We start from the raw sequence: 237,628 nt of genomic DNA on the forward strand, positions 1-237,628 counted from the left end.
AAGGGCTCTTGGGGTCCCCCAAAGCACTTCCATTCCTTCTCTCCTTCACTGCTCCTCACACGCCACGGGTTTATGTGCCTGTGGAGTTCTCGGGTTAAGTAGCACTGTTCTTGTTTCACAATGAAAAAGTAAGGCTCGAGACGTAAGCCCAAGCTGCACAGCAGGCAAACAGAAAAAAGACTAGAATCGAGTCTCAGATTTTTCCAACTATGCCACAGTATTTTGTGGTCCAGGACTTAAAAAAAATTATATGAGAGAGTAAATAAAAAACAACAACATGTAGCTGATCGCTGCAAAAGCTATGTCTGTGACTAGGTGGTGTCTGGCATTCGTCATCTCCTGCCTGGATTACTACCACCCTACAATTCTAACAATCTCTTCTATTTCAACTGATCCTCCATATGGAAGATGTTCTCTCTCTAAAATATAAACTTGGCTGGATTGCTCTGTTGCTGAAAAATCTGTTGTAGCAATGCAACTTCCCTAACACGAAGCGTCTGCAACTTCTCCAGAGTCCCTGCTCCTGCCGTCAGTTCGGCATCGGCTACCGGTACCTCTTTCCAGACACTCATGGGTAGTGCCTACCTTTACCAACATTCTAGCACGACTATGTTACCTGGAGTTACTGACCACAGCCAGATCTCCACTTCAGCTCCTTCCTATCTAGCTGTTCTTGAGTGGGACATCACAGGAAGCACTGAAAAGAATTCCTCTTCACTCGGAGACTTTACTCTGGCACTCACTGACCGGCACCCAGCTGCTTCCTCCATGTTTATGGCAGCCCAGTATGATAAAACTTCAGACGCCAATAACATGGTCCCTCTATATCCATCACTTTCTGCCAGGCTTGCTCAGGGAGCACCATCTCAGATTCCAAATCAGGGGCATAGCCGCCTGTCACTTCCCTACCAGGAAGGAAGCCAGGTATATTACTATAACCAAGGCACACTGGGGTCTTCACTGTATGGAGAACTTGGCTCCTGCCCGCAATCCTATGGCTCCGCGTCATACACAGGAAGTAGGGCCTCTGCGCAACCAGAAATGGGAATGGGACTGAAGGAGATTCAGCCCGCAAATATCCGACCACCAGCTTCCACCTCTGCAATCTGCCACCCTGTGTCTGCTCAACGCATCACAGAAACAAGTTTTCAAGGTGAGTATACAAACGGCAGAGCAAGTTGAAGAATGAGGTCGGCATTCACAAACGGGGTCAAATCGACAGCTGGGAAGGGGTGTAGAGACAGGTAGAATTTAGATCCTGAGCCTTTAATAACCACTACCTTCTCTCAGTGCTCTCTGTTTTTAGACTCTATGTAAGAACAGCTAGGGCTTCCCTGGTGGCGCCTGCCAATGCAGGGGACACGGCTTCGAGCCCCGGTCTGCGAAGATCCCACATGCCGTGCAGCAACTAAGCGCATGTGCCACAACGACTGAGCCTGCATTCCAGAGCCCGTGAGCCGCAACTACCGAAGCCCACGCGCCTACAGCCCATGCTCCGCAACAAGAGAGGCCACCGCGATGAGAAGCCCGCACACCGCAACCAAGAGTAGACCCCGCTAGCCGCAACTAGAGAAAGCCCGTGCACAGCAATGAGGACCCAGTGCAGCCAAAAAAATAAATACGTAGAATAAATAAGTTCAATCAATCAATCAATCAATAAACGTAAATTAAAAACAAACAAACAAACAAAAAAACAGAACACCTAATGCAGGTGGGAAGGTGGGAGGGACACTGTAAAGGTCATCTATGCTACATGTACAAGAACCCCGAGAGCACACCAATAGGTACCACATTTTTCACTGCTGTAGCCGAGCATTCCCCCTGTACTACCACACTGTAGCACTCCCTTCCCTCGTCTACTGCTACAGTCTCTTTGGAAGGTGTTTCAGAACTCTTGTTATGAGAGTGCCAGTTGAACTGTCCTCACTTCCGTCATTTATACCAGGATTTAAGACCTTGTGGTCCGAGATCCTGTCCAGAGAGCAAGCAGGCTAAGACTCTGTCTTTGTTTCTATATTTCATCAGAAAGGGCTCTACCCCCTCTCCTAGTTCATGGTGTGAAGTGTTCTTAGCCTCTCGGGAAAGTGGGGAGAATTCAAAGGACTCTCTATGAGAATGCTAGGCTTTGTAAAACATTTCAGTTTTTTAAAAAGAAGACTCATTTTGTATTGGACTTAACAACAGTCCTATGAGATACAAAGAGAGCCAAGGATCAGTGACATGAAATGATCACCAGTAAGAATTACAACAGTCACCGCTTACCTCGTAGCATAGGGCACACTGTCCATGATCCTTAAGAAGAGTTAGTAGAAATGCCTTGCCCATCTTGCCCCTGAACCCCTTGAAAGGTACACGACTGCTGTGTTGGTGTTTAGGGGGAGCATCTCACTTACCCGGGACTGACTTCAACCTTGATTCCTCTGTAGTGATGGAGACTTCCCCGCTGATGAAAAATTCCCTGGGATTGCAACCTCCAAGCCAGACCGCTTTCCTATGGAATGACAGAGAACTTCAGAGAACTTGTCAAGATGAAACACCAGTCAGTCTGCGGGAGAAAGGGAAGAAGAGAACGATGGAAATCGTTTCTGGGAAACTATTTTTACATTATGTTTTGTTTGTTCCTGGTAAATAAACTGAAATCTTCTTAACATTCAAACAAAATCTAAACCACTAAATTCAACAACACAGGAGTATAACTTTTGAAAAAAATTTCTTTGGCTGCGCAGCATGTGGGATCTTAGCTCCCCAACCAGGGATTGAACCCACGCCTGCTGCATTGGAAGCGCAGAGTCTTCACCACTGGACCACCAGGGAAGTCCCAGGAATAGAACTTTTAAAGGAGAAGGTATAAACCCCTGGGTTATATGAACTGGAGATTTTTAGTAAGAAGTCAATAGATCTTTTGTTAGGCACATTTTATGTTAGGCTGTCTCCCTGCACAGGACGCAGGCGCCTTGAAAATGGAAATCACATCCCTCTATAGTACGTCCCTCTTCTTTCTGCTTTGCAGTTTGCTGCTCCACTTGTTCAACCCCACCTAGTAATAACCTATACTTCCCTTGTTCCTGTTTTCCCATCTGGAAAACAGACAAAAGGCAACCAAACAACGCAAAGGTCTCAACAAATAAGGGATACCCAAAACCAGAGATGGCCAGAACTTCTGTATCCCTCATGAAACCTAGCCCGGTGTTCAATACTTAGGTATCATTAATACATGCGTGTTGACTGAAACAGTTGAAACGCAATTCTTCCACTTCCCAGTTTAGTTTTAGTCCTCATACAAAACCTGATCATCAAATTCCTTAATGCTAGGAATCACAGTGAAAAATAATTTCTCAACTGACTTCTGTCAGATGAGTGAGAACTAAGGTTAATTCAGTGTATCTGAAGCATAGAAAGTGAGGGCAAACGTGGCACAAGATGGGGCTAGAGAAGCAGAGAGGATTCTAGAGCACGCAGAGTCTTAAAGGCCACCAGTGTGTTTTCTATTCTCAAAACAATGTTTGTGAGCGATGTTTATGAGCAATGTTCCAACTTGCTTTGAAGCTTTCTTGTGTGAAGAATGGATTGGAGGGAAACAAGATATATGGACACTAGTTAGGACCTAATCGCAACAGACAGGCAAGTTCAGTATTAGGATGTTGAGGGAGAGCTGACAGATTCCAAAGAAATTCAGGAGATAAACTGAAGCGGGCTTCATGGGGTATGAGATGGAGGAAAGGAAGGTCTTAGGGAATTAAAGGGTTTACTGCACACATGAGCAGAGTCTCAAAATTAATCATTTGAACGTACAGAGGGGGATCGATCTCCCAAATGACACCGGTTAGGAAGCAACGGTACGCCCTGTAGAATTCCTAGAGACAGCACAAATCAACTGTTTCGATGGAAAATTCGGCGGGACCCTTGATTTCCATGGGAATATAGAGAAAAGAGACACTGATCTGGCTTGCAGGTATTTAGGAAGTTGTTAGCCTGACATCACATACTAGTCTCATGTAAGTAGGCCGTCTGAAGTATGAAGCTTAGGGGAAAAACCTTGAAGAAAACTTAAAAGCTTAAGCCACACCTCTATACTACACCACCTTTCACAGTTTCTTCTCAGATAAGCAGCATCCCCATCAGTGAAGAAACTCACATCCCATAATAGGAACAACAGGCCTAAAAATTAAATGTGTGTCTTTGGAGGTCCCATCTATGCGATATCTTCCTGGTACCAGAAAAGTCCCCAGGAAGATCGATCTTTGCACCCCTGAAAGCTTACCACCAAGGAAAATGACTAGGTCCATAGATTTCCTCCCTCAAACCAGCCTACCTCACACATAAATCACTAGCAACTCAGCCCTTAACTCACATTATCACAGTCACAAGAGTGGTTAGGGAGAAAAGCACTAACCAGGGGAACTAACACAGAGGCAATCCAGGCCAAGCTGGGCTGGTGGCAGATATCTGCTCCTTACGCTCGGGTGCATAATGCGACTCACCACAATGCCTTTTTCACAGACCCTTTTTAAAGTTTCTCCACAAAATCCAACAGCTCAAGTTAGTTCATGACGCTTCAAGGTAAACAATCGTCAAGAGAAAAACATGCAATATGTCTTACAATGTTGGATTCCTTACAAATAGGACAAGGAAATAACCATGTAGACAAAACCAGAGCATTTGAAAACATCTGCGTTCTACAAACATACCAGTGAATGCTATAAATAAGGTAATATGACATAAAACAAAATGAAAACTAGATGTGAGACTGTTCTCTTCAGTGTACAGACTTCATGGCAGTTGCTGCACGATCTAGCTACTTATATCTACAACTCTCTGTTCTGTTAATACAAAATGAGGCCCAAGTGTGTCAACTTGTTTCCCACAGAAACCAAAAAACCTACATGCATCTCTTTTCTCCGGTGCCCTTTCACCTTACCTGCTCCCAGTTCTCCACCAATGTCCTCCTCTTTCTCTAATTATTCTCCTCTTCATTGTGCTTGGCCTTGCACCCAAGCATGCAAGACAGAGAGTCCTAGAGGTCCGAGATTCTAGAGGGGCTGTTTGCAAGGGGGAGGAGATTACGGTAACTGCCACACTGTATATACTTCTGTGCAAAGAAAGAGGGACAGTGTTCAGAATGTCTCTCACATATAAAAAGAGCTGGATGGCAGGATACCTGTGTGGCCCAAGGAACTAGAGCTAGCAAATCATGGGCAAAACAATTGCAACCAAAGGCTGGAAGAGGAAAGGTCTGCAACCAGCTCTGTCTCCTAGCTCTCTGGTATTTGCTGCCAATGGGCAGAGTCTATTTCGTGAAGCATCAAGCACTGAAAAGAAGACTCCTGCTGCTGGAAGTTGACAGGAAGGAACATCCAATGCAAGATCAAGGCTTGTCCTAGAAGCAATGCCCATAATGGAAGAAAAAAAAAAAAAAAAAAGAAAGCGGAAGAGAAATGTTAAGTCGCAAGTCCAACCTGGCCCCCAGCCTAGCCCAGCCCAAGGAAGGTAGGAGTCAAGGAGAAGAAACTAAAAGAGCCTTGGACCACAACATTCTCCACAGGGTACACTCAACAAACTTCACCCTGCTCTTTAACCAAGTTACAACTGTAATAGTTCAAACTACATGGCTCTTTCCTTCCTAAGGATACTAGTTAAATAAGATCTATATAGCTCTAAGTATATGATACATAAAATAGAATACTCTGTAGAATATAAGTAACTGTTAGTTAATTATATTAATGAACGTCTGTAAGAAATGTTGCAATGATTTCCCTAATGGAAGAGCCTGGGGGAGGTAAATCTGTCTTCTAGGATTTCCTCCCCAGAGCTCAGAAATTGAGGGGTTGTTTTAGCTCTCCTACGCTCTCTTCACCCAAGCCCGCCCTCCTGTTGGGGATCGGACCTCCCTATTGGCTAGCTCATACCTTTCAACTGCCTGCTTTGTGACATCACTCTCCTACCAAACCTACTACCACTTGGTAGAGGTCTTGGGGTTTCCGTGGAGCCGTTTGGACCAGTAACCAGTGACCTTTGTACTGGACACGTGCGCCGTTCAGCTGCAGCCACTCAGACATCCTCTAGTGTTGTCTCCTCATCCCTTGTACCTGCAGTTGATGTCTCCTCTTCTCTGACCATGTCAGGTAAGAAAAGAAACTTTGGAAAGTTTTGCGTTCGATTTCTTGTGCCCCTAAATTGAGGAGGAGATTCAAAATAGCGTGGAATAATGAGGGAAAGTATTGAACTACAAGTCTGGAGACCTAATTTCAGTTTTGACTTTGACGTTTACTGTCTGTGTGACTTTGGACAAATCACTGACTGCCTCACAAAGCCTGCTGCTTTCCTTATCTGTCACGTTAGGATACCACATTGGGTTGATCACTCTGATCCCCTTCTTTTCCAATATTGAGCCTTAAAGGGTACCCATGTAGAAAATGAAATCAGAGACTTCTCAAAAGAGTGTTTCAACAGAAACATAGAAAAGCCAGGTGACACAGAAAACTAGCGATATATACCAAGATGTTTCATCTCCAATGGTCTCCCTCCACTAGTATTTCGACTAGTTGAAAAGAGAGAATAGGGAGAGAGGATGGAGAGTACTGGGCTATATAGGGAGGCACAGAGTCAAACGTAAGCAAGTTTAGGATTGTTTTCATTAGCACAGGCCAACAGGAACCAAGAGATGGGAAAAAAATATAAGAATGAAGAGGGAAAGCATAGAGGAGCTCTCAAGAAAGAGGCAGTTTGCCATGGAATGTTGATGGGAGCCAAAGATTTTAAATTAAAGCAGAAACAGCACAGAGGGAAATCTGCTCAGAGCAGGGCAAAACAAAGCTGATGGTAGCAAATCCTTACATTAACAGACTAAGAAGGAAAGTAAGGCCAGAACAGGGGATCACCAGGAAAGGCAGCCTATCAGAAAAGTCATACTCCGTTTTCTTTCTTTTATTGCCTCTCTGAATACAGCTGGCACTTGACAGTTTGGAATAGAAACACTTTAGAAGTATGTTTTAGAAATGATGCTTCCTAGAAACCAGAAACCAAAGTGGTTATCTAGGGGGCTGCTTTTCAGTGTTCTATTCTTTCTAATTTTTAAACTAGGTAGACATTTGACCAATTAAACATTTTAAATGATATCTTCTACATTGAATCAGAAGGACTATTTCCTTTGTGTGATATGTAGCTTCTAAGGCAAGGTTGCTTTTCATTTTTACAGTTATTTCCTTCCTAACACAGAGAGCACATTGATCAACAGCCATCGTTCGCTTGTAGATCTTAGCTACCGGAGAAGAAAAAGAAAAAGTCAAGCCCCACATCTCTAATTCCCCATTTAGGGAATTCCCTGGCGGTCCAGCGCTTTAGGACTCGGTGCTTTCACGGCCAGGGCCACGCGGCGCGGCAAAAGAAAAAAAGAAAACACAAACATCCACATTTATCTAAAACAATATTGTGGAGTCCTTTGGATTTTCTTACATTTGAAAATCTTTTTTAATTGGATTCTAGGGATGATGGTTTTTTGAGGTCTTGGGATGTCATCTTCTTGGATGTGGAAGATGATTCTAAGTTCTAGGATAAATACAAAAACCTTCTTGATACTTTTTAAGCTTCCTTTCTGCTTATTATATGAGTTATATTCATGGAAAGATATATTTCTCCTAGGCTTAATACCTGTTACTTGCTGGGTAAAAATATGAATGAGCACAATAATGAAACTCTTTTACACTTACTATTTTGCTGTCTGCTTTGTACCGGTTTTCATTGAAATACTTGTCTATATATGTTGTGGCTACCTATACATTCACATTTGTTGCATTCTGTTGCTTGTTATGCATTTTTTACTGATTTATCGTCTCTGTCTGTATGCATTGGCTAGGAATTCATTCACCTCTATCACCTCCATCGTGTTTTTTGGTTAATAGTATTCACTAAAATAGAGTGGGCAAAATTCACTTTCATAATATTGCATGTATGGTACAGAATGTCATTTGTTAGTAAATTCATTAGGCTTTGATACTTGCCCACATACCCCAGTTTTCATTAATATCTATGGATTTCTTTTTCGTTACGTAACATGTTTTTCATGATTTTTCTTTGTCTTTCTAGAACTTATTGTATCTTCCTCCATATAAATCATACGCAATAGATCAGCTTATTCATCTATTAATTATTACTGCTATTATTATTGGTGGTGGTGTTATAACCACTTTATAGATGAGTAGTCTGAAGTAATCAGATAACTTTTCTCTTTCCAAAAGCACTTAAGAAATCCACTTTCGGGTAATCATTTTGAGGTAGGATGAGAAACCAGGCTTGAAGAGGGCAAAAATGACTCTTTCAGTTCACCAGTTGGACTGAGCTATACGTCAACTCTAGGTAATAGCGTGGGAACTGCACAAGCAAAGGGAGACACTGAAGATGACAATGGTAATGGCCGTACTGTTTTCTAATGGACAAAAAAAATGCTTATATTATAAGTTCTATTTCTCCTGCTTTCTGGCACTATCATGCTCAGAGTGGAGTCCTGGCAAGGAAGTCAGGATACTTAGGTTCTGAAACCTGGTAATGACACTAACATAATGAGAGAACCTGAACAAGTCAACCCGACCTCTCTGAGCCTCAGTTTCCTTACTCGTGAAATGAGACTGAAAAAAGAGAAAGTTCTCTAAGGGCCTCCTAGTTCTAAAATGCTTCCAGTCTAGGAAATAGCATAGAAGTCAATACGAGTGCAGGCTGAAGGGAAAGACAGGGCAGGGAGAAGGTTGCTTCCAGCCTAGAGAACAATGTCTGAACCATACCACTTGGCTCTTCTGCCCATCTGTGCCCAAGATGGGAGCACAGGCAGTTAATACAGAAGAGTGGAAAACTGCTCAGTCCTTACAGCCATCATTAACTGTCTGATTTTGGGTTTCTCAGGAAGGGTCGATAGTAGAGGTGTCCTGAGAGCAAGAACCTTAAGATAATGCTGTTCCTCAAACGTAGTGAGAATTTCTCAACCTCCCTGAGTTTTTCATGACCCTCTTGTTCTTACAGAAAATTTCCAAAATCCATCTCTACTTGGAACTCTAAATTCTCTGCAGCATTGTCTTCCTGTGGTGAGCAATGCAACTTCCCTAACACGAAGTGTCTGCAACTTCTCCAGAGTCTCTGCCCCTGCCGTCAGTTCGGCATCGGCTACCGGTACCTCTTTCCAGACACTCATGGGTAGTGCCTACCTTTACCAACATTCCAGCACGACTATGTTATCTGGAGTTACTGACCACAGCCAGATCTCCACTTCAGCTCCTTCCTATCCAGGTGTTCTTGAGTGGGACATCACAGGAAGCACTGAAAAGAATTCCTCTTCACTCGGAGACTTTACTCTGGCACTCACTGACCGGCACCCAGCTGCTTCCTCCATGTTTATGGCAGCCCAGTATGATAAAACTTCAGACGCCAATAACATGGTCCCTCTATATCCATCACTTTCTGCCAGGCTTGCTCAGGGAGCACCATCTCAGATTCCAAATCAGGGGCATAGCCGCCTGTCACTTCCCTACCAGGAAGGAAGCCAGGTATATTACTATAACCAAGGCACACTGGGGTCTTCACTGTATGGAGAACTTGGCTCCTGCCTGCAATCCTATGGCTCCGCGTCATACACAGGAAGTAGGGCCTCTGCGCAACCAGAAATGGGAATGGGACTGAAGGAGATTCAGCCCACAAATATCCGACCACCAGCTTCCACCTCTGCAATCTGCCACCCTGTGTCTGCTCAACGCATCACAGAAACAAGTTTTCAAGGTGAGTATACAAACGGCAGAGAAAGTTGAAGAATGAGGTCGGCATTCACAAATGGGGTCAAATCGACAGCTGGGAAGGGGTGTAGAGACAGGTAGAATTTAGATCCTGAGCCTTTAGTAACCACTACCTTCGCTCAGTGCCCTCTGTTTTTAGACTCTATATAAGAACACCTAGGGCTTCCCTGGTGGCGCCGTGGTTAAGAATCCGCCTGCCAATGCAATGCGGGGGACACGGGTTCGAGCCCTGGTCTGGGAAGATCCCACATGCCGTGGAGCAACTAAGCCCATGTGCCACAACGACTGAGCCTGCATTCTAGAGCCCGTGAGCCGCAACTACCGAAGCCCACGCGCCTAGAGCGCATGCTCCGCAACAAGAGAAGCCCGCACACCGCAACCAAGAGTAGACCCCGCTAGCCGCAACTAGAGAAAGCCCGTGCACAGCAATGAAGACCCTGTGCAGCCAAAAAAATAAATACGTAGAATAAATAAGTTCAAACAATCAATCAATAAATAAACGTAAATTAAAAAAACAAAAAAACAAAAAGAACACCTAATGCAGGTGGGAAGGTGGCAGGGACACTGTAAAGGTCATCTATGCTACATGTACAAGAACCCCGAGAGCACACCAATAGGTACCACATTTTTCACTGCTGTAGCCGAGCATTCCCCCTGTACTACCACACTGTAGCACTCCCTTCCCTCGTCTACTGCTACAGTCTCTTTGGAAGGTGTCTCAGAACTCTTGTTATGAGAGTGCCAGTTGAAGTGTCCTCACTTCCGTCATTTATACCAGGATTTAAGACCTTGTGGTCCGAGATCCTGTCCAGAGAGCAAGCAGGCTAAGACTCTGTCTTTGTTTCTGTATTTCATCAGAAAGGGCTCTACCCCCTCTCCTAGTTCATGGTGTGAAGTGTTCTTAGCCTCTCGGGAAAGTGGGGAGAATTGAAAGGACTCTATATGAGAATGCTAGGCTTTGTAAAACATTTCAGTTTTTTAAAAAGAAGACTCATTTTGTATTGGACTTACAACAGTCCTATGAGATACAAAGAGAGCCAAGGATCAGTGACATGAAATGATCACCAGTTAAGCATTACAACAGTCACCGCTTACCTCGTAGCATAGGGCACTGTCCATGATCCTTAAGAAGAGTTAGTAGAAATGCCTTGCCCATCTTGCCCCTGAACCCCTTGAAAGGTACACGACTGCTGTGTTGGTGTTTAGGGGGAGCATCTCATTTACCAGGGACTGACTTCTCCCTTGATCCCTTTGTAGTGATGGAGACTTCCCTGGTGATGAAAAATTCCCTGGGATTGCAACCTCCAAGCCAGATGTTTTGTGTGACACAAACTCAAGAACTCCCCAAGTCCTGCAGTAGCAGAAACAGTCACATACTTGAGAGTAACCCACCATCTGAACTTGGGGACATTTCAGTGACAGCTCCAGTCCAGAGTGCCAGGCGTCTCCTGGCCCTGCCTCCAGCTCCAAGCCAGGGACAAACAGAGAGTAAGAACGTGGAGGATATCAAAACCAAGCTGTCAAAGCCTCTGGAGGCCTACCAGATCCCAATAGAAAACCAAGATCCTCCACTACTCCCTTTGGGAATCCCTGATATTCCCCAGCCGCTGGCCTGCACCGATCCCCTCAGCCAAGAGGAGCAGCCTGGTTCTGAAAATGCTGATCTGGGAGAGAACAGCCTGAGTCGTCAGGACCTAGGGACACTTGAAAATGGGACTGAACCTAGCAGTGGTCTTGCAGACATTACTACACTGGCGGAGGATATTCACCTTCCCCAGCTCTTTAATTCTTGGAAAGATCTTGATCGATCCCAAGGTCCCAACGTGATCAAAGCTGAAGACACCAGAGCCATTAAGGTGAATCAGGTGCAGGAAAAGCCAAGTGTCGTAAAGGTTCCCTCTGATCAACCCAGGAAGAACAAACAGAAAGCCTCTGAGCCTATCGGTGGTGCTCCCAAGGCCAAAATCCAGCCAAAGGATCCAGAGTGCCTGTTAGGGGGAGAAGCGGTTATATGCACTGCTGCAGTCAGTGACAGGGCTCCTGCGAACACGGCCAAGCACTCTCAAGGCAAACCTCAGAAAGCTGCATCCGGAAAGATCAGCAAAACTGAGAGCCATGGGCAGGAAAAGACCAAAAGGACCAGAGGAAGAAACAAGGCTGAAGAGAACAAGCAGTCAGGGAACAAAGTCAAGGCAGAAGACAAGCCAGCAATCCCCAACACGAAGCGAAAGGAACACCAAACTGAGCTTCGCCAAGAGAGCTTTCAAAAGCCTCGAACCTCCCTTGGCGTGCGCATGCTGGAGTCTGTGAAGGTTCTTCATGCGCTGGGGAAGAAGAATGAGACGAAAACTGGGCTCTCTTCCTGTCGGCTCTTGGGAAATTCAAGCAACCCCAAAGACCCCCAGCCACCCCCAGCGATCCAGCCACGGCGGCATACCCCACGTGAGGGTAAGAGGCCTGAGAAAACGCAAGTCCAAGCCCAGAAACCAGACAGCAGTGCTGAAACAGAGTGTCCATCTCCATCCCAGTGTGAGCGGCCTCCTCCTGGGAAGGTCAAGTTGATACCTCTGCCTTTTTCTGCCTGGGACAAGCCTCAAGCTCGACCCGCTCCTCGGAGGCCACAGTCTCTGGCCTCACATCGGCCTGCTGTGGCTTACCGTGCCCAGCCTGGTTCTACTGACTCAGCTCAACCTGCTGCAGTCAATTCATCCCAGCCAGCTCCTGCCTCTTTGCCAGGTCCCGCCAAACCAGCTCAGCCAACTGTGGCCAACCCAACCCAACCGGCTTGGACCAACCATACCCAGCCTCGTGTCCCTCAGCCTGCTGCTCCTAGGCCTGCACCCTACAAAACTTCATCTGGCGCTTCTCTCCAGCGCGAGCCTGTTCCCCCTGCTGTGACTAAGCGCCAGTCCCCACCCAAGCTCCAAACCCAACTTCTACTCCAAGACTTCAGCAAGCAACGAGTTCCATGGAGGGAACCCAACGTGCCTGAGCCAGTCATGTCAAAGCCCATCGAACAAGAGCAGAGGCCAGAGCGAGAGGCCATGAAGAGGCGGGCTCAACAACAACGGGAGAATGCTGCCAGATACACCTCTTCGGGGAAGCTGCAATTTTTCACCCAGAGGGACAAAGAAATGGAAATTGCTGACTACTACGGATACGTCAGGTGACAGCTGCTAGGATTCTTGCTGCCACCTTGGCTACCAGCGGTTCTTCCATACATAGGTAAGATAGGTATAGAACCGAGTAAGTAAATGGAATAGAATTAATAGATGAGTAATAAACCTTTCGAATTTTGAGATGCTGCTAACTGGGGCGTGAGAAAGGAAGGCCTGAAAGTTGGATGGGAGAATGAAGGAAAGGGGTAAAAACTGAGGAAAGAGGAAGGAACTTGGCCCAGGGCTAGGAAGGCCAAAAGAGACGTATGGATTTAGGAAAGGAAGCAGGAGTGAGGATGAAATGGCAGAAGTAAAAAGCAGGGTCAGGGGTCTGGGTTGAAAGAACACAATTGGAGTAGAGTTGAAGGTGACAGGAGATGAGTCTAGGTTTACTAGGAGAAATAGAAACAAAGTCTCTCGGGGAGGTTGGCCTTAAGTCTCACAACCACCAGATAGGTATTTCAGAAAACAAGAGGTTCACGACACATCTCTGAAAGGTTTGAGTTGCCTTATTCAGGTGTGATTATAGTGGGGGAATAGGCAAATCTACCAGAGAAGTGGCTAGGGCTCAGAGACCTCCTAGGGGCAGCTGACGACAGGGCCAGAGCCAAGGGAACTGCTGCATCAGGAGGCCCACGAACAAATCAGGGGCATAGCCGCCTGTCACTTCCCTACCAGGAAGGAAGCCAGGTATATTACTATAACCAAGGCACACTGGGGTCTTCACTGTATGGAGAACTTGGCTCCTGCCCGCAATCCTATGGCTCCGCGTCATACACAGGAAGTAGGGCCTCTGCGCAACCAGAAATGGGAATGGGACTGAAGGAGATTCAGCCCACAAATATCCGACCACCAGCTTCCACCTCTGCAATCTGCCACCCTGTGTCTGCTCAACGCATCACAGAAACAAGTTTTCAAGGTGAGTATACAAACGGCAGAGAAAGTTGAAGAATGAGGTCGGCATTCACAAATGGGGTCAAATCGACAGCTGGGAAGGGGTGTAGAGACAGGTAGAATTTAGATCCTGAGCCTTTAGTAACCACTACCTTCGCTCAGTGCCCTCTGTTTTTAGACTCTATATAAGAACACCTAGGGCTTCCCTGGTGGCGCCGTGGTTAAGAATCCGCCTGCCAATGCAATGCGGGGGACACGGGTTCGAGCCCCGGTCTGCGAAGATCCCACATGCCGTGCAGCAACTAAGCGCATGTGCCACAACGACTGAGCCTGCATTCCAGAGCCCGTGAGCCGCAACTACCGAAGCCCACGCGCCTACAGCCCATGCTCCGCAACAAGAGAGGCCACCGCGATGAGAAGCCCGCACACCGCAACCAAGAGTAGACCCCGCTAGCCGCAACTAGAGAAAGCCCGTGCACACCAATGAGGACCCAGTGCAGCCAAAAAAATAAATACGTAGAATAAATAAGTTCAATCAATCAATCAATCAATAAACGTAAATTAAAAAAAAAAAAACAAACAAAAAAACAGAACACCTAATGCAGGTGGGAAGGTGGGAGGGACACTGTAAAGGTCATCTATGCTACATGTACAAGAACCCCGAGAGCACACCAATAGGTACCACATTTTTCACTGCTGTAGCCGAGCATTCCCCCTGTACTACCACACTGTAGCACTCCCTTCCCTCGTCTACTGCTACAGTCTCTTTGGAAGGTGTTTCAGAACTCTTGTTATGAGAGTGCCAGTTGAACTGTCCTCACTTCCGTCATTTATACCAGGATTTAAGACCTTGTGGTCCGAGATCCTGTCCAGAGAGCAAGCAGGCTAAGACTCTGTCTTTGTTTCTATATTTCATCAGAAAGGGCTCTACCCCCTCTCCTAGTTCATGGTGTGAAGTGTTCTTAGCCTCTCGGGAAAGTGGGGAGAATTCAAAGGACTCTCTATGAGAATGCTAGGCTTTGTAAAACATTTCAGTTTTTTAAAAAGAAGACTCATTTTGTATTGGACTTACAACAGTCCTATGAGATACAAAGAGAGCCAAGGATCAGTGACATGAAATGATCACCAGTAAGAATTACAACAGTCACCGCTTACCTCGTAGCATAGGGCACACTGTCCATGATCCTTAAGAAGAGTTAGTAGAAATGCCTTGCCCATCTTGCCCCTGAACCCCTTGAAAGGTACACGACTGCTGTGTTGGTGTTTAGGGGGAGCATCTCACTTACCCGGGACTGACTTCAACCTTGATTCCTCTGTAGTGATGGAGACTTCCCCGCTGATGAAAAATTCCCTGGGATTGCAACCTCCAAGCCAGACCGCTTTCCTATGGAATGACAGAGAACTTCAGAGAACTTGTCAAGATGAAACACCAGTCAGTCTGCGGGAGAAAGGGAAGAAGAGAACGATGGAAATCGTTTCTGGGAAACTATTTTTACATTATGTTTTGTTTGTTCCTGGTAAATAAACTGAAATCTTCTTAACATTCAAACAAAATCTAAACCACTAAATTCAACAACACAGGAGTATAACTTTTGAAAAAAATTTCTTTGGCTGCGCAGCATGTGGGATCTTAGCTCCCCAACCAGGGATTGAACCCACGCCTGCTGCATTGGAAGCGCAGAGTCTTCACCACTGGACCACCAGGGAAGTCCCAGGAATAGAACTTTTAAAGGAGAAGGTATAAACCCCTGGGTTATATGAACTGGAGATTTTTAGTAAGAAGTCAATAGATCTTTTGTTAGGCACATTTTATGTTAGGCTGTCTCCCTGCACAGGACGCAGGCGCCTTGAAAATGGAAATCACATCCCTCTATAGTACGTCCCTCTTCTTTCTGCTTTGCAGTTTGCTGCTCCACTTGTTCAACCCCACCTAGTAATAACCTATACTTCCCTTGTTCCTGTTTTCCCATCTGGAAAACAGACAAAAGGCAACCAAACAACGCAAAGGTCTCAACAAATAAGGGATACCCAAAACCAGAGATGGCCAGAACTTCTGTATCCCTCATGAAACCTAGCCCGGTGTTCAATACTTAGGTATCATTAATACATGCGTGTTGACTGAAACAGTTGAAACGCAATTCTTCCACTTCCCAGTTTAGTTTTAGTCCTCATACAAAACCTGATCATCAAATTCCTTAATGCTAGGAATCACAGTGAAAAATAATTTCTCAACTGACTTCTGTCAGATGAGTGAGAACTAAGGTTAATTCAGTGTATCTGAAGCATAGAAAGTGAGGGCAAACGTGGCACAAGATGGGGCTAGAGAAGCAGAGAGGATTCTAGAGCACGCAGAGTCTTAAAGGCCACCAGTGTGTTTTCTATTCTCAAAACAATGTTTGTGAGCGATGTTTATGAGCAATGTTCCAACTTGCTTTGAAGCTTTCTTGTGTGAAGAATGGATTGGAGGGAAACAAGATATATGGACACTAGTTAGGACCTAATCGCAACAGACAGGCAAGTTCAGTATTAGGATGTTGAGGGAGAGCTGACAGATTCCAAAGAAATTCAGGAGATAAACTGAAGCGGGCTTCATGGGGTATGAGATGGAGGAAAGGAAGGTCTTAGGGAATTAAAGGGTTTACTGCACACATGAGCAGAGTCTCAAAATTAATCATTTGAACGTACAGAGGGGGATCGATCTCCCAAATGACACCGGTTAGGAAGCAACGGTACGCCCTGTAGAATTCCTAGAGACAGCACAAATCAACTGTTTCGATGGAAAATTCGGCGGGACCCTTGATTTCCATGGGAATATAGAGAAAAGAGACACTGATCTGGCTTGCAGGTATTTAGGAAGTTGTTAGCCTGACATCACATACTAGTCTCATGTAAGTAGGCCGTCTGAAGTATGAAGCTTAGGGGAAAAACCTTGAAGAAAACTTAAAAGCTTAAGCCACACCTCTATACTACACCACCTTTCACAGTTTCTTCTCAGATAAGCAGCATCCCCATCAGTGAAGAAACTCACATCCCATAATAGGAACAACAGGCCTAAAAATTAAATGTGTGTCTTTGGAGGTCCCATCTATGCGATATCTTCCTGGTACCAGAAAAGTCCCCAGGAAGATCGATCTTTGCACCCCTGAAAGCTTACCACCAAGGAAAATGACTAGGTCCATAGATTTCCTCCCTCAAACCAGCCTACCTCACACATAAATCACTAGCAACTCAGCCCTTAACTCACATTATCACAGTCACAAGAGTGGTTAGGGAGAAAAGCACTAACCAGGGGAACTAACACAGAGGCAATCCAGGCCAAGCTGGGCTGGTGGCAGATATCTGCTCCTTACGCTCGGGTGCATAATGCGACTCACCACAATGCCTTTTTCACAGACCCTTTTTAAAGTTTCTCCACAAAATCCAACAGCTCAAGTTAGTTCATGACGCTTCAAGGTAAACAATCGTCAAGAGAAAAACATGCAATATGTCTTACAATGTTGGATTCCTTACAAATAGGACAAGGAAATAACCATGTAGACAAAACCAGAGCATTTGAAAACATCTGCGTTCTACAAACATACCAGTGAATGCTATAAATAAGGTAATATGACATAAAACAAAATGAAAACTAGATGTGAGACTGTTCTCTTCAGTGTACAGACTTCATGGCAGTTGCTGCACGATCTAGCTACTTATATCTACAACTCTCTGTTCTGTTAATACAAAATGAGGCCCAAGTGTGTCAACTTGTTTCCCACAGAAACCAAAAAACCTACATGCATCTCTTTTCTCCGGTGCCCTTTCACCTTACCTGCTCCCAGTTCTCCACCAATGTCCTCCTCTTTCTCTAATTATTCTCCTCTTCATTGTGCTTGGCCTTGCACCCAAGCATGCAAGACAGAGAGTCCTAGAGGTCCGAGATTCTAGAGGGGCTGTTTGCAAGGGGGAGGAGATTACGGTAACTGCCACACTGTATATACTTCTGTGCAAAGAAAGAGGGACAGTGTTCAGAATGTCTCTCACATATAAAAAGAGCTGGATGGCAGGATACCTGTGTGGCCCAAGGAACTAGAGCTAGCAAATCATGGGCAAAACAATTGCAACCAAAGGCTGGAAGAGGAAAGGTCTGCAACCAGCTCTGTCTCCTAGCTCTCTGGTATTTGCTGCCAATGGGCAGAGTCTATTTCGTGAAGCATCAAGCACTGAAAAGAAGACTCCTGCTGCTGGAAGTTGACAGGAAGGAACATCCAATGCAAGATCAAGGCTTGTCCTAGAAGCAATGCCCATAATGGAAGAAAAAAAAAAAAAAAAAAGAAAGCGGAAGAGAAATGTTAAGTCGCAAGTCCAACCTGGCCCCCAGCCTAGCCCAGCCCAAGGAAGGTAGGAGTCAAGGAGAAGAAACTAAAAGAGAAGAGCCTTGGACCACAACATTCTCCACAGGGTACACTCAACAAACTTCACCCTGCTCTTTAACCAAGTTACAACTGTAATAGTTCAAACTACATGGCTCTTTCCTTCCTAAGGATACTAGTTAAACAAGATCTATATAGCTCTAAGTATATGATACATAAAATAGAATACTCTGTAGAATATAAGTAACTGTTAGTTAATTATATTAATGAACGTCTGTAAGAAATGTTGCAATGATTTCCCTAATGGAAGAGCCTGGGGGAGGTAAATCTGTCTTCTAGGATTTCCTCCCCAGAGCTCAGAAATTGAGGGGTTGTTTTAGCTCTCCTACGCTCTCTTCACCCAAGCCCGCCCTCCTGTTGGGGATCGGACCTCCCTATTGGCTAGCTCATACCTTTCAACTGCCTGCTTTGTGACATCACTCTCCTACCAAACCTACTACCACTTGGTAGAGGTCTTGGGGTTTCCGTGGAGCCGTTTGGACCAGTAACCAGTGACCTTTGTACTGGACACGTGCGCCGTTCAGCTGCAGCCACTCAGACATCCTCTAGTGTTGTCTCCTCATCCCTTGTACCTGCAGTTGATGTCTCCTCTTCTCTGACCATGTCAGGTAAGAAAAGAAACTTTGGAAAGTTTTGCGTTCGATTTCTTGTGCCCCTAAATTGAGGAGGAGATTCAAAATAGCGTGGAATAATGAGGGAAAGTATTGAACTACAAGTCTGGAGACCTAATTTCAGTTTTGACTTTGACGTTTACTGTCTGTGTGACTTTGGACAAATCACTGACTGCCTCACAAAGCCTGCTGCTTTCCTTATCTGTTACGTTAGGATACCACATTGGGTTGATCACTCTGATCCCCTTCTTTTCCAATATTGAGCCTTAAAGGGTACCCATGTAGAAAATGAAATCAGAGACTTCTCAAAAGAGTGTTTCAACAGAAACATAGAAAAGCCAGGTGACACAGAAAACTAGCGATATATACCAAGATGTTTCATCTCCAATGGTCTCCCTCCACTAGTATTTCGACTAGTTGAAAAGAGAGAATAGGGAGAGAGGATGGAGAGTACTGGGCTATATAGGGAGGCACAGAGTCAAACGTAAGCAAGTTTAGGATTGTTTTCATTAGCACAGGCCAACAGGAACCAAGAGATGGGAAAAAAATATAAGAATGAAGAGGGAAAGCATAGAGGAGCTCTCAAGAAAGAGGCAGTTTGCCATGGAATGTTGATGGGAGCCAAAGATTTTAAATTAAAGCAGAAACAGCACAGAGGGAAATCTGCTCAGAGCAGGGCAAAACAAAGCTGATGGTAGCAAATCCTTACATTAACAGACTAAGAAGGAAAGTAAGGCCAGAACAGGGGATCACCAGGAAAGGCAGCCTATCAGAAAAGTCATACTCCGTTTTCTTTCTTTTATTGCCTCTCTGAATACAGCTGGCACTTGACAGTTTGGAATAGAAACATTTTAGAAGTATGTTTTAGAAATGATGCTTCCTAGAAACCAGAAACCAAAGTGGTTATCTAGGGGGCTGCTTTTCAGTGTTCTATTCTTTCTAATTTTTAAACTAGGTAGACATTTGACCAATTAAACATTTTAAATGATATCTTCTACATTGAATCAGAAGGACTATTTCCTTTGTGTGATATGTAGCTTCTAAGGCAAGGTTGCTTTTCATTTTTACAGTTATTTCCTTCCTAACACAGAGAGCACATTGATCAACAGCCATCGTTCGTTTGTAGATCTTAGCTACCGGAGAAGAAAAAGAAAAAGTCAAGCCCCACATCTCTAATTCCCCATTTAGGGAATTCCCTGGCGGTCCAGCGCTTTAGGACTCGGTGCTTTGACGGCCAGGGCCACGCGGCGCGGCAAAAGAAAAAAAGAAAACACAAACATCCACATTTATCTAAAACAATATTGTGGAGTCCTTTGGATTTTCTTACATTTGAAAATCTTTTTTAATTGGATTCTAGGGATGATGGTTTTTTGAGGTCTTGGGATGTCATCTTCTTGGATGTGGAAGATGATTCTAAGTTCTAGGATAAATACAAAAACCTTCTTGATACTTTTTAAGCTTCCTTTCTGCTTATTATATGAGTTATATTCATGGACAGATATATTTCTCCTAGGCTTAATACCTGTTACTTGCTGGGTAAAAATATGAATGAGCACAATAATGAAACTCTTTTACACTTACTATTTTGCTGTCTGCTTTGTACCGGTTTTCATTGAAATACTTGTCTATATATGTTGTGGCTACCTATACATTCACATTTGTTGCATTCTGTTGCTTGTTGTGCATTTTTTACTGATTTATCGTCTCTGTCTGTATGCATTGGCTAGGAATTCATTCACCTCTATCACCTCCATCGTGTTTTTTGGTTAATAGTATTCACTAAAATAGAGTGGGCAAAATTCACTTTCATAATATTGCATGTATGGTACAGAATGTCATTTGTTAGTAAATTCATTAGGCTTTGATACTTGCCCACATACCCCAGTTTTCATTAATATCTATGGATTTCTTTTTCGTTACGTAACATGTTTTTCATGATTTTTCTTTGTCTTTCTAGAACTTATTGTATCTTCCTCCATATAAATCATACGCAATAGATCAGCTTATTCATCTATTAATTATTACTGCTATTATTATTGGTGGTGGTGTTATAACCACTTTATAGATGAGTAATCTGAAGTAATCAGATAACTTTTCTCTTTCCAAAAGCACTTAAGAAATCCACTTTCGGGTAATCATTTTGAGGTAGGATGAGAAACCAGGCTTGAAGAGGGCAAAAATGACTCTTTCAGTTCACCAGTTGGACTGAGCTATACGTCAACTCTAGGTAATAGCGTGGGAACTGCACAAGCAAAGGGAGACACTGAAGATGACAATGGTAATGGCCGTACTGTTTTCTAATGGACAAAAAAAATGCTTATATTATAAGTTCTATTTCTCCTGCTTTCTGGCACTATCATGCTCAGAGTGGAGTCCTGGCAAGGAAGTCAGGATACTTAGGTTCTGAAACCTGGTAATGACACTAACATAATGAGAGAACCTGAACAAGTCAACCCGACCTCTCTGAGCCTCAGTTTCCTTACTCGTGAAATGAGACTGAAAAAAGAGAAAGTTCTCTAAGGGCCTCCTAGTTCTAAAATGCTTCCAGTCTAGGAAATAGCATAGAAGTCAATACGAGTGCAGGCTGAAGGGAAAGACAGGGCAGGGAGAAGGTTGCTTCCAGCCTAGAGAACAATGTCTGAACCATACCACTTGGCTCTTCTGCCCATCTGTGCCCAAGATGGGAGCACAGGCAGTTAATACAGAAGAGTGGAAAACTGCTCAGTCCTTACAGCCATCATTAACTGTCTGATTTTGGGTTTCTCAGGAAGGGTCGATAGTAGAGGTGTCCTGAGAGCAAGAACCTTAAGATAATGCTGTTCCTCAAACGTAGTGAGAATTTCTCAACCTCCCTGAGTTTTTCATGACCCTCTTGTTCTTACAGAAAATTTCCAAAATCCATCTCTACTTGGAACTCTAAATTCTCTGCAGCATTGTCTTCCTGTGGTGAGCAATGCAACTTCCCTAACACGAAGTGTCTGCAACTTCTCCAGAGTCTCTGCCCCTGCCGTCAGTTCGGCATCGGCTACCGGTACCTCTTTCCAGACACTCATGGGTAGTGCCTACCTTTACCAACATTCCAGCACGACTATGTTATCTGGAGTTACTGACCACAGCCAGATCTCCACTTCAGCTCCTTCCTATCCAGGTGTTCTTGAGTGGGACATCACAGGAAGCACTGAAAAGAATTCCTCTTCACTCGGAGACTTTACTCTGGCACTCACTGACCGGCACCCAGCTGCTTCCTCCATGTTTATGGCAGCCCAGTATGATAAAACTTCAGACGCCAATAACATGGTCCCTCTATATCCATCACTTTCTGCCAGGCTTGCTCAGGGAGCACCATCTCAGATTCCAAATCAGGGGCATAGCCGCCTGTCACTTCCCTACCAGGAAGGAAGCCAGGTATATTACTATAACCAAGGCACACTGGGGTCTTCACTGTATGGAGAACTTGGCTCCTGCCCGCAATCCTATGGCTCCGCGTCATACACAGGAAGTAGGGCCTCTGCGCAACCAGAAATGGGAATGGGACTGAAGGAGATTCAGCCCGCAAATATCCGACCACCAGCTTCCACCTCTGCAATCTGCCACCCTGTGTCTGCTCAACGCATCACAGAAACAAGTTTTCAAGGTGAGTATACAAACGGCAGAGAAAGTTGAAGAATGAGGTCGGCATTCACAAATGGGGTCAAATCGACAGCTGGGAAGGGGTGTAGAGACAGGTAGAATTTAGATCCTGAGCCTTTAGTAACCACTACCTTCGCTCAGTGCCCTCTGTTTTTAGACTCTATGTAAGAACACCTAGGGCTTCCCTGGTGGCGCCGTGGTTAAGAATCCGCCTGCCAATGCAATGCGGGGGACACGGGTTCGAGCCCTGGTCTGGGAAGATCCCACATGCCGTGGAGCAACTAAGCCCATGTGCCACAACGACTGAGCCTGCATTCTAGAGCCCGTGAGCCGCAACTACCGAAGCCCACGCGCCTAGAGCGCATGCTCCGCAACAAGAGAAGCCCGCACACCGCAACCAAGAGTAGACCCCGCTAGCCGCAACTAGAGAAAGCCCGTGCACAGCAATGAAGACCCTGTGCAGCCAAAAAAATAAATACGTAGAATAAATAAGTTCAAACAATCAATCAATAAATAAACGTAAATTAAAAAAAACAAAAAAACAAAAAGAACACCTAATGCAGGTGGGAAGGTGGCAGGGACACTGTAAAGGTCATCTATGCTACATGTACAAGAACCCCGAGAGCACACCAATAGGTACCACATTTTTCACTGCTGTAGCCGAGCATTCCCCCTGTACTACCACACTGTAGCACTCCCTTCCCTCGTCTACTGCTACAGTCTCTTTGGAAGGTGTCTCAGAACTCTTGTTATGAGAGTGCCAGTTGAAGTGTCCTCACTTCCGTCATTTATACCAGGATTTAAGACCTTGTGGTCCGAGATCCTGTCCAGAGAGCAAGCAGGCTAAGACTCTGTCTTTGTTTCTGTATTTCATCAGAAAGGGCTCTACCCCCTCTCCTAGTTCATGGTGTGAAGTGTTCTTAGCCTCTCGGGAAAGTGGGGAGAATTGAAAGGACTCTATATGAGAATGCTAGGCTTTGTAAAACATTTCAGTTGTTTAAAAAGAAGACTCATTTTGTATTGGACTTACAACAGTCCTATGAGATACAAAGAGAGCCAAGGATCAGTGACATGAAATGATCACCAGTTAAGCATTACAACAGTCACCGCTTACCTCGTAGCATAGGGCACTGTCCATGATCCTTAAGAAGAGTTAGTAGAAATGCCTTGCCCATCTTGCCCCTGAACCCCTTGAAAGGTACATGACTGCTGTGTTGGTGTTTAGGGGGAGCATCTCATTTACCAGGGACTGACTTCTCCCTTGATCCCTTTGTAGTGATGGAGACTTCCCTGGTGATGAAAAATTCCCTGGGATTGCAACCTCCAAGCCAGACGTTTTGTGTGACACAAACTCAAGAACTCCCCAAGTCCTGCAGTAGCAGAAACAGTCACATACTTGAGAGTAACCCACCATCTGAACTTGGGGACATTTCAGTGACAGCTCCAGTCCAGAGTGCCAGGCGTCTCCTGGCCCTGCCTCCAGCTCCAAGCCAGGGACAAACAGAGAGTAAGAACGTGGAGGATATCAAAACCAAGCTGTCAAAGCCTCTGGAGGCCTACCAGATCCCAATAGAAAACCAAGATCCTCCACTACTCCCTTCAGGAATCCCTGATATTCCCCAGCCGCTGGCCTGCACCGATCCCCTCAGCCAAGAGGAGCAGCCTGGTTCTGAAAATGCTGATCTGGGAGAGAACAGCCTGAGTCGTCAGGACCTAGGGACACTTGAAAATGGGACTGAACCTAGCAGTGGTCTTGCAGACATTACTACACTGGCGGAGGATATTCACCTTCCCCAGCTCTTTAATTCTTGGAAAGATCTTGATCGATCCCAAGGTCCCAACGTGATCAAAGCTGAAGACACCAGAGCCATTAAGGTGAATCAGGTGCAGGAAAAGCCAAGTGTCGTAAAGGTTCCCTCTGATCAACCCAGGAAGAACAAACAGAAAGCCTCTGAGCCTATCGGTGGTGCTCCCAAGGCCAAAATCCAGCCAAAGGATCCAGAGTGCCTGTTAGGGGGAGAAGCGGTTATATGCACTGCTGCAGTCAGTGACAGGGCTCCTGCGAACACGGCCAAGCACTCTCAAGGCAAACCTCAGAAAGCTGCATCCGGAAAGATCAGCAAAACTGAGAGCCATGGGCAGGAAAAGACCAAAAGGACCAGAGGAAGAAACAAGGCTGAAGAGAACAAGCAGTCAGGGAACAAAGTCAAGGCAGAAGACAAGCCAGCAATCCCCAACACGAAGCGAAAGGAACACCAAACTGAGCTTCGCCAAGAGAGCTTTCAAAAGCCTCGAACCTCCCTTGGCGTGCGCATGCTGGAGTCTGTGAAGGTTCTTCATGCGCTGGGGAAGAAGAATGAGACGAAAACTGGGCTCTCTTCCTGTCGGCTCTTGGGAAATTCAAGCAACCCCAAAGACCCCCAGCCACCCCCAGCGATCCAGCCACGGCGGCATACCCCACGTGAGGGTAAGAGGCCTGAGAAAACGCAAGTCCAAGCCCAGAAACCAGACAGCAGTGCTGAAACAGAGTGTCCATCTCCATCCCAGTGTGAGCGGCCTCCTCCTGGGAAGGTCAAGTTGATACCTCTGCCTTTTTCTGCCTGGGACAAGCCTCAAGCTCGACCCGCTCCTCGGAGGCCACAGTCTCTGGCCTCACATCGGCCTGCTGTGGCTTACCGTGCCCAGCCTGGTTCTACTGACTCAGCTCAACCTGCTGCAGTCAATTCATCCCAGCCAGCTCCTGCCTCTTTGCCAGGTCCCGCCAAACCAGCTCAGCCAACTGTGGCCAACCCAACCCAACCGGCTTGGACCAACCATACCCAGCCTCGTGTCCCTCAGCCTGCTGCTCCTAGGCCTGCACCCTACAAAACTTCATCTGGCGCTTCTCTCCAGCGCGAGCCTGTTCCCCCTGCTGTGACTAAGCGCCAGTCCCCACCCAAGCTCCAAACCCAACTTCTACTCCAAGACTTCAGCAAGCAACGAGTTCCATGGAGGGAACCCAACGTGCCTGAGCCAGTCATGTCAAAGCCCATCAAACAAGAGCAGAGGCCAGAGCGAGAGGCCATGAAGAGGCGGGCTCAACAACAACGGGAGAATGCTGCCAGATACACCTCTTCGGGGAAGCTGCAATTTTTCACCGAGAGGGACAAAGAAATGGAAATTGCTGACTACTACGGATACGTCAGGTGACAGCTGCTAGGATTCTTGCTGCCACCTTGGCTACCAGCGGTTCTTCCATACATAGGTAAGATAGGTATAGAACCGAATAAGTAAATGGAATAGAATTAATAGATGAGTAATAAACCTTTCGAATTTTGAGATGCTGCTAACTGGGGCGTGAGAAAGGAAGGCCTGAAAGTTGGATGGGAGAATGAAGGAAAGGGGTAAAAACTGAGGAAAGAGGAAGGAACTTGGCCCAGGGCTAGGAAGGCCAAAAGAGACGTATGGATTTAGGAAAGGAAGCAGGAGTGAGGATGAAATGGCAGAAGTAAAAAGCAGGGTCAGGGGTCTGGGTTGAAAGAACACAATTGGAGTAGAGTTGAAGGTGACAGGAGATGAGTCTAGGTTTACTAGGAGAAATAGAAACAAAGTCTCTCGGGGAGGTTGGCCTTAAGTCTCACAACCACCAGATAGGTATTTCAGAAAACAAGAGGTTCACGACACATCTCTGAAAGGTTTGAGTTGCCTTATTCAGGTGTGATTATAGTGGGGGAATAGGCAAATCTACCAGAGAAGTAGCTAGGGCTCAGAGTCCTCCTAGGGGCAGCTGACGACAGGGCCAGAGCCAAGGGAACTGCTGCATCAGGAGGCCCACGAACAAATCAGGGGCATAGCCGCCTGTCACTTCCCTACCAGGAAGGAAGCCAGGTATATTACTATAACCAAGGCACACTGGGGTCTTCACTGTATGGAGAACTTGGCTCCTGCCCGCAATCCTATGGCTCCGCGTCATACACAGGAAGTAGGGCCTCTGCGCAACCAGAAATGGGAATGGGACTGAAGGAGATTCAGCCCGCAAATATCCGACCACCAGCTTCCACCTCTGCAATCTGCCACCCTGTGTCTGCTCAACGCATCACAGAAACAAGTTTTCAAGGTGAGTATACAAACGGCAGAGCAAGTTGAAGAATGAGGTCGGCATTCACAAACGGGGTCAAATCGACAGCTGGGAAGGGGTGTAGAGACAGGTAGAATTTAGATCCTGAGCCTTTAATAACCACTACCTTCTCTCAGTGCTCTCTGTTTTTAGACTCTATGTAAGAACAGCTAGGGCTTCCCTGGTGGCGCCTGCCAATGCAGGGGACACGGCTTCGAGCCCCGGTCTGCGAAGATCCCACATGCCGTGCTGCAACTAAGCGCATGTGCCACAACGACTGAGCCTGCATTCCAGAGCCCGTGAGCCGCAACTACCGAAGCCCACGCGCCTACAGCCCATGCTCCGCAACAAGAGAGGCCACCGCGATGAGAAGCCCGCACACCGCAACCAAGAGTAGACCCCGCTAGCCGCAACTAGAGAAAGCCCGTGCACACCAATGAGGACCCAGTGCAGCCAAAAAAATAAATACGTAGAATAAATAAGTTCAATCAATCAATCAATCAATAAACGTAAATTAAAAACAAACAAACAAACAAAAAAACAGAACACCTAATGCAGGTGGGAAGGTGGGAGGGACACTGTAAAGGTCATCTATGCTACATGTACAAGAACCCCGAGAGCACACCAATAGGTACCACATTTTTCACTGCTGTAGCCGAGCATTCCCCCTGTACTACCACACTGTAGCACTCCCTTCCCTCGTCTACTGCTACAGTCTCTTTGGAAGGTGTTTCAGAACTCTTGTTATGAGAGTGCCAGTTGAACTGTCCTCACTTCCGTCATTTATACCAGGATTTAAGACCTTGTGGTCCGAGATCCTGTCCAGAGAGCAAGCAGGCTAAGACTCTGTCTTTGTTTCTATATTTCATCAGAAAGGGCTCTACCCCCTCTCCTAGTTCATGGTGTGAAGTGTTCTTAGCCTCTCGGGAAAGTGGGGAGAATTCAAAGGACTCTATATGAGAATGCTAGGCTTTGTAAAACATTTCAGTTGTTTAAAAAGAAGACTCATTTTGTATTGGACTTACAACAGTCCTATGAGATACAAAGAGAGCCAAGGATCAGTGACATGAAATGATCACCAGTTAAGCATTACAACAGTCACCGCTTACCTCGTAGCATAGGGCACTGTCCATGATCCTTAAGAAGAGTTAGTAGAAATGCCTTGCCCATCTTGCCCCTGAACCCCTTGAAAGGTACATGACTGCTGTGTTGGTGTTTAGGGGGAGCATCTCATTTACCAGGGACTGACTTCTCCCTTGATCCCTTTGTAGTGATGGAGACTTCCCTGGTGATGAAAAATTCCCTGGGATTGCAACCTCCAAGCCAGACGTTTTGTGTGACACAAACTCAAGAACTCCCCAAGTCCTGCAGTAGCAGAAACAGTCACATACTTGAGAGTAACCCACCATCTGAACTTGGGGACATTTCAGTGACAGCTCCAGTCCAGAGTGCCAGGCGTCTCCTGGCCCTGCCTCCAGCTCCAAGCCAGGGACAAACAGAGAGTAAGAACGTGGAGGATATCAAAACCAAGCTGTCAAAGCCTCTGGAGGCCTACCAGATCCCAATAGAAAACCAAGATCCTCCACTACTCCCTTCAGGAATCCCTGATATTCCCCAGCCGCTGGCCTGCACCGATCCCCTCAGCCAAGAGGAGCAGCCTGGTTCTGAAAATGCTGATCTGGGAGAGAACAGCCTGAGTCGTCAGGACCTAGGGACACTTGAAAATGGGACTGAACCTAGCAGTGGTCTTGCAGACATTACTACACTGGCGGAGGATATTCACCTTCCCCAGCTCTTTAATTCTTGGAAAGATCTTGATCGATCCCAAGGTCCCAACGTGATCAAAGCTGAAGACACCAGAGCCATTAAGGTGAATCAGGTGCAGGAAAAGCCAAGTGTCGTAAAGGTTCCCTCTGATCAACCCAGGAAGAACAAACAGAAAGCCTCTGAGCCTATCGGTGGTGCTCCCAAGGCCAAAATCCAGCCAAAGGATCCAGAGTGCCTGTTAGGGGGAGAAGCGGTTATATGCACTGCTGCAGTCAGTGACAGGGCTCCTGCGAACACGGCCAAGCACTCTCAAGGCAAACCTCAGAAAGCTGCATCCGGAAAGATCAGCAAAACTGAGAGCCATGGGCAGGAAAAGACCAAAAGGACCAGAGGAAGAAACAAGGCTGAAGAGAACAAGCAGTCAGGGAACAAAGTCAAGGCAGAAGACAAGCCAGCAATCCCCAACACGAAGCGAAAGGAACACCAAACTGAGCTTCGCCAAGAGAGCTTTCAAAAGCCTCGAACCTCCCTTGGCGTGCGCATGCTGGAGTCTGTGAAGGTTCTTCATGCGCTGGGGAAGAAGAATGAGACGAAAACTGGGCTCTCTTCCTGTCGGCTCTTGGGAAATTCAAGCAACCCCAAAGACCCCCAGCCACCCCCAGCGATCCAGCCACGGCGGCATACCCCACGTGAGGGTAAGAGGCCTGAGAAAACGCAAGTCCAAGCCCAGAAACCAGACAGCAGTGCTGAAACAGAGTGTCCATCTCCATCCCAGTGTGAGCGGCCTCCTCCTGGGAAGGTCAAGTTGATACCTCTGCCTTTTTCTGCCTGGGACAAGCCTCAAGCTCGACCCGCTCCTCGGAGGCCACAGTCTCTGGCCTCACATCGGCCTGCTGTGGCTTACCGTGCCCAGCCTGGTTCTACTGACTCAGCTCAACCTGCTGCAGTCAATTCATCCCAGCCAGCTCCTGCCTCTTTGCCAGGTCCCGCCAAACCAGCTCAGCCAACTGTGGCCAACCCAACCCAACCGGCTTGGACCAACCATACCCAGCCTCGTGTCCCTCAGCCTGCTGCTCCTAGGCCTGCACCCTACAAAACTTCATCTGGCGCTTCTCTCCAGCGCGAGCCTGTTCCCCCTGCTGTGACTAAGCGCCAGTCCCCACCCAAGCTCCAAACCCAACTTCTACTCCAAGACTTCAGCAAGCAACGAGTTCCATGGAGGGAACCCAACGTGCCTGAGCCAGTCATGTCAAAGCCCATCAAACAAGAGCAGAGGCCAGAGCGAGAGGCCATGAAGAGGCGGGCTCAACAACAACGGGAGAATGCTGCCAGATACACCTCTTCGGGGAAGCTGCAATTTTTCACCGAGAGGGACAAAGAAATGGAAATTGCTGACTACTACGGATACGTCAGGTGACAGCTGCTAGGATTCTTGCTGCCACCTTGGCTACCAGCGGTTCTTCCATACATAGGTAAGATAGGTATAGAACCGAATAAGTAAATGGAATAGAATTAATAGATGAGTAATAAACCTTTCGAATTTTGAGATGCTGCTAACTGGGGCGTGAGAAAGGAAGGCCTGAAAGTTGGATGGGAGAATGAAGGAAAGGGGTAAAAACTGAGGAAAGAGGAAGGAACTTGGCCCAGGGCTAGGAAGGCCAAAAGAGACGTATGGATTTAGGAAAGGAAGCAGGAGTGAGGATGAAATGGCAGAAGTAAAAAGCAGGGTCAGGGGTCTGGGTTGAAAGAACACAATTGGAGTAGAGTTGAAGGTGACAGGAGATGAGTCTAGGTTTACTAGGAGAAATAGAAACAAAGTCTCTCGGGGAGGTTGGCCTTAAGTCTCACAACCACCAGATAGGTATTTCAGAAAACAAGAGGTTCACGACACATCTCTGAAAGGTTTGAGTTGCCTTATTCAGGTGTGATTATAGTGGGGGAATAGGCAAATCTACCAGAGAAGTAGCTAGGGCTCAGAGTCCTCCTAGGGGCAGCTGACGACAGGGCCAGAGCCAAGGGAACTGCTGCATCAGGAGGCCCACGAACAAATCAGGGGCATAGCCGCCTGTCACTTCCCTACCAGGAAGGAAGCCAGGTATATTACTATAACCAAGGCACACTGGGGTCTTCACTGTATGGAGAACTTGGCTCCTGCCCGCAATCCTATGGCTCCGCGTCATACACAGGAAGTAGGGCCTCTGCGCAACCAGAAATGGGAATGGGACTGAAGGAGATTCAGCCCGCAAATATCCGACCACCAGCTTCCACCTCTGCAATCTGCCACCCTGTGTCTGCTCAACGCATCACAGAAACAAGTTTTCAAGGTGAGTATACAAACGGCAGAGCAAGTTGAAGAATGAGGTCGGCATTCACAAACGGGGTCAAATCGACAGCTGGGAAGGGGTGTAGAGACAGGTAGAATTTAGATCCTGAGCCTTTAATAACCACTACCTTCTCTCAGTGCTCTCTGTTTTTAGACTCTATGTAAGAACAGCTAGGGCTTCCCTGGTGGCGCCTGCCAATGCAGGGGACACGGCTTCGAGCCCCGGTCTGCGAAGATCCCACATGCCGTGCTGCAACTAAGCGCATGTGCCACAACGACTGAGCCTGCATTCCAGAGCCCGTGAGCCGCAACTACCGAAGCCCACGCGCCTACAGCCCATGCTCCGCAACAAGAGAGGCCACCGCGATGAGAAGCCCGCACACCGCAACCAAGAGTAGACCCCGCTAGCCGCAACTAGAGAAAGCCCGTGCACACCAATGAGGACCCAGTGCAGCCAAAAAAATAAATACGTAGAATAAATAAGTTCAATCAATCAATCAATCAATAAACGTAAATTAAAAACAAACAAACAAACAAAAAAACAGAACACCTAATGCAGGTGGGAAGGTGGGAGGGACACTGTAAAGGTCATCTATGCTACATGTACAAGAACCCCGAGAGCACACCAATAGGTACCACATTTTTCACTGCTGTAGCCGAGCATTCCCCCTGTACTACCACACTGTAGCACTCCCTTCCCTCGTCTACTGCTACAGTCTCTTTGGAAGGTGTTTCAGAACTCTTGTTATGAGAGTGCCAGTTGAACTGTCCTCACTTCCGTCATTTATACCAGGATTTAAGACCTTGTGGTCCGAGATCCTGTCCAGAGAGCAAGCAGGCTAAGACTCTGTCTTTGTTTCTATATTTCATCAGAAAGGGCTCTACCCCCTCTCCTAGTTCATGGTGTGAAGTGTTCTTAGCCTCTCGGGAAAGTGGGGAGAATTCAAAGGACTCTCTATGAGAATGCTAGGCTTTGTAAAACATTTCAGTTTTTTAAAAAGAAGACTCATTTTGTATTGGACTTAACAACAGTCCTATGAGATACAAAGAGAGCCAAGGATCAGTGACATGAAATGATCACCAGTAAGAATTACAACAGTCACCGCTTACCTCGTAGCATAGGGCACACTGTCCATGATCCTTAAGAAGAGTTAGTAGAAATGCCTTGCCCATCTTGCCCCTGAACCCCTTGAAAGGTACACGACTGCTGTGTTGGTGTTTAGGGGGAGCATCTCACTTTCCCGGGACTGACTTCAACCTTGATTCCTCTGTAGTGATGGAGACTTCCCCGCTGATGAAAAATTCCCTGGGATTGCAACCTCCAAGCCAGACCGCTTTCCTATGGAATGACAGAGAACTTCAGAGAACTTGTCAAGATGAAACACCAGTCAGTCTGCGGGAGAAAGGGAAGAAGAGAACGATGGAAATCGTTTCTGGGAAACTATTTTTACATTATGTTTTGTTTGTTCCTGGTAAATAAACTGAAATCTTCTTAACATTCAAACAAAATCTAAACCACTAAATTCAACAACACAGGAGTATAACTTTTGAAAAAAATTTCTTTGGCTGCGCAGCATGTGGGATCTTAGCTCCCCAACCAGGGATTGAACCCACGCCTGCTGCATTGGAAGCGCAGAGTCTTCACCACTGGACCACCAGGGAAGTCCCAGGAATAGAACTTTTAAAGGAGAAGGTATAAACCCCTGGGTTATATGAACTGGAGATTTTTAGTAAGAAGTCAATAGATCTTTTGTTAGGCACATTTTATGTTAGGCTGTCTCCCTGCACAGGACGCAGGCGCCTTGAAAATGGAAATCACATCCCTCTATAGTACGTCCCTCTTCTTTCTGCTTTGCAGTTTGCTGCTCCACTTGTTCAACCCCACCTAGTAATAACCTATACTTCCCTTGTTCCTGTTTTCCCATCTGGAAAACAGACAAAAGGCAACCAAACAACGCAAAGGTCTCAACAAATAAGGGATACCCAAAACCAGAGATGGCCAGAACTTCTGTATCCCTCATGAAACCTAGCCCGGTGTTCAATACTTAGGTATCATTAATACATGCGTGTTGACTGAAACAGTTGAAACGCAATTCTTCCACTTCCCAGTTTAGTTTTAGTCCTCATACAAAACCTGATCATCAAATTCCTTAATGCTAGGAATCACAGTGAAAAATAATTTCTCAACTGACTTCTGTCAGATGAGTGAGAACTAAGGTTAATTCAGTGTATCTGAAGCATAGAAAGTGAGGGCAAACGTGGCACAAGATGGGGCTAGAGAAGCAGAGAGGATTCTAGAGCACGCAGAGTCTTAAAGGCCACCAGTGTGTTTTCTATTCTCAAAACAATGTTTGTGAGCGATGTTTATGAGCAATGTTCCAACTTGCTTTGAAGCTTTCTTGTGTGAAGAATGGATTGGAGGGAAACAAGATATATGGACACTAGTTAGGACCTAATCGCAACAGACAGGCAAGTTCAGTATTAGGATGTTGAGGGAGAGCTGACAGATTCCAAAGAAATTCAGGAGATAAACTGAAGCGGGCTTCATGGGGTATGAGATGGAGGAAAGGAAGGTCTTAGGGAATTAAAGGGTTTACTGCACACATGAGCAGAGTCTCAAAATTAATCATTTGAACGTACAGAGGGGGATCGATCTCCCAAATGACACCGGTTAGGAAGCAACGGTACGCCCTGTAGAATTCCTAGAGACAGCACAAATCAACTGTTTCGATGGAAAATTCGGCGGGACCCTTGATTTCCATGGGAATATAGAGAAAAGAGACACTGATCTGGCTTGCAGGTATTTAGGAAGTTGTTAGCCTGACATCACATACTAGTCTCATGTAAGTAGGCCGTCTGAAGTATGAAGCTTAGGGGAAAAACCTTGAAGAAAACTTAAAAGCTTAAGCCACACCTCTATACTACACCACCTTTCACAGTTTCTTCTCAGATAAGCAGCATCCCCATCAGTGAAGAAACTCACATCCCATAATAGGAACAACAGGCCTAAAAATTAAATGTGTGTCTTTGGAGGTCCCATCTATGCGATATCTTCCTGGTACCAGAAAAGTCCCCAGGAAGATCGATCTTTGCACCCCTGAAAGCTTACCACCAAGGAAAATGACTAGGTCCATAGATTTCCTCCCTCAAACCAGCCTACCTCACACATAAATCACTAGCAACTCAGCCCTTAACTCACATTATCACAGTCACAAGAGTGGTTAGGGAGAAAAGCACTAACCAGGGGAACTAACACAGAGGCAATCCAGGCCAAGCTGGGCTGGTGGCAGATATCTGCTCCTTACGCTCGGGTGCATAATGCGACTCACCACAATGCCTTTTTCACAGACCCTTTTTAAAGTTTCTCCACAAAATCCAACAGCTCAAGTTAGCTCATGACGCTTCAAGGTAAACAATCGTCAAGAGAAAAACATGCAATATGTCTTACAATGTTGGATTCCTTACAAATAGGACAAGGAAATAACCATGTAGACAAAACCAGAGCATTTGAAAACATCTGCGTTCTACAAACATACCAGTGAATGCTATAAATAAGGTAATATGACATAAAACAAAATGAAAACTAGATGTGAGACTGTTCTCTTCAGTGTACAGACTTCATGGCAGTTGCTGCACGATCTAGCTACTTATATCTACAACTCTCTGTTCTGTTAATACAAAATGAGGCCCAAGTGTGTCAACTTGTTTCCCACAGAAACCAAAAAACCTACATGCATCTCTTTTCTCCGGTGCCCTTTCACCTTACCTGCTCCCAGTTCTCCACCAATGTCCTCCTCTTTCTCTAATTATTCTCCTCTTCATTGTGCTTGGCCTTGCACCCAAGCATGCAAGACAGAGAGTCCTAGAGGTCCGAGATTCTAGAGGGGCTGTTTGCAAGGGGGAGGAGATTACGGTAACTGCCACACTGTATATACTTCTGTGCAAAGAAAGAGGGACAGTGTTCAGAATGTCTCTCACATATAAAAAGAGCTGGATGGCAGGATACCTGTGTGGCCCAAGGAACTAGAGCTAGCAAATCATGGGCAAAACAATTGCAACCAAAGGCTGGAAGAGGAAAGGTCTGCAACCAGCTCTGTCTCCTGGCTCTCTGGTATTTGCTGCCAATGGGCAGAGTCTATTTCGTGAAGCATCAAGCACTGAAAAGAAGACTCCTGCTGCTGGAAGTTGACAGGAAGGAACATCCAATGCAAGATCAAGGCTTGTCCTAGAAGCAATGCCCATAATGGAAGAAAAAAAAAAAAAAAAAAAGAAAGCGGAAGAGAAATGTTAAGTCGCAAGTCCAACCTGGCCCCCAGCCTAGCCCAGCCCAAGGAAGGTAGGAGTCAAGGAGAAGAAACTAAAAGAGAAGAGCCTTGGACCACAACATTCTCCACAGGGTACACTCAACAAACTTCACCCTGCTCTTTAACCAAGTTACAACTGTAATAGTTCAAACTACATGGCTCTTTCCTTCCTAAGGATACTAGTTAAATAAGATCTATATAGCTCTAAGTATATGATACATAAAATAGAATACTCTGTAGAATATAAGTAACTGTTAGTTAATTATATTAATGAACGTCTGTAAGAAATGTTGCAATGATTTCCCTAATGGAAGAGCCTGGGGGAGGTAAATCTGTCTTCTAGGATTTCCTCCCCAGAGCTCAGAAATTGAGGGGTTGTTTTAGCTCTCCTACGCTCTCTTCACCCAAGCCCGCCCTCCTGTTGGGGATCGGACCTCCCTATTGGCTAGCTCATACCTTTCAACTGCCTGCTTTGTGACATCACTCTCCTACCAAACCTACTACCACTTGGTAGAGGTCTTGGGGTTTCCGTGGAGCCGTTTGGACCAGTAACCAGTGACCTTTGTACTGGACACGTGCGCCGTTCAGCTGCAGCCACTCAGACATCCTCTAGTGTTGTCTCCTCATCCCTTGTACCTGCAGTTGATGTCTCCTCTTCTCTGACCATGTCAGGTAAGAAAAGAAACTTTGGAAAGTTTTGCGTTCGATTTCTTGTGCCCCTAAATTGAGGAGGAGATTCAAAATAGCGTGGAATAATGAGGGAAAGTATTGAACTACAAGTCTGGAGACCTAATTTCAGTTTTGACTTTGACGTTTACTGTCTGTGTGACTTTGGACAAATCACTGACTGCCTCACAAAGCCTGCTGCTTTCCTTATCTGTTACGTTAGGATACCACATTGGGTTGATCACTCTGATCCCCTTCTTTTCCAATATTGAGCCTTAAAGGGTACCCATGTAGAAAATGAAATCAGAGACTTCTCAAAAGAGTGTTTCAACAGAAACATAGAAAAGCCAGGTGACACAGAAAACTAGCGATATATACCAAGATGTTTCATCTCCAATGGTCTCCCTCCACTAGTATTTCGACTAGTTGAAAAGAGAGAATAGGGAGAGAGGATGGAGAGTACTGGGCTATATAGGGAGGCACAGAGTCAAACGTAAGCAAGTTTAGGATTGTTTTCATTAGCACAGGCCAACAGGAACCAAGAGATGGGAAAAAAATATAAGAATGAAGAGGGAAAGCATAGAGGAGCTCTCAAGAAAGAGGCAGTTTGCCATGGAATGTTGATGGGAGCCAAAGATTTTAAATTAAAGCAGAAACAGCACAGAGGGAAATCTGCTCAGAGCAGGGCAAAACAAAGCTGATGGTAGCAAATCCTTACATTAACAGACTAAGAAGGAAAGTAAGGCCAGAACAGGGGATCACCAGGAAAGGCAGCCTATCAGAAAAGTCATACTCCGTTTTCTTTCTTTTATTGCCTCTCTGAATACAGCTGGCACTTGACAGTTTGGAATAGAAACACTTTAGAAGTATGTTTTAGAAATGATGCTTCCTAGAAACCAGAAACCAAAGTGGTTATCTAGGGGGCTGCTTTTCAGTGTTCTATTCTTTCTAATTTTTAAACTAGGTAGACATTTGACCAATTAAACATTTTAAATGATATCTTCTACATTGAATCAGAAGGACTATTTCCTTTGTGTGATATGTAGCTTCTAAGGCAAGGTTGCTTTTCATTTTTACAGTTATTTCCTTCCTAACACAGAGAGCACATTGATCAACAGCCATCGTTCGCTTGTAGATCTTAGCTACCGGAGAAGAAAAAGAAAAAGTCAAGCCCCACATCTCTAATTCCCCATTTAGGGAATTCCCTGGCGGTCCAGCGCTTTAGGACTCGGTGCTTTCACGGCCAGGGCAACGCGGCGCGGCAAAAGAAAAAAAGAAAACACAAACATCCACGTTTATCTAAAACAATGTTGTGGAGTCCTTTGGATTTTCTTACATTTGAAAATCTTTTTTAATTGGATTCTAGGGATGATGGTTTTTTGAGGTCTTGGGATGTCATCTTCTTGGATGTGGAAGATGATTCTAAGTTCTAGGATAAATACAAAAACCTTCTTGATACTTTTTAAGCTTCCTTTCTGCTTATTATATGAGTTATATTCATGGAAAGATATATTTCTCCTAGGCTTAATACCTGTTACTTGCTGGGTAAAAATATGAATGAGCACAATAATGAAACTCTTTTACACTTACTATTTTGCTGTCTGCTTTGTACCGGTTTTCATTGAAATACTTGTCTATATATGTTGTGGCTACCTATACATTCACATTTGTTGCATTCTGTTGCTTGTTATGCATTTTTTACTGATTTATCGTCTCTGTCTGTATGCATTGGCTAGGAATTCATTCACCTCTATCACCTCCATCGTGTTTTTTGGTTAATAGTATTCACTAAAATAGAGTGGGCAAAATTCACTTTCATAATATTGCATGTATGGTACAGAATGTCATTTGTTAGTAAATTCATTAGGCTTTGATACTTGCCCACATACCCCAGTTTTCATTAATATCTATGGATTTCTTTTTCGTTACGTAACATGTTTTTCATGATTTTTCTTTGTCTTTCTAGAACTTATTGTATCTTCCTCCATATAAATCATACGCAATAGATCAGCTTATTCATCTATTAATTATTACTGCTATTATTATTGGTGGTGGTGTTATAACCACTTTATAGATGAGTAATCTGAAGTAATCAGATAACTTTTCTCTTTCCAAAAGCACTTAAGAAATCCACTTTCGGGTAATCATTTTGAGGTAGGATGAGAAACCAGGCTTGAAGAGGGCAAAAATGACTCTTTCAGTTCACCAGTTGGACTGAGCTATACGTCAACTCTAGGTAATAGCGTGGGAACTGCACAAGCAAAGGGAGACACTGAAGATGACAATGGTAATGGCCGTACTGTTTTCTAATGGACAAAAAAAATGCTTATATTATAAGTTCTATTTCTCCTGCTTTCTGGCACTATCATGCTCAGAGTGGAGTCCTGGCAAGGAAGTCAGGATACTTAGGTTCTGAAACCTGGTAATGACACTAACATAATGAGAGAACCTGAACAAGTCAACCCGACCTCTCTGAGCCTCAGTTTCCTTACTCGTGAAATGAGACTGAAAAAAGAGAAAGTTCTCTAAGGGCCTCCTAGTTCTAAAATGCTTCCAGTCTAGGAAATAGCATAGAAGTCAATACGAGTGCAGGCTGAAGGGAAAGACAGGGCAGGGAGAAGGTTGCTTCCAGCCTAGAGAACAATGTCTGAACCATACCACTTGGCTCTTCTGCCCATCTGTGCCCAAGATGGGAGCACAGGCAGTTAATACAGAAGAGTGGAAAACTGCTCAGTCCTTACAGCCATCATTAACTGTCTGATTTTGGGTTTCTCAGGAAGGGTCGATAGTAGAGGTGTCCTGAGAGCAAGAACCTTAAGATAATGCTGTTCCTCAAACGTAGTGAGAATTTCTCAACCTCCCTGAGTTTTTCATGACCCTCTTGTTCTTACAGAAAATTTCCAAAATCCATCTCTACTTGGAACTCTAAATTCTCTGCAGCATTGTCTTCCTGTGGTGAGCAATGCAACTTCCCTAACACGAAGTGTCTGCAACTTCTCCAGAGTCTCTGCCCCTGCCGTCAGTTCGGCATCGGCTACCGGTACCTCTTTCCAGACACTCATGGGTAGTGCCTACCTTTACCAACATTCCAGCACGACTATGTTATCTGGAGTTACTGACCACAGCCAGATCTCCACTTCAGCTCCTTCCTATCCAGGTGTTCTTGAGTGGGACATCACAGGAAGCACTGAAAAGAATTCCTCTTCACTCGGAGACTTTACTCTGGCACTCACTGACCGGCACCCAGCTGCTTCCTCCATGTTTATGGCAGCCCAGTATGATAAAACTTCAGACGCCAATAACATGGTCCCTCTATATCCATCACTTTCTGCCAGGCTTGCTCAGGGAGCACCATCTCAGATTCCAAATCAGGGGCATAGCCGCCTGTCACTTCCCTACCAGGAAGGAAGCCAGGTATATTACTATAACCAAGGCACACTGGGGTCTTCACTGTATGGAGAACTTGGCTCCTGCCCGCAATCCTATGGCTCCGCGTCATACACAGGAAGTAGGGCCTCTGCGCAACCAGAAATGGGAATGGGACTGAAGGAGATTCAGCCCACAAATATCCGACCACCAGCTTCCACCTCTGCAATCTGCCACCCTGTGTCTGCTCAACGCATCACAGAAACAAGTTTTCAAGGTGAGTATACAAACGGCAGAGAAAGTTGAAGAATGAGGTCGGCATTCACAAATGGGGTCAAATCGACAGCTGGGAAGGGGTGTAGAGACAGGTAGAATTTAGATCCTGAGCCTTTAGTAACCACTACCTTCGCTCAGTGCCCTCTGTTTTTAGACTCTATATAAGAACACCTAGGGCTTCCCTGGTGGCGCCGTGGTTAAGAATCCGCCTGCCAATGCAATGCGGCGGACACTGGTTCGAGCCCTGGTCTGGGAAGATCCCACATGCCGTGGAGCAACTAAGCCCATGTGCCACAACGACTGAGCCTGCATTCTAGAGCCCGTGAGCCGCAACTACCGAAGCCCACGCGCCTAGAGCGCATGCTCCGCAACAAGAGAAGCCCGCACACCGCAACCAAGAGTAGACCCCGCTAGCCGCAACTAGAGAAAGCCCGTGCACAGCAATGAAGACCCTGTGCAGCCAAAAAAATAAATACGTAGAATAAATAAGTTCAAACAATCAATCAATAAATAAACGTAAATTAAAAAAAACAAAAAAACAAAAAGAACACCTAATGCAGGTGGGAAGGTGGCAGGGACACTGTAAAGGTCATCTATGCTACATGTACAAGAACCCCGAGAGCACACCAATAGGTACCACATTTTTCACTGCTGTAGCCGAGCATTCCCCCTGTACTACCACACTGTAGCACTCCCTTCCCTCGTCTACTGCTACAGTCTCTTTGGAAGGTGTCTCAGAACTCTTGTTATGAGAGTGCCAGTTGAAGTGTCCTCACTTCCGTCATTTATACCAGGAGTTAAGACCTTGTGGTCCGAGATCCTGTCCAGAGAGCAAGCAGGCTAAGACTCTGTCTTTGTTTCTGTATTTCATCAGAAAGGGCTCTACCCCCTCTCCTACTTCATGGTGTGAAGTGTTCTTAGCCTCTCGGGAAAGTGGGGAGAATTGAAAGGACTCTATATGAGAATGCTAGGCTTTGTAAAACATTTCAGTTGTTTAAAAAGAAGACTCATTTTGTATTGGACTTACAACAGTCCTATGAGATACAAAGAGAGCCAAGGATCAGTGACATGAAATGATCACCAGTTAAGCATTACAACAGTCACCGCTTACCTCGTAGCATAGGGCACTGTCCATGATCCTTAAGAAGAGTTAGTAGAAATGCCTTGCCCATCTTGCCCCTGAACCCCTTGAAAGGTACACGACTGCTGTGTTGGTGTTTAGGGGGAGCATCTCATTTACCAGGGACTGACTTCTCCCTTGATCCCTTTGTAGTGATGGAGACTTCCCTGGTGATGAAAAATTCCCTGGGATTGCAACCTCCAAGCCAGACGTTTTGTGTGACACAAACTCAAGAACTCCCCAAGTCCTGCAGTAGCAGAAACAGTCACATACTTGAGAGTAACCCACCATCTGAACTTGGGGACATTTCAGTGACAGCTCCAGTCCAGAGTGCCAGGCGTCTCCTGGCCCTGCCTCCAGCTCCAAGCCAGGGACAAACAGAGAGTAAGAACGTGGAGGATATCAAAACCAAGCTGTCAAAGCCTCTGGAGGCCTACCAGATCCCAATAGAAAACCAAGATCCTCCACTACTCCCTTTAGGAATCCCTGATATTCCCCAGCCGCTGGCCTGCACCGATCCCCTCAGCCAAGAGGAGCAGCCTGGTTCTGAAAATGCTGATCTGGGAGAGAACAGCCTGAGTCGTCAGGACCTAGGGACACTTGAAAATGGGACTGAACCTAGCAGTGGTCTTGCAGACATTACTACACTGGCGGAGGATATTCACCTTCCCCAGCTCTTTAATTCTTGGAAAGATCTTGATCGATCCCAAGGTCCCAACGTGATCAAAGCTGAAGACACCAGAGCCATTAAGGTGAATCAGGTGCAGGAAAAGCCAAGTGTCGTAAAGGTTCCCTCTGATCAACCCAGGAAGAACAAACAGAAAGCCTCTGAGCCTATCGGTGGTGCTCCCAAGGCCAAAATCCAGCCAAAGGATCCAGAGTGCCTGTTAGGGGGAGAAGCGGTTATATGCACTGCTGCAGTCAGTGACAGGGCTCCTGCGAACACGGCCAAGCACTCTCAAGGCAAACCTCAGAAAGCTGCATCCGGAAAGATCAGCAAAACTGAGAGCCATGGGCAGGAAAAGACCAAAAGGACCAGAGGAAGAAACAAGGCTGAAGAGAACAAGCAGTCAGGGAACAAAGTCAAGGCAGAAGACAAGCCAGCAATCCCCAACACGAAGCGAAAGGAACACCAAACTGAGCTTCGCCAAGAGAGCTTTCAAAAGCCTCGAACCTCCCTTGGCGTGCGCATGCTGGAGTCTGTGAAGGTTCTTCATGCGCTGGGGAAGAAGAATGAGACGAAAACTGGGCTCTCTTCCTGTCGGCTCTTGGGAAATTCAAGCAACCCCAAAGACCCCCAGCCACCCCCAGCGATCCAGCCACGGCGGCATACCCCACGTGAGGGTAAGAGGCCTGAGAAAACGCAAGTCCAAGCCCAGAAACCAGACAGCAGTGCTGAAACAGAGTGTCCATCTCCATCCCAGTGTGAGCGGCCTCCTCCTGGGAAGGTCAAGTTGATACCTCTGCCTTTTTCTGCCTGGGACAAGCCTCAAGCTCGACCCGCTCCTCGGAGGCCACAGTCTCTGGCCTCACATCGGCCTGCTGTGGCTTACCGTGCCCAGCCTGGTTCTACTGACTCAGCTCAACCTGCTGCAGTCAATTCATCCCAGCCAGCTCCTGCCTCTTTGCCAGGTCCCGCCAAACCAGCTCAGCCAACTGTGGCCAACCCAACCCAACCGGCTTGGACCAACCATACCCAGCCTCGTGTCCCTCAGCCTGCTGCTCCTAGGCCTGCACCCTACAAAACTTCATCTGGCGCTTCTCTCCAGCGCGAGCCTGTTCCCCCTGCTGTGACTAAGCGCCAGTCCCCACCCAAGCTCCAAACCCAACTTCTACTCCAAGACTTCAGCAAGCAACGAGTTCCATGGAGGGAACCCAACGTGCCTGAGCCAGTCATGTCAAAGCCCATCAAACAAGAGCAGAGGCCAGAGCGAGAGGCCATGAAGAGGCGGGCTCAACAACAACGGGAGAATGCTGCCAGATACACCTCTTCGGGGAAGCTGCAATTTTTCACCGAGAGGGACAAAGAAATGGAAATTGCTGACTACTACGGATACGTCAGGTGACAGCTGCTAGGATTCTTGCTGCCACCTTGGCTACCAGCGGTTCTTCCATACATAGGTAAGATAGGTATAGAACCGAATAAGTAAATGGAATAGAATTAATAGATGAGTAATAAACCTTTCGAATTTTGAGATGCTGCTAACTGGGGCGTGAGAAAGGAAGGCCTGAAAGTTGGATGGGAGAATGAAGGAAAGGGGTAAAAACTGAGGAAAGAGGAAGGAACTTGGCCCAGGGCTAGGAAGGCCAAAAGAGACGTATGGATTTAGGAAAGGAAGCAGGAGTGAGGATGAAATGGCAGAAGTAAAAAGCAGGGTCAGGGGTCTGGGTTGAAAGAACACAATTGGAGTAGAGTTGAAGGTGACAGGAGATGAGTCTAGGTTTACTAGGAGAAATAGAAACAAAGTCTCTCGGGGAGGTTGGCCTTAAGTCTCACAACCACCAGATAGGTATTTCAGAAAACAAGAGGTTCACGACACATCTCTGAAAGGTTTGAGTTGCCTTATTCAGGTGTGATTATAGTGGGGGAATAGGCAAATCTACCAGAGAAGTAGCTAGGGCTCAGAGTCCTCCTAGGGGCAGCTGACGACAGGGCCAGAGCCAAGGGAACTGCTGCATCAGGAGGCCCACGAACAAATCAGGGGCATAGCCGCCTGTCACTTCCCTACCAGGAAGGAAGCCAGGTATATTACTATAACCAAGGCACACTGGGGTCTTCACTGTATGGAGAACTTGGCTCCTGCCCGCAATCCTATGGCTCCGCGTCATACACAGGAAGTAGGGCCTCTGCGCAACCAGAAATGGGAATGGGACTGAAGGAGATTCAGCCCGCAAATATCCGACCACCAGCTTCCACCTCTGCAATCTGCCACCCTGTGTCTGCTCAACGCATCACAGAAACAAGTTTTCAAGGTGAGTATACAAACGGCAGAGCAAGTTGAAGAATGAGGTCGGCATTCACAAACGGGGTCAAATCGACAGCTGGGAAGGGGTGTAGAGACAGGTAGAATTTAGATCCTGAGCCTTTAATAATCACTACCTTCTCTCAGTGCTCTCTGTTTTTAGACTCTATGTAAGAACAGCTAGGGCTTCCCTGGTGGCGCCTGCCAATGCAGGGGACACGGCTTCGAGCCCCGGTCTGCGAAGATCCCACATGCCGTGCTGCAACTAAGCGCATGTGCCACAACGACTGAGCCTGCATTCCAGAGCCCGTGAGCCGCAACTACCGAAGCCCACGCGCCTACAGCCCATGCTCCGCAACAAGAGAGGCCACCGCGATGAGAAGCCCGCACACCGCAACCAAGAGTAGACCCCGCTAGCCGCAACTAGAGAAAGCCCGTGCACACCAATGAGGACCCAGTGCAGCCAAAAAAATAAATACGTAGAATAAATAAGTTCAATCAATCAATCAATCAATAAACGTAAATTAAAAACAAACAAACAAACAAAAAAACAGAACACCTAATGCAGGTGGGAAGGTGGGAGGGACACTGTAAAGGTCATCTATGCTACATGTACAAGAACCCCGAGAGCACACCAATAGGTACCACATTTTTCACTGCTGTAGCCGAGCATTCCCCCTGTACTACCACACTGTAGCACTCCCTTCCCTCGTCTACCGCTACAGTCTCTTTGGAAGGTGTTTCAGAACTCTTGTTATGAGAGTGCCAGTTGAACTGTCCTCACTTCCGTCATTTATACCAGGATTTAAGACCTTGTGGTCCGAGATCCTGTCCAGAGAGCAAGCAGGCTAAGACTCTGTCTTTGTTTCTATATTTCATCAGAAAGGGCTCTACCCCCTCTCCTAGTTCATGGTGTGAAGTGTTCTTAGCCTCTCGGGAAAGTGGGGAGAATTCAAAGGACTCTCTATGAGAATGCTAGGCTTTGTAAAACATTTCAGTTTTTTAAAAAGAAGACTCATTTTGTATTGGACTTACAACAGTCCTATGAGATACAAAGAGAGCCAAGGATCAGTGACATGAAATGATCACCAGTAAGAATTACAACAGTCACCGCTTACCTCGTAGCATAGGGCACACTGTCCATGATCCTTAAGAAGAGTTAGTAGAAATGCCTTGCCCATCTTGCCCCTGAACCCCTTGAAAGGTACACGACTGCTGTGTTGGTGTTTAGGGGGAGCATCTCACTTACCCGGGACTGACTTCAACCTTGATTCCTCTGTAGTGATGGAGACTTCCCCGCTGATGAAAAATTCCCTGGGATTGCAACCTCCAAGCCAGACCGCTTTCCTATGGAATGACAGAGAACTTCAGAGAACTTGTCAAGATGAAACACCAGTCAGTCTGCGGGAGAAAGGGAAGAAGAGAACGATGGAAATCGTTTCTGGGAAACTATTTTTACATTATGTTTTGTTTGTTCCTGGTAAATAAACTGAAATCTTCTTAACATTCAAACAAAATCTAAACCACTAAATTCAACAACACAGGAGTATAACTTTTGAAAAAAATTTCTTTGGCTGCGCAGCATGTGGGATCTTAGCTCCCCAACCAGGGATTGAACCCACGCCTGCTGCATTGGAAGCGCAGAGTCTTCACCACTGGACCACCAGGGAAGTCCCAGGAATAGAACTTTTAAAGGAGAAGGTATAAACCCCTGGGTTATATGAACTGGAGATTTTTAGTAAGAAGTCAATAGATCTTTTGTTAGGCACATTTTATGTTAGGCTGTCTCCCTGCACAGGACGCAGGCGCCTTGAAAATGGAAATCACATCCCTCTATAGTACGTCCCTCTTCTTTCTGCTTTGCAGTTTGCTGCTCCACTTGTTCAACCCCACCTAGTAATAACCTATACTTCCCTTGTTCCTGTTTTCCCATCTGGAAAACAGACAAAAGGCAACCAAACAACGCAAAGGTCTCAACAAATAAGGGATACCCAAAACCAGAGATGGCCAGAACTTCTGTATCCCTCATGAAACCTAGCCCGGTGTTCAATACTTAGGTATCATTAATACATGCGTGTTGACTGAAACAGTTGAAACGCAATTCTTCCACTTCCCAGTTTAGTTTTAGTCCTCATACAAAACCTGATCATCAAATTCCTTAATGCTAGGAATCACAGTGAAAAATAATTTCTCAACTGACTTCTGTCAGATGAGTGAGAACTAAGGTTAATTCAGTGTATCTGAAGCATAGAAAGTGAGGGCAAACGTGGCACAAGATGGGGCTAGAGAAGCAGAGAGGATTCTAGAGCACGCAGAGTCTTAAAGGCCACCAGTGTGTTTTCTATTCTCAAAACAATGTTTGTGAGCGATGTTTATGAGCAATGTTCCAACTTGCTTTGAAGCTTTCTTGTGTGAAGAATGGATTGGAGGGAAACAAGATATATGGACACTAGTTAGGACCTAATCGCAACAGACAGGCAAGTTCAGTATTAGGATGTTGAGGGAGAGCTGACAGATTCCAAAGAAATTCAGGAGATAAACTGAAGCGGGCTTCATGGGGTATGAGATGGAGGAAAGGAAGGTCTTAGGGAATTAAAGGGTTTACTGCACACATGAGCAGAGTCTCAAAATTAATCATTTGAACGTACAGAGGGGGATCGATCTCCCAAATGACACCGGTTAGGAAGCAACGGTACGCCCTGTAGAATTCCTAGAGACAGCACAAATCAACTGTTTCGATGGAAAATTCGGCGGGACCCTTGATTTCCATGGGAATATAGAGAAAAGAGACACTGATCTGGCTTGCAGGTATTTAGGAAGTTGTTAGCCTGACATCACATACTAGTCTCATGTAAGTAGGCCGTCTGAAGTATGAAGCTTAGGGGAAAAACCTTGAAGAAAACTTAAAAGCTTAAGCCACACCTCTATACTACACCACCTTTCACAGTTTCTTCTCAGATAAGCAGCATCCCCATCAGTGAAGAAACTCACATCCCATAATAGGAACAACAGGCCTAAAAATTAAATGTGTGTCTTTGGAGGTCCCATCTATGCGATATCTTCCTGGTACCAGAAAAGTCCCCAGGAAGATCGATCTTTGCACCCCTGAAAGCTTACCACCAAGGAAAATGACTAGGTCCATAGATTTCCTCCCTCAAACCAGCCTACCTCACACATAAATCACTAGCAACTCAGCCCTTAACTCACATTATCACAGTCACAAGAGTGGTTAGGGAGAAAAGCACTAACCAGGGGAACTAACACAGAGGCAATCCAGGCCAAGCTGGGCTGGTGGCAGATATCTGCTCCTTACGCTCGGGTGCATAATGCGACTCACCACAATGCCTTTTTCACAGACCCTTTTTAAAGTTTCTCCACAAAATCCAACAGCTCAAGTTAGCTCATGACGCTTCAAGGTAAACAATCGTCAAGAGAAAAACATGCAATATGTCTTACAATGTTGGATTCCTTACAAATAGGACAAGGAAATAACCATGTAGACAAAACCAGAGCATTTGAAAACATCTGCGTTCTACAAACATACCAGTGAATGCTATAAATAAGGTAATATGACATAAAACAAAATGAAAACTAGATGTGAGACTGTTCTCTTCAGTGTACAGACTTCATGGCAGTTGCTGCACGATCTAGCTACTTATATCTACAACTCTCTGTTCTGTTAATACAAAATGAGGCCCAAGTGTGTCAACTTGTTTCCCACAGAAACCAAAAAACCTACATGCATCTCTTTTCTCCAGTGCCCTTTCACCTTACCTGCTCCCAGTTCTCCACCAATGTCCTCCTCTTTCTCTAATTATTCTCCTCTTCATTGTGCTTGGCCTTGCACCCAAGCATGCAAGACAGAGAGTCCTAGAGGTCCGAGATTCTAGAGGGGCTGTTTGCAAGGGGGAGGAGATTACGGTAACTGCCACACTGTATATACTTCTGTGCAAAGAAAGAGGGACAGTGTTCAGAATGTCTCTCACATATAAAAAGAGCTGGATGGCAGGATACCTGTGTGGCCCAAGGAACTAGAGCTAGCAAATCATGGGCAAAACAATTGCAACCAAAGGCTGGAAGAGGAAAGGTCTGCAACCAGCTCTGTCTCCTGGCTCTCTGGTATTTGCTGCCAATGGGCAGAGTCTATTTCGTGAAGCATCAAGCACTGAAAAGAAGACTCCTGCTGCTGGAAGTTGACAGGAAGGAACATCCAATGCAAGATCAAGGCTTGTCCTAGAAGCAATGCCCATAATGGAAGAAAAAAAAAAAAAAAAAAGAAAGCGGAAGAGAAATGTTAAGTCGCAAGTCCAACCTGGCCCCCAGCCTAGCCCAGCCCAAGGAAGGTAGGAGTCAAGGAGAAGAAACTAAAAGAGAAGAGCCTTGGACCACAACATTCTCCACAGGGTACACTCAACAAACTTCACCCTGCTCTTTAACCAAGTTACAACTGTAATAGTTCAAACTACATGGCTCTTTCCTTCCTAAGGATACTAGTTAAATAAGATCTATATAGCTCTAAGTATATGATACATAAAATAGAATACTCTGTAGAATATAAGTAACTGTTAGTTAATTATATTAATGAACGTCTGTAAGAAATGTTGCAATGATTTCCCTAATGGAAGAGCCTGGGGGAGGTAAATCTGTCTTCTAGGATTTCCTCCCCAGAGCTCAGAAATTGAGGGGTTGTTTTAGCTCTCCTACGCTCTCTTCACCCAAGCCCGCCCTCCTGTTGGGGATCGGACCTCCCTATTGGCTAGCTCATACCTTTCAACTGCCTGCTTTGTGACATCACTCTCCTACCAAACCTACTACCACTTGGTAGAGGTCTTGGGGTTTCCGTGGAGCCGTTTGGACCAGTAACCAGTGACCTTTGTACTGGACACGTGCGCCGTTCAGCTGCAGCCACTCAGACATCCTCTAGTGTTGTCTCCTCATCCCTTGTACCTGCAGTTGATGTCTCCTCTTCTCTGACCATGTCAGGTAAGAAAAGAAACTTTGGAAAGTTTTGCGTTCGATTTCTTTTGCCCCTAAATTGAGGAGGAGATTCAAAATAGCGTGGAATAATGAGGGAAAGTATTGAACTACAAGTCTGGAGACCTAATTTCAGTTTTGACTTTGACGTTTACTGTCTGTGTGACTTTGGACAAATCACTGACTGCCTCACAAAGCCTGCTGCTTTCCTTATCTGTTACGTTAGGATACCACATTGGGTTGATCACTCTGATCCCCTTCTTTTCCAATATTGAGCCTTAAAGGGTACCCATGTAGAAAATGAAATCAGAGACTTCTCAAAAGAGTGTTTCAACAGAAACATAGAAAAGCCAGGTGACACAGAAAACTAGCGATATATACCAAGATGTTTCATCTCCAATGGTCTCCCTCCACTAGTATTTCGACTAGTTGAAAAGAGAGAATAGGGAGAGAGGATGGAGAGTACTGGGCTATATAGGGAGGCACAGAGTCAAACGTAAGCAAGTTTAGGATTGTTTTCATTAGCACAGGCCAACAGGAACCAAGAGATGGGAAAAAAATATAAGAATGAAGAGGGAAAGCATAGAGGAGCTCTCAAGAAAGAGGCAGTTTGCCATGGAATGTTGATGGGAGCCAAAGATTTTAAATTAAAGCAGAAACAGCACAGAGGGAAATCTGCTCAGAGCAGGGCAAAACAAAGCTGATGGTAGCAAATCCTTACATTAACAGACTAAGAAGGAAAGTAAGGCCAGAACAGGGGATCACCAGGAAGGGCAGCCTATCAGAAAAGTCATACTCCGTTTTCTTTCTTTTATTGCCTCTCTGAATACAGCTGGCACTTGACAGTTTGGAATAGAAACATTTTAGAAGTATGTTTTAGAAATGATGCTTCCTAGAAACCAGAAACCAAAGTGGTTATCTAGGGGGCTGCTTTTCAGTGTTCTATTCTTTCTAATTTTTAAACTAGGTAGACATTTGACCAATTAAACATTTTAAATGATATCTTCTACATTGAATCAGAAGGACTATTTCCTTTGTGTGATATGTAGCTTCTAAGGCAAGGTTGCTTTTCATTTTTACAGTTATTTCCTTCCTAACACAGAGAGCACATTGATCAACAGCCATCGTTCGCTTGTAGATCTTAGCTACCGGAGAAGAAAAAGAAAAAGTCAAGCCCCACATCTCTAATTCCCCATTTAGGGAATTCCCTGGCGGTCCAGCGCTTTAGGACTCGGTGCTTTGACGGCCAGGGCCACGCGGCGCGGCAAAAGAAAAAAAGAAAACACAAACATCCACATTTATCTAAAACAATATTGTGGAGTCCTTTGGATTTTCTTACATTTGAAAATCTTTTTTAATTGGATTCTAGGGATGATGGTTTTTTGAGGTCTTGGGATGTCATCTTCTTGGATGTGGAAGATGATTCTAAGTTCTAGGATAAATACAAAAACCTTCTTGATACTTTTTAAGCTTCCTTTCTGCTTATTATATGAGTTATATTCATGGACAGATATATTTCTCCTAGGCTTAATACCTGTTACTTGCTGGGTAAAAATATGAATGAGCACAATAATGAAACTCTTTTACACTTACTATTTTGCTGTCTGCTTTGTACCGGTTTTCATTGAAATACTTGTCTATATATGTTGTGGCTACCTATACATTCACATTTGTTGCATTCTGTTGCTTGTTGTGCATTTTTTACTGATTTATCGTCTCTGTCTGTATGCATTGGCTAGGAATTCATTCACCTCTATCACCTCCATCGTGTTTTTTGGTTAATAGTATTCACTAAAATAGAGTGGGCAAAATTCACTTTCATAATATTGCATGTATGGTACAGAATGTCATTTGTTAGTAAATTCATTAGGCTTTGATACTTGCCCACATACCCCAGTTTTCATTAATATCTATGGATTTCTTTTTCGTTACGTAACATGTTTTTCATGATTTTTCTTTGTCTTTCTAGAACTTATTGTATCTTCCTCCATATAAATCATACGCAATAGATCAGCTTATTCATCTATTAATTATTACTGCTATTATTATTGGTGGTGGTGTTATAACCACTTTATAGATGAGTAATCTGAAGTAATCAGATAACTTTTCTCTTTCCAAAAGCACTTAAGAAATCCACTTTCGGGTAATCATTTTGAGGTAGGATGAGAAACCAGGCTTGAAGAGGGCAAACATGACTGTTTCAGTTCACCAGTTGGACTGAGCTATACGTCAACTCTAGGTAATAGCGTGGGAACTGCACAAGCAAAGGGAGACACTGAAGATGACAATGGTAATGGCCGTACTGTTTTCTAATGGACAAAAAAAATGCTTATATTATAAGTTCTATTTCTCCTGCTTTCTGGCACTATCATGCTCAGAGTGGAGTCCTGGCAAGGAAGTCAGGATACTTAGGTTCTGAAACCTGGTAATGACACTAACATAATGAGAGAACCTGAACAAGTCAACCCGACCTCTCTGAGCCTCAGTTTCCTTACTCGTGAAATGAGACTGAAAAAAGAGAAAGTTCTCTAAGGGCCTCCTAGTTCTAAAATGCTTCCAGTCTAGGAAATAGCATAGAAGTCAATACGAGTGCAGGCTGAAGGGAAAGACAGGGCAGGGAGAAGGTTGCTTCCAGCCTAGAGAACAATGTCTGAACCATACCACTTGGCTCTTCTGCCCATCTGTGCCCAAGATGGGAGCACAGGCAGTTAATACAGAAGAGTGGAAAACTGCTCAGTCCTTACAGCCATCATTAACTGTCTGATTTTGGGTTTCTCAGGAAGGGTCGATAGTAGAGGTGTCCTGAGAGCAAGAACCTTAAGATAATGCTGTTCCTCAAACGTAGTGAGAATTTCTCAACCTCCCTGAGTTTTTCATGACCCTCTTGTTCTTACAGAAAATTTCCAAAATCCATCTCTACTTGGAACTCTAAATTCTCTGCAGCATTGTCTTCCTGTGGTGAGCAATGCAACTTCCCTAACACGAAGTGTCTGCAACTTCTCCAGAGTCTCTGCCCCTGCCGTCAGTTCGGCATCGGCTACCGGTACCTCTTTCCAGACACTCATGGGTAGTGCCTACCTTTACCAACATTCCAGCACGACTATGTTATCTGGAGTTACTGACCACAGCCAGATCTCCACTTCAGCTCCTTCCTATCCAGGTGTTCTTGAGTGGGACATCACAGGAAGCACTGAAAAGAATTCCTCTTCACTCGGAGACTTTACTCTGGCACTCACTGACCGGCACCCAGCTGCTTCCTCCATGTTTATGGCAGCCCAGTATGATAAAACTTCAGACGCCAATAACATGGTCCCTCTATATCCATCACTTTCTGCCAGGCTTGCTCAGGGAGCACCATCTCAGATTCCAAATCAGGGGCATAGCCGCCTGTCACTTCCCTACCAGGAAGGAAGCCAGGTATATTACTATAACCAAGGCACACTGGGGTCTTCACTGTATGGAGAACTTGGCTCCTGCCCGCAATCCTATGGCTCCGCGTCATACACAGGAAGTAGGGCCTCTGCGCAACCAGAAATGGGAATGGGACTGAAGGAGATTCAGCCCACAAATATCCGACCACCAGCTTCCACCTCTGCAATCTGCCACCCTGTGTCTGCTCAACGCATCACAGAAACAAGTTTTCAAGGTGAGTATACAAACGGCAGAGAAAGTTGAAGAATGAGGTCGGCATTCACAAATGGGGTCAAATCGACAGCTGGGAAGGGGTGTAGAGACAGGTAGAATTTAGATCCTGAGCCTTTAGTAACCACTACCTTCGCTCAGTGCCCTCTGTTTTTAGACTCTATATAAGAACACCTAGGGCTTCCCTGGTGGCGCCGTGGTTAAGAATCCGCCTGCCAATGCAATGCGGGGGACACGGGTTCGAGCCCTGGTCTGGGAAGATCCCACATGCCGTGGAGCAACTAAGCCCATGTGCCACAACGACTGAGCCTGCATTCTAGAGCCCGTGAGCCGCAACTACCGAAGCCCACGCGCCTAGAGCGCATGCTCCGCAACAAGAGAAGCCCGCACACCGCAACCAAGAGTAGACCCCGCTAGCCGCAACTAGAGAAAGCCCGTGCACAGCAATGAAGACCCTGTGCAGCCAAAAAAATAAATACGTAGAATAAATAAGTTCAAACAATCAATCAATAAATAAACGTAAATTAAAAAAAACAAAAAAACAAAAAGAACACCTAATGCAGGTGGGAAGGTGGCAGGGACACTGTAAAGGTCATCTATGCTACATGTACAAGAACCCCGAGAGCACACCAATAGGTACCACATTTTTCACTGCTGTAGCCGAGCATTCCCCCTGTACTACCACACTGTAGCACTCCCTTCCCTCGTCTACTGCTACAGTCTCTTTGGAAGGTGTCTCAGAACTCTTGTTATGAGAGTGCCAGTTGAAGTGTCCTCACTTCCGTCATTTATACCAGGATTTAAGACCTTGTGGTCCGAGATCCTGTCCAGAGAGCAAGCAGGCTAAGACTCTGTCTTTGTTTCTGTATTTCATCAGAAAGGGCTCTACCCCCTCTCCTAGTTCATGGTGTGAAGTGTTCTTAGCCTCTCGGGAAAGTGGGGAGAATTGAAAGGACTCTATATGAGAATGCTAGGCTTTGTAAAACATTTCAGTTGTTTAAAAAGAAGACTCATTTTGTATTGGACTTACAACAGTCCTATGAGATACAAAGAGAGCCAAGGATCAGTGACATGAAATGATCACCAGTTAAGCATTACAACAGTCACCGCTTACCTCGTAGCATAGGGCACTGTCCATGATCCTTAAGAAGAGTTAGTAGAAATGCCTTGCCCATCTTGCCCCTGAACCCCTTGAAAGGTACATGACTGCTGTGTTGGTGTTTAGGGGGAGCATCTCATTTACCAGGGACTGACTTCTCCCTTGATCCCTTTGTAGTGATGGAGACTTCCCTGGTGATGAAAAATTCCCTGGGATTGCAACCTCCAAGCCAGACGTTTTGTGTGACACAAACTCAAGAACTCCCCAAGTCCTGCAGTAGCAGAAACAGTCACATACTTGAGAGTAACCCACCATCTGAACTTGGGGACATTTCAGTGACAGCTCCAGTCCAGAGTGCCAGGCGTCTCCTGGCCCTGCCTCCAGCTCCAAGCCAGGGACAAACAGAGAGTAAGAACGTGGAGGATATCAAAACCAAGCTGTCAAAGCCTCTGGAGGCCTACCAGATCCCAATAGAAAACCAAGATCCTCCACTACTCCCTTTGGGAATCCCTGATATTCCCCAGCCGCTGGCCTGCACCGATCCCCTCAGCCAAGAGGAGCAGCCTGGTTCTGAAAATGCTGATCTGGGAGAGAACAGCCTGAGTCGTCAGGACCTAGGGACACTTGAAAATGGGACTGAACCTAGCAGTGGTCTTGCAGACATTACTACACTGGCGGAGGATATTCACCTTCCCCAGCTCTTTAATTCTTGGAAAGATCTTGATCGATCCCAAGGTCCCAACGTGATCAAAGCTGAAGACACCAGAGCCATTAAGGTGAATCAGGTGCAGGAAAAGCCAAGTGTCGTAAAGGTTCCCTCTGATCAACCCAGGAAGAACAAACAGAAAGCCTCTGAGCCTATCGGTGGTGCTCCCAAGGCCAAAATCCAGCCAAAGGATCCAGAGTGCCTGTTAGGGGGAGAAGCGGTTATATGCACTGCTGCAGTCAGTGACAGGGCTCCTGCGAACACGGCCAAGCACTCTCAAGGCAAACCTCAGAAAGCTGCATCCGGAAAGATCAGCAAAACTGAGAGCCATGGGCAGGAAAAGACCAAAAGGACCAGAGGAAGAAACAAGGCTGAAGAGAACAAGCAGTCAGGGAACAAAGTCAAGGCAGAAGACAAGCCAGCAATCCCCAACACGAAGCGAAAGGAACACCAAACTGAGCTTCGCCAAGAGAGCTTTCAAAAGCCTCGAACCTCCCTTGGCGTGCGCATGCTGGAGTCTGTGAAGGTTCTTCATGCGCTGGGGAAGAAGAATGAGACGAAAACTGGGCTCTCTTCCTGTCGGCTCTTGGGAAATTCAAGCAACCCCAAAGACCCCCAGCCACCCCCAGCGATCCAGCCACGGCGGCATACCCCACGTGAGGGTAAGAGGCCTGAGAAAACGCAAGTCCAAGCCCAGAAACCAGACAGCAGTGCTGAAACAGAGTGTCCATCTCCATCCCAGTGTGAGCGGCCTCCTCCTGGGAAGGTCAAGTTGATACCTCTGCCTTTTTCTGCCTGGGACAAGCCTCAAGCTCGACCCGCTCCTCGGAGGCCACAGTCTCTGGCCTCACATCGGCCTGCTGTGGCTTACCGTGCCCAGCCTGGTTCTACTGACTCAGCTCAACCTGCTGCAGTCAATTCATCCCAGCCAGCTCCTGCCTCTTTGCCAGGTCCCGCCAAACCAGCTCAGCCAACTGTGGCCAACCCAACCCAACCGGCTTGGACCAACCATACCCAGCCTCGTGTCCCTCAGCCTGCTGCTCCTAGGCCTGCACCCTACAAAACTTCATCTGGCGCTTCTCTCCAGCGCGAGCCTGTTCCCCCTGCTGTGACTAAGCGCCAGTCCCCACCCAAGCTCCAAACCCAACTTCTACTCCAAGACTTCAGCAAGCAACGAGTTCCATGGAGGGAACCCAACGTGCCTGAGCCAGTCATGTCAAAGCCCATCGAACAAGAGCAGAGGCCAGAGCGAGAGGCCATGAAGAGGCGGGCTCAACAACAACGGGAGAATGCTGCCAGATACACCTCTTCGGGGAAGCTGCAATTTTTCACCCAGAGGGACAAAGAAATGGAAATTGCTGACTACTACGGATACGTCAGGTGACAGCTGCTAGGATTCTTGCTGCCACCTTGGCTACCAGCGGTTCTTCCATACATAGGTAAGATAGGTATAGAACCGAATAAGTAAATGGAATAGAATTAATAGATGAGTAATAAACCTTTCGAATTTTGAGATGCTGCTAACTGGGGCGTGAGAAAGGAAGGCCTGAAAGTTGGATGGGAGAATGAAGGAAAGGGGTAAAAACTGAGGAAAGAGGAAGGAACTTGGCCCAGGGCTAGGAAGGCCAAAAGAGACGTATGGATTTAGGAAAGGAAGCAGGAGTGAGGATGAAATGGCAGAAGTAAAAAGCAGGGTCAGGGGTCTGGGTTGAAAGAACACAATTGGAGTAGAGTTGAAGGTGACAGGAGATGAGTCTAGGTTTACTAGGAGAAATAGAAACAAAGTCTCTCGGGGAGGTTGGCCTTAAGTCTCACAACCACCAGATAGGTATTTCAGAAAACAAGAGGTTCACGACACATCTCTGAAAGGTTTGAGTTGCCTTATTCAGGTGTGATTATAGTGGGGGAATAGGCAAATCTACCAGAGAAGTAGCTAGGGCTCAGAGTCCTCCTAGGGGCAGCTGACGACAGGGCCAGAGCCAAGGGAACTGCTGCATCAGGAGGCCCACGAACAAATCAGGGGCATAGCCGCCTGTCACTTCCCTACCAGGAAGGAAGCCAGGTATATTACTATAACCAAGGCACACTGGGGTCTTCACTGTATGGAGAACTTGGCTCCTGCCCGCAATCCTATGGCTCCGCGTCATACACAGGAAGTAGGGCCTCTGCGCAACCAGAAATGGGAATGGGACTGAAGGAGATTCAGCCCGCAAATATCCGACCACCAGCTTCCACCTCTGCAATCTGCCACCCTGTGTCTGCTCAACGCATCACAGAAACAAGTTTTCAAGGTGAGTATACAAACGGCAGAGCAAGTTGAAGAATGAGGTCGGCATTCACAAACGGGGTCAAATCGACAGCTGGGAAGGGGTGTAGAGACAGGTAGAATTTAGATCCTGAGCCTTTAATAATCACTACCTTCTCTCAGTGCTCTCTGTTTTTAGACTCTATGTAAGAACAGCTAGGGCTTCCCTGGTGGCGCCTGCCAATGCAGGGGACACGGCTTCGAGCCCCGGTCTGCGAAGATCCCACATGCCGTGCTGCAACTAAGCGCATGTGCCACAACGACTGAGCCTGCATTCCAGAGCCCGTGAGCCGCAACTACCGAAGCCCACGCGCCTACAGCCCATGCTCCGCAACAAGAGAGGCCACCGCGATGAGAAGCCCGCACACCGCAACCAAGAGTAGACCCCGCTAGCCGCAACTAGAGAAAGCCCGTGCACAGCAATGAGGACCCAGTGCAGCCAAAAAAATAAATACGTAGAATAAATAAGTTCAATCAATCAATCAATCAATAAACGTAAATTAAAAACAAACAAACAAACAAAAAAACAGAACACCTAATGCAGGTGGGAAGGTGGGAGGGACACTGTAAAGGTCATCTATGCTACATGTACAAGAACCCCGAGAGCACACCAATAGGTACCACATTTTTCACTGCTGTAGCCGAGCATTCCCCCTGTACTACCACACTGTAGCACTCCCTTCCCTCGTCTACTGCTACAGTCTCTTTGGAAGGTGTTTCAGAACTCTTGTTATGAGAGTGCCAGTTGAACTGTCCTCACTTCCGTCATTTATACCAGGATTTAAGACCTTGTGGTCCGAGATCCTGTCCAGAGAGCAAGCAGGCTAAGACTCTGTCTTTGTTTCTATATTTCATCAGAAAGGGCTCTACCCCCTCTCCTAGTTCATGGTGTGAAGTGTTCTTAGCCTCTCGGGAAAGTGGGGAGAATTCAAAGGACTCTCTATGAGAATGCTAGGCTTTGTAAAACATTTCAGTTTTTTAAAAAGAAGACTCATTTTGTATTGGACTTACAACAGTCCTATGAGATACAAAGAGAGCCAAGGATCAGTGACATGAAATGATCACCAGTAAGAATTACAACAGTCACCGCTTACCTCGTAGCATAGGGCACACTGTCCATGATCCTTAAGAAGAGTTAGTAGAAATGCCTTGCCCATCTTGCCCCTGAACCCCTTGAAAGGTACACGACTGCTGTGTTGGTATTTAGGGGGAGCATCTCACTTACCCGGGACTGACTTCAACCTTGATTCCTCTGTAGTGATGGAGACTTCCCCGCTGATGAAAAATTCCCTGGGATTGCAACCTCCAAGCCAGACCGCTTTCCTATGGAATGACAGAGAACTTCAGAGAACTTGTCGAGATGAAACACCAGTCAGTCTGCGGGAGAAAGGGAAGAAGAGAACGATGGAAATCGTTTCTGGGAAACTATTTTTACATTATGTTTTGTTTGTTCCTGGTAAATAAACTGAAATCTTCTTAACATTCAAACAAAATCTAAACCACTAAATTCAACAACACAGGAGTATAACTTTTGAAAAAAATTTCTTTGGCTGCGCAGCATGTGGGATCTTAGCTCCCCAACCAGGGATTGAACCCACGCCTGCTGCATTGGAAGCGCAGAGTCTTCACCACTGGACCACCAGGGAAGTCCCAGGAATAGAACTTTTAAAGGAGAAGGTATAAACCCCTGGGTTATATGAACTGGAGATTTTTAGTAAGAAGTCAATAGATCTTTTGTTAGGCACATTTTATGTTAGGCTGTCTCCCTGCACAGGACGCAGGCGCCTTGAAAATGGAAATCACATCCCTCTATAGTACGTCCCTCTTCTTTCTGCTTTGCAGTTTGCTGCTCCACTTGTTCAACCCCACCTAGTAATAACCTATACTTCCCTTGTTCCTGTTTTCCCATCTGGAAAACAGACAAAAGGCAACCAAACAACGCAAAGGTCTCAACAAATAAGGGATACCCAAAACCAGAGATGGCCAGAACTTCTGTATCCCTCATGAAACCTAGCCCGGTGTTCAATACTTAGGTATCATTAATACATGCGTGTTGACTGAAACAGTTGAAACGCAATTCTTCCACTTCCCAGTTTAGTTTTAGTCCTCATACAAAACCTGATCATCAAATTCCTTAATGCTAGGAATCACAGTGAAAAATAATTTCTCAACTGACTTCTGTCAGATGAGTGAGAACTAAGGTTAATTCAGTGTATCTGAAGCATAGAAAGTGAGGGCAAACGTGGCACAAGATGGGGCTAGAGAAGCAGAGAGGATTCTAGAGCACGCAGAGTCTTAAAGGCCACCAGTGTGTTTTCTATTCTCAAAACAATGTTTGTGAGCGATGTTTATGAGCAATGTTCCAACTTGCTTTGAAGCTTTCTTGTGTGAAGAATGGATTGGAGGGAAACAAGATATATGGACACTAGTTAGGACCTAATCGCAACAGACAGGCAAGTTCAGTATTAGGATGTTGAGGGAGAGCTGACAGATTCCAAAGAAATTCAGGAGATAAACTGAAGCGGGCTTCATGGGGTATGAGATGGAGGAAAGGAAGGTCTTAGGGAATTAAAGGGTTTACTGCACACATGAGCAGAGTCTCAAAATTAATCATTTGAACGTACAGAGGGGGATCGATCTCCCAAATGACACCGGTTAGGAAGCAACGGTACGCCCTGTAGAATTCCTAGAGACAGCACAAATCAACTGTTTCGATGGAAAATTCGGCGGGACCCTTGATTTCCATGGGAATATAGAGAAAAGAGACACTGATCTGGCTTGCAGGTATTTAGGAAGTTGTTAGCCTGACATCACATACTAGTCTCATGTAAGTAGGCCGTCTGAAGTATGAAGCTTAGGGGAAAAACCTTGAAGAAAACTTAAAAGCTTAAGCCACACCTCTATACTACACCACCTTTCACAGTTTCTTCTCAGATAAGCAGCATCCCCATCAGTGAAGAAACTCACATCCCATAATAGGAACAACAGGCCTAAAAATTAAATGTGTGTCTTTGGAGGTCCCATCTATGCGATATCTTCCTGGTACCAGAAAAGTCCCCAGGAAGATCGATCTTTGCACCCCTGAAAGCTTACCACCAAGGAAAATGACTAGGTCCATAGATTTCCTCCCTCAAACCAGCCTACCTCACACATAAATCACTAGCAACTCAGCCCTTAACTCACATTATCACAGTCACAAGAGTGGTTAGGGAGAAAAGCACTAACCAGGGGAACTAACACAGAGGCAATCCAGGCCAAGCTGGGCTGGTGGCAGATATCTGCTCCTTACGCTCGGGTGCATAATGCGACTCACCACAATGCCTTTTTCACAGACCCTTTTTAAAGTTTCTCCACAAAATCCAACAGCTCAAGTTAGCTCATGACGCTTCAAGGTAAACAATCGTCAAGAGAAAAACATGCAATATGTCTTACAATGTTGGATTCCTTACAAATAGGACAAGGAAATAACCATGTAGACAAAACCAGAGCATTTGAAAACATCTGCGTTCTACAAACATACCAGTGAATGCTATAAATAAGGTAATATGACATAAAACAAAATGAAAACTAGATGTGAGACTGTTCTCTTCAGTGTACAGACTTCATGGCAGTTGCTGCACGATCTAGCTACTTATATCTACAACTCTCTGTTCTGTTAATACAAAATGAGGCCCAAGTGTGTCAACTTGTTTCCCACAGAAACCAAAAAACCTACATGCATCTCTTTTCTCCGGTGCCCTTTCACCTTACCTGCTCCCAGTTCTCCACCAATGTCCTCCTCTTTCTCTAATTATTCTCCTCTTCATTGTGCTTGGCCTTGCACCCAAGCATGCAAGACAGAGAGTCCTAGAGGTCCGAGATTCTAGAGGGGCTGTTTGCAAGGGGGAGGAGATTACGGTAACTGCCACACTGTATATACTTCTGTGCAAAGAAAGAGGGACAGTGTTCAGAATGTCTCTCACATATAAAAAGAGCTGGATGGCAGGATACCTGTGTGGCCCAAGGAACTAGAGCTAGCAAATCATGGGCAAAACAATTGCAACCAAAGGCTGGAAGAGGAAAGGTCTGCAACCAGCTCTGTCTCCTGGCTCTCTGGTATTTGCTGCCAATGGGCAGAGTCTATTTCGTGAAGCATCAAGCACTGAAAAGAAGACTCCTGCTGCTGGAAGTTGACAGGAAGGAACATCCAATGCAAGATCAAGGCTTGTCCTAGAAGCAATGCCCATAATGGAAGAAAAAAAAAAAAAAAAAAGAAAGCGGAAGAGAAATGTTAAGTCGCAAGTCCAACCTGGCCCCCAGCCTAGCCCAGCCCAAGGAAGGTAGGAGTCAAGGAGAAGAAACTAAAAGAGAAGAGCCTTGGACCACAACATTCTCCACAGGGTACACTCAACAAACTTCACCCTGCTCTTTAACCAAGTTACAACTGTAATAGTTCAAACTACATGGCTCTTTCCTTCCTAAGGATACTAGTTAAATAAGATCTATATAGCTCTAAGTATATGATACATAAAATAGAATACTCTGTAGAATATAAGTAACTGTTAGTTAATTATATTAATGAACGTCTGTAAGAAATGTTGCAATGATTTCCCTAATGGAAGAGCCTGGGGGAGGTAAATCTGTCTTCTAGGATTTCCTCCCCAGAGCTCAGAAATTGAGGGGTTGTTTTAGCTCTCCTACGCTCTCTTCACCCAAGCCCGCCCTCCTGTTGGGGATCGGACCTCCCTATTGGCTAGCTCATACCTTTCAACTGCCTGCTTTGTGACATCACTCTCCTACCAAACCTACTACCACTTGGTAGAGGTCTTGGGGTTTCCGTGGAGCCGTTTGGACCAGTAACCAGTGACCTTTGTACTGGACACGTGCGCCGTTCAGCTGCAGCCACTCAGACATCCTCTAGTGTTGTCTCCTCATCCCTTGTACCTGCAGTTGATGTCTCCTCTTCTCTGACCATGTCAGGTAAGAAAAGAAACTTTGGAAAGTTTTGCGTTCGATTTCTTGTGCCCCTAAATTGAGGAGGAGATTCAAAATAGCGTGGAGTAATGAGGGAAAGTATTGAACTACAAGTCTGGAGACCTAATTTCAGTTTTGACTTTGACGTTTACTGTCTGTGTGACTTTGGACAAATCACTGACTGCCTCACAAAGCCTGCTGCTTTCCTTATCTGTTACGTTAGGATACCACATTGGGTTGATCACTCTGATCCCCTTCTTTTCCAATATTGAGCCTTAAAGGGTACCCATGTAGAAAATGAAATCAGAGACTTCTCAAAAGAGTGTTTCAACAGAAACATAGAAAAGCCAGGTGACACAGAAAACTAGCGATATATACCAAGATGTTTCATCTCCAATGGTCTCCCTCCACTAGTATTTCGACTAGTTGAAAAGAGAGAATAGGGAGAGAGGATGGAGAGTACTGGGCTATATAGGGAGGCACAGAGTCAAACGTAAGCAAGTTTAGGATTGTTTTCATTAGCACAGGCCAACAGGAACCAAGAGATGGGAAAAAAATATAAGAATGAAGAGGGAAAGCATAGAGGAGCTCTCAAGAAAGAGGCAGTTTGCCATGGAATGTTGATGGGAGCCAAAGATTTTAAATTAAAGCAGAAACAGCACAGAGGGAAATCTGCTCAGAGCAGGGCAAAACAAAGCTGATGGTAGCAAATCCTTACATTAACAGACTAAGAAGGAAAGTAAGGCCAGAACAGGGGATCACCAGGAAAGGCAGCCTATCAGAAAAGTCATACTCCGTTTTCTTTCTTTTATTGCCTCTCTGAATACAGCTGGCACTTGACAGTTTGGAATAGAAACATTTTAGAAGTATGTTTTAGAAATGATGCTTCCTAGAAACCAGAAACCAAAGTGGTTATCTAGGGGGCTGCTTTTCAGTGTTCTATTCTTTCTAATTTTTAAACTAGGTAGACATTTGACCAATTAAACATTTTAAATGATATCTTCTACATTGAATCAGAAGGACTATTTCCTTTGTGTGATATGTAGCTTCTAAGGCAAGGTTGCTTTTCATTTTTACAGTTATTTCCTTCCTAACACAGAGAGCACATTGATCAACAGCCATCGTTCGCTTGTAGATCTTAGCTACCGGAGAAGAAAAAGAAAAAGTCAAGCCCCACATCTCTAATTCCCCATTTAGGGAATTCCCTGGCGGTCCAGCGCTTTAGGACTCGGTGCTTTGACGGCCAGGGCCACGCGGCGCGGCAAAAGAAAAAAAGAAAACACAAACATCCACATTTATCTAAAACAATATTGTGGAGTCCTTTGGATTTTCTTACATTTGAAAATCTTTTTTAATTGGATTCTAGGGATGATGGTTTTTTGAGGTCTTGGGATGTCATCTTCTTGGATGTGGAAGATGATTCTAAGTTCTAGGATAAATACAAAAACCTTCTTGATACTTTTTAAGCTTCCTTTCTGCTTATTATATGAGTTATATTCATGGACAGATATATTTCTCCTAGGCTTAATACCTGTTACTTGCTGGGTAAAAATATGAATGAGCACAATAATGAAACTCTTTTACACTTACTATTTTGCTGTCTGCTTTGTACCGGTTTTCATTGAAATACTTGTCTATATATGTTGTGGCTACCTATACATTCACATTTGTTGCATTCTGTTGCTTGTTGTGCATTTTTTACTGATTTATCGTCTCTGTCTGTATGCATTGGCTAGGAATTCATTCACCTCTATCACCTCCATCGTGTTTTTTGGTTAATAGTATTCACTAAAATAGAGTGGGCAAAATTCACTTTCATAATATTGCATGTATGGTACAGAATGTCATTTGTTAGTAAATTCATTAGGCTTTGATACTTGCCCACATACCCCAGTTTTCATTAATATCTATGGATTTCTTTTTCGTTACGTAACATGTTTTTCATGATTTTTCTTTGTCTTTCTAGAACTTATTGTATCTTCCTCCATATAAATCATACGCAATAGATCAGCTTATTCATCTATTAATTATTACTGCTATTATTATTGGTGGTGGTGTTATAACCACTTTATAGATGAGTAATCTGAAGTAATCAGATAACTTTTCTCTTTCCAAAAGCACTTAAGAAATCCACTTTCGGGTAATCATTTTGAGGTAGGATGAGAAACCAGGCTTGAAGAGGGCAAAAATGACTCTTTCAGTTCACCAGTTGGACTGAGCTATACGTCAACTCTAGGTAATAGCGTGGGAACTGCACAAGCAAAGGGAGACACTGAAGATGACAATGGTAATGGCCGTACTGTTTTCTAATGGACAAAAAAAATGCTTATATTATAAGTTCTATTTCTCCTGCTTTCTGGCACTATCATGCTCAGAGTGGAGTCCTGGCAAGGAAGTCAGGATACTTAGGTTCTGAAACCTGGTAATGACACTAACATAATGAGAGAACCTGAACAAGTCAACCCGACCTCTCTGAGCCTCAGTTTCCTTACTCGTGAAATGAGACTGAAAAAAGAGAAAGTTCTCTAAGGGCCTCCTAGTTCTAAAATGCTTCCAGTCTAGGAAATAGCATAGAAGTCAATACGAGTGCAGGCTGAAGGGAAAGACAGGGCAGGGAGAAGGTTGCTTCCAGCCTAGAGAACAATGTCTGAACCATACCACTTGGCTCTTCTGCCCATCTGTGCCCAAGATGGGAGCACAGGCAGTTAATACAGAAGAGTGGAAAACTGCTCAGTCCTTACAGCCATCATTAACTGTCTGATTTTGGGTTTCTCAGGAAGGGTCGATAGTAGAGGTGTCCTGAGAGCAAGAACCTTAAGATAATGCTGTTCCTCAAACGTAGTGAGAATTTCTCAACCTCCCTGAGTTTTTCATGACCCTCTTGTTCTTACAGAAAATTTCCAAAATCCATCTCTACTTGGAACTCTAAATTCTCTGCAGCATTGTCTTCCTGTGGTGAGCAATGCAACTTCCCTAACACGAAGTGTCTGCAACTTCTCCAGAGTCTCTGCCCCTGCCGTCAGTTCGGCATCGGCTACCGGTACCTCTTTCCAGACACTCATGGGTAGTGCCTACCTTTACCAACATTCCAGCACGACTATGTTATCTGGAGTTACTGACCACAGCCAGATCTCCACTTCAGCTCCTTCCTATCCAGGTGTTCTTGAGTGGGACATCACAGGAAGCACTGAAAAGAATTCCTCTTCACTCGGAGACTTTACTCTGGCACTCACTGACCGGCACCCAGCTGCTTCCTCCATGTTTATGGCAGCCCAGTATGATAAAACTTCAGACGCCAATAACATGGTCCCTCTATATCCATCACTTTCTGCCAGGCTTGCTCAGGGAGCACCATCTCAGATTCCAAATCAGGGGCATAGCCGCCTGTCACTTCCCTACCAGGAAGGAAGCCAGGTATATTACTATAACCAAGGCACACTGGGGTCTTCACTGTATGGAGAACTTGGCTCCTGCCCGCAATCCTATGGCTCCGCGTCATACACAGGAAGTAGGGCCTCTGCGCAACCAGAAATGGGAATGGGACTGAAGGAGATTCAGCCCACAAATATCCGACCACCAGCTTCCACCTCTGCAATCTGCCACCCTGTGTCTGCTCAACGCATCACAGAAACAAGTTTTCAAGGTGAGTATACAAACGGCAGAGAAAGTTGAAGAATGAGGTCGGCATTCACAAATGGGGTCAAATCGACAGCTGGGAAGGGGTGTAGAGACAGGTAGAATTTAGATCCTGAGCCTTTAGTAACCACTACCTTCGCTCAGTGCCCTCTGTTTTTAGACTCTATGTAAGAACACCTAGGGCTTCCCTGGTGGCGCCGTGGTTAAGAATCCGCCTGCCAATGCAATGCGGGGGACACGGGTTCGAGCCCTGGTCTGGGAAGATCCCACATGCCGTGGAGCAACTAAGCCCATGTGCCACAACGACTGAGCCTGCATTCTAGAGCCCGTGAGCCGCAACTACCGAAGCCCACGCGCCTAGAGCGCATGCTCCGCAACAAGAGAAGCCCGCACACCGCAACCAAGAGTAGACCCCGCTAGCCGCAACTAGAGAAAGCCCGTGCACAGCAATGAAGACCCTGTGCAGCCAAAAAAATAAATACGTAGAATAAATAAGTTCAAACAATCAATCAATAAATAAACGTAAATTAAAAAAAACAAAAAAACAAAAAGAACACCTAATGCAGGTGGGAAGGTGGCAGGGACACTGTAAAGGTCATCTATGCTACATGTACAAGAACCCCGAGAGCACACCAATAGGTACCACATTTTTCACTGCTGTAGCCGAGCATTCCCCCTGTACTACCACACTGTAGCACTCCCTTCCCTCGTCTACTGCTACAGTCTCTTTGGAAGGTGTCTCAGAACTCTTGTTATGAGAGTGCCAGTTGAAGTGTCCTCACTTCCGTCATTTATACCAGGATTTAAGACCTTGTGGTCCGAGATCCTGTCCAGAGAGCAAGCAGGCTAAGACTCTGTCTTTGTTTCTGTATTTCATCAGAAAGGGCTCTACCCCCTCTCCTAGTTCATGGTGTGAAGTGTTCTTAGCCTCTCGGGAAAGTGGGGAGAATTGAAAGGACTCTATATGAGAATGCTAGGCTTTGTAAAACATTTCAGTTGTTTAAAAAGAAGACTCATTTTGTATTGGACTTACAACAGTCCTATGAGATACAAAGAGAGCCAAGGATCAGTGACATGAAATGATCACCAGTTAAGCATTACAACAGTCACCGCTTACCTCGTAGCATAGGGCACTGTCCATGATCCTTAAGAAGAGTTAGTAGAAATGCCTTGCCCATCTTGCCCCTGAACCCCTTGAAAGGTACATGACTGCTGTGTTGGTGTTTAGGGGGAGCATCTCATTTACCAGGGACTGACTTCTCCCTTGATCCCTTTGTAGTGATGGAGCCTTCCCTGGTGATGAAAAATTCCCTGGGATTGCAACCTCCAAGCCAGACGTTTTGTGTGACACAAACTCAAGAACTCCCCAAGTCCTGCAGTAGCAGAAACAGTCACATACTTGAGAGTAACCCACCATCTGAACTTGGGGACATTTCAGTGACAGCTCCAGTCCAGAGTGCCAGGCGTCTCCTGGCCCTGCCTCCAGCTCCAAGCCAGGGACAAACAGAGAGTAAGAACGTGGAGGATATCAAAACCAAGCTGTCAAAGCCTCTGGAGGCCTACCAGATCCCAATAGAAAACCAAGATCCTCCACTACTCCCTTTGGGAATCCCTGATATTCCCCAGCCGCTGGCCTGCACCGATCCCCTCAGCCAAGAGGAGCAGCCTGGTTCTGAAAATGCTGATCTGGGAGAGAACAGCCTGAGTCGTCAGGACCTAGGGACACTTGAAAATGGGACTGAACCTAGCAGTGGTCTTGCAGACATTACTACACTGGCGGAGGATATTCACCTTCCCCAGCTCTTTAATTCTTGGAAAGATCTTGATCGATCCCAAGGTCCCAACGTGATCAAAGCTGAAGACACCAGAGCCATTAAGGTGAATCAGGTGCAGGAAAAGCCAAGTGTCGTAAAGGTTCCCTCTGATCAACCCAGGAAGAACAAACAGAAAGCCTCTGAGCCTATCGGTGGTGCTCCCAAGGCCAAAATCCAGCCAAAGGATCCAGAGTGCCTGTTAGGGGGAGAAGCGGTTATATGCACTGCTGCAGTCAGTGACAGGGCTCCTGCGAACACGGCCAAGCACTCTCAAGGCAAACCTCAGAAAGCTGCATCCGGAAAGATCAGCAAAACTGAGAGCCATGGGCAGGAAAAGACCAAAAGGACCAGAGGAAGAAACAAGGCTGAAGAGAACAAGCAGTCAGGGAACAAAGTCAAGGCAGAAGACAAGCCAGCAATCCCCAACACGAAGCGAAAGGAACACCAAACTGAGCTTCGCCAAGAGAGCTTTCAAAAGCCTCGAACCTCCCTTGGCGTGCGCATGCTGGAGTCTGTGAAGGTTCTTCATGCGCTGGGGAAGAAGAATGAGACGAAAACTGGGCTCTCTTCCTGTCGGCTCTTGGGAAATTCAAGCAACCCCAAAGACCCCCAGCCACCCCCAGCGATCCAGCCACGGCGGCATACCCCACGTGAGGGTAAGAGGCCTGAGAAAACGCAAGTCCAAGCCCAGAAACCAGACAGCAGTGCTGAAACAGAGTGTCCATCTCCATCCCAGTGTGAGCGGCCTCCTCCTGGGAAGGTCAAGTTGATACCTCTGCCTTTTTCTGCCTGGGACAAGCCTCAAGCTCGACCCGCTCCTCGGAGGCCACAGTCTCTGGCCTCACATCGGCCTGCTGTGGCTTACCGTGCCCAGCCTGGTTCTACTGACTCAGCTCAACCTGCTGCAGTCAATTCATCCCAGCCAGCTCCTGCCTCTTTGCCAGGTCCCGCCAAACCAGCTCAGCCAACTGTGGCCAACCCAACCCAACCGGCTTGGACCAACCATACCCAGCCTCGTGTCCCTCAGCCTGCTGCTCCTAGGCCTGCACCCTACAAAACTTCATCTGGCGCTTCTCTCCAGCGCGAGCCTGTTCCCCCTGCTGTGACTAAGCGCCAGTCCCCACCCAAGCTCCAAACCCAACTTCTACTCCAAGACTTCAGCAAGCAACGAGTTCCATGGAGGGAACCCAACGTGCCTGAGCCAGTCATGTCAAAGCCCATCGAACAAGAGCAGAGGCCAGAGCGAGAGGCCATGAAGAGGCGGGCTCAACAACAACGGGAGAATGCTGCCAGATACACCTCTTCGGGGAAGCTGCAATTTTTCACCCAGAGGGACAAAGAAATGGAAATTGCTGACTACTACGGATACGTCAGGTGACAGCTGCTAGGATTCTTGCTGCCACCTTGGCTACCAGCGGTTCTTCCATACATAGGTAAGATAGGTATAGAACCGAATAAGTAAATGGAATAGAATTAATAGATGAGTAATAAACCTTTCGAATTTTGAGATGCTGCTAACTGGGGCGTGAGAAAGGAAGGCCTGAAAGTTGGATGGGAGAATGAAGGAAAGGGGTAAAAACTGAGGAAAGAGGAAGGAACTTGGCCCAGGGCTAGGAAGGCCAAAAGAGACGTATGGATTTAGGAAAGGAAGCAGGAGTGAGGATGAAATGGCAGAAGTAAAAAGCAGGGTCAGGGGTCTGGGTTGAAAGAACACAATTGGAGTAGAGTTGAAGGTGACAGGAGATGAGTCTAGGTTTACTAGGAGAAATAGAAACAAAGTCTCTCGGGGAGGTTGGCCTTAAGTCTCACAACCACCAGATAGGTATTTCAGAAAACAAGAGGTTCACGACACATCTCTGAAAGGTTTGAGTTGCCTTATTCAGGTGTGATTATAGTGGGGGAATAGGCAAATCTACCAGAGAAGTAGCTAGGGCTCAGAGTCCTCCTAGGGGCAGCTGACGACAGGGCCAGAGCCAAGGGAACTGCTGCATCAGGAGGCCCACGAACAAATCAGGGGCATAGCCGCCTGTCACTTCCCTACCAGGAAGGAAGCCAGGTATATTACTATAACCAAGGCACACTGGGGTCTTCACTGTATGGAGAACTTGGCTCCTGCCCGCAATCCTATGGCTCCGCGTCATACACAGGAAGTAGGGCCTCTGCGCAACCAGAAATGGGAATGGGACTGAAGGAGATTCAGCCCGCAAATATCCGACCACCAGCTTCCACCTCTGCAATCTGCCACCCTGTGTCTGCTCAACGCATCACAGAAACAAGTTTTCAAGGTGAGTATACAAACGGCAGAGCAAGTTGAAGAATGAGGTCGGCATTCACAAACGGGGTCAAATCGACAGCTGGGAAGGGGTGTAGAGACAGGTAGAATTTAGATCCTGAGCCTTTAATAATCACTACCTTCTCTCAGTGCTCTCTGTTTTTAGACTCTATGTAAGAACAGCTAGGGCTTCCCTGGTGGCGCCTGCCAATGCAGGGGACACGGCTTCGAGCCCCGGTCTGCGAAGATCCCACATGCCGTGCTGCAACTAAGCGCATGTGCCACAACGACTGAGCCTGCATTCCAGAGCCCGTGAGCCGCAACTACCGAAGCCCACGCGCCTACAGCCCATGCTCCGCAACAAGAGAGGCCACCGCGATGAGAAGCCCGCACACCGCAACCAAGAGTAGACCCCGCTAGCCGCAACTAGAGAAAGCCCGTGCACAGCAATGAGGACCCAGTGCAGCCAAAAAAATAAATACGTAGAATAAATAAGTTCAATCAATCAATCAATCAATAAACGTAAATTAAAAACAAACAAACAAACAAAAAAACAGAACACCTAATGCAGGTGGGAAGGTGGGAGGGACACTGTAAAGGTCATCTATGCTACATGTACAAGAACCCCGAGAGCACACCAATAGGTACCACATTTTTCACTGCTGTAGCCGAGCATTCCCCCTGTACTACCACACTGTAGCACTCCCTTCCCTCGTCTACTGCTACAGTCTCTTTGGAAGGTGTTTCAGAACTCTTGTTATGAGAGTGCCAGTTGAACTGTCCTCACTTCCGTCATTTATACCAGGATTTAAGACCTTGTGGTCCGAGATCCTGTCCAGAGAGCAAGCAGGCTAAGACTCTGTCTTTGTTTCTATATTTCATCAGAAAGGGCTCTACCCCCTCTCCTAGTTCATGGTGTGAAGTGTTCTTAGCCTCTCGGGAAAGTGGGGAGAATTCAAAGGACTCTCTATGAGAATGCTAGGCTTTGTAAAACATTTCAGTTTTTTAAAAAGAAGACTCATTTTGTATTGGACTTACAACAGTCCTATGAGATACAAAGAGAGCCAAGGATCAGTGACATGAAATGATCACCAGTAAGAATTACAACAGTCACCGCTTACCTCGTAGCATAGGGCACACTGTCCATGATCCTTAAGAAGAGTTAGTAGAAATGCCTTGCCCATCTTGCCCCTGAACCCCTTGAAAGGTACACGACTGCTGTGTTGGTGTTTAGGGGGAGCATCTCACTTACCCGGGACTGACTTCAACCTTGATTCCTCTGTAGTGATGGAGACTTCCCCGCTGATGAAAAATTCCCTGGGATTGCAACCTCCAAGCCAGACCGCTTTCCTATGGAATGACAGAGAACTTCAGAGAACTTGTCGAGATGAAACACCAGTCAGTCTGCGGGAGAAAGGGAAGAAGAGAACGATGGAAATCGTTTCTGGGAAACTATTTTTACATTATGTTTTGTTTGTTCCTGGTAAATAAACTGAAATCTTCTTAACATTCAAACAAAATCTAAACCACTAAATTCAACAACACAGGAGTATAACTTTTGAAAAAAATTTCTTTGGCTGCGCAGCATGTGGGATCTTAGCTCCCCAACCAGGGATTGAACCCACGCCTGCTGCATTGGAAGCGCAGAGTCTTCACCACTGGACCACCAGGGAAGTCCCAGGAATAGAACTTTTAAAGGAGAAGGTATAAACCCCTGGGTTATATGAACTGGAGATTTTTAGTAAGAAGTCAATAGATCTTTTGTTAGGCACATTTTATGTTAGGCTGTCTCCCTGCACAGGACGCAGGCGCCTTGAAAATGGAAATCACATCCCTCTATAGTACGTCCCTCTTCTTTCTGCTTTGCAGTTTGCTGCTCCACTTGTTCAACCCCACCTAGTAATAACCTATACTTCCCTTGTTCCTGTTTTCCCATCTGGAAAACAGACAAAAGGCAACCAAACAACGCAAAGGTCTCAACAAATAAGGGATACCCAAAACCAGAGATGGCCAGAACTTCTGTATCCCTCATGAAACCTAGCCCGGTGTTCAATACTTAGGTATCATTAATACATGCGTGTTGACTGAAACAGTTGAAACGCAATTCTTCCACTTCCCAGTTTAGTTTTAGTCCTCATACAAAACCTGATCATCAAATTCCTTAATGCTAGGAATCACAGTGAAAAATAATTTCTCAACTGACTTCTGTCAGATGAGTGAGAACTAAGGTTAATTCAGTGTATCTGAAGCATAGAAAGTGAGGGCAAACGTGGCACAAGATGGGGCTAGAGAAGCAGAGAGGATTCTAGAGCACGCAGAGTCTTAAAGGCCACCAGTGTGTTTTCTATTCTCAAAACAATGTTTGTGAGCGATGTTTATGAGCAATGTTCCAACTTGCTTTGAAGCTTTCTTGTGTGAAGAATGGATTGGAGGGAAACAAGATATATGGACACTAGTTAGGACCTAATCGCAACAGACAGGCAAGTTCAGTATTAGGATGTTGAGGGAGAGCTGACAGATTCCAAAGAAATTCAGGAGATAAACTGAAGCGGGCTTCATGGGGTATGAGATGGAGGAAAGGAAGGTCTTAGGGAATTAAAGGGTTTACTGCACACATGAGCAGAGTCTCAAAATTAATCATTTGAACGTACAGAGGGGGATCGATCTCCCAAATGACACCGGTTAGGAAGCAACGGTACGCCCTGTAGAATTCCTAGAGACAGCACAAATCAACTGTTTCGATGGAAAATTCGGCGGGACCCTTGATTTCCATGGGAATATAGAGAAAAGAGACACTGATCTGGCTTGCAGGTATTTAGGAAGTTGTTAGCCTGACATCACATACTAGTCTCATGTAAGTAGGCCGTCTGAAGTATGAAGCTTAGGGGAAAAACCTTGAAGAAAACTTAAAAGCTTAAGCCACACCTCTATACTACACCACCTTTCACAGTTTCTTCTCAGATAAGCAGCATCCCCATCAGTGAAGAAACTCACATCCCATAATAGGAACAACAGGCCTAAAAATTAAATGTGTGTCTTTGGAGGTCCCATCTATGCGATATCTTCCTGGTACCAGAAAAGTCCCCAGGAAGATCGATCTTTGCACCCCTGAAAGCTTACCACCAAGGAAAATGACTAGGTCCATAGATTTCCTCCCTCAAACCAGCCTACCTCACACATAAATCACTAGCAACTCAGCCCTTAACTCACATTATCACAGTCACAAGAGTGGTTAGGGAGAAAAGCACTAACCAGGGGAACTAACACAGAGGCAATCCAGGCCAAGCTGGGCTGGTGGCAGATATCTGCTCCTTACGCTCGGGTGCATAATGCGACTCACCACAATGCCTTTTTCACAGACCCTTTTTAAAGTTTCTCCACAAAATCCAACAGCTCAAGTTAGCTCATGACGCTTCAAGGTAAACAATCGTCAAGAGAAAAACATGCAATATGTCTTACAATGTTGGATTCCTTACAAATAGGACAAGGAAATAACCATGTAGACAAAACCAGAGCATTTGAAAACATCTGCGTTCTACAAACATACCAGTGAATGCTATAAATAAGGTAATATGACATAAAACAAAATGAAAACTAGATGTGAGACTGTTCTCTTCAGTGTACAGACTTCATGGCAGTTGCTGCACGATCTAGCTACTTATATCTACAACTCTCTGTTCTGTTAATACAAAATGAGGCCCAAGTGTGTCAACTTGTTTCCCACAGAAACCAAAAAACCTACATGCATCTCTTTTCTCCGGTGCCCTTTCACCTTACCTGCTCCCAGTTCTCCACCAATGTCCTCCTCTTTCTCTAATTATTCTCCTCTTCATTGTGCTTGGCCTTGCACCCAAGCATGCAAGACAGAGAGTCCTAGAGGTCCGAGATTCTAGAGGGGCTGTTTGCAAGGGGGAGGAGATTACGGTAACTGCCACACTGTATATACTTCTGTGCAAAGAAAGAGGGACAGTGTTCAGAATGTCTCTCACATATAAAAAGAGCTGGATGGCAGGATACCTGTGTGGCCCAAGGAACTAGAGCTAGCAAATCATGGGCAAAACAATTGCAACCAAAGGCTGGAAGAGGAAAGGTCTGCAACCAGCTCTGTCTCCTGGCTCTCTGGTATTTGCTGCCAATGGGCAGAGTCTATTTCGTGAAGCATCAAGCACTGAAAAGAAGACTCCTGCTGCTGGAAGTTGACAGGAAGGAACATCCAATGCAAGATCAAGGCTTGTCCTAGAAGCAATGCCCATAATGGAAGAAAAAAAAAAAAAAAAAAGAAAGCGGAAGAGAAATGTTAAGTCGCAAGTCCAACCTGGCCCCCAGCCTAGCCCAGCCCAAGGAAGGTAGGAGTCAAGGAGAAGAAACTAAAAGAGAAGAGCCTTGGACCACAACATTCTCCACAGGGTACACTCAACAAACTTCACCCTGCTCTTTAACCAAGTTACAACTGTAATAGTTCAAACTACATGGCTCTTTCCTTCCTAAGGATACTAGTTAAATAAGATCTATATAGCTCTAAGTATATGATACATAAAATAGAATACTCTGTAGAATATAAGTAACTGTTAGTTAATTATATTAATGAACGTCTGTAAGAAATGTTGCAATGATTTCCCTAATGGAAGAGCCTGGGGGAGGTAAATCTGTCTTCTAGGATTTCCTCCCCAGAGCTCAGAAATTGAGGGGTTGTTTTAGCTCTCCTACGCTCTCTTCACCCAAGCCCGCCCTCCTGTTGGGGATCGGACCTCCCTATTGGCTAGCTCATACCTTTCAACTGCCTGCTTTGTGACATCACTCTCCTACCAAACCTACTACCACTTGGTAGAGGTCTTGGGGTTTCCGTGGAGCCGTTTGGACCAGTAACCAGTGACCTTTGTACTGGACACGTGCGCCGTTCAGCTGCAGCCACTCAGACATCCTCTAGTGTTGTCTCCTCATCCCTTGTACCTGCAGTTGATGTCTCCTCTTCTCTGACCATGTCAGGTAAGAAAAGAAACTTTGGAAAGTTTTGCGTTCGATTTCTTTTGCCCCTAAATTGAGGAGGAGATTCAAAATAGCGTGGAATAATGAGGGAAAGTATTGAACTACAAGTCTGGAGACCTAATTTCAGTTTTGACTTTGACGTTTACTGTCTGTGTGACTTTGGACAAATCACTGACTGCCTCACAAAGCCTGCTGCTTTCCTTATCTGTTACGTTAGGATACCACATTGGGTTGATCACTCTGATCCCCTTCTTTTCCAATATTGAGCCTTAAAGGGTACCCATGTAGAAAATGAAATCAGAGACTTCTCAAAAGAGTGTTTCAACAGAAACATAGAAAAGCCAGGTGACACAGAAAACTAGCGATATATACCAAGATGTTTCATCTCCAATGGTCTCCCTCCACTAGTATTTCGACTAGTTGAAAAGAGAGAATAGGGAGAGAGGATGGAGAGTACTGGGCTATATAGGGAGGCACAGAGTCAAACGTAAGCAAGTTTAGGATTGTTTTCATTAGCACAGGCCAACAGGAACCAAGAGATGGGAAAAAAATATAAGAATGAAGAGGGAAAGCATAGAGGAGCTCTCAAGAAAGAGGCAGTTTGCCATGGAATGTTGATGGGAGCCAAAGATTTTAAATTAAAGCAGAAACAGCACAGAGGGAAATCTGCTCAGAGCAGGGCAAAACAAAGCTGATGGTAGCAAATCCTTACATTAACAGACTAAGAAGGAAAGTAAGGCCAGAACAGGGGATCACCAGGAAGGGCAGCCTATCAGAAAAGTCATACTCCGTTTTCTTTCTTTTATTGCCTCTCTGAATACAGCTGGCACTTGACAGTTTGGAATAGAAACATTTTAGAAGTATGTTTTAGAAATGATGCTTCCTAGAAACCAGAAACCAAAGTGGTTATCTAGGGGGCTGCTTTTCAGTGTTCTATTCTTTCTAATTTTTAAACTAGGTAGACATTTGACCAATTAAACATTTTAAATGATATCTTCTACATTGAATCAGAAGGACTATTTCCTTTGTGTGATATGTACCTTCTAAGGCAAGGTTGCTTTTCAATTTTTACAGTTATTTCCTTCCTAACACAGAGAGCACATTGATCAACAGCCATCGTTCGCTTGTAGATCTTAGCTACCGGAGAAGAAAAAGAAAAAGTCAAGCCCCACATCTCTAATTCCCCATTTAGGGAATTCCCTGGCGGTCCAGCGCTTAGGACTCGGTGCTTTGACGGCCAGGGCCACGCGGCGCGGCAAAAGAAAAAAAGAAAACACAAACATCCACGTTTATCTAAAACAATGTTGTGGAGTCCTTTGGATTTTCTTACATTTGAAAATCTTTTTTAATTGGATTCTAGGGATGATGGTTTTTTGAGGTCTTGGGATGTCATCTTCTTGGATGTGGAAGATGATTCTAAGTTCTAGGATAAATACAAAAACCTTCTTGATACTTTTTAAGCTTCCTTTCTGCTTATTATATGAGTTATATTCATGGACAGATATATTTCTCCTAGGCTTAATACCTGTTACTTGCTGGGTAAAAATATGAATGAGCACAATAATGAAACTCTTTTACACTTACTATTTTGCTGTCTGCTTTGTACCGGTTTTCATTGAAATACTTGTCTATATATGTTGTGGCTACCTATACATTCACATTTGTTGCATTCTGTTGCTTGTTGTGCATTTTTTACTGATTTATCGTCTCTGTCTGTATGCATTGGCTAGGAATTCATTCACCTCTATCACCTCCATCGTGTTTTTTGGTTAATAGTATTCACTAAAATAGAGTGGGCAAAATTCACTTTCATAATATTGCATGTATGGTACAGAATGTCATTTGTTAGTAAATTCATTAGGCTTTGATACTTGCCCACATACCCCAGTTTTCATTAATATCTATGGATTTCTTTTTCGTTACGTAACATGTTTTTCATGATTTTTCTTTGTCTTTCTAGAACTTATTGTATCTTCCTCCATATAAATCATACGCAATAGATCAGCTTATTCATCTATTAATTATTACTGCTATTATTATTGGTGGTGGTGTTATAACCACTTTATAGATGAGTAATCTGAAGTAATCAGATAACTTTTCTCTTTCCAAAAGCACTTAAGAAATCCACTTTCGGGTAATCATTTTGAGGTAGGATGAGAAACCAGGCTTGAAGAGGGCAAACATGACTCTTTCAGTTCACCAGTTGGACTGAGCTATACGTCAACTCTAGGTAATAGCGTGGGAACTGCACAAGCAAAGGGAGACACTGAAGATGACAATGGTAATGGCCGTACTGTTTTCTAATGGACAAAAAAAATGCTTATATTATAAGTTCTATTTCTCCTGCTTTCTGGCAGTATCATGCTCAGAGTGGAGTCCTGGCAAGGAAGTCAGGATACTTAGGTTCTGAAACCTGGTAATGACACTAACATAATGAGAGAACCTGAACAAGTCAACCCGACCTCTCTGAGCCTCAGTTTCCTTACTCGTGAAATGAGACTGAAAAAAGAGAAAGTTCTCTAAGGGCCTCCTAGTTCTAAAATGCTTCCAGTCTAGGAAATAGCATAGAAGTCAATACGAGTGCAGGCTGAAGGGAAAGACAGGGCAGGGAGAAGGTTGCTTCCAGCCTAGAGAACAATGTCTGAACCATACCACTTGGCTCTTCTGCCCATCTGTGCCCAAGATGGGAGCACAGGCAGTTAATACAGAAGAGTGGAAAACTGCTCAGTCCTTACAGCCATCATTAACTGTCTGATTTTGGGTTTCTCAGGAAGGGTCGATAGTAGAGGTGTCCTGAGAGCAAGAACCTTAAGATAATGCTGTTCCTCAAACGTAGTGAGAATTTCTCAACCTCCCTGAGTTTTTCATGACCCTCTTGTTCTTACAGAAAATTTCCAAAATCCATCTCTACTTGGAACTCTAAATTCTCTGCAGCATTCTCTTCCTGTGGTGAGCAATGCAACTTCCCTAACACGAAGTGTCTGCAACTTCTCCAGAGTCTCTGCCCCTGCCGTCAGTTCGGCATCGGCTACCGGTACCTCTTTCCAGACACTCATGGGTAGTGCCTACCTTTACCAACATTCCAGCACGACTATGTTATCTGGAGTTACTGACCACAGCCAGATCTCCACTTCAGCTCCTTCCTATCCAGGTGTTCTTGAGTGGGACATCACAGGAAGCACTGAAAAGAATTCCTCTTCACTCGGAGACTTTACTCTGGCACTCACTGACCGGCACCCAGCTGCTTCCTCCATGTTTATGGCAGCCCAGTATGATAAAACTTCAGACGCCAATAACATGGTCCCTCTATATCCATCACTTTCTGCCAGGCTTGCTCAGGGAGCACCATCTCAGATTCCAAATCAGGGGCATAGCCGCCTGTCACTTCCCTACCAGGAAGGAAGCCAGGTATATTACTATAACCAAGGCACACTGGGGTCTTCACTGTATGGAGAACTTGGCTCCTGCCCGCAATCCTATGGCTCCGCGTCATACACAGGAAGTAGGGCCTCTGCGCAACCAGAAATGGGAATGGGACTGAAGGAGATTCAGCCCACAAATATCCGACCACCAGCTTCCACCTCTGCAATCTGCCACCCTGTGTCTGCTCAACGCATCACAGAAACAAGTTTTCAAGGTGAGTATACAAACGGCAGAGAAAGTTGAAGAATGAGGTCGGCATTCACAAATGGGGTCAAATCGACAGCTGGGAAGGGGTGTAGAGACAGGTAGAATTTAGATCCTGAGCCTTTAGTAACCACTACCTTCGCTCAGTGCCCTCTGTTTTTAGACTCTATGTAAGAACACCTAGGGCTTCCCTGGTGGCGCCGTGGTTAAGAATCCGCCTGCCAATGCAATGCGGGGGACACGGGTTCGAGCCCTGGTCTGGGAAGATCCCACATGCCGTGGAGCAACTAAGCCCATGTGCCACAACGACTGAGCCTGCATTCTAGAGCCCGTGAGCCGCAACTACCGAAGCCCACGCGCCTAGAGCGCATGCTCCGCAACAAGAGAAGCCCGCACACCGCAACCAAGAGTAGACCCCGCTAGCCGCAACTAGAGAAAGCCCGTGCACAGCAATGAAGACCCTGTGCAGCCAAAAAAATAAATACGTAGAATAAATAAGTTCAAACAATCAATCAATAAATAAACGTAAATTAAAAAAAACAAAAAAACAAAAAGAACACCTAATGCAGGTGGGAAGGTGGCAGGGACACTGTAAAGGTCATCTATGCTACATGTACAAGAACCCCGAGAGCACACCAATAGGTACCACATTTTTCACTGCTGTAGCCGAGCATTCCCCCTGTACTACCACACTGTAGCACTCCCTTCCCTCGTCTACTGCTACAGTCTCTTTGGAAGGTGTCTCAGAACTCTTGTTATGAGAGTGCCAGTTGAAGTGTCCTCACTTCCGTCATTTATACCAGGATTTAAGACCTTGTGGTCCGAGATCCTGTCCAGAGAGCAAGCAGGCTAAGACTCTGTCTTTGTTTCTGTATTTCATCAGAAAGGGCTCTACCCCCTCTCCTAGTTCATGGTGTGAAGTGTTCTTAGCCTCTCGGGAAAGTGGGGAGAATTGAAAGGACTCTATATGAGAATGCTAGGCTTTGTAAAACATTTCAGTTGTTTAAAAAGAAGACTCATTTTGTATTGGACTTACAACAGTCCTATGAGATACAAAGAGAGCCAAGGATCAGTGACATGAAATGATCACCAGTTAAGCATTACAACAGTCACCGCTTACCTCGTAGCATAGGGCACTGTCCATGATCCTTAAGAAGAGTTAGTAGAAATGCCTTGCCCATCTTGCCCCTGAACCCCTTGAAAGGTACATGACTGCTGTGTTGGTGTTTAGGGGGAGCATCTCATTTACCAGGGACTGACTTCTCCCTTGATCCCTTTGTAGTGATGGAGACTTCCCTGGTGATGAAAAATTCCCTGGGATTGCAACCTCCAAGCCAGACGTTTTGTGTGACACAAACTCAAGAACTCCCCAAGTCCTGCAGTAGCAGAAACAGTCACATACTTGAGAGTAACCCACCATCTGAACTTGGGGACATTTCAGTGACAGCTCCAGTCCAGAGTGCCAGGCGTCTCCTGGCCCTGCCTCCAGCTCCAAGCCAGGGACAAACAGAGAGTAAGAACGTGGAGGATATCAAAACCAAGCTGTCAAAGCCTCTGGAGGCCTACCAGATCCCAATAGAAAACCAAGATCCTCCACTACTCCCTTTGGGAATCCCTGATATTCCCCAGCCGCTGGCCTGCACCGATCCCCTCAGCCAAGAGGAGCAGCCTGGTTCTGAAAATGCTGATCTGGGAGAGAACAGCCTGAGTCGTCAGGACCTAGGGACACTTGAAAATGGGACTGAACCTAGCAGTGGTCTTGCAGACATTACTACACTGGCGGAGGATATTCACCTTCCCCAGCTCTTTAATTCTTGGAAAGATCTTGATCGATCCCAAGGTCCCAACGTGATCAAAGCTGAAGACACCAGAGCCATTAAGGTGAATCAGGTGCAGGAAAAGCCAAGTGTCGTAAAGGTTCCCTCTGATCAACCCAGGAAGAACAAACAGAAAGCCTCTGAGCCTATCGGTGGTGCTCCCAAGGCCAAAATCCAGCCAAAGGATCCAGAGTGCCTGTTAGGGGGAGAAGCGGTTATATGCACTGCTGCAGTCAGTGACAGGGCTCCTGCGAACACGGCCAAGCACTCTCAAGGCAAACCTCAGAAAGCTGCATCCGGAAAGATCAGCAAAACTGAGAGCCATGGGCAGGAAAAGACCAAAAGGACCAGAGGAAGAAACAAGGCTGAAGAGAACAAGCAGTCAGGGAACAAAGTCAAGGCAGAAGACAAGCCAGCAATCCCCAACACGAAGCGAAAGGAACACCAAACTGAGCTTCGCCAAGAGAGCTTTCAAAAGCCTCGAACCTCCCTTGGCGTGCGCATGCTGGAGTCTGTGAAGGTTCTTCATGCGCTGGGGAAGAAGAATGAGACGAAAACTGGGCTCTCTTCCTGTCGGCTCTTGGGAAATTCAAGCAACCCCAAAGACCCCCAGCCACCCCCAGCGATCCAGCCACGGCGGCATACCCCACGTGAGGGTAAGAGGCCTGAGAAAACGCAAGTCCAAGCCCAGAAACCAGACAGCAGTGCTGAAACAGAGTGTCCATCTCCATCCCAGTGTGAGCGGCCTCCTCCTGGGAAGGTCAAGTTGATACCTCTGCCTTTTTCTGCCTGGGACAAGCCTCAAGCTCGACCCGCTCCTCGGAGGCCACAGTCTCTGGCCTCACATCGGCCTGCTGTGGCTTACCGTGCCCAGCCTGGTTCTACTGACTCAGCTCAACCTGCTGCAGTCAATTCATCCCAGCCAGCTCCTGCCTCTTTGCCAGGTCCCGCCAAACCAGCTCAGCCAACTGTGGCCAACCCAACCCAACCGGCTTGGACCAACCATACCCAGCCTCGTGTCCCTCAGCCTGCTGCTCCTAGGCCTGCACCCTACAAAACTTCATCTGGCGCTTCTCTCCAGCGCGAGCCTGTTCCCCCTGCTGTGACTAAGCGCCAGTCCCCACCCAAGCTCCAAACCCAACTTCTACTCCAAGACTTCAGCAAGCAACGAGTTCCATGGAGGGAACCCAACGTGCCTGAGCCAGTCATGTCAAAGCCCATCGAACAAGAGCAGAGGCCAGAGCGAGAGGCCATGAAGAGGCGGGCTCAACAACAACGGGAGAATGCTGCCAGATACACCTCTTCGGGGAAGCTGCAATTTTTCACCCAGAGGGACAAAGAAATGGAAATTGCTGACTACTACGGATACGTCAGGTGACAGCTGCTAGGATTCTTGCTGCCACCTTGGCTACCAGCGGTTCTTCCATACATAGGTAAGATAGGTATAGAACCGAATAAGTAAATGGAATAGAATTAATAGATGAGTAATAAACCTTTCGAATTTTGAGATGCTGCTAACTGGGGCGTGAGAAAGGAAGGCCTGAAAGTTGGATGGGAGAATGAAGGAAAGGGGTAAAAACTGAGGAAAGAGGAAGGAACTTGGCCCAGGGCTAGGAAGGCCAAAAGAGACGTATGGATTTAGGAAAGGAAGCAGGAGTGAGGATGAAATGGCAGAAGTAAAAAGCAGGGTCAGGGGTCTGGGTTGAAAGAACACAATTGGAGTAGAGTTGAAGGTGACAGGAGATGAGTCTAGGTTTACTAGGAGAAATAGAAACAAAGTCTCTCGGGGAGGTTGGCCTTAAGTCTCACAACCACCAGATAGGTATTTCAGAAAACAAGAGGTTCACGACACATCTCTGAAAGGTTTGAGTTGCCTTATTCAGGTGTGATTATAGTGGGGGAATAGGCAAATCTACCAGAGAAGTAGCTAGGGCTCAGAGTCCTCCTAGGGGCAGCTGACGACAGGGCCAGAGCCAAGGGAACTGCTGCATCAGGAGGCCCACGAACAAATCAGGGGCATAGCCGCCTGTCACTTCCCTACCAGGAAGGAAGCCAGGTATATTACTATAACCAAGGCACACTGGGGTCTTCACTATATGGAGAACTTGGCTCCTGCTCGCAATCCTATGGCTCCGCGTCATACACAGGAAGTAGGGCCTCTGCGCAACCAGAAATGGGAATGGGACTGAAGGAGATTCAGCCCACAAATATCCGACCACCAGCTTCCACCTCTGCAATCTGCCACCCTGTGTCTGCTCAACGCATCACAGAAACAAGTTTTCAAGGTGAGTATACAAACGGCAGAGAAAGTTGAAGAATGAGGTCGGCATTCACAAATGGGGTCAAATCGACAGCTGGGAAGGGGTGTAGAGACAGGTAGAATTTAGATCCTGAGCCTTTAGTAACCACTACCTTCGCTCAGTGCCCTCTGTTTTTAGACTCTATGTAAGAACACCTAGGGCTTCCCTGGTGGCGCCGTGGTTAAGAATCCGCCTGCCAATGCAATGCGGGGGACACGGGTTCGAGCCCTGGTCTGGGAAGATCCCACATGCCGTGGAGCAACTAAGCCCATGTGCCACAACGACTGAGCCTGCATTCTAGAGCCCGTGAGCCGCAACTACCGAAGCCCACGCGCCTAGAGCGCATGCTCCGCAACAAGAGAAGCCCGCACACCGCAACCAAGAGTAGACCCCGCTAGCCGCAACTAGAGAAAGCCCGTGCACAGCAATGAAGACCCTGTGCAGCCAAAAAAATAAATACGTAGAATAAATAAGTTCAAACAATCAATCAATAAATAAACGTAAATTAAAAAAAACAAAAAAACAAAAAGAACACCTAATGCAGGTGGGAAGGTGGCAGGGACACTGTAAAGGTCATCTATGCTACATGTACAAGAACCCCGAGAGCACACCAATAGGTACCACATTTTTCACTGCTGTAGCCGAGCATTCCCCCTGTACTACCACACTGTAGCACTCCCTTCCCTCGTCTACTGCTACAGTCTCTTTGGAAGGTGTCTCAGAACTCTTGTTATGAGAGTGCCAGTTGAAGTGTCCTCACTTCCGTCATTTACACCAGGATTTAAGACCTTGTGGTCCGAGATCCTGTCCAGAGAGCAAGCAGGCTAAGACTCTGTCTTTGTTTCTGTATTTCATCAGAAAGGGCTCTACCCCCTCTCCTAGTTCATGGTGTGAAGTGTTCTTAGCCTCTCGGGAAAGTGGGGAGAATTGAAAGGACTCTATATGAGAATGCTAGGCTTTGTAAAACATTTCAGTTGTTTAAAAAGAAGACTCATTTTGTATTGGACTTACAACAGTCCTATGAGATACAAAGAGAGCCAAGGATCAGTGACATGAAATGATCACCAGTTAAGCATTACAACAGTCACCGCTTACCTCGTAGCATAGGGCACTGTCCATGATCCTTAAGAAGAGTTAGTAGAAATGCCTTGCCCATCTTGCCCCTGAACCCCTTGAAAGGTACATGACTGCTGTGTTGGTGTTTAGGGGGAGCATCTCATTTACCAGGGACTGACTTCTCCCTTGATCCCTTTGTAGTGATGGAGACTTCCCTGGTGATGAAAAATTCCCTGGGATTGCAACCTCCAAGCCAGACGTTTTGTGTGACACAAACTCAAGAACTCCCCAAGTCCTGCAGTAGCAGAAACAGTCACATACTTGAGAGTAACCCACCATCTGAACTTGGGGACATTTCAGTGACAGCTCCAGTCCAGAGTGCCAGGCGTCTCCTGGCCCTGCCTCCAGCTCCAAGCCAGGGACAAACAGAGAGTAAGAACGTGGAGGATATCAAAACCAAGCTGTCAAAGCCTCTGGAGGCCTACCAGATCCCAATAGAAAACCAAGATCCTCCACTACTCCCTTTGGGAATCCCTGATATTCCCCAGCCGCTGGCCTGCACCGATCCCCTCAGCCAAGAGGAGCAGCCTGGTTCTGAAAATGCTGATCTGGGAGAGAACAGCCTGAGTCGTCAGGACCTAGGGACACTTGAAAATGGGACTGAACCTAGCAGTGGTCTTGCAGACATTACTACACTGGCGGAGGATATTCACCTTCCCCAGCTCTTTAATTCTTGGAAAGATCTTGATCGATCCCAAGGTCCCAACGTGATCAAAGCTGAAGACACCAGAGCCATTAAGGTGAATCAGGTGCAGGAAAAGCCAAGTGTCGTAAAGGTTCCCTCTGATCAACCCAGGAAGAACAAACAGAAAGCCTCTGAGCCTATCGGTGGTGCTCCCAAGGCCAAAATCCAGCCAAAGGATCCAGAGTGCCTGTTAGGGGGAGAAGCGGTTATATGCACTGCTGCAGTCAGTGACAGGGCTCCTGCGAACACGGCCAAGCACTCTCAAGGCAAACCTCAGAAAGCTGCATCCGGAAAGATCAGCAAAACTGAGAGCCATGGGCAGGAAAAGACCAAAAGGACCAGAGGAAGAAACAAGGCTGAAGAGAACAAGCAGTCAGGGAACAAAGTCAAGGCAGAAGACAAGCCAGCAATCCCCAACACGAAGCGAAAGGAACACCAAACTGAGCTTCGCCAAGAGAGCTTTCAAAAGCCTCGAACCTCCCTTGGCGTGCGCATGCTGGAGTCTGTGAAGGTTCTTCATGCGCTGGGGAAGAAGAATGAGACGAAAACTGGGCTCTCTTCCTGTCGGCTCTTGGGAAATTCAAGCAACCCCAAAGACCCCCAGCCACCCCCAGCGATCCAGCCACGGCGGCATACCCCACGTGAGGGTAAGAGGCCTGAGAAAACGCAAGTCCAAGCCCAGAAACCAGACAGCAGTGCTGAAACAGAGTGTCCATCTCCATCCCAGTGTGAGCGGCCTCCTCCTGGGAAGGTCAAGTTGATACCTCTGCCTTTTTCTGCCTGGGACAAGCCTCAAGCTCGACCCGCTCCTCGGAGGCCACAGTCTCTGGCCTCACATCGGCCTGCTGTGGCTTACCGTGCCCAGCCTGGTTCTACTGACTCAGCTCAACCTGCTGCAGTCAATTCATCCCAGCCAGCTCCTGCCTCTTTGCCAGGTCCCGCCAAACCAGCTCAGCCAACTGTGGCCAACCCAACCCAACCGGCTTGGACCAACCATACCCAGCCTCGTGTCCCTCAGCCTGCTGCTCCTAGGCCTGCACCCTACAAAACTTCATCTGGCGCTTCTCTCCAGCGCGAGCCTGTTCCCCCTGCTGTGACTAAGCGCCAGTCCCCACCCAAGCTCCAAACCCAACTTCTACTCCAAGACTTCAGCAAGCAACGAGTTCCATGGAGGGAACCCAACGTGCCTGAGCCAGTCATGTCAAAGCCCATCGAACAAGAGCAGAGGCCAGAGCGAGAGGCCATGAAGAGGCGGGCTCAACAACAACGGGAGAATGCTGCCAGATACACCTCTTCGGGGAAGCTGCAATTTTTCACCCAGAGGGACAAAGAAATGGAAATTGCTGACTACTACGGATACGTCAGGTGACAGCTGCTAGGATTCTTGCTGCCACCTTGGCTACCAGCGGTTCTTCCATACATAGGTAAGATAGGTATAGAACCGAATAAGTAAATGGAATAGAATTAATAGATGAGTAATAAACCTTTCGAATTTTGAGATGCTGCTAACTGGGGCGTGAGAAAGGAAGGCCTGAAAGTTGGATGGGAGAATGAAGGAAAGGGGTAAAAACTGAGGAAAGAGGAAGGAACTTGGCCCAGGGCTAGGAAGGCCAAAAGAGACGTATGGATTTAGGAAAGGAAGCAGGAGTGAGGATGAAATGGCAGAAGTAAAAAGCAGGGTCAGGGGTCTGGGTTGAAAGAACACAATTGGAGTAGAGTTGAAGGTGACAGGAGATGAGTCTAGGTTTACTAGGAGAAATAGAAACAAAGTCTCTCGGGGAGGTTGGCCTTAAGTCTCACAACCACCAGATAGGTATTTCAGAAAACAAGAGGTTCACGACACATCTCTGAAAGGTTTGAGTTGCCTTATTCAGGTGTGATTATAGTGGAGGAATAGGCAAATCTACCAGAGAAGTAGCTAGGGCTCAGAGTCCTCCTAGGGGCAGCTGACGACAGGGCCAGAGCCAAGGGAACTGCTGCATCAGGAGGCCCACGAACAAATCAGGGGCATAGCCGCCTGTCACTTCCCTACCAGGAAGGAAGCCAGGTATATTACTATAACCAAGGCACACTGGGGTCTTCACTGTATGGAGAACTTGGCTCCTGCTCGCAATCCTATGGCTCCGCGTCATACACAGGAAGTAGGGCCTCTGCGCAACCAGAAATGGGAATGGGACTGAAGGAGATTCAGCCCACAAATATCCGACCACCAGCTTCCACCTCTGCAATCTGCCACCCTGTGTCTGCTCAACGCATCACAGAAACAAGTTTTCAAGGTGAGTATACAAACGGCAGAGAAAGTTGAAGAATGAGGTCGGCATTCACAAATGGGGTCAAATCGACAGCTGGGAAGGGGTGTAGAGACAGGTAGAATTTAGATCCTGAGCCTTTAGTAACCACTACCTTCGCTCAGTGCCCTCTGTTTTTAGACTCTATGTAAGAACACCTAGGGCTTCCCTGGTGGCGCCGTGGTTAAGAATCCGCCTGCCAATGCAATGCGGGGGACACGGGTTCGAGCCCTGGTCTGGGAAGATCCCACATGCCGTGGAGCAACTAAGCCCATGTGCCACAACGACTGAGCCTGCATTCTAGAGCCCGTGAGCCGCAACTACCGAAGCCCACGCGCCTAGAGCGCATGCTCCGCAACAAGAGAAGCCCGCACACCGCAACCAAGAGTAGACCCCGCTAGCCGCAACTAGAGAAAGCCCGTGCACAGCAATGAAGACCCTGTGCAGCCAAAAAAATAAATACGTAGAATAAATAAGTTCAAACAATCAATCAATAAATAAACGTAAATTAAAAAAAACAAAAAAACAAAAAGAACACCTAATGCAGGTGGGAAGGTGGCAGGGACACTGTAAAGGTCATCTATGCTACATGTACAAGAACCCCGAGAGCACACCAATAGGTACCACATTTTTCACTGCTGTAGCCGAGCATTCCCCCTGTACTACCACACTGTAGCACTCCCTTCCCTCGTCTACTGCTACAGTCTCTTTGGAAGGTGTCTCAGAACTCTTGTTATGAGAGTGCCAGTTGAAGTGTCCTCACTTCCGTCATTTACACCAGGATTTAAGACCTTGTGGTCCGAGATCCTGTCCAGAGAGCAAGCAGGCTAAGACTCTGTCTTTGTTTCTGTATTTCATCAGAAAGGGCTCTACCCCCTCTCCTAGTTCATGGTGTGAAGTGTTCTTAGCCTCTCGGGAAAGTGGGGAGAATTGAAAGGACTCTATATGAGAATGCTAGGCTTTGTAAAACATTTCAGTTGTTTAAAAAGAAGACTCATTTTGTATTGGACTTACAACAGTCCTATGAGATACAAAGAGAGCCAAGGATCAGTGACATGAAATGATCACCAGTTAAGCATTACAACAGTCACCGCTTACCTCGTAGCATAGGGCACTGTCCATGATCCTTAAGAAGAGTTAGTAGAAATGCCTTGCCCATCTTGCCCCTGAACCCCTTGAAAGGTACATGACTGCTGTGTTGGTGTTTAGGGGGAGCATCTCATTTACCAGGGACTGACTTCTCCCTTGATCCCTTTGTAGTGATGGAGACTTCCCTGGTGATGAAAAATTCCCTGGGATTGCAACCTCCAAGCCAGACGTTTTGTGTGACACAAACTCAAGAACTCCCCAAGTCCTGCAGTAGCAGAAACAGTCACATACTTGAGAGTAACCCACCATCTGAACTTGGGGACATTTCAGTGACAGCTCCAGTCCAGAGTGCCAGGCGTCTCCTGGCCCTGCCTCCAGCTCCAAGCCAGGGACAAACAGAGAGTAAGAACGTGGAGGATATCAAAACCAAGCTGTCAAAGCCTCTGGAGGCCTACCAGATCCCAATAGAAAACCAAGATCCTCCACTACTCCCTTTGGGAATCCCTGATATTCCCCAGCCGCTGGCCTGCACCGATCCCCTCAGCCAAGAGGAGCAGCCTGGTTCTGAAAATGCTGATCTGGGAGAGAACAGCCTGAGTCGTCAGGACCTAGGGACACTTGAAAATGGGACTGAACCTAGCAGTGGTCTTGCAGACATTACTACACTGGCGGAGGATATTCACCTTCCCCAGCTCTTTAATTCTTGGAAAGATCTTGATCGATCCCAAGGTCCCAACGTGATCAAAGCTGAAGACACCAGAGCCATTAAGGTGAATCAGGTGCAGGAAAAGCCAAGTGTCGTAAAGGTTCCCTCTGATCAACCCAGGAAGAACAAACAGAAAGCCTCTGAGCCTATCGGTGGTGCTCCCAAGGCCAAAATCCAGCCAAAGGATCCAGAGTGCCTGTTAGGGGGAGAAGCGGTTATATGCACTGCTGCAGTCAGTGACAGGGCTCCTGCGAACACGGCCAAGCACTCTCAAGGCAAACCTCAGAAAGCTGCATCCGGAAAGATCAGCAAAACTGAGAGCCATGGGCAGGAAAAGACCAAAAGGACCAGAGGAAGAAACAAGGCTGAAGAGAACAAGCAGTCAGGGAACAAAGTCAAGGCAGAAGACAAGCCAGCAATCCCCAACACGAAGCGAAAGGAACACCAAACTGAGCTTCGCCAAGAGAGCTTTCAAAAGCCTCGAACCTCCCTTGGCGTGCGCATGCTGGAGTCTGTGAAGGTTCTTCATGCGCTGGGGAAGAAGAATGAGACGAAAACTGGGCTCTCTTCCTGTCGGCTCTTGGGAAATTCAAGCAACCCCAAAGACCCCCAGCCACCCCCAGCGATCCAGCCACGGCGGCATACCCCACGTGAGGGTAAGAGGCCTGAGAAAACGCAAGTCCAAGCCCAGAAACCAGACAGCAGTGCTGAAACAGAGTGTCCATCTCCATCCCAGTGTGAGCGGCCTCCTCCTGGGAAGGTCAAGTTGATACCTCTGCCTTTTTCTGCCTGGGACAAGCCTCAAGCTCGACCCGCTCCTCGGAGGCCACAGTCTCTGGCCTCACATCGGCCTGCTGTGGCTTACCGTGCCCAGCCTGGTTCTACTGACTCAGCTCAACCTGCTGCAGTCAATTCATCCCAGCCAGCTCCTGCCTCTTTGCCAGGTCCCGCCAAACCAGCTCAGCCAACTGTGGCCAACCCAACCCAACCGGCTTGGACCAACCATACCCAGCCTCGTGTCCCTCAGCCTGCTGCTCCTAGGCCTGCACCCTACAAAACTTCATCTGGCGCTTCTCTCCAGCGCGAGCCTGTTCCCCCTGCTGTGACTAAGCGCCAGTCCCCACCCAAGCTCCAAACCCAACTTCTACTCCAAGACTTCAGCAAGCAACGAGTTCCATGGAGGGAACCCAACGTGCCTGAGCCAGTCATGTCAAAGCCCATCGAACAAGAGCAGAGGCCAGAGCGAGAGGCCATGAAGAGGCGGGCTCAACAACAACGGGAGAATGCTGCCAGATACACCTCTTCGGGGAAGCTGCAATTTTTCACCCAGAGGGACAAAGAAATGGAAATTGCTGACTACTACGGATACGTCAGGTGACAGCTGCTAGGATTCTTGCTGCCACCTTGGCTACCAGCGGTTCTTCCATACATAGGTAAGATAGGTATAGAACCGAATAAGTAAATGGAATAGAATTAATAGATGAGTAATAAACCTTTCGAATTTTGAGATGCTGCTAACTGGGGCGTGAGAAAGGAAGGCCTGAAAGTTGGATGGGAGAATGAAGGAAAGGGGTAAAAACTGAGGAAAGAGGAAGGAACTTGGCCCAGGGCTAGGAAGGCCAAAAGAGACGTATGGATTTAGGAAAGGAAGCAGGAGTGAGGATGAAATGGCAGAAGTAAAAAGCAGGGTCAGGGGTCTGGGTTGAAAGAACACAATTGGAGTAGAGTTGAAGGTGACAGGAGATGAGTCTAGGTTTACTAGGAGAAATAGAAACAAAGTCTCTCGGGGAGGTTGGCCTTAAGTCTCACAACCACCAGATAGGTATTTCAGAAAACAAGAGGTTCACGACACATCTCTGAAAGGTTTGAGTTGCCTTATTCAGGTGTGATTATAGTGGGGGAATAGGCAAATCTACCAGAGAAGTAGCTAGGGCTCAGAGTCCTCCTAGGGGCAGCTGACGACAGGGCCAGAGCCAAGGGAACTGCTGCATCAGGAGGCCCACGAACAAATCAGGGGCATAGCCGCCTGTCACTTCCCTACCAGGAAGGAAGCCAGGTATATTACTATAACCAAGGCACACTGGGGTCTTCACTGTATGGAGAACTTGGCTCCTGCCCGCAATCCTATGGCTCCGCGTCATACACAGGAAGTAGGGCCTCTGCGCAACCAGAAATGGGAATGGGACTGAAGGAGATTCAGCCCGCAAATATCCGACCACCAGCTTCCACCTCTGCAATCTGCCACCCTGTGTCTGCTCAACGCATCACAGAAACAAGTTTTCAAGGTGAGTATACAAACGGCAGAGCAAGTTGAAGAATGAGGTCGGCATTCACAAACGGGGTCAAATCGACAGCTGGGAAGGGGTGTAGAGACAGGTAGAATTTAGATCCTGAGCCTTTAATAATCACTACCTTCTCTCAGTGCTCTCTGTTTTTAGACTCTATGTAAGAACAGCTAGGGCTTCCCTGGTGGCGCCTGCCAATGCAGGGGACACGGCTTCGAGCCCCGGTCTGCGAAGATCCCACATGCCGTGCTGCAACTAAGCGCATGTGCCACAACGACTGAGCCTGCATTCCAGAGCCCGTGAGCCGCAACTACCGAAGCCCACGCGCCTACAGCCCATGCTCCGCAACAAGAGAGGCCACCGCGATGAGAAGCCCGCACACCGCAACCAAGAGTAGACCCCGCTAGCCGCAACTAGAGAAAGCCCGTGCACACCAATGAGGACCCAGTGCAGCCAAAAAAATAAATACGTAGAATAAATAAGTTCAATCAATCAATCAATCAATAAACGTAAATTAAAAACAAACAAACAAACAAAAAAACAGAACACCTAATGCAGGTGGGAAGGTGGGAGGGACACTGTAAAGGTCATCTATGCTACATGTACAAGAACCCCGAGAGCACACCAATAGGTACCACATTTTTCACTGCTGTAGCCGAGCATTCCCCCTGTACTACCACACTGTAGCACTCCCTTCCCTCGTCTACTGCTACAGTCTCTTTGGAAGGTGTTTCAGAACTCTTGTTATGAGAGTGCCAGTTGAACTGTCCTCACTTCCGTCATTTATACCAGGATTTAAGACCTTGTGGTCCGAGATCCTGTCCAGAGAGCAAGCAGGCTAAGACTCTGTCTTTGTTTCTATATTTCATCAGAAAGGGCTCTACCCCCTCTCCTAGTTCATGGTGTGAAGTGTTCTTAGCCTCTCGGGAAAGTGGGGAGAATTCAAAGGACTCTCTATGAGAATGCTAGGCTTTGTAAAACATTTCAGTTTTTTAAAAAGAAGACTCATTTTGTATTGGACTTACAACAGTCCTATGAGATACAAAGAGAGCCAAGGATCAGTGACATGAAATGATCACCAGTAAGAATTACAACAGTCACCGCTTACCTCGTAGCATAGGGCACACTGTCCATGATCCTTAAGAAGAGTTAGTAGAAATGCCTTGCCCATCTTGCCCCTGAACCCCTTGAAAGGTACACGACTGCTGTGTTGGTGTTTAGGGGGAGCATCTCACTTACCCGGGACTGACTTCAACCTTGATTCCTCTGTAGTGATGGAGACTTCCCCGCTGATGAAAAATTCCCTGGGATTGCAACCTCCAAGCCAGACCGCTTTCCTATGGAATGACAGAGAACTTCAGAGAACTTGTCGAGATGAAACACCAGTCAGTCTGCGGGAGAAAGGGAAGAAGAGAACGATGGAAATCGTTTCTGGGAAACTATTTTTACATTATGTTTTGTTTGTTCCTGGTAAATAAACTGAAATCTTCTTAACATTCAAACAAAATCTAAACCACTAAATTCAACAACACAGGAGTATAACTTTTGAAAAAAATTTCTTTGGCTGCGCAGCATGTGGGATCTTAGCTCCCCAACCAGGGATTGAACCCACGCCTGCTGCATTGGAAGCGCAGAGTCTTCACCACTGGACCACCAGGGAAGTCCCAGGAATAGAACTTTTAAAGGAGAAGGTATAAACCCCTGGGTTATATGAACTGGAGATTTTTAGTAAGAAGTCAATAGATCTTTTGTTAGGCACATTTTATGTTAGGCTGTCTCCCTGCACAGGACGCAGGCGCCTTGAAAATGGAAATCACATCCCTCTATAGTACGTCCCTCTTCTTTCTGCTTTGCAGTTTGCTGCTCCACTTGTTCAACCCCACCTAGTAATAACCTATACTTCCCTTGTTCCTGTTTTCCCATCTGGAAAACAGACAAAAGGCAACCAAACAACGCAAAGGTCTCAACAAATAAGGGATACCCAAAACCAGAGATGGCCAGAACTTCTGTATCCCTCATGAAACCTAGCCCGGTGTTCAATACTTAGGTATCATTAATACATGCGTGTTGACTGAAACAGTTGAAACGCAATTCTTCCACTTCCCAGTTTAGTTTTAGTCCTCATACAAAACCTGATCATCAAATTCCTTAATGCTAGGAATCACAGTGAAAAATAATTTCTCAACTGACTTCTGTCAGATGAGTGAGAACTAAGGTTAATTCAGTGTATCTGAAGCATAGAAAGTGAGGGCAAACGTGGCACAAGATGGGGCTAGAGAAGCAGAGAGGATTCTAGAGCACGCAGAGTCTTAAAGGCCACCAGTGTGTTTTCTATTCTCAAAACAATGTTTGTGAGCGATGTTTATGAGCAATGTTCCAACTTGCTTTGAAGCTTTCTTGTGTGAAGAATGGATTGGAGGGAAACAAGATATATGGACACTAGTTAGGACCTAATCGCAACAGACAGGCAAGTTCAGTATTAGGATGTTGAGGGAGAGCTGACAGATTCCAAAGAAATTCAGGAGATAAACTGAAGCGGGCTTCATGGGGTATGAGATGGAGGAAAGGAAGGTCTTAGGGAATTAAAGGGTTTACTGCACACATGAGCAGAGTCTCAAAATTAATCATTTGAACGTACAGAGGGGGATCGATCTCCCAAATGACACCGGTTAGGAAGCAACGGTACGCCCTGTAGAATTCCTAGAGACAGCACAAATCAACTGTTTCGATGGAAAATTCGGCGGGACCCTTGATTTCCATGGGAATATAGAGAAAAGAGACACTGATCTGGCTTGCAGGTATTTAGGAAGTTGTTAGCCTGACATCACATACTAGTCTCATGTAAGTAGGCCGTCTGAAGTATGAAGCTTAGGGGAAAAACCTTGAAGAAAACTTAAAAGCTTAAGCCACACCTCTATACTACACCACCTTTCACAGTTTCTTCTCAGATAAGCAGCATCCCCATCAGTGAAGAAACTCACATCCCATAATAGGAACAACAGGCCTAAAAATTAAATGTGTGTCTTTGGAGGTCCCATCTATGCGATATCTTCCTGGTACCAGAAAAGTCCCCAGGAAGATCGATCTTTGCACCCCTGAAAGCTTACCACCAAGGAAAATGACTAGGTCCATAGATTTCCTCCCTCAAACCAGCCTACCTCACACATAAATCACTAGCAACTCAGCCCTTAACTCACATTATCACAGTCACAAGAGTGGTTAGGGAGAAAAGCACTAACCAGGGGAACTAACACAGAGGCAATCCAGGCCAAGCTGGGCTGGTGGCAGATATCTGCTCCTTACGCTCGGGTGCATAATGCGACTCACCACAATGCCTTTTTCACAGACCCTTTTTAAAGTTTCTCCACAAAATCCAACAGCTCAAGTTAGCTCATGACGCTTCAAGGTAAACAATCGTCAAGAGAAAAACATGCAATATGTCTTACAATGTTGGATTCCTTACAAATAGGACAAGGAAATAACCATGTAGACAAAACCAGAGCATTTGAAAACATCTGCGTTCTACAAACATACCAGTGAATGCTATAAATAAGGTAATATGACATAAAACAAAATGAAAACTAGATGTGAGACTGTTCTCTTCAGTGTACAGACTTCATGGCAGTTGCTGCACGATCTAGCTACTTATATCTACAACTCTCTGTTCTGTTAATACAAAATGAGGCCCAAGTGTGTCAACTTGTTTCCCACAGAAACCAAAAAACCTACATGCATCTCTTTTCTCCGGTGCCCTTTCACCTTACCTGCTCCCAGTTCTCCACCAATGTCCTCCTCTTTCTCTAATTATTCTCCTCTTCATTGTGCTTGGCCTTGCACCCAAGCATGCAAGACAGAGAGTCCTAGAGGTCCGAGATTCTAGAGGGGCTGTTTGCAAGGGGGAGGAGATTACGGTAACTGCCACACTGTATATACTTCTGTGCAAAGAAAGAGGGACAGTGTTCAGAATGTCTCTCACATATAAAAAGAGCTGGATGGCAGGATACCTGTGTGGCCCAAGGAACTAGAGCTAGCAAATCATGGGCAAAACAATTGCAACCAAAGGCTGGAAGAGGAAAGGTCTGCAACCAGCTCTGTCTCCTGGCTCTCTGGTATTTGCTGCCAATGGGCAGAGTCTATTTCGTGAAGCATCAAGCACTGAAAAGAAGACTCCTGCTGCTGGAAGTTGACAGGAAGGAACATCCAATGCAAGATCAAGGCTTGTCCTAGAAGCAATGCCCATAATGGAAGAAAAAAAAAAAAAAAAAAGAAAGCGGAAGAGAAATGTTAAGTCGCAAGTCCAACCTGGCCCCCAGCCTAGCCCAGCCCAAGGAAGGTAGGAGTCAAGGAGAAGAAACTAAAAGAGAAGAGCCTTGGACCACAACATTCTCCACAGGGTACACTCAACAAACTTCACCCTGCTCTTTAACCAAGTTACAACTGTAATAGTTCAAACTACATGGCTCTTTCCTTCCTAAGGATACTAGTTAAATAAGATCTATATAGCTCTAAGTATATGATACATAAAATAGAATACTCTGTAGAATATAAGTAACTGTTAGTTAATTATATTAATGAACGTCTGTAAGAAATGTTGCAATGATTTCCCTAATGGAAGAGCCTGGGGGAGGTAAATCTGTCTTCTAGGATTTCCTCCCCAGAGCTCAGAAATTGAGGGGTTGTTTTAGCTCTCCTACGCTCTCTTCACCCAAGCCCGCCCTCCTGTTGGGGATCGGACCTCCCTATTGGCTAGCTCATACCTTTCAACTGCCTGCTTTGTGACATCACTCTCCTACCAAACCTACTACCACTTGGTAGAGGTCTTGGGGTTTCCGTGGAGCCGTTTGGACCAGTAACCAGTGACCTTTGTACTGGACACGTGCGCCGTTCAGCTGCAGCCACTCAGACATCCTCTAGTGTTGTCTCCTCATCCCTTGTACCTGCAGTTGATGTCTCCTCTTCTCTGACCATGTCAGGTAAGAAAAGAAACTTTGGAAAGTTTTGCGTTCGATTTCTTTTGCCCCTAAATTGAGGAGGAGATTCAAAATAGCGTGGAATAATGAGGGAAAGTATTGAACTACAAGTCTGGAGACCTAATTTCAGTTTTGACTTTGACGTTTACTGTCTGTGTGACTTTGGACAAATCACTGACTGCCTCACAAAGCCTGCTGCTTTCCTTATCTGTTACGTTAGGATACCACATTGGGTTGATCACTCTGATCCCCTTCTTTTCCAATATTGAGCCTTAAAGGGTACCCATGTAGAAAATGAAATCAGAGACTTCTCAAAAGAGTGTTTCAACAGAAACATAGAAAAGCCAGGTGACACAGAAAACTAGCGATATATACCAAGATGTTTCATCTCCAATGGTCTCCCTCCACTAGTATTTCGACTAGTTGAAAAGAGAGAATAGGGAGAGAGGATGGAGAGTACTGGGCTATATAGGGAGGCACAGAGTCAAACGTAAGCAAGTTTAGGATTGTTTTCATTAGCACAGGCCAACAGGAACCAAGAGATGGGAAAAAAATATAAGAATGAAGAGGGAAAGCATAGAGGAGCTCTCAAGAAAGAGGCAGTTTGCCATGGAATGTTGATGGGAGCCAAAGATTTTAAATTAAAGCAGAAACAGCACAGAGGGAAATCTGCTCAGAGCAGGGCAAAACAAAGCTGATGGTAGCAAATCCTTACATTAACAGACTAAGAAGGAAAGTAAGGCCAGAACAGGGGATCACCAGGAAGGGCAGCCTATCAGAAAAGTCATACTCCGTTTTCTTTCTTTTATTGCCTCTCTGAATACAGCTGGCACTTGACAGTTTGGAATAGAAACATTTTAGAAGTATGTTTTAGAAATGATGCTTCCTAGAAACCAGAAACCAAAGTGGTTATCTAGGGGGCTGCTTTTCAGTGTTCTATTCTTTCTAATTTTTAAACTAGGTAGACATTTGACCAATTAAACATTTTAAATGATATCTTCTACATTGAATCAGAAGGACTATTTCCTTTGTGTGATATGTACCTTCTAAGGCAAGGTTGCTTTTCAATTTTTACAGTTATTTCCTTCCTAACACAGAGAGCACATTGATCAACAGCCATCGTTCGCTTGTAGATCTTAGCTACCGGAGAAGAAAAAGAAAAAGTCAAGCCCCACATCTCTAATTCCCCATTTAGGGAATTCCCTGGCGGTCCAGCGCTTAGGACTCGGTGCTTTGACGGCCAGGGCCACGCGGCGCGGCAAAAGAAAAAAAGAAAACACAAACATCCACGTTTATCTAAAACAATGTTGTGGAGTCCTTTGGATTTTCTTACATTTGAAAATCTTTTTTAATTGGATTCTAGGGATGATGGTTTTTTGAGGTCTTGGGATGTCATCTTCTTGGATGTGGAAGATGATTCTAAGTTCTAGGATAAATACAAAAACCTTCTTGATACTTTTTAAGCTTCCTTTCTGCTTATTATATGAGTTATATTCATGGACAGATATATTTCTCCTAGGCTTAATACCTGTTACTTGCTGGGTAAAAATATGAATGAGCACAATAATGAAACTCTTTTACACTTACTATTTTGCTGTCTGCTTTGTACCGGTTTTCATTGAAATACTTGTCTATATATGTTGTGGCTACCTATACATTCACATTTGTTGCATTCTGTTGCTTGTTGTGCATTTTTTACTGATTTATCGTCTCTGTCTGTATGCATTGGCTAGGAATTCATTCACCTCTATCACCTCCATCGTGTTTTTTGGTTAATAGTATTCACTAAAATAGAGTGGGCAAAATTCACTTTCATAATATTGCATGTATGGTACAGAATGTCATTTGTTAGTAAATTCATTAGGCTTTGATACTTGCCCACATACCCCAGTTTTCATTAATATCTATGGATTTCTTTTTCGTTACGTAACATGTTTTTCATGATTTTTCTTTGTCTTTCTAGAACTTATTGTATCTTCCTCCATATAAATCATACGCAATAGATCAGCTTATTCATCTATTAATTATTACTGCTATTATTATTGGTGGTGGTGTTATAACCACTTTATAGATGAGTAATCTGAAGTAATCAGATAACTTTTCTCTTTCCAAAAGCACTTAAGAAATCCACTTTCGGGTAATCATTTTGAGGTAGGATGAGAAACCAGGCTTGAAGAGGGCAAACATGACTCTTTCAGTTCACCAGTTGGACTGAGCTATACGTCAACTCTAGGTAATAGCGTGGGAACTGCACAAGCAAAGGGAGACACTGAAGATGACAATGGTAATGGCCGTACTGTTTTCTAATGGACAAAAAAAATGCTTATATTATAAGTTCTATTTCTCCTGCTTTCTGGCAGTATCATGCTCAGAGTGGAGTCCTGGCAAGGAAGTCAGGATACTTAGGTTCTGAAACCTGGTAATGACACTAACATAATGAGAGAACCTGAACAAGTCAACCCGACCTCTCTGAGCCTCAGTTTCCTTACTCGTGAAATGAGACTGAAAAAAGAGAAAGTTCTCTAAGGGCCTCCTAGTTCTAAAATGCTTCCAGTCTAGGAAATAGCATAGAAGTCAATACGAGTGCAGGCTGAAGGGAAAGACAGGGCAGGGAGAAGGTTGCTTCCAGCCTAGAGAACAATGTCTGAACCATACCACTTGGCTCTTCTGCCCATCTGTGCCCAAGATGGGAGCACAGGCAGTTAATACAGAAGAGTGGAAAACTGCTCAGTCCTTACAGCCATCATTAACTGTCTGATTTTGGGTTTCTCAGGAAGGGTCGATAGTAGAGGTGTCCTGAGAGCAAGAACCTTAAGATAATGCTGTTCCTCAAACGTAGTGAGAATTTCTCAACCTCCCTGAGTTTTTCATGACCCTCTTGTTCTTACAGAAAATTTCCAAAATCCATCTCTACTTGGAACTCTAAATTCTCTGCAGCATTCTCTTCCTGTGGTGAGCAATGCAACTTCCCTAACACGAAGTGTCTGCAACTTCTCCAGAGTCTCTGCCCCTGCCGTCAGTTCGGCATCGGCTACCGGTACCTCTTTCCAGACACTCATGGGTAGTGCCTACCTTTACCAACATTCCAGCACGACTATGTTATCTGGAGTTACTGACCACAGCCAGATCTCCACTTCAGCTCCTTCCTATCCAGGTGTTCTTGAGTGGGACATCACAGGAAGCACTGAAAAGAATTCCTCTTCACTCGGAGACTTTACTCTGGCACTCACTGACCGGCACCCAGCTGCTTCCTCCATGTTTATGGCAGCCCAGTATGATAAAACTTCAGACGCCAATAACATGGTCCCTCTATATCCATCACTTTCTGCCAGGCTTGCTCAGGGAGCACCATCTCAGATTCCAAATCAGGGGCATAGCCGCCTGTCACTTCCCTACCAGGAAGGAAGCCAGGTATATTACTATAACCAAGGCACACTGGGGTCTTCACTGTATGGAGAACTTGGCTCCTGCCCGCAATCCTATGGCTCCGCGTCATACACAGGAAGTAGGGCCTCTGCGCAACCAGAAATGGGAATGGGACTGAAGGAGATTCAGCCCACAAATATCCGACCACCAGCTTCCACCTCTGCAATCTGCCACCCTGTGTCTGCTCAACGCATCACAGAAACAAGTTTTCAAGGTGAGTATACAAACGGCAGAGAAAGTTGAAGAATGAGGTCGGCATTCACAAATGGGGTCAAATCGACAGCTGGGAAGGGGTGTAGAGACAGGTAGAATTTAGATCCTGAGCCTTCAGTAACCACTACCTTCGCTCAGTGCCCTCTGTTTTTAGACTCTATATAAGAACACCTAGGGCTTCCCTGGTGGCGCCGTGGTTAAGAATCCGCCTGCCAATGCAATGCGGGGGACACGGGTTCGAGCCCTGGTCTGGGAAGATCCCACATGCCGTGGAGCAACTAAGCCCATGTGCCACAACGACTGAGCCTGCATTCTAGAGCCCGTGAGCCGCAACTACCGAAGCCCACGCGCCTAGAGCGCATGCTCCGCAACAAGAGAAGCCCGCACACCGCAACCAAGAGTAGACCCCGCTAGCCGCAACTAGAGAAAGCCCGTGCACAGCAATGAAGACCCTGTGCAGCCAAAAAAATAAATACGTAGAATAAATAAGTTCAAACAATCAATCAATAAATAAACGTAAATTAAAAAAAACAAAAAAACAAAAAGAACACCTAATGCAGGTGGGAAGGTGGCAGGGACACTGTAAAGGTCATCTATGCTACATGTACAAGAACCCCGAGAGCACACCAATAGGTACCACATTTTTCACTGCTGTAGCCGAGCATTCCCCCTGTACTACCACACTGTAGCACTCCCTTCCCTCGTCTACTGCTACAGTCTCTTTGGAAGGTGTCTCAGAACTCTTGTTATGAGAGTGCCAGTTGAAGTGTCCTCACTTCCGTCATTTATACCAGGATTTAAGACCTTGTGGTCCGAGATCCTGTCCAGAGAGCAAGCAGGCTAAGACTCTGTCTTTGTTTCTGTATTTCATCAGAAAGGGCTCTACCCCCTCTCCTAGTTCATGGTGTGAAGTGTTCTTAGCCTCTCGGGAAAGTGGGGAGAATTGAAAGGACTCTATATGAGAATGCTAGGCTTTGTAAAACATTTCAGTTGTTTAAAAAGAAGACTCATTTTGTATTGGACTTACAACAGTCCTATGAGATACAAAGAGAGCCAAGGATCAGTGACATGAAATGATCACCAGTTAAGCATTACAACAGTCACCGCTTACCTCGTAGCATAGGGCACTGTCCATGATCCTTAAGAAGAGTTAGTAGAAATGCCTTGCCCATCTTGCCCCTGAACCCCTTGAAAGGTACATGACTGCTGTGTTGGTGTTTAGGGGGAGCATCTCATTTACCAGGGACTGACTTCTCCCTTGATCCCTTTGTAGTGATGGAGACTTCCCTGGTGATGAAAAATTCCCTGGGATTGCAACCTCCAAGCCAGACGTTTTGTGTGACACAAACTCAAGAACTCCCCAAGTCCTGCAGTAGCAGAAACAGTCACATACTTGAGAGTAACCCACCATCTGAACTTGGGGACATTTCAGTGACAGCTCCAGTCCAGAGTGCCAGGCGTCTCCTGGCCCTGCCTCCAGCTCCAAGCCAGGGACAAACAGAGAGTAAGAACGTGGAGGATATCAAAACCAAGCTGTCAAAGCCTCTGGAGGCCTACCAGATCCCAATAGAAAACCAAGATCCTCCACTACTCCCTTTGGGAATCCCTGATATTCCCCAGCCGCTGGCCTGCACCGATCCCCTCAGCCAAGAGGAGCAGCCTGGTTCTGAAAATGCTGATCTGGGAGAGAACAGCCTGAGTCGTCAGGACCTAGGGACACTTGAAAATGGGACTGAACCTAGCAGTGGTCTTGCAGACATTACTACACTGGCGGAGGATATTCACCTTCCCCAGCTCTTTAATTCTTGGAAAGATCTTGATCGATCCCAAGGTCCCAACGTGATCAAAGCTGAAGACACCAGAGCCATTAAGGTGAATCAGGTGCAGGAAAAGCCAAGTGTCGTAAAGGTTCCCTCTGATCAACCCAGGAAGAACAAACAGAAAGCCTCTGAGCCTATCGGTGGTGCTCCCAAGGCCAAAATCCAGCCAAAGGATCCAGAGTGCCTGTTAGGGGGAGAAGCGGTTATATGCACTGCTGCAGTCAGTGACAGGGCTCCTGCGAACACGGCCAAGCACTCTCAAGGCAAACCTCAGAAAGCTGCATCCGGAAAGATCAGCAAAACTGAGAGCCATGGGCAGGAAAAGACCAAAAGGACCAGAGGAAGAAACAAGGCTGAAGAGAACAAGCAGTCAGGGAACAAAGTCAAGGCAGAAGACAAGCCAGCAATCCCCAACACGAAGCGAAAGGAACACCAAACTGAGCTTCGCCAAGAGAGCTTTCAAAAGCCTCGAACCTCCCTTGGCGTGCGCATGCTGGAGTCTGTGAAGGTTCTTCATGCGCTGGGGAAGAAGAATGAGACGAAAACTGGGCTCTCTTCCTGTCGGCTCTTGGGAAATTCAAGCAACCCCAAAGACCCCCAGCCACCCCCAGCGATCCAGCCACGGCGGCATACCCCACGTGAGGGTAAGAGGCCTGAGAAAACGCAAGTCCAAGCCCAGAAACCAGACAGCAGTGCTGAAACAGAGTGTCCATCTCCATCCCAGTGTGAGCGGCCTCCTCCTGGGAAGGTCAAGTTGATACCTCTGCCTTTTTCTGCCTGGGACAAGCCTCAAGCTCGACCCGCTCCTCGGAGGCCACAGTCTCTGGCCTCACATCGGCCTGCTGTGGCTTACCGTGCCCAGCCTGGTTCTACTGACTCAGCTCAACCTGCTGCAGTCAATTCATCCCAGCCAGCTCCTGCCTCTTTGCCAGGTCCCGCCAAACCAGCTCAGCCAACTGTGGCCAACCCAACCCAACCGGCTTGGACCAACCATACCCAGCCTCGTGTCCCTCAGCCTGCTGCTCCTAGGCCTGCACCCTACAAAACTTCATCTGGCGCTTCTCTCCAGCGCGAGCCTGTTCCCCCTGCTGTGACTAAGCGCCAGTCCCCACCCAAGCTCCAAACCCAACTTCTACTCCAAGACTTCAGCAAGCAACGAGTTCCATGGAGGGAACCCAACGTGCCTGAGCCAGTCATGTCAAAGCCCATCGAACAAGAGCAGAGGCCAGAGCGAGAGGCCATGAAGAGGCGGGCTCAACAACAACGGGAGAATGCTGCCAGATACACCTCTTCGGGGAAGCTGCAATTTTTCACCCAGAGGGACAAAGAAATGGAAATTGCTGACTACTACGGATACGTCAGGTGACAGCTGCTAGGATTCTTGCTGCCACCTTGGCTACCAGCGGTTCTTCCATACATAGGTAAGATAGGTATAGAACCGAATAAGTAAATGGAATAGAATTAATAGATGAGTAATAAACCTTTCGAATTTTGAGATGCTGCTAACTGGGGCGTGAGAAAGGAAGGCCTGAAAGTTGGATGGGAGAATGAAGGAAAGGGGTAAAAACTGAGGAAAGAGGAAGGAACTTGGCCCAGGGCTAGGAAGGCCAAAAGAGACGTATGGATTTAGGAAAGGAAGCAGGAGTGAGGATGAAATGGCAGAAGTAAAAAGCAGGGTCAGGGGTCTGGGTTGAAAGAACACAATTGGAGTAGAGTTGAAGGTGACAGGAGATGAGTCTAGGTTTACTAGGAGAAATAGAAACAAAGTCTCTCGGGGAGGTTGGCCTTAAGTCTCACAACCACCAGATAGGTATTTCAGAAAACAAGAGGTTCACGACACATCTCTGAAAGGTTTGAGTTGCCTTATTCAGGTGTGATTATAGTGGGGGAATAGGCAAATCTACCAGAGAAGTAGCTAGGGCTCAGAGTCCTCCTAGGGGCAGCTGACGACAGGGCCAGAGCCAAGGGAACTGCTGCATCAGGAGGCCCACGAACAAATCAGGGGCATAGCCGCCGGTCACTTCCCTACCAGGAAGGAAGCCAGGTATATTACTATAACCAAGGCACACTGGGGTCTTCACTGTATGGAGAACTTGGCTCCTGCCCGCAATCCTATGGCTCCGCGTCATACACAGGAAGTAGGGCCTCTGCGCAACCAGAAATGGGAATGGGACTGAAGGAGATTCAGCCCGCAAATATCCGACCACCAGCTTCCACCTCTGCAATCTGCCACCCTGTGTCTGCTCAACGCATCACAGAAACAAGTTTTCAACGTGAGTATACAAACGGCAGAGCAAGTTGAAGAATGAGGTCGGCATTCACAAACGGGGTCAAATCGACAGCTGGGAAGGGGTGTAGAGACAGGTAGAATTTAGATCCTGAGCCTTTAATAATCACTACCTTCTCTCAGTGCTCTCTGTTTTTAGACTCTATGTAAGAACAGCTAGGGCTTCCCTGGTGGCGCCTGCCAATGCAGGGGACACGGCTTCGAGCCCCGGTCTGCGAAGATCCCACATGCCGTGCTGCAACTAAGCGCATGTGCCACAACGACTGAGCCTGCATTCCAGAGCCCGTGAGCCGCAACTACCGAAGCCCACGCGCCTACAGCCCATGCTCCGCAACAAGAGAGGCCACCGCGATGAGAAGCCCGCACACCGCAACCAAGAGTAGACCCCGCTAGCCGCAACTAGAGAAAGCCCGTGCACAGCAATGAGGACCCAGTGCAGCCAAAAAAATAAATACGTAGAATAAATAAGTTCAATCAATCAATCAATCAATAAACGTAAATTAAAAACAAACAAACAAACAAAAAAACAGAACACCTAATGCAGGTGGGAAGGTGGGAGGGACACTGTAAAGGTCATCTATGCTACATGTACAAGAACCCCGAGAGCACACCAATAGGTACCACATTTTTCACTGCTGTAGCCGAGCATTCCCCCTGTACTACCACACTGTAGCACTCCCTTCCCTCGTCTACTGCTACAGTCTCTTTGGAAGGTGTTTCAGAACTCTTGTTATGAGAGTGCCAGTTGAACTGTCCTCACTTCCGTCATTTATACCAGGATTTAAGACCTTGTGGTCCGAGATCCTGTCCAGAGAGCAAGCAGGCTAAGACTCTGTCTTTGTTTCTATATTTCATCAGAAAGGGCTCTACCCCCTCTCCTAGTTCATGGTGTGAAGTGTTCTTAGCCTCTCGGGAAAGTGGGGAGAATTCAAAGGACTCTCTATGAGAATGCTAGGCTTTGTAAAACATTTCAGTTTTTTAAAAAGAAGACTCATTTTGTATTGGACTTACAACAGTCCTATGAGATACAAAGAGAGCCAAGGATCAGTGACATGAAATGATCACCAGTAAGAATTACAACAGTCACCGCTTACCTCGTAGCATAGGGCACACTGTCCATGATCCTTAAGAAGAGTTAGTAGAAATGCCTTGCCCATCTTGCCCCTGAACCCCTTGAAAGGTACACGACTGCTGTGTTGGTGTTTAGGGGGAGCATCTCACTTACCCGGGACTGACTTCAACCTTGATTCCTCTGTAGTGATGGAGACTTCCCCGCTGATGAAAAATTCCCTGGGATTGCAACCTCCAAGCCAGACCGCTTTCCTATGGAATGACAGAGAACTTCAGAGAACTTGTCGAGATGAAACACCAGTCAGTCTGCGGGAGAAAGGGAAGAAGAGAACGATGGAAATCGTTTCTGGGAAACTATTTTTACATTATGTTTTGTTTGTTCCTGGTAAATAAACTGAAATCTTCTTAACATTCAAACAAAATCTAAACCACTAAATTCAACAACACAGGAGTATAACTTTTGAAAAAAATTTCTTTGGCTGCGCAGCATGTGGGATCTTAGCTCCCCAACCAGGGATTGAACCCACGCCTGCTGCATTGGAAGCGCAGAGTCTTCACCACTGGACCACCAGGGAAGTCCCAGGAATAGAACTTTTAAAGGAGAAGGTATAAACCCCTGGGTTATATGAACTGGAGATTTTTAGTAAGAAGTCAATAGATCTTTTGTTAGGCACATTTTATGTTAGGCTGTCTCCCTGCACAGGACGCAGGCGCCTTGAAAATGGAAATCACATCCCTCTATAGTACGTCCCTCTTCTTTCTGCTTTGCAGTTTGCTGCTCCACTTGTTCAACCCCACCTAGTAATAACCTATACTTCCCTTGTTCCTGTTTTCCCATCTGGAAAACAGACAAAAGGCAACCAAACAACGCAAAGGTCTCAACAAATAAGGGATACCCAAAACCAGAGATGGCCAGAACTTCTGTATCCCTCATGAAACCTAGCCCGGTGTTCAATACTTAGGTATCATTAATACATGCGTGTTGACTGAAACAGTTGAAACGCAATTCTTCCACTTCCCAGTTTAGTTTTAGTCCTCATACAAAACCTGATCATCAAATTCCTTAATGCTAGGAATCACAGTGAAAAATAATTTCTCAACTGACTTCTGTCAGATGAGTGAGAACTAAGGTTAATTCAGTGTATCTGAAGCATAGAAAGTGAGGGCAAACGTGGCACAAGATGGGGCTAGAGAAGCAGAGAGGATTCTAGAGCACGCAGAGTCTTAAAGGCCACCAGTGTGTTTTCTATTCTCAAAACAATGTTTGTGAGCGATGTTTATGAGCAATGTTCCAACTTGCTTTGAAGCTTTCTTGTGTGAAGAATGGATTGGAGGGAAACAAGATATATGGACACTAGTTAGGACCTAATCGCAACAGACAGGCAAGTTCAGTATTAGGATGTTGAGGGAGAGCTGACAGATTCCAAAGAAATTCAGGAGATAAACTGAAGCGGGCTTCATGGGGTATGAGATGGAGGAAAGGAAGGTCTTAGGGAATTAAAGGGTTTACTGCACACATGAGCAGAGTCTCAAAATTAATCATTTGAACGTACAGAGGGGGATCGATCTCCCAAATGACACCGGTTAGGAAGCAACGGTACGCCCTGTAGAATTCCTAGAGACAGCACAAATCAACTGTTTCGATGGAAAATTCGGCGGGACCCTTGATTTCCATGGGAATATAGAGAAAAGAGACACTGATCTGGCTTGCAGGTATTTAGGAAGTTGTTAGCCTGACATCACATACTAGTCTCATGTAAGTAGGCCGTCTGAAGTATGAAGCTTAGGGGAAAAACCTTGAAGAAAACTTAAAAGCTTAAGCCACACCTCTATACTACACCACCTTTCACAGTTTCTTCTCAGATAAGCAGCATCCCCATCAGTGAAGAAACTCACATCCCATAATAGGAACAACAGGCCTAAAAATTAAATGTGTGTCTTTGGAGGTCCCATCTATGCGATATCTTCCTGGTACCAGAAAAGTCCCCAGGAAGATCGATCTTTGCACCCCTGAAAGCTTACCACCAAGGAAAATGACTAGGTCCATAGATTTCCTCCCTCAAACCAGCCTACCTCACACATAAATCACTAGCAACTCAGCCCTTAACTCACATTATCACAGTCACAAGAGTGGTTAGGGAGAAAAGCACTAACCAGGGGAACTAACACAGAGGCAATCCAGGCCAAGCTGGGCTGGTGGCAGATATCTGCTCCTTACGCTCGGGTGCATAATGCGACTCACCACAATGCCTTTTTCACAGACCCTTTTTAAAGTTTCTCCACAAAATCCAACAGCTCAAGTTAGCTCATGACGCTTCAAGGTAAACAATCGTCAAGAGAAAAACATGCAATATGTCTTACAATGTTGGATTCCTTACAAATAGGACAAGGAAATAACCATGTAGACAAAACCAGAGCATTTGAAAACATCTGCGTTCTACAAACATACCAGTGAATGCTATAAATAAGGTAATATGACATAAAACAAAATGAAAACTAGATGTGAGACTGTTCTCTTCAGTGTACAGACTTCATGGCAGTTGCTGCACGATCTAGCTACTTATATCTACAACTCTCTGTTCTGTTAATACAAAATGAGGCCCAAGTGTGTCAACTTGTTTCCCACAGAAACCAAAAAACCTACATGCATCTCTTTTCTCCGGTGCCCTTTCACCTTACCTGCTCCCAGTTCTCCACCAATGTCCTCCTCTTTCTCTAATTATTCTCCTCTTCATTGTGCTTGGCCTTGCACCCAAGCATGCAAGACAGAGAGTCCTAGAGGTCCGAGATTCTAGAGGGGCTGTTTGCAAGGGGGAGGAGATTACGGTAACTGCCACACTGTATATACTTCTGTGCAAAGAAAGAGGGACAGTGTTCAGAATGTCTCTCACATATAAAAAGAGCTGGATGGCAGGATACCTGTGTGGCCCAAGGAACTAGAGCTAGCAAATCATGGGCAAAACAATTGCAACCAAAGGCTGGAAGAGGAAAGGTCTGCAACCAGCTCTGTCTCCTGGCTCTCTGGTATTTGCTGCCAATGGGCAGAGTCTATTTCGTGAAGCATCAAGCACTGAAAAGAAGACTCCTGCTGCTGGAAGTTGACAGGAAGGAACATCCAATGCAAGATCAAGGCTTGTCCTAGAAGCAATGCCCATAATGGAAGAAAAAAAAAAAAAAAAAAGAAAGCGGAAGAGAAATGTTAAGTCGCAAGTCCAACCTGGCCCCCAGCCTAGCCCAGCCCAAGGAAGGTAGGAGTCAAGGAGAAGAAACTAAAAGAGAAGAGCCTTGGACCACAACATTCTCCACAGGGTACACTCAACAAACTTCACCCTGCTCTTTAACCAAGTTACAACTGTAATAGTTCAAACTACATGGCTCTTTCCTTCCTAAGGATACTAGTTAAATAAGATCTATATAGCTCTAAGTATATGATACATAAAATAGAATACTCTGTAGAATATAAGTAACTGTTAGTTAATTATATTAATGAACGTCTGTAAGAAATGTTGCAATGATTTCCCTAATGGAAGAGCCTGGGGGAGGTAAATCTGTCTTCTAGGATTTCCTCCCCAGAGCTCAGAAATTGAGGGGTTGTTTTAGCTCTCCTACGCTCTCTTCACCCAAGCCCGCCCTCCTGTTGGGGATCGGACCTCCCTATTGGCTAGCTCATACCTTTCAACTGCCTGCTTTGTGACATCACTCTCCTACCAAACCTACTACCACTTGGTAGAGGTCTTGGGGTTTCCGTGGAGCCGTTTGGACCAGTAACCAGTGACCTTTGTACTGGACACGTGCGCCGTTCAGCTGCAGCCACTCAGACATCCTCTAGTGTTGTCTCCTCATCCCTTGTACCTGCAGTTGATGTCTCCTCTTCTCTGACCATGTCAGGTAAGAAAAGAAACTTTGGAAAGTTTTGCGTTCGATTTCTTTTGCCCCTAAATTGAGGAGGAGATTCAAAATAGCGTGGAATAATGAGGGAAAGTATTGAACTACAAGTCTGGAGACCTAATTTCAGTTTTGACTTTGACGTTTACTGTCTGTGTGACTTTGGACAAATCACTGACTGCCTCACAAAGCCTGCTGCTTTCCTTATCTGTTACGTTAGGATACCACATTGGGTTGATCACTCTGATCCCCTTCTTTTCCAATATTGAGCCTTAAAGGGTACCCATGTAGAAAATGAAATCAGAGACTTCTCAAAAGAGTGTTTCAACAGAAACATAGAAAAGCCAGGTGACACAGAAAACTAGCGATATATACCAAGATGTTTCATCTCCAATGGTCTCCCTCCACTAGTATTTCGACTAGTTGAAAAGAGAGAATAGGGAGAGAGGATGGAGAGTACTGGGCTATATAGGGAGGCACAGAGTCAAACGTAAGCAAGTTTAGGATTGTTTTCATTAGCACAGGCCAACAGGAACCAAGAGATGGGAAAAAAATATAAGAATGAAGAGGGAAAGCATAGAGGAGCTCTCAAGAAAGAGGCAGTTTGCCATGGAATGTTGATGGGAGCCAAAGATTTTAAATTAAAGCAGAAACAGCACAGAGGGAAATCTGCTCAGAGCAGGGCAAAACAAAGCTGATGGTAGCAAATCCTTACATTAACAGACTAAGAAGGAAAGTAAGGCCAGAACAGGGGATCACCAGGAAGGGCAGCCTATCAGAAAAGTCATACTCCGTTTTCTTTCTTTTATTGCCTCTCTGAATACAGCTGGCACTTGACAGTTTGGAATAGAAACATTTTAGAAGTATGTTTTAGAAATGATGCTTCCTAGAAACCAGAAACCAAAGTGGTTATCTAGGGGGCTGCTTTTCAGTGTTCTATTCTTTCTAATTTTTAAACTAGGTAGACATTTGACCAATTAAACATTTTAAATGATATCTTCTACATTGAATCAGAAGGACTATTTCCTTTGTGTGATATGTACCTTCTAAGGCAAGGTTGCTTTTCAATTTTTACAGTTATTTCCTTCCTAACACAGAGAGCACATTGATCAACAGCCATCGTTCGCTTGTAGATCTTAGCTACCGGAGAAGAAAAAGAAAAAGTCAAGCCCCACATCTCTAATTCCCCATTTAGGGAATTCCCTGGCGGTCCAGCGCTTAGGACTCGGTGCTTTGACGGCCAGGGCCACGCGGCGCGGCAAAAGAAAAAAAGAAAACACAAACATCCACGTTTATCTAAAACAATGTTGTGGAGTCCTTTGGATTTTCTTACATTTGAAAATCTTTTTTAATTGGATTCTAGGGATGATGGTTTTTTGAGGTCTTGGGATGTCATCTTCTTGGATGTGGAAGATGATTCTAAGTTCTAGGATAAATACAAAAACCTTCTTGATACTTTTTAAGCTTCCTTTCTGCTTATTATATGAGTTATATTCATGGACAGATATATTTCTCCTAGGCTTAATACCTGTTACTTGCTGGGTAAAAATATGAATGAGCACAATAATGAAACTCTTTTACACTTACTATTTTGCTGTCTGCTTTGTACCGGTTTTCATTGAAATACTTGTCTATATATGTTGTGGCTACCTATACATTCACATTTGTTGCATTCTGTTGCTTGTTGTGCATTTTTTACTGATTTATCGTCTCTGTCTGTATGCATTGGCTAGGAATTCATTCACCTCTATCACCTCCATCGTGTTTTTTGGTTAATAGTATTCACTAAAATAGAGTGGGCAAAATTCACTTTCATAATATTGCATGTATGGTACAGAATGTCATTTGTTAGTAAATTCATTAGGCTTTGATACTTGCCCACATACCCCAGTTTTCATTAATATCTATGGATTTCTTTTTCGTTACGTAACATGTTTTTCATGATTTTTCTTTGTCTTTCTAGAACTTATTGTATCTTCCTCCATATAAATCATACGCAATAGATCAGCTTATTCATCTATTAATTATTACTGCTATTATTATTGGTGGTGGTGTTATAACCACTTTATAGATGAGTAATCTGAAGTAATCAGATAACTTTTCTCTTTCCAAAAGCACTTAAGAAATCCACTTTCGGGTAATCATTTTGAGGTAGGATGAGAAACCAGGCTTGAAGAGGGCAAACATGACTGTTTCAGTTCACCAGTTGGACTGAGCTATACGTCAACTCTAGGTAATAGCGTGGGAACTGCACAAGCAAAGGGAGACACTGAAGATGACAATGGTAATGGCCGTACTGTTTTCTAATGGACAAAAAAAATGCTTATATTATAAGTTCTATTTCTCCTGCTTTCTGGCAGTATCATGCTCAGAGTGGAGTCCTGGCAAGGAAGTCAGGATACTTAGGTTCTGAAACCTGGTAATGACACTAACATAATGAGAGAACCTGAACAAGTCAACCCGACCTCTCTGAGCCTCAGTTTCCTTACTCGTGAAATGAGACTGAAAAAAGAGAAAGTTCTCTAAGGGCCTCCTAGTTCTAAAATGCTTCCAGTCTAGGAAATAGCATAGAAGTCAATACGAGTGCAGGCTGAAGGGAAAGACAGGGCAGGGAGAAGGTTGCTTCCAGCCTAGAGAACAATGTCTGAACCATACCACTTGGCTCTTCTGCCCATCTGTGCCCAAGATGGGAGCACAGGCAGTTAATACAGAAGAGTGGAAAACTGCTCAGTCCTTACAGCCATCATTAACTGTCTGATTTTGGGTTTCTCAGGAAGGGTCGATAGTAGAGGTGTCCTGAGAGCAAGAACCTTAAGATAATGCTGTTCCTCAAACGTAGTGAGAATTTCTCAACCTCCCTGAGTTTTTCATGACCCTCTTGTTCTTACAGAAAATTTCCAAAATCCATCTCTACTTGGAACTCTAAATTCTCTGCAGCATTCTCTTCCTGTGGTGAGCAATGCAACTTCCCTAACACGAAGTGTCTGCAACTTCTCCAGAGTCTCTGCCCCTGCCGTCAGTTCGGCATCGGCTACCGGTACCTCTTTCCAGACACTCATGGGTAGTGCCTACCTTTACCAACATTCCAGCACGACTATGTTATCTGGAGTTACTGACCACAGCCAGATCTCCACTTCAGCTCCTTCCTATCCAGGTGTTCTTGAGTGGGACATCACAGGAAGCACTGAAAAGAATTCCTCTTCACTCGGAGACTTTACTCTGGCACTCACTGACCGGCACCCAGCTGCTTCCTCCATGTTTATGGCAGCCCAGTATGATAAAACTTCAGACGCCAATAACATGGTCCCTCTATATCCATCACTTTCTGCCAGGCTTGCTCAGGGAGCACCATCTCAGATTCCAAATCAGGGGCATAGCCGCCTGTCACTTCCCTACCAGGAAGGAAGCCAGGTATATTACTATAACCAAGGCACACTGGGGTCTTCACTGTATGGAGAACTTGGCTCCTGCCCGCAATCCTATGGCTCCGCGTCATACACAGGAAGTAGGGCCTCTGCGCAACCAGAAATGGGAATGGGACTGAAGGAGATTCAGCCCACAAATATCCGACCACCAGCTTCCACCTCTGCAATCTGCCACCCTGTGTCTGCTCAACGCATCACAGAAACAAGTTTTCAAGGTGAGTATACAAACGGCAGAGAAAGCTGAAGAATGAGGTCGGCATTCACAAATGGGGTCAAATCGACAGCTGGGAAGGGGTGTAGAGACAGGTAGAATTTAGATCCTGAGCCTTTAGTAACCACTACCTTCGCTCAGTGCCCTCTGTTTTTAGACTCTATGTAAGAACACCTAGGGCTTCCCTGGTGGCGCCGTGGTTAAGAATCCGCCTGCCAATGCAATGCGGGGGACACGGGTTCGAGCCCTGGTCTGGGAAGATCCCACATGCCGTGGAGCAACTAAGCCCATGTGCCACAACGACTGAGCCTGCATTCTAGAGCCCGTGAGCCGCAACTACCGAAGCCCACGCGCCTAGAGCGCATGCTCCGCAACAAGAGAAGCCCGCACAGCGCAACCAAGAGTAGACCCCGCTAGCCGCAACTAGAGAAAGCCCGTGCACAGCAATGAAGACCCTGTGCAGCCAAAAAAATAAATACGTAGAATAAATAAGTTCAAACAATCAATCAATAAATAAACGTAAATTAAAAAAAAACAAAAAAACAAAAAAACAAAAAGAACACCTAATGCAGGTGGGAAGGTGGCAGGGACACTGTAAAGGTCATCTATGCTACATGTACAAGAACCCCGAGAGCACACCAATAGGTACCACATTTTTCACTGCTGTAGCCGAGCATTCCCCCTGTACTACCACACTGTAGCACTCCCTTCCCTCGTCTACTGCTACAGTCTCTTTGGAAGGTGTCTCAGAACTCTTGTTATGAGAGTGCCAGTTGAAGTGTCCTCACTTCCGTCATTTATACCAGGATTTAAGACCTTGTGGTCCGAGATCCTGTCCAGAGAGCAAGCAGGCTAAGACTCTGTCTTTGTTTCTGTATTTCATCAGAAAGGGCTCTACCCCCTCTCCTAGTTCATGGTGTGAAGTGTTCTTAGCCTCTCGGGAAAGTGGGGAGAATTGAAAGGACTCTATATGAGAATGCTAGGCTTTGTAAAACATTTCAGTTGTTTAAAAAGAAGACTCATTTTGTATTGGACTTACAACAGTCCTATGAGATACAAAGAGAGCCAAGGATCAGTGACATGAAATGATCACCAGTTAAGCATTACAACAGTCACCGCTTACCTCGTAGCATAGGGCACTGTCCATGATCCTTAAGAAGAGTTAGTAGAAATGCCTTGCCCATCTTGCCCCTGAACCCCTTGAAAGGTACATGACTGCTGTGTTGGTGTTTAGGGGGAGCATCTCATTTACCAGGGACTGACTTCTCCCTTGATCCCTTTGTAGTGATGGAGCCTTCCCTGGTGATGAAAAATTCCCTGGGATTGCAACCTCCAAGCCAGACGTTTTGTGTGACACAAACTCAAGAACTCCCCAAGTCCTGCAGTAGCAGAAACAGTCACATACTTGAGAGTAACCCACCATCTGAACTTGGGGACATTTCAGTGACAGCTCCAGTCCAGAGTGCCAGGCGTCTCCTGGCCCTGCCTCCAGCTCCAAGCCAGGGACAAACAGAGAGTAAGAACGTGGAGGATATCAAAACCAAGCTGTCAAAGCCTCTGGAGGCCTACCAGATCCCAATAGAAAACCAAGATCCTCCACTACTCCCTTTGGGAATCCCTGATATTCCCCAGCCGCTGGCCTGCACCGATCCCCTCAGCCAAGAGGAGCAGCCTGGTTCTGAAAATGCTGATCTGGGAGAGAACAGCCTGAGTCGTCAGGACCTAGGGACACTTGAAAATGGGACTGAACCTAGCAGTGGTCTTGCAGACATTACTACACTGGCGGAGGATATTCACCTTCCCCAGCTCTTTAATTCTTGGAAAGATCTTGATCGATCCCAAGGTCCCAACGTGATCAAAGCTGAAGACACCAGAGCCATTAAGGTGAATCAGGTGCAGGAAAAGCCAAGTGTCGTAAAGGTTCCCTCTGATCAACCCAGGAAGAACAAACAGAAAGCCTCTGAGCCTATCGGTGGTGCTCCCAAGGCCAAAATCCAGCCAAAGGATCCAGAGTGCCTGTTAGGGGGAGAAGCGGTTATATGCACTGCTGCAGTCAGTGACAGGGCTCCTGCGAACACGGCCAAGCACTCTCAAGGCAAACCTCAGAAAGCTGCATCCGGAAAGATCAGCAAAACTGAGAGCCATGGGCAGGAAAAGACCAAAAGGACCAGAGGAAGAAACAAGGCTGAAGAGAACAAGCAGTCAGGGAACAAAGTCAAGGCAGAAGACAAGCCAGCAATCCCCAACACGAAGCGAAAGGAACACCAAACTGAGCTTCGCCAAGAGAGCTTTCAAAAGCCTCGAACCTCCCTTGGCGTGCGCATGCTGGAGTCTGTGAAGGTTCTTCATGCGCTGGGGAAGAAGAATGAGACGAAAACTGGGCTCTCTTCCTGTCGGCTCTTGGGAAATTCAAGCAACCCCAAAGACCCCCAGCCACCCCCAGCGATCCAGCCACGGCGGCATACCCCACGTGAGGGTAAGAGGCCTGAGAAAACGCAAGTCCAAGCCCAGAAACCAGACAGCAGTGCTGAAACAGAGTGTCCATCTCCATCCCAGTGTGAGCGGCCTCCTCCTGGGAAGGTCAAGTTGATACCTCTGCCTTTTTCTGCCTGGGACAAGCCTCAAGCTCGACCCGCTCCTCGGAGGCCACAGTCTCTGGCCTCACATCGGCCTGCTGTGGCTTACCGTGCCCAGCCTGGTTCTACTGACTCAGCTCAACCTGCTGCAGTCAATTCATCCCAGCCAGCTCCTGCCTCTTTGCCAGGTCCCGCCAAACCAGCTCAGCCAACTGTGGCCAACCCAACCCAACCGGCTTGGACCAACCATACCCAGCCTCGTGTCCCTCAGCCTGCTGCTCCTAGGCCTGCACCCTACAAAACTTCATCTGGCGCTTCTCTCCAGCGCGAGCCTGTTCCCCCTGCTGTGACTAAGCGCCAGTCCCCACCCAAGCTCCAAACCCAACTTCTACTCCAAGACTTCAGCAAGCAACGAGTTCCATGGAGGGAACCCAACGTGCCTGAGCCAGTCATGTCAAAGCCCATCGAACAAGAGCAGAGGCCAGAGCGAGAGGCCATGAAGAGGCGGGCTCAACAACAACGGGAGAATGCTGCCAGATACACCTCTTCGGGGAAGCTGCAATTTTTCACCCAGAGGGACAAAGAAATGGAAATTGCTGACTACTACGGATACGTCAGGTGACAGCTGCTAGGATTCTTGCTGCCACCTTGGCTACCAGCGGTTCTTCCATACATAGGTAAGATAGGTATAGAACCGAATAAGTAAATGGAATAGAATTAATAGATGAGTAATAAACCTTTCGAATTTTGAGATGCTGCTAACTGGGGCGTGAGAAAGGAAGGCCTGAAAGTTGGATGGGAGAATGAAGGAAAGGGGTAAAAACTGAGGAAAGAGGAAGGAACTTGGCCCAGGGCTAGGAAGGCCAAAAGAGACGTATGGATTTAGGAAAGGAAGCAGGAGTGAGGATGAAATGGCAGAAGTAAAAAGCAGGGTCAGGGGTCTGGGTTGAAAGAACACAATTGGAGTAGAGTTGAAGGTGACAGGAGATGAGTCTAGGTTTACTAGGAGAAATAGAAACAAAGTCTCTCGGGGAGGTTGGCCTTAAGTCTCACAACCACCAGATAGGTATTTCAGAAAACAAGAGGTTCACGACACATCTCTGAAAGGTTTGAGTTGCCTTATTCAGGTGTGATTATAGTGGGGGAATAGGCAAATCTACCAGAGAAGTAGCTAGGGCTCAGAGTCCTCCTAGGGGCAGCTGACGACAGGGCCAGAGCCAAGGGAACTGCTGCATCAGGAGGCCCACGAACAAATCAGGGGCATAGCCGCCTGTCACTTCCCTACCAGGAAGGAAGCCAGGTATATTACTATAACCAAGGCACACTGGGGTCTTCACTGTATGGAGAACTTGGCTCCTGCCCGCAATCCTATGGCTCCGCGTCATACACAGGAAGTAGGGCCTCTGCGCAACCAGAAATGGGAATGGGACTGAAGGAGATTCAGCCCGCAAATATCCGACCACCAGCTTCCACCTCTGCAATCTGCCACCCTGTGTCTGCTCAACGCATCACAGAAACAAGTTTTCAAGGTGAGTATACAAACGGCAGAGCAAGTTGAAGAATGAGGTCGGCATTCACAAACGGGGTCAAATCGACAGCTGGGAAGGGGTGTAGAGACAGGTAGAATTTAGATCCTGAGCCTTTAATAATCACTACCTTCTCTCAGTGCTCTCTGTTTTTAGACTCTATGTAAGAACAGCTAGGGCTTCCCTGGTGGCGCCTGCCAATGCAGGGGACACGGCTTCGAGCCCCGGTCTGCGAAGATCCCACATGCCGTGCTGCAACTAAGCGCATGTGCCACAACGACTGAGCCTGCATTCCAGAGCCCGTGAGCCGCAACTACCGAAGCCCACGCGCCTACAGCCCATGCTCCGCAACAAGAGAGGCCACCGCGATGAGAAGCCCGCACACCGCAACCAAGAGTAGACCCCGCTAGCCGCAACTAGAGAAAGCCCGTGCACAGCAATGAGGACCCAGTGCAGCCAAAAAAATAAATACGTAGAATAAATAAGTTCAATCAATCAATCAATCAATAAACGTAAATTAAAAACAAACAAACAAACAAAAAAACAGAACACCTAATGCAGGTGGGAAGGTGGGAGGGACACTGTAAAGGTCATCTATGCTACATGTACAAGAACCCCGAGAGCACACCAATAGGTACCACATTTTTCACTGCTGTAGCCGAGCATTCCCCCTGTACTACCACACTGTAGCACTCCCTTCCCTCGTCTACCGCTACAGTCTCTTTGGAAGGTGTTTCAGAACTCTTGTTATGAGAGTGCCAGTTGAACTGTCCTCACTTCCGTCATTTATACCAGGATTTAAGACCTTGTGGTCCGAGATCCTGTCCAGAGAGCAAGCAGGCTAAGACTCTGTCTTTGTTTCTATATTTCATCAGAAAGGGCTCTACCCCCTCTCCTAGTTCATGGTGTGAAGTGTTCTTAGCCTCTCGGGAAAGTGGGGAGAATTCAAAGGACTCTCTATGAGAATGCTAGGCTTTGTAAAACATTTCAGTTTTTTAAAAAGAAGACTCATTTTGTATTGGACTTACAACAGTCCTATGAGATACAAAGAGAGCCAAGGATCAGTGACATGAAATGATCACCAGTAAGAATTACAACAGTCACCGCTTACCTCGTAGCATAGGGCACACTGTCCATGATCCTTAAGAAGAGTTAGTAGAAATGCCTTGCCCATCTTGCCCCTGAACCCCTTGAAAGGTACACGACTGCTGTGTTGGTGTTTAGGGGGAGCATCTCACTTACCCGGGACTGACTTCAACCTTGATTCCTCTGTAGTGATGGAGACTTCCCCGCTGATGAAAAATTCCCTGGGATTGCAACCTCCAAGCCAGACCGCTTTCCTATGGAATGACAGAGAACTTCAGAGAACTTGTCAAGATGAAACACCAGTCAGTCTGCGGGAGAAAGGGAAGAAGAGAACGATGGAAATCGTTTCTGGGAAACTATTTTTACATTATGTTTTGTTTGTTCCTGGTAAATAAACTGAAATCTTCTTAACATTCAAACAAAATCTAAACCACTAAATTCAACAACACAGGAGTATAACTTTTGAAAAAAATTTCTTTGGCTGCGCAGCATGTGGGATCTTAGCTCCCCAACCAGGGATTGAACCCACGCCTGCTGCATTGGAAGCGCAGAGTCTTCACCACTGGACCACCAGGGAAGTCCCAGGAATAGAACTTTTAAAGGAGAAGGTATAAACCCCTGGGTTATATGAACTGGAGATTTTTAGTAAGAAGTCAATAGATCTTTTGTTAGGCACATTTTATGTTAGGCTGTCTCCCTGCACAGGACGCAGGCGCCTTGAAAATGGAAATCACATCCCTCTATAGTACGTCCCTCTTCTTTCTGCTTTGCAGTTTGCTGCTCCACTTGTTCAACCCCACCTAGTAATAACCTATACTTCCCTTGTTCCTGTTTTCCCATCTGGAAAACAGACAAAAGGCAACCAAACAACGCAAAGGTCTCAACAAATAAGGGATACCCAAAACCAGAGATGGCCAGAACTTCTGTATCCCTCATGAAACCTAGCCCGGTGTTCAATACTTAGGTATCATTAATACATGCGTGTTGACTGAAACAGTTGAAACGCAATTCTTCCACTTCCCAGTTTAGTTTTAGTCCTCATACAAAACCTGATCATCAAATTCCTTAATGCTAGGAATCACAGTGAAAAATAATTTCTCAACTGACTTCTGTCAGATGAGTGAGAACTAAGGTTAATTCAGTGTATCTGAAGCATAGAAAGTGAGGGCAAACGTGGCACAAGATGGGGCTAGAGAAGCAGAGAGGATTCTAGAGCACGCAGAGTCTTAAAGGCCACCAGTGTGTTTTCTATTCTCAAAACAATGTTTGTGAGCGATGTTTATGAGCAATGTTCCAACTTGCTTTGAAGCTTTCTTGTGTGAAGAATGGATTGGAGGGAAACAAGATATATGGACACTAGTTAGGACCTAATCGCAACAGACAGGCAAGTTCAGTATTAGGATGTTGAGGGAGAGCTGACAGATTCCAAAGAAATTCAGGAGATAAACTGAAGCGGGCTTCATGGGGTATGAGATGGAGGAAAGGAAGGTCTTAGGGAATTAAAGGGTTTACTGCACACATGAGCAGAGTCTCAAAATTAATCATTTGAACGTACAGAGGTGGATCTCCCAAATGACACCGGTTAGGAAGCAACGGTACGCCCTGTAGAATTCCTAGAGACAGCACAAATCAACTGTTTCGATGGAAAATTCGGCGGGACCCTTGATTTCCATGGGAATATAGAGAAAAGAGACACTGATCTGGCTTGCAGGTATTTAGGAAGTTGTTAGCCTGACATCACATACTAGTCTCATGTAAGTAGGCCGTCTGAAGTATGAAGCTTAGGGGAAAAACCTTGAAGAAAACTTAAAAGCTTAAGCCACACCTCTATACTACACCACCTTTCACAGTTTCTTCTCAGATAAGCAGCATCCCCATCAGTGAAGAAACTCACATCCCATAATAGGAACAACAGGCCTAAAAATTAAATGTGTGTCTTTGGAGGTCCCATCTATGCGATATCTTCCTGGTACCAGAAAAGTCCCCAGGAAGATCGATCTTTGCACCCCTGAAAGCTTACCACCAAGGAAAATGACTAGGTCCATAGATTTCCTCCCTCAAACCAGCCTACCTCACACATAAATCACTAGCAACTCAGCCCTTAACTCACATTATCACAGTCACAAGAGTGGTTAGGGAGAAAAGCACTAACCAGGGGAACTAACACAGAGGCAATCCAGGCCAAGCTGGGCTGGTGGCAGATATCTGCTCCTTACGCTCGGGTGCATAATGCGACTCACCACAATGCCTTTTTCACAGACCCTTTTTAAAGTTTCTCCACAAAATCCAACAGCTCAAGTTAGCTCATGACGCTTCAAGGTAAACAATCGTCAAGAGAAAAACATGCAATATGTCTTACAATGTTGGATTCCTTACAAATAGGACAAGGAAATAACCATGTAGACAAAACCAGAGCATTTGAAAACATCTGCGTTCTACAAACATACCAGTGAATGCTATAAATAAGGTAATATGACATAAAACAAAATGAAAACTAGATGTGAGACTGTTCTCTTCAGTGTACAGACTTCATGGCAGTTGCTGCACGATCTAGCTACTTATATCTACAACTCTCTGTTCTGTTAATACAAAATGAGGCCCAAGTGTGTCAACTTGTTTCCCACAGAAACCAAAAAACCTACATGCATCTCTTTTCTCCGGTGCCCTTTCACCTTACCTGCTCCCAGTTCTCCACCAATGTCCTCCTCTTTCTCTAATTATTCTCCTCTTCATTGTGCTTGGCCTTGCACCCAAGCATGCAAGACAGAGAGTCCTAGAGGTCCGAGATTCTAGAGGGGCTGTTTGCAAGGGGGAGGAGATTACGGTAACTGCCACACTGTATATACTTCTGTGCAAAGAAAGAGGGACAGTGTTCAGAATGTCTCTCACATATAAAAAGAGCTGGATGGCAGGATACCTGTGTGGCCCAAGGAACTAGAGCTAGCAAATCATGGGCAAAACAATTGCAACCAAAGGCTGGAAGAGGAAAGGTCTGCAACCAGCTCTGTCTCCTGGCTCTCTGGTATTTGCTGCCAATGGGCAGAGTCTATTTCGTGAAGCATCAAGCACTGAAAAGAAGACTCCTGCTGCTGGAAGTTGACAGGAAGGAACATCCAATGCAAGATCAAGGCTTGTCCTAGAAGCAATGCCCATAATGGAAGAAAAAAAAAAAAAAAAAAGAAAGCGGAAGAGAAATGTTAAGTCGCAAGTCCAATCTGGCCCCCAGCCTAGCCCAGCCCAAGGAAGGTAGGAGTCAAGGAGAAGAAACTAAAAGAGAAGAGCCTTGGACCACAACATTCTCCACAGGGTACACTCAACAAACTTCACCCTGCTCTTTAACCAAGTTACAACTGTAATAGTTCAAACTACATGGCTCTTTCCTTCCTAAGGATACTAGTTAAATAAGATCTATATAGCTCTAAGTATATGATACATAAAATAGAATACTCTGTAGAATATAAGTAACTGTTAGTTAATTATATTAATGAACGTCTGTAAGAAATGTTGCAATGATTTCCCTAATGGAAGAGCCTGGGGGAGGTAAATCTGTCTTCTAGGATTTCCTCCCCAGAGCTCAGAAATTGAGGGGTTGTTTTAGCTCTCCTACGCTCTCTTCACCCAAGCCCGCCCTCCTGTTGGGGATCGGACCTCCCTATTGGCTAGCTCATACCTTTCAACTGCCTGCTTTGTGACATCACTCTCCTACCAAACCTACTACCACTTGGTAGAGGTCTTGGGGTTTCCGTGGAGCCGTTTGGACCAGTAACCAGTGACCTTTGTACTGGACACGTGCGCCGTTCAGCTGCAGCCACTCAGACATCCTCTAGTGTTGTCTCCTCATCCCTTGTACCTGCAGTTGATGTCTCCTCTTCTCTGACCATGTCAGGTAAGAAAAGAAACTTTGGAAAGTTTTGCGTTCGATTTCTTGTGCCCCTAAATTGAGGAGGAGATTCAAAATAGCGTGGAGTAATGAGGGAAAGTATTGAACTACAAGTCTGGAGACCTAATTTCAGTTTTGACTTTGACGTTTACTGTCTGTGTGACTTTGGACAAATCACTGACTGCCTCACAAAGCCTGCTGCTTTCCTTATCTGTTACGTTAGGATACCACATTGGGTTGATCACTCTGATCCCCTTCTTTTCCAATATTGAGCCTTAAAGGGTACCCATGTAGAAAATGAAATCAGAGACTTCTCAAAAGAGTGTTTCAACAGAAACATAGAAAAGCCAGGTGACACAGAAAACTAGCGATATATACCAAGATGTTTCATCTCCAATGGTCTCCCTCCACTAGTATTTCGACTAGTTGAAAAGAGAGAATAGGGAGAGAGGATGGAGAGTACTGGGCTATATAGGGAGGCACAGAGTCAAACGTAAGCAAGTTTAGGATTGTTTTCATTAGCACAGGCCAACAGGAACCAAGAGATGGGAAAAAAATATAAGAATGAAGAGGGAAAGCATAGAGGAGCTCTCAAGAAAGAGGCAGTTTGCCATGGAATGTTGATGGGAGCCAAAGATTTTAAATTAAAGCAGAAACAGCACAGAGGGAAATCTGCTCAGAGCAGGGCAAAACAAAGCTGATGGTAGCAAATCCTTACATTAACAGACTAAGAAGGAAAGTAAGGCCAGAACAGGGGATCACCAGGAAAGGCAGCCTATCAGAAAAGTCATACTCCGTTTTCTTTCTTTTATTGCCTCTCTGAATACAGCTGGCACTTGACAGTTTGGAATAGAAACATTTTAGAAGTATGTTTTAGAAATGATGCTTCCTAGAAACCAGAAACCAAAGTGGTTATCTAGGGGGCTGCTTTTCAGTGTTCTATTCTTTCTAATTTTTAAACTAGGTAGACATTTGACCAATTAAACATTTTAAATGATATCTTCTACATTGAATCAGAAGGACTATTTCCTTTGTGTGATATGTACCTTCTAAGGCAAGGTTGCTTTTCAATTTTTACAGTTATTTCCTTCCTAACACAGAGAGCACATTGATCAACAGCCATCGTTCGCTTGTAGATCTTAGCTACCGGAGAAGAAAAAGAAAAAGTCAAGCCCCACATCTCTAATTCCCCATTTAGGGAATTCCCTGGCGGTCCAGCGCTTAGGACTCGGTGCTTTCACGGCCAGGGCCACGCGGCGCGGCAAAAGAAAAAAAGAAAACACAAACATCCACATTTATCTAAAACAATGTTGTGGAGTCCTTTGGATTTTCTTACATTTGAAAATCTTTTTTAATTGGATTCTAGGGATGATGGTTTTTTGAGGTCTTGGGATGTCATCTTCTTGGATGTGGAAGATGATTCTAAGTTCTAGGATAAATACAAAAACCTTCTTGATACTTTTTAAGCTTCCTTTCTGCTTATTATATGAGTTATATTCATGGACAGATATATTTCTCCTAGGCTTAATACCTGTTACTTGCTGGGTAAAAATATGAATGAGCACAATAATGAAACTCTTTTACACTTACTATTTTGCTGTCTGCTTTGTACCGGTTTTCATTGAAATACTTGTCTATATATGTTGTGGCTACCTATACATTCACATTTGTTGCATTCTGTTGCTTGTTGTGCATTTTTTACTGATTTATCGTCTCTGTCTGTATGCATTGGCTAGGAATTCATTCACCTCTATCACCTCCATCGTGTTTTTTGGTTAATAGTATTCACTAAAATAGAGTGGGCAAAATTCACTTTCATAATATTGCATGTATGGTACAGAATGTCATTTGTTAGTAAATTCATTAGGCTTTGATACTTGCCCACATACCCCAGTTTTCATTAATATCTATGGATTTCTTTTTCGTTACATAACATGTTTTTCATGATTTTTCTTTGTCTTTCTAGAACTTATTGTATCTTCCTCCATATAAATCATACGCAATAGATCAGCTTATTCATCTATTAATTATTACTGCTATTATTATTGGTGGTGGTGTTATAACCACTTTATAGATGAGTAATCTGAAGTAATCAGATAACTTTTCTCTTTCCAAAAGCACTTAAGAAATCCACTTTCGGGTAATCATTTTGAGGTAGGATGAGAAACCAGGCTTGAAGAGGGCAAAAATGACTCTTTCAGTTCACCAGTTGGACTGAGCTATACGTCAACTCTAGGTAATAGCGTGGGAACTGCACAAGCAAAGGGAGACACTGAAGATGACAATGGTAATGGCCGTACTGTTTTCTAATGGACAAAAAAAATGCTTATATTATAAGTTCTATTTCTCCTGCTTTCTGGCACTATCATGCTCAGAGTGGAGTCCTGGCAAGGAAGTCAGGATACTTAGGTTCTGAAACCTGGTAATGACACTAACATAATGAGAGAACCTGAACAAGTCAACCCGACCTCTCTGAGCCTCAGTTTCCTTACTCGTGAAATGAGACTGAAAAAAGAGAAAGTTCTCTAAGGGCCTCCTAGTTCTAAAATGCTTCCAGTCTAGGAAATAGCATAGAAGTCAATACGAGTGCAGGCTGAAGGGAAAGACAGGGCAGGGAGAAGGTTGCTTCCAGCCTAGAGAACAATGTCTGAACCATACCACTTGGCTCTTCTGCCCATCTGTGCCCAAGATGGGAGCACAGGCAGTTAATACAGAAGAGTGGAAAACTGCTCAGTCCTTACAGCCATCATTAACTGTCTGATTTTGGGTTTCTCAGGAAGGGTCGATAGTAGAGGTGTCCTGAGAGCAAGAACCTTAAGATAATGCTGTTCCTCAAACGTAGTGAGAATTTCTCAACCTCCCTGAGTTTTTCATGACCCTCTTGTTCTTACAGAAAATTTCCAAAATCCATCTCTACTTGGAACTCTAAATTCTCTGCAGCATTGTCTTCCTGTGGTGAGCAATGCAACTTCCCTAACACGAAGTGTCTGCAACTTCTCCAGAGTCTCTGCCCCTGCCGTCAGTTCGGCATCGGCTACCGGTACCTCTTTCCAGACACTCATGGGTAGTGCCTACCTTTACCAACATTCCAGCACGACTATGTTATCTGGAGTTACTGACCACAGCCAGATCTCCACTTCAGCTCCTTCCTATCCAGGTGTTCTTGAGTGGGACATCACAGGAAGCACTGAAAAGAATTCCTCTTCACTCGGAGACTTTACTCTGGCACTCACTGACCGGCACCCAGCTGCTTCCTCCATGTTTATGGCAGCCCAGTATGATAAAACTTCAGACGCCAATAACATGGTCCCTCTATATCCATCACTTTCTGCCAGGCTTGCTCAGGGAGCACCATCTCAGATTCCAAATCAGGGGCATAGCCGCCTGTCACTTCCCTACCAGGAAGGAAGCCAGGTATATTACTATAACCAAGGCACACTGGGGTCTTCACTGTATGGAGAACTTGGCTCCTGCCCGCAATCCTATGGCTCCGCGTCATACACAGGAAGTAGGGCCTCTGCGCAACCAGAAATGGGAATGGGACTGAAGGAGATTCAGCCCACAAATATCCGACCACCAGCTTCCACCTCTGCAATCTGCCACCCTGTGTCTGCTCAACGCATCACAGAAACAAGTTTTCAAGGTGAGTATACAAACGGCAGAGAAAGTTGAAGAATGAGGTCGGCATTCACAAATGGGGTCAAATCGACAGCTGGGAAGGGGTGTAGAGACAGGTAGAATTTAGATCCTGAGCCTTTAGTAACCACTACCTTCGCTCAGTGCCCTCTGTTTTTAGACTCTATATAAGAACACCTAGGGCTTCCCTGGTGGCGCCGTGGTTAAGAATCCGCCTGCCAATGCAATGCGGGGGACACGGGTTCGAGCCCTGGTCTGGGAAGATCCCACATGCCGTGGAGCAACTAAGCCCATGTGCCACAACGACTGAGCCTGCATTCTAGAGCCCGTGAGCCGCAACTACCGAAGCCCACGCGCCTAGAGCGCATGCTCCGCAACAAGAGAAGCCCGCACACCGCAACCAAGAGTAGACCCCGCTAGCCGCAACTAGAGAAAGCCCGTGCACAGCAATGAAGACCCTGTGCAGCCAAAAAAATAAATACGTAGAATAAATAAGTTCAAACAATCAATCAATAAATAAACGTAAATTAAAAAAAACAAAAAAACAAAAAGAACACCTAATGCAGGTGGGAAGGTGGCAGGGACACTGTAAAGGTCATCTATGCTACATGTACAAGAACCCCGAGAGCACACCAATAGGTACCACATTTTTCACTGCTGTAGCCGAGCATTCCCCCTGTACTACCACACTGTAGCACTCCCTTCCCTCGTCTACTGCTACAGTCTCTTTGGAAGGTGTCTCAGAACTCTTGTTATGAGAGTGCCAGTTGAAGTGTCCTCACTTCCGTCATTTATACCAGGATTTAAGACCTTGTGGTCCGAGATCCTGTCCAGAGAGCAAGCAGGCTAAGACTCTGTCTTTGTTTCTGTATTTCATCAGAAAGGGCTCTACCCCCTCTCCTAGTTCATGGTGTGAAGTGTTCTTAGCCTCTCGGGAAAGTGGGGAGAATTGAAAGGACTCTATATGAGAATGCTAGGCTTTGTAAAACATTTCAGTTGTTTAAAAAGAAGACTCATTTTGTATTGGACTTACAACAGTCCTATGAGATACAAAGAGAGCCAAGGATCAGTGACATGAAATGATCACCAGTTAAGCATTACAACAGTCACCGCTTACCTCGTAGCATAGGGCACTGTCCATGATCCTTAAGAAGAGTTAGTAGAAATGCCTTGCCCATCTTGCCCCTGAACCCCTTGAAAGGTACATGACTGCTGTGTTGGTGTTTAGGGGGAGCATCTCATTTACCAGGGACTGACTTCTCCCTTGATCCCTTTGTAGTGATGGAGACTTCCCTGGTGATGAAAAATTCCCTGGGATTGCAACCTCCAAGCCAGACGTTTTGTGTGACACAAACTCAAGAACTCCCCAAGTCCTGCAGTAGCAGAAACAGTCACATACTTGAGAGTAACCCACCATCTGAACTTGGGGACATTTCAGTGACAGCTCCAGTCCAGAGTGCCAGGCGTCTCCTGGCCCTGCCTCCAGCTCCAAGCCAGGGACAAACAGAGAGTAAGAACGTGGAGGATATCAAAACCAAGCTGTCAAAGCCTCTGGAGGCCTACCAGATCCCAATAGAAAACCAAGATCCTCCACTACTCCCTTTGGGAATCCCTGATATTCCCCAGCCGCTGGCCTGCACCGATCCCCTCAGCCAAGAGGAGCAGCCTGGTTCTGAAAATGCTGATCTGGGAGAGAACAGCCTGAGTCGTCAGGACCTAGGGACACTTGAAAATGGGACTGAACCTAGCAGTGGTCTTGCAGACATTACTACACTGGCGGAGGATATTCACCTTCCCCAGCTCTTTAATTCTTGGAAAGATCTTGATCGATCCCAAGGTCCCAACGTGATCAAAGCTGAAGACACCAGAGCCATTAAGGTGAATCAGGTGCAGGAAAAGCCAAGTGTCGTAAAGGTTCCCTCTGATCAACCCAGGAAGAACAAACAGAAAGCCTCTGAGCCTATCGGTGGTGCTCCCAAGGCCAAAATCCAGCCAAAGGATCCAGAGTGCCTGTTAGGGGGAGAAGCGGTTATATGCACTGCTGCAGTCAGTGACAGGGCTCCTGCGAACACGGCCAAGCACTCTCAAGGCAAACCTCAGAAAGCTGCATCCGGAAAGATCAGCAAAACTGAGAGCCATGGGCAGGAAAAGACCAAAAGGACCAGAGGAAGAAACAAGGCTGAAGAGAACAAGCAGTCAGGGAACAAAGTCAAGGCAGAAGACAAGCCAGCAATCCCCAACACGAAGCGAAAGGAACACCAAACTGAGCTTCGCCAAGAGAGCTTTCAAAAGCCTCGAACCTCCCTTGGCGTGCGCATGCTGGAGTCTGTGAAGGTTCTTCATGCGCTGGGGAAGAAGAATGAGACGAAAACTGGGCTCTCTTCCTGTCGGCTCTTGGGAAATTCAAGCAACCCCAAAGACCCCCAGCCACCCCCAGCGATCCAGCCACGGCGGCATACCCCACGTGAGGGTAAGAGGCCTGAGAAAACGCAAGTCCAAGCCCAGAAACCAGACAGCAGTGCTGAAACAGAGTGTCCATCTCCATCCCAGTGTGAGCGGCCTCCTCCTGGGAAGGTCAAGTTGATACCTCTGCCTTTTTCTGCCTGGGACAAGCCTCAAGCTCGACCCGCTCCTCGGAGGCCACAGTCTCTGGCCTCACATCGGCCTGCTGTGGCTTACCGTGCCCAGCCTGGTTCTACTGACTCAGCTCAACCTGCTGCAGTCAATTCATCCCAGCCAGCTCCTGCCTCTTTGCCAGGTCCCGCCAAACCAGCTCAGCCAACTGTGGCCAACCCAACCCAACCGGCTTGGACCAACCATACCCAGCCTCGTGTCCCTCAGCCTGCTGCTCCTAGGCCTGCACCCTACAAAACTTCATCTGGCGCTTCTCTCCAGCGCGAGCCTGTTCCCCCTGCTGTGACTAAGCGCCAGTCCCCACCCAAGCTCCAAACCCAACTTCTACTCCAAGACTTCAGCAAGCAACGAGTTCCATGGAGGGAACCCAACGTGCCTGAGCCAGTCATGTCAAAGCCCATCGAACAAGAGCAGAGGCCAGAGCGAGAGGCCATGAAGAGGCGGGCTCAACAACAACGGGAGAATGCTGCCAGATACACCTCTTCGGGGAAGCTGCAATTTTTCACCCAGAGGGACAAAGAAATGGAAATTGCTGACTACTACGGATACGTCAGGTGACAGCTGCTAGGATTCTTGCTGCCACCTTGGCTACCAGCGGTTCTTCCATACATAGGTAAGATAGGTATAGAACCGAATAAGTAAATGGAATAGAATTAATAGATGAGTAATAAACCTTTCGAATTTTGAGATGCTGCTAACTGGGGCGTGAGAAAGGAAGGCCTGAAAGTTGGATGGGAGAATGAAGGAAAGGGGTAAAAACTGAGGAAAGAGGAAGGAACTTGGCCCAGGGCTAGGAAGGCCAAAAGAGACGTATGGATTTAGGAAAGGAAGCAGGAGTGAGGATGAAATGGCAGAAGTAAAAAGCAGGGTCAGGGGTCTGGGTTGAAAGAACACAATTGGAGTAGAGTTGAAGGTGACAGGAGATGAGTCTAGGTTTACTAGGAGAAATAGAAACAAAGTCTCTCGGGGAGGTTGGCCTTAAGTCTCACAACCACCAGATAGGTATTTCAGAAAACAAGAGGTTCACGACACATCTCTGAAAGGTTTGAGTTGCCTTATTCAGGTGTGATTATAGTGGGGGAATAGGCAAATCTACCAGAGAAGTGGCTAGGGCTCAGAGTCCTCCTAGGGGCAGCTGACGACAGGGCCAGAGCCAAGGGAACTGCTGTATCAGGAGGCCCACGAACAAATCAGGGGCATAGCCGCCTGTCACTTCCCTACCAGGAAGGAAGCCAGGTATATTACTATAACCAAGGCACACTGGGGTCTTCACTGTATGGAGAACTTGGCTCCTGCCCGCAATCCTATGGCTCCGCGTCATACACAGGAAGTAGGGCCTCTGCGCAACCAGAAATGGGAATGGGACTGAAGGAGATTCAGCCCGCAAATATCCGACCACCAGCTTCCACCTCTGCAATCTGCCACCCTGTGTCTGCTCAACGCATCACAGAAACAAGTTTTCAAGGTGAGTATACAAACGGCAGAGAAAGTTGAAGAATGAGGTCGGCATTCACAAACGGGGTCAAATCGACAGCTGGGAAGGGGTGTAGAGACAGGTAGAATTTAGATCCTGAGCCTTTAATAACCACTACCTTCTCTCAGTGCTCTCTGTTTTTAGACTCTATATAAGAACAGCTAGGGCTTCCCTGGTGGCGCCTGCCAATGCAGGGGACACGGCTTCGAGCCCCGGTCTGCGAAGATCCCACATGCCGTGCAGCAACTAAGCGCATGTGCCACAACGACTGAGCCTGCATTCCAGAGCCCGTGAGCCGCAACTACCGAAGCCCACGCGCCTACAGCCCATGCTCCGCAACAAGAGAGGCCACCGCGATGAGAAGCCCGCACACCGCAACCAAGAGTAGACCCCGCTAGCCGCAACTAGAGAAAGCCCGTGCACAGCAATGAGGACCCAGTGCAGCCAAAAAAATAAATACGTAGAATAAATAAGTTCAATCAATCAATCAATCAATAAACGTAAATTAAAAACAAACAAACAAACAAAAAAACAGAACACCTAATGCAGGTGGGAAGGTGGGAGGGACACTGTAAAGGTCATCTATGCTACATGTACAAGAACCCCGAGAGCACACCAATAGGTACCACATTTTTCACTGCTGTAGCCGAGCATTCCCCCTGTACTACCACACTGTAGCACTCCCTTCCCTCGTCTACTGCTACAGTCTCTTTGGAAGGTGTTTCAGAACTCTTGTTATGAGAGTGCCAGTTGAACTGTCCTCACTTCCGTCATTTATACCAGGATTTAAGACCTTGTGGTCCGAGATCCTGTCCAGAGAGCAAGCAGGCTAAGACTCTGTCTTTGTTTCTATATTTCATCAGAAAGGGCTCTACCCCCTCTCCTAGTTCATGGTGTGAAGTGTTCTTAGCCTCTCGGGAAAGTGGGGAGAATTCAAAGGACTCTCTATGAGAATGCTAGGCTTTGTAAAACATTTCAGTTTTTTAAAAAGAAGACTCATTTTGTATTGGACTTACAACAGTCCTATGAGATACAAAGAGAGCCAAGGATCAGTGACATGAAATGATCACCAGTAAGAATTACAACAGTCACCGCTTACCTCGTAGCATAGGGCACACTGTCCATGATCCTTAAGAAGAGTTAGTAGAAATGCCTTGCCCATCTTGCCCCTGAACCCCTTGAAAGGTACACGACTGCTGTGTTGGTGTTTAGGGGGAGCATCTCACTTACCCGGGACTGACTTCAACCTTGATTCCTCTGTAGTGATGGAGACTTCCCCGCTGATGAAAAATTCCCTGGGATTGCAACCTCCAAGCCAGACCGCTTTCCTATGGAATGACAGAGAACTTCAGAGAACTTGTCAAGATGAAACACCAGTCAGTCTGCGGGAGAAAGGGAAGAAGAGAACGATGGAAATCGTTTCTGGGAAACTATTTTTACATTATGTTTTGTTTGTTCCTGGTAAATAAACTGAAATCTTCTTAACATTCAAACAAAATCTAAACCACTAAATTCAACAACACAGGAGTATAACTTTTGAAAAAAATTTCTTTGGCTGCGCAGCATGTGGGATCTTAGCTCCCCAACCAGGGATTGAACCCACGCCTGCTGCATTGGAAGCGCAGAGTCTTCACCACTGGACCACCAGGGAAGTCCCAGGAATAGAACTTTTAAAGGAGAAGGTATAAACCCCTGGGTTATATGAACTGGAGATTTTTAGTAAGAAGTCAATAGATCTTTTGTTAGGCACATTTTATGTTAGGCTGTCTCCCTGCACAGGACGCAGGCGCCTTGAAAATGGAAATCACATCCCTCTATAGTACGTCCCTCTTCTTTCTGCTTTGCAGTTTGCTGCTCCACTTGTTCAACCCCACCTAGTAATAACCTATACTTCCCTTGTTCCTGTTTTCCCATCTGGAAAACAGACAAAAGGCAACCAAACAACGCAAAGGTCTCAACAAATAAGGGATACCCAAAACCAGAGATGGCCAGAACTTCTGTATCCCTCATGAAACCTAGCCCGGTGTTCAATACTTAGGTATCATTAATACATGCGTGTTGACTGAAACAGTTGAAACGCAATTCTTCCACTTCCCAGTTTAGTTTTAGTCCTCATACAAAACCTGATCATCAAATTCCTTAATGCTAGGAATCACAGTGAAAAATAATTTCTCAACTGACTTCTGTCAGATGAGTGAGAACTAAGGTTAATTCAGTGTATCTGAAGCATAGAAAGTGAGGGCAAACGTGGCACAAGATGGGGCTAGAGAAGCAGAGAGGATTCTAGAGCACGCAGAGTCTTAAAGGCCACCAGTGTGTTTTCTATTCTCAAAACAATGTTTGTGAGCGATGTTTATGAGCAATGTTCCAACTTGCTTTGAAGCTTTCTTGTGTGAAGAATGGATTGGAGGGAAACAAGATATATGGACACTAGTTAGGACCTAATCGCAACAGACAGGCAAGTTCAGTATTAGGATGTTGAGGGAGAGCTGACAGATTCCAAAGAAATTCAGGAGATAAACTGAAGCGGGCTTCATGGGGTATGAGATGGAGGAAAGGAAGGTCTTAGGGAATTAAAGGGTTTACTGCACACATGAGCAGAGTCTCAAAATTAATCATTTGAACGTACAGAGGGGGATCGATCTCCCAAATGACACCGGTTAGGAAGCAACGGTACGCCCTGTAGAATTCCTAGAGACAGCACAAATCAACTGTTTCGATGGAAAATTCGGCGGGACCCTTGATTTCCATGGGAATATAGAGAAAAGAGACACTGATCTGGCTTGCAGGTATTTAGGAAGTTGTTAGCCTGACATCACATACTAGTCTCATGTAAGTAGGCCGTCTGAAGTATGAAGCTTAGGGGAAAAACCTTGAAGAAAACTTAAAAGCTTAAGCCACACCTCTATACTACACCACCTTTCACAGTTTCTTCTCAGATAAGCAGCATCCCCATCAGTGAAGAAACTCACATCCCATAATAGGAACAACAGGCCTAAAAATTAAATGTGTGTCTTTGGAGGTCCCATCTATGCGATATCTTCCTGGTACCAGAAAAGTCCCCAGGAAGATCGATCTTTGCACCCCTGAAAGCTTACCACCAAGGAAAATGACTAGGTCCATAGATTTCCTCCCTCAAACCAGCCTACCTCACACATAAATCACTAGCAACTCAGCCCTTAACTCACATTATCACAGTCACAAGAGTGGTTAGGGAGAAAAGCACTAACCAGGGGAACTAACACAGAGGCAATCCAGGCCAAGCTGGGCTGGTGGCAGATATCTGCTCCTTACGCTCGGGTGCATAATGCGACTCACCACAATGCCTTTTTCACAGACCCTTTTTAAAGTTTCTCCACAAAATCCAACAGCTCAAGTTAGCTCATGACGCTTCAAGGTAAACAATCGTCAAGAGAAAAACATGCAATATGTCTTACAATGTTGGATTCCTTACAAATAGGACAAGGAAATAACCATGTAGACAAAACCAGAGCATTTGAAAACATCTGCGTTCTACAAACATACCAGTGAATGCTATAAATAAGGTAATATGACATAAAACAAAATGAAAACTAGATGTGAGACTGTTCTCTTCAGTGTACAGACTTCATGGCAGTTGCTGCACGATCTAGCTACTTATATCTACAACTCTCTGTTCTGTTAATACAAAATGAGGCCCAAGTGTGTCAACTTGTTTCCCACAGAAACCAAAAAACCTACATGCATCTCTTTTCTCCGGTGCCCTTTCACCTTACCTGCTCCCAGTTCTCCACCAATGTCCTCCTCTTTCTCTAATTATTCTCCTCTTCATTGTGCTTGGCCTTGCACCCAAGCATGCAAGACAGAGAGTCCTAGAGGTCCGAGATTCTAGAGGGGCTGTTTGCAAGGGGGAGGAGATTACGGTAACTGCCACACTGTATATACTTCTGTGCAAAGAAAGAGGGACAGTGTTCAGAATGTCTCTCACATATAAAAAGAGCTGGATGGCAGGATACCTGTGTGGCCCAAGGAACTAGAGCTAGCAAATCATGGGCAAAACAATTGCAACCAAAGGCTGGAAGAGGAAAGGTCTGCAACCAGCTCTGTCTCCTGGCTCTCTGGTATTTGCTGCCAATGGGCAGAGTCTATTTCGTGAAGCATCAAGCACTGAAAAGAAGACTCCTGCTGCTGGAAGTTGACAGGAAGGAACATCCAATGCAAGATCAAGGCTTGTCCTAGAAGCAATGCCCATAATGGAAGAAAAAAAAAAAAAAAAAAGAAAGCGGAAGAGAAATGTTAAGTCGCAAGTCCAACCTGGCCCCCAGCCTAGCCCAGCCCAAGGAAGGTAGGAGTCAAGGAGAAGAAACTAAAAGAGAAGAGCCTTGGACCACAACATTCTCCACAGGGTACACTCAACAAACTTCACCCTGCTCTTTAACCAAGTTACAACTGTAATAGTTCAAACTACATGGCTCTTTCCTTCCTAAGGATACTAGTTAAATAAGATCTATATAGCTCTAAGTATATGATACATAAAATAGAATACTCTGTAGAATATAAGTAACTGTTAGTTAATTATATTAATGAACGTCTGTAAGAAATGTTGCAATGATTTCCCTAATGGAAGAGCCTGGGGGAGGTAAATCTGTCTTCTAGGATTTCCTCCCCAGAGCTCAGAAATTGAGGGGTTGTTTTAGCTCTCCTACGCTCTCTTCACCCAAGCCCGCCCTCCTGTTGGGGATCGGACCTCCCTATTGGCTAGCTCATACCTTTCAACTGCCTGCTTTGTGACATCACTCTCCTACCAAACCTACTACCACTTGGTAGAGGTCTTGGGGTTTCCGTGGAGCCGTTTGGACCAGTAACCAGTGACCTTTGTACTGGACACGTGCGCCGTTCAGCTGCAGCCACTCAGACATCCTCTAGTGTTGTCTCCTCATCCCTTGTACCTGCAGTTGATGTCTCCTCTTCTCTGACCATGTCAGGTAAGAAAAGAAACTTTGGAAAGTTTTGCGTTCGATTTCTTTTGCCCCTAAATTGAGGAGGAGATTCAAAATAGCGTGGAATAATGAGGGAAAGTATTGAACTACAAGTCTGGAGACCTAATTTCAGTTTTGACTTTGACGTTTACTGTCTGTGTGACTTTGGACAAATCACTGACTGCCTCACAAAGCCTGCTGCTTTCCTTATCTGTTACGTTAGGATACCACATTGGGTTGATCACTCTGATCCCCTTCTTTTCCAATATTGAGCCTTAAAGGGTACCCATGTAGAAAATGAAATCAGAGACTTCTCAAAAGAGTGTTTCAACAGAAACATAGAAAAGCCAGGTGACACAGAAAACTAGCGATATATACCAAGATGTTTCATCTCCAATGGTCTCCCTCCACTAGTATTTCGACTAGTTGAAAAGAGAGAATAGGGAGAGAGGATGGAGAGTACTGGGCTATATAGGGAGGCACAGAGTCAAACGTAAGCAAGTTTAGGATTGTTTTCATTAGCACAGGCCAACAGGAACCAAGAGATGGGAAAAAAATATAAGAATGAAGAGGGAAAGCATAGAGGAGCTCTCAAGAAAGAGGCAGTTTGCCATGGAATGTTGATGGGAGCCAAAGATTTTAAATTAAAGCAGAAACAGCACAGAGGGAAATCTGCTCAGAGCAGGGCAAAACAAAGCTGATGGTAGCAAATCCTTACATTAACAGACTAAGAAGGAAAGTAAGGCCAGAACAGGGGATCACCAGGAAGGGCAGCCTATCAGAAAAGTCATACTCCGTTTTCTTTCTTTTATTGCCTCTCTGAATACAGCTGGCACTTGACAGTTTGGAATAGAAACATTTTAGAAGTATGTTTTAGAAATGATGCTTCCTAGAAACCAGAAACCAAAGTGGTTATCTAGGGGGCTGCTTTTCAGTGTTCTATTCTTTCTAATTTTTAAACTAGGTAGACATTTGACCAATTAAACATTTTAAATGATATCTTCTACATTGAATCAGAAGGACTATTTCCTTTGTGTGATATGTACCTTCTAAGGCAAGGTTGCTTTTCAATTTTTACAGTTATTTCCTTCCTAACACAGAGAGCACATTGATCAACAGCCATCGTTCGCTTGTAGATCTTAGCTACCGGAGAAGAAAAAGAAAAAGTCAAGCCCCCACATCTCTAATTCCCCATTTAGGGAATTCCCTGGCGGTCCAGCGCTTAGGACTCGGTGCTTTCACGGCCAGGGCCACGCGGCGCGGCAAAAGAAAAAAAGAAAACACAAACATCCACGTTTATCTAAAACAATGTTGTGGAGTCCTTTGGATTTTCTTACATTTGAAAATCTTTTTTAATTGGATTCTAGGGATGATGGTTTTTTGAGGTCTTGGGATGTCATCTTCTTGGATGTGGAAGATGATTCTAAGTTCTAGGATAAATACAAAAACCTTCTTGATACTTTTTAAGCTTCCTTTCTGCTTATTATATGAGTTATATTCATGGAAAGATATATTTCTCCTAGGCTTAATACCTGTTACTTGCTGGGTAAAAATATGAATGAGCACAATAATGAAACTCTTTTACACTTACTATTTTGCTGTCTGCTTTGTACCGGTTTTCACTGAAATACTTGTCTATATATGTTGTGGCTACCTATACATTCACATTTGTTGCATTCTGTTGCTTGTTGTGCATTTTTTACTGATTTATCGTCTCTGTCTGTATGCATTGGCTAGGAATTCATTCACCTCTATCACCTCCATCGTGTTTTTTGGTTAATAGTATTCACTAAAATAGAGTGGGCAAAATTCACTTTCATAATATTGCATGTATGGTACAGAATGTCATTTGTTAGTAAATTCATTAGGCTTTGATACTTGCCCACATACCCCAGTTTTCATTAATATCTATGGATTTCTTTTTCGTTACGTAACATGTTTTTCATGATTTTTCTTTGTCTTTCTAGAACTTATTGTATCTTCCTCCATATAAATCATACGCAATAGATCAGCTTATTCATCTATTAATTATTACTGCTATTATTATTGGTGGTGGTGTTATAACCACTTTATAGATGAGTAATCTGAAGTAATCAGATAACTTTTCTCTTTCCAAAAGCACTTAAGAAATCCACTTTCGGGTAATCATTTTGAGGTAGGATGAGAAACCAGGCTTGAAGAGGGCAAAAATGACTCTTTCAGTTCACCAGTTGGACTGAGCTATACGTCAACTCTAGGTAATAGCGTGGGAACTGCACAAGCAAAGGGAGACACTGAAGATGACAATGGTAATGGCCGTACTGTTTTCTAATGGACAAAAAAAATGCTTATATTATAAGTTCTATTTCTCCTGCTTTCTGGCACTATCATGCTCAGAGTGGAGTCCTGGCAAGGAAGTCAGGATACTTAGGTTCTGAAACCTGGTAATGACACTAACATAATGAGAGAACCTGAACAAGTCAACCCGACCTCTCTGAGCCTCAGTTTCCTTACTCGTGAAATGAGACTGAAAAAAGAGAAAGTTCTCTAAGGGCCTCCTAGTTCTAAAATGCTTCCAGTCTAGGAAATAGCATAGAAGTCAATACGAGTGCAGGCTGAAGGGAAAGACAGGGCAGGGAGAAGGTTGCTTCCAGCCTAGAGAACAATGTCTGAACCATACCACTTGGCTCTTCTGCCCATCTGTGCCCAAGATGGGAGCACAGGCAGTTAATACAGAAGAGTGGAAAACTGCTCAGTCCTTACAGCCATCATTAACTGTCTGATTTTGGGTTTCTCAGGAAGGGTCGATAGTAGAGGTGTCCTGAGAGCAAGAACCTTAAGATAATGCTGTTCCTCAAACGTAGTGAGAATTTCTCAACCTCCCTGAGTTTTTCATGACCCTCTTGTTCTTACAGAAAATTTCCAAAATCCATCTCTACTTGGAACTCTAAATTCTCTGCAGCATTCTCTTCCTGTGGTGAGCAATGCAACTTCCCTAACACGAAGTGTCTGCAACTTCTCCAGAGTCTCTGCCCCTGCCGTCAGTTCGGCATCGGCTACCGGTACCTCTTTCCAGACACTCATGGGTAGTGCCTACCTTTACCAACATTCCAGCACGACTATGTTATCTGGAGTTACTGACCACAGCCAGATCTCCACTTCAGCTCCTTCCTATCCAGGTGTTCTTGAGTGGGACATCACAGGAAGCACTGAAAAGAATTCCTCTTCACTCGGAGACTTTACTCTGGCACTCACTGACCGGCACCCAGCTGCTTCCTCCATGTTTATGGCAGCCCAGTATGATAAAACTTCAGACGCCAATAACATGGTCCCTCTATATCCATCACTTTCTGCCAGGCTTGCTCAGGGAGCACCATCTCAGATTCCAAATCAGGGGCATAGCCGCCTGTCACTTCCCTACCAGGAAGGAAGCCAGGTATATTACTATAACCAAGGCACACTGGGGTCTTCACTGTATGGAGAACTTGGCTCCTGCCCGCAATCCTATGGCTCCGCGTCATACACAGGAAGTAGGGCCTCTGCGCAACCAGAAATGGGAATGGGACTGAAGGAGATTCAGCCCACAAATATCCGACCACCAGCTTCCACCTCTGCAATCTGCCACCCTGTGTCTGCTCAACGCATCACAGAAACAAGTTTTCAAGGTGAGTATACAAACGGCAGAGAAAGTTGAAGAATGAGGTCGGCATTCACAAATGGGGTCAAATCGACAGCTGGGAAGGGGTGTAGAGACAGGTAGAATTTAGATCCTGAGCCTTCAGTAACCACTACCTTCGCTCAGTGCCCTCTGTTTTTAGACTCTATATAAGAACACCTAGGGCTTCCCTGGTGGCGCCGTGGTTAAGAATCCGCCTGCCAATGCAATGCGGGGGACACGGGTTCGAGCCCTGGTCTGGGAAGATCCCACATGCCGTGGAGCAACTAAGCCCATGTGCCACAACGACTGAGCCTGCATTCTAGAGCCCGTGAGCCGCAACTACCGAAGCCCACGCGCCTAGAGCGCATGCTCCGCAACAAGAGAAGCCCGCACACCGCAACCAAGAGTAGACCCCGCTAGCCGCAACTAGAGAAAGCCCGTGCACAGCAATGAAGACCCTGTGCAGCCAAAAAAATAAATACGTAGAATAAATAAGTTCAAACAATCAATCAATAAATAAACGTAAATTAAAAAAAACAAAAAAACAAAAAGAACACCTAATGCAGGTGGGAAGGTGGCAGGGACACTGTAAAGGTCATCTATGCTACATGTACAAGAACCCCGAGAGCACACCAATAGGTACCACATTTTTCACTGCTGTAGCCGAGCATTCCCCCTGTACTACCACACTGTAGCACTCCCTTCCCTCGTCTACTGCTACAGTCTCTTTGGAAGGTGTCTCAGAACTCTTGTTATGAGAGTGCCAGTTGAAGTGTCCTCACTTCCGTCATTTATACCAGGATTTAAGACCTTGTGGTCCGAGATCCTGTCCAGAGAGCAAGCAGGCTAAGACTCTGTCTTTGTTTCTGTATTTCATCAGAAAGGGCTCTACCCCCTCTCCTAGTTCATGGTGTGAAGTGTTCTTAGCCTCTCGGGAAAGTGGGGAGAATTGAAAGGACTCTATATGAGAATGCTAGGCTTTGTAAAACATTTCAGTTGTTTAAAAAGAAGACTCATTTTGTATTGGACTTACAACAGTCCTATGAGATACAAAGAGAGCCAAGGATCAGTGACATGAAATGATCACCAGTTAAGCATTACAACAGTCACCGCTTACCTCGTAGCATAGGGCACTGTCCATGATCCTTAAGAAGAGTTAGTAGAAATGCCTTGCCCATCTTGCCCCTGAACCCCTTGAAAGGTACATGACTGCTGTGTTGGTGTTTAGGGGGAGCATCTCATTTACCAGGGACTGACTTCTCCCTTGATCCCTTTGTAGTGATGGAGACTTCCCTGGTGATGAAAAATTCCCTGGGATTGCAACCTCCAAGCCAGACGTTTTGTGTGACACAAACTCAAGAACTCCCCAAGTCCTGCAGTAGCAGAAACAGTCACATACTTGAGAGTAACCCACCATCTGAACTTGGGGACATTTCAGTGACAGCTCCAGTCCAGAGTGCCAGGCGTCTCCTGGCCCTGCCTCCAGCTCCAAGCCAGGGACAAACAGAGAGTAAGAACGTGGAGGATATCAAAACCAAGCTGTCAAAGCCTCTGGAGGCCTACCAGATCCCAATAGAAAACCAAGATCCTCCACTACTCCCTTTGGGAATCCCTGATATTCCCCAGCCGCTGGCCTGCACCGATCCCCTCAGCCAAGAGGAGCAGCCTGGTTCTGAAAATGCTGATCTGGGAGAGAACAGCCTGAGTCGTCAGGACCTAGGGACACTTGAAAATGGGACTGAACCTAGCAGTGGTCTTGCAGACATTACTACACTGGCGGAGGATATTCACCTTCCCCAGCTCTTTAATTCTTGGAAAGATCTTGATCGATCCCAAGGTCCCAACGTGATCAAAGCTGAAGACACCAGAGCCATTAAGGTGAATCAGGTGCAGGAAAAGCCAAGTGTCGTAAAGGTTCCCTCTGATCAACCCAGGAAGAACAAACAGAAAGCCTCTGAGCCTATCGGTGGTGCTCCCAAGGCCAAAATCCAGCCAAAGGATCCAGAGTGCCTGTTAGGGGGAGAAGCGGTTATATGCACTGCTGCAGTCAGTGACAGGGCTCCTGCGAACACGGCCAAGCACTCTCAAGGCAAACCTCAGAAAGCTGCATCCGGAAAGATCAGCAAAACTGAGAGCCATGGGCAGGAAAAGACCAAAAGGACCAGAGGAAGAAACAAGGCTGAAGAGAACAAGCAGTCAGGGAACAAAGTCAAGGCAGAAGACAAGCCAGCAATCCCCAACACGAAGCGAAAGGAACACCAAACTGAGCTTCGCCAAGAGAGCTTTCAAAAGCCTCGAACCTCCCTTGGCGTGCGCATGCTGGAGTCTGTGAAGGTTCTTCATGCGCTGGGGAAGAAGAATGAGACGAAAACTGGGCTCTCTTCCTGTCGGCTCTTGGGAAATTCAAGCAACCCCAAAGACCCCCAGCCACCCCCAGCGATCCAGCCACGGCGGCATACCCCACGTGAGGGTAAGAGGCCTGAGAAAACGCAAGTCCAAGCCCAGAAACCAGACAGCAGTGCTGAAACAGAGTGTCCATCTCCATCCCAGTGTGAGCGGCCTCCTCCTGGGAAGGTCAAGTTGATACCTCTGCCTTTTTCTGCCTGGGACAAGCCTCAAGCTCGACCCGCTCCTCGGAGGCCACAGTCTCTGGCCTCACATCGGCCTGCTGTGGCTTACCGTGCCCAGCCTGGTCCTACTGACTCAGCTCAACCTGCTGCAGTCAATTCATCCCAGCCAGCTCCTGCCTCTTTGCCAGGTCCCGCCAAACCAGCTCAGCCAACTGTGGCCAACCCAACCCAACCGGCTTGGACCAACCATACCCAGCCTCGTGTCCCTCAGCCTGCTGCTCCTAGGCCTGCACCCTACAAAACTTCATCTGGCGCTTCTCTCCAGCGCGAGCCTGTTCCCCCTGCTGTGACTAAGCGCCAGTCCCCACCCAAGCTCCAAACCCAACTTCTACTCCAAGACTTCAGCAAGCAACGAGTTCCATGGAGGGAACCCAACGTGCCTGAGCCAGTCATGTCAAAGCCCATCGAACAAGAGCAGAGGCCAGAGCGAGAGGCCATGAAGAGGCGGGCTCAACAACAACGGGAGAATGCTGCCAGATACACCTCTTCGGGGAAGCTGCAATTTTTCACCCAGAGGGACAAAGAAATGGAAATTGCTGACTACTATGGATACGTCAGGTGACAGCTGCTAGGATTCTTGCTGCCACCTTGGCTACCAGCGGTTCTTCCATACATAGGTAAGATAGGTATAGAACCGAATAAGTAAATGGAATAGAATTAATAGATGAGTAATAAACCTTTCGAATTTTGAGATGCTGCTAACTGGGGCGTGAGAAAGGAAGGCCTGAAAGTTGGATGGGAGAATGAAGGAAAGGGGTAAAAACTGAGGAAAGAGGAAGGAACTTGGCCCAGGGCTAGGAAGGCCAAAAGAGACGTATGGATTTAGGAAAGGAAGCAGGAGTGAGGATGAAATGGCAGAAGTAAAAAGCAGGGTCAGGGGTCTGGGTTGAAAGAACACAATTGGAGTAGAGTTGAAGGTGACAGGAGATGAGTCTAGGTTTACTAGGAGAAATAGAAACAAAGTCTCTCGGGGAGGTTGGCCTTAAGTCTCACAACCACCAGATAGGTATTTCAGAAAACAAGAGGTTCACGACACATCTCTGAAAGGTTTGAGTTGCCTTATTCAGGTGTGATTATAGTGGGGGAATAGGCAAATCTACCAGAGAAGTGGCTAGGGCTCAGAGTCCTCCTAGGGGCAGCTGACGACAGGGCCAGAGCCAAGGGAACTGCTGTATCAGGAGGCCCACGAACAAATCAGGGGCATAGCCGCCTGTCACTTCCCTACCAGGAAGGAAGCCAGGTATATTACTATAACCAAGGCACACTGGGGTCTTCACTGTATGGAGAACTTGGCTCCTGCCCGCAATCCTAAGGCTCCGCGTCATACACAGGAAGTAGGGCCTCTGCGCAACCAGAAATGGGAATGGGACTGAAGGAGATTCAGCCCGCAAATATCCGACCACCAGCTTCCACCTCTGCAATCTGCCACCCTGTGTCTGCTCAACGCATCACAGAAACAAGTTTTCAAGGTGAGTATACAAACGGCAGAGAAAGTTGAAGAATGAGGTCGGCATTCACAAACGGGGTCAAATCGACAGCTGGGAAGGGGTGTAGAGACAGGTAGAATTTAGATCCTGAGCCTTTAATAACCACTACCTTCTCTCAGTGCTCTCTGTTTTTAGACTCTATATAAGAACAGCTAGGGCTTCCCTGGTGGCGCCTGCCAATGCAGGGGACACGGCTTCGAGCCCCGGTCTGCGAAGATCCCACATGCCGTGCAGCAACTAAGCGCATGTGCCACAACGACTGAGCCTGCATTCCAGAGCCCGTGAGCCGCAACTACCGAAGCCCACGCGCCTACAGCCCATGCTCCGCAACAAGAGAGGCCACCGCGATGAGAAGCCCGCACACCGCAACCAAGAGTAGACCCCGCTAGCCGCAACTAGAGAAAGCCCGTGCACAGCAATGAGGACCCAGTGCAGCCAAAAAAATAAATACGTAGAATAAATAAGTTCAATCAATCAATCAATCAATAAACGTAAATTAAAAACAAACAAACAAACAAAAAAACAGAACACCTAATGCAGGTGGGAAGGTGGGAGGGACACTGTAAAGGTCATCTATGCTACATGTACAAGAACCCCGAGAGCACACCAATAGGTACCACATTTTTCACTGCTGTAGCCGAGCATTCCCCCTGTACTACCACACTGTAGCACTCCCTTCCCTCGTCTACTGCTACAGTCTCTTTGGAAGGTGTTTCAGAACTCTTGTTATGAGAGTGCCAGTTGAACTGTCCTCACTTCCGTCATTTATACCAGGATTTAAGACCTTGTGGTCCGAGATCCTGTCCAGAGAGCAAGCAGGCTAAGACTCTGTCTTTGTTTCTATATTTCATCAGAAAGGGCTCTACCCCCTCTCCTAGTTCATGGTGTGAAGTGTTCTTAGCCTCTCGGGAAAGTGGGGAGAATTCAAAGGACTCTCTATGAGAATGCTAGGCTTTGTAAAACATTTCAGTTTTTTAAAAAGAAGACTCATTTTGTATTGGACTTAACAACAGTCCTATGAGATACAAAGAGAGCCAAGGATCAGTGACATGAAATGATCACCAGTAAGAATTACAACAGTCACCGCTTACCTCGTAGCATAGGGCACACTGTCCATGATCCTTAAGAAGAGTTAGTAGAAATGCCTTGCCCATCTTGCCCCTGAACCCCTTGAAAGGTACACGACTGCTGTGTTGGTGTTTAGGGGGAGCATCTCACTTACCCGGGACTGACTTCAACCTTGATTCCTCTGTAGTGATGGAGACTTCCCCGCTGATGAAAAATTCCCTGGGATTGCAACCTCCAAGCCAGACCGCTTTCCTATGGAATGACAGAGAACTTCAGAGAACTTGTCAAGATGAAACACCAGTCAGTCTGCGGGAGAAAGGGAAGAAGAGAACGATGGAAATCGTTTCTGGGAAACTATTTTTACATTATGTTTTGTTTGTTCCTGGTAAATAAACTGAAATCTTCTTAACATTCAAACAAAATCTAAACCACTAAATTCAACAACACAGGAGTATAACTTTTGAAAAAAATTTCTTTGGCTGCGCAGCATGTGGGATCTTAGCTCCCCAACCAGGGATTGAACCCACGCCTGCTGCATTGGAAGCGCAGAGTCTTCACCACTGGACCACCAGGGAAGTCCCAGGAATAGAACTTTTAAAGGAGAAGGTATAAACCCCTGGGTTATCTGAACTGGAGATTTTTAGTAAGAAGTCAATAGATCTTTTGTTAGGCACATTTTATGTTAGGCTGTCTCCCTGCACAGGACGCAGGCGCCTTGAAAATGGAAATCACATCCCTCTATAGTACGTCCCTCTTCTTTCTGCTTTGCAGTTTGCTGCTCCACTTGTTCAACCCCACCTAGTAATAACCTATACTTCCCTTGTTCCTGTTTTCCCATCTGGAAAACAGACAAAAGGCAACCAAACAACGCAAAGGTCTCAACAAATAAGGGATACCCAAAACCAGAGATGGCCAGAACTTCTGTATCCCTCATGAAACCTAGCCCGGTGTTCAATACTTAGGTATCATTAATACATGCGTGTTGACTGAAACAGTTGAAACGCAATTCTTCCACTTCCCAGTTTAGTTTTAGTCCTCATACAAAACCTGATCATCAAATTCCTTAATGCTAGGAATCACAGTGAAAAATAATTTCTCAACTGACTTCTGTCAGATGAGTGAGAACTAAGGTTAATTCAGTGTATCTGAAGCATAGAAAGTGAGGGCAAACGTGGCACAAGATGGGGCTAGAGAAGCAGAGAGGATTCTAGAGCACGCAGAGTCTTAAAGGCCACCAGTGTGTTTTCTATTCTCAAAACAATGTTTGTGAGCGATGTTTATGAGCAATGTTCCAACTTGCTTTGAAGCTTTCTTGTGTGAAGAATGGATTGGAGGGAAACAAGATATATGGACACTAGTTAGGACCTAATCGCAACAGACAGGCAAGTTCAGTATTAGGATGTTGAGGGAGAGCTGACAGATTCCAAAGAAATTCAGGAGATAAACTGAAGCGGGCTTCATGGGGTATGAGATGGAGGAAAGGAAGGTCTTAGGGAATTAAAGGGTTTACTGCACACATGAGCAGAGTCTCAAAATTAATCATTTGAACGTACAGAGGGGGATCGATCTCCCAAATGACACCGGTTAGGAAGCAACGGTACGCCCTGTAGAATTCCTAGAGACAGCACAAATCAACTGTTTCGATGGAAAATTCGGCGGGACCCTTGATTTCCATGGGAATATAGAGAAAAGAGACACTGATCTGGCTTGCAGGTATTTAGGAAGTTGTTAGCCTGACATCACATACTAGTCTCATGTAAGTAGGCCGTCTGAAGTATGAAGCTTAGGGGAAAAACCTTGAAGAAAACTTAAAAGCTTAAGCCACACCTCTATACTACACCACCTTTCACAGTTTCTTCTCAGATAAGCAGCATCCCCATCAGTGAAGAAACTCACATCCCATAATAGGAACAACAGGCCTAAAAATTAAATGTGTGTCTTTGGAGGTCCCATCTATGCGATATCTTCCTGGTACCAGAAAAGTCCCCAGGAAGATCGATCTTTGCACCCCTGAAAGCTTACCACCAAGGAAAATGACTAGGTCCATAGATTTCCTCCCTCAAACCAGCCTACCTCACACATAAATCACTAGCAACTCAGCCCTTAACTCACATTATCACAGTCACAAGAGTGGTTAGGGAGAAAAGCACTAACCAGGGGAACTAACACAGAGGCAATCCAGGCCAAGCTGGGCTGGTGGCAGATATCTGCTCCTTACGCTCGGGTGCATAATGCGACTCACCACAATGCCTTTTTCACAGACCCTTTTTAAAGTTTCTCCACAAAATCCAACAGCTCAAGTTAGCTCATGACGCTTCAAGGTAAACAATCGTCAAGAGAAAAACATGCAATATGTCTTACAATGTTGGATTCCTTACAAATAGGACAAGGAAATAACCATGTAGACAAAACCAGAGCATTTGAAAACATCTGCGTTCTACAAACATACCAGTGAATGCTATAAATAAGGTAATATGACATAAAACAAAATGAAAACTAGATGTGAGACTGTTCTCTTCAGTGTACAGACTTCATGGCAGTTGCTGCACGATCTAGCTACTTATATCTACAACTCTCTGTTCTGTTAATACAAAATGAGGCCCAAGTGTGTCAACTTGTTTCCCACAGAAACCAAAAAACCTACATGCATCTCTTTTCTCCGGTGCCCTTTCACCTTACCTGCTCCCAGTTCTCCACCAATGTCCTCCTCTTTCTCTAATTATTCTCCTCTTCATTGTGCTTGGCCTTGCACCCAAGCATGCAAGACAGAGAGTCCTAGAGGTCCGAGATTCTAGAGGGGCTGTTTGCAAGGGGGAGGAGATTACGGTAACTGCCACACTGTATATACTTCTGTGCAAAGAAAGAGGGACAGTGTTCAGAATGTCTCTCACATATAAAAAGAGCTGGATGGCAGGATACCTGTGTGGCCCAAGGAACTAGAGCTAGCAAATCATGGGCAAAACAATTGCAACCAAAGGCTGGAAGAGGAAAGGTCTGCAACCAGCTCTGTCTCCTGGCTCTCTGGTATTTGCTGCCAATGGGCAGAGTCTATTTCGTGAAGCATCAAGCACTGAAAAGAAGACTCCTGCTGCTGGAAGTTGACAGGAAGGAACATCCAATGCAAGATCAAGGCTTGTCCTAGAAGCAATGCCCATAATGGAAGAAAAAAAAAAAAAAAAAAGAAAGCGGAAGAGAAATGTTAAGTCGCAAGTCCAACCTGGCCCCCAGCCTAGCCCAGCCCAAGGAAGGTAGGAGTCAAGGAGAAGAAACTAAAAGAGAAGAGCCTTGGACCACAACATTCTCCACAGGGTACACTCAACAAACTTCACCCTGCTCTTTAACCAAGTTACAACTGTAATAGTTCAAACTACATGGCTCTTTCCTTCCTAAGGATACTAGTTAAATAAGATCTATATAGCTCTAAGTATATGATACATAAAATAGAATACTCTGTAGAATATAAGTAACTGTTAGTTAATTATATTAATGAACGTCTGTAAGAAATGTTGCAATGATTTCCCTAATGGAAGAGCCTGGGGGAGGTAAATCTGTCTTCTAGGATTTCCTCCCCAGAGCTCAGAAATTGAGGGGTTGTTTTAGCTCTCCTACGCTCTCTTCACCCAAGCCCGCCCTCCTGTTGGGGATCGGACCTCCCTATTGGCTAGCTCATACCTTTCAACTGCCTGCTTTGTGACATCACTCTCCTACCAAACCTACTACCACTTGGTAGAGGTCTTGGGGTTTCCGTGGAGCCGTTTGGACCAGTAACCAGTGACCTTTGTACTGGACACGTGCGCCGTTCAGCTGCAGCCACTCAGACATCCTCTAGTGTTGTCTCCTCATCCCTTGTACCTGCAGTTGATGTCTCCTCTTCTCTGACCATGTCAGGTAAGAAAAGAAACTTTGGAAAGTTTTGCGTTCGATTTCTTGTGCCCCTAAATTGAGGAGGAGATTCAAAATAGCGTGGAGTAATGAGGGAAAGTATTGAACTACAAGTCTGGAGACCTAATTTCAGTTTTGACTTTGACGTTTACTGTCTGTGTGACTTTGGACAAATCACTGACTGCCTCACAAAGCCTGCTGCTTTCCTTATCTGTTACGTTAGGATACCACATTGGGTTGATCACTCTGATCCCCTTCTTTTCCAATATTGAGCCTTAAAGGGTACCCATGTAGAAAATGAAATCAGAGACTTCTCAAAAGAGTGTTTCAACAGAAACATAGAAAAGCCAGGTGACACAGAAAACTAGCGATATATACCAAGATGTTTCATCTCCAATGGTCTCCCTCCACTAGTATTTCGACTAGTTGAAAAGAGAGAATAGGGAGAGAGGATGGAGAGTACTGGGCTATATAGGGAGGCACAGAGTCAAACGTAAGCAAGTTTAGGATTGTTTTCATTAGCACAGGCCAACAGGAACCAAGAGATGGGAAAAAAATATAAGAATGAAGAGGGAAAGCATAGAGGAGCTCTCAAGAAAGAGGCAGTTTGCCATGGAATGTTGATGGGAGCCAAAGATTTTAAATTAAAGCAGAAACAGCACAGAGGGAAATCTGCTCAGAGCAGGGCAAAACAAAGCTGATGGTAGCAAATCCTTACATTAACAGACTAAGAAGGAAAGTAAGGCCAGAACAGGGGATCACCAGGAAAGGCAGCCTATCAGAAAAGTCATACTCCGTTTTCTTTCTTTTATTGCCTCTCTGAATACAGCTGGCACTTGACAGTTTGGAATAGAAACATTTTAGAAGTATGTTTTAGAAATGATGCTTCCTAGAAACCAGAAACCAAAGTGGTTATCTAGGGGGCTGCTTTTCAGTGTTCTATTCTTTCTAATTTTTAAACTAGGTAGACATTTGACCAATTAAACATTTTAAATGATATCTTCTACATTGAATCAGAAGGACTATTTCCTTTGTGTGATATGTACCTTCTAAGGCAAGGTTGCTTTTCAATTTTTACAGTTATTTCCTTCCTAACACAGAGAGCACATTGATCAACAGCCATCGTTCGCTTGTAGATCTTAGCTACCGGAGAAGAAAAAGAAAAAGTCAAGCCCCCACATCTCTAATTCCCCATTTAGGGAATTCCCTGGCGGTCCAGCGCTTAGGACTCGGTGCTTTCACGGCCAGGGCCACGCGGCGCGGCAAAAGAAAAAAAGAAAACACAAACATCCACGTTTATCTAAAACAATGTTGTGGAGTCCTTTGGATTTTCTTACATTTGAAAATCTTTTTTAATTGGATTCTAGGGATGATGGTTTTTTGAGGTCTTGGGATGTCATCTTCTTGGATGTGGAAGATGATTCTAAGTTCTAGGATAAATACAAAAACCTTCTTGATACTTTTTAAGCTTCCTTTCTGCTTATTATATGAATTATATTCATGGAAAGATATATTTCTCCTAGGCTTAATACCTGTTACTTGCTGGGTAAAAATATGAATGAGCACAATAATGAAACTCTTTTACACTTACTATTTTGCTGTCTGCTTTGTACCGGTTTTCATTGAAATACTTGTCTATATATGTTGTGGCTACCTATACATTCACATTTGTTGCATTCTGTTGCTTGTTGTGCATTTTTTACTGATTTATCGTCTCTGTCTGTATGCATTGGCTAGGAATTCATTCACCTCTATCACCTCCATCGTGTTTTTTGGTTAATAGTATTCACTAAAATAGAGTGGGCAAAATTCACTTTCATAATATTGCATGTATGGTACAGAATGTCATTTGTTAGTAAATTCATTAGGCTTTGATACTTGCCCACATACCCCAGTTTTCATTAATATCTATGGATTTCTTTTTCGTTACGTAACATGTTTTTCATGATTTTTCTTTGTCTTTCTAGAACTTATTGTATCTTCCTCCATATAAATCATACGCAATAGATCAGCTTATTCATCTATTAATTATTACTGCTATTATTATTGGTGGTGGTGTTATAACCACTTTATAGATGAGTAATCTGAAGTAATCAGATAACTTTTCTCTTTCCAAAAGCACTTAAGAAATCCACTTTCGGGTAATCATTTTGAGGTAGGATGAGAAACCAGGCTTGAAGAGGGCAAACATGACTCTTTCAGTTCACCAGTTGGACTGAGCTATACGTCAACTCTAGGTAATAGCGTGGGAACTGCACAAGCAAAGGGAGACACTGAAGATGACAATGGTAATGGCCGTACTGTTTTCTAATGGACAAAAAAAATGCTTATATTATAAGTTCTATTTCTCCTGCTTTCTGGCACTATCATGCTCAGAGTGGAGTCCTGGCAAGGAAGTCAGGATACTTAGGTTCTGAAACCTGGTAATGACACTAACATAATGAGAGAACCTGAACAAGTCAACCCGACCTCTCTGAGCCTCAGTTTCCTTACTCGTGAAATGAGACTGAAAAAAGAGAAAGTTCTCTAAGGGCCTCCTAGTTCTAAAATGCTTCCAGTCTAGGAAATAGCATAGAAGTCAATACGAGTGCAGGCTGAAGGGAAAGACAGGGCAGGGAGAAGGTTGCTTCCAGCCTAGAGAACAATGTCTGAACCATACCACTTGGCTCTTCTGCCCATCTGTGCCCAAGATGGGAGCACAGGCAGTTAATACAGAAGAGTGGAAAACTGCTCAGTCCTTACAGCCATCATTAACTGTCTGATTTTGGGTTTCTCAGGAAGGGTCGATAGTAGAGGTGTCCTGAGAGCAAGAACCTTAAGATAATGCTGTTCCTCAAACGTAGTGAGAATTTCTCAACCTCCCTGAGTTTTTCATGACCCTCTTGTTCTTACAGAAAATTTCCAAAATCCATCTCTACTTGGAACTCTAAATTCTCTGCAGCATTCTCTTCCTGTGGTGAGCAATGCAACTTCCCTAACACGAAGTGTCTGCAACTTCTCCAGAGTCTCTGCCCCTGCCGTCAGTTCGGCATCGGCTACCGGTACCTCTTTCCAGACACTCATGGGTAGTGCCTACCTTTACCAACATTCCAGCACGACTATGTTATCTGGAGTTACTGACCACAGCCAGATCTCCACTTCAGCTCCTTCCTATCCAGGTGTTCTTGAGTGGGACATCACAGGAAGCACTGAAAAGAATTCCTCTTCACTCGGAGACTTTACTCTGGCACTCACTGACCGGCACCCAGCTGCTTCCTCCATGTTTATGGCAGCCCAGTATGATAAAACTTCAGACGCCAATAACATGGTCCCTCTATATCCATCACTTTCTGCCAGGCTTGCTCAGGGAGCACCATCTCAGATTCCAAATCAGGGGCATAGCCGCCTGTCACTTCCCTACCAGGAAGGAAGCCAGGTATATTACTATAACCAAGGCACACTGGGGTCTTCACTGTATGGAGAACTTGGCTCCTGCCCGCAATCCTATGGCTCCGCGTCATACACAGGAAGTAGGGCCTCTGCGCAACCAGAAATGGGAATGGGACTGAAGGAGATTCAGCCCACAAATATCCGACCACCAGCTTCCACCTCTGCAATCTGCCACCCTGTGTCTGCTCAACGCATCACAGAAACAAGTTTTCAAGGTGAGTATACAAACGGCAGAGAAAGTTGAAGAATGAGGTCGGCATTCACAAATGGGGTCAAATCGACAGCTGGGAAGGGGTGTAGAGACAGGTAGAATTTAGATCCTGAGCCTTCAGTAACCACTACCTTCGCTCAGTGCCCTCTGTTTTTAGACTCTATATAAGAACACCTAGGGCTTCCCTGGTGGCGCCGTGGTTAAGAATCCGCCTGCCAATGCAATGCGGGGGACACGGGTTCGAGCCCTGGTCTGGGAAGATCCCACATGCCGTGGAGCAACTAAGCCCATGTGCCACAACGACTGAGCCTGCATTCTAGAGCCCGTGAGCCGCAACTACCGAAGCCCACGCGCCTAGAGCGCATGCTCCGCAACAAGAGAAGCCCGCACACCGCAACCAAGAGTAGACCCCGCTAGCCGCAACTAGAGAAAGCCCGTGCACAGCAATGAAGACCCTGTGCAGCCAAAAAAATAAATACGTAGAATAAATAAGTTCAAACAATCAATCAATAAATAAACGTAAATTAAAAAAAACAAAAAAACAAAAAGAACACCTAATGCAGGTGGGAAGGTGGCAGGGACACTGTAAAGGTCATCTATGCTACATGTACAAGAACCCCGAGAGCACACCAATAGGTACCACATTTTTCACTGCTGTAGCCGAGCATTCCCCCTGTACTACCACACTGTAGCACTCCCTTCCCTCGTCTACTGCTACAGTCTCTTTGGAAGGTGTCTCAGAACTCTTGTTATGAGAGTGCCAGTTGAAGTGTCCTCACTTCCGTCATTTATACCAGGATTTAAGACCTTGTGGTCCGAGATCCTGTCCAGAGAGCAAGCAGGCTAAGACTCTGTCTTTGTTTCTGTATTTCATCAGAAAGGGCTCTACCCCCTCTCCTAGTTCATGGTGTGAAGTGTTCTTAGCCTCTCGGGAAAGTGGGGAGAATTGAAAGGACTCTATATGAGAATGCTAGGCTTTGTAAAACATTTCAGTTGTTTAAAAAGAAGACTCATTTTGTATTGGACTTACAACAGTCCTATGAGATACAAAGAGAGCCAAGGATCAGTGACATGAAATGATCACCAGTTAAGCATTACAACAGTCACCGCTTACCTCGTAGCATAGGGCACTGTCCATGATCCTTAAGAAGAGTTAGTAGAAATGCCTTGCCCATCTTGCCCCTGAACCCCTTGAAAGGTACATGACTGCTGTGTTGGTGTTTAGGGGGAGCATCTCATTTACCAGGGACTGACTTCTCCCTTGATCCCTTTGTAGTGATGGAGACTTCCCTGGTGATGAAAAATTCCCTGGGATTGCAACCTCCAAGCCAGACGTTTTGTGTGACACAAACTCAAGAACTCCCCAAGTCCTGCAGTAGCAGAAACAGTCACATACTTGAGAGTAACCCACCATCTGAACTTGGGGACATTTCAGTGACAGCTCCAGTCCAGAGTGCCAGGCGTCTCCTGGCCCTGCCTCCAGCTCCAAGCCAGGGACAAACAGAGAGTAAGAACGTGGAGGATATCAAAACCAAGCTGTCAAAGCCTCTGGAGGCCTACCAGATCCCAATAGAAAACCAAGATCCTCCACTACTCCCTTTGGGAATCCCTGATATTCCCCAGCCGCTGGCCTGCACCGATCCCCTCAGCCAAGAGGAGCAGCCTGGTTCTGAAAATGCTGATCTGGGAGAGAACAGCCTGAGTCGTCAGGACCTAGGGACACTTGAAAATGGGACTGAACCTAGCAGTGGTCTTGCAGACATTACTACACTGGCGGAGGATATTCACCTTCCCCAGCTCTTTAATTCTTGGAAAGATCTTGATCGATCCCAAGGTCCCAACGTGATCAAAGCTGAAGACACCAGAGCCATTAAGGTGAATCAGGTGCAGGAAAAGCCAAGTGTCGTAAAGGTTCCCTCTGATCAACCCAGGAAGAACAAACAGAAAGCCTCTGAGCCTATCGGTGGTGCTCCCAAGGCCAAAATCCAGCCAAAGGATCCAGAGTGCCTGTTAGGGGGAGAAGCGGTTATATGCACTGCTGCAGTCAGTGACAGGGCTCCTGCGAACACGGCCAAGCACTCTCAAGGCAAACCTCAGAAAGCTGCATCCGGAAAGATCAGCAAAACTGAGAGCCATGGGCAGGAAAAGACCAAAAGGACCAGAGGAAGAAACAAGGCTGAAGAGAACAAGCAGTCAGGGAACAAAGTCAAGGCAGAAGACAAGCCAGCAATCCCCAACACGAAGCGAAAGGAACACCAAACTGAGCTTCGCCAAGAGAGCTTTCAAAAGCCTCGAACCTCCCTTGGCGTGCGCATGCTGGAGTCTGTGAAGGTTCTTCATGCGCTGGGGAAGAAGAATGAGACGAAAACTGGGCTCTCTTCCTGTCGGCTCTTGGGAAATTCAAGCAACCCCAAAGACCCCCAGCCACCCCCAGCGATCCAGCCACGGCGGCATACCCCACGTGAGGGTAAGAGGCCTGAGAAAACGCAAGTCCAAGCCCAGAAACCAGACAGCAGTGCTGAAACAGAGTGTCCATCTCCATCCCAGTGTGAGCGGCCTCCTCCTGGGAAGGTCAAGTTGATACCTCTGCCTTTTTCTGCCTGGGACAAGCCTCAAGCTCGACCCGCTCCTCGGAGGCCACAGTCTCTGGCCTCACATCGGCCTGCTGTGGCTTACCGTGCCCAGCCTGGTCCTACTGACTCAGCTCAACCTGCTGCAGTCAATTCATCCCAGCCAGCTCCTGCCTCTTTGCCAGGTCCCGCCAAACCAGCTCAGCCAACTGTGGCCAACCCAACCCAACCGGCTTGGACCAACCATACCCAGCCTCGTGTCCCTCAGCCTGCTGCTCCTAGGCCTGCACCCTACAAAACTTCATCTGGCGCTTCTCTCCAGCGCGAGCCTGTTCCCCCTGCTGTGACTAAGCGCCAGTCCCCACCCAAGCTCCAAACCCAACTTCTACTCCAAGACTTCAGCAAGCAACGAGTTCCATGGAGGGAACCCAACGTGCCTGAGCCAGTCATGTCAAAGCCCATCGAACAAGAGCAGAGGCCAGAGCGAGAGGCCATGAAGAGGCGGGCTCAACAACAACGGGAGAATGCTGCCAGATACACCTCTTCGGGGAAGCTGCAATTTTTCACCCAGAGGGACAAAGAAATGGAAATTGCTGACTACTATGGATACGTCAGGTGACAGCTGCTAGGATTCTTGCTGCCACCTTGGCTACCAGCGGTTCTTCCATACATAGGTAAGATAGGTATAGAACCGAATAAGTAAATGGAATAGAATTAATAGATGAGTAATAAACCTTTCGAATTTTGAGATGCTGCTAACTGGGGCGTGAGAAAGGAAGGCCTGAAAGTTGGATGGGAGAATGAAGGAAAGGGGTAAAAACTGAGGAAAGAGGAAGGAACTTGGCCCAGGGCTAGGAAGGCCAAAAGAGACGTATGGATTTAGGAAAGGAAGCAGGAGTGAGGATGAAATGGCAGAAGTAAAAAGCAGGGTCAGGGGTCTGGGTTGAAAGAACACAATTGGAGTAGAGTTGAAGGTGACAGGAGATGAGTCTAGGTTTACTAGGAGAAATAGAAACAAAGTCTCTCGGGGAGGTTGGCCTTAAGTCTCACAACCACCAGATAGGTATTTCAGAAAACAAGAGGTTCACGACACATCTCTGAAAGGTTTGAGTTGCCTTATTCAGGTGTGATTATAGTGGGGGAATAGGCAAATCTACCAGAGAAGTGGCTAGGGCTCAGAGTCCTCCTAGGGGCAGCTGACGACAGGGCCAGAGCCAAGGGAACTGCTGTATCAGGAGGCCCACGAACAAATCAGGGGCATAGCCGCCTGTCACTTCCCTACCAGGAAGGAAGCCAGGTATATTACTATAACCAAGGCACACTGGGGTCTTCACTGTATGGAGAACTTGGCTCCTGCCCGCAATCCTAAGGCTCCGCGTCATACACAGGAAGTAGGGCCTCTGCGCAACCAGAAATGGGAATGGGACTGAAGGAGATTCAGCCCGCAAATATCCGACCACCAGCTTCCACCTCTGCAATCTGCCACCCTGTGTCTGCTCAACGCATCACAGAAACAAGTTTTCAAGGTGAGTATACAAACGGCAGAGAAAGTTGAAGAATGAGGTCGGCATTCACAAACGGGGTCAAATCGACAGCTGGGAAGGGGTGTAGAGACAGGTAGAATTTAGATCCTGAGCCTTTAATAACCACTACCTTCTCTCAGTGCTCTCTGTTTTTAGACTCTATATAAGAACAGCTAGGGCTTCCCTGGTGGCGCCTGCCAATGCAGGGGACACGGCTTCGAGCCCCGGTCTGCGAAGATCCCACATGCCGTGCAGCAACTAAGCGCATGTGCCACAACGACTGAGCCTGCATTCCAGAGCCCGTGAGCCGCAACTACCGAAGCCCACGCGCCTACAGCCCATGCTCCGCAACAAGAGAGGCCACCGCGATGAGAAGCCCGCACACCGCAACCAAGAGTAGACCCCGCTAGCCGCAACTAGAGAAAGCCCGTGCACAGCAATGAGGACCCAGTGCAGCCAAAAAAATAAATACGTAGAATAAATAAGTTCAATCAATCAATCAATCAATAAACGTAAATTAAAAACAAACAAACAAACAAAAAAACAGAACACCTAATGCAGGTGGGAAGGTGGGAGGGACACTGTAAAGGTCATCTATGCTACATGTACAAGAACCCCGAGAGCACACCAATAGGTACCACATTTTTCACTGCTGTAGCCGAGCATTCCCCCTGTACTACCACACTGTAGCACTCCCTTCCCTCGTCTACTGCTACAGTCTCTTTGGAAGGTGTTTCAGAACTCTTGTTATGAGAGTGCCAGTTGAACTGTCCTCACTTCCGTCATTTATACCAGGATTTAAGACCTTGTGGTCCGAGATCCTGTCCAGAGAGCAAGCAGGCTAAGACTCTGTCTTTGTTTCTATATTTCATCAGAAAGGGCTCTACCCCCTCTCCTAGTTCATGGTGTGAAGTGTTCTTAGCCTCTCGGGAAAGTGGGGAGAATTCAAAGGACTCTCTATGAGAATGCTAGGCTTTGTAAAACATTTCAGTTTTTTAAAAAGAAGACTCATTTTGTATTGGACTTAACAACAGTCCTATGAGATACAAAGAGAGCCAAGGATCAGTGACATGAAATGATCACCAGTAAGAATTACAACAGTCACCGCTTACCTCGTAGCATAGGGCACACTGTCCATGATCCTTAAGAAGAGTTAGTAGAAATGCCTTGCCCATCTTGCCCCTGAACCCCTTGAAAGGTACACGACTGCTGTGTTGGTGTTTAGGGGGAGCATCTCACTTACCCGGGACTGACTTCAACCTTGATTCCTCTGTAGTGATGGAGACTTCCCCGCTGATGAAAAATTCCCTGGGATTGCAACCTCCAAGCCAGACCGCTTTCCTATGGAATGACAGAGAACTTCAGAGAACTTGTCAAGATGAAACACCAGTCAGTCTGCGGGAGAAAGGGAAGAAGAGAACGATGGAAATCGTTTCTGGGAAACTATTTTTACATTATGTTTTGTTTGTTCCTGGTAAATAAACTGAAATCTTCTTAACATTCAAACAAAATCTAAACCACTAAATTCAACAACACAGGAGTATAACTTTTGAAAAAAATTTCTTTGGCTGCGCAGCATGTGGGATCTTAGCTCCCCAACCAGGGATTGAACCCACGCCTGCTGCATTGGAAGCGCAGAGTCTTCACCACTGGACCACCAGGGAAGTCCCAGGAATAGAACTTTTAAAGGAGAAGGTATAAACCCCTGGGTTATATGAACTGGAGATTTTTAGTAAGAAGTCAATAGATCTTTTGTTAGGCACATTTTATGTTAGGCTGTCTCCCTGCACAGGACGCAGGCGCCTTGAAAATGGAAATCACATCCCTCTATAGTACGTCCCTCTTCTTTCTGCTTTGCAGTTTGCTGCTCCACTTGTTCAACCCCACCTAGTAATAACCTATACTTCCCTTGTTCCTGTTTTCCCATCTGGAAAACAGACAAAAGGCAACCAAACAACGCAAAGGTCTCAACAAATAAGGGATACCCAAAACCAGAGATGGCCAGAACTTCTGTATCCCTCATGAAACCTAGCCCGGTGTTCAATACTTAGGTATCATTAATACATGCGTGTTGACTGAAACAGTTGAAACGCAATTCTTCCACTTCCCAGTTTAGTTTTAGTCCTCATACAAAACCTGATCATCAAATTCCTTAATGCTAGGAATCACAGTGAAAAATAATTTCTCAACTGACTTCTGTCAGATGAGTGAGAACTAAGGTTAATTCAGTGTATCTGAAGCATAGAAAGTGAGGGCAAACGTGGCACAAGATGGGGCTAGAGAAGCAGAGAGGATTCTAGAGCACGCAGAGTCTTAAAGGCCACCAGTGTGTTTTCTATTCTCAAAACAATGTTTGTGAGCGATGTTTATGAGCAATGTTCCAACTTGCTTTGAAGCTTTCTTGTGTGAAGAATGGATTGGAGGGAAACAAGATATATGGACACTAGTTAGGACCTAATCGCAACAGACAGGCAAGTTCAGTATTAGGATGTTGAGGGAGAGCTGACAGATTCCAAAGAAATTCAGGAGATAAACTGAAGCGGGCTTCATGGGGTATGAGATGGAGGAAAGGAAGGTCTTAGGGAATTAAAGGGTTTACTGCACACATGAGCAGAGTCTCAAAATTAATCATTTGAACGTACAGAGGGGGATCGATCTCCCAAATGACACCGGTTAGGAAGCAACGGTACGCCCTGTAGAATTCCTAGAGACAGCACAAATCAACTGTTTCGATGGAAAATTCGGCGGGACCCTTGATTTCCATGGGAATATAGAGAAAAGAGACACTGATCTGGCTTGCAGGTATTTAGGAAGTTGTTAGCCTGACATCACATACTAGTCTCATGTAAGTAGGCCGTCTGAAGTATGAAGCTTAGGGGAAAAACCTTGAAGAAAACTTAAAAGCTTAAGCCACACCTCTATACTACACCACCTTTCACAGTTTCTTCTCAGATAAGCAGCATCCCCATCAGTGAAGAAACTCACATCCCATAATAGGAACAACAGGCCTAAAAATTAAATGTGTGTCTTTGGAGGTCCCATCTATGCGATATCTTCCTGGTACCAGAAAAGTCCCCAGGAAGATCGATCTTTGCACCCCTGAAAGCTTACCACCAAGGAAAATGACTAGGTCCATAGATTTCCTCCCTCAAACCAGCCTACCTCACACATAAATCACTAGCAACTCAGCCCTTAACTCACATTATCACAGTCACAAGAGTGGTTAGGGAGAAAAGCACTAACCAGGGGAACTAACACAGAGGCAATCCAGGCCAAGCTGGGCTGGTGGCAGATATCTGCTCCTTACGCTCGGGTGCATAATGCGACTCACCACAATGCCTTTTTCACAGACCCTTTTTAAAGTTTCTCCACAAAATCCAACAGCTCAAGTTAGCTCATGACGCTTCAAGGTAAACAATCGTCAAGAGAAAAACATGCAATATGTCTTACAATGTTGGATTCCTTACAAATAGGACAAGGAAATAACCATGTAGACAAAACCAGAGCATTTGAAAACATCTGCGTTCTACAAACATACCAGTGAATGCTATAAATAAGGTAATATGACATAAAACAAAATGAAAACTAGATGTGAGACTGTTCTCTTCAGTGTACAGACTTCATGGCAGTTGCTGCACGATCTAGCTACTTATATCTACAACTCTCTGTTCTGTTAATACAAAATGAGGCCCAAGTGTGTCAACTTGTTTCCCACAGAAACCAAAAAACCTACATGCATCTCTTTTCTCCGGTGCCCTTTCACCTTACCTGCTCCCAGTTCTCCACCAATGTCCTCCTCTTTCTCTAATTATTCTCCTCTTCATTGTGCTTGGCCTTGCACCCAAGCATGCAAGACAGAGAGTCCTAGAGGTCCGAGATTCTAGAGGGGCTGTTTGCAAGGGGGAGGAGATTACGGTAACTGCCACACTGTATATACTTCTGTGCAAAGAAAGAGGGACAGTGTTCAGAATGTCTCTCACATATAAAAAGAGCTGGATGGCAGGATACCTGTGTGGCCCAAGGAACTAGAGCTAGCAAATCATGGGCAAAACAATTGCAACCAAAGGCTGGAAGAGGAAAGGTCTGCAACCAGCTCTGTCTCCTGGCTCTCTGGTATTTGCTGCCAATGGGCAGAGTCTATTTCGTGAAGCATCAAGCACTGAAAAGAAGACTCCTGCTGCTGGAAGTTGACAGGAAGGAACATCCAATGCAAGATCAAGGCTTGTCCTAGAAGCAATGCCCATAATGGAAGAAAAAAAAAAAAAAAAAAAGAAAGCGGAAGAGAAATGTTAAGTCGCAAGTCCAACCTGGCCCCCAGCCTAGCCCAGCCCAAGGAAGGTAGGAGTCAAGGAGAAGAAACTAAAAGAGAAGAGCCTTGGACCACAACATTCTCCACAGGGTACACTCAACAAACTTCACCCTGCTCTTTAACCAAGTTACAACTGTAATAGTTCAAACTACATGGCTCTTTCCTTCCTAAGGATACTAGTTAAATAAGATCTATATAGCTCTAAGTATATGATACATAAAATAGAATACTCTGTAGAATATAAGTAACTGTTAGTTAATTATATTAATGAACGTCTGTAAGAAATGTTGCAATGATTTCCCTAATGGAAGAGCCTGGGGGAGGTAAATCTGTCTTCTAGGATTTCCTCCCCAGAGCTCAGAAATTGAGGGGTTGTTTTAGCTCTCCTACGCTCTCTTCACCCAAGCCCGCCCTCCTGTTGGGGATCGGACCTCCCTATTGGCTAGCTCATACCTTTCAACTGCCTGCTTTGTGACATCACTCTCCTACCAAACCTACTACCACTTGGTAGAGGTCTTGGGGTTTCCGTGGAGCCGTTTGGACCAGTAACCAGTGACCTTTGTACTGGACACGTGCGCCGTTCAGCTGCAGCCACTCAGACATCCTCTAGTGTTGTCTCCTCATCCCTTGTACCTGCAGTTGATGTCTCCTCTTCTCTGACCATGTCAGGTAAGAAAAGAAACTTTGGAAAGTTTTGCGTTCGATTTCTTGTGCCCCTAAATTGAGGAGGAGATTCAAAATAGCGTGGAGTAATGAGGGAAAGTATTGAACTACAAGTCTGGAGACCTAATTTCAGTTTTGACTTTGACGTTTACTGTCTGTGTGACTTTGGACAAATCACTGACTGCCTCACAAAGCCTGCTGCTTTCCTTATCTGTTACGTTAGGATACCACATTGGGTTGATCACTCTGATCCCCTTCTTTTCCAATATTGAGCCTTAAAGGGTACCCATGTAGAAAATGAAATCAGAGACTTCTCAAAAGAGTGTTTCAACAGAAACATAGAAAAGCCAGGTGACACAGAAAACTAGCGATATATACCAAGATGTTTCATCTCCAATGGTCTCCCTCCACTAGTATTTCGACTAGTTGAAAAGAGAGAATAGGGAGAGAGGATGGAGAGTACTGGGCTATATAGGGAGGCACAGAGTCAAACGTAAGCAAGTTTAGGATTGTTTTCATTAGCACAGGCCAACAGGAACCAAGAGATGGGAAAAAAATATAAGAATGAAGAGGGAAAGCATAGAGGAGCTCTCAAGAAAGAGGCAGTTTGCCATGGAATGTTGATGGGAGCCAAAGATTTTAAATTAAAGCAGAAACAGCACAGAGGGAAATCTGCTCAGAGCAGGGCAAAACAAAGCTGATGGTAGCAAATCCTTACATTAACAGACTAAGAAGGAAAGTAAGGCCAGAACAGGGGATCACCAGGAAAGGCAGCCTATCAGAAAAGTCATACTCCGTTTTCTTTCTTTTATTGCCTCTCTGAATACAGCTGGCACTTGACAGTTTGGAATAGAAACATTTTAGAAGTATGTTTTAGAAATGATGCTTCCTAGAAACCAGAAACCAAAGTGGTTATCTAGGGGGCTGCTTTTCAGTGTTCTATTCTTTCTAATTTTTAAACTAGGTAGACATTTGACCAATTAAACATTTTAAATGATATCTTCTACATTGAATCAGAAGGACTATTTCCTTTGTGTGATATGTACCTTCTAAGGCAAGGTTGCTTTTCAATTTTTACAGTTATTTCCTTCCTAACACAGAGAGCACATTGATCAACAGCCATCGTTCGCTTGTAGATCTTAGCTACCGGAGAAGAAAAAGAAAAAGTCAAGCCCCACATCTCTAATTCCCCATTTAGGGAATTCCCTGGCGGTCCAGCGCTTAGGACTCGGTGCTTTCACGGCCAGGGCCACGCGGCGCGGCAAAAGAAAAAAAGAAAACACAAACATCCACATTTATCTAAAACAATGTTGTGGAGTCCTTTGGATTTTCTTACATTTGAAAATCTTTTTTAATTGGATTCTAGGGATGATGGTTTTTTGAGGTCTTGGGATGTCATCTTCTTGGATGTGGAAGATGATTCTAAGTTCTAGGATAAATACAAAAACCTTCTTGATACTTTTTAAGCTTCCTTTCTGCTTATTATATGAGTTATATTCATGGACAGATATATTTCTCCTAGGCTTAATACCTGTTACTTGCTGGGTAAAAATATGAATGAGCACAATAATGAAACTCTTTTACACTTACTATTTTGCTGTCTGCTTTGTACCGGTTTTCATTGAAATACTTGTCTATATATGTTGTGGCTACCTATACATTCACATTTGTTGCATTCTGTTGCTTGTTGTGCATTTTTTACTGATTTATCGTCTCTGTCTGTATGCATTGGCTAGGAATTCATTCACCTCTATCACCTCCATCGTGTTTTTTGGTTAATAGTATTCACTAAAATAGAGTGGGCAAAATTCACTTTCATAATATTGCATGTATGGTACAGAATGTCATTTGTTAGTAAATTCATTAGGCTTTGATACTTGCCCACATACCCCAGTTTTCATTAATATCTATGGATTTCTTTTTCGTTACGTAACATGTTTTTCATGATTTTTCTTTGTCTTTCTAGAACTTATTGTATCTTCCTCCATATAAATCATACGCAATAGATCAGCTTATTCATCTATTAATTATTACTGCTATTATTATTGGTGGTGGTGTTATAACCACTTTATAGATGAGTAATCTGAAGTAATCAGATAACTTTTCTCTTTCCAAAAGCACTTAAGAAATCCACTTTCGGGTAATCATTTTGAGGTAGGATGAGAAACCAGGCTTGAAGAGGGCAAACATGACTCTTTCAGTTCACCAGTTGGACTGAGCTATACGTCAACTCTAGGTAATAGCGTGGGAACTGCACAAGCAAAGGGAGACACTGAAGATGACAATGGTAATGGCCGTACTGTTTTCTAATGGACAAAAAAAATGCTTATATTATAAGTTCTATTTCTCCTGCTTTCTGGCACTATCATGCTCAGAGTGGAGTCCTGGCAAGGAAGTCAGGATACTTAGGTTCTGAAACCTGGTAATGACACTAACATAATGAGAGAACCTGAACAAGTCAACCCGACCTCTCTGAGCCTCAGTTTCCTTACTCGTGAAATGAGACTGAAAAAAGAGAAAGTTCTCTAAGGGCCTCCTAGTTCTAAAATGCTTCCAGTCTAGGAAATAGCATAGAAGTCAATACGAGTGCAGGCTGAAGGGAAAGACAGGGCAGGGAGAAGGTTGCTTCCAGCCTAGAGAACAATGTCTGAACCATACCACTTGGCTCTTCTGCCCATCTGTGCCCAAGATGGGAGCACAGGCAGTTAATACAGAAGAGTGGAAAACTGCTCAGTCCTTACAGCCATCATTAACTGTCTGATTTTGGGTTTCTCAGGAAGGGTCGATAGTAGAGGTGTCCTGAGAGCAAGAACCTTAAGATAATGCTGTTCCTCAAACGTAGTGAGAATTTCTCAACCTCCCTGAGTTTTTCATGACCCTCTTGTTCTTACAGAAAATTTCCAAAATCCATCTCTACTTGGAACTCTAAATTCTCTGCAGCATTGTCTTCCTGTGGTGAGCAATGCAACTTCCCTAACACGAAGTGTCTGCAACTTCTCCAGAGTCTCTGCCCCTGCCGTCAGTTCGGCATCGGCTACCGGTACCTCTTTCCAGACACTCATGGGTAGTGCCTACCTTTATCAACATTCCAGCACGACTATGTTATCTGGAGTTACTGACCACAGCCAGATCTCCACTTCAGCTCCTTCCTATCCAGGTGTTCTTGAGTGGGACATCACAGGAAGCACTGAAAAGAATTCCTCTTCACTCGGAGACTTTACTCTGGCACTCACTGACCGGCACCCAGCTGCTTCCTCCATGTTTATGGCAGCCCAGGATGATAAAACTTCAGACGCCAATAACATGGTCCCTCTATATCCATCACTTTCTGCCAGGCTTGCTCAGGGAGCACCATCTCAGATTCCAAATCAGGGGCATAGCCGCCTGTCACTTCCCTACCAGGAAGGAAGCCAGGTATATTACTATAACCAAGGCACACTGGGGTCTTCACTGTATGGAGAACTTGGCTCCTGCCCGCAATCCTATGGCTCCGCGTCATACACAGGAAGTAGGGCCTCTGCGCAACCAGAAATGGGAATGGGACTGAAGGAGATTCAGCCCACAAATATCCGACCACCAGCTTCCACCTCTGCAATCTGCCACCCTGTGTCTGCTCAACGCATCACAGAAACAAGTTTTCAAGGTGAGTATACAAACGGCAGAGAAAGTTGAAGAATGAGGTCGGCATTCACAAATGGGGTCAAATCGACAGCTGGGAAGGGGTGTAGAGACAGGTAGAATTTAGATCCTGAGCCTTCAGTAACCACTACCTTCGCTCAGTGCCCTCTGTTTTTAGACTCTATATAAGAACACCTAGGGCTTCCCTGGTGGCGCCGTGGTTAAGAATCCGCCTGCCAATGCAATGCGGGGGACACGGGTTCGAGCCCTGGTCTGGGAAGATCCCACATGCCGTGGAGCAACTAAGCCCATGTGCCACAACGACTGAGCCTGCATTCTAGAGCCCGTGAGCCGCAACTACCGAAGCCCACGCGCCTAGAGCGCATGCTCCGCAACAAGAGAAGCCCGCACACCGCAACCAAGAGTAGACCCCGCTAGCCGCAACTAGAGAAAGCCCGTGCACAGCAATGAAGACCCTGTGCAGCCAAAAAAATAAATACGTAGAATAAATAAGTTCAAACAATCAATCAATAAATAAACGTAAATTAAAAAAAACAAAAAAACAAAAAGAACACCTAATGCAGGTGGGAAGGTGGCAGGGACACTGTAAAGGTCATCTATGCTACATGTACAAGAACCCCGAGAGCACACCAATAGGTACCACATTTTTCACTGCTGTAGCCGAGCATTCCCCCTGTACTACCACACTGTAGCACTCCCTTCCCTCGTCTACTGCTACAGTCTCTTTGGAAGGTGTCTCAGAACTCTTGTTATGAGAGTGCCAGTTGAAGTGTCCTCACTTCCGTCATTTATACCAGGATTTAAGACCTTGTGGTCCGAGATCCTGTCCAGAGAGCAAGCAGGCTAAGACTCTGTCTTTGTTTCTGTATTTCATCAGAAAGGGCTCTACCCCCTCTCCTAGTTCATGGTGTGAAGTGTTCTTAGCCTCTCGGGAAAGTGGGGAGAATTGAAAGGACTCTATATGAGAATGCTAGGCTTTGTAAAACATTTCAGTTGTTTAAAAAGAAGACTCATTTTGTATTGGACTTACAACAGTCCTATGAGATACAAAGAGAGCCAAGGATCAGTGACATGAAATGATCACCAGTTAAGCATTACAACAGTCACCGCTTACCTCGTAGCATAGGGCACTGTCCATGATCCTTAAGAAGAGTTAGTAGAAATGCCTTGCCCATCTTGCCCCTGAACCCCTTGAAAGGTACATGACTGCTGTGTTGGTGTTTAGGGGGAGCATCTCATTTACCAGGGACTGACTTCTCCCTTGATCCCTTTGTAGTGATGGAGACTTCCCTGGTGATGAAAAATTCCCTGGGATTGCAACCTCCAAGCCAGACGTTTTGTGTGACACAAACTCAAGAACTCCCCAAGTCCTGCAGTAGCAGAAACAGTCACATACTTGAGAGTAACCCACCATCTGAACTTGGGGACATTTCAGTGACAGCTCCAGTCCAGAGTGCCAGGCGTCTCCTGGCCCTGCCTCCAGCTCCAAGCCAGGGACAAACAGAGAGTAAGAACGTGGAGGATATCAAAACCAAGCTGTCAAAGCCTCTGGAGGCCTACCAGATCCCAATAGAAAACCAAGATCCTCCACTACTCCCTTTGGGAATCCCTGATATTCCCCAGCCGCTGGCCTGCACCGATCCCCTCAGCCAAGAGGAGCAGCCTGGTTCTGAAAATGCTGATCTGGGAGAGAACAGCCTGAGTCGTCAGGACCTAGGGACACTTGAAAATGGGACTGAACCTAGCAGTGGTCTTGCAGACATTACTACACTGGCGGAGGATATTCACCTTCCCCAGCTCTTTAATTCTTGGAAAGATCTTGATCGATCCCAAGGTCCCAACGTGATCAAAGCTGAAGACACCAGAGCCATTAAGGTGAATCAGGTGCAGGAAAAGCCAAGTGTCGTAAAGGTTCCCTCTGATCAACCCAGGAAGAACAAACAGAAAGCCTCTGAGCCTATCGGTGGTGCTCCCAAGGCCAAAATCCAGCCAAAGGATCCAGAGTGCCTGTTAGGGGGAGAAGCGGTTATATGCACTGCTGCAGTCAGTGACAGGGCTCCTGCGAACACGGCCAAGCACTCTCAAGGCAAACCTCAGAAAGCTGCATCCGGAAAGATCAGCAAAACTGAGAGCCATGGGCAGGAAAAGACCAAAAGGACCAGAGGAAGAAACAAGGCTGAAGAGAACAAGCAGTCAGGGAACAAAGTCAAGGCAGAAGACAAGCCAGCAATCCCCAACACGAAGCGAAAGGAACACCAAACTGAGCTTCGCCAAGAGAGCTTTCAAAAGCCTCGAACCTCCCTTGGCGTGCGCATGCTGGAGTCTGTGAAGGTTCTTCATGCGCTGGGGAAGAAGAATGAGACGAAAACTGGGCTCTCTTCCTGTCGGCTCTTGGGAAATTCAAGCAACCCCAAAGACCCCCAGCCACCCCCAGCGATCCAGCCACGGCGGCATACCCCACGTGAGGGTAAGAGGCCTGAGAAAACGCAAGTCCAAGCCCAGAAACCAGACAGCAGTGCTGAAACAGAGTGTCCATCTCCATCCCAGTGTGAGCGGCCTCCTCCTGGGAAGGTCAAGTTGATACCTCTGCCTTTTTCTGCCTGGGACAAGCCTCAAGCTCGACCCGCTCCTCGGAGGCCACAGTCTCTGGCCTCACATCGGCCTGCTGTGGCTTACCGTGCCCAGCCTGGTCCTACTGACTCAGCTCAACCTGCTGCAGTCAATTCATCCCAGCCAGCTCCTGCCTCTTTGCCAGGTCCCGCCAAACCAGCTCAGCCAACTGTGGCCAACCCAACCCAACCGGCTTGGACCAACCATACCCAGCCTCGTGTCCCTCAGCCTGCTGCTCCTAGGCCTGCACCCTACAAAACTTCATCTGGCGCTTCTCTCCAGCGCGAGCCTGTTCCCCCTGCTGTGACTAAGCGCCAGTCCCCACCCAAGCTCCAAACCCAACTTCTACTCCAAGACTTCAGCAAGCAACGAGTTCCATGGAGGGAACCCAACGTGCCTGAGCCAGTCATGTCAAAGCCCATCGAACAAGAGCAGAGGCCAGAGCGAGAGGCCATGAAGAGGCGGGCTCAACAACAACGGGAGAATGCTGCCAGATACACCTCTTCGGGGAAGCTGCAATTTTTCACCCAGAGGGACAAAGAAATGGAAATTGCTGACTACTACGGATACGTCAGGTGACAGCTGCTAGGATTCTTGCTGCCACCTTGGCTACCAGCGGTTCTTCCATACATAGGTAAGATAGGTATAGAACCGAATAAGTAAATGGAATAGAATTAATAGATGAGTAATAAACCTTTCGAATTTTGAGATGCTGCTAACTGGGGCGTGAGAAAGGAAGGCCTGAAAGTTGGATGGGAGAATGAAGGAAAGGGGTAAAAACTGAGGAAAGAGGAAGGAACTTGGCCCAGGGCTAGGAAGGCCAAAAGAGACGTATGGATTTAGGAAAGGAAGCAGGAGTGAGGATGAAATGGCAGAAGTAAAAAGCAGGGTCAGGGGTCTGGGTTGAAAGAACACAATTGGAGTAGAGTTGAAGGTGACAGGAGATGAGTCTAGGTTTACTAGGAGAAATAGAAACAAAGTCTCTCGGGGAGGTTGGCCTTAAGTCTCACAACCACCAGATAGGTATTTCAGAAAACAAGAGGTTCACGACACATCTCTGAAAGGTTTGAGTTGCCTTATTCAGGTGTGATTATAGTGGGGGAATAGGCAAATCTACCAGAGAAGTGGCTAGGGCTCAGAGTCCTCCTAGGGGCAGCTGACGACAGGGCCAGAGCCAAGGGAACTGCTGTATCAGGAGGCCCACGAACAAATCAGGGGCATAGCCGCCTGTCACTTCCCTACCAGGAAGGAAGCCAGGTATATTACTATAACCAAGGCACACTGGGGTCTTCACTGTATGGAGAACTTGGCTCCTGCCCGCAATCCTATGGCTCCGCGTCATACACAGGAAGTAGGGCCTCTGCGCAACCAGAAATGGGAATGGGACTGAAGGAGATTCAGCCCGCAAATATCCGACCACCAGCTTCCACCTCTGCAATCTGCCACCCTGTGTCTGCTCAACGCATCACAGAAACAAGTTTTCAAGGTGAGTATACAAACGGCAGAGAAAGTTGAAGAATGAGGTCGGCATTCACAAACGGGGTCAAATCGACAGCTGGGAAGGGGTGTAGAGACAGGTAGAATTTAGATCCTGAGCCTTTAATAACCACTACCTTCTCTCAGTGCTCTCTGTTTTTAGACTCTATATAAGAACAGCTAGGGCTTCCCTGGTGGCGCCTGCCAATGCAGGGGACACGGCTTCGAGCCCCGGTCTGCGAAGATCCCACATGCCGTGCAGCAACTAAGCGCATGTGCCACAACGACTGAGCCTGCATTCCAGAGCCCGTGAGCCGCAACTACCGAAGCCCACGCGCCTACAGCCCATGCTCCGCAACAAGAGAGGCCACCGCGATGAGAAGCCCGCACACCGCAACCAAGAGTAGACCCCGCTAGCCGCAACTAGAGAAAGCCCGTGCACAGCAATGAGGACCCAGTGCAGCCAAAAAAATAAATACGTAGAATAAATAAGTTCAATCAATCAATCAATCAATAAACGTAAATTAAAAACAAACAAACAAACAAAAAAACAGAACACCTAATGCAGGTGGGAAGGTGGGAGGGACACTGTAAAGGTCATCTATGCTACATGTACAAGAACCCCGAGAGCACACCAATAGGTACCACATTTTTCACTGCTGTAGCCGAGCATTCCCCCTGTACTACCACACTGTAGCACTCCCTTCCCTCGTCTACTGCTACAGTCTCTTTGGAAGGTGTTTCAGAACTCTTGTTATGAGAGTGCCAGTTGAACTGTCCTCACTTCCGTCATTTATACCAGGATTTAAGACCTTGTGGTCCGAGATCCTGTCCAGAGAGCAAGCAGGCTAAGACTCTGTCTTTGTTTCTATATTTCATCAGAAAGGGCTCTACTCCCTCTCCTAGTTCATGGTGTGAAGTGTTCTTAGCCTCTCGGGAAAGTGGGGAGAATTCAAAGGACTCTCTATGAGAATGCTAGGCTTTGTAAAACATTTCAGTTTTTTAAAAAGAAGACTCATTTTGTATTGGACTTAACAACAGTCCTATGAGATACAAAGAGAGCCAAGGATCAGTGACATGAAATGATCACCAGTAAGAATTACAACAGTCACCGCTTACCTCGTAGCATAGGGCACACTGTCCATGATCCTTAAGAAGAGTTAGTAGAAATGCCTTGCCCATCTTGCCCCTGAACCCCTTGAAAGGTACACGACTGCTGTGTTGGTGTTTAGGGGGAGCATCTCACTTACCCGGGACTGACTTCAACCTTGATTCCTCTGTAGTGATGGAGACTTCCCCGCTGATGAAAAATTCCCTGGGATTGCAACCTCCAAGCCAGACCGCTTTCCTATGGAATGACAGAGAACTTCAGAGAACTTGTCAAGATGAAACACCAGTCAGTCTGCGGGAGAAAGGGAAGAAGAGAACGATGGAAATCGTTTCTGGGAAACTATTTTTACATTATGTTTTGTTTGTTCCTGGTAAATAAACTGAAATCTTCTTAACATTCAAACAAAATCTAAACCACTAAATTCAACAACACAGGAGTATAACTTTTGAAAAAAATTTCTTTGGCTGCGCAGCATGTGGGATCTTAGCTCCCCAACCAGGGATTGAACCCACGCCTGCTGCATTGGAAGCGCAGAGTCTTCACCACTGGACCACCAGGGAAGTCCCAGGAATAGAACTTTTAAAGGAGAAGGTATAAACCCCTGGGTTATATGAACTGGAGATTTTTAGTAAGAAGTCAATAGATCTTTTGTTAGGCACATTTTATGTTAGGCTGTCTCCCTGCACAGGACGCAGGCGCCTTGAAAATGGAAATCACATCCCTCTATAGTACGTCCCTCTTCTTTCTGCTTTGCAGTTTGCTGCTCCACTTGTTCAACCCCACCTAGTAATAACCTATACTTCCCTTGTTCCTGTTTTCCCATCTGGAAAACAGACAAAAGGCAACCAAACAACGCAAAGGTCTCAACAAATAAGGGATACCCAAAACCAGAGATGGCCAGAACTTCTGTATCCCTCATGAAACCTAGCCCGGTGTTCAATACTTAGGTATCATTAATACATGCGTGTTGACTGAAACAGTTGAAACGCAATTCTTCCACTTCCCAGTTTAGTTTTAGTCCTCATACAAAACCTGATCATCAAATTCCTTAATGCTAGGAATCACAGTGAAAAATAATTTCTCAACTGACTTCTGTCAGATGAGTGAGAACTAAGGTTAATTCAGTGTATCTGAAGCATAGAAAGTGAGGGCAAACGTGGCACAAGATGGGGCTAGAGAAGCAGAGAGGATTCTAGAGCACGCAGAGTCTTAAAGGCCACCAGTGTGTTTTCTATTCTCAAAACAATGTTTGTGAGCGATGTTTATGAGCAATGTTCCAACTTGCTTTGAAGCTTTCTTGTGTGAAGAATGGATTGGAGGGAAACAAGATATATGGACACTAGTTAGGACCTAATCGCAACAGACAGGCAAGTTCAGTATTAGGATGTTGAGGGAGAGCTGACAGATTCCAAAGAAATTCAGGAGATAAACTGAAGCGGGCTTCATGGGGTATGAGATGGAGGAAAGGAAGGTCTTAGGGAATTAAAGGGTTTACTGCACACATGAGCAGAGTCTCAAAATTAATCATTTGAACGTACAGAGGGGGATCGATCTCCCAAATGACACCGGTTAGGAAGCAACGGTACGCCCTGTAGAATTCCTAGAGACAGCACAAATCAACTGTTTCGATGGAAAATTCGGCGGGACCCTTGATTTCCATGGGAATATAGAGAAAAGAGACACTGATCTGGCTTGCAGGTATTTAGGAAGTTGTTAGCCTGACATCACATACTAGTCTCATGTAAGTAGGCCGTCTGAAGTATGAAGCTTAGGGGAAAAACCTTGAAGAAAACTTAAAAGCTTAAGCCACACCTCTATACTACACCACCTTTCACAGTTTCTTCTCAGATAAGCAGCATCCCCATCAGTGAAGAAACTCACATCCCATAATAGGAACAACAGGCCTAAAAATTAAATGTGTGTCTTTGGAGGTCCCATCTATGCGATATCTTCCTGGTACCAGAAAAGTCCCCAGGAAGATCGATCTTTGCACCCCTGAAAGCTTACCACCAAGGAAAATGACTAGGTCCATAGATTTCCTCCCTCAAACCAGCCTACCTCACACATAAATCACTAGCAACTCAGCCCTTAACTCACATTATCACAGTCACAAGAGTGGTTAGGGAGAAAAGCACTAACCAGGGGAACTAACACAGAGGCAATCCAGGCCAAGCTGGGCTGGTGGCAGATATCTGCTCCTTACGCTCGGGTGCATAATGCGACTCACCACAATGCCTTTTTCACAGACCCTTTTTAAAGTTTCTCCACAAAATCCAACAGCTCAAGTTAGCTCATGACGCTTCAAGGTAAACAATCGTCAAGAGAAAAACATGCAATATGTCTTACAATGTTGGATTCCTTACAAATAGGACAAGGAAATAACCATGTAGACAAAACCAGAGCATTTGAAAACATCTGCGTTCTACAAACATACCAGTGAATGCTATAAATAAGGTAATATGACATAAAACAAAATGAAAACTAGATGTGAGACTGTTCTCTTCAGTGTACAGACTTCATGGCAGTTGCTGCACGATCTAGCTACTTATATCTACAACTCTCTGTTCTGTTAATACAAAATGAGGCCCAAGTGTGTCAACTTGTTTCCCACAGAAACCAAAAAACCTACATGCATCTCTTTTCTCCGGTGCCCTTTCACCTTACCTGCTCCCAGTTCTCCACCAATGTCCTCCTCTTTCTCTAATTATTCTCCTCTTCATTGTGCTTGGCCTTGCACCCAAGCATGCAAGACAGAGAGTCCTAGAGGTCCGAGATTCTAGAGGGGCTGTTTGCAAGGGGGAGGAGATTACGGTAACTGCCACACTGTATATACTTCTGTGCAAAGAAAGAGGGACAGTGTTCAGAATGTCTCTCACATATAAAAAGAGCTGGATGGCAGGATACCTGTGTGGCCCAAGGAACTAGAGCTAGCAAATCATGGGCAAAACAATTGCAACCAAAGGCTGGAAGAGGAAAGGTCTGCAACCAGCTCTGTCTCCTGGCTCTCTGGTATTTGCTGCCAATGGGCAGAGTCTATTTCGTGAAGCATCAAGCACTGAAAAGAAGACTCCTGCTGCTGGAAGTTGACAGGAAGGAACATCCAATGCAAGATCAAGGCTTGTCCTAGAAGCAATGCCCATAATGGAAGAAAAAAAAAAAAAAAAAAGAAAGCGGAAGAGAAATGTTAAGTCGCAAGTCCAACCTGGCCCCCAGCCTAGCCCAGCCCAAGGAAGGTAGGAGTCAAGGAGAAGAAACTAAAAGAGAAGAGCCTTGGACCACAACATTCTCCACAGGGTACACTCAACAAACTTCACCCTGCTCTTTAACCAAGTTACAACTGTAATAGTTCAAACTACATGGCTCTTTCCTTCCTAAGGATACTAGTTAAATAAGATCTATATAGCTCTAAGTATATGATACATAAAATAGAATACTCTGTAGAATATAAGTAACTGTTAGTTAATTATATTAATGAACGTCTGTAAGAAATGTTGCAATGATTTCCCTAATGGAAGAGCCTGGGGGAGGTAAATCTGTCTTCTAGGATTTCCTCCCCAGAGCTCAGAAATTGAGGGGTTGTTTTAGCTCTCCTACGCTCTCTTCACCCAAGCCCGCCCTCCTGTTGGGGATCGGACCTCCCTATTGGCTAGCTCATACCTTTCAACTGCCTGCTTTGTGACATCACTCTCCTACCAAACCTACTACCACTTGGTAGAGGTCTTGGGGTTTCCGTGGAGCCGTTTGGACCAGTAACCAGTGACCTTTGTACTGGACACGTGCGCCGTTCAGCTGCAGCCACTCAGACATCCTCTAGTGTTGTCTCCTCATCCCTTGTACCTGCAGTTGATGTCTCCTCTTCTCTGACCATGTCAGGTAAGAAAAGAAACTTTGGAAAGTTTTGCGTTCGATTTCTTGTGCCCCTAAATTGAGGAGGAGATTCAAAATAGCGTGGAATAATGAGGGAAAGTATTGAACTACAAGTCTGGAGACCTAATTTCAGTTTTGACTTTGACGTTTACTGTCTGTGTGACTTTGGACAAATCACTGACTGCCTCACAAAGCCTGCTGCTTTCCTTATCTGTTACGTTAGGATACCACATTGGGTTGATCACTCTGATCCCCTTCTTTTCCAATATTGAGCCTTAAAGGGTACCCATGTAGAAAATGAAATCAGAGACTTCTCAAAAGAGTGTTTCAACAGAAACATAGAAAAGCCAGGTGACACAGAAAACTAGCGATATATACCAAGATGTTTCATCTCCAATGGTCTCCCTCCACTAGTATTTCGACTAGTTGAAAAGAGAGAATAGGGAGAGAGGATGGAGAGTACTGGGCTATATAGGGAGGCACAGAGTCAAACGTAAGCAAGTTTAGGATTGTTTTCATTAGCACAGGCCAACAGGAACCAAGAGATGGGAAAAAAATATAAGAATGAAGAGGGAAAGCATAGAGGAGCTCTCAAGAAAGAGGCAGTTTGCCATGGAATGTTGATGGGAGCCAAAGATTTTAAATTAAAGCAGAAACAGCACAGAGGGAAATCTGCTCAGAGCAGGGCAAAACAAAGCTGATGGTAGCAAATCCTTACATTAACAGACTAAGAAGGAAAGTAAGGCCAGAACAGGGGATCACCAGGAAGGGCAGCCTATCAGAAAAGTCATACTCCGTTTTCTTTCTTTTATTGCCTCTCTGAATACAGCTGGCACTTGACAGTTTGGAATAGAAACATTTTAGAAGTATGTTTTAGAAATGATGCTTCCTAGAAACCAGAAACCAAAGTGGTTATCTAGGGGGCTGCTTTTCAGTGTTCTATTCTTTCTAATTTTTAAACTAGGTAGACATTTGACCAATTAAACATTTTAAATGATATCTTCTACATTGAATCAGAAGGACTATTTCCTTTGTGTGATATGTAGCTTCTAAGGCAAGGTTGCTTTTCAATTTTTACAGTTATTTCCTTCCTAACACAGAGAGCACATTGATCAACAGCCATCGTTCGCTTGTAGATCTTAGCTACCGGAGAAGAAAAAGAAAAAGTCAAGCCCCCACATCTCTAATTCCCCATTTAGGGAATTCCCTGGCGGTCCAGCGCTTAGGACTCGGTGCTTTCACGGCCAGGGCCACGCGGCGCGGCAAAAGAAAAAAAGAAAACACAAACATCCACGTTTATCTAAAACAATGTTGTGGAGTCCTTTGGATTTTCTTACATTTGAAAATCTTTTTTAATTGGATTCTAGGGATGATGGTTTTTTGAGGTCTTGGGATGTCATCTTCTTGGATGTGGAAGATGATTCTAAGTTCTAGGATAAATACAAAAACCTTCTTGATACTTTTTAAGCTTCCTTTCTGCTTATTATATGAGTTATATTCATGGAAAGATATATTTCTCCTAGGCTTAATACCTGTTACTTGCTGGGTAAAAATATGAATGAGCACAATAATGAAACTCTTTTACACTTACTATTTTGCTGTCTGCTTTGTACCGGTTTTCATTGAAATACTTGTCTATATATGTTGTGGCTACCTATACATTCACATTTGTTGCATTCTGTTGCTTGTTGTGCATTTTTTACTGATTTATCGTCTCTGTCTGTATGCATTGGCTAGGAATTCATTCACCTCTATCACCTCCATCGTGTTTTTTGGTTAATAGTATTCACTAAAATAGAGTGGGCAAAATTCACTTTCATAATATTGCATGTATGGTACAGAATGTCATTTGTTAGTAAATTCATTAGGCTTTGATACTTGCCCACATACCCCAGTTTTCATTAATATCTATGGATTTCTTTTTCGTTACGTAACATGTTTTTCATGATTTTTCTTTGTCTTTCTAGAACTTATTGTATCTTCCTCCATATAAATCATACGCAATAGATCAGCTTATTCATCTATTAATTATTACTGCTATTATTATTGGTGGTGGTGTTATAACCACTTTATAGATGAGTAATCTGAAGTAATCAGATAACTTTTCTCTTTCCAAAAGCACTTAAGAAATCCACTTTCGGGTAATCATTTTGAGGTAGGATGAGAAACCAGGCTTGAAGAGGGCAAACATGACTCTTTCAGTTCACCAGTTGGACTGAGCTATACGTCAACTCTAGGTAATAGCGTGGGAACTGCACAAGCAAAGGGAGACACTGAAGATGACAATGGTAATGGCCGTACTGTTTTCTAATGGACAAAAAAAATGCTTATATTATAAGTTCTATTTCTCCTGCTTTCTGGCACTATCATGCTCAGAGTGGAGTCCTGGCAAGGAAGTCAGGATACTTAGGTTCTGAAACCTGGTAATGACACTAACATAATGAGAGAACCTGAACAAGTCAACCCGACCTCTCTGAGCCTCAGTTTCCTTACTCGTGAAATGAGACTGAAAAAAGAGAAAGTTCTCTAAGGGCCTCCTAGTTCTAAAATGCTTCCAGTCTAGGAAATAGCATAGAAGTCAATACGAGTGCAGGCTGAAGGGAAAGACAGGGCAGGGAGAAGGTTGCTTCCAGCCTAGAGAACAATGTCTGAACCATACCACTTGGCTCTTCTGCCCATCTGTGCCCAAGATGGGAGCACAGGCAGTTAATACAGAAGAGTGGAAAACTGCTCAGTCCTTACAGCCATCATTAACTGTCTGATTTTGGGTTTCTCAGGAAGGGTCGATAGTAGAGGTGTCCTGAGAGCAAGAACCTTAAGATAATGCTGTTCCTCAAACGTAGTGAGAATTTCTCAACCTCCCTGAGTTTTTCATGACCCTCTTGTTCTTACAGAAAATTTCCAAAATCCATCTCTACTTGGAACTCTAAATTCTCTGCAGCATTCTCTTCCTGTGGTGAGCAATGCAACTTCCCTAACACGAAGTGTCTGCAACTTCTCCAGAGTCTCTGCCCCTGCCGTCAGTTCGGCATCGGCTACCGGTACCTCTTTCCAGACACTCATGGGTAGTGCCTACCTTTACCAACATTCCAGCACGACTATGTTATCTGGAGTTACTGACCACAGCCAGATCTCCACTTCAGCTCCTTCCTATCCAGGTGTTCTTGAGTGGGACATCACAGGAAGCACTGAAAAGAATTCCTCTTCACTCGGAGACTTTACTCTGGCACTCACTGACCGGCACCCAGCTGCTTCCTCCATGTTTATGGCAGCCCAGTATGATAAAACTTCAGACGCCAATAACATGGTCCCTCTATATCCATCACTTTCTGCCAGGCTTGCTCAGGGAGCACCATCTCAGATTCCAAATCAGGGGCATAGCCGCCTGTCACTTCCCTACCAGGAAGGAAGCCAGGTATATTACTATAACCAAGGCACACTGGGGTCTTCACTGTATGGAGAACTTGGCTCCTGCCCGCAATCCTATGGCTCCGCGTCATACACAGGAAGTAGGGCCTCTGCGCAACCAGAAATGGGAATGGGACTGAAGGAGATTCAGCCCACAAATATCCGACCACCAGCTTCCACCTCTGCAATCTGCCACCCTGTGTCTGCTCAACGCATCACAGAAACAAGTTTTCAAGGTGAGTATACAAACGGCAGAGAAAGTTGAAGAATGAGGTCGGCATTCACAAATGGGGTCAAATCGACAGCTGGGAAGGGGTGTAGAGACAGGTAGAATTTAGATCCTGAGCCTTCAGTAACCACTACCTTCGCTCAGTGCCCTCTGTTTTTAGACTCTATATAAGAACACCTAGGGCTTCCCTGGTGGCGCCGTGGTTAAGAATCCACCTGCCAATGCAATGCGGGGGACACGGGTTCGAGCCCTGGTCTGGGAAGATCCCACATGCCGTGGAGCAACTAAGCCCATGTGCCACAACGACTGAGCCTGCATTCTAGAGCCCGTGAGCCGCAACTACCGAAGCCCACGCGCCTAGAGCGCATGCTCCGCAACAAGAGAAGCCCGCACACCGCAACCAAGAGTAGACCCCGCTAGCCGCAACTAGAGAAAGCCCGTGCACAGCAATGAAGACCCTGTGCAGCCAAAAAAATAAATACGTAGAATAAATAAGTTCAAACAATCAATCAATAAATAAACGTAAATTAAAAAAAACAAAAAAACAAAAAGAACACCTAATGCAGGTGGGAAGGTGGCAGGGACACTGTAAAGGTCATCTATGCTACATGTACAAGAACCCCGAGAGCACACCAATAGGTACCACATTTTTCACTGCTGTAGCCGAGCATTCCCCCTGTACTACCACACTGTAGCACTCCCTTCCCTCGTCTACTGCTACAGTCTCTTTGGAAGGTGTCTCAGAACTCTTGTTATGAGAGTGCCAGTTGAAGTGTCCTCACTTCCGTCATTTATACCAGGATTTAAGACCTTGTGGTCCGAGATCCTGTCCAGAGAGCAAGCAGGCTAAGACTCTGTCTTTGTTTCTGTATTTCATCAGAAAGGGCTCTACCCCCTCTCCTAGTTCATGGTGTGAAGTGTTCTTAGCCTCTCGGGAAAGTGGGGAGAATTGAAAGGACTCTATATGAGAATGCTAGGCTTTGTAAAACATTTCAGTTGTTTAAAAAGAAGACTCATTTTGTATTGGACTTACAACAGTCCTATGAGATACAAAGAGAGCCAAGGATCAGTGACATGAAATGATCACCAGTTAAGCATTACAACAGTCACCGCTTACCTCGTAGCATAGGGCACTGTCCATGATCCTTAAGAAGAGTTAGTAGAAATGCCTTGCCCATCTTGCCCCTGAACCCCTTGAAAGGTACATGACTGCTGTGTTGGTGTTTAGGGGGAGCATCTCATTTACCAGGGACTGACTTCTCCCTTGATCCCTTTGTAGTGATGGAGACTTCCCTGGTGATGAAAAATTCCCTGGGATTGCAACCTCCAAGCCAGACGTTTTGTGTGACACAAACTCAAGAACTCCCCAAGTCCTGCAGTAGCAGAAACAGTCACATACTTGAGAGTAACCCACCATCTGAACTTGGGGACATTTCAGTGACAGCTCCAGTCCAGAGTGCCAGGCGTCTCCTGGCCCTGCCTCCAGCTCCAAGCCAGGGACAAACAGAGAGTAAGAACGTGGAGGATATCAAAACCAAGCTGTCAAAGCCTCTGGAGGCCTACCAGATCCCAATAGAAAACCAAGATCCTCCACTACTCCCTTTGGGAATCCCTGATATTCCCCAGCCGCTGGCCTGCACCGATCCCCTCAGCCAAGAGGAGCAGCCTGGTTCTGAAAATGCTGATCTGGGAGAGAACAGCCTGAGTCGTCAGGACCTAGGGACACTTGAAAATGGGACTGAACCTAGCAGTGGTCTTGCAGACATTACTACACTGGCGGAGGATATTCACCTTCCCCAGCTCTTTAATTCTTGGAAAGATCTTGATCGATCCCAAGGTCCCAACGTGATCAAAGCTGAAGACACCAGAGCCATTAAGGTGAATCAGGTGCAGGAAAAGCCAAGTGTCGTAAAGGTTCCCTCTGATCAACCCAGGAAGAACAAACAGAAAGCCTCTGAGCCTATCGGTGGTGCTCCCAAGGCCAAAATCCAGCCAAAGGATCCAGAGTGCCTGTTAGGGGGAGAAGCGGTTATATGCACTGCTGCAGTCAGTGACAGGGCTCCTGCGAACACGGCCAAGCACTCTCAAGGCAAACCTCAGAAAGCTGCATCCGGAAAGATCAGCAAAACTGAGAGCCATGGGCAGGAAAAGACCAAAAGGACCAGAGGAAGAAACAAGGCTGAAGAGAACAAGCAGTCAGGGAACAAAGTCAAGGCAGAAGACAAGCCAGCAATCCCCAACACGAAGCGAAAGGAACACCAAACTGAGCTTCGCCAAGAGAGCTTTCAAAAGCCTCGAACCTCCCTTGGCGTGCGCATGCTGGAGTCTGTGAAGGTTCTTCATGCGCTGGGGAAGAAGAATGAGACGAAAACTGGGCTCTCTTCCTGTCGGCTCTTGGGAAATTCAAGCAACCCCAAAGACCCCCAGCCACCCCCAGCGATCCAGCCACGGCGGCATACCCCACGTGAGGGTAAGAGGCCTGAGAAAACGCAAGTCCAAGCCCAGAAACCAGACAGCAGTGCTGAAACAGAGTGTCCATCTCCATCCCAGTGTGAGCGGCCTCCTCCTGGGAAGGTCAAGTTGATACCTCTGCCTTTTTCTGCCTGGGACAAGCCTCAAGCTCGACCCGCTCCTCGGAGGCCACAGTCTCTGGCCTCACATCGGCCTGCTGTGGCTTACCGTGCCCAGCCTGGTTCTACTGACTCAGCTCAACCTGCTGCAGTCAATTCATCCCAGCCAGCTCCTGCCTCTTTGCCAGGTCCCGCCAAACCAGCTCAGCCAACTGTGGCCAACCCAACCCAACCGGCTTGGACCAACCATACCCAGCCTCGTGTCCCTCAGCCTGCTGCTCCTAGGCCTGCACCCTACAAAACTTCATCTGGCGCTTCTCTCCAGCGCGAGCCTGTTCCCCCTGCTGTGACTAAGCGCCAGTCCCCACCCAAGCTCCAAACCCAACTTCTACTCCAAGACTTCAGCAAGCAACGAGTTCCATGGAGGGAACCCAACGTGCCTGAGCCAGTCATGTCAAAGCCCATCGAACAAGAGCAGAGGCCAGAGCGAGAGGCCATGAAGAGGCGGGCTCAACAACAACGGGAGAATGCTGCCAGATACACCTCTTCGGGGAAGCTGCAATTTTTCACCCAGAGGGACAAAGAAATGGAAATTGCTGACTACTACGGATACGTCAGGTGACAGCTGCTAGGATTCTTGCTGCCACCTTGGCTACCAGCGGTTCTTCCATACATAGGTAAGATAGGTATAGAACCGAATAAGTAAATGGAATAGAATTAATAGATGAGTAATAAACCTTTCGAATTTTGAGATGCTGCTAACTGGGGCGTGAGAAAGGAAGGACTGAAAGTTGGATGGGAGAATGAAGGAAAGGGGTAAAAACTGAGGAAAGAGGAAGGAACTTGGCCCAGGGCTAGGAAGGCCAAAAGAGACGTATGGATTTAGGAAAGGAAGCAGGAGTGAGGATGAAATGGCAGAAGTAAAAAGCAGGGTCAGGGGTCTGGGTTGAAAGAACACAATTGGAGTAGAGTTGAAGGTGACAGGAGATGAGTCTAGGTTTACTAGGAGAAATAGAAACAAAGTCTCTCGGGGAGGTTGGCCTTAAGTCTCACAACCACCAGATAGGTATTTCAGAAAACAAGAGGTTCACGACACATCTCTGAAAGGTTTGAGTTGCCTTATTCAGGTGTGATTATAGTGGGGGAATAGGCAAATCTACCAGAGAAGTGGCTAGGGCTCAGAGTCCTCCTAGGGGCAGCTGACGACAGGGCCAGAGCCAAGGGAACTGCTGTATCAGGAGGCCCACGAACAAATCAGGGGCATAGCCGCCTGTCACTTCCCTACCAGGAAGGAAGCCAGGTATATTACTATAACCAAGGCACACTGGGGTCTTCACTGTATGGAGAACTTGGCTCCTGCCCGCAATCCTATGGCTCCGCGTCATACACAGGAAGTAGGGCCTCTGCGCAACCAGAAATGGGAATGGGACTGAAGGAGATTCAGCCCGCAAATATCCGACCACCAGCTTCCACCTCTGCAATCTGCCACCCTGTGTCTGCTCAACGCATCACAGAAACAAGTTTTCAAGGTGAGTATACAAACGGCAGAGAAAGTTGAAGAATGAGGTCGGCATTCACAAACGGGGTCAAATCGACAGCTGGGAAGGGGTGTAGAGACAGGTAGAATTTAGATCCTGAGCCTTTAATAACCACTACCTTCTCTCAGTGCTCTCTGTTTTTAGACTCTATATAAGAACAGCTAGGGCTTCCCTGGTGGCGCCTGCCAATGCAGGGGACACGGCTTCGAGCCCCGGTCTGCGAAGATCCCACATGCCGTGCAGCAACTAAGCGCATGTGCCACAACGACTGAGCCTGCATTCCAGAGCCCGTGAGCCGCAACTACCGAAGCCCACGCGCCTACAGCCCATGCTCCGCAACAAGAGAGGCCACCGCGATGAGAAGCCCGCACACCGCAACCAAGAGTAGATCCCGCTAGCCGCAACTAGAGAAAGCCCGTGCACACCAATGAGGACCCAGTGCAGCCAAAAAAATAAATACGTAGAATAAATAAGTTCAATCAATCAATCAATCAATAAACGTAAATTAAAAAAAAAAAACAAACAAAAAAACAGAACACCTAATGCAGGTGGGAAGGTGGGAGGGACACTGTAAAGGTCATCTATGCTACATGTACAAGAACCCCGAGAGCACACCAATAGGTACCACATTTTTCACTGCTGTAGCCGAGCATTCCCCCTGTACTACCACACTGTAGCACTCCCTTCCCTCGTCTACTGCTACAGTCTCTTTGGAAGGTGTTTCAGAACTCTTGTTATGAGAGTGCCAGTTGAACTGTCCTCACTTCCGTCATTTATACCAGGATTTAAGACCTTGTGGTCCGAGATCCTGTCCAGAGAGCAAGCAGGCTAAGACTCTGTCTTTGTTTCTATATTTCATCAGAAAGGGCTCTACTCCCTCTCCTAGTTCATGGTGTGAAGTGTTCTTAGCCTCTCGGGAAAGTGGGGAGAATTCAAAGGACTCTCTATGAGAATGCTAGGCTTTGTAAAACATTTCAGTTTTTTAAAAAGAAGACTCATTTTGTATTGGACTTAACAACAGTCCTATGAGATACAAAGAGAGCCAAGGATCAGTGACATGAAATGATCACCAGTAAGAATTACAACAGTCACCGCTTACCTCGTAGCATAGGGCACACTGTCCATGATCCTTAAGAAGAGTTAGTAGAAATGCCTTGCCCATCTTGCCCCTGAACCCCTTGAAAGGTACACGACTGCTGTGTTGGTGTTTAGGGGGAGCATCTCACTTACCCGGGACTGACTTCAACCTTGATTCCTCTGTAGTGATGGAGACTTCCCCGCTGATGAAAAATTCCCTGGGATTGCAACCTCCAAGCCAGACCGCTTTCCTATGGAATGACAGAGAACTTCAGAGAACTTGTCAAGATGAAACACCAGTCAGTCTGCGGGAGAAAGGGAAGAAGAGAACGATGGAAATCGTTTCTGGGAAACTATTTTTACATTATGTTTTGTTTGTTCCTGGTAAATAAACTGAAATCTTCTTAACATTCAAACAAAATCTAAACCACTAAATTCAACAACACAGGAGTATAACTTTTGAAAAAAATTTCTTTGGCTGCGCAGCATGTGGGATCTTAGCTCCCCAACCAGGGATTGAACCCACGCCTGCTGCATTGGAAGCGCAGAGTCTTCACCACTGGACCACCAGGGAAGTCCCAGGAATAGAACTTTTAAAGGAGAAGGTATAAACCCCTGGGTTATATGAACTGGAGATTTTTAGTAAGAAGTCAATAGATCTTTTGTTAGGCACATTTTATGTTAGGCTGTCTCCCTGCACAGGACGCAGGCGCCTTGAAAATGGAAATCACATCCCTCTATAGTACGTCCCTCTTCTTTCTGCTTTGCAGTTTGCTGCTCCACTTGTTCAACCCCACCTAGTAATAACCTATACTTCCCTTGTTCCTGTTTTCCCATCTGGAAAACAGACAAAAGGCAACCAAACAACGCAAAGGTCTCAACAAATAAGGGATACCCAAAACCAGAGATGGCCAGAACTTCTGTATCCCTCATGAAACCTAGCCCGGTGTTCAATACTTAGGTATCATTAATACATGCGTGTTGACTGAAACAGTTGAAACGCAATTCTTCCACTTCCCAGTTTAGTTTTAGTCCTCATACAAAACCTGATCATCAAATTCCTTAATGCTAGGAATCACAGTGAAAAATAATTTCTCAACTGACTTCTGTCAGATGAGTGAGAACTAAGGTTAATTCAGTGTATCTGAAGCATAGAAAGTGAGGGCAAACGTGGCACAAGATGGGGCTAGAGAAGCAGAGAGGATTCTAGAGCACGCAGAGTCTTAAAGGCCACCAGTGTGTTTTCTATTCTCAAAACAATGTTTGTGAGCGATGTTTATGAGCAATGTTCCAACTTGCTTTGAAGCTTTCTTGTGTGAAGAATGGATTGGAGGGAAACAAGATATATGGACACTAGTTAGGACCTAATCGCAACAGACAGGCAAGTTCAGTATTAGGATGTTGAGGGAGAGCTGACAGATTCCAAAGAAATTCAGGAGATAAACTGAAGCGGGCTTCATGGGGTATGAGATGGAGGAAAGGAAGGTCTTAGGGAATTAAAGGGTTTACTGCACACATGAGCAGAGTCTCAAAATTAATCATTTGAACGTACAGAGGTGGATCTCCCAAATGACACCGGTTAGGAAGCAACGGTACGCCCTGTAGAATTCCTAGAGACAGCACAAATCAACTGTTTCGATGGAAAATTCGGCGGGACCCTTGATTTCCATGGGAATATAGAGAAAAGAGACACTGATCTGGCTTGCAGGTATTTAGGAAGTTGTTAGCCTGACATCACATACTAGTCTCATGTAAGTAGGCCGTCTGAAGTATGAAGCTTAGGGGAAAAACCTTGAAGAAAACTTAAAAGCTTAAGCCACACCTCTATACTACACCACCTTTCACAGTTTCTTCTCAGATAAGCAGCATCCCCATCAGTGAAGAAACTCACATCCCATAATAGGAACAACAGGCCTAAAAATTAAATGTGTGTCTTTGGAGGTCCCATCTATGCGATATCTTCCTGGTACCAGAAAAGTCCCCAGGAAGATCGATCTTTGCACCCCTGAAAGCTTACCACCAAGGAAAATGACTAGGTCCATAGATTTCCTCCCTCAAACCAGCCTACCTCACACATAAATCACTAGCAACTCAGCCCTTAACTCACATTATCACAGTCACAAGAGTGGTTAGGGAGAAAAGCACTAACCAGGGGAACTAACACAGAGGCAATCCAGGCCAAGCTGGGCTGGTGGCAGATATCTGCTCCTTACGCTCGGGTGCATAATGCGACTCACCACAATGCCTTTTTCACAGACCCTTTTTAAAGTTTCTCCACAAAATCCAACAGCTCAAGTTAGCTCATGACGCTTCAAGGTAAACAATCGTCAAGAGAAAAACATGCAATATGTCTTACAATGTTGGATTCCTTACAAATAGGACAAGGAAATAACCATGTAGACAAAACCAGAGCATTTGAAAACATCTGCGTTCTACAAACATACCAGTGAATGCTATAAATAAGGTAATATGACATAAAACAAAATGAAAACTAGATGTGAGACTGTTCTCTTCAGTGTACAGACTTCATGGCAGTTGCTGCACGATCTAGCTACTTATATCTACAACTCTCTGTTCTGTTAATACAAAATGAGGCCCAAGTGTGTCAACTTGTTTCCCACAGAAACCAAAAAACCTACATGCATCTCTTTTCTCCGGTGCCCTTTCACCTTACCTGCTCCCAGTTCTCCACCAATGTCCTCCTCTTTCTCTAATTATTCTCCTCTTCATTGTGCTTGGCCTTGCACCCAAGCATGCAAGACAGAGAGTCCTAGAGGTCCGAGATTCTAGAGGGGCTGTTTGCAAGGGGGAGGAGATTACGGTAACTGCCACACTGTATATACTTCTGTGCAAAGAAAGAGGGACAGTGTTCAGAATGTCTCTCACATATAAAAAGAGCTGGATGGCAGGATACCTGTGTGGCCCAAGGAACTAGAGCTAGCAAATCATGGGCAAAACAATTGCAACCAAAGGCTGGAAGAGGAAAGGTCTGCAACCAGCTCTGTCTCCTGGCTCTCTGGTATTTGCTGCCAATGGGCAGAGTCTATTTCGTGAAGCATCAAGCACTGAAAAGAAGACTCCTGCTGCTGGAAGTTGACAGGAAGGAACATCCAATGCAAGATCAAGGCTTGTCCTAGAAGCAATGCCCATAATGGAAGAAAAAAAAAAAAAAAAAAGAAAGCGGAAGAGAAATGTTAAGTCGCAAGTCCAACCTGGCCCCCAGCCTAGCCCAGCCCAAGGAAGGTAGGAGTCAAGGAGAAGAAACTAAAAGAGAAGAGCCTTGGACCACAACATTCTCCACAGGGTACACTCAACAAACTTCACCCTGCTCTTTAACCAAGTTACAACTGTAATAGTTCAAACTACATGGCTCTTTCCTTCCTAAGGATACTAGTTAAATAAGATCTATATAGCTCTAAGTATATGATACATAAAATAGAATACTCTGTAGAATATAAGTAACTGTTAGTTAATTATATTAATGAACGTCTGTAAGAAATGTTGCAATGATTTCCCTAATGGAAGAGCCTGGGGGAGGTAAATCTGTCTTCTAGGATTTCCTCCCCAGAGCTCAGAAATTGAGGGGTTGTTTTAGCTCTCCTACGCTCTCTTCACCCAAGCCCGCCCTCCTGTTGGGGATCGGACCTCCCTATTGGCTAGCTCATACCTTTCAACTGCCTGCTTTGTGACATCACTCTCCTACCAAACCTACTACCACTTGGTAGAGGTCTTGGGGTTTCCGTGGAGCCGTTTGGACCAGTAACCAGTGACCTTTGTACTGGACACGTGCGCCGTTCAGCTGCAGCCACTCAGACATCCTCTAGTGTTGTCTCCTCATCCCTTGTACCTGCAGTTGATGTCTCCTCTTCTCTGACCATGTCAGGTAAGAAAAGAAACTTTGGAAAGTTTTGCGTTCGATTTCTTGTGCCCCTAAATTGAGGAGGAGATTCAAAATAGCGTGGAGTAATGAGGGAAAGTATTGAACTACAAGTCTGGAGACCTAATTTCAGTTTTGACTTTGACGTTTACTGTCTGTGTGACTTTGGACAAATCACTGACTGCCTCACAAAGCCTGCTGCTTTCCTTATCTGTTACGTTAGGATACCACATTGGGTTGATCACTCTGATCCCCTTCTTTTCCAATATTGAGCCTTAAAGGGTACCCATGTAGAAAATGAAATCAGAGACTTCTCAAAAGAGTGTTTCAACAGAAACATAGAAAAGCCAGGTGACACAGAAAACTAGCGATATATACCAAGATGTTTCATCTCCAATGGTCTCCCTCCACTAGTATTTCGACTAGTTGAAAAGAGAGAATAGGGAGAGAGGATGGAGAGTACTGGGCTATATAGGGAGGCACAGAGTCAAACGTAAGCAAGTTTAGGATTGTTTTCATTAGCACAGGCCAACAGGAACCAAGAGATGGGAAAAAAATATAAGAATGAAGAGGGAAAGCATAGAGGAGCTCTCAAGAAAGAGGCAGTTTGCCATGGAATGTTGATGGGAGCCAAAGATTTTAAATTAAAGCAGAAACAGCACAGAGGGAAATCTGCTCAGAGCAGGGCAAAACAAAGCTGATGGTAGCAAATCCTTACATTAACAGACTAAGAAGGAAAGTAAGGCCAGAACAGGGGATCACCAGGAAAGGCAGCCTATCAGAAAAGTCATACTCCGTTTTCTTTCTTTTATTGCCTCTCTGAATACAGCTGGCACTTGACAGTTTGGAATAGAAACATTTTAGAAGTATGTTTTAGAAATGATGCTTCCTAGAAACCAGAAACCAAAGTGGTTATCTAGGGGGCTGCTTTTCAGTGTTCTATTCTTTCTAATTTTTAAACTAGGTAGACATTTGACCAATTAAACATTTTAAATGATATCTTCTACATTGAATCAGAAGGACTATTTCCTTTGTGTGATATGTACCTTCTAAGGCAAGGTTGCTTTTCAATTTTTACAGTTATTTCCTTCCTAACACAGAGAGCACATTGATCAACAGCCATCGTTCGCTTGTAGATCTTAGCTACCGGAGAAGAAAAAGAAAAAGTCAAGCCCCACATCTCTAATTCCCCATTTAGGGAATTCCCTGGCGGTCCAGCGCTTAGGACTCGGTGCTTTCACGGCCAGGGCCACGCGGCGCGGCAAAAGAAAAAAAGAAAACACAAACATCCACATTTATCTAAAACAATGTTGTGGAGTCCTTTGGATTTTCTTACATTTGAAAATCTTTTTTAATTGGATTCTAGGGATGATGGTTTTTTGAGGTCTTGGGATGTCATCTTCTTGGATGTGGAAGATGATTCTAAGTTCTAGGATAAATACAAAAACCTTCTTGATACTTTTTAAGCTTCCTTTCTGCTTATTATATGAGTTATATTCATGGACAGATATATTTCTCCTAGGCTTAATACCTGTTACTTGCTGGGTAAAAATATGAATGAGCACAATAATGAAACTCTTTTACACTTACTATTTTGCTGTCTGCTTTGTACCGGTTTTCATTGAAATACTTGTCTATATATGTTGTGGCTACCTATACATTCACATTTGTTGCATTCTGTTGCTTGTTGTGCATTTTTTACTGATTTATCGTCTCTGTCTGTATGCATTGGCTAGGAATTCATTCACCTCTATCACCTCCATCGTGTTTTTTGGTTAATAGTATTCACTAAAATAGAGTGGGCAAAATTCACTTTCATAATATTGCATGTATGGTACAGAATGTCATTTGTTAGTAAATTCATTAGGCTTTGATACTTGCCCACATACCCCAGTTTTCATTAATATCTATGGATTTCTTTTTCGTTACGTAACATGTTTTTCATGATTTTTCTTTGTCTTTCTAGAACTTATTGTATCTTCCTCCATATAAATCATACGCAATAGATCAGCTTATTCATCTATTAATTATTACTGCTATTATTATTGGTGGTGGTGTTATAACCACTTTATAGATGAGTAATCTGAAGTAATCAGATAACTTTTCTCTTTCCAAAAGCACTTAAGAAATCCACTTTCGGGTAATCATTTTGAGGTAGGATGAGAAACCAGGCTTGAAGAGGGCAAACATGACTCTTTCAGTTCACCAGTTGGACTGAGCTATACGTCAACTCTAGGTAATAGCGTGGGAACTGCACAAGCAAAGGGAGACACTGAAGATGACAATGGTAATGGCCGTACTGTTTTCTAATGGACAAAAAAAATGCTTATATTATAAGTTCTATTTCTCCTGCTTTCTGGCACTATCATGCTCAGAGTGGAGTCCTGGCAAGGAAGTCAGGATACTTAGGTTCTGAAACCTGGTAATGACACTAACATAATGAGAGAACCTGAACAAGTCAACCCGACCTCTCTGAGCCTCAGTTTCCTTACTCGTGAAATGAGACTGAAAAAAGAGAAAGTTCTCTAAGGGCCTCCTAGTTCTAAAATGCTTCCAGTCTAGGAAATAGCATAGAAGTCAATACGAGTGCAGGCTGAAGGGAAAGACAGGGCAGGGAGAAGGTTGCTTCCAGCCTAGAGAACAATGTCTGAACCATACCACTTGGCTCTTCTGCCCATCTGTGCCCAAGATGGGAGCACAGGCAGTTAATACAGAAGAGTGGAAAACTGCTCAGTCCTTACAGCCATCATTAACTGTCTGATTTTGGGTTTCTCAGGAAGGGTCGATAGTAGAGGTGTCCTGAGAGCAAGAACCTTAAGATAATGCTGTTCCTCAAACGTAGTGAGAATTTCTCAACCTCCCTGAGTTTTTCATGACCCTCTTGTTCTTACAGAAAATTTCCAAAATCCATCTCTACTTGGAACTCTAAATTCTCTGCAGCATTGTCTTCCTGTGGTGAGCAATGCAACTTCCCTAACACGAAGTGTCTGCAACTTCTCCAGAGTCTCTGCCCCTGCCGTCAGTTCGGCATCGGCTACCGGTACCTCTTTCCAGACACTCATGGGTAGTGCCTACCTTTATCAACATTCCAGCACGACTATGTTATCTGGAGTTACTGACCACAGCCAGATCTCCACTTCAGCTCCTTCCTATCCAGGTGTTCTTGAGTGGGACATCACAGGAAGCACTGAAAAGAATTCCTCTTCACTCGGAGACTTTACTCTGGCACTCACTGACCGGCACCCAGCTGCTTCCTCCATGTTTATGGCAGCCCAGGATGATAAAACTTCAGACGCCAATAACATGGTCCCTCTATATCCATCACTTTCTGCCAGGCTTGCTCAGGGAGCACCATCTCAGATTCCAAATCAGGGGCATAGCCGCCTGTCACTTCCCTACCAGGAAGGAAGCCAGGTATATTACTATAACCAAGGCACACTGGGGTCTTCACTGTATGGAGAACTTGGCTCCTGCCCGCAATCCTATGGCTCCGCGTCATACACAGGAAGTAGGGCCTCTGCGCAACCAGAAATGGGAATGGGACTGAAGGAGATTCAGCCCACAAATATCCGACCACCAGCTTCCACCTCTGCAATCTGCCACCCTGTGTCTGCTCAACGCATCACAGAAACAAGTTTTCAAGGTGAGTATACAAACGGCAGAGAAAGTTGAAGAATGAGGTCGGCATTCACAAATGGGGTCAAATCGACAGCTGGGAAGGGGTGTAGAGACAGGTAGAATTTAGATCCTGAGCCTTCAGTAACCACTACCTTCGCTCAGTGCCCTCTGTTTTTAGACTCTATATAAGAACACCTAGGGCTTCCCTGGTGGCGCCGTGGTTAAGAATCCGCCTGCCAATGCAATGCGGGGGACACGGGTTCGAGCCCTGGTCTGGGAAGATCCCACATGCCGTGGAGCAACTAAGCCCATGTGCCACAACGACTGAGCCTGCATTCTAGAGCCCGTGAGCCGCAACTACCGAAGCCCACGCGCCTAGAGCGCATGCTCCGCAACAAGAGAAGCCCGCACACCGCAACCAAGAGTAGACCCCGCTAGCCGCAACTAGAGAAAGCCCGTGCACAGCAATGAAGACCCTGTGCAGCCAAAAAAATAAATACGTAGAATAAATAAGTTCAAACAATCAATCAATAAATAAACGTAAATTAAAAAAAACAAAAAAACAAAAAGAACACCTAATGCAGGTGGGAAGGTGGCAGGGACACTGTAAAGGTCATCTATGCTACATGTACAAGAACCCCGAGAGCACACCAATAGGTACCACATTTTTCACTGCTGTAGCCGAGCATTCCCCCTGTACTACCACACTGTAGCACTCCCTTCCCTCGTCTACTGCTACAGTCTCTTTGGAAGGTGTCTCAGAACTCTTGTTATGAGAGTGCCAGTTGAAGTGTCCTCACTTCCGTCATTTATACCAGGATTTAAGACCTTGTGGTCCGAGATCCTGTCCAGAGAGCAAGCAGGCTAAGACTCTGTCTTTGTTTCTGTATTTCATCAGAAAGGGCTCTACCCCCTCTCCTAGTTCATGGTGTGAAGTGTTCTTAGCCTCTCGGGAAAGTGGGGAGAATTGAAAGGACTCTATATGAGAATGCTAGGCTTTGTAAAACATTTCAGTTGTTTAAAAAGAAGACTCATTTTGTATTGGACTTACAACAGTCCTATGAGATACAAAGAGAGCCAAGGATCAGTGACATGAAATGATCACCAGTTAAGCATTACAACAGTCACCGCTTACCTCGTAGCATAGGGCACTGTCCATGATCCTTAAGAAGAGTTAGTAGAAATGCCTTGCCCATCTTGCCCCTGAACCCCTTGAAAGGTACATGACTGCTGTGTTGGTGTTTAGGGGGAGCATCTCATTTACCAGGGACTGACTTCTCCCTTGATCCCTTTGTAGTGATGGAGACTTCCCTGGTGATGAAAAATTCCCTGGGATTGCAACCTCCAAGCCAGACGTTTTGTGTGACACAAACTCAAGAACTCCCCAAGTCCTGCAGTAGCAGAAACAGTCACATACTTGAGAGTAACCCACCATCTGAACTTGGGGACATTTCAGTGACAGCTCCAGTCCAGAGTGCCAGGCGTCTCCTGGCCCTGCCTCCAGCTCCAAGCCAGGGACAAACAGAGAGTAAGAACGTGGAGGATATCAAAACCAAGCTGTCAAAGCCTCTGGAGGCCTACCAGATCCCAATAGAAAACCAAGATCCTCCACTACTCCCTTTGGGAATCCCTGATATTCCCCAGCCGCTGGCCTGCACCGATCCCCTCAGCCAAGAGGAGCAGCCTGGTTCTGAAAATGCTGATCTGGGAGAGAACAGCCTGAGTCGTCAGGACCTAGGGACACTTGAAAATGGGACTGAACCTAGCAGTGGTCTTGCAGACATTACTACACTGGCGGAGGATATTCACCTTCCCCAGCTCTTTAATTCTTGGAAAGATCTTGATCGATCCCAAGGTCCCAACGTGATCAAAGCTGAAGACACCAGAGCCATTAAGGTGAATCAGGTGCAGGAAAAGCCAAGTGTCGTAAAGGTTCCCTCTGATCAACCCAGGAAGAACAAACAGAAAGCCTCTGAGCCTATCGGTGGTGCTCCCAAGGCCAAAATCCAGCCAAAGGATCCAGAGTGCCTGTTAGGGGGAGAAGCGGTTATATGCACTGCTGCAGTCAGTGACAGGGCTCCTGCGAACACGGCCAAGCACTCTCAAGGCAAACCTCAGAAAGCTGCATCCGGAAAGATCAGCAAAACTGAGAGCCATGGGCAGGAAAAGACCAAAAGGACCAGAGGAAGAAACAAGGCTGAAGAGAACAAGCAGTCAGGGAACAAAGTCAAGGCAGAAGACAAGCCAGCAATCCCCAACACGAAGCGAAAGGAACACCAAACTGAGCTTCGCCAAGAGAGCTTTCAAAAGCCTCGAACCTCCCTTGGCGTGCGCATGCTGGAGTCTGTGAAGGTTCTTCATGCGCTGGGGAAGAAGAATGAGACGAAAACTGGGCTCTCTTCCTGTCGGCTCTTGGGAAATTCAAGCAACCCCAAAGACCCCCAGCCACCCCCAGCGATCCAGCCACGGCGGCATACCCCACGTGAGGGTAAGAGGCCTGAGAAAACGCAAGTCCAAGCCCAGAAACCAGACAGCAGTGCTGAAACAGAGTGTCCATCTCCATCCCAGTGTGAGCGGCCTCCTCCTGGGAAGGTCAAGTTGATACCTCTGCCTTTTTCTGCCTGGGACAAGCCTCAAGCTCGACCCGCTCCTCGGAGGCCACAGTCTCTGGCCTCACATCGGCCTGCTGTGGCTTACCGTGCCCAGCCTGGTTCTACTGACTCAGCTCAACCTGCTGCAGTCAATTCATCCCAGCCAGCTCCTGCCTCTTTGCCAGGTCCCGCCAAACCAGCTCAGCCAACTGTGGCCAACCCAACCCAACCGGCTTGGACCAACCATACCCAGCCTCGTGTCCCTCAGCCTGCTGCTCCTAGGCCTGCACCCTACAAAACTTCATCTGGCGCTTCTCTCCAGCGCGAGCCTGTTCCCCCTGCTGTGACTAAGCGCCAGTCCCCACCCAAGCTCCAAACCCAACTTCTACTCCAAGACTTCAGCAAGCAACGAGTTCCATGGAGGGAACCCAACGTGCCTGAGCCAGTCATGTCAAAGCCCATCGAACAAGAGCAGAGGCCAGAGCGAGAGGCCATGAAGAGGCGGGCTCAACAACAACGGGAGAATGCTGCCAGATACACCTCTTCGGGGAAGCTGCAATTTTTCACCCAGAGGGACAAAGAAATGGAAATTGCTGACTACTACGGATACGTCAGGTGACAGCTGCTAGGATTCTTGCTGCCACCTTGGCTACCAGCGGTTCTTCCATACATAGGTAAGATAGGTATAGAACCGAATAAGTAAATGGAATAGAATTAATAGATGAGTAATAAACCTTTCGAATTTTGAGATGCTGCTAACTGGGGCGTGAGAAAGGAAGGACTGAAAGTTGGATGGGAGAATGAAGGAAAGGGGTAAAAACTGAGGAAAGAGGAAGGAACTTGGCCCAGGGCTAGGAAGGCCAAAAGAGACGTATGGATTTAGGAAAGGAAGCAGGAGTGAGGATGAAATGGCAGAAGTAAAAAGCAGGGTCAGGGGTCTGGGTTGAAAGAACACAATTGGAGTAGAGTTGAAGGTGACAGGAGATGAGTCTAGGTTTACTAGGAGAAATAGAAACAAAGTCTCTCGGGGAGGTTGGCCTTAAGTCTCACAACCACCAGATAGGTATTTCAGAAAACAAGAGGTTCACGACACATCTCTGAAAGGTTTGAGTTGCCTTATTCAGGTGTGATTATAGTGGGGGAATAGGCAAATCTACCAGAGAAGTGGCTAGGGCTCAGAGTCCTCCTAGGGGCAGCTGACGACAGGGCCAGAGCCAAGGGAACTGCTGTATCAGGAGGCCCACGAACAAATCAGGGGCATAGCCGCCTGTCACTTCCCTACCAGGAAGGAAGCCAGGTATATTACTATAACCAAGGCACACTGGGGTCTTCACTGTATGGAGAACTTGGCTCCTGCCCGCAATCCTATGGCTCCGCGTCATACACAGGAAGTAGGGCCTCTGCGCAACCAGAAATGGGAATGGGACTGAAGGAGATTCAGCCCGCAAATATCCGACCACCAGCTTCCACCTCTGCAATCTGCCACCCTGTGTCTGCTCAACGCATCACAGAAACAAGTTTTCAAGGTGAGTATACAAACGGCAGAGAAAGTTGAAGAATGAGGTCGGCATTCACAAACGGGGTCAAATCGACAGCTGGGAAGGGGTGTAGAGACAGGTAGAATTTAGATCCTGAGCCTTTAATAACCACTACCTTCTCTCAGTGCTCTCTGTTTTTAGACTCTATATAAGAACAGCTAGGGCTTCCCTGGTGGCGCCTGCCAATGCAGGGGACACGGCTTCGAGCCCCGGTCTGCGAAGATCCCACATGCCGTGCAGCAACTAAGCGCATGTGCCACAACGACTGAGCCTGCATTCCAGAGCCCGTGAGCCGCAACTACCGAAGCCCACGCGCCTACAGCCCATGCTCCGCAACAAGAGAGGCCACCGCGATGAGAAGCCCGCACACCGCAACCAAGAGTAGATCCCGCTAGCCGCAACTAGAGAAAGCCCGTGCACACCAATGAGGACCCAGTGCAGCCAAAAAAATAAATACGTAGAATAAATAAGTTCAATCAATCAATCAATCAATAAACGTAAATTAAAAAAAAAAAACAAACAAAAAAACAGAACACCTAATGCAGGTGGGAAGGTGGGAGGGACACTGTAAAGGTCATCTATGCTACATGTACAAGAACCCCGAGAGCACACCAATAGGTACCACATTTTTCACTGCTGTAGCCGAGCATTCCCCCTGTACTACCACACTGTAGCACTCCCTTCCCTCGTCTACTGCTACAGTCTCTTTGGAAGGTGTTTCAGAACTCTTGTTATGAGAGTGCCAGTTGAACTGTCCTCACTTCCGTCATTTATACCAGGATTTAAGACCTTGTGGTCCGAGATCCTGTCCAGAGAGCAAGCAGGCTAAGACTCTGTCTTTGTTTCTATATTTCATCAGAAAGGGCTCTACTCCCTCTCCTAGTTCATGGTGTGAAGTGTTCTTAGCCTCTCGGGAAAGTGGGGAGAATTCAAAGGACTCTCTATGAGAATGCTAGGCTTTGTAAAACATTTCAGTTTTTTAAAAAGAAGACTCATTTTGTATTGGACTTAACAACAGTCCTATGAGATACAAAGAGAGCCAAGGATCAGTGACATGAAATGATCACCAGTAAGAATTACAACAGTCACCGCTTACCTCGTAGCATAGGGCACACTGTCCATGATCCTTAAGAAGAGTTAGTAGAAATGCCTTGCCCATCTTGCCCCTGAACCCCTTGAAAGGTACACGACTGCTGTGTTGGTGTTTAGGGGGAGCATCTCACTTACCCGGGACTGACTTCAACCTTGATTCCTCTGTAGTGATGGAGACTTCCCCGCTGATGAAAAATTCCCTGGGATTGCAACCTCCAAGCCAGACCGCTTTCCTATGGAATGACAGAGAACTTCAGAGAACTTGTCAAGATGAAACACCAGTCAGTCTGCGGGAGAAAGGGAAGAAGAGAACGATGGAAATCGTTTCTGGGAAACTATTTTTACATTATGTTTTGTTTGTTCCTGGTAAATAAACTGAAATCTTCTTAACATTCAAACAAAATCTAAACCACTAAATTCAACAACACAGGAGTATAACTTTTGAAAAAAATTTCTTTGGCTGCGCAGCATGTGGGATCTTAGCTCCCCAACCAGGGATTGAACCCACGCCTGCTGCATTGGAAGCGCAGAGTCTTCACCACTGGACCACCAGGGAAGTCCCAGGAATAGAACTTTTAAAGGAGAAGGTATAAACCCCTGGGTTATATGAACTGGAGATTTTTAGTAAGAAGTCAATAGATCTTTTGTTAGGCACATTTTATGTTAGGCTGTCTCCCTGCACAGGACGCAGGCGCCTTGAAAATGGAAATCACATCCCTCTATAGTACGTCCCTCTTCTTTCTGCTTTGCAGTTTGCTGCTCCACTTGTTCAACCCCACCTAGTAATAACCTATACTTCCCTTGTTCCTGTTTTCCCATCTGGAAAACAGACAAAAGGCAACCAAACAACGCAAAGGTCTCAACAAATAAGGGATACCCAAAACCAGAGATGGCCAGAACTTCTGTATCCCTCATGAAACCTAGCCCGGTGTTCAATACTTAGGTATCATTAATACATGCGTGTTGACTGAAACAGTTGAAACGCAATTCTTCCACTTCCCAGTTTAGTTTTAGTCCTCATACAAAACCTGATCATCAAATTCCTTAATGCTAGGAATCACAGTGAAAAATAATTTCTCAACTGACTTCTGTCAGATGAGTGAGAACTAAGGTTAATTCAGTGTATCTGAAGCATAGAAAGTGAGGGCAAACGTGGCACAAGATGGGGCTAGAGAAGCAGAGAGGATTCTAGAGCACGCAGAGTCTTAAAGGCCACCAGTGTGTTTTCTATTCTCAAAACAATGTTTGTGAGCGATGTTTATGAGCAATGTTCCAACTTGCTTTGAAGCTTTCTTGTGTGAAGAATGGATTGGAGGGAAACAAGATATATGGACACTAGTTAGGACCTAATCGCAACAGACAGGCAAGTTCAGTATTAGGATGTTGAGGGAGAGCTGACAGATTCCAAAGAAATTCAGGAGATAAACTGAAGCGGGCTTCATGGGGTATGAGATGGAGGAAAGGAAGGTCTTAGGGAATTAAAGGGTTTACTGCACACATGAGCAGAGTCTCAAAATTAATCATTTGAACGTACAGAGGGGGATCGATCTCCCAAATGACACCGGTTAGGAAGCAACGGTACGCCCTGTAGAATTCCTAGAGACAGCACAAATCAACTGTTTCGATGGAAAATTCGGCGGGACCCTTGATTTCCATGGGAATATAGAGAAAAGAGACACTGATCTGGCTTGCAGGTATTTAGGAAGTTGTTAGCCTGACATCACATACTAGTCTCATGTAAGTAGGCCGTCTGAAGTATGAAGCTTAGGGGAAAAACCTTGAAGAAAACTTAAAAGCTTAAGCCACACCTCTATACTACACCACCTTTCACAGTTTCTTCTCAGATAAGCAGCATCCCCATCAGTGAAGAAACTCACATCCCATAATAGGAACAACAGGCCTAAAAATTAAATGTGTGTCTTTGGAGGTCCCATCTATGCGATATCTTCCTGGTACCAGAAAAGTCCCCAGGAAGATCGATCTTTGCACCCCTGAAAGCTTACCACCAAGGAAAATGACTAGGTCCATAGATTTCCTCCCTCAAACCAGCCTACCTCACACATAAATCACTAGCAACTCAGCCCTTAACTCACATTATCACAGTCACAAGAGTGGTTAGGGAGAAAAGCACTAACCAGGGGAACTAACACAGAGGCAATCCAGGCCAAGCTGGGCTGGTGGCAGATATCTGCTCCTTACGCTCGGGTGCATAATGCGACTCACCACAATGCCTTTTTCACAGACCCTTTTTAAAGTTTCTCCACAAAATCCAACAGCTCAAGTTAGCTCATGACGCTTCAAGGTAAACAATCGTCAAGAGAAAAACATGCAATATGTCTTACAATGTTGGATTCCTTACAAATAGGACAAGGAAATAACCATGTAGACAAAACCAGAGCATTTGAAAACATCTGCGTTCTACAAACATACCAGTGAATGCTATAAATAAGGTAATATGACATAAAACAAAATGAAAACTAGATGTGAGACTGTTCTCTTCAGTGTACAGACTTCATGGCAGTTGCTGCACGATCTAGCTACTTATATCTACAACTCTCTGTTCTGTTAATACAAAATGAGGCCCAAGTGTGTCAACTTGTTTCCCACAGAAACCAAAAAACCTACATGCATCTCTTTTCTCCGGTGCCCTTTCACCTTACCTGCTCCCAGTTCTCCACCAATGTCCTCCTCTTTCTCTAATTATTCTCCTCTTCATTGTGCTTGGCCTTGCACCCAAGCATGCAAGACAGAGAGTCCTAGAGGTCCGAGATTCTAGAGGGGCTGTTTGCAAGGGGGAGGAGATTACGGTAACTGCCACACTGTATATACTTCTGTGCAAAGAAAGAGGGACAGTGTTCAGAATGTCTCTCACATATAAAAAGAGCTGGATGGCAGGATACCTGTGTGGCCCAAGGAACTAGAGCTAGCAAATCATGGGCAAAACAATTGCAACCAAAGGCTGGAAGAGGAAAGGTCTGCAACCAGCTCTGTCTCCTGGCTCTCTGGTATTTGCTGCCAATGGGCAGAGTCTATTTCGTGAAGCATCAAGCACTGAAAAGAAGACTCCTGCTGCTGGAAGTTGACAGGAAGGAACATCCAATGCAAGATCAAGGCTTGTCCTAGAAGCAATGCCCATAATGGAAGAAAAAAAAAAAAAAAAAAGAAAGCGGAAGAGAAATGTTAAGTCGCAAGTCCAACCTGGCCCCCAGCCTAGCCCAGCCCAAGGAAGGTAGGAGTCAAGGAGAAGAAACTAAAAGAGAAGAGCCTTGGACCACAACATTCTCCACAGGGTACACTCAACAAACTTCACCCTGCTCTTTAACCAAGTTACAACTGTAATAGTTCAAACTACATGGCTCTTTCCTTCCTAAGGATACTAGTTAAATAAGATCTATATAGCTCTAAGTATATGATACATAAAATAGAATACTCTGTAGAATATAAGTAACTGTTAGTTAATTATATTAATGAACGTCTGTAAGAAATGTTGCAATGATTTCCCTAATGGAAGAGCCTGGGGGAGGTAAATCTGTCTTCTAGGATTTCCTCCCCAGAGCTCAGAAATTGAGGGGTTGTTTTAGCTCTCCTACGCTCTCTTCACCCAAGCCCGCCCTCCTGTTGGGGATCGGACCTCCCTATTGGCTAGCTCATACCTTTCAACTGCCTGCTTTGTGACATCACTCTCCTACCAAACCTACTACCACTTGGTAGAGGTCTTGGGGTTTCCGTGGAGCCGTTTGGACCAGTAACCAGTGACCTTTGTACTGGACACGTGCGCCGTTCAGCTGCAGCCACTCAGACATCCTCTAGTGTTGTCTCCTCATCCCTTGTACCTGCAGTTGATGTCTCCTCTTCTCTGACCATGTCAGGTAAGAAAAGAAACTTTGGAAAGTTTTGCGTTCGATTTCTTTTGCCCCTAAATTGAGGAGGAGATTCAAAATAGCGTGGAATAATGAGGGAAAGTATTGAACTACAAGTCTGGAGACCTAATTTCAGTTTTGACTTTGACGTTTACTGTCTGTGTGACTTTGGACAAATCACTGACTGCCTCACAAAGCCTGCTGCTTTCCTTATCTGTTACGTTAGGATACCACATTGGGTTGATCACTCTGATCCCCTTCTTTTCCAATATTGAGCCTTAAAGGGTACCCATGTAGAAAATGAAATCAGAGACTTCTCAAAAGAGTGTTTCAACAGAAACATAGAAAAGCCAGGTGACACAGAAAACTAGCGATATATACCAAGATGTTTCATCTCCAATGGTCTCCCTCCACTAGTATTTCGACTAGTTGAAAAGAGAGAATAGGGAGAGAGGATGGAGAGTACTGGGCTATATAGGGAGGCACAGAGTCAAACGTAAGCAAGTTTAGGATTGTTTTCATTAGCACAGGCCAACAGGAACCAAGAGATGGGAAAAAAATATAAGAATGAAGAGGGAAAGCATAGAGGAGCTCTCAAGAAAGAGGCAGTTTGCCATGGAATGTTGATGGGAGCCAAAGATTTTAAATTAAAGCAGAAACAGCACAGAGGGAAATCTGCTCAGAGCAGGGCAAAACAAAGCTGATGGTAGCAAATCCTTACATTAACAGACTAAGAAGGAAAGTAAGGCCAGAACAGGGGATCACCAGGAAGGGCAGCCTATCAGAAAAGTCATACTCCGTTTTCTTTCTTTTATTGCCTCTCTGAATACAGCTGGCACTTGACAGTTTGGAATAGAAACATTTTAGAAGTATGTTTTAGAAATGATGCTTCCTAGAAACCAGAAACCAAAGTGGTTATCTAGGGGGCTGCTTTTCAGTGTTCTATTCTTTCTAATTTTTAAACTAGGTAGACATTTGACCAATTAAACATTTTAAATGATATCTTCTACATTGAATCAGAAGGACTATTTCCTTTGTGTGATATGTAGCTTCTAAGGCAAGGTTGCTTTTCAATTTTTACAGTTATTTCCTTCCTAACACAGAGAGCACATTGATCAACAGCCATCGTTCGCTTGTAGATCTTAGCTACCGGAGAAGAAAAAGAAAAAGTCAAGCCCCCACATCTCTAATTCCCCATTTAGGGAATTCCCTGGCGGTCCAGCGCTTAGGACTCGGTGCTTTCACGGCCAGGGCCACGCGGCGCGGCAAAAGAAAAAAAGAAAACACAAACATCCACGTTTATCTAAAACAATGTTGTGGAGTCCTTTGGATTTTCTTACATTTGAAAATCTTTTTTAATTGGATTCTAGGGATGATGGTTTTTTGAGGTCTTGGGATGTCATCTTCTTGGATGTGGAAGATGATTCTAAGTTCTAGGATAAATACAAAAACCTTCTTGATACTTTTTAAGCTTCCTTTCTGCTTATTATATGAGTTATATTCATGGAAAGATATATTTCTCCTAGGCTTAATACCTGTTACTTGCTGGGTAAAAATATGAATGAGCACAATAATGAAACTCTTTTACACTTACTATTTTGCTGTCTGCTTTGTACCGGTTTTCATTGAAATACTTGTCTATATATGTTGTGGCTACCTATACATTCACATTTGTTGCATTCTGTTGCTTGTTGTGCATTTTTTACTGATTTATCGTCTCTGTCTGTATGCATTGGCTAGGAATTCATTCACCTCTATCACCTCCATCGTGTTTTTTGGTTAATAGTATTCACTAAAATAGAGTGGGCAAAATTCACTTTCATAATATTGCATGTATGGTACAGAATGTCATTTGTTAGTAAATTCATTAGGCTTTGATACTTGCCCACATACCCCAGTTTTCATTAATATCTATGGATTTCTTTTTCGTTACGTAACATGTTTTTCATGATTTTTCTTTGTCTTTCTAGAACTTATTGTATCTTCCTCCATATAAATCATACGCAATAGATCAGCTTATTCATCTATTAATTATTACTGCTATTATTATTGGTGGTGGTGTTATAACCACTTTATAGATGAGTAATCTGAAGTAATCAGATAACTTTTCTCTTTCCAAAAGCACTTAAGAAATCCACTTTCGGGTAATCATTTTGAGGTAGGATGAGAAACCAGGCTTGAAGAGGGCAAACATGACTCTTTCAGTTCACCAGTTGGACTGAGCTATACGTCAACTCTAGGTAATAGCGTGGGAACTGCACAAGCAAAGGGAGACACTGAAGATGACAATGGTAATGGCCGTACTGTTTTCTAATGGACAAAAAAAATGCTTATATTATAAGTTCTATTTCTCCTGCTTTCTGGCACTATCATGCTCAGAGTGGAGTCCTGGCAAGGAAGTCAGGATACTTAGGTTCTGAAACCTGGTAATGACACTAACATAATGAGAGAACCTGAACAAGTCAACCCGACCTCTCTGAGCCTCAGTTTCCTTACTCGTGAAATGAGACTGAAAAAAGAGAAAGTTCTCTAAGGGCCTCCTAGTTCTAAAATGCTTCCAGTCTAGGAAATAGCATAGAAGTCAATACGAGTGCAGGCTGAAGGGAAAGACAGGGCAGGGAGAAGGTTGCTTCCAGCCTAGAGAACAATGTCTGAACCATACCACTTGGCTCTTCTGCCCATCTGTGCCCAAGATGGGAGCACAGGCAGTTAATACAGAAGAGTGGAAAACTGCTCAGTCCTTACAGCCATCATTAACTGTCTGATTTTGGGTTTCTCAGGAAGGGTCGATAGTAGAGGTGTCCTGAGAGCAAGAACCTTAAGATAATGCTGTTCCTCAAACGTAGTGAGAATTTCTCAACCTCCCTGAGTTTTTCATGACCCTCTTGTTCTTACAGAAAATTTCCAAAATCCATCTCTACTTGGAACTCTAAATTCTCTGCAGCATTCTCTTCCTGTGGTGAGCAATGCAACTTCCCTAACACGAAGTGTCTGCAACTTCTCCAGAGTCTCTGCCCCTGCCGTCAGTTCGGCATCGGCTACCGGTACCTCTTTCCAGACACTCATGGGTAGTGCCTACCTTTACCAACATTCCAGCACGACTATGTTATCTGGAGTTACTGACCACAGCCAGATCTCCACTTCAGCTCCTTCCTATCCAGGTGTTCTTGAGTGGGACATCACAGGAAGCACTGAAAAGAATTCCTCTTCACTCGGAGACTTTACTCTGGCACTCACTGACCGGCACCCAGCTGCTTCCTCCATGTTTATGGCAGCCCAGTATGATAAAACTTCAGACGCCAATAACATGGTCCCTCTATATCCATCACTTTCTGCCAGGCTTGCTCAGGGAGCACCATCTCAGATTCCAAATCAGGGGCATAGCCGCCTGTCACTTCCCTACCAGGAAGGAAGCCAGGTATATTACTATAACCAAGGCACACTGGGGTCTTCACTGTATGGAGAACTTGGCTCCTGCCCGCAATCCTATGGCTCCGCGTCATACACAGGAAGTAGGGCCTCTGCGCAACCAGAAATGGGAATGGGACTGAAGGAGATTCAGCCCACAAATATCCGACCACCAGCTTCCACCTCTGCAATCTGCCACCCTGTGTCTGCTCAACGCATCACAGAAACAAGTTTTCAAGGTGAGTATACAAACGGCAGAGAAAGTTGAAGAATGAGGTCGGCATTCACAAATGGGGTCAAATCGACAGCTGGGAAGGGGTGTAGAGACAGGTAGAATTTAGATCCTGAGCCTTCAGTAACCACTACCTTCGCTCAGTGCCCTCTGTTTTTAGACTCTATATAAGAACACCTAGGGCTTCCCTGGTGGCGCCGTGGTTAAGAATCCACCTGCCAATGCAATGCGGGGGACACGGGTTCGAGCCCTGGTCTGGGAAGATCCCACATGCCGTGGAGCAACTAAGCCCATGTGCCACAACGACTGAGCCTGCATTCTAGAGCCCGTGAGCCGCAACTACCGAAGCCCACGCGCCTAGAGCGCATGCTCCGCAACAAGAGAAGCCCGCACACCGCAACCAAGAGTAGACCCCGCTAGCCGCAACTAGAGAAAGCCCGTGCACAGCAATGAAGACCCTGTGCAGCCAAAAAAATAAATACGTAGAATAAATAAGTTCAAACAATCAATCAATAAATAAACGTAAATTAAAAAAAACAAAAAAACAAAAAGAACACCTAATGCAGGTGGGAAGGTGGCAGGGACACTGTAAAGGTCATCTATGCTACATGTACAAGAACCCCGAGAGCACACCAATAGGTACCACATTTTTCACTGCTGTAGCCGAGCATTCCCCCTGTACTACCACACTGTAGCACTCCCTTCCCTCGTCTACTGCTACAGTCTCTTTGGAAGGTGTCTCAGAACTCTTGTTATGAGAGTGCCAGTTGAAGTGTCCTCACTTCCGTCATTTATACCAGGATTTAAGACCTTGTGGTCCGAGATCCTGTCCAGAGAGCAAGCAGGCTAAGACTCTGTCTTTGTTTCTGTATTTCATCAGAAAGGGCTCTACCCCCTCTCCTAGTTCATGGTGTGAAGTGTTCTTAGCCTCTCGGGAAAGTGGGGAGAATTGAAAGGACTCTATATGAGAATGCTAGGCTTTGTAAAACATTTCAGTTGTTTAAAAAGAAGACTCATTTTGTATTGGACTTACAACAGTCCTATGAGATACAAAGAGAGCCAAGGATCAGTGACATGAAATGATCACCAGTTAAGCATTACAACAGTCACCGCTTACCTCGTAGCATAGGGCACTGTCCATGATCCTTAAGAAGAGTTAGTAGAAATGCCTTGCCCATCTTGCCCCTGAACCCCTTGAAAGGTACATGACTGCTGTGTTGGTGTTTAGGGGGAGCATCTCATTTACCAGGGACTGACTTCTCCCTTGATCCCTTTGTAGTGATGGAGACTTCCCTGGTGATGAAAAATTCCCTGGGATTGCAACCTCCAAGCCAGACGTTTTGTGTGACACAAACTCAAGAACTCCCCAAGTCCTGCAGTAGCAGAAACAGTCACATACTTGAGAGTAACCCACCATCTGAACTTGGGGACATTTCAGTGACAGCTCCAGTCCAGAGTGCCAGGCGTCTCCTGGCCCTGCCTCCAGCTCCAAGCCAGGGACAAACAGAGAGTAAGAACGTGGAGGATATCAAAACCAAGCTGTCAAAGCCTCTGGAGGCCTACCAGATCCCAATAGAAAACCAAGATCCTCCACTACTCCCTTTGGGAATCCCTGATATTCCCCAGCCGCTGGCCTGCACCGATCCCCTCAGCCAAGAGGAGCAGCCTGGTTCTGAAAATGCTGATCTGGGAGAGAACAGCCTGAGTCGTCAGGACCTAGGGACACTTGAAAATGGGACTGAACCTAGCAGTGGTCTTGCAGACATTACTACACTGGCGGAGGATATTCACCTTCCCCAGCTCTTTAATTCTTGGAAAGATCTTGATCGATCCCAAGGTCCCAACGTGATCAAAGCTGAAGACACCAGAGCCATTAAGGTGAATCAGGTGCAGGAAAAGCCAAGTGTCGTAAAGGTTCCCTCTGATCAACCCAGGAAGAACAAACAGAAAGCCTCTGAGCCTATCGGTGGTGCTCCCAAGGCCAAAATCCAGCCAAAGGATCCAGAGTGCCTGTTAGGGGGAGAAGCGGTTATATGCACTGCTGCAGTCAGTGACAGGGCTCCTGCGAACACGGCCAAGCACTCTCAAGGCAAACCTCAGAAAGCTGCATCCGGAAAGATCAGCAAAACTGAGAGCCATGGGCAGGAAAAGACCAAAAGGACCAGAGGAAGAAACAAGGCTGAAGAGAACAAGCAGTCAGGGAACAAAGTCAAGGCAGAAGACAAGCCAGCAATCCCCAACACGAAGCGAAAGGAACACCAAACTGAGCTTCGCCAAGAGAGCTTTCAAAAGCCTCGAACCTCCCTTGGCGTGCGCATGCTGGAGTCTGTGAAGGTTCTTCATGCGCTGGGGAAGAAGAATGAGACGAAAACTGGGCTCTCTTCCTGTCGGCTCTTGGGAAATTCAAGCAACCCCAAAGACCCCCAGCCACCCCCAGCGATCCAGCCACGGCGGCATACCCCACGTGAGGGTAAGAGGCCTGAGAAAACGCAAGTCCAAGCCCAGAAACCAGACAGCAGTGCTGAAACAGAGTGTCCATCTCCATCCCAGTGTGAGCGGCCTCCTCCTGGGAAGGTCAAGTTGATACCTCTGCCTTTTTCTGCCTGGGACAAGCCTCAAGCTCGACCCGCTCCTCGGAGGCCACAGTCTCTGGCCTCACATCGGCCTGCTGTGGCTTACCGTGCCCAGCCTGGTTCTACTGACTCAGCTCAACCTGCTGCAGTCAATTCATCCCAGCCAGCTCCTGCCTCTTTGCCAGGTCCCGCCAAACCAGCTCAGCCAACTGTGGCCAACCCAACCCAACCGGCTTGGACCAACCATACCCAGCCTCGTGTCCCTCAGCCTGCTGCTCCTAGGCCTGCACCCTACAAAACTTCATCTGGCGCTTCTCTCCAGCGCGAGCCTGTTCCCCCTGCTGTGACTAAGCGCCAGTCCCCACCCAAGCTCCAAACCCAACTTCTACTCCAAGACTTCAGCAAGCAACGAGTTCCATGGAGGGAACCCAACGTGCCTGAGCCAGTCATGTCAAAGCCCATCGAACAAGAGCAGAGGCCAGAGCGAGAGGCCATGAAGAGGCGGGCTCAACAACAACGGGAGAATGCTGCCAGATACACCTCTTCGGGGAAGCTGCAATTTTTCACCCAGAGGGACAAAGAAATGGAAATTGCTGACTACTACGGATACGTCAGGTGACAGCTGCTAGGATTCTTGCTGCCACCTTGGCTACCAGCGGTTCTTCCATACATAGGTAAGATAGGTATAGAACCGAATAAGTAAATGGAATAGAATTAATAGATGAGTAATAAACCTTTCGAATTTTGAGATGCTGCTAACTGGGGCGTGAGAAAGGAAGGACTGAAAGTTGGATGGGAGAATGAAGGAAAGGGGTAAAAACTGAGGAAAGAGGAAGGAACTTGGCCCAGGGCTAGGAAGGCCAAAAGAGACGTATGGATTTAGGAAAGGAAGCAGGAGTGAGGATGAAATGGCAGAAGTAAAAAGCAGGGTCAGGGGTCTGGGTTGAAAGAACACAATTGGAGTAGAGTTGAAGGTGACAGGAGATGAGTCTAGGTTTACTAGGAGAAATAGAAAAAAAGTCTCTCGGGGAGGTTGGCCTTAAGTCTCACAACCACCAGATAGGTATTTCAGAAAACAAGAGGTTCACGACACATCTCTGAAAGGTTTGAGTTGCCTTATTCAGGTGTGATTATAGTGGGGGAATAGGCAAATCTACCAGAGAAGTGGCTAGGGCTCAGAGTCCTCCTAGGGGCAGCTGACGACAGGGCCAGAGCCAAGGGAACTGCTGTATCAGGAGGCCCACGAACAAATCAGGGGCATAGCCGCCTGTCACTTCCCTACCAGGAAGGAAGCCAGGTATATTACTATAACCAAGGCACACTGGGGTCTTCACTGTATGGAGAACTTGGCTCCTGCCCGCAATCCTATGGCTCCGCGTCATACACAGGAAGTAGGGCCTCTGCGCAACCAGAAATGGGAATGGGACTGAAGGAGATTCAGCCCGCAAATATCCGACCACCAGCTTCCACCTCTGCAATCTGCCACCCTGTGTCTGCTCAACGCATCACAGAAACAAGTTTTCAAGGTGAGTATACAAACGGCAGAGAAAGTTGAAGAATGAGGTCGGCATTCACAAACGGGGTCAAATCGACAGCTGGGAAGGGGTGTAGAGACAGGTAGAATTTAGATCCTGAGCCTTTAATAACCACTACCTTCTCTCAGTGCTCTCTGTTTTTAGACTCTATATAAGAACAGCTAGGGCTTCCCTGGTGGCGCCTGCCAATGCAGGGGACACGGCTTCGAGCCCCGGTCTGCGAAGATCCCACATGCCGTGCAGCAACTAAGCGCATGTGCCACAACGACTGAGCCTGCATTCCAGAGCCCGTGAGCCGCAACTACCGAAGCCCACGCGCCTACAGCCCATGCTCCGCAACAAGAGAGGCCACCGCGATGAGAAGCCCGCACACCGCAACCAAGAGTAGATCCCGCTAGCCGCAACTAGAGAAAGCCCGTGCACACCAATGAGGACCCAGTGCAGCCAAAAAAATAAATACGTAGAATAAATAAGTTCAATCAATCAATCAATCAATAAACGTAAATTAAAAAAAAAAAACAAACAAAAAAACAGAACACCTAATGCAGGTGGGAAGGTGGGAGGGACACTGTAAAGGTCATCTATGCTACATGTACAAGAACCCCGAGAGCACACCAATAGGTACCACATTTTTCACTGCTGTAGCCGAGCATTCCTCCTGTACTACCACACTGTAGCACTCCCTTCCCTCGTCTACTGCTACAGTCTCTTTGGAAGGTGTTTCAGAACTCTTGTTATGAGAGTGCCAGTTGAACTGTCCTCACTTCCGTCATTTATACCAGGATTTAAGACCTTGTGGTCCGAGATCCTGTCCAGAGAGCAAGCAGGCTAAGACTCTGTCTTTGTTTCTATATTTCATCAGAAAGGGCTCTACCCCCTCTCCTAGTTCATGGTGTGAAGTGTTCTTAGCCTCTCGGGAAAGTGGGGAGAATTCAAAGGACTCTCTATGAGAATGCTAGGCTTTGTAAAACATTTCAGTTTTTTAAAAAGAAGACTCATTTTGTATTGGACTTACAACAGTCCTATGAGATACAAAGAGAGCCAAGGATCAGTGACATGAAATGATCACCAGTAAGAATTACAACAGTCACCGCTTACCTCGTAGCATAGGGCACACTGTCCATGATCCTTAAGAAGAGTTAGTAGAAATGCCTTGCCCATCTTGCCCCTGAACCCCTTGAAAGGTACACGACTGCTGTGTTGGTGTTTAGGGGGAGCATCTCACTTACCCGGGACTGACTTCAACCTTGATTCCTCTGTAGTGATGGAGACTTCCCCGCTGATGAAAAATTCCCTGGGATTGCAACCTCCAAGCCAGACCGCTTTCCTATGGAATGACAGAGAACTTCAGAGAACTTGTCAAGATGAAACACCAGTCAGTCTGCGGGAGAAAGGGAAGAAGAGAACGATGGAAATCGTTTCTGGGAAACTATTTTTACATTATGTTTTGTTTGTTCCTGGTAAATAAACTGAAATCTTCTTAACATTCAAACAAAATCTAAACCACTAAATTCAACAACACAGGAGTATAACTTTTGAAAAAAATTTCTTTGGCTGCGCAGCATGTGGGATCTTAGCTCCCCAACCAGGGATTGAACCCACGCCTGCTGCATTGGAAGCGCAGAGTCTTCACCACTGGACCACCAGGGAAGTCCCAGGAATAGAACTTTTAAAGGAGAAGGTATAAACCCCTGGGTTATATGAACTGGAGATTTTTAGTAAGAAGTCAATAGATCTTTTGTTAGGCACATTTTATGTTAGGCTGTCTCCCTGCACAGGACGCAGGCGCCTTGAAAATGGAAATCACATCCCTCTATAGTACGTCCCTCTTCTTTCTGCTTTGCAGTTTGCTGCTCCACTTGTTCAACCCCACCTAGTAATAACCTATACTTCCCTTGTTCCTGTTTTCCCATCTGGAAAACAGACAAAAGGCAACCAAACAACGCAAAGGTCTCAACAAATAAGGGATACCCAAAACCAGAGATGGCCAGAACTTCTGTATCCCTCATGAAACCTAGCCCGGTGTTCAATACTTAGGTATCATTAATACATGCGTGTTGACTGAAACAGTTGAAACGCAATTCTTCCACTTCCCAGTTTAGTTTTAGTCCTCATACAAAACCTGATCATCAAATTCCTTAATGCTAGGAATCACAGTGAAAAATAATTTCTCAACTGACTTCTGTCAGATGAGTGAGAACTAAGGTTAATTCAGTGTATCTGAAGCATAGAAAGTGAGGGCAAACGTGGCACAAGATGGGGCTAGAGAAGCAGAGAGGATTCTAGAGCACGCAGAGTCTTAAAGGCCACCAGTGTGTTTTCTATTCTCAAAACAATGTTTGTGAGCGATGTTTATGAGCAATGTTCCAACTTGCTTTGAAGCTTTCTTGTGTGAAGAATGGATTGGAGGGAAACAAGATATATGGACACTAGTTAGGACCTAATCGCAACAGACAGGCAAGTTCAGTATTAGGATGTTGAGGGAGAGCTGACAGATTCCAAAGAAATTCAGGAGATAAACTGAAGCGGGCTTCATGGGGTATGAGATGGAGGAAAGGAAGGTCTTAGGGAATTAAAGGGTTTACTGCACACATGAGCAGAGTCTCAAAATTAATCATTTGAACGTACAGAGGGGGATCGATCTCCCAAATGACACCGGTTAGGAAGCAACGGTACGCCCTGTAGAATTCCTAGAGACAGCACAAATCAACTGTTTCGATGGAAAATTCGGCGGGACCCTTGATTTCCATGGGAATATAGAGAAAAGAGACACTGATCTGGCTTGCAGGTATTTAGGAAGTTGTTAGCCTGACATCACATACTAGTCTCATGTAAGTAGGCCGTCTGAAGTATGAAGCTTAGGGGAAAAACCTTGAAGAAAACTTAAAAGCTTAAGCCACACCTCTATACTACACCACCTTTCACAGTTTCTTCTCAGATAAGCAGCATCCCCATCAGTGAAGAAACTCACATCCCATAATAGGAACAACAGGCCTAAAAATTAAATGTGTGTCTTTGGAGGTCCCATCTATGCGATATCTTCCTGGTACCAGAAAAGTCCCCAGGAAGATCGATCTTTGCACCCCTGAAAGCTTACCACCAAGGAAAATGACTAGGTCCATAGATTTCCTCCCTCAAACCAGCCTACCTCACACATAAATCACTAGCAACTCAGCCCTTAACTCACATTATCACAGTCACAAGAGTGGTTAGGGAGAAAAGCACTAACCAGGGGAACTAACACAGAGGCAATCCAGGCCAAGCTGGGCTGGTGGCAGATATCTGCTCCTTACGCTCGGGTGCATAATGCGACTCACCACAATGCCTTTTTCACAGACCCTTTTTAAAGTTTCTCCACAAAATCCAACAGCTCAAGTTAGCTCATGACGCTTCAAGGTAAACAATCGTCAAGAGAAAAACATGCAATATGTCTTACAATGTTGGATTCCTTACAAATAGGACAAGGAAATAACCATGTAGACAAAACCAGAGCATTTGAAAACATCTGCGTTCTACAAACATACCAGTGAATGCTATAAATAAGGTAATATGACATAAAACAAAATGAAAACTAGATGTGAGACTGTTCTCTTCAGTGTACAGACTTCATGGCAGTTGCTGCACGATCTAGCTACTTATATCTACAACTCTCTGTTCTGTTAATACAAAATGAGGCCCAAGTGTGTCAACTTGTTTCCCACAGAAACCAAAAAACCTACATGCATCTCTTTTCTCCGGTGCCCTTTCACCTTACCTGCTCCCAGTTCTCCACCAATGTCCTCCTCTTTCTCTAATTATTCTCCTCTTCATTGTGCTTGGCCTTGCACCCAAGCATGCAAGACAGAGAGTCCTAGAGGTCCGAGATTCTAGAGGGGCTGTTTGCAAGGGGGAGGAGATTACGGTAACTGCCACACTGTATATACTTCTGTGCAAAGAAAGAGGGACAGTGTTCAGAATGTCTCTCACATATAAAAAGAGCTGGATGGCAGGATACCTGTGTGGCCCAAGGAACTAGAGCTAGCAAATCATGGGCAAAACAATTGCAACCAAAGGCTGGAAGAGGAAAGGTCTGCAACCAGCTCTGTCTCCTGGCTCTCTGGTATTTGCTGCCAATGGGCAGAGTCTATTTCGTGAAGCATCAAGCACTGAAAAGAAGACTCCTGCTGCTGGAAGTTGACAGGAAGGAACATCCAATGCAAGATCAAGGCTTGTCCTAGAAGCAATGCCCATAATGGAAGAAAAAAAAAAAAAAAAAGAAAGCGGAAGAGAAATGTTAAGTCGCAAGTCCAACCTGGCCCCCAGCCTAGCCCAGCCCAAGGAAGGTAGGAGTCAAGGAGAAGAAACTAAAAGAGAAGAGCCTTGGACCACAACATTCTCCACAGGGTACACTCAACAAACTTCACCCTGCTCTTTAACCAAGTTACAACTGTAATAGTTCAAACTACATGGCTCTTTCCTTCCTAAGGATACTAGTTAAATAAGATCTATATAGCTCTAAGTATATGATACATAAAATAGAATACTCTGTAGAATATAAGTAACTGTTAGTTAATTATATTAATGAACGTCTGTAAGAAATGTTGCAATGATTTCCCTAATGGAAGAGCCTGGGGGAGGTAAATCTGTCTTCTAGGATTTCCTCCCCAGAGCTCAGAAATTGAGGGGTTGTTTTAGCTCTCCTACGCTCTCTTCACCCAAGCCCGCCCTCCTGTTGGGGATCGGACCTCCCTATTGGCTAGCTCATACCTTTCAACTGCCTGCTTTGTGACATCACTCTCCTACCAAACCTACTACCACTTGGTAGAGGTCTTGGGGTTTCCGTGGAGCCGTTTGGACCAGTAACCAGTGACCTTTGTACTGGACACGTGCGCCGTTCAGCTGCAGCCACTCAGACATCCTCTAGTGTTGTCTCCTCATCCCTTGTACCTGCAGTTGATGTCTCCTCTTCTCTGACCATGTCAGGTAAGAAAAGAAACTTTGGAAAGTTTTGCGTTCGATTTCTTGTGCCCCTAAATTGAGGAGGAGATTCAAAATAGCGTGGAGTAATGAGGGAAAGTATTGAACTACAAGTCTGGAGACCTAATTTCAGTTTTGACTTTGACGTTTACTGTCTGTGTGACTTTGGACAAATCACTGACTGCCTCACAAAGCCTGCTGCTTTCCTTATCTGTTACGTTAGGATACCACATTGGGTTGATCACTCTGATCCCCTTCTTTTCCAATATTGAGCCTTAAAGGGTACCCATGTAGAAAATGAAATCAGAGACTTCTCAAAAGAGTGTTTCAACAGAAACATAGAAAAGCCAGGTGACACAGAAAACTAGCGATATATACCAAGATGTTTCATCTCCAATGGTCTCCCTCCACTAGTATTTCGACTAGTTGAAAAGAGAGAATAGGGAGAGAGGATGGAGAGTACTGGGCTATATAGGGAGGCACAGAGTCAAACGTAAGCAAGTTTAGGATTGTTTTCATTAGCACAGGCCAACAGGAACCAAGAGATGGGAAAAAAATATAAGAATGAAGAGGGAAAGCATAGAGGAGCTCTCAAGAAAGAGGCAGTTTGCCATGGAATGTTGATGGGAGCCAAAGATTTTAAATTAAAGCAGAAACAGCACAGAGGGAAATCTGCTCAGAGCAGGGCAAAACAAAGCTGATGGTAGCAAATCCTTACATTAACAGACTAAGAAGGAAAGTAAGGCCAGAACAGGGGATCACCAGGAAGGGCAGCCTATCAGAAAAGTCATACTCCGTTTTCTTTCTTTTATTGCCTCTCTGAATACAGCTGGCACTTGACAGTTTGGAATAGAAACATTTTAGAAGTATGTTTTAGAAATGATGCTTCCTAGAAACCAGAAACCAAAGTGGTTATCTAGGGGGCTGCTTTTCAGTGTTCTATTCTTTCTAATTTTTAAACTAGGTAGACATTTGACCAATTAAACATTTTAAATGATATCTTCTACATTGAATCAGAAGGACTATTTCCTTTGTGTGATATGTAGCTTCTAAGGCAAGGTTGCTTTTCAATTTTTACAGTTATTTCCTTCCTAACACAGAGAGCACATTGATCAACAGCCATCGTTCGCTTGTAGATCTTAGCTACCGGAGAAGAAAAAGAAAAAGTCAAGCCCCCACATCTCTAATTCCCCATTTAGGGAATTCCCTGGCGGTCCAGCGCTTAGGACTCGGTGCTTTCACGGCCAGGGCCACGCGGCGCGGCAAAAGAAAAAAAGAAAACACAAACATCCACGTTTATCTAAAACAATGTTGTGGAGTCCTTTGGATTTTCTTACATTTGAAAATCTTTTTTAATTGGATTCTAGGGATGATGGTTTTTTGAGGTCTTGGGATGTCATCTTCTTGGATGTGGAAGATGATTCTAAGTTCTAGGATAAATACAAAAACCTTCTTGATACTTTTTAAGCTTCCTTTCTGCTTATTATATGAGTTATATTCATGGAAAGATATATTTCTCCTAGGCTTAATACCTGTTACTTGCTGGGTAAAAATATGAATGAGCACAATAATGAAACTCTTTTACACTTACTATTTTGCTGTCTGCTTTGTACCGGTTTTCATTGAAATACTTGTCTATATATGTTGTGGCTACCTATACATTCACATTTGTTGCATTCTGTTGCTTGTTGTGCATTTTTTACTGATTTATCGTCTCTGTCTGTATGCATTGGCTAGGAATTCATTCACCTCTATCACCTCCATCGTGTTTTTTGGTTAATAGTATTCACTAAAATAGAGTGGGCAAAATTCACTTTCATAATATTGCATGTATGGTACAGAATGTCATTTGTTAGTAAATTCATTAGGCTTTGATACTTGCCCACATACCCCAGTTTTCATTAATATCTATGGATTTCTTTTTCGTTACGTAACATGTTTTTCATGATTTTTCTTTGTCTTTCTAGAACTTATTGTATCTTCCTCCATATAAATCATACGCAATAGATCAGCTTATTCATCTATTAATTATTACTGCTATTATTATTGGTGGTGGTGTTATAACCACTTTATAGATGAGTAATCTGAAGTAATCAGATAACTTTTCTCTTTCCAAAAGCACTTAAGAAATCCACTTTCGGGTAATCATTTTGAGGTAGGATGAGAAACCAGGCTTGAAGAGGGCAAACATGACTCTTTCAGTTCACCAGTTGGACTGAGCTATACGTCAACTCTAGGTAATAGCGTGGGAACTGCACAAGCAAAGGGAGACACTGAAGATGACAATGGTAATGGCCGTACTGTTTTCTAATGGACAAAAAAAATGCTTATATTATAAGTTCTATTTCTCCTGCTTTCTGGCACTATCATGCTCAGAGTGGAGTCCTGGCAAGGAAGTCAGGATACTTAGGTTCTGAAACCTGGTAATGACACTAACATAATGAGAGAACCTGAACAAGTCAACCCGACCTCTCTGAGCCTCAGTTTCCTTACTCGTGAAATGAGACTGAAAAAAGAGAAAGTTCTCTAAGGGCCTCCTAGTTCTAAAATGCTTCCAGTCTAGGAAATAGCATAGAAGTCAATACGAGTGCAGGCTGAAGGGAAAGACAGGGCAGGGAGAAGGTTGCTTCCAGCCTAGAGAACAATGTCTGAACCATACCACTTGGCTCTTCTGCCCATCTGTGCCCAAGATGGGAGCACAGGCAGTTAATACAGAAGAGTGGAAAACTGCTCAGTCCTTACAGCCATCATTAACTGTCTGATTTTGGGTTTCTCAGGAAGGGTCGATAGTAGAGGTGTCCTGAGAGCAAGAACCTTAAGATAATGCTGTTCCTCAAACGTAGTGAGAATTTCTCAACCTCCCTGAGTTTTTCATGACCCTCTTGTTCTTACAGAAAATTTCCAAAATCCATCTCTACTTGGAACTCTAAATTCTCTGCAGCATTCTCTTCCTGTGGTGAGCAATGCAACTTCCCTAACACGAAGTGTCTGCAACTTCTCCAGAGTCTCTGCCCCTGCCGTCAGTTCGGCATCGGCTACCGGTACCTCTTTCCAGACACTCATGGGTAGTGCCTACCTTTACCAACATTCCAGCACGACTATGTTATCTGGAGTTACTGACCACAGCCAGATCTCCACTTCAGCTCCTTCCTATCCAGGTGTTCTTGAGTGGGACATCACAGGAAGCACTGAAAAGAATTCCTCTTCACTCGGAGACTTTACTCTGGCACTCACTGACCGGCACCCAGCTGCTTCCTCCATGTTTATGGCAGCCCAGTATGATAAAACTTCAGACGCCAATAACATGGTCCCTCTATATCCATCACTTTCTGCCAGGCTTGCTCAGGGAGCACCATCTCAGATTCCAAATCAGGGGCATAGCCGCCTGTCACTTCCCTACCAGGAAGGAAGCCAGGTATATTACTATAACCAAGGCACACTGGGGTCTTCACTGTATGGAGAACTTGGCTCCTGCCCGCAATCCTATGGCTCCGCGTCATACACAGGAAGTAGGGCCTCTGCGCAACCAGAAATGGGAATGGGACTGAAGGAGATTCAGCCCACAAATATCCGACCACCAGCTTCCACCTCTGCAATCTGCCACCCTGTGTCTGCTCAACGCATCACAGAAACAAGTTTTCAAGGTGAGTATACAAACGGCAGAGAAAGTTGAAGAATGAGGTCGGCATTCACAAATGGGGTCAAATCGACAGCTGGGAAGGGGTGTAGAGACAGGTAGAATTTAGATCCTGAGCCTTCAGTAACCACTACCTTCGCTCAGTGCCCTCTGTTTTTAGACTCTATATAAGAACACCTAGGGCTTCCCTGGTGGCGCCGTGGTTAAGAATCCGCCTGCCAATGCAATGCGGGGGACACGGGTTCGAGCCCTGGTCTGGGAAGATCCCACATGCCGTGGAGCAACTAAGCCCATGTGCCACAACGACTGAGCCTGCATTCTAGAGCCCGTGAGCCGCAACTACCGAAGCCCACACGCCTAGAGCGCATGCTCCGCAACAAGAGAAGCCCGCACACCGCAACCAAGAGTAGACCCCGCTAGCCGCAACTAGAGAAAGCCCGTGCACAGCAATGAAGACCCTGTGCAGCCAAAAAAATAAATACGTAGAATAAATAAGTTCAAACAATCAATCAATAAATAAACGTAAATTAAAAAAAACAAAAAAACAAAAAGAACACCTAATGCAGGTGGGAAGGTGGCAGGGACACTGTAAAGGTCATCTATGCTACATGTACAAGAACCCCGAGAGCACACCAATAGGTACCACATTTTTCACTGCTGTAGCCGAGCATTCCCCCTGTACTACCACACTGTAGCACTCCCTTCCCTCGTCTACTGCTACAGTCTCTTTGGAAGGTGTCTCAGAACTCTTGTTATGAGAGTGCCAGTTGAAGTGTCCTCACTTCCGTCATTTATACCAGGATTTAAGACCTTGTGGTCCGAGATCCTGTCCAGAGAGCAAGCAGGCTAAGACTCTGTCTTTGTTTCTGTATTTCATCAGAAAGGGCTCTACCCCCTCTCCTAGTTCATGGTGTGAAGTGTTCTTAGCCTCTCGGGAAAGTGGGGAGAATTGAAAGGACTCTATATGAGAATGCTAGGCTTTGTAAAACATTTCAGTTGTTTAAAAAGAAGACTCATTTTGTATTGGACTTACAACAGTCCTATGAGATACAAAGAGAGCCAAGGATCAGTGACATGAAATGATCACCAGTTAAGCATTACAACAGTCACCGCTTACCTCGTAGCATAGGGCACTGTCCATGATCCTTAAGAAGAGTTAGTAGAAATGCCTTGCCCATCTTGCCCCTGAACCCCTTGAAAGGTACATGACTGCTGTGTTGGTGTTTAGGGGGAGCATCTCATTTACCAGGGACTGACTTCTCCCTTGATCCCTTTGTAGTGATGGAGACTTCCCTGGTGATGAAAAATTCCCTGGGATTGCAACCTCCAAGCCAGACGTTTTGTGTGACACAAACTCAAGAACTCCCCAAGTCCTGCAGTAGCAGAAACAGTCACATACTTGAGAGTAACCCACCATCTGAACTTGGGGACATTTCAGTGACAGCTCCAGTCCAGAGTGCCAGGCGTCTCCTGGCCCTGCCTCCAGCTCCAAGCCAGGGACAAACAGAGAGTAAGAACGTGGAGGATATCAAAACCAAGCTGTCAAAGCCTCTGGAGGCCTACCAGATCCCAATAGAAAACCAAGATCCTCCACTACTCCCTTTGGGAATCCCTGATATTCCCCAGCCGCTGGTCTGCACCGATCCCCTCAGCCAAGAGGAGCAGCCTGGTTCTGAAAATGCTGATCTGGGAGAGAACAGCCTGAGTCGTCAGGACCTAGGGACACTTGAAAATGGGACTGAACCTAGCAGTGGTCTTGCAGACATTACTACACTGGCGGAGGATATTCACCTTCCCCAGCTCTTTAATTCTTGGAAAGATCTTGATCGATCCCAAGGTCCCAACGTGATCAAAGCTGAAGACACCAGAGCCATTAAGGTGAATCAGGTGCAGGAAAAGCCAAGTGTCGTAAAGGTTCCCTGTGATCAACCCAGGAAGAACAAACAGAAAGCCTCTGAGCCTATCGGTGGTGCTCCCAAGGCCAAAATCCAGCCAAAGGATCCAGAGTGCCTGTTAGGGGGAGAAGCGGTTATATGCACTGCTGCAGTCAGTGACAGGGCTCCTGCGAACACGGCCAAGCACTCTCAAGGCAAACCTCAGAAAGCTGCATCCGGAAAGATCAGCAAAACTGAGAGCCATGGGCAGGAAAAGACCAAAAGGACCAGAGGAAGAAACAAGGCTGAAGAGAACAAGCAGTCAGGGAACAAAGTCAAGGCAGAAGACAAGCCAGCAATCCCCAACACGAAGCGAAAGGAACACCAAACTGAGCTTCGCCAAGAGAGCTTTCAAAAGCCTCGAACCTCCCTTGGCGTGCGCATGCTGGAGTCTGTGAAGGTTCTTCATGCGCTGGGGAAGAAGAATGAGACGAAAACTGGGCTCTCTTCCTGTCGGCTCTTGGGAAATTCAAGCAACCCCAAAGACCCCCAGCCACCCCCAGCGATCCAGCCACGGCGGCATACCCCACGTGAGGGTAAGAGGCCTGAGAAAACGCAAGTCCAAGCCCAGAAACCAGACAGCAGTGCTGAAACAGAGTGTCCATCTCCATCCCAGTGTGAGCGGCCTCCTCCTGGGAAGGTCAAGTTGATACCTCTGCCTTTTTCTGCCTGGGACAAGCCTCAAGCTCGACCCGCTCCTCGGAGGCCACAGTCTCTGGCCTCACATCGGCCTGCTGTGGCTTACCGTGCCCAGCCTGGTCCTACTGACTCAGCTCAACCTGCTGCAGTCAATTCATCCCAGCCAGCTCCTGCCTCTTTGCCAGGTCCCGCCAAACCAGCTCAGCCAACTGTGGCCAACCCAACCCAACCGGCTTGGACCAACCATACCCAGCCTCGTGTCCCTCAGCCTGCTGCTCCTAGGCCTGCACCCTACAAAACTTCATCTGGCGCTTCTCTCCAGCGCGAGCCTGTTCCCCCTGCTGTGACTAAGCGCCAGTCCCCACCCAAGCTCCAAACCCAACTTCTACTCCAAGACTTCAGCAAGCAACGAGTTCCATGGAGGGAACCCAACGTGCCTGAGCCAGTCATGTCAAAGCCCATCGAACAAGAGCAGAGGCCAGAGCGAGAGGCCATGAAGAGGCGGGCTCAACAACAACGGGAGAATGCTGCCAGATACACCTCTTCGGGGAAGCTGCAATTTTTCACCCAGAGGGACAAAGAAATGGAAATTGCTGACTACTACGGATACGTCAGGTGACAGCTGCTAGGATTCTTGCTGCCACCTTGGCTACCAGCGGTTCTTCCATACATAGGTAAGATAGGTATAGAACCGAATAAGTAAATGGAATAGAATTAATAGATGAGTAATAAACCTTTCGAATTTTGAGATGCTGCTAACTGGGGCGTGAGAAAGGAAGGACTGAAAGTTGGATGGGAGAATGAAGGAAAGGGGTAAAAACTGAGGAAAGAGGAAGGAACTTGGCCCAGGGCTAGGAAGGCCAAAAGAGACGTATGGATTTAGGAAAGGAAGCAGGAGTGAGGATGAAATGGCAGAAGTAAAAAGCAGGGTCAGGGGTCTGGGTTGAAAGAACACAATTGGAGTAGAGTTGAAGGTGACAGGAGATGAGTCTAGGTTTACTAGGAGAAATAGAAAAAAAGTCTCTCGGGGAGGTTGGCCTTAAGTCTCACAACCACCAGATAGGTATTTCAGAAAACAAGAGGTTCACGACACATCTCTGAAAGGTTTGAGTTGCCTTATTCAGGTGTGATTATAGTGGGGGAATAGGCAAATCTACCAGAGAAGTGGCTAGGGCTCAGAGTCCTCCTAGGGGCAGCTGACGACAGGGCCAGAGCCAAGGGAACTGCTGTATCAGGAGGCCCACGAACAAATCAGGGGCATAGCCGCCTGTCACTTCCCTACCAGGAAGGAAGCCAGGTATATTACTATAACCAAGGCACACTGGGGTCTTCACTGTATGGAGAACTTGGCTCCTGCCCGCAATCCTATGGCTCCGCGTCATACACAGGAAGTAGGGCCTCTGCGCAACCAGAAATGGGAATGGGACTGAAGGAGATTCAGCCCGCAAATATCCGACCACCAGCTTCCACCTCTGCAATCTGCCACCCTGTGTCTGCTCAACGCATCACAGAAACAAGTTTTCAAGGTGAGTATACAAACGGCAGAGAAAGTTGAAGAATGAGGTCGGCATTCACAAACGGGGTCAAATCGACAGCTGGGAAGGGGTGTAGAGACAGGTAGAATTTAGATCCTGAGCCTTTAATAACCACTACCTTCTCTCAGTGCTCTCTGTTTTTAGACTCTATATAAGAACAGCTAGGGCTTCCCTGGTGGCGCCTGCCAATGCAGGGGACACGGCTTCGAGCCCCGGTCTGCGAAGATCCCACATGCCGTGCAGCAACTAAGCGCATGTGCCACAACGACTGAGCCTGCATTCCAGAGCCCGTGAGCCGCAACTACCGAAGCCCACGCGCCTACAGCCCATGCTCCGCAACAAGAGAGGCCACCGCGATGAGAAGCCCGCACACCGCAACCAAGAGTAGATCCCGCTAGCCGCAACTAGAGAAAGCCCGTGCACACCAATGAGGACCCAGTGCAGCCAAAAAAATAAATACGTAGAATAAATAAGTTCAATCAATCAATCAATCAATAAACGTAAATTAAAAAAAAAAAACAAACAAAAAAACAGAACACCTAATGCAGGTGGGAAGGTGGGAGGGACACTGTAAAGGTCATCTATGCTACATGTACAAGAACCCCGAGAGCACACCAATAGGTACCACATTTTTCACTGCTGTAGCCGAGCATTCCCCCTGTACTACCACACTGTAGCACTCCCTTCCCTCGTCGTTTTTTGTTTGTGTCTCTCAGTTATGAAAGAAAAGGTTCATTAAGGTCTCTGTGCTGTCATATTTTCTAAAATCCATTATCTGTTTTCTCAGTTTTGTTTTCTCTCTCTCTTTTATATTCGATTTCTTCCTTTTCTGTAGGCTCCTTCCTCTCAGCTAGAACCATGCTTATGTCTCTCCTTATCATAGACTGGGGAGTGGAGGGCTTGCCTGTGGTTGATGCTTCTACCACTTTACATCTCTCTCTTCTCTTTATTACTAAATACTTTTGTCAAAAAAGATGTTTTATTACTTTTGAGTGTAAAAGTAAAAAGATAACTAAATATAAAGAGTTTAGATAATATATAAAATATAAAGACCTTGGAAATCACCCATAATTCTCACCATCCTGAAATAGTCGTGATTAACATTACAGATAAGCTTCCAGGTTTATATTTTATGATTCTCATACCTACTGCCTATCTTGGATCTATTTTATTAGGTCTGCAATCTAATGAAGCTAAATATCAAATGAAGAACTCCATGAGAGCATAAAATGAGAGCTTTTTTAATGTTTAATTAAATGTTTACCAGTGTTTCTTACACTTTTATAAAACAGGCCGATTTCATACCAGTCTTCACAATCATGTTCATATATGGAGAGAAACAACAGTCCAAAAAAATGAAATCATACTATGTATATTGTTTTGAAGCTCTGCACTTAGTATATCATAGACATCTTTCTATGCAGTAAATAAAGATTTATGTAGTCATTGTTAATAGCTTTATGGGTTCCATTGTATAAATATAATAGTTAGTTAGTTCCAAATGACAGATATTTAAGTTTTTTTGGAAATTTTCTTTATCATAATCCGCACTTCGATGGGTAGTCTTGTTACATCTTTCTGAATTTTTCAATTTCCTTGAGAAACATTTCTAAACATGGAATTTCTGGGTTACCAAGTAGGCACATTAAAAATGTTTAAGCCACACTACTAAATTGTCCTTCTGAAATGTTGATTCAATTATTTGTTCACCAGTAATGTGCAATAATATTTTGGTCAATACCTGCCAACAGCATTCTTGTTAATACTTGCCACATAGGCCAGAAATATGGTATCTATCCTGATCCACATTTCTTTAATCACACGGAGTTTTTAGTTTCTTTTGTGTGTTGATCGACCGTATTTCTTCTTTTTTGAACTGCCTATCTTATCTTTAACCCAGGTTTCCTTAGATATGCTAATGCTTTTTTTCCCTGAACATGTGTACCCAGGACATGTACATTTGAGGGGTTAAGAGTGAATATAAGGGAATAAGTGCAACTGCCTGCTTGTTCTTCCCTTCTTCCTTTGATTACACCTACTCTTTCTTTGACTCATTCTTTCTGTGCCTCTCTCTGCTGTGTCTATGCAGGCTGTCCCCAGGCTCTATAGTTCATGCTTTTCTCTTATTACAGTGTCTTTGCACCCTGTCTGCTTCTGTGTTCTTTCTCTCTGCCTCTGTGCACCCGCATTCTGTGCACTTGTGCTCTCCTCCACCCCACCCCATGCTGTCTCTTGTCTCACTGTCTCTGCTGTGTATCTCTCTTGTTCTTCTGCTTACTCCTTTTCTCCTCTCCTTCTCTCATGTTCTTGCTTGTGTTTGTCTCTGTGCTCTTTCTCTCTCTCCCTGTTTTTTCTTTCTTTCCCCCCCTCCCTTTCCCATCTTTTTCTCTCAATGTCTGGGTGTATACTGGGATCAAAGAAAAGGGATAGTTTACTACTGTCAGTACAAAAGAAGCCATATTTATCAGTTTTTGTTTACGGAGAAAAAGCTGAAGATGAATAATTTCTCTGTATTTTTGACCTCTCATTATTTCCAGTTGCCCACGTTTTCAGCAGTGGGGCAAATGAACAACACAAACTAACTACCAAACAAAGAGACCTCCATGAGAGAATAAAATGAGAGCTTTAGTAATATTTAATTAAATGTTTACCAGTGTTTCTTACATTTTTATAAAACAGGCTAATTTCGTATCACTCTTCACAATCACACATATATGGAGAGAAACAACAGTCCAAAGCAGTATCTTGGAACCCAAGGATAAATTTCATTATATGCTAAGAGGTAAAAAGCAAGATATAATATTTACATGTATTTATATGACTGGATCAAAATTAAATATTAGCAGATTATTTTAAGATTATGGGATTATACATTTTTTCTTTTTAATTTTTCATGTATTTTTTTAAACAAGCAGCACATCTTTTCTAATATGAAACCATAAAAATTTCTTTGTGACATTAATTAAAAAGTGACCTCAGCCAGACTGATCAAACATAAAACGTTAGTTATGAGCTGGAAGAGAGAATTCTCAAGTTTTCATTGTGTTCTAGTTTCTGCCTAAAGTACCTATTTGAACCTCCAATCTAGTCATAACAAATCCTTCTAGAAGCAGAGCGAAAGCATAGAATTAGTACGCAGTTTCTATGCCAAGATAAAGTTAAAAAATTTTTTTTAACTTCAGCTGCCAAGAGTTGAGTTAAGTATACTCCTAGGTTCATGGCCTCTCTTTTTAAAATTTCATTCCCAGATCCCATCCTCATTCCTGTCCTCCCATCGGAACTGGCCATGTTATGTAAATATCTTTTGGCTTACAAGAGTTCTTACAAAATATGTATTCTGTGTTGTCATGTATTTTCAACTTATATAAAAGGTATGTCATTATTTTTGTTATTTTCACTAAGCTTGTATTTTTAAGATTCATCACATTGCTATACATACATCTAATTCAGGTTTCTGATCACTGCATAGTACTCCATGGAGTGCATCTACCAATTTACCTATGCACTTTCCCTGTAATGGACACCCAGGTCGCCGTCAATTCCCAACAAGGCAAAACACCAGCAGTGCACATCCTTGTCCACATTGCCTTATGGACCTTGTGAGACTACCTTTGTTGCACAGACCCACAAGTGGAAATCTTGGATCATAAGCTATATGTATACTTAATTTTCTACATTAGTACCAAATTAATTTCCAGTCTATATTCCTCCCTGCAATGCATGAAAATTCCTATACTTCCACCTTTCTGCCAATAATTTATAGTTTTTCCGGATTAGAAATACAAGTTTCCATACCATGGAAAGGTAGGGTTTTTGGGTCATTTTTAATTAAATGTTACTTGTCTTGAGAATCTACCCTATCTCCACTCTGTAATTTCCAAGGGAAGAAAGAGTCTTTCAGACACTTCCAAAATTACTGCTGTGCTTTCAACCAGAGTGCATTCATATGTTCATCCAGACATAATTACAATATACAACGTGACAAAAGTACAAGAATGGGATATTTTCATTGTTTTTATCAGATTTTGACATATAACAGATAAAAGATATGGAAGATTTGAATAGCAATATTAAGAAGTTTGATTTAAAGTATCTATAGAAAACTTTATTCCCAAAACACAGCATCCACAGTTGTTCCAAATGCCCACGGAGTATTTACAAAAATTAACTGTACATTTAGGCAAAATGTTGATAAATCCGCAAAGTAGAACATTTCTAACTAAGCTTATATTCTCTAACCACAGTACAATAAGGTTGGAATTTAACAACTATAACTTTTTCCTTAAATAAACATTTTAAAACATTCTAAACTTCTGGGCTATAGGACAACTAAAAATTGAGATTATAGAATTTTTTTCATTAATGACAGTAAAAGCACATATCCAAAACTTACGGGATGTGACTAAATCTATATTGAGAGGAAAATGTATAGCCTTCAATGATATTTTAGTTCAACAAACTCAACTAGGAAATAATTGAAATAAGCATTCTATAAATGAGTCCCCAGAATTGATCGATTTAACCAAGATCTGGTTCTTTGAAAAAAAAAAACAGACCAAATCTCTGGTTATTCTGACCATGAGGAAAAGGATCAACACTAATAGTATGGAAGGGTATAACCACAGTCAAAGAAGTGTTTTTTTAAAAAAGATTACTGTATGCAACTTTAGGCTGATATATATTTTTTTTTCCTTTTTTTTTTTTTTTTAAATATGAATGGCTGGATTTTATTTATTTATTTATTTTATTTTTTTGGCTGTGTTGGGTCTTCGTTTCTACGCGAGGGCTTTCTCTAGTTGGGGCAAGCGGGGGCCACTCTTCGTCGCAGTGCGCGGGCTTTTCACTGTCGCGGCCTCTCTTGTTGCGAGGCACAGGCTCCAGACGCGCAGGCTCAGTAGTTGTGGCTCACGGGCCTAGTTGCTCTGCGGCATGTGGGATCCTCCCAGACCAGGGCTCGAACCCGTGTCCCCTGCATTGGCAGGCAGATTCTCAACCACTGCGCCACCAGGGAAGCCCTAGGCTGATATATTTTAAAACCTAAATTAGATGGGTGATTTTCTAAGAAAATATAAATGAACAGAATTGACCAAGAAGTTTTAAATCCTAAGTAGATCATTAATAATAGAAATTTAAAAGACTGTCAGTAATCTGTAGACCTCCCCACCTCTAACTATGTGCCCTCCAGGAATTTTGTACAAATATATGTGCCCACCAAAAGTATGAGAGGATGTGTTTCTTCATTCCTTTGCCAACTATGGGTAGTATCAGTCTTTTAAATATTTGCTAATCTAATGTGTGAAAAAACTCATTGCTTTAAGTTGCATTTTTTAAATATTAGGTTTCAGAGATTGCTCTTTACATTTCCTGTTTTGAGAATTAGCTGCTTATATCCTCTGAAGGATATAATTTACATGCCCATTTTTCTCTGAAGAATTTTTCTTATTAATTCTTGAGCATTATTTATATTGCATTAATAGTGTAATAGCATTGTTGTGTACTCAACTTCTTTCTTTTTTCCATGCTAAGAAAGATGTCCCCAACCGCAAGATTATAAAAAAGTATTCTCCTTTTTTTTTTTTTTTAATACTTATTTAGGGTGGAGGGCAATGCATTTAAACACTTAATCCACATGGAATTTATTTTGTGTGTCTAGATATAATTTTATTGCCAAATGTTTAGCTAATTGTCAGTAGAGATTTTTAAGTAAGAAAGTGATACTCATAAATTAATTTATGAGAAGAAACTAAGCTGGACTCTCGTCACTTGGACTTGGTAATTAATAGCCGTGGTTCTTTGGAAATTTCTACCCAAAGCAACTAAAATACTATGCAAACACCTTATCAAAATGGAGAGATTGGAAGAGGAAACTAATTCTGACTGAAATATGAAGGAGTTTTATTGATTAAAGTTGAAGTTAGATCAAAACATCCAAGTGAAAATATCTAAAAACATAGCTACGTATGACCTCATGAGTATGTCATGAGTGGAATAAAGATTTTAGAGCCATCCATGTAAAAAAGGTGATCATAATCCTCACAAATACTAAAGCTAAGAGGAAAGATTTCAGAGAATGCAGAGAAGAAAAGAGAGTGAGAGGGTCACTTCCAGACCATAATTTTTCAAACCTGATAGAAAATCCTTTGGGACTTAAGTCATCTAGCTCTACCACCCTCTACAAGATTTTAATGATCATTTGCTAACCTTCCAGTTTTTCCTGTATATTAATTGAGGACTTTAGCTCTTGATTTTCTTTCTTTTCTACCCCAAACCCAGCCACTATCTGGGAACCTTACCATCCTGTTAGTTTCTTGACCTCGGTTCTAATGACAAGTACTTCCATTACATTTTAACTCTACAGTCTCATGGCCATACTTTGAATTTTGGCATTATTCAGATTCGTTATGTCTCTGCAATCTTTACTCATTCATGTATGAAAAGAAATTTTCTGAGGACCATTCTGCAGGCGCAATGCATTTTTGATTTGAGGGGGAGGATATATTAGAGTTATCATCTACCACACTTGCAGAAATAATTGACCAGTTCTGATTTTCTGATGGTGACTAATAGACAGTTATCACCTTAGTTCCTGCTTTTAGAAGTTCTAATCTTGCCTTTCAGAATTAAATCTACGTCAAAATGTTATTTTGGGGGCAGACAAGCTAGTAAGTTTTGGTACTGAAACGCCAGTTGCCAGTTTGAACTGTGCATAGCTAAAAACTTTTCACAAGAAAAGACTGTCTTTTGGTGCCATCGACTGTATTTCTAATTTTGACTCTGTCTTATCAATGTGTATCTCTGGTCCTAAACTTTAGTGGTTATAAGTAAATTAGCATAAACCCATTTTTCTGAAAGAAAAGCATCTTTCGGCAGGCACCTTGCTGGCAGCAGGTCGGCAATAACAATCTTCATACATGAAGAATAGCTGTATACGGTGATGTAAGAAAATACAGCCTTTTTCCTATATTAGAGATGTTTTCCTAAGTTCAGTTTCCATCTAAGAAGTCATTATTTAATTGAAAAGCTTTCTCCCCCCCCCCCCCGGGTCTCTATGATGGTTTGTCTGATCAATGAACACGGGAATGCGGGAATGAATTTCACCTAGATTTTAATTAAACTAAAAAGTACTACAAAAAGCCTGAAACATCTCTGAGATGGTGGCAGTTACTTTTCCCCCAGTTGTAATAAGGCATTAACAGGTGAGTTTACTCTCACAATAATAGAAATTATAACAGAAGAAGCCAGCCAGTGTGTATCTCCTTTCAAGACGCTCTGCAACAGAAAGCTTAAATCATGGTAGCTGATAATGTGAGTTGACTTGTAGTCACTTCAATCTTTATGTGTAAGCCCAGTTGCAGAGAACAGAGTGGGTTGATTCACATCCAGGCGCTCAGGGATGATGAGATCATTAGAGGAAATGCCTGAGACTCTCCCACGGACTAAGGAAAGTGGATTGTTGTGGTTTACCGACAGCATCTGTAAATGAATTCAGCAACAATTCTATGTTCTAGCCCATGGTGGGTCCTCAGCACAAATTGTCACACACAGTGCAGACCTGTGAATTGTGGTTACTGATTCAATCTGTGGAGGCCAAATTAGCGTGACGGCACGGTTCTGACGGTTTGCACTTAGCGCTAGCCATAGTGTGTGTAGCGCTGCACCAAACGTACAATACCCAGCGCCCACATTTTTGTTCGGACTGTCCACTGTTAAATGGAAATGACGCTGTTGGTCACCTTCCATTGTTCTTGTACCCCTGATTCAGTAACAGAAGATGTAAGAACTGAGAGCCCGAGAAGCTTTTTTCTCCAAATAAGGCTTCATAATCGACATGTATTTCAGTTTGCGTACATGAATAAACACATTGTTATAGCTTTCTTGAGATCCTTAACATACCATAAAAGTCACCTATTTAAAGCGTACAGTTAAGTGTGTTTTAGTGTATTCACCGAGTTGTGCAACCATCACCCCAATTTAATTTTAAGACATTTTCAACACGTACCATAAGCACACTATGTACATTAGCAGTCACTCATTTCTCCCAATCTCCCACCGCTGCCCCAGCCCCTGCCCCGGCTGTGGTTACTAATCTGCTTTCTGTCTCTATAGATTTCATTATTCTGGACATTTCATGTAAATGGAATCATACAACATGTGATCTTTTGTGACTGGCTTCTTTCACTTAATATTTTCAGAGTTCATCTACATTGTAGCATGTATTCATTCCTTTTTATGACCAAATCATATTCCACTGTATGAATGCTCATATTTCACTTATCTATTCATCAGTTACTGGACATTTGCATTTCTTCCACTGCTTGGCTACTATTAACAAAGCTGCTGTGAACATCCATGTACAAGTTTTTGTGTGGACGTATTTTACATTTCTTTTGGGCATATGCCGACGAATGGATATACTCTGGATAATACGGTTAACTCTATATTTAACCATTTGAGGAACTACCAGACTGTTACGCAAAGTATTGTTACCATTTTGCATTCCTAGCAGCAATGTGTGAAGGTTCCCATTTCTCCACATCCTTGAAAACACTTGTTGTCGTCTGTCCTTTTGATTTTCACCATCCTAGAGGGCTAACTAGATACATTTTGTTGAGAAAGAATTTATTTTTAGACTATTTTCTATTTTTAAATGTTTACCGTTTTATAGGCAGGAATGAACTTAATCAGAAAGATTGAAACTAGAAGCAGAAACACACACACCAAGGCTCCTCATTTAATCCGATGTAAACGTGTGTGCTTTACACCCAGCGGTGCATACCATGTCCTCTGGAAGTGCCAGAGGTTCTCAGACTCGTTCTCGGAAGGGACCGTCAACACTCCCGCGGCCTCTGCTCCACAGGGTGCTCCAGCCTCTGCTTCAACAGCTCCACCACTCACTTGCCGCTCATTGGCAACTTGTTTCATTTGTCTAAGGCTCCAGCTGGCAAAGGTTTTAAAACTTAAAAAGATCCAAAATCTGCCTGTACTAGATTTCCTGGCTCTGCTTCCAGTTCTGCTCTCTGAAGGCACAAAAGAGACCTAATCTTCTACCTCTCAGGTCCCCACTTCCTTCCCTGAAGTATTTCCCCTCAGGTCTTCACTCTTTGAACCATTTCTCACAGGTCATCCTTTCTACTCCCCTTTCCTAAGTTGACAGCTTCTGGGTCTATTTGTTGACATCCTGTTTTTAAGCATGTCCCTTTGAACTAAGCATGTTGTGCTTCAGATGGTGACAGAGGATCTATCATCTTCCTTTCTGTAAGCTAGAACATTTCTATGGCCTTACATATGTTTTACTCCTATTGAACTCACCAAAGCCATTAAACCTTTATTGCCACACTCTTCCTTGTAAGTTTTTGTTTTGTTTATTCTCATTTCTTAAACTGATAATACATGGTACAAAATTAAAAATATATAAAGGAGTATTTGATAAAGTGTCTTCCCTCTCCCGTTTCCCAGGCACCCATCTTTCTTTTCCAGAGCTACTCAGTGTGACTTGTTCTTGCATATCTTTACAGAGATTTTTAAAACACTTTATAGAAGTTTAATTTACATACCATAAAATACATCCATTTTAAGTATACAATTCAATTATTTTTAGTAAATTTACAGAGCTGTGCAATCATCACCACAATCCAGTTTTAGAACACTTCTGTTACCCAGAAAAGTCCCTTATACCTGTTTGCAATCAATCCACATTCCCAGCCCCAGACAACCTCCAATCTGCCTTTTTCCTTTTCTGCACATTTCACGTAAATAGAATTATATAATATCTAGTCTTTGCATCTAGCTTCTTAGCATGATGTTTTCAAGATTCATCCTTGTTATAGTGTGTACCAGTACTCCTTTTTATTGCTGGTTAGTATTCCATTGTATAGCTCTACCACATTTTGTTTATCCCGTTGCCAGTTGTTGGACATTTGGATTGTTTCATTTTTTTTCTTTTTCGGATAACGTGAATCATGCTGCTATGAACATTTTTGTAAAAGTTTTTCTGTGGACATATGTTTTCATTTCTTTTGCATATATACGTAGGATTGGAATTGCTGGGTCATATGGTAAGTTTATGTTTAGCTTTTAAGAAAATGCCAAAGGGCAAGCCCCACAAACAGCAAGAAAGTTGAAGAATGAGGTCAGCATTCAAAAATGGGGTCACATCTACAGCTGGGAAGGGGTGTACAGACAGGTAGAATGTAGATCCTGAGCCTTTAATAAGCACTACATTGGCTCAGTGCTCTCTGTTTTTAGACTCTATATAAGAACACCTAGGGCTTCCCTGGTGGCGCCGTGGTTAAGAATCGGCCTGCCAAGGCAGGGGACACGGGTTCGAGGCCTAGTCAGGGAAGATCCCACATGCCGTGCAGCAACTAAGCGCATGTGCCACAGCTACGGAGCCTGCATTCTAGAGCCCGTGAGCCACAACTACTGAAGCCCACGCGCCTAGAGCCCATACTCCGCAACAAGAGAAGCCACCGCAATGAGACACCCGCACACCGCAACCAAGAGTAGCCCCCGCTAGCCGCAACTAGAGAAAGCCCGTGCACAGCAATGAAGACCCAGTGCAGCCAAAAAAACTAATACATAAAATAAATAAGTTCAAAAAATAAACAAATTAAAAAAAAAAAACAGTACACCTAATGCAGGTGGGAAGGTGGGAGGGACACTGTAAAGGTCATCTATGCTACATGTACAAGAACCCCGAGAGCACACCAATAGGTACCACATTTTTCACTGCTGTAGCCGAGCATTCCTCCTGTACTACCACACTGTAGCACTCCCTTCCCTGATCTACTGCTATAGTCTCTTTGGAAGGTGTTTCAGAACTCTTGTTATGAGAGTGCCAGTTGAACTGTCCTCACTTCCTTCATTTATACCAGGATATAAGACCTTGTGGTCCGAGATCCTGTCCAGAGCAAGCAGGCTAAGACTCTGTCTTTGTTTCTATATTTCATCAGAAAGGGCTCTACTCCCTCTCTTAGTTCATGGTGTGAAGTGTTCTTAGCCTCTCAGGAAAGTGGGGAGAATTGGAAGGACTCTACATGAGAATGCTAGGCTTTGTAAAACACTTCAGTTTTTTAAAAATAAGACTCATTTTGTATTGGACTTATAACAATCCTATGAAATACAAAGAAAGCCAAGAATCAGTGACATGAAATGATCACCAGTAAGAATTACAACAGTCACCGCTTATCTCGTAGCATAGGGCATTGTCCATGATCCTTAAGAAGAGTTACTAGAAATGCCTCGCCCATCCTGCCCCTAAACACCAACACAGCAATCATGTACCTTGAACGGTACATGATTGCTGTGTTGGAGTTTAGCGGGAGCATCTCACTTACCAGGGACTGACTTTTACCTTGATTTCTTTGTAGTGATGGAGACTTCCCAGGTGATGAAAAATTCCCTGGGATTGCAACCTCCAAGCCAGACATTTTGTGTGACACAAACTCAAGAACTCCCCAAGCCCTGAAGTAGCAGAAATATTCAGATACTTAAGAGTAACCCAACACCTGAACTTGGGGACATTTCAGTGACAGCTCCAGCCCAGAGTGCCAGTCGTCTCCTGGCCCTGTCTCCAGCTCCAAGCCAGGGACAAATAGAGAGTAAGAACGTGGATGATATTAAAACCAAGCTTTCAAAGATTCTGGATGCCTAACACATCCCAAAAGAAAACCAAGATCCTCCACTACTCCCTTTAGAAATCCCTGATATTCACCAGCCGCTGGCCTACACCGATCCCCTCGGCCAAGAGAAGCAGCCTGGATCTGAAAATGCTGATCTGGGAAAGAACAGCCTGAGTCGTGAGGACCTAGGGACGCTTGAAAATGGGATCGAATCTAGCAGTGGTTTTGCAGACATTACTACACTGGCGGAGGATATTCACCTTCCCCAGCTCTTTAGTTCTTGGAAAGATCTTGATCAATCCCAAGGTTCCAACGGGATCAAAGCCAAAGATACCAGAGCCTTTAAGGTGAATCAGGTGCAGGAAAAGCCAAGTGTCATAAAGGTTCCCTCTGATCAACCCAGGAAGAACAAACAGAAAGCCTCTGAGCCTATCAGTGGTGCTCCCAAGGCCAAAATCCAGCCAAAGAATCCAGAGTGCCTGTTAGGGGGAGAAGTGGTTATATGCAACGCTGCAGTCAGTGACAGGGCTCCTGTGAACACGGCCAAGCACTCTAAAGGCAAACCTCAGAAAGCTGCATCCAGAAAGATCAGCAAAACTGAGAGCCATGGGCAGGAAAAGACCAAAAGGACCAGAGGAAGAAACAAGGCTGAAGAGAACAAGCAGTCAGGGAACAAAGTCAAGGCAGAAGAGAAGCCAACTATTCCCGAGACGAAGCGAAAGAAACACCAAACTGAGCTTTCAAAAGCCTCGAACCTCCCTTGGCGTGCGCATGCTGGAGTCTGTGAAGGTTCTTCATGCGCTGGGGAAGAAGGATGATAAGAAAACTGGGCTCTCTTCCTGTCGGGTCTTGGGAAATTCAAGCAACCCCAAAGACCCCCAGCCACCCCCAGCTATCCAGCCATGGCGGCATACCCCACGTGAGGGTAAGAGTGCTGAGAAAACTCAAGTCGAAGCCCAGAAACCAGACAGCAGTGCTGAAACAGAGTGTCCATCTCCATTCCAGTATGAGCTGCCTCCTCCTGAGACGGTCAAGTTGATACCTCTGCCTTTTTCTGCCTGGGACAAGCCTCAAGCTCGACCCGCTCCTCAGAGGCCACAGTCTCTGGCCTCACATCGGCCTGCTGTGGCTTACCGTGCCCAGCCTGGTTCTACTGACTCAGCTCAACCTGCTGCAGTCAATTCATCCCAGCCAGCTCCTGCCTCTCTGCCAGGTCCTGCCAAACCAGCTCAGCCAACTGTGGCCAACCCAACCCAACCGGCTTGGACCAACCATACCCAGCCTAGTGTCCCCTCAGTCTGCTGCTCCTAGGCCTGCACCCTACAAAACTTCATCTGGCGCTTCTCTCCAGCGCGAGCCTGTTCCCCCTGCTGTGACTAAGCGCCAGTCCCCACCCAAGCTCCAAACCCAACTTCTATGCCAAGACTTCAGCAAGCAACGAATTCCATGGAGGGAACCCAATGTGCCTGAGCGAGTCATGTCAAAGCCCATCGAACAAGAGCAGAGGCCAGAGCGAGAGGCCATGAAGAGGCGGGCTCAACAACGGGAGAATGCTGCCAGATACACCTCTTCGGGGAAGCTACAATTTTTCACTGAGAGGGACAAAGAAATGGAAATTGCTGACTACTACGGATACGTCAGGTGACAGCTGCTAGGATTCTTGGTGCCACTTTGGCTACCAGCGGTTCTTCCATACATAGGTAAGATAGGTATAGAACTGAATAAGTGAATGGAATACCATTAATAGATGAGTAATAAACCTTTCGAATTTTGAGATGCTGCTAACTGGGGCGTGAGAAAGGAAGGCCTGAAAGTTGGATGGGAGAATGAAGGAAAGGGGTAAAAACTGAGGAAAGAGGAAGGAACTTGGCCCAGGTCTAGGAAGGCCAAAAGAGATGTATGGATTTAGGAAAGGAAGCAGGAGTGAGGATGAAATGGCAGAAGTAAAAAGCAGGGTCAGAGGTCTGGGTTGAAAGAACACAATTGGAGTAGAGTTGAAGGTGACAGGAGATGAGTCTAGGTTTACTAGGAGAAATAGAAACAAAGTCTCTCGGGGAGGTTGGCCTTAAGTCTCACAACCACCAGATAGGTATTTCAGAAAACAAGAGGTTCACGACACATCTCTGAAAGGTTTGAGTTGCCCTATTCAGGTGTGATTATAGTGGGGGAATAGGGAAATCTACCAGAGAAGTGGCTAGGGCTCAGAGTTATCCTAGGGGCAGCTGACGACAGGGGCAGAGCCAAGGGAACTGCTGCATCAGGAGGCCCACGAATAGGGCCTGGTATGTAAATCACGATGTACTCAACACCTAAGCACGAGGGGAGCGAATGCACTATTCAGTTAACCTTGGCAACGACGGGCAAGGCCGGTATTCCTGTGCCACTTCACTTACAGAGGTGCAGCAAAGGGCTGAGGTCACATCCCATGTGGAGGTACAAGGACTCAACTTGAGGCCCAAATGCCTCTGAAGTCCTCTGTATTTGCAGATGCCCGTAGGCGGCCAACCTGGCTTTCAGAGCACAGCATCCTGAGGTTACTGGTGGACGAGATCAAACTTCTGCACGCGCCTAAATATTAACTTGAGGGGCTTCCTCCATTGAGCAGGGCACGTGCCGCCTTTTGTAAACATCACCATCAACTGAAACGCATGAGAAAAAATCCGACGGAAGCGTCCACTCTCACGGGTGAGAGTGGTGGGGGCACGCGCACTGGGCAGCAGCTCCAACAGCCACAGGACGCAGGCGCCCAGGGGTTCAGAGGCTCCCTGGGAGGCCTCGTGGGGCAGCTCGAGGGAGTGACGATGGGAGAGAGCGGCAGGGGTGGGCGTGAAAAGGAATGCAGTGGGGAGAAGGGAGAGATGGAGACAGTGGATAGTGACTATGGGAAAACGGGCAATTTTCATTTTCAAAATTATTTTTTTGAGATGTCATTCACATGCCATAAAATTCACCTTCTGAAACTGCAAATTCAGTGTCATTTAGTACATCCACAAGCCTATGCAACCATCACCGGCATCTAACCCATCACGTTTTCATCACCCCAAAAAGAAGCCCCCTTAAGCATCAGCAGGCACTCTTCATCCCCTCTTCCTTCAGTCCTGGCAACCATTAATTTGCTTTCTGTCGCTATGGTTTTTGCCTTTTCTGGACATTTCATGAAATAATACAAATGTGACCGCTGTCTCTGGCTTCTTTCACTTAGCATAATGTTTTCAAGTTCGTCCATGTTGTAGCATGTGTTAGTACTTCATTCCTTTTTATGGCTGTATAATATTTCACATATACACCACATTTTAAAAATCCATTCATCCACTGATGGGCATTTGGGCTTTTTTCACTAATAATGTCCATTTTTTGAGAGTTTATTCTGTGCCAGGCAGCACCAGGCTAAGTTACTGACCTTACTTCACAGATAAAGAGGCTTGGAGAGTGTGAAGAGTTTGCCCAAGATTAAGAGCTAGCAATTGGGGGAACTGGGGTTTGAACTCAGGCAAACTTCACAGGTAATAGATTCACATGACAGAACACTAGAAAAGGTACACAAGGGTATTCAATGAAAAGTGACCCTTTTCCCCACGTTCCCCAGCCACACATTTCCCTCCTCAGAGACATCTGCTTTGGCCGTGCTGTGGATCCTTCCAGAGAAATATTTATACCCCAACATTTATGTATCACAATTTACTGACTAATCTGTCCCACTGATTTGAAATGTCACTTTTATGGTATAACAGATTCTTATACATATATATATATATATATATATATATATATATATATATAAATGTATTTATTTATTTATTTTTGGCTGCTTTGGGTCTTTGTTGCTGTGCGCAGGCTTTCTCTAGTTGCGGCAAGCGGGCTTCTCATTGCGGTGGCTCCTCGTGTTGCCGAGCACGGGCTCTAGGCGCGTGGGCTTCAGTAGTTGTGGCACACAGGCTCAGTAGTTGTGTCTCACGGGCTTAGCTTCTCCACGGCATGTGGGATCTTCCTGGGCCAGGGATCGAACCCATATCCCCTGCATTGGCAGGAGGGTTCTTAACCACTGCACCACCAGGAAAGCCCCTTATACGTATTTACTCTTTTCAGAGCTGTCCTGACTCTTTTTTGCCTATCTGTTATGTTTGCCATTTCTCTAAAATTCTTTTTATCTTCTTTTAGATTTAAAAAAATTTTTTCCTCTTCTTGTTTGTTTCTCTTAAGGCATTATCCATTATGTTCATTCACTCGTATTATTTTATTTAATTTATTTAATTAATTAACTTATTTATTTTTGGAGGTGTCGGGTATTAGTTGCAGCACGTGGGCTCTTTGTTGCAGTGCGTGGGCTCTTCCTTGCGGCTCGTGGGCTCTCCAGTTGTGGCGCGTGGGCTCCAGAGCACGTGGGCTCAGTAGTTGCGGCGTGCGGGCTTAGTTGCCCTGCAGCATGTGGGATCTCAGTTCCCCAACCAGGGACCGAACCTGCATCCCCTGCATTGCAAGGTGGATTCTTAACCACTGGACAACCAGGGAAGTCCCCACTCTTGTATTATTTTAAATTTAGTCCTCACTTCTGAAACTTTTTTCTTTTATTTTGAATTCTGTCTTGAGTTCTATCATCTTACCTAATTCTGGTTTATGCTGTTCTTTCATCTTTTTTTTATTATGGTAAAATATACATAAAACAAAATTTATTATTTCAACCATTTTCAAGTATACAATTCAGTGACATTAAATACATTCACAATGCTGTGCAACCATCACCACTGTGCAAATTCAAAATAATTATGTCAAAAGATTGAGCAGGACATCAGAAAGATGGAGGCAGCAGCATAGTTTCTGAATCTCTCCAAACCCTTTCATGGAAGAAGATCAACTAAAACCAAACACCCATAGGTGGCATTTATCAGCATTTACCATTTCCAGAACTTTTTCACCATCCCAAACAGAGACTCTATAGCCACTAAACAATAACTTCCCATTCCCTCCTCGATCCATGTTCTTTCATCTTTCGCATTGTTTTTCCTAACGTCTTTTAGCCTACTTTGAAATAATAGGTTACAGTTTTGATCTGTTTTGTGGACCTGTCTTTTCCAACTTGATTTTATTGTCTGAAGACATGCTATTCTGCTCCTTATTCTCTTTTTTCTTACACTACCTCTGTACGGGATTTGATCCCAATCCTTTTCTGTTACTGATTTTTGGGTGAAAAAAGTTTTACAGCACTTTGAAAAGGTGGTGCGAGGCCATGTGGAAACATGTTCTTCATGGCTGTTTCATCAATGCTTCACTTATACTGCTTTGGAATAACTGTTTTCCAGGAGGCATAAACCAGTGGGCTTTATCATTGGACAGAGTGCAGAGAAAGGACCCCACGAAAGCTGATCACCTTAGCAGAAATGACTTAGTTATGATTTCACCCAAGATTGGTCACAAACCAGCCTGGGAAACTCAAGGAACCAGAGACAAGGCATAATGCCATCTTTCCTTCTCTCTGCCTCAGCTCTCAAGGATTGGTCACCTCCATGTTATTAGTAACTATTATTTGGTTTCTGTTCATAATTACTATCAGAAGACACAGCACTTAGGGGCCTAATTACACTGCCCAGCTACGCACCATTCTTCTTCATTTTGGCTTCCTGTCCACCAGCAGGAACCTGATTTAGTTTTGTTCTCCCTTCACCACAGCCCAGTAATTTTTGTGCATGACTCTCAGTCTCACCAGAATCTGTATCTCTCACTCTGCCCCAACATTCCACCCCATCATTCGCTCCCTGAAGTGTACTCTAGAAATTTCGGTCAACTCGATATTTTACCACTGTTCACCATCTCTTATGAAACCAGAAGACGAGCAGCTTTCTTATGGAATGATGGAGAACTTGTAAAGATAAAACACCAGTCTGCAGGAGAAAGGGAAGAAGAGAATGATGGAAATCGTTTCTGGAAAACTAGTTTTACATTACGTTTTGTTTGTTCCTGGTAAAGAAACTGAAATCTTCTAAACATTAAAAAAAAAACTAAACCACTAAATTCAATAATACAGGAATATAACTTTTAAAAAAAATTTCTTTGGCTGCGTAGCACGTGGGATCTTAGCTCCCCAACTAGGGACTGAACCCAGGCCTGCTGCATTGGAAGCGCAGAGTCTTCACCACTGGACGACCAGGGAAGTCCCAGGAATATAACTTTTAAAGGAGAAGTTATAAACCCCTTGGTTACATGAACTGGAGATTTTTAGTGAGAAGTCATGTATTTTAAATGACTTGGAGCTTTAAAGGAAGGAAGGAAGGAAGAAAAAGGGACTTCCTTGGTGGGGCAGTGGATATAATATCAAAAGTAAATTAATTAATTAAATAAATTTAAAAAAGAAAAAAAATGCTGAAATCCACTGACTAATTATTCAGGCTATTATATCTTGCTATTTCCAGATACATCCCTTTATAAACTTTTGGTAAAAGGTTATCGTATATCAGAACAAATGAATTACAGACTTTTCTATTTTTCCAAAATTTGAGAAATTCCCTTACATTTCTCCCTTCAAATTTTATAACAAGGGAAAAGTAGTGACAACCCTTATACTTACATTCAATTGCATCATCTGGCCACATGCCTTCTACATCAATCAAATATCTACAAAACAACAAAATTCGAGTCATTTGTAAATAAAAAGGAAAGAAAATCAAGTTTTTACAAAAAAGGGTCCAATTGTGCTTTACAAATATAGATAGAAAAATCCTAAGAAAATATCAGCATATCTAATCAATAATTATTAAAGAATGATATATACCATGACTACAAAAAGGCTTTATTCCGGAGTTTCCCTGGTGGCGCAGTGTTGAGAATCTGCCTGCCAATGCACGGGACACGGATTCGAGCTCTGGTCTGGGAAGATCGCACATGCCCCGGAGCGACTGGGTCCGTGAGCCACAACTACTGAGCCTGCGCGTCTGGAGCCTGTGCTCTGCAACAAGAGAGGCCGCGATAGTGAGAGGCCCGCCCACCGCGATGAACAGTGGCCCCCGCTTGCCGCAACTAGGGAAAGCGCTCGCATAGAAACAAAGACCCAACACAGCCAAAAAAAAAAAAAAAAAAAAAAAAAAAAAAAGGCTTTATTCCAAGGACCAAGGATGCAAGGATAACGCAACTTTAGAAAATCTATTAATATAGTTATTTACATTAATACAACAATTTAATTAATAAATGAAAGAGAATAAAATACAGGACCAAACTGGCAGATGTTAAAAAGTTATCTGATAACATACAACGGGTCAGTTTCGGTCAAAATGCTTTGTACACTAAAAACAGGAGACTTAATATGACAGAGTATTCATCAAGAACCAACAAATAACAAAAGACAAATTAGGACAAATATTAACATCATATCTAAAAAAACCCCATCTAACCAACCATAGGAGCCAGAAACTTAGGCATCACCATCACTGACAGCTATTTCTCCCTCACCCTCATCCTCAACCCACCACCAGTGCTGACAATGATACTGCCTACATACCTCTAGAATCTGTCCACATCTTTCCACCAAAATGACCACCATACCCTGGTCCAAGCCACCATTATGCCCAATTTCTACACAAGTCTCCTAACTTGTTTCCTCGCTTCCACTCTTTCTCCCTGCAGTGTATTCTCCACTCGGTAGCAAAACGATAGGTTGAAAATGCAACTGGGTATGTTCCACACACTCACCTTCAACAAAAAAAAGTTCAATGGTTTTCTATTACTCTTCAAGTCTGAAACCTTAAACATAAGCCTGCACGATCGAGCTCCTACCCACACTTGCAGCTCCATTATAATGACATGCTCCCCCAACGGCCCCACCTTCCTGGCCAGTTCCTCCAACACAGCATATGCTTTCCTCTTATAGGGTCTTTTGCTATTCCTTATGCTCAGAAATCTCTCCCCAACGTCCCTATCGGGTTAATACCTACTCATCCTTCAGATATCAGCTGAAACATCCCTAAACCTTCTCTAATCTCCATGATGAGATCAAATCCTCCCTAAAATATGCTCTCATGGTACCATGTCCCTCTCCTTGGCACTTGTCAGAGTTGTAATTCTACATGCAGAGTGTGATACTTGAATATCTATTCCCTCTCTGGACTGCTAGAATTCACAAAGGGCAGGTCAAGTCTCCTCACTCACAAAATTTCTCAAGTCTTTTTGCTAGCACCCAGCACAGTGCTTAAACATAACAGATGCTCAATAAGTATTTCCTGCACGAACAACCATACATTGGTACAGTGTAGCAACACCCACAAAAAGCATAAGGGCATAAACTCCTTGATGCAGAAGTCCCATTCTGAGTGAAGTTAACTGAGACAAAGCATATATATTCAAAGATGTTCACACAGGAATGTTCATTACTTTGACGTTTTATAATATCAAAAACTTCTGACTTGTACATGTTCATCAGTAAGCAAAGGAACAATGCAGCCTTAAAAAAATAATAAATAAACCAATCAACAGACAAAGGATTAATCTCCAAAATATATAAATAGGTCATGCAGCTCACTATTAAAAACACAAACAACCCAATCAAAAAATGGGCAGAAGACCTAAATAGACATTTCTCCAAAGAAGACATACAGATGGCCAAGAGGCACACGAAAAGCTGCTCAACATCACTAATTATTAAAGAAATGCAAATCAAAACTACAATGAGGTATCACCTCACACCGCTTAGAATGGGCATCATCAGAGAATCTACAAACAGCAAATGCTGGAGAGGATGTGAGGAAAGGGAACCCTCTTGCACTGCTGGTGGGAATGTAAACTGATACAGCCACTATGGAGAACAGTATGCAGGTTCCTTAAAAACTAAAAATAGAATTACCATATGACCCAGCAATCCCACTACTGGGCATATACCCAGAGAAAACCATAATTCAAAAAGACATATGCACCCCAATGTTCACTGCAGCACTATTCGCAATAGCTAGGTCACGGAAGCAACCTAAACGCCCATCGACAGATGCACGGACAAAGAAGATGTGGTACGCATATACAATGGAATATTACTCAGCGATAAAAAAGAACGAACTTGGGTCATTTGTAGAGACGTGGATGGACCTAGAGACTGTCATACAGAGTGAAGTAAGTCAGAAAGAGAAAAACAAATATTATATATTAATGCATATATGTGGAATCTAGAAAAGTGGTACAGAAGAACCGGTTTGCAAGGCAGAAATAGAGACACAGATGTAGAGAACAAACGTATGGACATCAAGGGGGGAAAGCGGGGCAGGGCGGGGGCCGGTGGTGGTGAGATGAATTGGGAGATTGGGATTGACATATATACACTAATATGTATAAAACAGATA

At 45.4% G+C, this 237,628-nt stretch overlaps 1 protein-coding gene, 1 long non-coding RNA gene and 1 pseudogene across 3 annotated transcripts; 2 read left to right on the forward strand and 1 right to left on the reverse strand.

Annotated features, from left to right (window-relative positions):
• Window positions 1-6,038: 6,038 nt before the first annotated feature.
• Window positions 6,039-12,943, forward strand: LOC309653826 (uncharacterized protein C2orf78 pseudogene; annotated as a pseudogene). The gene is made up of 3 exons: window positions 6,039-6,122; window positions 9,010-9,759; window positions 11,031-12,943. The product of its transcript is annotated as an uncharacterized protein C2orf78 pseudogene (transcript).
• Window positions 12,944-61,004: 48,061 nt separating this feature from the next.
• LOC309653825 (uncharacterized protein) lies at window positions 61,005-215,780 on the forward strand (the record flags this gene model as incomplete). The annotated part of the gene is made up of 15 exons (XM_082478623.1): window positions 61,005-61,044; window positions 63,932-64,681; window positions 65,954-67,862; window positions 94,517-94,632; window positions 97,520-98,269; window positions 99,542-101,450; window positions 132,685-132,743; window positions 135,632-136,381; window positions 137,654-139,562; window positions 196,141-196,256; window positions 199,145-199,894; window positions 201,167-203,075; window positions 208,899-208,957; window positions 211,846-212,595; window positions 213,868-215,780. Coding segments are annotated over 15 exons (13,689 nt in total), but the record flags the coding sequence as incomplete, so codon positions are not given.
• A 17,189-nt stretch (window positions 215,781-232,969) lies between these two features.
• On the reverse strand, window positions 232,970-237,585 carry LOC309653824. The gene is made up of 3 exons (XR_014259536.1): window positions 235,081-237,585; window positions 234,877-234,923; window positions 232,970-234,193 (listed from the first exon to the last, which is right to left on the reverse strand). It is a non-coding gene; the product is annotated as an uncharacterized lncRNA (long non-coding RNA).
• Window positions 237,586-237,628: the final 43 nt, after the last annotated feature.

This window comes from Balaenoptera physalus, assembly GCF_965194825.1.
Source record: "Balaenoptera physalus genome assembly, contig: HAP1_SCAFFOLD_1268, whole genome shotgun sequence".
Classification (NCBI taxonomy): domain Eukaryota; kingdom Metazoa; phylum Chordata; class Mammalia; order Artiodactyla; family Balaenopteridae; genus Balaenoptera; species Balaenoptera physalus.